Source organism: Stenella coeruleoalba, assembly GCF_951394435.1.
Source record: "Stenella coeruleoalba genome assembly, chromosome: 5".
NCBI lineage: Eukaryota > Metazoa > Chordata > Mammalia > Artiodactyla > Delphinidae > Stenella > Stenella coeruleoalba.
In genome coordinates, this window is record NC_137150.1 from 135,508,397 (window position 1) to 135,795,147 (window position 286,751).

The window sequence follows — 286,751 nt, forward strand, 5'->3', positions numbered from 1 at the left end:
AGAGTTCTAATTGCTTGTCCACACCATGACACACCTTTGGAGATTCATTTTCAGTTGAACTTTGTGGTCACAAATTTCACTTAGAGAAAAAACTGCATATATGTATCCTCCTTGGACAACCTAAAATGCACACACTTAGCACCCGTAGGAGTTGTGTAAGATGAATAAAAACATTCCGGTAAGAGGCTTCACCCACAATGAGAGTTTCATAAACATTCTCTCCCACTTGGGGGCGCACACAGCTAGGATCGCACACAGCTAGGTACCCTGCCCACACCTGCAAATCTGTTCTTGGGACCTTTTTTTCTCTCATTCCTCTCTTGAGTTTCTCTTAGGCTAGGAATGAGATCTATGTCCTGAGAAGCAGTTACCATGTCGAAATAATTTCACTGTAGTCAAGGAAAAAGTGAACATCCTCATTTTGCAGTGGATGACGGACGCACGCCCAAGAAAATTACTCAGCACTTGTTTTTCTCCTTTTGGGGTTCTCCTACAGTAGTTTCTTCAATCCAACTGCAAGGAATCTCTAGACCCTATCGACCCGTCACCGTCCGCTTTCGCTTTAGGGGAACAACATCTCGACCCCGCAAACCACAGCTTGGCTCAAGAGGCGGGATCAAAAGAGGGCGCATCGCGGGGAGGGGGCGGATCCGGGAATGGGGCGTTACGAAACCTTCAGGAACAGACGGCCCCTCCTCGGAGGGGAGGGACCGAGGACCGGAGCCTTGTTCTCTGCAAGTCACAGCGCTGGATTCTAGAACACAGTTCTTCCTGGCTTCTCTGACTGTGGCCGGGCCTCCGCAGCGCGCGTCGCCCGTGGCCCACGGCCCGGTTCGCTCTTCACCCAACGGCCTCGCGCGCCCGGCACCTGGCCATGCCGTCCTACACCCGCGTGGCGCTGGTCACCGGGGCCAACAAGGGCATCGGCTTCGCCATCGCGCGCGACCTGTGCCGGCAGTTCCCGGGGGACGTGGTCCTCACGGCGCGGGACGTGGAGCGGGGCCGGGCGGCCGTGCAGCAGCTACAGGCCGAGGGCCTGAGCCCGCGCTTCCACCAGCTGGACATCGACGACCTGCAGAGCATCCGCGCCCTGCGCGCCTTCCTGCGCAAGGAGTACGGGGGGCTCAACGTGCTGGTCAACAACGCGGGCATCGCCTTCAAGAGTAGGTGTGGGGGGCGGGAGGTCCCCGGGCGCTCCGAGGGTGCCAGACAGTGAGCCGCATACGCCCCCTACCCGCCCACTTAAGTTATGGAAGGCAGAGCCCGCCCCTCGGGATGCTCTCGGCTCTCGCCTCCCACGGCTGGTTCTCGCTTCCCACGGAGTCGCGGGAGCGGTTCGTTTAGCTCAAGACCCGCCCGGGCGCCGGGCACAGTGCGCCCCGCCCGCCTGCCGGCCTCTGCGGGCCCGAGCACGCAAGGGCTCAGCCCAGGACCCTCCCAGGACAGACAGCTGCTGAGGTTTGCAAGAGAATCGGTCTCCTGCGAGGGGACCACGCCCTGCTAAGCTCATCAGCTTTCTAATGCAAGAAACATTTTCTCTGCGAACGGTCTCCAAACTCACTTTGGGCTTTCTCTTTCCTTGAAAGGGCGCATTCATAGATACGAGGAGGCATCTGCTCGGGACAGGAAGTGGATCTCGGGAGCTCGATTAGTGCGCACGTGCACGCGCTAGTGGACTTGAGAGAGCTTTGATGGAGCTTTTTAATGGGGAGGTTTGATAGGCTCTGGCAAAAAGGAAGCGAGCGTGGTTCCCACCCCCAGGGAAGCTATGTTTGTTATCAAACATATATAAGTGTGGTCTGAAGTAGCACCTTCCTTTGGGACCGGGGCGCGGGGCGCGGGAGGGGGGAGATCAAGGAGATTACTTACTCTTATTATTCGAGTAAGAAAGTTATCGATCTGCCATGTGCCGCGGGTAGAAATAAACAGGGCAGCCTCACTTACAACCTAGTGGGGAAGAGAAATCTAAGAGGCAGAACGGAGGAAAACGAAGTATTGTGAAGCGTTAAGTCTTCATCCCCTTGGCCTTGGGCCCTCGGCAGCGCCCTGCACCTGCAACTCGGTCTGCGGGCTTTCTGGGAGCGCGGGCGGGGGCGGGGGCGACTGACAGCCCCCGGAGCCGACGGCTGGGGAATTGGTGGATAAATACCCGGCTTCCTGGAGGACACACGGAGGAACGCTGACTTCAGCTGGAAGCTCTTGCCCCTCAGAGTGTGACAGCAGCTGGCTGCTGTCGGCCAGCAGCGCCTGCCCCGCTGGACACTCGCTGGAATCGCAGAACCCCAGCCCCGCCACCACACGTGCTGCGTGATAATCTGCATTTTAACAGAATCCCCAGGTGCCTCCTATGCCCATCCAAGACTGCGAACTTTGATCACTGCTGCTCGGAGTGTGGCTCGCAGACCAGTAGCCGTGGCGTCACCTGGGAACTGGTGAGAAATGCAAATTGTGGAGCCTCACCCCGGACCTTCAGGATCCCAAACTCTGGGGGTGGGGCCCAGAGGCTGTGTTCTAACAGGTCCTGCAGGTGCTTCCCACACACGTTCCAAGTTTGAGAACCACGGATCTCGTGGTTTAAAAATTGTTTTAAAGGTAGTTTGTTTGGGGGACTTCCCTGGTGGCGCAGTGGTTAAGAATCCACCTGCCAATGCAGGGGATGAGGGTTCGAGCCCTGGTCCGGGAAGATCCCACGTGCCATGGAGCAACTAAGCCCGTGCGCCACAACCACCGAGCCTGTGCTCTAGAGCCCCCCCGCCCCCCCGCCGCCGAGCCCGTGCTCCGCAACAAGAGAAGCCACCGCAATGACAAGCCCGCGCACCAAACGGAAGAGTAGCCCCTGCTCGCTGCAACTAGAGAAAGCTCTCCCGCAGCAACGAAGACCCAACGCAGCCAAAAATCAATAAATTTATTGTTTTTAAAGTTAGCTGGTTTTGTCTTTCATTAGAGATAAGATCCACTTTGTCTTATGAATTTCAGGAGGAAATGCATCACTTTGTTTCTTTCTCTTTTTTGAAAGTTGATGATCCGACACCGTTTGACATTCAAGCTGAGATGACACTGAAGACAAACTTTTTTGCCACGAGAAATGTCTGCAGCGAATTACTGCCGATAGTGAAACCTCATGGTAAGTCCAGCTTTGTGGACTGTCAGGTTGCCTCCCCTCGGCAAGGCGTGACCCACCCCCCGGGGGGGTGTGGCCGGGGGGGCTGTCCCCCAGGAATCACCCAGGGGTGCTATTTCTCTGTAGGGGGAAAAATAGAAAACGGCATGATTTTCTCATAGTATCTGGCCCCTCATCCGAACATTTCAGCTTTATTGAAAGATATATATACCCCACTCCAAGTTTGTGGAAGAATTAATTCCCTTTTCCCCCAGAACTTGTAGGCTTGTATGCAGGCAGGCATGAGTGAACTTAGGCGTGTAGAGATGCATGTATGTTTAGATACCTGATTCACTTGAAGTTTATTCTTGTGTAGGAAGGAGATGGATCTAAATGTACCATTTTTCGTATGGCTCCCCAGTTGTTCTCTCAACATTTATGAAAAGTTCATCTTCTCCCCCACCTCCAAAAAGAAAGATGTGTATGATACATGGTGATGCTCTTGGGTCCCAAGTCATGAAGTGAATCCTAGAAGGATAAGGTGTTTCAAGTCCCCACAGGCCTCTTGCCTTTGAGCAACTTCAGTGAGTCTTTCTCAGTTCCCCAAGGTGGCCGGGCCTCACCCAGTTCACCTGGGGCTTGGGGAAAGTGTCTGTTCTCTCATTACTATGAATTTTCCTCTATTCCTTTCTTCTTGCACCAACCTTTGCCAAGCTGGTTCAGAGCATCCAAAAGAAACTTTCCTTTATTAGGAAATATCTTTCCCACACTTTCAAGTATTCAGTGAATAACTTTTATTACTTTTCCCACAAACATTTATTGAGCGCCTACCATAATCCAGGCATTACCCTGGTGCTGGGAATACAGTGGTGAGTATTGTGGGCAGGGACAGTCCGGTCCATGGAGCACAGAGTCCAGTGGGGAAGACCACTGCCGACAAACAAGCCTAGCTGTGTAAATTACAGCTGTGCTGGGAGGCGGGGAGAGAAGCCTTGCTTCCCTGAGGATTTTCTTTCCCAAGAAATCAACTGTGATTCTTAGGAAGAAGAACTCTGTGATTCTTACTAGAAACATGCTTTTCTTAATTTAACATTTTGAAGAAAGATGATCTCCAGTGCAAAAATATTTAAATTTCAAAAGATGCATGGTGAGAGTCCCACCTGTCTGCCCCTCCCCATTCTCCACAGGTGATTCTTGTTACTGGTGTCTTAGTGGGATGGGATCATAGAAAGCTCACAGGTAGAGTTTCAGGTACTGGCTCATAGAACCCTTGGGTCCAGGGGCATGGAGTTGGTGAGTGTCCAGGGTCAAGGGGATAGAATTTTTAAATGCAAATCTAAGCAAAAATAAATGTGTGTGTGTATATATATATATATATATATATATATTTGCTTCCCTTTTTACAAAAAAACGAAAGGACATTAAGTATAATGTTTGCCACCTTGCTTTCTTCACTTACTATATCTTACTTATTCTTTTTTACAGCTGTATAGTATTCCATTGTAGCTGTGTGTTTTACCAAGTATCATGAAATCTTCCTATGGATTTTAGAATCATAGAATTTGAAAGCTGCAAAGTCTTGAAAAAAACTTACATTTTTAAAGTACATTTATGGTATCTGTCTACACCTTCACTTTATAAAGAAGGAAACTGAGCCCCAGAGAAATGAATACAGCCAGGCAGTAGTAGAGCTGGAAATAGTATCCCAGTTTCCTAACTTCACCCCTCAATCAAACCAGGATAATTAGTTCTAGTTAGGGAAGGATTATAGCACCAAATGATTGTGAACCAACCATTTTGAAAGGTAAAAGAAGTCTTTGGGGAGGGTGGGGCTCAGGGACCAACCCGGTGCTGGTGAATCACTGTCTTTAACCAGTTTTCTGTTACAGTAATTCCCAAAGCGGGAATCTTTGGTTTGCAACACATTGAGGATAGTGGTGACTTTTTAGTAAACGTCACTCTGGAGGGCAAAACGCTGAGCATCACTGCCCCTTGGTTTGTAGGGAGTCGCTTCCTCCAGATTCAAAGCTGATTTAAAAGCCACTCTTTATTTGGCTTTATAATATCACTTTAAAGAAAGTTAACCCGCTTGCTTATTGGTTCAAGATTGAGTGAATAGGTTAAGCCACTAGGGGGCGCTACTTGCCCACTCTTGACGGAACGCAGTAGGGGTTGTTTCCGGACCGTGGAGCCACCTGGACCTCAGCCAAGAGTGGTGGTGATGGTGTGGGCTGAGCCCTTTTCAGGGCTGATGGGGCCCATTTAGCTGTTGCAACTGTCACCCCTTGGCCTCTCCCTCAGGGGTGTGCCTTGAGATCCAGGAGGACGCCTCTTCCTCTTAGGAAGTTTTTTATTTCCATCGAAGCATAGAGTAGCTCCTGTAATTTGTTTTTTCTTTTCTTTCCTCCTTTCTTGTTTGAATTTAATTCCTTGTAGCAGCCAAGCGTTTGAATACAAAGCTGCTTAGCAAGTAATGAAGAGCATAACTTCAGCAAAGCAGGATTCCTGGCCAAAATATTGAAGTGAATCTAATCATAAAAAAAAAAAAAACATACCAATCCAAACTGGGGGAAATACTATAAAATAAAGGCTTAGAGTCTTTAAAAAGATCACTGTCAACTGCTCTAGTGTAAATAGACTAAAGAGATAGGACAACTAAATGCAATCCATTTATCCCTCCAGCGTCCATGCAATCCATTGGACCCAGGATGAAAACAAACAAAAAACCTATAAAGGAAGATTATTGAGACAATTAGGGACGTTTAAATATGGACTATAGTTTAGATAATAGTGTTGTACGATGATTAATATGATCACATTTGCGGTTATGGAAGAGAATGCCCTTCTGTATACTACAGTGTTTTAAGGTGAAGGTTTATGGTATCTGCCTACAATTAAGAGAAAGATAGAAAGCAAATGTGGCAAAATGTTGACAGTTGGTGAACTCAGCTGAAGGGTATATATATGGGTGTTTATTAAACCATTCTTGCAACTTCTCTGTAGGTTGCAAAGTTTTTCAAAGTTAAAAGTTGGGAAAAAGGGCACCCCTGGTGGTGCAATGGTTGGGAGTCCACCTGCCGATGCAGGGGACACGGGTTCGTGCCCCAGTCCGGGAAGATCCCACATGCCACAGAGCGGCTGGGCCCGTGAGCCATGGCCGCTGAGCCTGCGCGTCCGGAGCCTGTGCTCCGCAACGGGAGAGGCCACAACAGGGAGAGGCCCGCGTACCGCACAAAAAAAAAAAAAAAAAGTTGGGAAAGAACTATGTTATTACCAGAGAGAGACAGAGAGAAGGAAAGAAGGAAATAATATACTGAAGAGTCTTGGGTCCCTGCGGGCTATGTGAGATGCTTATGTACAAGGACAGAGTGAGGGCATCTCCGTATGGGGCTGGGCCCACAAGAATCTCCCAGCACGTACACACCCCACCAACAAATGTGTACCTGTGGTGAATGCCACTCAGAAAATGAAATAAAATCCAATTATCCTGTTGGATGCAAAGAATATGGATTTGGTATAATATGTGAGAAAATAACCCCCCGAATTTGGTGCTTTTTGATGTTGGACAGAATGTGTAAATTCACACGTTCACTGGTTTGGGGATTTCTATCAATGCTTCAAATTATTTTCTAGTTTTTGGCCTTCATATTTTATTTTATGGACAGATCTGTCTCATTAGTAGCTGTGAATCATTGCTAATATGAATATTAACTCACTAATTATATTTAATTATTTGTTAACTATGGGCTAAAAAAAGGAATGAAAATCAAAACTGGGATGGAGAATCAACCCATTCCACATGTGAAAGTATCCATCATTAAGGATAGACAAGGGTCATTGGCAAGGGATTGCTTAAACCTGATTTTGGCACTCAGGGGTACAGAGGTGGCCCCAGGACCCTAGGAAATAATCTAAGGGTGAGGGCGCTGTCCCCCGGAAAGCAAGTTCACAAGTACCTGGAAATGCGTGTGTGTGTAGGAGGGTGTGTTTTATAAAACTGCCTGGTGATTCGACTACAGACCTACCTTCTGCTCACCTAATGAATCACTGCTCTTTAGCCCCTGTTATTGACAAAATGTGTTCTTCCTTTTGGGAGAACAAAGGACAAAAAGTTAAAACCCACTGGTGCATTCTTGAGGCATTTTTGAATACCTTTGGAGGTTTTTTTTAATGCCTTCTAGAATCTTTATTTTTTAAAAAGGGCTTAAAATGCTTGGCTATTTATTTATTTATTAGAATCTTTTTTTTTTTTTTTTTTTTGCGGTACGCGGGCCTCTCACTGCTGTGGCCTCTCCCGTTGCGGAGCACAGGCTCCGGACGCGCAGGCTCAGCGGCCATGGCTCACGGGCCCAGCCGCTCCGCGGCATGTGGGATCCTCCCCGACCGGGGCACGAACCCGTGTCCCCTGCATCGGCAGGTGGACTCTCAACGAATGCGCCACCAGGGAAGCCCTAGAATTATTTTTTAAATCAGCAATTAAACCTGCCCCATGACTCAATCATGTTTGTCAGTAGTCAGCCAACGATTGTTTATTTGTGACATGCTTCTATATTTTTCTTATTCTGTTTCAGGCAGAGTGGTGAATGTCAGTAGTTTACAGGGTTCCAAAGCCCTTGAAAATTGCAGCGAAGATCTGCAGGAGAAGTTCCGATGTAAGACACTCACAGAGGAAGACCTGGTGGAGCTCATGAAAAAGTTCGTGGAGGACACGAAAAATGAGGTGCATGAAAGGGAGGGCTGGCCCAACTCTGCTTATGGGGTGTCCAAACTGGGGGTCACGGTCTTATCGAGAATCCTGGCCCAGCGTCTGGATGAGAAGAGACAAGCGGACAGGATTCTGCTGAACGCATGCTGCCCCGGGTGGGTGAAGACAGACATGGTGGGAGCTCACGGCTCCAGGACCGTGGAGGAGGGGGCTGAGACTCCCGTCTACTTGGCCCTCCTGCCTCCAGATGCCACTGGGCCTCACGGGCAGCTAGTCCGGGACAAAGTTGTCCAAACCTGGTGAATGTCTGCTTTGGCACTTGAGGCTTAATAAATGTTTGGGGAATGAATGAATTCTGGTGTTGTAGTCCGATTCTGTTTCTGTCCTTGCGGGGCATCGATGAGAAAGTGTCTAGTTCTGGGACTTTCCTGGTGGCGCAGTGGTTAAGAATCTGCCTGCCAATGCAGGGGACATGGGTTCGAGCCCTGGTCCAGGAAGATCCCACATGCCGCGGAGCAACTAAGCCCCTGCGCCACAACTACTGAAGCCCGCACACCTAGAGCCCGTGCTCTGCAACAAGAGAAGCCACCGCAATGAGAAGCCCGTGCACCGCAACGAAGTGTAGCCCCTGCTCACCACAACTAGAAAAAGCGCGCACACAGCAACAAAGACCCAACACAGCCCAAAATAAATAAATAAATTTATTTTTTTTAAAAAAAGGAAAGTGTCTAGTTCTGGAATGGAGCTGAGCAATTTTGCTCTGCCCAAGCTCTAGCCTGAGAGGGAGATGCACATAGTCCGGTGGTTCTCGAATATTAGAGGGCAGCCAAATCACTTGGAGGGTGTGTTAAAACATTGCCTGGAATTGGGGCCCAAGAGTGGGCATTTCTATCAAGTTCCCAGGTGCTGCTGGTATTGGGATGGCACTTAGAGAACCACTAGCCTCCTGAGAGGCCCCAGGGCTGCAGAGCGGGTCCCAGCCACGTTCCAGGTGTCCCTTGCTGTTTCCAGGTTGTCGACTCTATAAGGATGGTGATTTATCCTGTTTCCTTAGTTCTGCAACCCTGCTTTAGATCTCATCCTGTTTTCCTACATTTGAGTACATTGAAATTGGTTCTTACACTTACAAAGTTGTGTGGCTTGAGGGACTCGGGAGGAATGTCCTTATTTTGTTGGGTTATGGTTTCTTCCGTAATAGGTTTTCCGTTTGGGTTTTGCATCCTGTGTTCTTCCCAGAACGTTTGCAAGGTTGCCCTGCCACTCTTCATCTAGTTCATGCCTGGGCAACTTTGTCCAGACCATCTCTTTGCTCTGACACATGCAGATATTTTCTCCTTAGCCTATTCTGCTCCCCTGTAAGATACAGCCCAGGGTGGTTCTTCAGATGCCCCTCCCTGGGCCCCTTTTGCGGTCTCTCTGACAACAGGCAACTCCACTGCTTTCAAATGAGATTGGTTTTGCAAGCAGCCTCCTGCGTTCTGGTTATACCCTGCAGAAAAAAGACCTGGCGACCAAAGGTTCTTACAAAAGACAAGAAATATACTTGCAAAGAAAGTTTGCAAGGGAGTCAAGACTTCAGAAGGAATGGGTAGCCAAACAACAAAAATGCAACAGGGGGCTTCCCTGGTGTCGCAGTGGTTGAGTCTGCCTGCCGATGCAGGGGACACGGGTTCGTGCCCCGGTCCGGGGTGATCCCACATGCCACGGAGCGGCTGGGCCCGTGAGCCATGGCCGCTGAGCCTGCGCGTCCGGAGCCTGTGCTCCGCAACGGGAGAGGCCACAACAGCTAGAGGCCCGCGTACCGCAAAAAAAAAAAAAAGATAAAGAAAAGCAGCTACAGCGTGGCCCAAAGAGAGATGGCCCCTCTTCTCACAGTGGCATCCATTCCCCAGCTTCAGACCATCCCTGAGATCCTAGGTTCTAAGAGATGCTCTAAGAAACTCTTGTATCCTTTAAAGAAGTTTCCCTTTTCCTTAAGCTGGTCTGAAGTGACTTACTGTTGCTTGCAACCAAAAGGAATCTAACAAACAGAAGTGCATGAAAACGTTTCATAGTATGCTGTAAAGGCAAAAATATCATGAAGTGAGAACCCATGGCGTGCTAGTCCATATGTCACGCTTAATACTTTCCTGACATTGTTTTATTTTTTTTTTGCCGTACGCGGGCCTCTCACTGTTTTGGCCTCTCCCGTTGCGGAGCACAGGCTCCGGACATGCAGGCTCAGCGGCCACGGCTCACAGGCCCAGCCGCTCTGCGGCATATGGGATCCTCCCGGACCGGGGCATGAACCCGCGTCCCCTGCATCGGCAGGCAGACTCTCAACCACTGTGCCACCAGGGAAGCCCCTGACATTGTTTTACATAATTCTCACAACAGTCCTTTGAGGTAGGGATTAATGTCATTTTTTCAAGTGAGGAAATAAAGGCTTGGAGAGGCTGATTAACTTATTCAAGATCACACAGCTAAGAGCCAAGAGTCCGAATTGTATCCAGGACTGTCTGACAGAAAACTTCCTTGGTGCCTAGCACTTGGTACATCCAGCTTCACTATGACGAGTGTAAAGACCACAGGCAACTCCCTTGGTGTAAAAATTAAGGAAGATGATACATTGAATCTAAGGGATTTGTAAGCCATATGGTTATTAGATCCCCAGACCAGCCTCTGTGTGAACTTTTCCATAAAGTAGATACATGAAATACGGTCTTAAAGTGGCATCTTTTATTATTTATTTATTTGGCCGTGCCACACGGCATGTGGGATCTTAGTTCCCCAACCAGGGATCGAACCTGCACCCTCTGCAGTGAAAGTGTGCAGTCTTAACTACTGGACTGCCAGGGAATTCCCTAAAGTGGCATATTTTAAATGGATTATCTCATACGTGTTTTTAGGCACCAAATGGTGCCGAGATCCCATCCACATCAGCTTCTCTGCGATATACGTTTCTAGGTTGACACCCGTGTGGGAAACCCACACAAGCATCAGCTTTAGACCTGGTCTGTAGACTTTGCCCTCACCTGGTCTGTATACTTTGCCCTCACCTGGTCTGTAGATGACTTTGCCCTCACCTGGTCTGTAGACTTTGCCCTCACCTGGTCTGTAGACGACTTTGCCCTCACCTGGTCTGTAGACTTTGCCCTCACCTGGTCTGTAGACGACTTTGCCCTCACCTGGTCTGTAGACGACTTTGCCCTCACCTGGTCTGTAGACTTTGCCCTCACCTGGTCTGTAGACTTTGCCCTCACCTGGTCTGTAGACTTTGCCCTCACCTACTGAACTGTAACAGGATTGTGACAGCCCAAGAGCCCAAACAGTGATACAGTGGAGATCAAAGCAGGTGATAATGACGATCCTGACAAAGGTTTACTCCTTACTGCAAGTCAACCACAAAGTGGGAACAGCATCAACTTCAGAACTATGCAAGATTTCTACGAAGATGGGTGGAGAAGAGACGGGCTTGGAGGGTCACCAGTATCTGCACACGGAAACTCAGAATGAGTTTCCCTGGGCCAATCTTCCTGATAGGTGGGCCAGCCTGACCCATTTCCTCTGATTTACAGTGCTTTCTTCACTCTCAAAAGGGGTAAAATTCTGATTTAAATTAAATCTGAAGTGCCCTAATTAGTTTGAGTATTATTATGCAAGGAACCTATGTTATTTACATGTCTTAAACAGATGAACACAGCTCAGTACATCAAGGGTGACAAGACAGCTTGACCCAAGTAAACAGATCCTTGTAAGAATAAACTTTTAAATCTTAGTGCTGTACATTTACATATAATCCTGATTATAAATGGAGTTCTTTTAAGGGTTTACACTACCCTTATTTGTCAAAGTTAATTTATATTAACCTCCCACACACCTGGCATTCTTCAGAGCTAGGTGACCTAACTATAAGGGAAGTGTTTTAGTTTATATAAATGCACTAGGACAAAGTTGTACATGGTGGTTTTGGCACAAACTGATTCTCTCTCCTTAATGGTGGGTATAAGCAGTTCTTTTATCTCTGTTAGTTCAATGCCATGTGCAGTGTGGCTAGGATTTGAGAAACCTAAAAAAAAAGAAACACCTGTTTGTGAACTTTGTTTTTGTAAAGATGGAGCTTATCGCATCTTCATTAGGAAATCAATTTTCATGAAATTAATTCTTTGTCTTGCAAATGCTCAATCCTTTAGTTTTCTTCTGTTTTTACTTTAAGACCATTCCTATAATTGACCATTAGCGGATTTACATCTGGGACACTTGGTATATGCCAATTGGGTGGAGATGGAATCAGAATCAGAAGCCTGGCTGGTGAGAGGTCCAGCATCCCAAACTATTAAAACATTCTTGATGTTTGGGGGGAGGTGATAGATCCCCTCGGGAATCTGATACACTCTATACTCTTTCTCCAGAAACATACATAAACCCAAAATATTCTACACAATTTCAGCGTGTTCATGGACTCCCCACTCCCACCCCCTCAAACTCTTTCATGGATGGCCTAGCATTTATGAGCCCCAAACTAGGTCTGAAGATTCCCAGGGGACAGTGAGGGGTTAAATTGTTAGAGGCTTCCATAGAAATCGCAACCTCAATCAACAGGTGCCACTGTTTTGGTTGGCTGGGAGCCTGAGCCGGTGCAATCAGGATGCTCAGGTGAAACGTGCCTGAGTCCCGTCATCAGGTGCTTCTCGCTCTGCAGCTGTCAGACCAGGTTGGGTGCATCTGGACTGTCCAGGTCCGAAGGCTCCTGAGGATGACAGGAAGGGGTTAGAGTTTATCTGGAAACATGAATGCTCTTTAGACTTGATGTGAGGTCTCCTTTCTGAGCCAGAGCCCACATTAAGAAGCTCATTCCAGGAATTATCCACCTCACCTTCTCAGATGCCAAGGGTCGGAAGAGTGCGGCCTGTGGGGCCGGCGCACCTTACCAGGGTCCCCAAACCTCCAGCGGCCCGAGCGTGTACAGAAGGGTTCATTTCGCTTCCTCCCCGAGAGTTTGGGTGTAGTCCCGATGGCCAAGTGCCATGGAGCCCACCTTTCTCGGGTCCATCGGTTCTCCTTGTCTGTAACTCCAAACCTCTCTTTGGGCCGGCTGATTCACTGACCGACGTCCCCTTCCATTTGGGTGTGTCGGGGGAAGGCCCAGATGAGAGGCGGAGCCAAACCTCCCCCCAACCTGTGCGATGTCTCCCCAGAAGCAGACCCGCGGCGAGGGCAGGAGCTAGTTGTTCTCGCTGAGAGCGACGCCCGCCGCCGGGAAGCTGCGGGAGACTTGAGGTGGGAGCCCTGCGCTCTGGAGTCCGTGTTCAGGACCCGCCCCCGCGCGCTGAGGACCCGCCCCCGGGACCCACCCCGCCAGCCGAGGTACCGCCTCCTGGTCCCGCCCCGCAAGCCAAGGGCCCGTCTTCCGGGCCCTGCCCCGAGCGTCGAGGACACTCCCCGGCCTCTGCCCCACTCACCGAGCGCTCTCCCTTAGCCACGGCCCCCACGCGCCGAGGGCCCGCCTCTCCGCCCTGCCTCGCCCCGTCCGCAGAGAAGCCCCACCTTTGGCCGCGCCCCTATAAGCCAAGGGCCCGCCTCCCGGCCCAGCCCTTCTAGGCTCCTCCCCACGCACCGAGGGCCCGCCCTTGTCCCCGCCCCCAAGCGTCTAAGATCCGTCCCCCCGGCCCGCCCAGTGTCCTGGAGCCGCGGCCGCTGCGGCTCCGGAGCTGCGCTTCCTCCGCCGTTCCGGCTGCCGGCCGCGCCGCAGCTGCCGATCGTTTAACCCTTGGCGTCCAGCTCAGCTCCTCCGCGCCTCCCGTGGGCGCGCCCGCTGAGAAAGGCCGCCGCCGCCGGTAAGTCAGGCCGGAGCCTTCGGCCGCCAGGCGAAGCTGAGGGAGCCGGGGCGTCTCCTCTTGCGGGTCCGTGAGCGGCAGGTGCTTCCTCTCCGGGTGCACAGGGTTCGGGCGGCGCCTTGGAGGCGGGCCTGGTGTGCAGGTGGCTCCCCCGAGCGCGGCCGGGGCCCGCCGGCGCTCACTGCTGCAGTGCGGGGGCGGCCCTAGCGAGGCCGCTAGTGGGCGTGGGCTCCGGCCCCGGCCCCGCAAGGGACAGCCCGGGAGGCTAAGCGGGGTCCCCTCCCGGTTCCCCCGGCTCCCCGCAGCGAAGGAAGAGCGGCCGTGCCCGGCGTGGCCTCTCGTCCGGCAGGTAGAGGTCAGGTGGGTCACGGCCCGGCCGCCCCTCACCGCGGCCGGCGGATGCCGAAGCCGCGGCTTTGTTTGCTCGAGGTCCTGGTCGGGGAGCAGGACTAGGGATCGAGACCTTTATAAGTTGAAGGCTTTCCTGTTAAGGGAAGACCCCCCAAGTCTTCCCGACTGTCCGCAGGAGAAGGGATCCCAGCCGTAGTGCGCGCTCAGCCGCCTGGCCCCTCCGTCTTGCAGGATTGCCAGCTGCTGCCTTCCTGGATGGTCTTTTACCAACTCAGTGCCGCTGCTTATGGAGTCTGTTACCCTCAGGTGTTTCCCTAACCTGGGACAGCTGCCCTACACTTGGGAGAATCTTTGCAGCATATTTTGGTAAGGCAGTGGAGGCGCTCCTCTCCCCCCAAGGCTTTCTCCCATTATGTGTCTTACATTTTTGCCACCTCAATTTAATTACCACTCTGAAAGACCCGATTCAAAATCATGTGCCCTACTTGATTAAACCACTTGCAGATGAGTGTTTCTGTGCTGTGACTGAGGATAACACTGGTAAGTGTTATGGCTCATGGGAGGGTGACTCTGACCTATGTTCACTCACCTATGTTTTCATTTAACTCAGAAACGGTCCTTCGTGTAAACATCTTTAATACTAACTTCTTTTGGATCTAGACAGTTGATTTTTCACTCCAACTTGTTTTCCTAAGAAATTAAGAATGGTTAAGGTGAGAGATCCCCAGCTGACATTTTCCATTTTCTGGCGGATTCATCTGGTCTGATACGCCTGTTTATACGACTATTCCTTTGGGTGTAATTGTTAGGAGGCTGCAGAACTCTATCAGTCTTACTGAGCTATTGAGTCTCTCACAGAAAAGGTATCCAGAGTAGATTGCAAAAACATTGTCAAAAGAGGTCTATAAGGGCTGCGCTATTAATTTTACCTGTAGCTTAATGTAGTCGAGGCTCTGTGGCACCTGACTGGCCTGAGCTGGAATCCTAATTCTGCCAGTTGCTTGCTATGTGACCCCAGCAATTTTCTGGAGTGCCTGATTCCCAGTATCCTCATCTGGAGGCTGATAATACCCATCTCTTAGGACTCTTGTGTGTTGCATGAGAGAAATACATGCAGAAATGATGGATTTGTCAAGCCCCCCCCAGAAGACTCGCTTACTAGCATAGTATCAAGTGCCCCATATTTTGAAATAAAAGAGCTTGCATATTTCCAAACTTCTCACCAGTGCTGTTAGTTACATTGAATCATACTTTCTTCTTATAGCCAACCATAACATTGAACTGCTCCAGTTACCTGTTCTTACCTGGCTGACGCCTTCCTAACCATGAGCAGTGGTACCCCTCTGCCACCTCCCCTCCTAAACACGTGTTATCGCTGACAAGGCTCTCTTCCTGCTAACAAGTGCCCACACCTGTGGACTTTGAGGATGTCTCTGCTGGTAGCTGGGCTTCCTCTGCCCTTCTTGCCAGCATCACTCTGTTACATCAGCCCACCCTCCATCACTGTGCCGCATTAAATTGAAATTACATGTTTAGGTATTTCCTCTTTTATTAGGCTCTGAACTGTGAGAGTAGAACCCTGCCTTGTTCATGTTTCTTTCTCCAGTGCGTAGACACCTAATACAGTGAACAGACTGCATGGAGTATTGCAGTGGTTCAGAGACACGGGATTTCAGACCTGTACATTTCCTGGAATTAAAAAAAAAAAATGTATGGACTGTAGGGATGTACTAATGTCTTATCTCTTTACTTGGCAAAACAAACTACACCTCTCCTTACCATCCTTGATATTTTCAAAAAGTATGAAGGCTGTTATTTCAGAAAAAGGGGCAGGCCTTTCCAAGAATGAGCAGGCGATCTTACTGTGTGCCTATGCATAGCACAGTATATTTTTGCAGAGAGGCCCAGCATGTGCAAAGGCTCTGTGGTAGAATGAGTTGTCTTAGGACAAGCAGAGTGCCTTGAGGAGAGTCAGGTGGAGACTTGTAGGCCACAGAGTGGGGTTGGGGGAGTGTGGACTTACTGTAGGCTTAATGGGAAGAGTTTAAACATGGTGGGGAAGTGCTTTATGTTTTAAGAGGACTTGGAGTGCTGTGTGAAAGTACACTGGAGAGGGGCAAGAGTGAAGGAGAACCCTTAGGAAGCTTCTGCAGCAGGCTTGCAGGAGAAAGGTGGCTTGCACAGTGGAGAGTCCACGGGTATTTTGGAAGAAGAGCCAACGGGACTTGGGTTGAATGTGACAGGTGAAGAGAAGGAAGAGTCCAGGACGATGTTGAAGTTCCCATAGATGGCGGGGCCACTTTCTGAGGAAAAGAAGACTGGAGAAGGAGCAGGTTGAGCAGATAGAATCAAGAGTAGAGGGTTTTTTAAACACGGAAGCAACTTAAATGTCCACTGACGGATGAATGTATAAAGAAGATATGGTGTATATACATGCAATGGAATATTACGCAGCCATAGAAAAGAGTGAAATAATGCCATTTTTAGCAACATGGATGGACCCAGAGATGATCATACTAAGTGAAGTAAGTCAGAAAGAGACAAATACTATATGATATCACTTCTATGTGGAACCTAAAATATGACACAAATGAACTTATCTACGAAACAGAAACAGACTCACAGACATAGAGATCAGACTTGTGGTTGCCAAGGGGGAGGGGAGGTAGAGGAGGGATGGGGTGGGAGTTTGGGATTAGCAGATGCAAACTATTATATATAGAATGGATAAACAATAAGGTCCTACTGTATAACACCGGGATCTATATTCCATATCCTGTAATAAACTATATTGGAAAAGAAGAAACAAAGAGGGTTTTTCAAAAACAGTGTTATTGAGGTATAATTTACAGACCATAAAATTCATTCATTGAAATATACTGTTCAGTGATTTTTAGTAAATTTACAGAGGTGTGCAAACATCACCATAATCTAATTTTAGCACATTTCCATTACCCCCCAAAAGAACCCTTGTGCCCATTTGCAGATACTCCCCTGTTCGTACTCCCCACCCTAGGCAACCACTGTCCAATCTACTTGCATCTCTACAGATTGGCCTATTCTGGGCATTTCATATAGATGGAATCATACAATATGTGGCCTTTTATGACTGGCTTCTTCCACTAAGCTTGTAATTTCCAGGTTCATCCACCCCGTCACATGTTTCAGGACTCTGTTCCTTCTCATTGCTGAAGAGCGTGCCATCGTGTGGCTAGACCACGTTTTGTTGACGGACACTTGAGTGTCTAGTTTGGGATGCACCTGGCTTGAGACACGCGTGCCATATCTGGGTGGAGAAGTCAGGGAAACACTTGCATGAATTTGGGCCTTGGAGGGGGAGGTTCGGGAGGTTATAACTCTGTGGGTCATGAGCATGAAGATGGTATTTGTTAGTTAAAGGAATGGAGAGATCATTGAGGGTGGAGAGAGAGAGAAGGCCCAAGCTTGGTGCCTGGGAATGCCAACATTTGGCAGTCGTGTAGAGGAGGATGGGCCTGCAGAGAAGGTACAGCAGAGATGTCGGTGGGCCAGAGGAGTGTGGGCAGACAGGAGGCTGTTTGGAGAAGGAGGAAGTGGCCTGCTGCACCGTCCTCCTGAGAGGTGAATGAGGAAACAGGGTCCACTGACGCTGGCAACTTGAAAGTTGTGTTGGCCTTAAGAAGACCGCAATGGGCCCAGAGCAATCGGAAAGCGAAGTAGAAGATATCATGGGAGTCTTACAACCTCACTGTGGCCAATAAATGAAAGATTGAGGGTTAAACATCACGTTGTCCCTGCAGTTCAGTTTCTTCCGTGTGCGATATCTGGCTTTTTATTTGACTGGCTACATGCAGCTCGGTTAGCCAACTAACTCCAGCTCAGGGGATTTAATCATGTCACCATTGCTCCGTATTTCTCTCTCCTTTCAGACCACGTCCTAGTTAGATATTACTTAGGTTCATAAATCAAACAGGATTGTGTTTGGTTGTGAGTAACAGAAAACTTGATTGAACGGCGGCTTAAACAAATTAGCTCTTATGTGCAGAAAACAGTAAGTCCAGGGGCAGAGTGTCGAGGGTTGGTATGGGACCTTCTTAAAGCCATCTGGGGCCTCAACTGCTCTGTCCTTCCACTTATGCAGGGAAGTCGTGCCTTAAAGATGGCTCTTTCCTCGTGGTTGCAAAATGTGGCTTCAGCTCCAGCATCAAACCTTTGTTTCGGTCAGAAAGAAGGGGAAAGGTGGAGGACAACAGGCCAGAAGAGTCCCCCACCAGCAGTTCTATTTGTCCAGCACTGTCATACGGCCACCTAGCTGTAAGGGAGGCTGGGAACTATAGTGCCGCCCTGAGCAAAATGAGGGTTCTCTTAGTGTGGAAAAGGGGGCAAGGAATTTGGTGTGGGTGCCTGCCACACTTTAAATAGATCTTAATCAGATGAAGACTAGAGAAGGGAGGCAAGTGGAAACCCTAAGGCATCACTTTTGAGAAAACATTGGAGTATGGAGCTGGGCGACAAGAGAACGATTTGACATTTCCACGCCTTGTGGAGTGCTTTTCAGAGCTGTAACTTGTTTGAATAGACTGATGGCTTGACCTTCAGATTTTTTTTTTTTTTTAAATGAAGGAGTAAAAACAAAACTTAAGCGTGTATTTCTATATGTTATAATGTATAAATGGTGGATGTTTTCGAAAAGGCAAATCTGCAGCATCTCATGTTTCCTTTTGTCACATTGGGGATGAGAAGAAAAGGAAATGGTTGCTGTTGGCATCGGGCTCAGGTAGTCGACGTCTCAGGCTTTGCAGTAGCTGCAGTGGTTCATATATAATGAATGCATCTATCCACAGGGGGAAAAAAAAAAGAAAGAATCCATCAAAGAATATACAAGGGCCAGAATAAAATGATGACTGCTTGGGCCCTGGTGTGACACACCTCCGCGCAGACTCCTCACCCAGGGGCATAGAGCTGTCGGGGGCCTGGCAGATAATTGGCACTTAGTAAATGAACAGGTACGCGGTGGGTTTCTGACACCACTGCTGTCAGACGCTTCACCCTTAGGTCCTTTTTTTTCCTCCTGGTTTTCTTGTAGAATATTTCCAATCCTCTCTCCGAGTCTAGTTGTAGAGGATTGGATTGCTAAACCAACTGTTCAATGAAGACGATAGATCTGCTTTTCCTTAGGTCTTGTAAATGCCCCATGCTGGGGGGGACCGCCTGCGTTGAGAATTGCCAGTCAGCAACAACATGTAGTTAGCCACTTTGTGACTTGGCCCCTAGAATTCCTTTTGTCCATTGAGTGGAACTCTAGCGTTTTACTTCTTTCTGCTCTGTCCATTCGTCTCCCTCGGAGTCCAGGAGGGCCGGAACCGTTTATCTTTTATCTGCCATCGTGCCCGGCTCAGGAGCCTTGCTAAATATTTGAGTTGGATCGCCCAGCACGTTTGTGCATAGGAACGTTTGTGGCCGTGTGTCCCCTGGGACTCTGGGCTGGGAACGCTTTTCATCCTCGAAGAGCTGCCTCATTTGTTTATTCACTGATTCCCTCTTAGATACCTTCTCTGCTGCGAGAATGGACCCAGAAGAGCAGGAGCTATTGAATGATTACAGATACAGAAATTACTCTTCTGTGATTGAAAAGGCTTTAAGAAATTTTGAGTCCTCCAGCGAATGGGCAGATCTCATATCCTCACTGGGCAAGCTCAACAAGGTATGTGGGGCAGGGAGTGTTTGGATTGCAGGGAGGCAGGGACACAGCTGTCCTTTTATTATTTCAAGGACTTGTCTTTTTAATATTACACTACATGCTGATTACAGCCATTAGATAAGAAGAACCACCGATAATTCTGTCACCCAGAGTTACCCACTATTAACCTATTGGTGTACGTTCCTCCCCTTTCAGCCCTTTTTTTTCTGAGCATAGACATGCAGTGTGGATATAGTCGATAAAAGAGCTGAACAGTCTGTTTTCTCAACAATATTTAGGTCTGAACAAGATAAATTTGTAAATTATCCAGTTATTCAAAGATGAATTGTCCTTCGTGTACTGCTTAGGGTCTTTATGGCTTTTTCTTCTCCAGTCTACTTTTTTCACCATTTTACTGCAGACTGGTAACTCCTAGAAGAATAAAGGATGAAATAATTACAGAAATCTGCCCAGAAATTGTGCATGTGTTTGGACAAGGGAAAAGGGGTTGCGTCTGAGAAAACCAAAACTGGTCGCATGTGGTCTTGACCTCGCGTTCTGTGGATGGGGACCATTGTATTTTTCCATCCTGCCCAGAAGGAGGGTGACACAGTGATGCTCAAACACTCAGACGACCACTGTGACCTGTAGGAAGAAGATACCTGGGCTCGAAGAGGCTGTGCCTGGCTCCGTTACTGTCTGGCCAGGGCTCCTGGCTGTGATACCTGACTTTGGAGCCCGAGTGCCATATGGGAGCTGGGAGATGTCCAGGCTAGTCTGGGAGGTCCCCATTCCCCAGGTAACACACACCAGGGGACTCTATAACAAACCTCGCTAAAGAGAAAGAATCTGTCCGTTTACCTCTTCAAGAGACCAGGGTAGGGGGAGTGAGAATGCGAGCAGCCTGACGACGGGGGCAGCGCCTGGGCAGCCGTCCAGCACCAACCTCCTGAAAGCAGCTATCAGCACCCACAGATGGCAAAGAGGAGATAGGCAGTTATTACAGGCAGTGGCCGGGAAACTGCACGGTCTCTGCAAAGTGTATTTACAACATGTGAACATCACGGCTGGTGCTGGCTGGGGTGGAGACGTGTAATAAAACAGCAAATAAGGGCTTGAGAGTGCTTTGGCTGTAGAGCTCTGACTCAGGACTTTTTCTAGCTGAAGGTAGCATTCACTGTCTTAAACGAAGGTGGGTTGCCTTTTCAGGGGAAAGCGAGAAGCCCTGGAATGGGACTTGGACAGGTTCGGGTTCTTCTAGGTGTTTCTCTGTTTTAGTACTTGACTCTCCTGGAATCTAAAAACAGCATACTTTTGGGGAGAGGGGGGTGTGTTCATTATGTTTTTTGTTGAGTTAAAATTCATGTAACATAAAATTTACCGTTCAGCCATTTTAAAGTGTGTGGTTAAATGGCTTTTAGTACATTCATGATGCTGTGCGACCATCACCACTATCTAGTTCTAGGACATTTTCACCACCCCAAAGGAAACCCTCTCCGTTGCTCCCCTTCCCCTGTCCCTGGCAGCCACTAATCTACTTCCTGTGTCTGTGAATATTTCATACAAAAGGACTGGTACAATGATGTGATATTTTGTGTTGGGCTTCTTTCACTTAGCACGTTTCCAAGGTTCATGCACGTTGTACTGTGTATCAGTACTTCATTGCTTTTTATGGCTGAATCATGTTCCATTGTATGACAGACCACATTTTGTTTATCCATTCATCAGTTGGGTTTCTACCTGTTGGCTCGTGTGACTAGTACTGCATGGATATTCATATACAAGTTTTTGTTCGAACACTATTTTCATTTCTTCCAGGTCTATACCTAGGAGTAGAATTACTCAGTCATGTGGTCATTCTATAGTAAACTTATTGAGGAACCACCAAACTGTTTTCCTCAGTGACTGCCCCATTTTACATGCCCACCAGCAATGTATGAAGGCTCCAATTTCTTCTCAATCTCAGTAACACTTATTTTCAGGTTTTTTGTTTTTTTTGTGTGGTACACGGACCTCTCACCGTTGTGGCCTCTCCCGTTGCGGAGCACAGGCTCCAGATGCGCAGGCTCAGCGGCCATGGCTCACGGGCCCAGCCGCTTCACGGCATGTGGGATCTTCCCGGACCGGCGCACGAACCCGTGTCCCCTGCATCGGCAGGCGGACTCTCAACCACTGTGCCACCAGGGAAGCCCTCAGGGTTTTTTTTTGATGATAGCTATCCTAGTGGGTATGAAGTGGTATTTTGTGGTTTTGACTTGCATTTCCCTAATGACTAAAATTTTGAGTATCATTTCATTTTCTTATTGGCCATTTGTATATCTTCCTTGGAGAAATTCCTATTCAAATGTTACGTCCATTTTTTAACTATGCTATTTGTCTTTTTGTTGTGATTTGTAAGAGTTCCTTATATCAATACATTCTGGGTACTGGTCCTTTACTGGATATATGATTTGCAGATTTTTTTTTTCCCATTGTTTAGGCAGTCTTTTCATTTTTTTTTTTTTTTTTTTTTTGCGGTATGCGGGCCTCTGTCTCCTGTGGCCTCTCCCGTTGCGGAGCACAGACTCCGGACGCGCGGGCTCAGCGGCCATGACTCACGGGCCTAGCCGCTCCGCGGCATGTGGGATCTTCCCAGATCGGAGCACGAACCCGTGTCCCCTGCATCGGCAGGCGGACTCTCAGCCACTGCGCCACCAGGGAAGCCCGATAGTGTCTTTTGATGCACAAAATTTTTCAATTTTTGATGAAGTCCAATTTTTCCGTTTTTTCTTCTGTTGCTTGTACTTTTGGTGAATATCTAAGAAACCATTGCCAAATCCAAGATCATGGAGATTTACCCGTGTTTTCTTCTAAGAGTTTTATAGTTTTAATTCTTACATTTAGGTCTTTGCTTCATTTTAATTTGTGTTTTGTTTCTGTTTTTTGTTTTTCATAGATGAATATCAAGTATGTAATAAGGATAAAATTAACTCATAGCACACATGCAATTCAAACATGTAAAATTAAACAATCTACCATTGGGAAATACAAACAACGTATGTGCCAAAACTTCTAAAAAGTACATGATAAACACAATAACCCATACAACCAGGGGTATTAGATATCTCTGGGATGGAAGGGGGGTGGATTTGGGGCATGTGCATGCATTCTGATGTTCTGGAAACATTTTCTTTAAATTTAATTTTTTATTTTATATTAGAGTCTAGTTGATTTACAATGTTGCATTAGTTTCAGGTGCATAGCAAAGTGATTCAGTTATACATATATCCATTCTTTTTTAGATTCTTTTCCCATATAGGTTATTTCAGATTATTGAGTAGAGTTCCCTGTGCTATACAGTACGTCCTTGTTGATTATCTGTTTATATATAGTAGTGTGTATATGTTAATCCCAAACTCCTGATTTATCCCTCCCCCCACCTTTCCCCTTTGGTAACCATCAGTTTGTTTTTGAAGTCTGAGTCTGTTTCTGTGTGTAATTAAGTTCATTTGTATCATTTTTTTTAAGATTCCACATATAAGTGATATCATATGATATTTGTCTTTCTCTGTCTGACTTACTTCATTAGTATGATAATCTCTAGGTCCATCCATGTTGCTGAAAATGGTATTATTTCATTCTTTTTTTACAGCTGATATTCCATTGTATATATGTACCACATTTTCTTTATCCATTCCTTTGTCAGTGGACATTTAGGTTGCTTCCATTGTCTTGGCTATTGTAGCTAGTGCTTCAGTGAACATTTCAGTGCCTGTATCTTTTCTTTTTTTTTTTTTTCTGGCCACGCTGTGTGGCATGCAGGATCTTAGTTGCCCGACCAGGGATCAAAACCGTGCCCCCTGCATTGGAGAGAACAGTCTTAACCACTAGACCTCCAGGGAAGTCCCCCACCCCCTGTTTTTGCATGTGTCTTTTCGAATTATGCTTTTCTCTGGATATATGCCCAAGAGTGGGATTGCTGGGTCATATGGGTCATATTTTTAGTTTTTTAAGGAACCTCCATACTGTTCTCCATAGTGGCTGTACCAATTTACATTCCCACCAACAGTGCAAGAGGGTTCCCTGTGCTCTACACCCTGTCCAGCATTTATTGTTTGTAGACTTTTTGATGATGGCCATTCTGACTGAGTTAATTTTTGTACATGGCGTGAGGTGGGGCTCCAACTTCATTCTTTTGTGTGTGGAAATCCAGTTGTTTTGCGTGTGCAGAGCCATGTGTTAAAGAGACTGTTCTTTTGAAGGGTCTTGGAATCCCAATTAACTATAGAGAGATGGATTTAATTCTGGACTTTCATTTTTTTCATTGATTTATATGTTTATCCTTATGCCAATACCACACATTTTGATTATTGTAGCTTTGTAGTAAGTTTTGAAGTGGGGAAGTAAGGATCCTTCAACTTTGTTGTTTTTTTTTAGAATTGTTCTGGATTCCTTGAAATTCCATATGAATTTTAGGATCAGCTTGTCAATTTCTGCAAAAAAGCCAAGTGGGATTTTGATAGGGATTGCATTGATTCTGTAGATCACCTTGGGGAGTATTGCCGTATTAACAGTATTGTCTTCTAATCCATGAACACAGAATGTCTTTCCATTTATTTAGGAACATGTATATTTTGAGGTAGGTAAAATTATAAACTTGGAAAGTGCAGTTCTTGAGCATTGAGGTATTCTGTGAAACAGGCTTTGTTTCAGTGTACCTGAAAAACTTTCAGAAATGTTTAATCATTTTAACCCAACCCAGGTTATTGAGTACAGTTGAATCTTCCTTTAAGGAGCTTTGAAAGCATTAGCCATTCATTCTTTCAGTGGCCATCTGAGTGCCTAAAATGTGCCAGTAGGTGCCAGGGTGCAGCAGAGAGCAAAATGGACAAGACCGTGCCCTCATTCTGGTGGGGATGGGGGAAGCTGGATGATAAAATAGACGTGTTGTTAGGTGGTGATGAGTGCTGTGGGAACCGTGAAGAAGGGAAGGGAGGGTGAGGGTTGCTGAGACGATGCCGTTTGACCAAGCCCAGAGGCTCTGGTGTGTCTGAGGCCAGGGAGGTTGCCACAGAGCAGGCGAGGGATGGGGACAGTGTAGGAAACGAGGCTGCAGAGGAAAGGGGTGGGGAGGACGTCTGATCGTGTCGGTCCTTTAAAGCTGGAGTCTGACAGTGGCCCCTGAGCTGGGGGCGGCTGCCCGGCAGAGTGCCACAACCTGGCTTCCCTTTTAGGTACTAGAACCATTTCCAGCTGCTCTACTGGGTGGGGCCGGGCAGAAGCAGGGAGACCATTTAGGAGCTGTTGCTGTAACGTAGATGGGCCAGCAGGGACGTGTTTGGATTCTGAATGTACGTTGAAGGTGTTGCTAACAGGCTTTGTTCGCGGAGCGGATGTGGGATATAAGGGGAAAAGAGGAGTCCAGCATGACTTGCAGGTTTCTGCAAGGTTTTTGGCTTGAGAAGCTGAAAGGATGTGATAGGGAGGCTGGGCAGGGAGACCAGGGGCTCCCGTTGGAAGGTGTTAGTTTTTTTTTTTTTTTGCGGTACGCGGGCCTCACACTGCCACGGTCTCTCCTGTTGCGGAGCACAGACTCTGTATGCGCAGGCTCAGTGGCCATGGCTCACGGGCCCAGCCGCCCCGCGGCACGTTAGGATCCCCCGGACCGGGGCAGGAACCCGCGTCCCCTGCATCGGCAGGCGGACTCCCAACCACTGCGCCACGAGGGAAGCCCAAAGATGTTAGTTTGAGCGTCTGGAAGATGTTCCAGTGTGATGTCCATGGGCTGTGGGATACGAGTTGTATTGGATAAGAGTTTTAAAAAGACAACTTTTTGTTGTCAGCCAATTCCATGTAACCCCGCTCCTGTGTCCTCTTTGCGCCAGCTTCCTGTCCTCTGCTGCAATGATTAGGTAATGAGGGTGAGTGGCCCCCTTGATGAATTTGCAAGATGTTGTGGGATGAGGGCGACACTGTCGTCTGTCCCTCCCCCAGCCTTGCCGATGACAGCTGACATCCATAGAGAGCGCACTGTGCTGAGGACCTGGTGTGCATCCTTGTATAGACTTACAGCATGTCTTGAGATTGGACCCAGACTAAGCAACTTGTGCAAGATCATAGCCGGCAAATAGCAGAGGGAGGACCCAGACCCTGTCTGCCGGCCTCCAACACGGTGCTCTGGAGCAGGGCCCCCAGCTATTTTCATGTCAGTATCTGTGGCTCACATAAGGGGTCAGGGATGCACCTCTTTGCTTTCTTCATTAGCCAAACGAGGCAGATCCGATTATTAGCCCCATTGTACTGGTGAAGCCCCCTGTCATATGGCTGCTCAGTGGTTGTTAGGGGTTGAATTGTGTCCTCCAAAATAGACCTGTCGTAACCCCCAGTATCTCAGAGTGTGGCCTTATTTGGAGATCTGATCTTTACAGAGCCAGTCCAGTTAAGACGAGGTCGTTATCCAGGATGACTCTGTCCTTATAAAAGGGGGAAATTTGGACCCAGACACAGACATGCGGAGAGGGAAGACGCCAGGAGAGAATGAAGGCAGAGATCCGGGGGATGCAGTTAAAAGCCAAGGAATGCCAAGATTGCCAGCCAACTGCCGGAGGATAGAAGAGCAGCCTGGAGCAGATTGTCCCTCACAGCCTCAGAAGGAGCCGGCCCTGCCGACAGCTTGGTCTCAGACTCCCGGCCTCCATTTCTGTCGTTGTAGGCCTCCCTGCGGGTGGTGCTTTGTTACAGAAACCCTAGCAAACGGATACGGTGGTAGAACCGCTGTATACTGAACACTTAGGTGCTTGGGACCCAGCACTGGATACACGGTTCCTGCTCTCATGGAACCTAAGGCTTTGCTGGTAGCAGACAGACAGCGAATAAATACGTGCCGTTGGGGGCTGAATGCTAAGAGGAGAAGTTAATGAGGAGAGCTGGTAGCGAGGAAGGAGGATGGGATGCTAGTTCAGGCAGAGACGGCTCTCTGATAATGTGACATTGGAGATTTGAGCAGAGGCCCGGATGCGTCGAGCTAGCTGGTGGGGAGGCCATCTGGGGCACGGGCCTGAGTCCAAGGTCCAGCAGGGGGCGGGCGTGGCTGGAGAGGAGAGGTGATAGGGGTTGAGGGAGGAGAGGTAGCCAGGGCAGGTCACCGGGCTTTGTCCTGCGATGGAGGGATGCCACTGAGCTTCCAGGAAGCAAGGTGACCCGTCGCTGCCTTTCTCCGTAGAGGAATCCCTCCGGCTGATGCATGGGGAATGAGCCTGATCACGGGAGCCTGTGGGTGGGAGTGGGCAGCCTCGGCACCCGCATCAGAGTTACTGGACGTGGAGGGTTTGGGAAGGTGCTGGAGAGAGCGAGCCTTGATCAGCTTAGCGATCACTTACTTCTGGGAGACTCGCGACTTCTGCATTCAAGGGTACCTGATAGGAGTTGATGTGAATAAAAAATTTTCTTAAGGCTTTTGTGATGCTTAGACTTCTTGGACTCTTGTGTGGACACACAAATTCAGTGAGTGAATTAGTGACGAATTAGTAAAAAATGCAAGCAGAAACAATATCGTGGTGTGCAAAGTTAGGTGCAGTTGTGTTCTAATTAAGGTGGACGATTGCAAGTTATAAAACACAAACCGTATACTCAACAGCAGAAGTGTATCTGGCTCAACTTGACAAGAGAAAACGGAGCCCCAAGAGGTTTTGGTTTGTCGGACTATAGACAGGTTCTAATTGTATTATTTCTAAAACTTGCTAAACTTTCAGTATCATGTTTAGAATCTTTCTGTATTATGGAAGAGTTTATCTTTTATAGTTTTATGTGTATCAACCTGAACAGGGTAATTTTTGCTTCGTTGTTTATCTGAGACTTCAAGCTGTCACCTTTCACGGATCATTTTTAGATAAATTTTAATCAAGGGCATTTGAGCCCTGTGAACCCAACCACTGTACCAAGCCTGGGGTAGAACTTGGATTATGGAAATGAAGGATCGTTTATTTAAACTCTACATTTAAAAAACCTTAGCACTGAAGCTTCTTTTAAAAAAAAATCATAATGGTTCTGAATGAACCACGTTTTTGGGGGGGGATTTTTTGCTGCTTTTATTCAGTATCCCACTATTTCACAAAATGGCCAGATAGCAGGTGATGTGCATGAGTAGCAAGGGAAATAGGTCTTGGGTATTGTTAAGTGTTTCATCTTCTAAAGTCTTAACGCTGAAACGACAAGCACCTGCTTTTTAAAGCGGAGCTTCCTTGTTGTGGCATGATGGGAAGAAGGTGGCCGGAGCTCGGAGACCAGGTGAACTGTTCTGGCTCTTTACAGATCAGCGCCAAGACCTCGTCTACCTAAACACTTGCTGAGTCTCACCTGGATCCTGACGTTTACCCGAGCCCTGATAACTGCTTCTCTGTTAAATAGCATTAGTTCAGATAAAGCCTCTTTGGTTTGGGGTCTTTGTTAGTTTGCTAGGGCTGCCATAACAAAATACCACAGACTGGGTGGCTGCAAGGACAGAACTTGATTTCCTCGAAGGTCTGGGGGCCGGACGTCCAAGATCAAGGTGTCGGCAGATTTGGTTTCTTCTGAGGCCTCTGTCCTTGGCTTGCCGACGGCTGCCTGTCGCTGTGTCCTCTTCTCCTTGTGTGTCTGTGTCCTAATCTCCTCTTCTTAGAAGGCCACCAGTCAGTCATATTGGACACCACCTATATGACCTCATTTTACCTTGGTCACCTCTTCAAGGACCCTGTCTCCAAATACATCCACATTCTGAGGTACCGGGGATCAGGGTTTCAACATACGAATCTTGGGGACACAGTTCAGCCCAAAACAGGGTATGATAATGAACTGCAATTTGTCCCTCCACATATGAACTGTTTAAAAAAGTTCATTTCCGGTGGAAGCCCAGGTGGCTTTTCATCACGTGCCTCATGGAAGAGTAGAGCGTTATTTATTTAATCTTTTTTTACTGCCCTGGAGCACTGTGGAGAACTTCAGCTCTGGTGTGTGTAGTAATACAGGATGTGCCCGGAACTTCCGAGTCCCTCAGGGCAGCCTTCCGACTGCCTCAGTCCACTGGGGCTGCTGTGACAATACCACAGCCTGGGGGGCTTATCGACAACAGACATTTATTTCTCACTGTTCTGGAGGCTGAAGCCAAGGTCAAGGTGTAGGCAGATTCAGTGTCTAGTAAGGGCCCTCTTCCTCGTTCACATTGGCTGTCTTCGGTTGTGTCCTCACGTGGTGGAAGGGGCAGAGATCCCACTCTCGAGGGCTCCACCCTCACGACCTAATCACCTCCCAAAGGCCCACCTCCTAAGACCTTCACACGGGGGGACACAGACATTTAGACCATGACCCTGATGACTTGTGCCCCACGTGACTGCACCTCAGCGGCTCTGCACCAGCTTCTTTGTGGGGCTCTTTGCGGGGTGTCTTTTAGGGGAGTCCAGCCCTCCAGGTTGGGCTTCCCCATCTGTCTCCCTGTGAGGACCCTTGCAGTCCTCCTCCCACTGAGACACAGTCAGAATTGCTGCCCGTGATCCCTGCTGGACCAGACTCTGCTTAGCAAGTGAGCTGGAGTCAGGCCATGAGCCCCTCTCAGCCCACGTGATGCCTGCTTCCATCTTGTCGACTCACTTCTGGGCCCCCATCTGGTAGAGAAATGGTGTCTCAGCTTAGGGCATTTATTTTAGTCATTTTCCAGCAACCTATTGCTGCTGTCTGGGGTGGTGACCTTGAGGGTAGAAGGTGTCAGATAAATGGGGTGTCAGGGTCATATTGGAAAGTCATGGGCCTAAATGCCTTCTGAGAAGAGACCAAACTTAAAGGATGTTGTTGGCAATTACTGACTCCTTCCACCTGTAAATAAAGTAGATCCTGCACCTCTGCCGGAGAGTGGTGCGCGCAGCGCCCACTTGTTTCTGGCAGTGTTCTGATCTTCTTGGCACTGGGACTTGAGAGATGCAGCTAATAGAACTCCCGTTCCTAATGCGTGAAGGCTGCCCCATCCTGTGCCACTGTTCTATCATCCTTCTTTTTGTGGGTGATGCCCTAGGCGGCATCATTGCTTCTTACCCTACCCCAGGTTCTCCAGAAGGAGCTGAGAACTGGCAGGTGCTTTGCTGTTCAGTGTTGAGAGAATGGCCTCACTGTGAGCCACTCAGACACCATAAGGCTGACATGGTCCTTCTGGAAAAGTGCATTTCTTTTTGCTGAAGGGAGTCTGGTAGGCTGCCAATAATTGATAGCTAGGATAATCTATTTATTTTGCATCTGAGCCAAGGATTTTTTTCTTTTTTTTTTTTTTTTTTGCTGGTCTTCCTTTCAGATCTGCTGGAGGGATGGAAATAGTCCAGATTTGGACAGGCGAATTAGTCTTCCAGTAATCTTATGACAAAAGCTCATCTGAAAAAAAAAAAAGGCTCATCTAGCAGAAGTGAGTTTATGGATAAGGAAAAGGGCTGTGGTTTCCTTGCGTGTTATAAACACTATCAAAAAGGCTAAGAAACCAGAAATATCATGTCAGGACTGAACTGTGTCGTCCCCCCCAATCCCCGCCTCAACCACCAAATGCATACATCAGAGCACCCCCTAGTGTGACCGTATCTGGAGACAGGTTTTCAGGACGTAAGGTTAAATGAAGTCATAAGCGTGAGGCCCTAATCCAGTAGGACTGTGGCCTTAGAAGAGCGAGCTCTCCCCTCCACATGAGGACACAGCGAGAAGGCACCATCTACAAACCAGGAGGAGAACTGAGTCAGTCGGTACCTTGATCTGAGACTTCCAGTCTCCAGAATGGTGAGAAATACATTTCTGTTGTTTAAACCACCTAACCTGTGGTATTTTGTTACGGCAAACTAATACAGAAGGAAATAAGTTTAAGCTGGGCTATTTTTCAAAAAGGACGACTGATTGAACATGAACACCGATATACAAGCTTGCATCTGAGCAGGCATTCCCATTTAGTTATCTTTTTAAATGGTCTTCTCTTTTTTCCCTTTTTTTTTTTTACAATTTTGTTGTACAATAAACTACACGTATATAAAGTGTATAATGGATGAGTTCTGATGTGTGGATATCCCTATGAAACCATCACCATATAAGATAATGAGCATGTATCCGTCACCCCCAGAAGTTTCTTCCTGGCCTTTTGTGGTCCCTCCTCCCTCCCTCCCCTCTCTCCCCCATCCCCAGGCAACTGCTGATCTGCCTTCTATCACCATCGACTAGTTTGCATTTTCTAAAATTTTATATAAACAGACTCATACGGTATATACTTTTTTTTTTTCCTGGTCTGCTTTCTTTCGCTCAGCCAAGCTATTCTGAGAGTCATCCAAGCCCTATGTATTGATAGTTTTTGCCTTTTTACTACTGAGTAGAGTTTTGTGGATATACACCATTTATTTATCCATTTGCCTGTTAATGGACATCGAGTTGCTTCCAGTAGGTATATATTTAACTTTAAAAAACTGCCAAATTGGGCTTCCCTGGTGGCGCAGTGGTTGAGAGTCCGCCTGCTGATGCAGGGGACACGGGTTCGTGCCCCGGTCCGGGAAGATCCCACATGCCGCGGGGCGGCTGGGCCCGTGAGCCATGGCCGCTGAGCCTGCGTGTCCGGAGCCTGTGCTCCGCAACGGGAGAGGCCACAGCAGTGAGAGGCCCGCGTACCGCAAAAAAAAAAAAAAAAAAAAAACCTGCCAAATTGTTTTCCAAAGTGTCATTTTACACCAGCAGTTACGAGGACTGCAGTTCTTCCGTATTCTTGCCAACACTTGGTATGGGCAGTCTTTTTTTTAATTGAAGTATAGTTGATTTCCAATATTTTATTAGTTTCAGTTGTACAGCATAGTGATTCAGTATTTTTACAGATTATACTCCATTAAAAGTTATTACAGGATAATGGCTTTAATTCCCTGAACTGTACAATATATCATTGTTGCTTATCTATTTTATACATAATAGTTTGTATCTCTTAATCCCATACCCCTAATTTGCCCCTCACCCCTTTCCTCTTCCCTTTGGTAACCACTAGTTTGTTTTCTATATCTGTGAGTCTGTTTCTGTTTTAGGTATACATTCGTTTGTATTTTGTTTAGATTCCACATATAAGTGATATCACAACACTTGTCTTTCTCTCTCTCTGACTTATCTCACTAAGAATAATATTCTGTAGGTCCATCCACATTGCTGAAAATGGCAGAAATTCATTCTTTTTTTCAGTTGAGTAATATTCCATTGTGTGTTTATATGTGTATATATCACTGTGTGTATATCTTCTGTATCCACACCACATCTTCTGTATCCATTCGTCTGTTGATGGGCATTTAGGTTGCTTCCATGTCTTGGCTATTGTAGACAGTGCTGCTGTGAACATTGGGGTACATGTATCTTTTCAAATTAGTGTTTTCATTTTATCCAGCTATATACTCAGGAATAGAATTGCTGGATCATATGGTAACTCTGTTTTTAGTTTTAGTTTAGGGACCTCCACACTGTTTTCCATAGTGGCTGCACCAACTTACATTCCCACCAACAATGTATGAGGGTTCCCTTTTCTCCACATCCTAGCTAGCATTTATTTGTAAACTTTTTGATGATAGCCACTCTAACAGGTATGAGGTGATACCTCATTGTGGTTTTGATTTGAATTTCTCTAATAATTAGCCATGTTGAGCATCTTTTCATGTGCCTGTTAGCCATCTGTATGTTTTCTTTGGAAAAATGTCTGTTGAGGTCTTCTGCCTGTTTTTTTGATTGGGCTGTTTGTGGGTTTGTTTTTCTTTCTTTCTTTTTTTTTTTTTTTTGATATTGAGTTGTCTGAGCTCTTTGTATATTTTGGATATTAACCTCTTGTCAGTGATATCATTTCCAAACATTTTCTCCCATTCTGTAGGTTGTCTTTTTGTTTTGTTGTTGGTTTCCTTTGCTGTACAAAAGCTTTTAAGTTTAATTACGTCCCACTTGTTTATTTTTGCTTTTATTTCTTTTGCCTTAAGAGGCAGATCCAGAAAAGTATTGGTATGATTTATGGCAGAGTGTTCTGCCTATGTTCTCTTCTAAGAGTTTTACAGTTTCAGGTCTTTACATTTAATCCATTTTGGTCTTTAATCCATTTTGAGTTTATTTTTCTATATAGTGTGAGGTAATATTCTAATCTCATTGTTTTACATGTGGCTGTGCAGTTTTCCCAGCAACACTTATTGAAGAGACTGTCTTTTCTCCATTGTATAGTCTTGCCTTCTTTGTCATAGATTAATTGACCATAGGTGTGTGGGTCTATTTCTTGGCCCTTTATTCTGTTCCATTGATCTGTGTGTCTGTTTTTGTGCCAGTACTATGCTGCTTTGATTACTGTAGCTTTGTAGTATAGTCTGAAGTTTGGGAGGGTGATTCCTCTAGCTTTGTTCTTTTTTTCTCAGGATTGCTCTGGCAATTCAGGGTCTTTGTGGTTCCATGTGAATTTTAGGATTATTTGTTCTAGATCTGTGAGAAATGTCCTGGGTAACTTGATAGGGATCACATTCAATCTGTAGATTGCTTTGGGTAGTATGGCCATTTTCACAGTATTAATTCTTCCAATCCAAGAGCACGTGGGTTCGATCCCTGGTCGGAGAACTAGATCCCATATGCATGCCACAACTAAGAGATCCTGCATGCCGCAACTAAAGATTCTGTATGCTGCAATGAAGATCTGGCCCAGCCGAAATAAATAAATGTTAAAAAAAGAAAGTTCATGATCATTGTAAATTTTTGTTTTGTTTTTAAAATTATTTTTTGGCTGCATTGGGTCTTCGTTGCTGCGCATGGGCTTTCTAGTTGCGGTGAGCGGGGGCTACTCTTCATTGCGGTGCGGGCTTCTCATTGCAGTGGCTTCTCTTGTTGTGGAGCATGGGTTCTAGGCACGCGGGCTTCAGTAGTTGTGGTACGTGGGCTCAGTAGTTGTGGCTCACGGGCCATAGAGCGCAGGCTCAGTAGTTGTGGCACACAGGCTTCATTGCTCCATGGCAGATGGGATCTTCCCGGACCAGGGCTCGAACCTGTGTCCCCTGCATTGGCAGGTGGATTCTTAACCACTGCACCGTCAGGGAAGCCCTGTAAATTTGTTTTAGTCCTATGGAAATACAGCACAAAGAGAGCTCTGAAAATCTGCACTGTTTCTTTGTATGTAATAGCAAAAAAAATTGGAAATGACCACCCTCAGTAGGGGAGTGGCAGTAGGATAAAACATGACACAACAGCATCCAACTGTAGTTACTAACTCGAAACTACATATGCAGCATCCAACTGTAGTTACTAACATGAAAGATGCCCACAGTAAAGTAAGGGGGCAAAAAAAGACAGGTCAAACCGTTCATGTATAGCGGTGTTGTGTGTGTGTGTGTGTTTGTGTGTGTGCGTGTGTGTGTATGTGTTTATGTAAAAGAAGAAAGGAGTGAAAGGGGATTGTATAGGAGTGGACAAGATCTAGAAGCCCTTTGTTGTTGGCCTAGTTTGCTTCCAGTTTTCATAACTCTAAAGGAGGCTCTAATGAGCATCTTTCTGCCTGTGGCTATTTTTGTAAGGTATGTCTCCCGTGGTGGAGCTGCTATGTCAGTGAATGTAGAGTTAAATCTCTGGACACACAGCTTTATTTTGTGTGGACTTTATTTTGCTCCACTAATTAAATTGTCTGCACGGTGCCAGAGCCATGCCTTTCAGCTGCTGTGTTTACGTCTTTATCTGGCAGGAACATGCTCTCCACCCCAGCCTAACCACTCTTCTATTCCAGAATTTTTCTACCATTCCCAGACAGTCTTCTTCCAGATGAACTTCAGAATCATTTGCAAAGTTTTTTAAAACTCTTATGGGGCTTCCCTGGTGGCGCAGTGGTTGAGAGTCTGCCTGCCGATGCAGGGGACGTGGGTTCGTGCCCCGGTCCGGGAAGATCCCACATGCCGCGGAGCGGCTGGGCCCGTGAGCCATGGCCGCTGAGCCTGCGCATCCGGAGCCTGTGCTCCGCAACGGGAGAGGCCACAACAGTGAGAGGCCCGCATACTGCAAAAAAAAATAAAATAAAAAGCATTCACTTAGGTTCCTAAGCATTGAATTGTTCTTCTTATGTAAGTCCTTCTTGTGTCTTAAATATATTAGAATTTATACATGTATTTCTGCTGTTATCAGTGAGGTTATTTTCCACTATATGTTTTAACTGGTTGTTGCCACGCAGGAAACTATCAATTTATAGAATTTGGAAACCAGCCAACCTAGTGAATTTATTTCTAAGTTTTTTCAGCTAATTGTGTTGAGTTCTTTGGGTAGACAGGTGTACATATCATCAACCAGTCCTGAGTTTGTGTTTTTTCCCAGTGTTTTGTTAGCATTTTCTGGAATAAGGTTAAATAATAATGATACTGTCAGTGTATCAGTAACACTAATGTTAGCTGCTGTAACAAAGAAGTCCAAAAATTCAGTGCCACCATAAGACTGAAGTTTCTCGCTCATGGATCAGTTCTGCATGCTGGTCCAGATTGGGCAGCTCTCTTCCATATGGTCATTCCAGAGACTCAAGCCAGGGACTCTGCCATCTTTAACACATGCCTTCCAGAGCTGCTCTATTCACTGCCGCTCTGTCCCACAGGAAGGAGGAAGAGCATGTAGGTGCATGCTTAGACCTTAATGGCCCATGTTACTTCCACTCATATCTTCAAGGGAGAAAAATATCGGCTGGTCCAGCAGCCCTGGCCCAGCTGTACCCTTTAGCACAGGAGGGGACTTGATTTAGGTGGGCGGTCCCCATCCCTGCTCCTACCTGGTGTGCACTGATCTTAATGGGAGTGCCTCAGCCCTGCAGATCCATCGTATTGCTTGTCTCATCAGGGATAAGCTTGTTCCTTATTTACTAACCTTAATAACTTCTTATCTTTATATGACAAGAAACATATGTCATTTCACTGCCTCATCAGTTTGTAAGGTGTTCATTGTGTTTTTCCCAAGCAGCACAGTTCTGCCCTACATTTTACTCACGTGCTTTTGGTGATTATTATCTGGCTTAAGCCAGATTCTCCCAGTGCCTGAGATATGTCTTGGAAGTAAATTTGTTGGAAGGTGTGCTGATTCAGATGTTGTGGGGTGAAGGAAGGAACACCGAGCTTGGGGGCAGAGCACCAGGGTTCATGGTCAGACTGACCACTTCTCAGTTTGGGGCAGACGTGCTGGTTGCCACCCACTCACCCCCCTCTTCCTTCTTGTCAAAAGAACCCAGGTATGTGTAGGGGTCAGGTGGTAAAGTGCTACAGGGTGGTAGCCCCCGTCTTCCAGCCCCACTGGTGAATATTATTGTTTGAGGACTTAATCCTAGTCATTCTATTTTCCTATAGACACAGGCACATGACCTTGTCTGGCCATGAGATGTGGCCGGCCGGCTTCTGGAAAGGATTTCCTCTAATACAGAGAGACAAAAAAAGGAACAAACTTTTTTTTTTTTACTGCTCTCTGTAGCCATGTAAGAATTTAATGCCTGATATGTGACAGATATCTGAGGTTATGGCAGGAAAAGACTGAAGATAAGTCAATTCACCGTTGGGAGCATATAAGCATGAAAAGGTTTGGGTTCTTTTAGGATGTTGTTGAGCCCTTGCATGAACCAAACGCAGAAGTAGGCTCTTCTAGACCGGGGTTTCTCAGCCTCGGCACTGGTGACCTTCTCCGATGGGGCTGGGGTGCTGTCCTGTGCATTGTAGGGTGCTTATCAGCGTCTTGGTCTCTGTCCCCCAGATGCCAGGAGCACCCCATCTCCCCTACTGTGACAGCCAGAAATGTCTCCAGACGTTGTCCAATGTCCCTTGGGGGAAAAATTACCCCAGTTTGAGAACCACTGCTTTGGACTTTTGGTTGTGAGGTGGCAGATTTCTCCACTGAGACTTGTATAGTCAGATATCCTGTTCTTTACATCCAAAAGCTTCCTAACTGATCTGCAGCCTTGGACCATCCTTAACCCAGGGGAGCCTGTTTCCTCTGCGAGCTGATGCAGGCACACTTGTTTCTTGACAATAGAGGGGTGTGTGTGCCCTGAAACGTGCAGCATGTCCTGTGCTGATCTGTGCCCTTGCCGTTGGCATTCCTGTGGTTCTCGCTGGAATCAGGCCTTTCTGGAGTAGCTGCCGATGATTTCCTGTCTCCCCATCTGCGCAGGTTTCATCCTAAGTACGGAACCTCCTCATATTTCTGAGGAGATCGTGTTCTTCCAGCACCTGCTTTATGCCAGCCACACGTCTGCCTCTCGGTTCTGAGTGTCCCAGGCAATTTTACAGCTGCTGGGGTTTGGAGAGGAGAGGCAGCGTTCTCGTTATTTTTCACACCTAGAATCCTCCAAAATCAGTGCCCTGTGACTCCTTTTACTGATAAAGACACCGAATGAAGCTCAAACTCTTCTGCGTACAGTGTTTCAGCCCAGCCAGCGCCCCTGCAAAGCCCACGGGGCTGGGGGGTGGCACGTGGACATGAGGGAGGGCCGAGGACCGGCACTGCATTCAGCAAAGAATAAAGTCTGGAAACAGAAAGCGCTGGGAAGCATCACAGTAGCCCCTGAAGTTCCTACGTGGGAGACAGGGGACGTAGGTGTCAATGGTGAGAGCGAGTGACTTTTACAATCTAAATGTAATAAATTCAGAAGGGGGAGAAGAGCCATGTTTGAGCACGTGTGTTGTAGCCTGCCTTCTGTGAGGTAGCGAAGCGTTTGTTGTGATGTTTCAAGACGTGGTTTTCTGACCTAGCGTTAGATTCCTGAGTCGTGTTAGCCAGGAGCCTGGGATGGCCCCCGGTGCTATGTCCCACGTGCGTGTGCATGTGTGTGTACATGTGGGTACGTGTGTGTGATCCTGATGCCCTGGGGGGTGGAAGTGGAGTGAATACCCTGGACGCCTCTGCTCCCTTTGGAGTCTGACCTGCAGGACCAGCCTGTGAGTAGGTAGCGGCGAGTTTTCTTCGTGAGAAGCTGGGGTGTCGGCGCGGGCAGCAGCTTGTGACAGGCTGGACGGCTGATGAGGGCCCGAGCCCGGCTCCGACCCAGGTCCGCCAGTCCCGAGCCTGTGCTCTTCATCCTGTTGCCCCTGCCGTTGCCTTCCTGATCTTTCTCAGGAGTTAGGCCAGCAAAGCATTCCCTCTGCAGCAGAGCCCTCCAGGTAAACTGATAAAAATGAGTTTCTGAAACTGCCGAGCCGAGGCCCAGGCCCAGGGCTCGATCAGGTGGTTCTTCCCGCAGATGGTTAGTTACTGCCACCCTGTGCCCCGCGGCCGAGGCCTGGCCTGGGGGCTGCTGCCCTCACCTCTCAGCCACGTTTTGTAAGGTCTCCGGGCGTGTAGATGCTCAGCCTTCAGTCGTCCTCCTACGCAAGCAGCATGGTATTTGTTCAGAAAGTGCAAGTTAATATAAGCTACAACAATAAGGTAAAACTGATGCAAAAGAAATAATTTTTAGAAAATTAAAAGAAAAAAATGTGTTCTAATGGGTCTCTGATGCAGGCGGTTGAGTGAGCCAGAGGCCCCAGTGCCCAGAGGCAGCTTCAGAGCAGGCTGGGACTGTGGGACGCGGATGAGAGTTGACTCATTGGGTGCACGGCCCTGCAGGTTTGCTGTAAGCGTCGAACAGAAGGAAGCAGCACAGTGATTCTCCGGTCGGTGACCTTTTTGAGAAGGAAGCTCTTCCTTTACAAAGGAGTTGTACTGGTGTCATTCCCCCAGTTAAACCAAAGCTGGCCTCACTTTGCGAAGGAAGCTCTTCCTTTACAAAGGAGTTGTACTGGTGTCATTCCCCCGGTTAAACCAAAGCTGGCCTCACTGGCTACCTGTGGATCCCAGCTCCCTGAATCGGCTCTCAGGGGCCTTGACGAGGTGCCAGTCTCCCCACCTGTCTCCTTCCCTCCCTCGCCCCCCCAAGCTGCTGCGGTGGCTCGGTCACTGCCACTTCCGGGAAGGCCCGATGTTGCCCGGTGTGGCCTACTTTAATATGGGAAGTCCTGGCCAGTTCGTTATTGCTCAGTGTCTGTTCTGTTTTTATTCTGTCGGAAGGGCAGAATTGCTGTTGCGGTCCTCTGGCAAGTATTAAATGAGTGTTCGAGCTTGTGCCAACTGGCCAGTCCTATTCACTGTTCAGCTTCCTTTTTGTGGCATGAAATGAACATCCTTATAAAGATGACTGACTTCCAGAAGGAAGACATGCCAGTACTTTACCATTTGCTTGATGAGAGCCATGCTTTTAAATTGGCTTCCTTACATCCTTTATAGACAAGCATGAGGCATTCTGAGGTCAGTGCTATCACTGGGAGAGCAGGTCTGGGCTGTCTCTTCTGGGAACTTTTATCTATCTATCTATTTATTTAATTTTTATTGGATTATAGTTGATTTACAATGTTGTGTTCGTTTCTGCTGTACAGCAAAGTGAATCAGTTATACATATATCCACTCTTTTTTATATTCTATTCCCATATAGGTCATTACAGAGTACTGAGTAGAGTTCCCTGTGCTATAAGTAGGTCTTTATTAGTTATCTGTTTTATATATAGTAGTGTGTATGTGTTCTCTTTTGGGCACTTTTAAAGGAAACATTTAAAAATTCATTTGAAAGGCTAGAGCATTTTAAAATATAATTTAACTCCCCTCACCCATATTGTTAAATTACCCTAAAGTTTTTAAAATTGTGATAAAATACATATAACATAAAATTTATCATCTTAACCATTTTTAAGTGTATTAAGTTAATTTTTGAGTCCTCGGGCTACCCTTTTGGAATTTTTAATCATGGTTTTTACATAGAACCGTTCTAAATCATGCTGAGTCCTGGAGAATATCAGACTGTCAGACTGTATAATGTCAGAGTAAAACAAAGTGAAACGTAGACATTGCCTTGGGTGGAGTGAAGTGAGACACTTCCTGGTCTCTATTCGCAGGGCTCAGATGTGGTTCAAACTCTTTTTTTTTAAGCTTACATTTTGTATTTTATTACTTTGTCCTAAGGTCAGTCTGCTAAGCCTATGAACACAATGAGGTTAAAAATATTGTAATTATATCTTAAGGAATACTTTTAAAATAGTATAGTGCCTGGGTGAAATAAATAAGGAAGTTTAATTTCCTGTCTAATCATATTTTTCCTTTCTGGTTAGCACATAAAAAAGTAATTTTGAAAGCATGGCTTCCTTGCCAATTCATCTGTTTCCCTGAGATATCTATTCTACAGTTGTAGAAGAACCTTTTTCTCTCTCTCTTTTTTTTAAGTATACATCCTTTTCATTCAGAGTTCAAACAAACAAACAAAATATATATATAGGTATATATACGTATATATATGTGTATATATACATAATATTAAGCTTACTGGCCAGTCACTTTGGGTTTCTGTTTTCCTGAAAAACACAACCTGGAAATATTCCCTGAGCTTTTCTCGCTGGAGAAGGCTCTTGCCAAAGCGAAATGCCCAGATGGAGGCTGGAGACAGGAAGGCAGAGTCAGGCCTTCCCTGACCTGAACCGGGTCCAGTCCTGGCAGCTCTTGAGCAGCTGGGAGAGGGGCATGAGGAGGGAATCAGGCATTTTCAACCCCTAAAGGGTGCGACTCAGTTCAAGGGGGCTATTTTGCCAATTCAGGGTTAAAAACTCTCACTCAGGACAGGCTGGACCCAGTCCCTGTGTCCCTTCAGGATTGTTAAAAGGAGGCCCTTTGTTCTCTGGTCGGGAAACAGTTTTCAGTTTAGTCCAAGGTGTGGACGTCACTCGGGAATTCATGTTCCTTGCAGCTCAAAGCCAGTGCGGCAAGAGCAGTTGGGGGAACACAGCGTTCATTTTTTTATTCTTTCTTGGTGGTAAAATATATGCAACATATGTTCAACTGTTTTAACTATTTTTGAGTGTACGGTTCAGTGGCATGCAGCGTGTTTCATTGTTGTGCAGCCGTCACCACCATTCATCTCCAGAACTTTTGCATCTTCCCGAGCTGGAAACTCACTCCCCATTTCCTCCTCCCCCAGCCCCCGGTCACACTGCTTTCCGTCTCTATGGATTGACTACTCTAGGGACCTCGTGTAAGTGGAATCATACAGTATCTGTCTTTTTGTGTCTGGCTTATTTCGCTTAGCACAGTGCTTTAAAGGTTCATCCAGGTTGTAGCACGTGTCAGAATTTCCTTCCTTTTTAAGGCTGAGTAATATTCCTTTGTGCGTATAGACCACATTTTGTTTATCCATTCATCCATGATGGGCACTTGGATGGTTTCCACTATTTGCCTATTGTGAATAATGCTGCAGTGAACATGGGTGTGCAAATATCTGTTTGAGCCCCTGCTTTCAGTTCTTTTGGGTGTGTGCCCAGAAGTGGGATTGCTGGATCAAACGGTAATTTGGTAAACAAAGCAAATGTTTAACATTTTGAGGAGCACTGCGGTCGCGCCATTTGACATTCCCACCAGCAGTGCACGGCACTCAGTTTTGAAACGTCCTAGGACAGGGCTGCTCTGAGTAGAATGTCTTCTTTTTCAAAAGCAGTGGCAGCTGAGGGCATCAGGCTTGATCCCACCTCCCAGGGAGGATGCAGCAGAACCCCTCCAGGTTCCTATTGAGGAGTGTCTTTGGGAGCCTAAGGTGGGCTGGCGGCGCTGGGCACTTCACTCGTGCCCAGGCCTGATGGCTTGGGCGCTGGCGTTGACAGCCCACAGGTAGAAGAGCTTCTGAATCGAGGGTGTCTGCCTGAAGAAAGCCACCGGGCTGAACCAGCACACGGAGCTTTGACTATGTAGCAGCCAGATGGGGAATGAATCATTATAGCTAACGATCTCATTCTCTTTTAAGTATGCCCTAAAAACATGAAGCTGTTTCCCCCATGGCCGTGCTTTAGTCCTCAGTGAGACAGAGGAAAAGTCTCACGTAGGTATAATTTGAGATGCTACTTAGTACTACTCAGGTAGAAGGTGTCTTTGAGTGGGACCCACACCCACTTCCTGTGTAAATTAAGTCACACTGGGGGAGGTGGCACCCTGTCTAGGGGGAAGCCTTTGTTTCCAAAAGTGCTTCCAATCTACTACATGGAAAACCTTTTCACCTGGCAATTCTGATCTCCAGTCTTACCACATTTTTTTTTTTTTAAGATTTTTTTTGATGTGGACCATTTGTAAAGTATTGAATTTGTTACAGCATTCCTTCTGTTCTGTGTTTTGGCGGTGTGGTTCTTTTTTTTTTTTTTTTGGTTTTTTGGCCACGAGGCATGTGGGATCTTAGCTCCCCAACCAGGGATGGAACCCACACCCCCTGCACTGGAAGGCGAAGTTTTAACCAGTGGACCGCCCCAGGGAAGTCCCTCCGGTCTTACCACTCGCAAAACATTTCTTTAGAGTTTTTTCATTAAATATCCTTTTAAAATAATATTTTCTTTCCTTTTTAATCTTAAATATTAATGACTATTTACCTTTTCCTTTGTTGCCTTAAAAAGAAATTTCAGGTTCTCCAACTCCACCTCTTATTATATGCAGATTTTTCTCCTTGTCTTCAGTGTCTCTTGGAATTCTCATCATCTGTTGGGTCCGCAGTTGATTTCATCTCCAAATATACAGCAGTTTGAGTTTTTCTTTTCTGATACAACGTATTCCTCAAACCTTCTTGTTAACACATCTAACTAGTGTCCTTGTCCGCTTTTGTGACAATAAAGGATATTATTTGTAAATGATTGGATTTCTGTCAGTTCTTTTAAAATGCAATGCATTTTGTCTCCATCTTTAAATCTGGTACTTAACAGTCAGCTTGTCATTATAATAAGAGGAGATGCTTGTTGATTGCTTGCTTTGTGGCAGGCCCTGAGCTAATTTCCTTAAGTGTGGTGTGTCATGATGCTTGACACTTCGTTAGGCACCATTATCCCTGTGAAACCGGAGCCCAGAAAGGTTAAGGGATTTACCCAACAGATGGTGGAACTGGAATTCCAGGCTCTGACCCCCAGGCTCACAAGCTTAAACCAGGCATTATAATAGCCGCAGTCTTGTTTGTTTGTTTAACCTGCGTGTTGAAGCACATATTAAGTGTCAGGCTCTGTGGGAAGTGTGTTAACAAAATCACTATGACCCAGGCACCATTTTAGCCCCATTATTCATGCTGAGAATGGTACAGAGGGGAATCAGTGTCATAGCTGCTCCAAGGAGCAGCCTTGCAAATCCTGTCCGGCCAAATCCTGACTGTAGGTTGGATGAAACCAGTTCGTGATCTCTGGGTGTCTCTGCTCTACTCCGGAACCTGTGTGCTTTGATCTAACTTACCGATCTGATGGGTGAAAAGTATGGCATTTCATAGTAGTTTTTTTGTTTTGTTTTAAAATTTTAATTTTATTTATTTTTGGCTGCATCGGGTCTTCCTTGCTGTGTGCGGGCTTTCTCTAGTTGTGGTGAGCGGGGGCTACTCTTCATTGCGGTGCGCGGGCTTCTCACTGCGGTGGCTTCTCTTGTTGTAGAGCACGGGCTCTAGCCACACGGGCTTCAGTAGTTGTGGCACGCGGGCTCAGTAGTTATGGCACATGGGCTTAGTTGCTCTGCAGCATGTGGGATCTTCCTAGACCAGGGCTCGAACCCGTGTCCCCTGCATTGGCAGGTGGATTCTTAACTACTGCGCCACCAGGGAAGTCCCTTGTAGTAGTTTTAATTTGCATCTTTTAAAGCAGGAAGGATGAGCATCTTCTCATTTTTCTAAGTATTATCTGGTTATATCCTTTGTTCTTCTCTGCATTTTCAAATCAGACAGCTTCCTTCATCTTCAGTGTACCTTTCCCTCAAGAGGCACTGACTCCCGGGCTCAGATATGCTGTGTTGCTTGGATTAACATGGACAGCATACAATGAACAATCCATTCCACATGTCCTGGTCATGCCCTCAGATTTTGGTTGTTTCTTATTCTAATTAAATTAAATGAGGTAACACATTTAAATGAGAAAGAAATAGCAACCCGCCTTGTTCATTTGTAATGAATGGTTGTGGTTCCTTGTAATTCCATTTATATGGGAAGAAGTGTATTCATCAGAATAGGAAAGGTTATGCCATGGTAACGAACAGTCCCCAAGCTCAGTGATTTTTACAGTATTGTTGAGTTCTGCCTCAGTGGGTCAGCGGGTGGTTTCTGCTCTCTTAATTTCTCAGGGACCCAAGCTGGGAGGGGCTCCAGTTCAACCTGTGTCTCCGTGATCTTAGAGGCCAGGAAAGAAAACCCACTGGGCTTTGAGTTGGCTTCTGAAGCCTGTGCCAGGAGTGACACATCATTCCACTCACCTCACTGGCCAGAGTAAGTCACGGTGCCACGCCTACATTCAAAAGGGCAGAGAAATGGGATCCTGCTGCTGTACAGCCCCAGTGAGCCAAACACTTTTGGATCCCACATGACCACCTTAGGAGCTGCAGCCCATCCTTTGCGCCTCAGTTAGCAAACGTCTTTAGACTATGCTGAGCAAAAGTGAGATGGTGACTTAAAAAGCAAGAGCTCGGGGCTTCCCTGGTGGCGCAGTGGTTGAGAGTCCGCCTGCCGATGCAGGGGACACGGGTTCGTGCCCCGGTGCAGGAAGATCCCACATGCAGCGGAGCGGCTGGGCCCGTGAGCCATGGTCACTGAGCCTGCGCGTCCGGAGCCTGTGCTCTGCAACGGGAGAGGCCACAACAGTGAGAGGCCCGCGTACCGCAAAAAAAAAAAACCCGAAAAGCAAGAGCTCTGCCTGACAAACATAACAGGTGAGGACAGAGCTTAGTTCTCCTCTGAGGTCATGGAGAAAGCCCACAGCTGCAGTATCGCTAAGCCAGTGAGCCACAGACATGGTTTCCTAAAAGCTGTGTCGTCAGGACTGGCCAGCTGATACTTGTTGAAACTGGGTGATGGGTACTTTGCTGTTCTACCTGCTTTTCTGTATGTTTGAAAATGTCCATAATAAAACGCACTCTTTCCTGTGCATTTCCCACAGTCGTTTCCTCTCTTCCTCGACACCTCAGTTCTTACCCACATGTGTTTCCAGGTCACCGCCTCAATTTTTCTTTTTGACACGAGCACATTAAAAAAATTATTTTGTTGGCTTGCCCTTTATTTTAAGCTATCAGACTCTTACAAATAATAGTATAAGGTATTTCTTGACGACCTCTAGGTATAGCTGGTTTTTTAGTTGTAGTTTTATTGAATTTGAGAGTTCAATTAGACCACATGCTTCTGATGGAAAATATTATTTTGCTTCTTTTCCTTTTATCTCCTCCGTAACCTCATTATGCAGGATCCCATTTCTCTGCCCCTTTAAACATAGGCGTGGCACCGTGACTTGCTCTGGCCAGTGAGATGAGTGGAATGATGTGTCCCTTCTGGCACCGGCTTTAGAAGTCAACTCAAAGCCCAGTGGGTTTTCTTTCCCGGCCTCTAAGATCACGGAGACCCCTCCGTGAGCTGAAACCCCTCCTAGCCTGGGTCCCTGAGAAGTTACAGAGAGCAGTGTGTGTTTTAGAGGGGGATCATTTTCTTCGCTCCTAGGAAGAAAGCTGTCATGGCCCTAAGACCACATGGTCCGGGGGCAGCGGTTCTGACACACGTCCTGTGACGGTCTTGCGGGATGCCTGCCTTGTAGGAGGCAGGTGCAGAGGGCCGAGAACAGCAGAGGAGGAAGATCTTGGGTGCGCACCCAAGTAGCTCACCACCGAGCTCAGCCCTGAAGCTCATGGTCATTAGCGCCGCACGCGAGTCGGTGACGTGTGCACTTGGAACCGGGTGGAGCACCAATAAACGTGTTCCCCGCCTAGAGTTGGGGACCATTCTGCCTCGGCGAGTTGGGTGCACAGCTGAGTCTCCCATGAGGAAAACGTTCAGGCAGAGCCTGCACGAGGCGGGCAGGAGCCACAGGTGGACCTGTGCTCTTAGGAAGCTTGAAGCTGAAGCATTAATACATGGAGCAGGTGAATCGGGCAGGAGTCACACCGTGGAGGCCTTTGAGCAGCTTTTTAAGAAGCGTGGACTTTACCCTGTCGGCTTTCAGTAAATATTTGTATGGATTGTTTCACTGCAATGACAGACACTTGGGATAGAAGATTGAGTCATGAGGACCCACCCAGTGCTCTGCGTGTGGTCGCTCGATGCCGTGAAGAACGGCGTTGACCTACTCCCGACAGGGAGGTGCCCTGTTAGCAAGAAATCCGCCGACCGTGTTTCTCAGATGCGGCCAGTGCCCAGGGATGCTTTAGCGCAGGCCAGGCCTGTGTCCTGCTGGAGGAGGCCCAGCTCGGGGACTGTCATTCCGTGCCAACAGGGATCTGACTCCCTCCTGGGGAACTGAATGGTGAGGACGCAGGAGTCATGGCCTATAGGTGTGTCCCAGACACTCAGGGCCACCTGGCTGTGCAGCCAGGCTGGGATAATGATGGGGAAATCCAGGGCTTCCGTGGCACACAAACGAGGGTTTTCTTGCGGACGGGAGGTCTGTGTTCTGCTTAGTCTCATGTGTAGACTAAAGGCTTCCCCAGACAGAAGCACACGGTTCCATCAGAAACTGGCCTGACAGGGACAGCGTCCCTTTGAAGGGATGCAGGGTTTCCCTTCACTGCTGGGGGCTTCCCGGCCCCGTGTCCCTGATGCTGGCTCGTGGCCCCCCTCCCCAAGCCCTCCCGCGCAGTCCCTCTGTCCTCCTGTCCTGTCACGTCCCACCTCTTACAGCCACACCGGGTCCTGCGGGTGTCTTCCTGGCCTCGGCAGATGTCCTCTCCACAGTCAGTGTCACTGCTTTCGTCCTTATGTGCTTTTCCTCTTGTTTTCCAGGCTCTCCAGAGTAACCTGAGGTATTCGTTGCTGCCAAGACGGCTCATCATCAGCAAGAGATTAGCTCAGTGCCTGCATCCTGCTTTGCCCAGCGGCGTGCACTTAAAAGCCCTAGAAACCTATGAAATTATCTTTAAAATTGTGGGGACCAAATGGCTGGCCAAGGATTTGTTCCTATACAGGTACGATAGCATCCCCACCGTTTTACCTTTTTATTACCCAAGTAATCCATATTTCAGTTCACAAGATGAGAAAACGATAAACAAAAAAATACAGAGGGGTGTGTCAGTTCACCGTAAAGCCATCACAGAGGTCACCAGGGCTCACCTTCTGGAGTATGTCCTCCCTGACTTTTCTCTAAGTCGGAGTGTAACGTGCATACTGCCTGTCACCTGCTCTGGGCCAGCAGTTCATGGTGACCGTCTCCTGACAAGCGAGCATCTCCACCACCAGTGTGGATGGCTGGCTGGCTGCCTTTGAAAACCCCCTTGGGCTGGCCAGTCGCTTGGAGCTTCTGAGCAGGTGTCTCATTTTCCCTCCTCTCCCTTTTTCTGTCCCGAAGCTGTGGGTTGTTCCCTCTTCTGGCACATGCAGCCATGTCGGTGAGGCCCGTGCTGCTTGGCCTGTACGAGAAGTACTTTCTCCCGCTGCAGAAGCTGCTCCTGCCAAGCCTCCAGGCCTTCATCATCGGCCTGCTGCCCGGCCTGGAAGAGGGCTCGGAGATCTACGACAGGTGGGTCTCATCCAGAGCTGACGGCTGTGCCCATCCAGGTGGGCCGCCCATGCGGTTTGTATTTTATTTCACTGCTGTATAAGAAACAGGGACAGTGGGACTTCCCTGGTGGTGCAGTGGTTAAGAATCCGCCTGCCAATGCAGGGGACATGGGTTCGAACCCTGGTCTGGGAAGATCCCACATGCCGCGGAGCAGCTAAGCCCGCGCGCCACAGCTACTGAGCCTGCGCTCTAGAGCCCGCGAGCCACAACTACTGAGCCCGCGTGCCACAACTACTGAAGCCTGCGCGCCTAGAGCCGTGCTCCGCAACAAGAGAAGCCACCGCAATGAGAAGCCCATGCACCACAATGAAGAGTAGCCCCCACTCGCCGCAACTAGAGAAAAGCCTACACGCAACAACGAAGACCCAACGCAGCCAAAAATAAATAAATAAATAAAAATTAAAAAAAAGGAAACGGGGACAGAAGTGCAGAGAGCCATGAAGCAGGGCGGGTTGATGTTTACATTTCTGTGGTGGTCTCTGCCTGACGAAATACCGTGTGTGCCTGGGAATTACCTCACTTCCAGGTGAGGGTCAGAAGGTAAGAAAGTTTCCTGGAGTTGCAGTCAGTGGGCAGCAGAGATGGGCTTCTACTCCCCATATGTCACATTCTGAAGTCCTCCTCCCTCCTGTTATACGAGGCAGCTTCCAAATGAAAAAGCAAGGCCACGTTTCATTGATGGATAAGCTCAAAAAGGGGTGAGGCTAAGCAGAATAGCTTTTGACAAGTTTCAGAAGCACCTTGGAGAAATTTGTCCAACTCATACGCATAAAAGTTCATGCAGTGGTGTGTGTTTGTTTTGGTCATTGCTTAGGAACAGGAGAGAGGAGAGAGGCAGTATCCATTCAGATTGAGTATACAGAGTGTCCTGTTTTTCTGGAGAATCATGATGTGAGAACTCACTTCCAGCGTATTAACTATTCTGAGTGATTGCTGCAGTGATTAACTTCTGTTCATAGGACCCATTTTCAGAGCCCCCGTACAGCCTGACTGGGAGGTTTAGAAACCTGTGTGCTTGCAGGAGTTTCCATTTGACTACACAAGAAACTGCTCAAATTTTCCCCATGCCAGAGGCCCCGGCCGTGCCACCCTGGCCTATTTGGTGTCGGCAGTGACCGGAGGGTGCAGGGGGTGTGGAGTGGAATCTCACAGTCAATCCAAATAATCAGAATGGTTTGTGGGACAGTCGCTGGTGACCAAGGGTGCATTAAAGTCACAAGCATCTGTGCTGGAATTGGATGTGCATTTGACCGTTGGGAGCTTTCACACAGGGCAGGTGGTGGCCATCCACTTCCCAGTGGGGAATCCACCTCGGCGGTGCACTGAGTCACTAGCATCCACTTCCCTAGGAGGCAGGGCCTGTCTCATCGCTGTCTTAAACCTTGGGGAATCCACCTCGGCGGTGCACTGAGTCACTAGCATCCACTTCCCTAGGAAGCAGGGCCTGTCTCATTGCTGTTTTAAACCTTGGGGAATCCACCTCGGCGGTGCACTGAGTCACTAGCATCCACTTCCCTAGGAGGCAGGGCCTGTCTCATTGCTGTTTTAAACCTCGCACCATGCCCTGAGGGGCTGGGCAGGTGTGTGCGTAAGGGAACAGTCAGGGTCATATGGGGTCAACAAGAGGACCTTTACCAGACTCTGTTTCTTGACTCTTAGTCTCAGGCTCTTTCTAGAGTTCTGATCCATTCACGTTTTCCTAACAGATGTGTGTATATAAATGCTTTTTTCCCATCATCTGAAGATGAACACATCAGCTCCCAAAGCATATTGCAGTTTTTTTAATCTGTAAGAGTGAATCACACCAGGAGCATGTCAGTAGTTGGGGTGTTGTCATGTGTTCTCCTAGTTGATAAACAAATGTTCATTTGAACAGTCGCTAAAGTTGCTTAACACGGGTGTTTTCTCCCAACATTGTGATCTCTTGATGTTGAACCAAGAGCTCAGTGAAGCTACGTGAACCACTGAGTAGAGGCAGGTGTGACAGAAAGCCAGGCCCGGCGACTGCAGCCCTCAGAGGTAGGAGTGACTGGCCTTCCGAGGTGGAGGCTGGTCTAGGGTTGTGTGGTCTCAGAGCACGGCAGTCGGGTGACCGCACGTATCCGTGTCAGTTTGAGAGAGTTCAGCAACGACTCTTCCCCACCGTGCATAGGAATTGAGTCAGACACCCTCGACCCCAGCAAATACTCTGCAGAGACAGGAAGGGGGGGGTCTGGGTGTGGGGGGTCGCGATGTCCAAGGTGGTGGAAAAGGCTAAGGGGTGAGTGAGTGAGTTTGGGGCTGGTGAGGACGGGTGACTCAGGGGTCTTGTAGAGGCGGGGACAGTTCCTGGTCTGTTCTTGTCAGTGAACCATAAGGGAATGGAAATTTTGGCCAGTGTTAGGACTCGTTATTCCCCCTGGCTTTCTAATAACCCTTTGATGTCTGCAGATCACTCCTGGCCAGAATTCCTTTTTTAAAGTGCCCAAGAAGTAGCCACACAGTTTGCTGTGTTTTGCTGTACGGAGAAAACAGGATTAGTGGTATTGGGGGCGGGAGAATACTCCACTCCTGTTCTGAGAAGACGGAGGAGAGGTGGAGGTTTCCAATGGTTGGAAAGCAGGCAAAACCCGGCTCCCCAGAGATGTGCCTTTAAATCAGTGGCTCTCAGCCCGGGGTGGTTTCTGTCCCCCAGGGGACACTTGGCAATATCTGGGGACACTTCTGGTTGTTACACCTGGGGCGGGGAGGGTGCTACCGGCATCTAGCGGGTGGAGGCAAGGGGTGCAGGTGAACTTCCCACAGTGCACACGATTGCCTCCACAGCACAGGAGCGTCCAGCCCCAGGGGGCCACAGGGTAGAGGTTGAGAAAGCCCGATTTAGATAGTAATTGAAAAATATTTATTGACCTTTCTTTTGGCTGACTCCAGGCACCATGATGATGAGCTCTGCTGGGTCTAGAGCTTCCCCCCCCTTCTTTGACATATATCCGACTATGGTGGTGCAGAGCGCTGTTGTCACTGCCCTGCTTTTTCAGATGGTCACACCCCGCGCTGTTCGGTCTTGGGACAGCTCAGCTTTCCACGAGGGTCCATTCGGCAAGTGACCGCAAGGCCAGAGTCGTGCAGCGCCTGGGGCTCACGGCGCACGGCCTGTGTCCCTCACCTGCTATCAGTTGAGTAGAGGAGAGCGTGTCGGTGTCGTTAGAATGGGCTCGTGTTTGCAGGGGGCACGAAAGCAGCAAGCAGCCAGGGTGGCTGAGGAAGGACGGGAGGAGTAGGGATTGGGGGTTGGTGTGTGTGTTTTGTTTTGTTGATTGTTGGTTTTAAATAGAAAAGATTACCATTCTGGACACTAAACTGCACACTTACTTTGGAACTTCACAGCTGAGGTGCTATGAGTAATTCTTATTTAGTAGCAAGTTACTTAGTTTTTAACCCCAGTTATCTTGCTCTTTACTTTGCTCTCCATAGCAAAGTCCTGTCACCATTGCCATTTTCGGACCTGTAGCATCATTTCAATTTTTAATATCCATTAATTTTTAGAATAAAATGGGAATCTTTATATTTATATATAAACCTGTGTTTCTTTAATAAAGAAAACTAGCCAGAGTTCTGTAAATATTGAAGAAAGGATAGCATAAGTGGCGTTCCCCAGGCTCCCGGACAGTGGAACCTCTCTACTGTGGAACAGCCCAAGTGGCCAGTGTTCCGTGGAACGTACTTTGGGGATATGCTGTCCTAGTCAAAGGGGATGTGATAGCAGTGCGTGCATTGTCGTGTTTGCGTTGGGTTTTAGCTAAGCGGTGGTCTTCTGGGATCCTGGAGAGAGGAGCACTCCGGGGGCTTCCTAAATTACTCTGTTGCTGTGGGAATCTCTCCCTAGCTCAGGACCATGCTGTCTGTCCAGAGGACACAGTGACCCATCTGCCCGACTTACTGTAACCGCAGCTGCTGAATGGCACTTCTGCCCCAAATTAGGGCCTTTATTTGGTTGTTTTCAGACCTGGGCAACGATAAGCTCTATTTGTTTGCTCAGCCTTGATAGAAGACCCATCAGTACCTTTAGCCACTAAACCATTCTGTGTCCTTCTTCTAAACATTTGGGTGTTACTTGTGCTTCTTCATTTTGTTTTTTTCTCTGTATCTTTTGCTACAAATATTTTATGAGTCAAAAAGAAGGCTTAAGGAGACTAGGTTTAGGGAGAACAAAATTTATTTTTTATATCAAAAGGTAGTAGGCATTTTTTGTATGAAATGTTTTAATATACACAGAAGTGGTTATTAAAAAGTAAGCTGAAAACAGTTTGGCGTATAGTAAAAGGGAAAGAATGGCCTTCATCTGACAGTTTTTTCAGGTGTGTGTCAGACGCTCATCTGGGCATTGGGGGGTGTCAGCCAGCAGAGCAGACTTAGTGGTGACGGTGGCTGTGTGGCCTCAGCATCAGCTGTTTTCCTGTGCTGAGTTTTTGCTCAAAGACTCTCAGGTATTTTCACAACATTTGCATCCCTTTTCCCTGCCATAGCTGAGAGCTGAAATGCACAGAGGTTTCACTTCTGTGCAAGTGAAATCCCTTTGTGGGAGTTTGCCTCCGCTGTCGTATCGATAGATGCTATCACCCGGCCTGCAAGCTTTGTGTTCGCAGTCGGCGGGAAGGTGCCCCGTCAGCTGCAGGTGCACCCCGAGCGGAGAAGGGCCAGGCCTCGGTCAGTGTCAGTGGAAAAACAAGCCCGCACCCACTGATGCTGCTGCTTCTGTGAGGACGGCCGTGAAATCGCTGACGTCGTGTCACGGGAGACCTGGATAAAGATAAAGAGGCGAATAAATGTTGGTCGTCCGCAGGAGGGCTTCCTGGAGTGGGAGCGGGTGTATGGAGGTGCTGTGGGCAGAGTGATGGGAAGTCGGCTCCAGACCTTCTGGAATGTGCCGTGAAGCAGGAGGCCCAGGGGAATGTTGTCCCCAGTGTTTCTAAAATCCGGTGTCACTGGGCACACTTTTGGCTGTGCTCAGGTCGGGGGTGTCTTTATCATTAGGTCTTCAATCAGTCACATAAGCCTTTGTTTTTTGTTTGTTTGTTTGTTTTGCGTTACGCGGGCCTCTCACTGTTGTGGCCTCTCCCGTTGCGGAGCACAGGCTCCGGATGCGCAGGCCCAGCGGCCATGGCTCACGGGCCCAGCCGCTCCGCGGCATGTGGGATCTTCCCGGACCGGGGCACGAACCCGCGTCCCCTGCATCGGCAGGCGGACTCTCAACCACTGCGCCACCAGGGAAGGCCAGCCTTTGTTTTTTTTTAAATGACTCCTCCTACTTTTACAGAGTGGCTGATCTGCTTATCCACTTTGGGCAGTGGAACCTGTAAGCACCATGTAAATGCCACGGCATCCGCAGCAAGGCCGGAGGCGGAGACGGATCTCTGCCACAGGGTGACACAACCGGTCAGATGCTGCCTCCTGGCCAAGAAGCCGCACCCCTCGGTGACATGTTTGTTCTAGCAAATTCAGTTTCAGTGACAGCCAGCAGGTGGACAAACACAGAAGGGCAAGAGATGGCAGCATCTCAAAATGAGGAGGAAGATGGTGCTTCCCGGCCAGGGAGAGAGAGCCGCGCCCGTGAGAGCCCGCGGGATGCGCCCTAATTCTATGATCTCCCGCCCACAGGACGGACGCGCTGCTCCTGAGGCTGTCCCTGGTGGTGGGCAGGGAGGTCTTCTACGCTGCCCTCTGGGGGAGCGTCCTGGCGAACCCGTCCATCCGCCTGCCCGCCTCGCTCTTTGTGGTGGGCCACATCAGCCGGGGCTCGCCCGGCACAGAGCAGAAGTACATGCTGGGGACCGACTACCAGCTCACGGTGGGTGCCGTGCTCCCGGTGGCGTGGCGTGGCGTGGCGGGCTGACTCCCCATCACATGTGTCACCAGGGTCACGGGGCGGGGGAGCGGGGAGGGGAGGGGAGGGGCAGCGGGAAGCAGAGGCGCTCTGAGGTTGGGCAGGCGAGGAGGCAGCATCCCTGCGTAAGCTGCGAAGGCGGCGTAGGCTTCTAACACCTGCGTCACGTTTGCGTATTCACGCGAGGAGGGCCCTCCGGGAGGCCCCGCAGCTTCCACGTTACGGGTGGCTGTCGACGGCGCTCCGCGGAGCCTGGCTGGGGTCCGCTGTTGAGCCACAGCCTCGTTTTCTTCCCCTGCCCCTGTCACACCGCTCACTGCCTCGCACAGTAGGCTCGCTCCAGCTCCTGCCGTCATCCCTGCCGCCCTCCTGTCCTCTGGCTGCTCTCACACCTAGGTTGTCCGTGCCCAGGCCCCTCTTCCCAGGCAGCGACCTGCCTTCTCCTGACCTTGAAGAATGGGAACTTCCCAGATCTTTCTTTTCCCCAAACTTAGCATTTGTTTAATGGCCTGCAGTCTGTCGCCACCTAGTGGTGGACCCAAGGCTTTGAAGTTAAAATGTTCAGAAACTGAATCCGTCATTAACAAAGTTGCACCGATTACTTACCCCTCTGAGTCCGTTCCTCTTTGCAAAGTGGGAATAATAGAGCTTCCTCACGGGGCTCTCTGACGAAAAGAGTGATGAAAAGGACCTCTGCTTAGGGCGGAGGAGACCCTCAGTAGTCACGTTCCCTTCTTCCCTGCCCTGTCAGTACCACTTTGTTTCTTTCTCCGTTTTCGCTGCCCTGCCTCAGCTTCTTAGGTCTCATTCCTGGACCATCATGTAATTTTCTAACCGGTTTCTCCCCGTCCAGTCCTTTTTTGGTTGCTAAGAGATTCACTTTGCTAAAACATAGCTTTGCTCAGATCTGTACTGTGCTTGCAAAATACCTGTTTCCTGGAGATAAAATCCATCCTCAAGAGTATTCTAACAGTCCGCTCCCAGCTCACCAGATGCCTCACTCTCCACTTCAGGCCCATTACACTCCCGGAGCCGGCTGCTTGGCCTGGCCTGGCACGTCTGTGATGCTGTCTTTGCTCCAGCCAGCCCCTCGTCCTGCGCTCACGGCCTGTCCCTCCTCTCCCCCGTCTCAGCGAATCTCCTGCCTGTATTACAAAAAACTCAGCTCACCCCCAAAGCTTCACTGTTCTCCCCAGTTGAAAGATCTCTCCCTCTCTTCTTCCCGGTTCTCATAGCTTTTTGTTACCACTTGTCTTATGGCTCTTATCTGTTATGCAGCTGTATTACATCTATCTATGCTCAGAAAAGACACCCAAAATGTCTGCTTAATTGGTTTGGAGTCCATTTGACTGACTGTTTTTGGAGTTTTAGTGTAGCTGAAAGTTCCTGTTGGAACCTAAATGTATTTGTTTCTGGGATTATAGAATTTGAGGTCTTAGAATCTGACGATCTGGTCCAGACCCCTCCGTCTCTGAGATGGAACTGTGAGGGCTGCAGCTGAAGGTCTTCCCGATGTCACACATCGCCCCCTAGCGTCTGGAGCTAGAACCAAGTTTCCCATATTTAGATCTTATTATTCTGTTCCACACGATATAACACGGTGGTTTCAAGATTCCCAGGAAGAGTTTTTTTCATATTTATGACTATAAAGAGTAGCCTGCAAACGATGTCCAGTGTCTCGGGCATGAAATGTTCGTGGCTTTCTGTCTTTTGTAGGTAAAGTCCTTATGTGCATCCCTGCTGGACTCAAACGTGCTGGTGCAAAGAAATAACCTGGAGATTGTCCTGTTCTTCTTCCCATTTTATACCTGTCTGGTAAAAAGCCGTTTGTGTTCTTCGAGGGGAGTCGCTGGTCTTTCCTGAGGCCGTGGGGTAGACGGGAGAGGTCCGAGCCGTCTCGTCTGGAGCGGAGGGCAGCCACTCAGTGACCACTCTTCGCTTTCAGCCATTCAGGGTCCTCGGTCATTTCTGTGAGGGTGGTGTTTCCATAGCGAAAATTGAATAGCCTCTTTCCCTGGGCAGCGTGTGAAAAACCAACCCCTTTTGAGAACCGCCTCTTTAAGATAAAGCTTTTGTAGACTGGTAAGGAGGGGTCACGTGTCGGAAAGCCGGCGATTTACTATGTCATCTCCTTGCAGTATAGTTTTCTCTTTCCTCCTCATAGGATTCCAACGAGAGAGCCATCCCCCTGCTCAGATCCGACATGGTGCACATCCTCTCGGCCGCCACCCAGACCCTCCTGAGAAGAGATATGTCTCTGAACAGAAGGCTTTATGCGTGGTTACTAGGTACTGAGTCATACGTGGGAGTTGAAAAGTCAGAGTTAAGGTGACACCTTTGAGTGCTGATTTTTGGAATAAAGTCGCAATCTTGTTGATCCATTTCTGAATCACAAAGTGTGGAAAGATAACGCGGTGACTGAATTGGCACTGGTCAGCTGAGTTCTGCTGCCTGCCCCGCAGCTTTGGTTATCTTGCAGCTGTTACATAAAAAAACAGAAGTAATGGGATTTTTTAAATGTTAACCGAATTCCATTTTAAGAAACTTGAAAGACAACAAAATGATGGCTAAGCCTTATTCAGGGAGGAGTTTCATGGGATAAGACTGTGTGTGAGAAAACCCAGAAACATGGAATATATGTAAAAGAAAGTTTTGTCTGGATGGGAACGTTTGTGGCATTGACACATTTCGGGAGATATTTGGATGACTTTGGAAGAGCACGAGAACCCTGGTTCATGTTTCTGTGAGCATGTGTTCTTGTGAACAGACTGCAGACCTGTAGGAAAAGAGCCGTTGACTGTTGGTTGGATGGAAGGCTTCAGGGGGACAAGTCCAGGAAATCACAGGGCCTAAAATTCCCAAGTCCGTGTACCTAAGAGAAGGTGGTTTACAGAGCGATTGTGAAAAATCGCCATAGTTTTTTTTTTTAGAAAGACTTTATTTTTTTAGTACAGTTTTAGGGTCACAGCAAAACTAAGAGGAAGGTCCAGAGTTCCCACCTCCTCCCTCCTCCCCGCCAAGCACGGCCTACCCTACCACCGGCATCACCCACTGGAGTGGCACGTTTATTACAGTCGAGGAACCTACACTGATACCTTATCGTCACCCACAGTCGGCTGTTTACACAGGGGTTCACACTTGGTGCTGTGCGTTCTGTGGGTTTAGATAAAGGTATAATGACATGCGTCTACCGTTACAGTGTCACACAGAGTATTTTTCTGCCCTAAAAATCCTCTGCTTCTCAGCTTTTTTTTTTTTCCAACCCTCATAGATCTTCTCATACCAATGTCAGAAAGTCCTCTTAACCTTTCTTCCCCTAGTTGTAAAACTTCCAGAAGTCATAGCACAGACGCTTATGAAGGGTTTCCAGAAGGATATTCACAGGCTCTTTGAGCATTTTTGTTAAAAGGATGATTTTGTTAAATGCATGGCTGCCTTCCAGTGGGGCTCGGCGCACTGTATGTAGACAGGACCGGCTCCGACTTGCTTAGCCACGACCCCAGGGGTCCAGACTCTCTGCTTAGAAAGATGCTGTTCCTTGCCCTGAGGACCTTAGAGACTTAACCAAGGCTCAAAATGAGGGCATGTGGTTGAGAATACCTTGATTTTTTATGTAGTGCCATACAAATAAATACTGGTTTTTAAAAATGATACTCATTCTATTAGATCCTTGTAACCATACTTGTCAAAGACACTCAGGATGAATTCTTGGGGTAAACTAAATTGATGCCCTTGAGATGGAGTTCTGCCTGTCTGATCCCTGGCCCACCACTGTCAGAAGAAAATAGGTCTCGGTTTTGCTGGATCTGATTTTGGTTTTCTGTTGGAGGAATTCTATTTTTAATAATGTCAGAGCAAAAAAAAAAACAACAAAGAAAACAAAACAAAACCAATAGGGGCTTCCCTGGTGGCGCGGTGGTTGGGAGTCCACTTGCCGATGCAGGGGACACGGGTTCGTGCCCCGGTCTGGGAGGATCCCACATGCCGCGGAGCGGCTGGGCCCGTGAGCCATGGCCGCTGAGCCTGCGCGTCCGGAGCCTGTGCTCCGCAGCGGGAGAGGCCACAACAGTGAGAGGCCAGCGTACCGCAAAAAAAAACACAAAAAACAAAAAAACAAAAAAACCCCAAACAAACAAAAATGTCAGAGCATGAGACCTTTGCACAATAAGATGTACTTTAAATGTATAGATTTCTTTACAGCTCATGGTGCTTGTTCTTTTATAGGTTCAGATATTAAAGGAAATACCATTGTGCCGGAATCGGAAATCTCAAATTCTTATGAAGACCAGTCCTCGTATTTTTTTGAGAAATATTCCAAGGATCTTTTAGTTGAGGTAAAGGAGCATTTCTGGAAAGTAGATCCCAATTAGGGCATTCCTGACCATGGTTCTTCAGTGGAGTTCCTTGTGGGACCTCAGAAGTAGACAGGGGGGCTGTTCCTTGGTACACGGTTGGGAAAGTCTCGTGTATGGTTGTCCCTTGGAATCTGCAGGAGATTGATTCCAGCAGCCCCCTACCCCACCCCACCCCCATGGATACCAAAATCAACAGATGCTCAAGTCCCTTATATTTATAACTTGGCCTGGTATTTGCATATAACCTATACTCATCCTCATACCTTAACCCATCTCTAGATTACTTACGATGTAAATGCTTTGTAAATAGTTGTAGAATACAGTGTAAATGCTATATAAGTAGTTGCCAGTGCACGACAAATTCAAGTTTTGCTTTTGGGAACTTTCTGGAATTTTTTTTCCCGAATATTTTCAATCTGCAGAACCCACGATATGGAGGGCCGACTGTCGTCACCTCGTGCTGCATGACTGCTTTTACTTCTATCCCAGAGCATTTAACAACTAGAACAACCAATAAAGTCATACTGTATATAATACCCTAATATGTGGCTTTAAAAAAAAAAACAGGGTCTGGCTGAGATACTGCACCAGGAGTTCCCTGATGCTGACGTAGAGGAGCGCCACCACATGTACCTGAAGCCTTTCCGCATCCTTACCAGTCTGCTTGACAAGCCAGAAATAGGTAACATTAGATGCGCTTTACCATCATACACCATTAAAACTCCGGTGAGATACAATCAACGTGTTATTTAGAATACAGTTTAATCTTTGGAAGTTCAGAACCTTGAAGTAGTTTAGTCATGCTGTGTGTTTCAGTTTTCATCATCTGGGCACCACTTAAAAGTTTTGCACAATTACTTGAACGTTTTTGTGAAGAAATTATAATACCTTTGAGCTGTTGTGCTCGTCTGCGCGCGTGCCTGCAGGGCACGTACAGTACTGACCTTGTGAGAACGTTTCTTCAATCAAATCATTTCTTCAACTGAGCCTTGATTGTATTCTGAAGCAAATAGGGGACGTTCCTCCATCTTCTTGCCTTGTGACCCTGGGCAAGCCCCTTCTGCTGTTTGGGCCTCACTGTTTTCCTCTGTCAAATGAAAGGGTTTGAACTAGACTCTAGTTCCAAAAGGGTCGCCCCTTATATACCGTGGTCCTCTGGGCACCCATTGAGGAAAGTGACCTTCTCTCCCTTCCTTTAAAAAAAAGAAACTGGGGCTTCCCTGGTGGCGCAGTGGTTGAGAGTCCGCCTGCTGATACAGGGGACACGGGTTCGTGCCCTGGTCTGGGAGGATCCCACATGCTGCAGAGTGGCTGGGCCCGTGAGCCAAGGCTGCTGAGCCTGCGCGTCTGGAGCCTGTGCTCCGCAACGGGAGAGGCCACAACAGTGAGAGGCCCGCGTACCGCAAAAAAAAAAAAAAAAAAAAGTAACTGCCCCAGTATCCATTCACTGTTAAGATCTCAATATCTCATCCCTGGAACACGGTAACAAGGAAGGAAACCCCCTTCTCCGTGGGATTCATCCCTGATGGCCTCATCTGAGCGCTCAGGACGTGCCCACTGTCCGGGCGCCGTTTGCAGAGAACGAGAGCTGAGGGTGTTCTTTCAGTTCCTCCTCCCTCTGGCCTCAGGATGGGGACCCTTTGTTTATGCATTCAGAGACGGGCGTGGGGCATCTGTGCAGCAGGGAAGGTGCTAGGCTCTAGGTGTACAAAGGGAAACAAGGGCTTCTGGTCGAGGGAGACGGAAGGGAGACTGAGGTCCTGGTGTGTTTTCACTGTTGTTAATAATAATGGTGACATTTTTTTGAGCAGTTATTTTGTGCATCGTTAATACGCATCTCCTTGCATACTTCTGTACCTCCAACAACCCTGGGGTAGATTTTCTTACTGTACACATTCTACAGAGGGAGAGACTAAGGTTGAGCAAGGCGAAGTCATTCGCCAGGGGCCACCCAGGAACTGGGACTCAAACTCTGAAGTCTGTTTGACGCCAGAGCCTGAGCCCTCTTTGTCAGGACTCTGACGCTTCCTTAATGGCACTCGGACGGCCCATCCCGAGATGTTACTCATGTAACACCAGTGAACTTGGGTACCAGGACAGGTGCAGCCCTGGCTGCTCTTGACCAAAGTCAAAGCACGAAGAAGCTTTTGTGCCTCCAAGCTCCACCCTTGGAGATGGATGTTTTACGTCAAGGCCTTGACGCGAACCAAGTAAAGCACTGAGCTAGCTTGGGCTCCGGGTCATATTTTCTGGGGGGGGCAGTGAATGGCAGGCTTCTTCCCCATCCCAGCAAATTCGTCCTACCTGATAATTTAGTTTTCCAAGGAAAGACACACTTGAAGGACAAAGGAGTGGATTGATAATGTAGACTAGAAGGCATAGGAGGGTCATAGGTCAGTCTTATCTGTGCTTTGTCCACCAGGCTTTAGCCACGTCCTCATTTCTTCCCCTGGAATCCTGACCACAAGCTTTCCTTCACTAGTAAAAAGCATTTGTCAGTGTTATGCTATAGATAAAATATACCTGGGGCTTATCGTGAAAAAGAGACCTTTTGTCTTTGGAAGCGTAAGAGTTTAGCTTATTTGCTGATTCCTTGTTTGACAGAGCTTTTGTTTTCTCTGAATCATCCTGTGTTCATTCCTCTGAATACTTGAGTGGGAAGTCACGCCCCTCCCTTCAGGCCTGCTGGTTGATGTTTGTGGAGCAGAAATGTCCAGCCGCCTTCCAACTGCCTATCGGGCAGGGTCCAGTTCTTTTGTGCCATCTGAGGCTTTTCTGGGCTGGTGTTATTTCTTTTGTGTCGTTCTAGCTCATCAGTTAAAGAATTCAGAATAGGAGGTTGCCCCACTCTGTTGGTGCTTCTGTGGAGTGACGGCCTCTGGCCAGGCAGTTTCTGCCCACTTAAAACATTTAGCCCACTCCCTGCCTCCTTCGAGAATCTTCCTGGGGCAAGTTATTCAGCATCTGGGCCTCAGTCCTCTTGTCCCCTTGTAATCAGGACAGCCTACCTGATTGCATACCTGGTTCTGTGGCTATTGTGAGGATTAAGTAAGTTAATAGTTATAGAATGCTTAGAACAGTGGCCAGCACACAGTAAGCGCTACAAAAATGTTGGCTGTTTTCACAGATGTTATTCCTCCAGCTAAAGGTGTCATTGTCGCAACTAAAGTTTCCATACATTTAAGACTATATAAATTATCTATGTGTTATAGAGTTACTCTCAATACGCTTTACACGTTTGTCACTGGTTTACAATGGATTTTTAAGAAAACATTTTGATTATTAATTTATTTACCTGGACATTTCCTTTTCAATTGCAGGGCCTCAAGTTGTTGAGAATTTGTTCCTCGAAGTCATCCGGGCCTTTTATTCTTACTGCAGAGTTGCTCTCGGCTCTGATCTTAAACTGAGCTACACTCAGAGTGGAAATTCACTGATAAGGTACTGGTGGGGCTTCCAGCTTCACTCTTCCTCCCTCCCTAATGCCATGATTTTTTTTCTCTGTTTACCATAAATTGTGAAGTGCTCAAGAAAGTGGGGATGCAGAGGGTCAGGCCACGCCTTAAAATAGCCTGTGCTCTTAATCAATATGAATCGACTCTTCCCTATTGAATATTGTGATGATTAAAAGGAGTTTGATCTTGTCTCTGCCCCACACTGGGAAGTACAAACCGTATTTACTGATCAGGTGTGAAAAGTTGCTCAACAAAGGCAACTGGGTCTGGTTTACAAGTGGTGAGTGACGGGGGGGAGGGCCGGCGGGAGGTCAGATCAGGAAGTGGGGTGAGTGGGTGTGGGTCTTCAGGAGACCAGTCAGAAGGGGGGTAGCAGGGAGCAAGGCGAGGGCACCCCAGGGGCATGAAGGCGCTCTAGGGCCCTGGAGGCAGGGTGAGTGGGGTTTGGGAGACAGCAGACGTGGCGATAACTTAAAGTGTGTAGTTAGCCATCAGCCCTGTGTTTTGTTCTGTCTTTGTACTTTCTAAGGTAGTACAACCTCTTCCTTTTTACTTTACTCTTAATATGATTTCCTTCTCCCTGACTCGGCATTGGGTGTATTAAAAATTTAAATCGATTAGAAGATTTTTCTGGTTTATTAATTATAAGTGTACCAAGAGTCTTTAGTGTTTGCTTTTTTCTAGCAGAGTGAGAGTAGTTTATTGTTTTCCTGATATGAAAGTAATACATGTTCATGGTAGAGTATACCAATATTTGAAGGCGTCACGGGAAAAGATATTACCCATAATCCCACTGCCTTTCAGAGAAAAACATACAACATTTGTATTTCTTTTCAGATTTTCAGTGCATAAGTACACAGCTGCCTATCATTTATTTTTAAGGTGGAGTTACAGTACCTGTTTAGTTGCCTGTTTGTTTTTTTTTAATGCAAGTTGTGAATAGGTCTACACTCTTCTCCTGGAGGATAGTGGTTGCCTTGAAGTCCTCAGTAAGGAGCTACACTTATTTAAGAAATCCTGACTGATTGACCAATCTCTTATTGATTGACTTTTGGGCGGTTTCCACTTTTTCAGTATTTTAAAATTGATCTCAAAGAGGCAGCAGCAGTAAGTGGTGGCTTGAAGCAAGAGCTTAGTTCTCTGCTCAGGAATCGAACCTGGGCAGCCTGGATGAAAACCAGGAATCCTAGCCACTAGACCAGCAAGGGCAAGAGACTAGACTCAAATTTTCCCTGGCTCTTGCCTCCGTTTGAAAGCAAGACTGTTTCAAGGAGGCAAAAACTGTAAAAGCAGGTGCAAAGTTTATTATTAGAGGCACAGCACGACAAGTGGGAGAGCACACAGAGAAACCGTTTATTTAAGTTTCTTTTTCCACACCTGACCTGCCCTAGGACCCTCCCCGATATGTGCGTGCAGCTTTTTTCCAGGACGGATTCCAGCCCAGAGGCCCATGGCGGGGGCCTTGGCATCACCTATTGTGGGGTGGCGGCCCCTCCTTTCTGACCCCCAAGGAGCCTTTCTGTGCACACGCCATGTCTCCCTTGCCCCCAGGATGGGAAATATGTGACCTCTCCATCTTTTACTCAGACAGGGTTTAGCCCCTCTCTGTTCCTGCCATGACTGTTATCATAAAGTGTCCTCAGGAGACAAAGCCTGGCTGTTTACTCTGTTTCTGCTGTTATTTCTCTTTCGAAGTGCAAACAGGAGGCTGGATGTAAATGCCTAACCTGGAGCCCATCTATCTCCTGTCTCAGGAAATGCAAACAGGAGGCTAGTTGTAAGTGTCCAGCCTGAAGCCCACCTTTTTCCTGCCCCAACAAATGTAAACAAGAGGCCAGTTGTAAAGGCCTAGCCTGGAGCCCATCTATCTCCTGCCTCAAAATGACATCGTCATGATATCCTTATGCCTACATCTTTTTTTTTTTTTTTTTCCTGGCCGAGCTGTGCCGCATGAGGGATCTTTGTTCCCCGACCAGGGATTGAACCCATGCCCCCTGCATTGGAAGTGCAGTGTCTTAACACTGGACCACCAAGGAAGTCCCCCTTTGCCTACATTTTTGTGTACCTCTACAAGGATTTCTGTAGGATAAATCCCTAGAATAAATTTCCTGAGTCACAGAAGACGTGCATTTAAATGTTAGCCAAATTTCCCTCCTAAATGGCTGTACTATGTTATTCCACCAATAGTGTATGTAATTACCTATGGTTGGACTAAAACTGGTTTTCCATATAACATTCTTTTTTACAATAGCTCTTTTTTCTTTAATTTATTTACATATTTATTTATTTGTTTTTGGCTGTGTTGGGTCTTCGTTGGTGCGTGAGGGCTTTCTCTAGTTGCCACGAGCAAGGGCTACTCTTGCGTTGCAGTGCATGGGCTTCTCATTGCGGTGGCTTCTCTTGTTGTGGAGCACGGGCTCTAGGCGCACAGGCTTCAGTAGTTGTGGCTTGTGGGCTCTAGAGTGCAGGCTTAGTAGTTGTGGCGCACGGGCTCAGTAGTTGTGGCTTGCAGGCTCTAGAGCGCAGGCTCAGTAGTTGTGGTGCACGGGCTTAGTTGCTCCGCGACATGTGGGATCTTCCCGGACCAGGGCTCGAACCCGTGTCTCTGCATTGGCAGGCGGATTCTTAACTACTGCGCCACCAGGGAAGTCCTACAATAGCTCTTAAGCTTACTTCTGAGGGAATGGATCAGTGTAAATACTGTTTAGGATGGCACGATGCATTCTCTTCCCTATATAAGAACAGTAATACTTTTTATCTATAACCGAGTTTGTCAGTGTCTCTAGAAATAAGTTGTAAATGGTACAATGAATTCGTTTTTCAGACATGGCATTCCCGTAATACAGGTTTTTTCATAGATATATTTATAAATATCCCTCTTTCTTTACAGTACAATAAAAGAAAACAGAAATGCCTCTGAGATTGTTAAAACAGTGAATTTGCTCATCACATCCCTAAGCACAGACTTCCTCTGGGATTACATGACAAGGTGCTTTGAGGACTGTTTTAGGTAAGCCGCCAGTTCACGGCTTGTGAACATGTGGGAAGGAATTGAGGGTGTCATGGTTTCGTAGCTGCTTGTTGTGGTCAGATTATACTTAACTCGCTAATGCTGGGTCGTCTCTGCTGAGTACACGATAGAATTCACTTAAAATCATAATAGAACTAAAAACAGTGCCATTGAGAAGGTTCACATGATACTGAAGCTTCCTCATTGAAGTCGAACTTCAGAAACTCGCCTGTGCATTTTCTGGTTGGGTTCATCTAATCGGCTTTCTTTGCATGGTGCCCTTGGAGCCCTAATCTATTCAGGAAGCTTAGTTTTGTGGTCCTGGGACTGGAAAGAGTGTTTTTGAAATCATCAGTCATCTTAAATTCTTATTGAAATTGGTGTGTAACTGTTCAGATGAAAGCATTCATGTTCTAAGCTCCTATAATCAGCTTTCCCGTCACTTTCAATCTGGTGACTTGCACCACCTCCAAATTGCTGGCGGTGGCGTGCTCAGGACAGCAAACTTCCCTGTGGAGTCCTTTCCCGTGTGATTTTTGCTGTGAAGGAGGACTGATGTAATCTCTCAAACCCCATTTGGTCCTGTGAGTCATGCTGTGAAACTTCATTCTTGTCACGTCCTCTGGGCTGCTCTGTGTTCTCACAGTGTCTTCAGTACCTGCAAGTGTAATCAAAGCATAACTTATTAACGTTTGCCGCGGGCCATCCCCTGGACACCCCCAGGAGAAGCAGGGCCATCCATCATATAAGAAAGAGGAGCTCAGAGATGTGAAGCGCCTCGTGTGACATTGCACAGCAGATCGGCAGCAGCTGAGATTAGAACCAGGCGTGCCCGACGTCCCAGCTGCTCCTGCCATGCCCTTTGCCTCGTCTGGTGCCAGGCCCCAGCAGGTGTTCAAACCTGTGATGAGTAAATTAATTGTAATCGGATCCACGGCGGACAGCAAGGCCATGTTATACTGAGGCTAGAGTGTATTTTGGTCAGCTTAGTTCCATTTCAGAGTTACGAGGAGTGCTTTCTTTAAAAAAAAAAAAAAAATTAACTATGAAACATTCCAATGTAAGAAAGGATGGGAAATGACGTCAGACACTCATGCACCCATTGCTGAAATTATAGACCACACTTGATCATTGTTTTTCACATCTTTTTTATTAAAGGAATAAAATGTTGCTACCCAGATAGAGCTAACTCCCCACCTTCCCAGCACTTTTCCCTCCTTTCATCCCAGCTTTCATCACTGTTCTGAAATTCATGTCTGTCCTGTGATACCTGTGTTTTTATAACATGTGTACCCAGAAATGATATAGTCTGTTTTGTCTGTTCAAATTTTATATAAATACTATCAAGTTGTATATAACTTCTTGCAATGTGTTGTTTTGGGGGGTGGGGTATGGTCCACAGCCCTTTGGAAATTTATATACACGTAGTTCATTCATCTTAGGTATAGTAGTCCAGTGTGTGAATAAACCAGTTTCAGTCTTTTCATTGTTGCAAATAGTACTCTGGTGACCGTGTTGGTCCTGTCTCTTTACACACAGATGCATGGGTCTCTTCAGAGCAGGCACCCAGCAGCAGAATCTCCCAGATGTAGTGGTTACAGTTCTTGAGTCCCTTACCAAGATAAATGCCAAGATAACTAAGCGATAATTTACAATGAAGAAAATTAACTCAGGTTGAATCGTACTGTGATAGCTAGACGAATCCAAAATTACTGTTTTGGGAACTAGTATGTTGACTTTGTAACTTACGTATCCAGTTGCCTACTTCTTGAAAAGGAAGTGTTGAGCTTGAGAATAAGATAAGCCCAGTGGAGTTACACTTCTCTGTGGGAGCTGAGAAATTCTAAGCAGCTCGTGGGGATGAGCTCCTGGTGACATGCAGGGAGCTGTCTCTGGTTGCTCTGACAGCAAATTGAACAGCTGTCCTGCATTCTGTCACCAGGCCCTTTCCCCGGGAACATGCCTTTGGTTTGGGGCTGGGGGCCTGGAATTGTTACTGTTGGTAGCTCCAGATCTGCTGGGTAGGGAATCCCACGTGGGCATGGACCACCCTCACCTGGTCTGATGAAGTTCAAGTCAGAGTGAACCTGTTTTGGAGACAAGCAGATTCAAGACTTATTGACACTTGTCTATGTTAGATAGTTTTTGGCACCAAAGCTTCATTATTAGAACTGCAGAAGCTGTCTTTCATTATGGTTGAAATAGAATAAAGCGACTTTATTGGAAATCATAGGAAACGCTTGAAATTATTATAAGAGAGTTGTTTTTCTTTCCTGTGACTCACGCAGACCCGCAAAGCAGAGTCACGCTGCCGGGAGACGCGTCGGCGCCCCCCCGACAGTCTCGGAGCTCTGCACCCTCCTTGTGTTCCTCCTGGACGTGATCCCCCTGGTAGGTCCTTTGCTCTAAGGAGATGGCCCAGTGCTGGCTGTTACTTACATTCTGATTAGTGTTGTTGGCCTTTTTATGAACCTAAACTTACTGAAGAAGTAGTTTTACCTAAATACATAGCACTGTGTTAATGTGTGTTTCAGCATGGAAGATGTAGCTGGATGTTGTCTCTTTTAGATCCTTTTAATATAAAGGGGTTATAACTTTTGAGCCAGTTGTAAGTGGGCTGAGCTGAAGTTATGGAAAGCAGATGATGAGCTGAGTGTCATCCATCCTAAATAACAACAGTTATTTAAGAGTGAGAGTTAACGTATGTCCTTTTTTTAAAATTTTTATTTATTTATTTGGCCGCGTTGCGCGGCACGCGGGATCTTCGTTCCCTGACCAGGGATGGAACCTGTGCCCCCTGCGGTGGAAGCACAGAGTCTTAACCACTGGCTTGCCAGGGAAGTCCCAGAGAGTAAATGCATTTCTTAGTTAAAGTCACAGCCTTGGCTAATTTTCTCAAAAGAAATTGATTTCTTTAATATAGAAATAAATGTGGCGACTATTTTCTGCTAGAAAGAGGAAAGCCACCTGAAAGGAGAGGAAGAATGTCCACTGATTTATTTAGATCAAAAAGAAATATTATTTTGTTTTCTGATTTGGGAATTAATGTGAAACAAACTTATGCTGTAAAAAAAATTTGAATTTTCTACTGGTTACACATTAAACCCGTGTCTCTGTTTCACAGGAACTTTACTCTGAGGTGCAAACCCAGTACCTCCCTCAGGTGCTTGGCTGCCTGGTGCAGTCTCTGGCCAAGGAAATGGAGGCGCTAAGCTTACCTGAACTCACGCACACCTTGAAGACATGTTTCAAAGTGCTCAGCAAGGTCCAGATGCCGCCTTCCTACCTGGACACGGAGCCTGCAAGTGGAAGCTTGGTACGTGCTGGGAGGAGCTGAAGTGGTACTCTGGGCTGAAGGAACCTTGTACCTTCCCGCGTAGGGGTAAAGACTAGAAGATATATCAGTAATATCTAAAACACGCACCTAAAATCCTCACACACTTCATAAAAACTTTTAGTGTAGGAGCAACCCCCGGTCGTTTCACCCTCTGCCCTGCTACTTCCTGCTGAAGCCCATCAGTAAGCTAATGGTTAGACACAGCTCACCGTCCAGACCTTTCTGTGTGTATGTTTGTATACATGTAATTTTGTATTTTTGGGTTTTTTTGTGGTACTCGGGCCTCTCACTGTTGTGGCCTCTCCCGTTGCGGAGCACAGGCTCCAGATGCGCAGGCTCAGCGGCCATGGCTCACGGGCCCAGCCGCTCCGCAGCATGTGGGATCTTCCCGGACCGGGGCACGAACCCGTGTCCCCTGCATCGGCAGGCGGACTCTCAACCACTGCGCCACCAGGGAAGCCCTGTGTTTTTTTTTAATATAAGTGAGAGAGTAGTCCCTGGGGCTGCCGTAACAAAGTGCCACACTGGGTGACAAAATAACAAAGTTATTGTCTCACAGTTCTGGAGGCCAGATGTCCGAGATGAAGGTGTGAGCAGGGTGGTTCCTTGTGCGGCTGTGAGGGAGACTCCATTCCATGCATCTTGCCTGTCTTCTGGTGTTTCACTAGTGATCTTTGGTGTTCCTGGGCTTATGGACGCACCTCCCCAATTGCAGCCTTCCTCTTCACACGGCATCTTCCCTGTGCGCATATGTGTGTGTCCAAATTTCACCTTTTTATAAGGACACTAGTCATATTGGATTAGGACCCACCCTGATGACCTCACTTACTTGATCATCTGCAAGAACCCTATTTCCAAATAAGGTCGCGTTCACAGATGCTGGAGGTTAGGAGTTCAACATCTTTTTAGGGAACGCAGTTCAACCCATAACATACATTATTCTCTGATCCACTTTGGTTTTCATCCAAACACTATTTGGAGGACATCTTTCCATATCTGTGTTCACAGAGGTATCTTACTCTTTTCTCATTTCTGAATGAGAGTCTATGGTATGGCTTTAAATTTCTTCACCTCTTCCCCTATCGAGGTTATTTTGGTTATTTCTAGTTTTTCACTGTTACAGTGCTGCAGTCAGCATCTTCGCACAACCTGTTCTCAGGGCTGCAAGTGTTTCTGAGGGATCAGTTTATAGAAATGGGTTGCAGTCAAACCCATTTCTTACCTTAGAAAGATGCTACCAAATTGTCCTCCAAAAAGACTGTAAGAGTTATGGTTCCACAAGCAGTCAGAGGCCCATGGTCTTTTTTTTTTTTTTTTTCTTGCGGTATGTGGGCCTCTCACTGCTGCGGCCTCTCCCACTGCAGAGCACAGGCTCCGGACGCGCAGGCTCAGCGGCCGTGGCTTACGGGCCCAGCCGCTCCGCGGCATGAGGGATCCTCCCGGACCGGGGCACGAACCTGCATCCCCTGCATTGGCAGGCAGACTCTCAACCACTGCGCCACCAGGGAAGCCCCGGCCCATGGTCTTTGAATTATTTTGATTTTCTACTTTGTTTAGGGATTTGAAAATTCTGCCCTTGAAATCCATTCGGTGCAATGGCAGACAGGTGTGCAAACAGACTAAAAAAGCGAAGCATTCCTGAAAGACAGCTGTGTGTGTTGGTTAGTGCTGGGGGCAGATGCCTGCCCCATGGGGCTTGCATCTCAGTTTGCAAATTAATTACAGACTGTTGCTTCATTCTCTAAGTTAGTCTTTTTTTTTTTCTTCTTTTTTCCTAGCTGTTACAGCTGTTGGAAAAAAATATCCTAAAAAGGTTGTAAGATATAAAGTTTAAGCATGTGTAGTGTACAAATATAAATAACACTGTGTTTCTAAAATTGCGTGATACTGTCTCAGTCTTCCCCAAAGAGCACAGTGGGTCAAATGCTGAAAAGTTTTCAGTTTAATGCCGTATGAGCTGAGTAACAGTATGAGAGGTTGATTCATTAAAGGTTGAAGTGTCATCCTTTTGGAAAAGCCACAGAATATATATCCGCATATATATGTGTGTGTGTGAAACATGTACGGGGGTAAACACTTTGTTCTAGCTGTCTCCCCTTGTTTCATTCCTTTGTGCCTTTATTTTACACTCAGCCCAGTTTCCTCATTCATATTTTTACATCTGGCAGAAGCTGTTTTTAAATAACCCTGTTGGACCCTGAAGGGCCTAAATAAATAAAGTGGGCTCAAAGCCAGCCCACCCAAAGAGCACAGGGCTTGGCCAGCCGCCTCGCTGGGCCGGCCGCCTTTCTCTTGCCCCCTGCGTGCCCTCTCCATTGTATTATACACGTGTACACAGGGATCCTCTCGGGGCAGAGAACTGTGATTTTGAAAAGCAGGGAGGATGCGTTCGTAGCCTGATTCAGTTGATGTTTGAATCCCTTCGTCTTTCGAGATACACGGTACAAACTTCCATTTTTTGCAGAGTCCAGTCAAAGGTGAAAACGGTGAAGTAATTTTAGGTACAAACGCAGTGCTTCCTGGTGATGAAGACGCTCCATTTCCTCCGCTTAAATCTGAAGACAGTGGCATCGGCCTCAGTGCTTCGTCGCCAGAGCTCTCTGAGCACCTGAGGGTTCCCAGGGTTTCTCCAGACAAAGACGACGTCTGGAAGAAGGGCGGCAGCATGCAGAGGACGTTTCTTTGCCTCCAGGAGCTAATTGCCAACTTTGCCCACAAGAACATTTTTGGAGCACAGCTGATGGCATCCGGAGAAGAAACCAAGTTGGCAGAGCCCACAGGCCCGAGGGAGGAGGGTGGGGTGCGGGGCACGGCGGGCAGCGACTCGGGGAGGAAGAGCTCGTGGGAGGCCAAGCCCCTCGGCGGGCCCCAGTTCAGGCAGATGCTCTCGGACCTGTTCACGGTGCGAGGGTCTCCATTCAAGACAAAGAGCTTGGAGACACCCTCGCCCCTGCCCAGCAGCCCTGGCCGCAAGGGGGAGGAGGAGTGGGCCGTGGACCAGGTGGTCCTTGACCCGGGGAGCCCGAGGGAGGGCTGCAGGGAGGCCTTCGCCGCGGCCTGCCACCTGCTGCTGGACTGCGCCACCTTCCCCGTGTACCTGTCCCAGGAGGAGACCGAGCAGCTCTGCGACGCGCTCTTCCAGCTGCCGGGTAAGAGGGCGGCCCGGCTAGGGTCCCGTGGAGGAGCCTTGGGACTCGGGCAGTGGAGGTTTAGAGACGAGCTAAAATCACAGCGGCCGAGAAGGAACTGTGTGCCACGTTTGTTTCCTTCCTGGTTTTGTAGTTAGGCTGTGTGGTTTGGATTTGTCTCACCAGATGGGAAATTGATGAGGCGGGGTCTGTATTTTTTTTTTTTTTTTTTTTTTTTACGGTATGCGGGCCTTTCACTGATGTGGCCTCTCCCGTTGCAGAGCACAGGCTTCGGACGTGCAGGCTCAGCGGCCATGGCTCACGGGCCCAGCCGCTCTGTGGCACGTGGGATCTTCCCAGACTGGGGCACGAACCCGTGTCCCCTGCATCGGCAGGCGGACTCTCAACCACTGCGCCACCAGGGAAGCCCCGGGGTCTGTATTTTTAAACTAGGGGTGTCTAGCAAAGCCCGCCAAAAGGTCTGGGACTGGGACTTCCCCGGCAGTCCAGTGGTTAAGACTCCGCGCTCCCGCTGCGGGGGGCACGGGTTCCATCCCTGGTTGGGGAACCAAGATCCCACATGCTACGGGGTGTCGCCACAGAAAAAAGAAAAACAAAGCCTGGCACATTAAAGGTGCTATGGTAGTCAGTAACTAGACTCTTTCGTGAGACCTGCTCTTAAAGCTTTACATACTAGTTTGCTACGGCTGCCATAACAAAGTATCACAAACTAAGTGGCTTAAACAATAGAAGTGGATTGTCTCATGGGTCTGGAGGCCAGAGTCTGAGGTCCACGTGTTGGCAAGCCCACGCTCCCTCGGAAGGTGCTGGGGAAGGATGTGTTCAAGCCTCCTTTAGCCTCTGGTAGTTCCTGGGCTTGTGGCAGCCCAACTCTGATCTTTCCATGGTGTTCTTCCTGTGTATATGTCTGTGTTCAAATTTCTCTTCTATAAGGCACCTGTTATATTAGGTTTGGGGCCCACTCTGCTCATTTTAGTTTATCCAATATTTATTTATTTGGCCACGCAGCTGCGGGATCTTGTCTCTTCCCTGGCCAGGGATCGAACCTGGGCCCACAGCAGTGAAAGCTCCAAGTCCTAACCACTGGACCACCAGGGAACTCCCCATGACCTCATTTTAATTAATGACATCTGCATGACCTATTTCCCAATAGGGTCCCATTCTAAGGGGTTAGGACTTCAACATAAGAATTTTTACGAGGACACAGTTCAACCCATAACAGGCAGTGTCTTAGCTCGGGCTGCCGTAACAAACTGCCGTAGGCTGGGGGGCTTAAACAAAAGCAATTTATTTTCTCACAGCTCTGGGCCTAGAAGTTTGAGATCAGGGTGCCAGCATAGTCAGTTTCTGGTGAGAGCTCTCCCCTTGGTTATAGACTGCCACCTTCTCACCGTATGTTCACGTCATGGCTGGGGGGCAGCGGTAGGGGGCTCTCTCTGTTGTCTCTTCTTAGAAGGGCACCAGTCCCATCCTGAAGGCCGCACACTCAGGACCTCATCTAGACCTAATCACCTCCCCTAAGCCCCGCCTCCAAATACCATCACATTGGGAGTGAGGGCTTCAACGTGGGAATGTTGGGCAGACACAGCTGGGTCCATTGCAGGCAGTGAACACTTGAAAGGAAAAAGGGATGGAGGAAAAAGTGGAAAAGAAGAAAGAGTGATTAAGTTGGTGGGAGCAGAGGGTGAAGATTTCTCCGCTTGTCATTACCTTAAACGTCCCATGCAGTTTGTCTCTGGCTCATGAACTGCAAATGACAGTATACTTGGAAGAAATGCATTTAGAATTGATAGCTTCAGTATATTTTCGGCCTCTTTTAAAGCTAATGGCATGTGCCCTACCACCAAGAGGGCTTTGAAAACACATTTTGAACTCTGCACCAAAAAAATGTGATTTTGACTCTGTAAATTTCAAAAAAAAAAAAGTTTTTAACTCAAATTTTACTATATTTAAAAAAATTTTTAATGACATGAAAACAAACATTTTGAATCATTTCAAAACCCTGAGACCGACCTTTGCAGAATTTGAATAATCTGACAAGCGCATGAAACCAGACTTGGTCTCATTTGTCCTCTGGCCCTGAATGGGCACAGCGTATCCTGTCACCACCAGAAGGTTATCACGCTGCTGTCCAGGTGACTTCCCGGATCTAAACGCCTTGGAGACTGGCTCTCAGGTTGGTGAGCAAGTTTCATGAGGTTTTGTCTGTCTCTCTCTGTCCTCTCTGGTTGGCTTCCTTCCAGGAGCTGGCGATTCCAGTTTTCCGTCTTGGCTGAAATCCCTGATGACCATTTGCTGCTGTGTGACTGACGGCTACCTCCGGGATGTGGCCATCTCCACCCTGCTCGAAGTGATAAACCACTCCCTGTCCCTAGCACTTGTCATTGAAGACAAAGTGAAACGCTATAAAGGCTCCGGACACAACCCATTTTTCAGCAAGCTGCAGATGGTGACAGTTCCTCCCATTGCTCCAGGAATATTGAAAGTCATCGCAGAGAAAACAGACTTCTATCAGGTATTTCCCATCCAGAGGAGGGTAGCTGGGACCCTGGGACGCTTTTCCCAGACTCTTTATTTGAAGTTGTCCCACAAGTTGTAGTGGTGGTGACAAAGAATATGGTGCCTTGGGTGGCAGCCGGTGAGGGTGGCTGGAGACCTTGCCTGCCTTGCCCATCTCTCTAACCCAGGCTCCTGGCACAGTTTCTGTCCCCGCAGCAAGTGTTCAGTAATATTTGCGTTCAGTTTTAGGCTGACCAGACTCCGTCTGGCAGGATTCCTAAGTTATCTAAATATACAGAAAAGGAGACTCTGTCCTAATTTGTGAGGTTAGAGGTTTTGAGGTTATTTAGCCTCAAGGAAAACTTAGTTCGTGTCAAGTTTAAGAATGATTGTTGCTGAAGATGGTGAGCAGGTGTTGTCCATCTTTTGGGGGACAGAGTAAGAAAATAAGGTAGTATAGGGCTCATTTAATTGCAAGAAGCTGAAAGATACTCCAGCTAGCTCATGAAAAGAAAAGTGAGGTTTATTATAAAGGTAGGGGAGCCCATGGAAGTCCAAGGGCGGGAGTGGAATGCAGCTGGGTCTCATGGGGTCTCACCTGGGAAGCTGTCAGGTCCCGAGGCTGCTTGCTCTGCACATCTCCTGCCAACCAGGACCTAACTTGGTTGCCACTTGACCTTCAGTCTGCCTCAGGACCCTCAGGCTTGATTCTCATAGCTAATGACAGTTGTATCACTTTCTAACAATTCTGAACTAACTGGTCAAGGCTATTAAATAGGCAGTCAGCGGGGCACCCTTGGGTCAGTTGCCTTCTGCCATCCAGTCGACCACAGCTGTGACGCAGGCCAGGGGGAAGTGGTCGTGTGGTATAGACAGGGACCAGCCCGCTCACTGGAGCCTGTAGATGGAACACATTTCCCCTGCAGGTGGTCAGGACAGCAGATGCCCTGCAAATTCGGAGATGCTAAGGAAGAGACATTTTAGGTGTTGTATGTGGGGATGAGGTACTGGAATTAAACTGTCCTTTCAGGTCTTGACAGCCCGTCCTCTGAAAGGCTTTCGAAATGGGCTGGCTTTTCACCTATTGGAGATGAGCTCTATCAAGCAAGTCATGTAATTGAGGCCACGTCTCAGCTTTGTTTCCTTTTTTAAAAAAAAAAGAAAAAACAGCATCATTTACGTATAATTCATTCATTTAAAGCACACATTTCAATGGTTTTTATTATATTCCTTGTTTTCTACATGTCATATCTTTTTTCCACCTACCTCCCTTTTACTACTTTCTTTTTCATTAAGTGAATATTTTCCAGTGTAATATTTTAATTTCCTTGATGACTTTTTCAATATATTTTGGGAGTTATTTTTTTTTAGTGGTTACTCTAAGGTTTACCAATACATCTTATCAGAATTAACTTCACATTCATACTAAATTCCAGTGAGATATAGAAACATCCCTCTTGAATAGCTCTATTCCTCTTCCAAACGTATGGGCCACGTTTCCTTGTATCTTTGCATGTCTTATAGTCTTTATTGAAGACTGGACATTTTAGGTAATATATTGTTGTAAAGTTGTACTCTGGGACCTCCCTCCCACCCCACCTGTGACTTGTTGTCTCTTGTTTGTTTAGTGACTTGACTGTTGTAGTGATGTCTGTTTCCCCTGCAGTGTGAGGCCTTTGGCGCTGCTCCTTGGAGGGTTCAGCCTTAGGAATGTGTAGCCAGTCTGAGATGATAGTGATCTTAGCAAGATTCTCCTTGACCGTCTGCTTTCTATTCTCATTGACTGTCCGGTCTCTGTTAAGCTCTGTTGGTATCACACCCAGATGTTAAGCTCCACTAATCACTGGCTGATTGCTCTATTGTTTTCAACAATGCCTTGGGGCATAAATTACTCCACAGTCTGAGCCAATGAAATTTACACCCCTCTCTCAGGTAGTTTTTTGAGGCCAGTCTTTGAGATTTGTTTTGACACAGGAGGATTTTTCCTAGCTCTCTGTTTCCCTGGTTATTTCTGGTAAATGAGCAGGCCTGTGGTTTAGCTTGTTGCTGTGGTGGAGCTACCAGCCTCCTCTTAATTGCTTACCGCCCAAATCTCTGTTGTTTTTGAAAGCACTCCTAGACTTGAACATATACCTGTGCTCTGTTCCAAATAGACTCATTTCCCTTATAGAGAGCTATGCAACTCTCTGTTTTATGGCTTGCCTCTCCCGCTGGGCAAATTCTCTGAATACTATTGCACAGGAAGAGCCTCTTGTTTGGTGTGAAGTATACTTTTATGAGTTCTTTCCAAAGCCTGGATTTTTATTTTGACTCAGATTTGGTACATACCTGAGTATCTACTACTTGCCAAGCACCGGAACATACGGTTATATATTATCAGGTTGTCAAGAGCTGGGTGTGGCTGGTACCTGCCCACATTGAGATGCTGGAATTAGAAGTGGTAATGCAACCTGCACAAGTAGCCAGGATGTGCCCCTGGTTCTTGGATTCCAGGTGTTGGGCTGGTTCCACATCCTCTAGCCTTTTTCTCATTCCCATGGAATGGCTCACCTGCCAGCTTTCCTTCTGCACACAGTGCAAATGAGGATAAGGTCAGATATCCCAAGAGTACCCTGCCCTTTCTAGGTTGTAAGGCAGATTGCCAGCCACTAATAAAACGTCCAGAACATAGGGATTGAGAAGGCTAAGACAGATGAAGGAGCAGGTGTGTTTTTGTGATCAGTATCAAGTCTCAGAAACCCTCCAAAAAAAACTTTAAACCTTCCAGGTGGAGCATCTTACTCATAAATTTGCCGTAGGAACTGCAAGCAAGGGGACTTTTAGTCAAAAGTTTTGTATCAGAAGTTTACATGTAACTTGTTAATTGGAAATCATGGTCCCTTAGATAAAAAAATAAATAATGGTTAGTGGCTCAAACCAGTCAGTGGTTAATTTGATCTGTGCAGAGAAGACAGTTTTGTTCAAGAGAAATAAATGAGCCAAAAGAAGTTCTCTGATGTAAGATGTACATTATAAAAAGTTATAATCTGTGAGACATCATCTTTTTCCATGACCTGGAAGAATGCCTTCAGAAATTCCGCTCCCGGAAGGGGCCACCAGCCGTCCTTTTGAGTCTCACTGTGGTTGGGTCAGGCACCCGCCGCGCTCCCTGGGGCTTGGGGAGGGGCTGCAGCCGCTTGCAGACCTCATACGTTTAAAGCGCTGAGTTCAGGGCTGGGGAGAAGAAGGACTCTATTTGGGATACAATTTGTGCCCTGAAGGTGAGCCAGGGCATCTGCCACAGCGTTGTGCACAGAATTGGGAACAAACAAGTTTGGGGAATGAAAGCTGAACGCCAGTTTGAGCCAACCCTAGATGGTAAGGTCCTACGGTGTCTATCTCAGGATAGCGACCACCGCAAATCCACCGAACTTCCTAGAGGGTGCGTCTCTGGAACCCCAGTGCTGGCGTGTAGGGAGCCTTGGTGTACGCTTGTTGAAAGGATGCCTCAGCTGATAGGTTCTTGCTTCCAGATGATTCCCCTCTGCAAGTGAAGGTCTGGGCAAGAGCTGCAGTGTTCTGAGCTAGTCTCAGACATCCAAGTTTAACCTATAACGTTGCCCTTGCCCGGATGACTCCTGAGGGGTCTGTAATGTGGTTTGGGTTTGCTTCGCTTTGTTCTGCTTGGTGGTGTTGGTTCTCTGTGTATTGAGGATCCTCCCATAGCAAATGTAGGCAGAAGCCAGTACCTGGGGGCCGGGACTGGGCTGCCACAAGGAGGAAATGGGCGGGAGCCGCCTGTGTTCACACTGTCTCCCCCTCCGTCCAGAGGGTGGCTCATGTGCTTTGGAATCAGCTGAACAAGGAGACCCAGGAGCATCACGTCACGTGTGTAGAGTTGTTCTACCGCCTGCACTGCCTGGCCCCGACAGCCCACATCTGCGAGGACATCATCTGTCGTGCCCTCCTGGACCCTGACAAGGTGAGTCTTTGCAGCCGACAACCTCCCTCTGACATCGGTCCTGACACCGTGAGCCCAGACAGACTTACCTATATCCGGCCGGAGTCTTTCTGGAGCTCAGTGGACATCCTGATGAACGGGCAGGCCTGTGGCACTAGTAACATTTTTTTTTTTTTTTGCCTGTGTTGGGTCTTCACTGCTGCGTGCAGTCTTTCTCTAGTTGCGGCGAGCAGGGGCCACTCCTCGCCCTGGTACATGGGCCTCTCACCGCGGTGGCTTCTCTTGTTGCAGAGCACGGGCTCTAGGCATGCGGGCTCAGTAGTTGTGGCACGTGGGCTCTAGAGCGCAGGCTCAGTAGCTGTGGTGCATGTGCTTAGTTGCTCTGCGGCATGTGGGATCTTCCCAGACCAGGACTCGAACCCCTGTCCCCTGCACTGGCAGGCGGATTCTTAACCACTGCGCCACCAGGGAAGTCCACATTAGTAACATTTTAATACATTAATAATTTCAGGACTGGAAGGCCTCCAGAAGCACGAGCTATCCCCTGTGTCATATTAAGGCTCACCAGGGAAATCTGCCCAGGCTCCCATGATGCCTGCAGGGCTTCTAGAGTTCTCAGTGAAGTAGGCAGTCATAGAGAATGTGTTGCCTTGGAAGCCCTGGCTCTGCTTTGCTGTCGTGTCCTGTTCTCTAAGCCATTCAGCCTGGCACTGCCAAAGGCCATGAGAAGGCTGTGCTCTGTGTTTTCCTTCAGCCACAGGCCTAGGTGTGACCCCAGACTCGGGCTGACGCTGAGTCTGGAATACGCACTCCCCGGAAAGCACACCTGTGTTAGTGGGAGCAAGGAAGGCAAGGACCCGGGTCCTCCCTGCTCCAGGCACCATCGGACACCAGGCACTGATGCGACTCCAGCATCTCTGCCTGGGTTGCTGCCTTTCTGCTGAGCTCTTGTTTGTTATTTAAATGGGGTTTGCTGCCACGGAGAACAGTGTTCTGCTAAGAAATCAGGTTCCTCACTCCCGTTTCTTTGCTATTCAAGGGAACGAGACTGGAAGCTCTGTTTCGATTTTCCGTCATCTGGCACCTGACGAGAGAGATCCAAGGCAGTCGAGTGACATCTCACAATCGCTCCTTTGACAGGTGAGGGGGACTTTTTTATAACTTACCCTTAAAAGCAAGGGGACACTTTGCAGAGGTGCCGGGTCAGTGTGTCGGGCTGGGGAGAGAGAGATGTGTGCAGTGGAAAACCTGACCCCATGTTCTTGATGCAGAGCGAACGATTCCTGTGATCCCCTAAGTGAATTCCGGCCAGACGGGTGTGAATACCTGGGAGGAGTTTGCTTAATTTGGCCTTGGAGGGAGGAGAAAGCCCCACGTGCCTCAGACTCACCTGAGGAGCTGGTAGAACGTGCCCCCCAGGGGCTTGGTAGGGAGACGAAGATGGGCTAGATCTTGACTCGGGTGGCAGCCACGCTGGGCGTGCGCGCCTGCGATGTCCTCAACCACATGCTGAAGACGTGAACTGTATCATACGCGCATTCTGTTCTGCGTTGGTTTTTGAAAATCCCCCACCTTATTTCCGGAGCTCTAGATGCGGGGGTCAGACACACAGCCTTAGAGAGATGCCAGCTGATTCTGGTACCTCCTCCCCCCTCCATGTGGGGTGAGGCCTGGGCATCGGGATTTTAAAAGCTCCCCACCCCACCCCCGCCACCAGAGACTCTAGCTGAGAGCAGGGGTAACGTCCCTGGTCCTCGTCTGCCTGGGTCGGGAAGCCCAGGCCAGGTGAAGCTCCCCGAGGGCGTCCCAGCCGCCCTGACGGTTCGCATCCCCCCACAGGTCCCTGTTCGTCGTGCTGGACAGCCTGGCCTGCACAGACGGCGCCATTGGGGCCACCGCCCAGGGCTGGCTGGTGCGGGCGCTCTCCCTCGGCGACGTGGCCCGCATCCTGGAGCCCGTGCTGCTACTCCTGCTTGAGCCCAAAACCCAGAGGGCCTCCATTCACTGCCTCAAGCAGCAGAGCTCAACGGGTGAGCACGCCTCGCGCAGGCCAGGCCAGCTGTCTGTCCCTGGGGCAGGAAGGGGTGGACCCCAGCTGCCTGGTGCAGCAGCGAGGCACTTAGACCTCCCTGGTGGTTTTGCCACATTCAGAAGGTATGAAGGTACTTTGTGGGGACTTTTAAAATTTAAGAATCAGATGAACCAGCACTTAGAAATGCTAGGTGGTGGGTTTGTTGTGTTCACTGAAAAACATGATTTTTTTATATTAAAAAGGAAAATGTTAGTAACCCATGTTCCAATAAATATAGCTGGTTCTTGGTTCTTTTGCTAGAGAAAGCAATTCAAGTGCATCTAAGGTAGGAGGAGAGAAAAACAGACCATCCATCCAAGGGTCTCCAAGGCCAACCCTTCACTTATGAAAGAAGTCTGAGGTCTGGCGTGAGTCCAGTGTGGGTGGGCTAGGCTAGCGCTTCTCAGACCTGGGACGGGAGAGTTGAGGTTGCCTCTAGGTATGAATGATCAAGAATGTTGAAATTTGCACGTGACCTACTCAGTTGTACTTTATAAAAATTACTTCTGCTCCAGAACTGTCAAGAACAAGGTAAGTGGTTTCTTTTCTGTCTGCTCTCCAAGGCTCTTTCCAGCTGTGAACATATAATCAGAAATGCAGAAGAAATAGACCTTTGGGTTCTGAGAACTTTCAGAGGCATCTTTAACATAAATTTAAAAGAGTATGGGTAAGAAGAAGAAAAGAAAGGCTAAAATAAAACCGAGGAGTTCATTAAATTTCAGTGACTAACACCTAGAGCAGTTTATGATCTAACATTGCTTCCCACAATAGGTGTATTTTATGACTTCCTGCAGTTTTCTAATTGATGGTTTTACAAGCTTTGATTAGTTTGTTTAGACCACGGGGTTGTAAATATTCAGTGTTTGTCCCAGTCTTATCTTACAGAGAAAAGCAGCCTAACACCTAAATAAGCAAAGATTCCGAAGGTGGTTTCCTTTCCTTACAAGGTTCCTTGCCTAAAACTGTAACTTCTGGTTTTCCTTTAGGTGCCTCCTCAAAGAAGAGGCATTTTATTACTCCACAATTATAAGAAAGTAAAATGCAAAGAAGTATAAACTAAGCACCTTCTTAAAAGTTTGCTCTTCATTAAGAGAAGCTAGATTTTAAGCATTCCTTTGCTTTAACGAGAAAGTTTTAACTCCGCGGCTCATTGGGTTTTAAAAGTCTCGTGGCATTTCCTGCTGCCCCCTCTAATTGACGTTTAATGCTACCTGCCTAGTAAGAGACAATGCGTTTTCTCTGCCACGTTCTCTCCCTGGAAACAACTAGAAGGGTTCTGCTTACCCTGCATGCTACCTCTGTGAGCCTGTAGAAACCTACTTTTTAAATACTGTTGTGCACACCAGGCGGCTCCTCTATTTCTAAAATCTTATTCCTCCTTCTTTCCTAACCTGGCTTAGTGTTCATGGAATAGATTTGCTGAAAGCTGCCTATTACAAATGTTTGGCAGTACCAAAGACATCTGGCTTTTCACTCCTTTTTTTAAAGAGACCTGAGCACTTTAAAGTGTTGTGTATTTTCTGATCTCAGAGGTACTAGCGTGCTTATTTTAAGAACTGGAATCTTCAGTCGGGAAGCAAAAGCACAAGTGAAAGTCCCTCGCGATGCCGGCTGATAGAGCGCCTCACTGTTAATGGTTCAGTAGCTGTCATTCCAGACTTTTTCATAGCTGCATATTACAGGCACTCTCCCCTAACTGGGCTTATTCTGTACAGCTAGATTCTGCAGCTTAGTCTTTTTTCTTCAATACTTAATATACTCCACACATTGCTCCATATCGTACGTGTAGAAGTATCTTTAAAAAACCCAAACAGGGCTTCCCTGGTGGCGCAGTGGTTGAGAGTCCGCCTGCCGATGCAGGGGACACGGGTTCGTGCCCCGGTCTGGGAAGATCCCACATGCCGCGGAGCGGCTGCGCGTGTGAGCCATGGCCACTGGGCCTGCGCGTCCGGAGCCTGTGCTCCGCAACGGGAGAGGCCACAACAGTGAGAGGCCCGCGTACCGCAAAAAAAAAAAAAAAAAAAAAAAACCCAAACAGTAGCCCTCTGCATGCCTGTGGCATGAGTGTTTTCAGTCCTCTTACTGTGGATGTCTTGTTTGCTTTCCAGTTTGTTTTTATTCAAGACGTTTCAGTGATACCCTCTTAGCTTTGAAGACCTTCTGCTGACATTTCTGTAGGATACCTTTTTTGAAAGGAAACTCCCGGGAGAAAATGATAGGCATTTTTTTTTTTTAAATCACCCTTCCCCTAAACTCGGGATATTTATATTTCCTATGACAATGTAACTAAATGATCCAATTTCTTGAACATTATAAAAGGCCTGTTCACTTTGCTTGTCTGCCTTCCATCTGTAACGTAATCTGGACTCTAGTGTTGCTGTTTCATGGGGGAATTATATTTTATTTTGTGGTTTTTACACTTTATGTTTTTGGTTGAGGTATAGCTGATTTACAATACGATGTAAGTTTCATGTGCACAAGATAGTGGTTCACAGTTTTTAAAGGTTATACTCCATTTATAGTTATTATAACATATTGGGTATATGCCCTGTGCTGCACAGTATATCCTGGTAGCTTATTTCTTGTATACACAGGAGTTTGTACCTCGTAATCCCCTACCCGTGTCTCCCCCTGCCACCCTGCCCCCACTGGTAACCACTAGTTTGTTCTCTGTGACTGTGAGTCTGTTTCTGCTTTGTTACATTCATTCACTTGTTTTAATTTTTAGACTCCACGTATAAGCGGTAACATACAGTATTTGTGACTTTCTGTCCGACATTTCACTAAGCATGATACCCTCCAGGTCCATCCACGTTGTCGCAAAGAATTTATCTTGTCCCTCCTCCCACAGGAGAGTTTTACTAATATTGATCTTTCTGCCTGGCTTTAAGACAAAGATCACTCTAGAAGCGACTTGTCATAACTGACCCTCCTGTTCTGAAGTCGTCTGTTGTTCTGTAATTTTCAGAAGACTGGCGTCATTGGTTTAACAGGAAGCGAACCTCATTCAAAGAGGCGTGGGGCGCACCCGAGCTTCAGGAGGGTGGTGGCGAAGAGAGAGCGCCCCTGAGCCAGTTCCCAACCGTGGACCGCGAGGCCATCTGGGCCGAGGTGGAGAAGGAGCCCGAGGTATGCCCGCCAGGCCGCGAGCCCAGCGAGGAAGACCTTGCCTGCTGCGCGGACCTGCTGGACGGGGCGGCCTGCGACACCGCGGACGACAGCGAGCGCACCGAGTCCGCGGACACGAGCCCCACGGAGAGCGAGCACACGTCCCCCTTCTCCTCCCCGTCCCACGAGCCCCAGGAGCTGAGCGGCGGCGAGCTCTGCCGCACGCCCCTCCCCGCGGCAGCCCAGGGCTCCCCAGAGCCGGCAGCCAGCCTCAAGTCCACTGTCAAGTGGAGCCTGGCACGCGTGGACTCGGACAAGACCCAGGCTTCGGAGTCGCTGTCCAGCGACGAGGAGGCCGACGCGGAGCTGCAGGCCCTGAGCGTGGCCCGGCAGCTGAAGCAGCAGCGGGAGAGGCAGGAGGCGATCGAGGCCCTGTTTAAGCACATCCTGCTCTACCCGCAGCCCTATGACTCCCGGCGGGTGCTGTACGCCTTCTCCGTGCTCGAAGCCGTTCTCAAGACCAACCCCAAAGAGTTCATCGAGGCCATGTCCCGGACCAGCATGGACACCAGCTCCACCGCGCACCTCAACCTCGTCTCCAACCTCCTGGCTCGCCACCAGGAGGCCCTCGTCGGCCAGAGCTTCTACGGAAAGCTCCAGACCCAGTCTCCCAACGTGTGCCCTCACTCGCTGCTGATCGAGCTCCTCACCTACCTGTGCCTGAGCTTCCTGCGCAGCTACTACCCTTGTTACCTGAAGGTCTCCCACCGAGACGTCCTCGGCAACCGGGACGTGCAGGTCAAGAGCGTCGCAGTTTTGATCAGAATGATGACGCAGCTGGTCTCGGTGGCCAAGTCAGCCGAAGGGAAGAACGTGGAGTTCATCCACAGCCTGCTGCAGAGGTGCAGGGTCCAGGAGTTCGTACTGCTCTCGCTGTCCGCGTCCATGTATACAAGCCACAAGCGCTATGGACCGGCCGTGGCGGCGCGGGGCCACGCCCAGCGGGAGGACAGCCTGTTCGAGGAGAATCTCATCAACCTGGGCCAGGACCAGATCTGGAGCGAGCACCCCCTGCAGATTGAGCTGCTGAAGCTGCTGCAGGCACTCATCGTCCTGGAGCACCACCTGGGGCCGGTGCACGAGGAGGCGGAACACCAGGCGGACCTGTCCCGGGAGTGGCGGCAGACCCTGAGCTTCCAGGAGGCCATCAGCTCCCTGCAGTATGTGCAGCCCCACCGGCTCACCTCGCAGGGGCTGCTGGTGTCCGCCGTGGTGAGGGGCCTGCAGCCGGCCTACGACTATGGCATGCACCCGGCCTGGGTCAGCCTGGTCACGCACTCCTTGCCATACTTCGGAAGGTCCCTGGGCTGGACGGTGGCCCCCTTCCTCGTCCAGATTTGCAAAAACTTGGACGAGCTGGTCAAGCAGTATGAAAGCGAATCGGTGAAGCTCTCTATCAGGTACGGTGAACCCTTTGATGTGTTAACTGTTTCTTTAATGACAGCTTTAGTCACAGACGGCTGATTTCCCCTAGAAGCCAACTGGAGGATAATTTCAACCTAATCAAAAGCCTAGTTAGCATTGTCAAAAGGGGTAACCAGGAACTAAATGTTCAGCTCCTTTAGTTTCAATTCCACATGACTCCCCAGGCTAGATGAGTGTTACAGGACAAGTCAGTCTCTCTTCATTAGTGTTGCAAAGCAGAAAGAAAAATGAGGATCTTCACAGACATTCTAAAACACCTGGAAACATTTTTCCAAAACGACTGTATCAATGTAAAAACAGCACAAATGATGCCTGTCCTTTTTGTAACAGTATTTCATTATGAGAGCCCCAGTTTTTTAAGATCGTGATATCTCTGTGGTTTCCGTGTTTATGTGTACGATTAAAAACCTTTATGGCCTCATTCTTAAAGATTCTCAAAACCAGTTTCTCGTTTCTTCACCAAAGCATGACCTCCAAGAGGGAAAACATTTCTCCGGATTATCCACTCACTCTTTTGGAAGGTCTAACAACCATTAGTCATTTTTGTCTTTTGGAACAACCCAACCAAAACAAAAAGGTAAATCATTTCTTTCCTGAGTTCGAGACAGTTTTCATATATTGTTTTGTTTTCATTGGGGTTATGTCTGTTTCAAAGAAGAAATGTATGTATGTCATACAAACCTATACGCAAACGTTAATGCAAATGAACACACATGCAAATAATGAAGTGTATGCACATATACGTGCAAATGTATGTATGTAAGTCATGCAAACGTGGTTTTGTTCTTGCTGGCGCTCTCTGTGGGCGACTTCAGCCCTCCACCAGTATGGGATAGAGTGTCATCTTTTTTCCGGGTACTTTTTACTTGGCCTTATGGAGTTTGAAGACGTTTTAGCTGTTGGTTGCTCTACCCTATCTGGGAGCAGATTGTAGAAGTCAGCTAGTGCTTCGGTTGAGTGGTTGGAAGAGTTTGTAATGAGGAGCCTCAGATGCACAGGTCTCCCTCTCTGAAAGAAAATCATGGGTTTAAATGCTCAGGGAGGCGTTTTACTTCCAGACCACACGTGGGACTTGCTCTGGAGAGTGCTACAGCCCAGACTTTATCCCACCAGCACCCTGTCCTCGTGGAAAGGGAGACGGTGCCACCGCAGACGCAGTGAGTCTCACGTGTTCGTTTTCGTTTTTAGACCGCTGCTGTGAGTGACTCTACCAATTTGAAAAATGCCAAGAATGCTATTCTGGAAGAGCTTCCTCGAATTGTTAATACCATGGCCCTTCTCTGGAATGTTCTCAGAAAGGAGGAGACTCAGAAGAGACCCATGGATCTCCTTGGAGCCACGAAGGGATCTTCTTCCGTTTACTTTAAAACCACCAAAGTGAGAGAGCTTCCTTTGTGTGTTTACGACTTCCTCTTCTTGTATTGTCCCACCAAAAAGTAAAAATGTACAGGGTTATATACATAAATAATCAAACGTAATGTGCTCAGAGAAACCCACATTAGAAGTAAGTTGGAAGTAGAAATCTCCAGTTTGTTTATTAGAATAAGTTTCCTATTCATGGAAAGAAAAGCTTTGTGAGTAGTTTTCAGTTTATTCTTTCCCCTTGGCCCCCTTTTTTTTTTTTAAGCCAAACATAAAGTCTCTGAGGGTTCCAGGTAGGGTACCTAAAGTCCTCAACCTGTTTCTGTTAAGCATCTCTACTAAGACAGCTTAGCTCTTACATTCTGCTTTCAGTGGTGCCTTGAACAAGTGTTGAGGTGTCTTTGAGTTTTTTATTAAACCAGAAGCTCACAACCCAGAGCATTTCTAGTTCTGTTACCGAACCCAACTTGGGTCCACTCGCCTGCACGCAGTAAAGGCAATCTACTGACACCAGGTCGTGTTAAAGGAAAGTGGGGGGTTTATTTTAAGGCGCCAGACAAGAAGTGTGGGAGCTGATGCTCAAAAAAACCTGAACTCCCCCGATGGGTTTCAGGGAAGAGTTTTTAAGGGTAAGGTGAGGGAGGGGAGTCGCAGGGTGGGTGAACAGCTCATGTACAGTTCTCTGATTGGTTGATGAGGAGATAACAGGGCCGTGTCACAGGAGTTAACATCATTAATCCTCAGGCTCCAGCGGGTCTGGGGGCTACCTGTTTATGGTCATCATGCAGTTAGCTTCTTCCATTTGGTGGGGGTTTTAGTATCTGTAAAACAACTCAGGAATATGCCTCAGACACTTATCTATGTACTTCAGGGAGGAACTAAAGATTCTGTGACTGCCATATGGCCGATTTACCATTTAAATTGTTATCACTTCTCCTCACCCCACTGCTACGTTTGTCATCATGTGTTCACATCCTTGCAATCATTCATTCCTGAGCCAGGCTTTTGTGACTCAGGGGAGGCCTGGGAGGCTAAAGCTTTTCTACAAACAAGAGGCCGGCAGAGGACATGGTGGGGAGGGTTCTGTCCCAGGAAGGCCCCCATAGGATCCCGCTCGGTTACAGTTCACTCTCTCTTGGTAGCGTCCCAGCTCAGTCTCTGGTTGCTGTGTCTGGTGGCTCAGAATTATCTGGCTGTGTCTCATTTAGCTGAGCACCCCTGGTGCCAGGTGCGGCCTCGGAGCTTACGCTGGCATCTGGCGGCCCGGGCTGAGCAGAACAGATCAGGACACGGGGAGCCAGATCACCTGGACTCAGCTCCCTGCTCAGGTGCTTCGTGGGACCCTGGGCAAGTTCATTAACCTGTCTGTGCTGTAGTTTCCTCAGTTGGAAACACGAAGCCAGGCATTCTCCAAGCACTCTTCGTTTATTGGCCCATTTAGTCCTCACCTGCAAGCTGGGTACTATTATTATTCCCAGATTACAGATGAGGACATTGGGGTGTAGAGAGAGTGAGTCCTTTGCCCTCAGTCGTGCATCTGATAAGCAGTGATGCCGGGATGAGGGTGAGTAGGGAATGGAGCCCGCCTCTGACTTCTGTTTTCTGATCTTTCTATAGTGAGTCAGGCAGTTGCACAGGTGGCCTCCAAAATGTTCTGGCAGTTCCAGAGATACCCTCCAAGGGAAATCTGCTGTATTTCAAGCTGCCACAGGAAACTGCTTAATTTAAGCCTAAAAATTAAGCTCTAGAAAGGTTCAGAAAATCCTCAGGCACGCAGCCTGAGCCTCGGTTTCCTCCTCTGTGAAATGAGTCTGTTATTAGTAGCCTACCTCCTGGGCTGATGGAAGGATTCATTTTGGCGATGGCTAACATTTATTGAGCACTTAACTTAAGCCCTCCCTGAAGGACCCAAGGCCTTGAGCTGGGGCCCCCGTGGTTTCTCTGGAGCAGAAACCGCAGCGGGAGGGAGAGGACGTCTCCATCCCATGGCCAATTGTATCTAAGGAGATGCTAAACTAAGGCAGTGGGGACAGAGGAAGCCCAAGGTAAATTCATTCATTCCACAAACATTTGCATGTCTGCTGCTGTGTACCATGTCCTGCTTATCCAACAGTGGATAAGATAGAGCAATTAAGTCCTTGTCTGCCTGGCGGATACAGACGTTAACCATCAATTTAAAAATAATGATGAGAAGTGCTACAAAGAATGCGGGGCACTCTTACAGGCTGTGACCCCTGGTCAGGGGGTCGAGGAGGCCTTCCTGAGGCAGAGGGGCTGAGCTGAGACCCAGGAAGAGAGGATTTGCCTGGGTAGGGAGGTGTTAGCGGCTGTGAGACCCACAGGATTTATAGAGGAAGGAACATGGAGGTTTCAGGAATGGAGAAAAATCCAGGCGCAGCCGGAGGGAGGGTGATGAGTGACGTCCGGGGCCGTGCTGTGAGTTTATTTTTAGTTGGTTACATAACAAAGTTAGTTAAATGGTACATATTTCTGGAAATTGAAAAACATCCTTCCTGATGCATATTAGCCCTTCCAGGGCTGGTTGAGACAAGTGAGGCTAGGGGCTTTCCGGATGGGAACAGTGCCGACTCCACTGCTGGGTACCCCCCCCCGCCCCCTTCCTCACTGTATCTGCAAAGCCTTGGGTGGCTGCCTTCGAGCCCTGCCCTGCTCACAGCTGCTTGGAGGTGGTATTCATCACCTCCCAAGGGTCTCTTCCTGCTCGGCTCCGCTAGCCATCTGTCCGTCCGCCTGGGCTGCCCGCCGTGCCTCTCGTCCAGTTCCTCCTCCCGCGGCCTGGTGCCCGGGATGCTGAGACAAAGACCCGCCCTGGCTCCCAGGGTTTACAGGTGCTGGTGGTGAAGTGCACAGTCCACCGTAGCCCTGATTCTACTCTGCTCTAACTCTTCGTTTTTCTATTTTTTAGATCATACGACAAAAAATTTTAGACTTCTTAAACCCCTTGACAGCCCATCTTGGAGTTCAGCTGACAGCAGCTGTTGCAGCGGTGTGGGGCAGGAAGAAAGTGAAACGCCACAGTAAGACAAAGGTAAAGCCAGAAATGAAAGCAGGAACTAACTTACTCTGACAAAATACCAGAGGGTCATGTGTGATCAAAAGTGACGCCAGGGCTTCCCTGGTGGCGCAATGGTTGAGGGTCCGCCTGCCGATGCAGGGAACACGGGTTCGTGTCCTGGTCCGGGAAGATCCCACATGCCGCGGAGCGGCTGGGCCCGTCAGCCATGGCCGCTGAGCCTGCGCGTCCGGAGCCTGTGCTCCGCAACAGGAGAGGCCACAACAGTGAGAGGCCCGCGTATCACAAAAAAAAAAAAAAGTGATGCCAGAGGCCAACACGGGAGACTGGGGCAGTGGTTCCACTGTTTTATTTATTTTTTATTCTTTTATTTTTTATAATCTTTTCTTTCTTTATTTTTGGCTGCTTTGGGTCTTTGTTGCTGCACGCGGGCTTTCTCTAGTTGCGGCGAGCAGGGGCTACTCTTTGTTGCCCTGCGTGGGCTTCTCATTGCTGTGGCTTCTCATGTTGCAGAGCACAGGCTCTAGGCACGCGGGCTTCAGTAGTTGTGGCACGTGGGCTCAGTAGTTGTGGTTCACGGGCTCTAGAGCTCAGACTCAGTAGTTGTGGCACATGGGCTCAGTTGCTCCGCGGCATGTGGGATCTTCCCAGACCAGGGCTCGAACCCGTGTCCCCCTCATTGGCAGGCAGATTCTTAACCACTGTGCCACCAGGGAAGCCCAGTTCCACCGTTTTAAATGCATCATGTACTCTAGCTGTGCCAGTTACAACTAGCCGGGGTGTCGGGTGGGTAGGGAGTGGAGGCCCCCCCCAACCTCTCTTTTCACATCTTTCTGTAATGAGTAGATTGTACTTCTATTTAACCTTTTTAATCTACTGTCTAATAGTGTGCTTACAAGAATGTACGTTATAAAGAAGAACACCGCCATGAACCTGCCACCCAGCTTAAGAAACAGTTCACCATCCTACCTATGAGGACCCCTGTGGGCCCTTCCCTGGTTGTAACACCACCTGATAGCTTTTTTTTTTTTTTTTTCTTTTGCGGTACGCGGGCCTCTCACTGTTGTGGCCTCTCCCTTTGCGGCCATGGCTCACGGGCCCAGCCCCTCCGCGGCATGTGGGATCTTCCCGGACCGGGGCACGAACCCAGGTCCCCTGCATTGGCAGGTGGACTCTCAACCACTGCGCCACCAGGGAAGCCCGTGATAGCTTTTTTTTTTTTTTTTTTTTAACTAATCTTTTTAAAGACTTTCTCTTTTTAAGGCAGTTTTAGGTTCACAACAAAATGAGAGGAAGGTACAGGGAGTTCCCATATTCCCCTGTCCCCGCACGTGCATGCCCTGCTTCCCCCAGCAGCCCCCGTCAGGGGGTTACACTTGTCACAGTTGCTGAACCTACACTGACACGTCCATAATTTACACTCGGCTTTTTTAATTTATTAAAGTAATGCTTGTTCATGATGGTCAAGAAAATTTAAATCATCGCATTCCTGCGCCCAGACTTCAGTGTGCATTTTGTCCATTCCTTCTCCACCGACTGGTCCATCACGAGGTCCTCCGGGAGCTTGGTTCACGTGGTCCCCTCTGTCGACCATGCAGGTTCCTACCTGGTACCTCCCTCAGAGGGTCTGCCCCACCCCCTGGACACTATCTCAGGGCCCAGCGTAGGCCCCTGTTCCCTGAGGAGGTGTGAGAGGCTGGTGGCCCAGGCCACCCACCTTAGCACTTGCTGGGGCTTCCGGGCGAGAAACCTGATACTTGCAAGTGCATGTCACCACCCTACACAGACTTCTGTCATCACAACATGCCTCCCTCACCGGGACTTGCCTGCCACAGGCAGCTCGGGTGAACCTGATTTACCTGTTTTTCTTGCTGTCCTCATACTTTGGGGGCTGTCTCGATATCAGCCTGTTTCCTCCCAATTAAACGTATCTGTTTCTACAATGCTTTCTCAGCTTGAACATACCAGAGAGACTGCCCATCATCAGCTACACGTTTTATTCCTTATTTGTATCAGATACTGATTAGGTTACTGTGATTAAATGCTAACCTCACTCTTCGTTCCCACCACTAGAGTCCATTACCCAGTTTTCATTTAAGTATTTCTTTAGAAGATTAAAACAAACCTCTTTTTCCAGGAGCAAGTATTATAGAGTACTTTCTGTGCCTCATTCTTGTTCTTGTTTTCTCTCTGTGAGCCTTAAAGGAATGATTTTTTCCTCGGCAGATCGTCCCGGCGGCCAGCGCATCCCAGCTGACCCTCGTGGACCTGATCTGTGCGCTGAGCACCCTGCAGACTGACACGGTGCTGCACCTGGTGAAGGAAGTGGTGAAGAGGCCGCCGCAGGTCCTAGGGGACGAGGTCAGGAGCCTGGGGACCCTCAGAGGAACGCAGCACTCTCTCTAACTCCACGTCTTATAAACTGTGTTGGGGAGGGAAACAGAGGTTACGGCAGCAACTCGGAATTCGGGGGCTGTAAAGCGAAGGTGTTCTTACCGGGCTCTGCGGAGCTCCATGAAATGTGCTTCATGGGCTCCTGTTTTGGGGTGCAAGCCACTTAAGGTGAAGGACGGACTTCCATCCTTACATCCCACTGCAGGGTGCTCTGCCCGGTAGTGGTTCAAATCGAATAACTCTGTTAGAAAGAAGAAATGTCACTTGCCTCAAGGAACTTGCAGCTGAAAAGGCGTCAGAGTTAAACAAAGCCAGACACTAGTTAAAGGTGGAAAAGACTGATTTTATTTAGTAACTACTGCAGCAGGGGAAGGAGTTGTGCTCTGTTCCAGTTTGTGCAGAGGTGAGTGGGTAGTTTAAGCAGAGAATGAAGAGCAGGGAGGGTGAACAAGCAGGGGCTTCAGCAAAGTCAGGGGAGTGGAAAGTTACAAACAAGCAAGAAGGGGGTTGGTGGATGTAATTAGGCCATCGGGGTTTGCTGACTGTAAAGTGCAAGGTAGGTTCCTGTGCTCCCTTGGAGACTGGGAAACAGGGGCCCTATCTTTCCTGATGATGGTATTTCAGAGGGATGGCTGCCAGGTCCTTGAGAAAGACATCCCTGGGTTGTAGGAGACACACATACATCTCACAAGGGACAGAGCAAGGATTTATAACTATAAGCTTTTCTTAATAAATGCTCAAAGAAAGGGAGGTCAGGAACCTATCAGAAGTTGGCTAAACACACAGCAGATTCCTTCAGAAGCCTTGAGCTTTCTTTCTTAGGCAGGCATTTTAAGGGGGTTGAGGTCATCCCCGTAGGGACGTGGCCTTGAGCTGCTGGGAACCTGTTGGGACATCCCTGTTGGCACAGTGGTTAAGAATCCGCCTGCCAATGCAGGGAACACGGGTTCGAGCCCTGGTCCGGGAAGAGCTCACATGCTGTGGAGCAACTAAGCCCGTGCGCCACAACTGCTGAGCCCACGTGCCACAACTACTGAAGCCCGCGTGCCTAGAGCCTGTGCTCTGCAACATGAGAAGCCACCGCAATGAGAAGCCCGCGCATCGCAACGAAGAGTAGCCCCTGCTCGCTGCAACTAGAGAGAGCCCGCATGTAATGAAGACCCCATGCAGCCAAAATTAATAATAAATAAATAAAGTAAAAAAAAAAAAAAGGCTAGGAAATTGTAAATACAGACGCTACAGTCTGACATAAGCATCTCAGGATTCGGGCTCTCCTCAGAAACATAATTCTCAGTTTTTTCTTGCATTTTCAGTAAAATGTTTTCAGGAGGGCAGGAGAGAGCGGGGAGAGGGAGGGAGAGAAAGAGAAAGGGACTGTTGAGTAATGGGAGATATTTTAGAAGCTCTGGAATCTAATGATTAACCCTGTCATTGATTACCTCATTCATTGATTGTTAAAAAAATTGGAGTGAGAATATTGAGGAATTCCCCAAAATGGCTTGTGACCAAGGGCCAGATTCTTGTACCATTTCTTTTACTGTTGGAAAGCAAAAATATTATAGGAGGAAGAAAAACTATACGATTTAAAATTCAAAAAAAAAGGAGAAGAAAAAGAAGAGGGTTCAGAGGAGCCTGACTAGGTCAAGGAGAGCATCTTTGTCAACGGGCGAGTTAAAAGTCTGCATAATTTTTACAAAGGTACAAAATACATGTCAGAGGACTTGACTCATCCTGGACGTGCTGAGAAAGAAGAGATTTCATCTGGCTGCAGGGAAGGCAGTGGCCTTTGAAGGGTGACGTGATTGAACCACAAAGCTCTTACAGTTTTTCTGCCCAGTTTCGGGGGGGGGCACCTTTTCATTTATGCACCGTGACTTTGCAACAGAACAGACCATGTGGTTTAACAGTTTCCTGCCTGAGAGATTTTTGGTTTTACCAAAGCAGACCTCTTCGTTGAAAGTGTTGGAGCTGTTTTGTTCTTAATTAATTGGATAGAAAGCAGGGATTTGTTCCAACTTTGAAATAATTGCCTTCTCTTAGGTAATTTAAAATTATACAGTTAGGAACAATTTAAGAATAATTCCCTAAGTGAAAATTAAGGGAGTGGACCAAGTGATTTTGCTAATAAATAGTTGTAATCCAACAGATATTTGTACGCCAGGGTTTATAACAGCATGAATCGCAATAGCCAAAAGGTAGAAACAGCCCAAGTGTCCATGGATGAATGGATAAACAAAATGAGGTCTGTACCTGCAATGGACTGTCTATCATTCAGCCTTAAAAAGGAATGGAATTCTGACACATGCTGTACCGTGGATGAACCTTGACAGCATTATGCTAAGGGGAATAATAGACAGTATTATTGTATACTGTCTATACTGGACAGTATACTGTCCAGAAGGACAGTATTATATGATTCCACTTATCTGGGGGACCCAGAGTAGTCAACTCCATAGAGACAGAAAGAAGAATGATGGTCACTAGGGACTGCGGGGGAGGAGGGAATGGGAGTTAATGGGGACAGAGTTTCAGTTTGGGAAGATAAAGTTCTGCACATGAATGGTGGTCATAGTTGCCCAACAATGTGAATATACTGGATGCCCTGTACACTTAAAAATGTTTAAAATGGTAGATTTTGTCAAATATATTCTACCCAAATAAAAAAATTTTACAGCAAATAAAAGAAATTTTCTTTTTAGATATTAAGGCCATAACACTAAGGGTGGTGAGCAAAAGCTAAACCTTGGAATCAGAGATGTGTTCAGCCATTCTCACCCCAGAGTGGACAAGCTGACCAAGAATACCTTTAGCAGTTTTGGCTCTGCCTGCCTTGGAGGAGAACTCCCCACTTGAAGCTCTTCCTCTGAAAGGCACGTGGCACAGGGGCACCCTCTGCAGAAATGTCCACACTGGGAAGGCCGCTCGGGGCTTCTAACCAGTCAGTTACACTCGGGGCTCTGGTCCTCTTCCTTCATTCCACGTGTTTATTGAAAATCAAGTCTGCGTCGTAGTGGGGAGTCCTAAATAGTTGACACTGTTCCTGCCTACGGTCAGCCTGTATTCTCGTTGGGGAAAGAAGATAAGGCAGATTTACACTGTGAGGCCAGATTATGGAACTGGCCAAGCGCTTAAACAGTCAGATGTAAAATGGGCACGGGCAACTTCACGGCATCTGTCGGACGTCTGCCCCCAGTCTCCCAAATGCCTGGTAGCCTTGTTGCCTTTTACTCTTGAACGTAAATGTTAAAGTAATGGACCCTGAAGAGAGGGAGCAGGGTGGTGGAGGCGGGCAGCGGCAGCATCAGGTCCTGGGTGGATTGGCATTTATATCTCTGAGCAAGTCTAGCTGGCAGGAGATTGATCTTCCGCGCTGCGGGTCGGTCCCCACGGATGGGGTCACAGCTGCAGCCATGGGGGAGCTGGTCCTGCAGCAGCTTTACACACAGAGCAGGCGCTTTCAGGTTTTGTTCCTTCATGTTACCGGAGTTTCTGCAGACACCTGCAACTCCTGGGCTTAAAAAACAAAAAAACCTAGATGTCGTCTGGCTGAGTGGTTTTTGGCGTTTTGAATAACAAAATTACATTTTGTGGTTAGTTTAGTTAATTGGCTCGACTTCTGTAACTTCGACAAATAGCCTTTTACAAGCAAGAAGGGAAAAAATGTGTGTCTTGAAACCTATTTCTAAGTAGTTCCAGCCATTTGGGATTTAGGGAAGTTGTCTGGGCTGTTTGAGGGAATTCCTGGAGCTAAGAATTCAAATTTGGCGTTGTTTCTCAACTGTAGCTCCCGAGGGCCAACTTTGGCCACCAACTTTGTGTCTGGGGGGAGGTTCAGTTATAATGCCAAATCTTCCCTAAATACTTGTTAAAAGCCTGGAATGGGAAGTAGGTAAACATAAAGGGAATGACTCTGGGAGTCTGATGAGAGGGGCACTAATGATTTGGGGCCTCATAGGATACATTTGTTTTTGTTTCACTTTCTATTATATTTGAAAGACTCTAGCTGCAAGCATTTGCTTTGTTAGGATATAGAATCTGTTTCATTTCTGTATTTGAATTCTTTTTTAGCCTTATTTCCTACCAACTTGGAGTAATTAGCTTTGCTTTAATTTTCAGAAATCGCCCCTCGTGGATGTCCCTGTGTTGCAGTTTTGCTATGCTTTCATCCAAAGGTAATGCAGCCCCTCAAAGACGTTTCTCAATTATAGATGCTATTGCAATGATTATAAATAATTCCTCTGATTGTATTTCCATTTTTTCTTTTAACTGAAGTATCATTGATTTACAATGTTGTTAGTTTCAGGTGTACAGCAAAATGATTCCTATATATATATATATATATATATATATATATATATATATATTCTTTTTCAGATACTTTTCCACTATAGGAAATAACTATAGGTTATTATAAAATATTGAATATAGTTCCCAGTGCTATTGTTTATTTTTTAAGGTTTATTTATTTTTAAATTAATTAATTAATTTTGGCTGCGTTGGGTCTTCGTTGCTGCACGCAGGCTTTCTCTAGTTGCAGCGAGCGGGTGCTACTCTTCATTGCGGCGCGTGGGCTTCAGTAGTTGTGGCTCGAGGGCTCAGTAGTTGTGGCTCACAGGCTCTAGAGCACAGGCTCAGTAGTTGTGGCACACGGGCTTAGTTGCTCCGCGGCATGTGGGATCTTCCCAGACCAGGGCTCGAACCCGTGTCCCATGCATTGGCAGGAGGATTCTTAACCATTGTGCCACCAGGGAAGTCCCTTATTATTTATTTATTTATTTAATTTATTTTTGGCTGTGTCGGGTCTTAGTTGCGGCACGTGGCATCTTTCGTTGGGGCGTGCAGGCTTTCTCTCTCTAGTTGTGGTTCGCAGGCTCCAGGGCACGTGGGCTCTGTAGTTGTGGTGTGAGGGTTCCAGAGCGCATGGGCTCTGTAGTTTGCGGCACACAGGCTCTCTAGTTGAGACGTGCAAGCTCAGTAGTTGCGGCGCTCGGGCTTGGTTGCCCTGCGGCATGTGCGATCTTAGTTCCCTAACCAGGGATCGAACCCATGTTCCCTGCATTGTAAGGCGGATTCTTTACCACTGGACCACCAGGGAAGTCCCTGTTTATCTATTTAATATATAATAGTGTGTACATTTTAATCCCAAACTCCTCGTTTATCCCTCCCTGCCACCCCCCTCGCATTGTGTTTCTTGATTACTGGAGACGCTTAGTTCAGAAAGTATCTGAATGGTGTCCTTATTTCCTCTCGAGGCATGGGAATACCCTGATGCTTTTACTTTTTCCTTCTGCAGAGATCAAATCTGACATTTTAAAGTCTGGGTGCTATAGCTTAAATACTTACGTCAGCAAAGCTTTATGTGAGGCCTGGTAAACTTTAGAAGAACCAGTTTGCGTTAAATTGATACCAAAAAAGGAGGGGGGATTTTAAGGACCTCTTTTAGAAAAAGGAGAAGGGGTTATTTTTGGTGCTGTCCTCAATGCTTTGCCATGTTTTCTGCTGGATGGCTTCTGCGTGGGTTTACTGTGCTGAATGTCCGCATGCAGGGGTCTCAGCTGTAGGAGTCCCCCAGGTGTTTCTCCACGGGTAGAAAGGACGCTTTGCTGGGCCTCGTGCAGATCTTATGGCAGGTCCCGGGTGCGGCTCCCGGACCCCTCCATCGTGTGGGGTGTTCTCGGCTGCAGTAAGGAGGGTGAAGGGAGTGTAGCCCCGTCTCAAGGAAGCCTCAGTATTCTCATCTATCTCAGAGGGTTCACAATAAGTGCATCTGACCACCAGCTGCAAGCTCCCCGGTTAACAGGTTCATGTTCCGTGGTTATTCCGGCTCACTGTACCCTGAGGTGGCAAGAAGGGTCATGGTCCCAGGAGTCCCTGGGTCTAGGGTTGAGCTCAGACCAGCTGTTCATCCTGCACCACAAGCATCCCTGTACTTCTTTCCTGCAGGAGGTAAGGATGAGCTGGTCCCTTCTCGTGGTAACTAATGTGAATTATATCACTAGCAAGCGCCTGTTGCAGGGGCCTAAGTGATATCTGAGCCTTCCCAGCAGCTGCAGGAGCTGCGGCCTCCTTTTACAGAGGAGGCCCTGCCCAGGTCAGTCAGGAGGCAGTAAGTCAGGGACGAGGACTTGAACCTGGGGCCCTCTGGCTGCGGCCAAGCTCTGCCTTTTGTGCTGTGCAGCCTCGCTCCGTAGCCATAATCCGAGTCCTTGTTTTCCTGAGGCCTGACCTTGCCCTCTGTGACCTTCTGATGGTTGACTCTGTGTTTCCAGCGACGTCAGAGAGGCTGAATGGTAGAGCCAGACAGGCCCAGAGATCAGACAGTCCTCTAGTTCCAGGCTTTCACGTTATAGACGAGGAAACCAGGGGCATCTGACCTGTCAGCAGGGTTGCAGCTCTCCAAACTCCAAGTTCTTGGCAGAATACCAAAATTTAGCTTGTGTGTATTGTAATTTAAAAAAGAGCAAACAGGTCAGGCGGATATGCCATCTTCCTGTGCTTTCCAACCACCCGGATCTAAAATGTGCTTATAAGTAACATTTTGTTTTGACCTGTTCAGGGTTGGATATTTTTTCTTTCTTTCTTTTTTTTTAAATAGGCTCCCAGCAACAGCCTTGCAAGCAAACTTCCCTTCGCTGTTGGGTGTGTTAAAGGAGTCCGTGCAGTTGAATCTCGCTCCCCCTGGTTATTTTCTGCTTCTCAGGTACCGTGTCCCTGCACTCACGTCACTGTATTTTTCTTCGGGAACATGTTTTTATTTCTGCAGCGTTCTCGGTCTGAAGCTGATTGTCTCTCAACAGCATGCTGAACGACTTTGTAACAAGAACTCCCAACCTGGAGAGCAAGAAGGATCAGAAAGATCTGCAGGTCTGTATGTGCAAGTCTGGCAGGCTGTTACTGTCCCAGGAGTATCGCCCACCTTTAGAGGCTCTCACTGGAGAGAGTAAACATTGGGCAGAACCAGATCTTAGATTTGCATTTGTTCCCGCGTCTGATTCCCTCCGTTACTGTCTTTAGAGGACTCTGTACAATCTCCTGATGAAGGTTCTCGTGTTAGACTTGACCAGTCGACCGTGCAGTTTACAAGGCACCCTCTCGCTTCCCACTGTCCACAGATGTATGCGGACTTACTCTGCAGCATGATTGGAACAATAAGTCTATCTTTATGCACAGATTCCTTTCCTTAGAACCTTCCCCCATCTTTTTAAAGCAATATAGACCCACAGGAAATTTCAGAAACACTGAAAAACAAAGTAAAACTCACCCATAGGAGAAGGAAAATCTTCTCCTTTGAGTAGAATGCCAACTATCAATAATACATAGATGGGGCTTCCCTGGTGGCGCAGTGGTTGAGAGTCCGCCCGCCGATGCTGGGGACACGGGTTCGTGCCCCGGTCCGGGAAGATCCCACATGCCGCGGAGCGGCTGGGCCCGTGAGCCATGGCCGCTGAGCCTGCACGTCCGGAGCCTGTGCTCCGCAACGGGAGAGGCCACAACAGTGAGAGGCCCGCATAACGCAAAAAAATAAATAAATAAATATAATAATACATTAGAAGTAATGAAGGAGTTAGAAAAGTCACTATTTTGCAACCATTATAATCCTTGAGTGAGGAGCTTTTTGAGTCAAAGCCTTTAAACTGGGTTGTGTAGTTTATGGCTTTGGTGATATTACTGCTAATCGCTGTGATCCCTGGTGTTTGTGAAATATCTGTCCAGTTCCTGATTCTGAGGCACTAGAGTTCTGCGTAAAGCACAGTGACTCCTTTGACTCAACCAGTAGAGAAGAAAGCATCACCCAAGGGCAAGTGCTGCAGCCCAGCCCTTGGGTGGCACCTCCTGCACTCACCTGGAAGCCCTCCCACTTCCATGGGCTGTTGCCTGCCGCGGCCCCTCCGTTTCCAGTCCATCGGCCGGACGGTAGCCACAGGCACTACCGCAGCTGGTGCGGCTCGCTCTGCTCCTGTTCGTCAGAGGGCCAGGTGGGCCTCTGCTTCCACCCCAGGATGTCCCAGCCTCCCTGACACTGACTCCTTCCTGCTGTTTCCAGGCACCCCAACTTCTTTCCCATCCATTCACTGCGCTTGAAATGGGAGCTCTTCTAAGTCCTCAACCCCTTTTCTTGATCTGCTTTTAAGAATTTATTTTCTTGAAGTAGAGTTGATTTATAGTGTTAATTTCTGCTGTACAGCAGAGTGACTCAGTTATACACACATATATATATCCTTTTTCATATTCTTTTCCATTATGGTTTATCACAGGATGTTGAATACAGCTCCCTGTGCTCTACAGCAGGTCCTTGTTGTTTATCCATCCTGTATATATACTACTTTGCATCTGCTAATCCCAAACTCCCACTCCATCCCTCCCCCACCCCACCCACCTTGGCAACCACAAGTCTGTTCTCTACGTCTGTGAGTCTGTTTCTATTTCGTAGTTAAGTTCATTTGTGTCATATTTTAGATTCCACATAGAAGTGATAGCAAATGGTATTTGTCTTTCTCTGACTTACTTCACTCAGTGTGATCATCCCCAGGTCCATCCGTCTATTCTTGACCTTCCTTACCGCCGTCATCCACCCCACACCTCTGCCCAGGCGCACCGCGGACAGTTCGCACGGGTGCACCCCCCTTGCCACCGGCAGGCAGACGTTCTCTTGCTTCATGCCCGAACACAGCTGCTGGGCTCATAGTGGAAGTCAGGACTGTTCAGTTCTCAGATGTCAGGGACGTACAGCCCCTCTTAGCTGGCAACGCTCGATGATACCCACTCAGTGTTTCTACCTCCGTCCCAGCTACTTGACCAAATCCGTTCCTCATGGAACTCCTGATACAGATGACTCCTCACTTCACCCTCGAGTCAATTTAATTTATGCAGTTTTGTTTCTTGTATTATTCAAAGATGCATTTCTAGCAAGAATCCATGGTCCTGAAGAAACTGGAAATCTAATCTGCCAAACGTGTTGTGCCGCTGTGACTTCCTGTGTCTCTGTTTTACCCAAGTTGGTCAGAGAGTAGCCTGAGCCACGAGTGTCTGTTGAGCCCTTGACATGTGGCTTGTCTGAAGTGAACGTGCTGTAACTAAACACACAGCAGATTTCAAAGACTTCGTAGCAAAGAATGCGTAACCTCGCTAACAATTTTATATTGATTATATGTTGATACCCTGTTGGATATATTGTGTTAAACATTATGAACTTGTTTCTTCTTTTAATGTAGCTCCTAGAAAACTTGGTATTACCTGCATGGTTCACAGCTGCGGCTTGCATTATATTTATATCAGATGGTGCTATTTTAGGATTCTTTTCCTTAACTAACTTCCTTTCCTCTTTCTCCTGACTACTCTCAGGAAGTCACTCAAAAAATTCTAGAAGCTGTCGGGAACATTGCTGGCTCTTCCTTGGAACAAACCAGCTGGCTGAGCAGAAACCTGGAAGTGAAGGCTCAGCCTCAGATCTCTCTAGAAGAATCTGATGATGAGGAAGATTTGCACGGTAGGTGTAGAAGGGTCAAAAAGTAATGCCCAGGGCTTCCCTGGTGGCGCAGTGGTTGAGAGTCCGCCTGCCGATGCAGGGGACACGGGTTCGTGCCCCGGTCCGGGAAGATCCCACGTGCCGCGGAGCAGCTGGGCCCGTGAGCCATGGCCGCTGAGCCTGCGCGTCCGGAGCCTGTGCTCCGCAACGGGAGAGGCAACAGTGAGAGGCCCGCGTACCACCAAAAAAAAAAAAAAAAAAAAAGTAATGCCCAATGCCAGCTAGTGGGGCTAGTTTTGCCTTAAAAGTAAACTGGCTTTACTTCTTACAACATACGTTGTATGTATACTGAACAATAGGATTCCATTGGAAGGGTCCCGAGTGGCCCACGCTACCGTGTTAAGCCCTCACTGGGGGTCCAGATGGGGGTCCAAGAAAGTAACTTCCCAAGATAATTTGCACAGACTCAGTAATGGAAATCTGTGTGGGATAAAGAACAGGAGAATGTATGTTTTTCTTTTTGTGGAGCCGTGGAAAGAAAACTTAGTAAACCAGCTAACTATCGTCAGGCAGTTGATGTTGTATTTCATTTCTGGCCAACACACCCCTGCCTCTCGATGACCCTTGTGTTTGGTCATTGCCTGAGTGGTGAAGATTCTATCATGGAGGCCACACAGAGTAGGCACAGCCCAGCCTTATAGTCAGTTACAGCTTCCTAGGAAAATGGTCTGGAGACTCTCAAAGGAGACTCATCTGTTTACTCGGAGGACCGCTGATCAGCCAGATACTCCTGAGGAGTGAATTAAATGCAACAGGGTAGACTGTCAATTGCCGGTGCCCTGAAGACCGCCGGACGAATGTATCATCGAGCAAATCTCAGGTTACTAGACCTGCTGCAGTGAGGGAGAAACTTGGCTGGGGCATAGGGGTGTCTCAGCTCTAGGGGAGGTTTGGGGAGGATATTTATAAGGTTGTAGGGCCTTGGCTGAGTTGTTTGTGGCAGATCTTTCCAGGTGGGGCCTGGGGCAGAGTTAGTAATAAGATACCTTTGCATTGGTGGGCACAGCACTAGGCGAGGGTCCAGAAGGGGATGTTGACGAGATGCTGCTCGTTTTGATAAGTGAGCCACTTTAGTTGGTTGAGTTTTTCTTTCAGAATTAGGCATATCTTAGAGCAAGTAATTATTTTTGCAAGCTCTCAGTATTATTTAACACAGACAGGAAAGTATGCCCAGTCCCAGTGTCGCTCAACACTGGACAAGAAAATCAGTTTGGTCTCAGTTTTGTTTGTTTTTTTTTTCTGGTATGTGGGCCTCTCACTGTTGTGGCCTCTCCTGTTGTGGAGCACAGGCTCCGGACGCGCAGGCTCAGTGGCCATGGCTCACGGGCCCAGTCGCTCCACGGCATGTGGGATCTTCCCGGACCGGAGCATGAACCCGTGTCCCCTGCATCGGCAGGCGGACTCTCAACCACTGCGCCACCAGGGAAGCCCTGGTCTCAGTTTTATTAACACGAGCAAAAAAATTACATCTATGTTCTCAGTCGGAACTACATAGCACAGTGCCCACCACAAGGTCAGTGTTCAAAAGCTTCTAGTTCTGTCATATTTTATGATCTCTGTCATTATTGTTAGTAGTAGTTATATCAGCAGAAGCAAAGCTGAATTTGTGGTTTTTAATATACAAAGGAAGGTGTGTCAAGAAGTCTGGGCTCTTTTCTCTTGCAAGTAAACGAAACTCACTTCAGGCGTGTAGAAACACAGCAGCACAAAACTTTCTGGCTCACGTACAGGAAAAGCCCAAGCGTCTACATCTGGTTTTAGTCAGAGCGGGAGCTAGGTGTTCAGATGAAGTTCATCAAGTCTCACGCAAAGATTCCGGTCGGCTGTTCTGGGCCTGTGGCTGACCCAGAGGAGGAGAGGAAAGGCTGGTGCGCTGGAGCTCTGAGAAATGGGCTCCCACCCAAGAGAGGCTTCTCTTGCAGGAGGAGGAAGGATGGTGTTAGACAGACAGGCCGTAGTACCCCCTCCATTACTCCTGCCATATTTGTTTGACAGCTAGTTTTGTGGTTTACATAAGAAAATAATTATACTTCACTCTGTAATGAAGATCCTATAACTAGTATGCTGTCATTTACTAATGTAAACCAACAATTATGCTTTCTCAGGCTGCGGTTATGATTATAGTTGTGGTTCTAGGGAAAGAGAGCTCATGCAACTCCTTGCTTCATCTGCCCTCAGTTATTCCCGATGTAGGTACTGATGTAGGGATTAAACTGCTTCTCCACCACCAGTGCAGCTGAGCCTGGCTTTTGTGCAGTAATTAAATTTAACCTCAAGACAGTACTGTAGTAAAATGATTACCTGATTTTTATTTTAAAAAAGAAAGCAATAAATAAATAAAATAAAAAAAGAAAGCATAGAATTCCAAAGCTGGAGGTGATTTGGGGGCTTCTCGATAAGACTTAATTAGCGAATTATAGAGTACCGAAAGACTCTTTGGATCATACACTATGCATTGTTTCAGTCTTGAACAAACTAAGTATGCATACTGGCCGTCTAAATCATGAAACAGAATGAGGCTTCAAATGATGTGTTTCTCCACTTAGAGTTCTTCTGTGTGCAGTGCACGTGCAGGGTCCTTCCTGTACGTTTGCGTCTGGCGTGTGCCATGCACTGTGTTCTAGATGCTGGTGATGCAGCAGGAAACAAAATGAGCAGGGCCTCTGCTCTCGTGGGGCGGGGGGGATGCGGAAGGTGATGGTCCAAAGTAAATTAACAAAGGTATCTTTCAACTCTTCTGGAAATCCAAAATGAAAGTGTTTTTTTTTTTTAATGGGAGTGGGGCTGGGGGCCACTTCAGATGTTGCAGAACATGTCCCCAAGGAAGTGTCAGTTGTGCTGAGAAATACAACGTAAGGGGGCAGCCATGCAAAGATCCGGGAAGGCGCTGCCCAGAGGGGATGGCGAGTCCTTGAGGTGGGAGTGGGCCAGGCCCAGGAAACCTGAAGATCAGCTTGGCTGGAGCCTAATGTGTGGCCATGCAAGGTCAGGGCGAGAGCGGGGGTGGAAGGTTGTCCGGCTTGATGCAGAGCACACTTAAGAGCTTGGCCATCAGCCCACTTGCTGTGGGAAACCATTAAACTGTTTGGAGCAGTGACAGGCTCTTATTGAGTTTTCAGAAAACATCAGTTTGGCTGCCGGGAGCGATGTGGGCTGCAGCAACCGAGAACAGAAACTGGGAGTTCAGTTAAAAGCATCTCACGGTGCTTTGGGCAGGAGAAGATGTTGGCTTAGAGGCACGGGCTCTAGAGAAAGGTGGACTGGTGTGAGTGCAGCATCAACAGAACTTGCCGATGGATTGGAAATGGTAGTTTAAAGGAAAAAAAGGCAAACAAGGATGACTTTGGGGTTTTTGTTGTTTGGTTTTTTGTTTTATTTATTTTTGGCCGCGTTGGGTCTTCATTGCTGAACATGGGCTTTCTCTAGTTGCGGGCGAGTGGGGGCTACTCTTCGTTGCGGTGCGCGGGCTTCTCACTGCGGTGGCTTCTCCTGTTGTGGAGCACGGGTTCTGGGTGCACGGGCTTCAGTAGTTGTGGCTCGCAGGCTCAGTAGTTGTGGTTCGCGGGCTCTAGGGCGCAGGCTCAGTAGTTGTGGCGCACGGGCTTAGTTGCTCCATGGCACGTGGGATCTTCCCGGACCAGGGCTCGAGCCCTGCGTTGGCAGGTGGATTCTTTTTTTTTTTTTTTTTTTTTTTACGGTACGTGGGCCTCTCACTGTTGTGGCCTCTCCCATTGCAGAGCACAGGAAACACTCTCTGGAGTGTTTCCGGAAACACTGTGCTTCTGGAAACACTCTCTTCTCATAGTTTCCACGACTCCATGTTCTCTTGGTTTTTCCCCTTACGCTGCTGACCTTTTCTGATTCCTTCCCAGACATCTCAAATGTAACACATGCAAACCCAAGCTCCATCTCCCTCTCCAGAATGTTCTTGCTTCAGACTTTTCCACCTCAATCAATTGTTTAAACCAAAAACCAAAGTCATGGGACTTCCTCGGTGGCGCAGTGGTTAAGAATCCGCCTGCCAGGGCTTCCCTGGTGGCACAGTGGTTGAGAGTCCGCCTGCCGATGCAGGGGACACGGGTTCATGACCCGGTCCGGGAAGATCCCACATGCCGCGGAGCGGCTGGGCCCGTGAGCCATGGCCGCTGAGCCTGCGCGTCCGGAGCCTGTGCTCCACAACGGGAGAGGCCACAACAGTGAGAGGCCCGCATACCGCAAAAAAAAAAAACAAAACAAAACCGGAGACAAGGCAGAGAACACGGATATAAATGTTCCAGGTTAATAACACATAGGGGCCAAACTGAGGGCGTTTCTGTTTGTTTACATTAATTTTCTAAATGAAACATGAGATGAGGTTACCAGCTGAGGAGGGACAGGTATCGATGGTTATGGAGGGAGGAGGTGAAAGAACTATGTTGGAGACTGGGAAAGCCAGCACAGCGCTGAGGGACGTGGGGGAGGGTTATCTAGTAGCATCAGGTCATTTTTGAGTTGCACAGTCATGAAGTAAAGTGAGATCTGTTTCAGAGTAGTCTGGTTTTCTCCAGAGCATTTAGCTGCATAGAACTGCATAGGCAATCATTGGGTTTAGCCAGCTTTGCATTTTTCTAGGTGAATGCTTCAGAGGGAGAGAGAAGCAAAAAAGTGAAGGATGTTTGCAAGGTGGACGATAGACCACGGGTGTGGGTGGGGAGATAGAGAAGTGAAGACCTGGGGGGATTGATAGGTAGTGAAGGACGTGAACTCAGGGGGTTGGAGGCTTGTGCAAGGTTTCAGGAAATTGTCAGAGCAGCATTCCAGGAGTAAGTGAGCAGGAAAGGTAAGATGTGGTCACTGTAGGGTGCTGCAAATGGAGACTTTGGAAATTCATGAGGTCAAGGGTATGATGGTGACAGTGGCTGGCTGAGCTGGAACAAAATAAAAGCTTGCTGGAAAAGAAAAGACTAAGGGGCTCGGAGGCCAGGATGTTAGAGGGGTCATCCAGGGGGATGTTGAAGCTCCAAACATGGTGATGAGAATAGAAGCAGGGAGGAAGACAGTGAGTTGGTGCTGATTTATTTGATCAAAATACCCAGATTCTTAGTTGCTGAAGTTGAACATGTTAGCAGAGAAGAATACGTAACATGTACGTACGTACAGAGTCAGTGTGAAAGGCGGGAGCTCATGACTCAAGTTCATCTGATGCTTTGGGGGCATAAATGGTGACCTATTGTCCTGATTAAAACACACATGCCTCTTTCAGCAGATGCTGCTGCCCCCGCGTCAGCAATGGTGCCTGCGTCTGCCCCTTCGGTGTACAGCGTGCAAGCCCTCTCCCTCCTGGCAGAGGTACATATGCATCTGGCTTGTCATCCCCCCACAGAAGTGAGGCTTTGTGAGGGCGTTCATTCTCAGGGGCCAGGGCGCACGGGCTGCACCGTCCCGGGTGAGTTCATAAGCCAGAATTGGCCTCAAGCTGCCCCGTGGAGTTTTCTTGTTAGGCTGTGTATACCCCGAGGACTGAATTTTGTATTGCCGCCTGCTTTAGGAGATTTCTGTTTTCTGGTGGTCCTGTTCTTCTAGGTTCTGGCATCCCTCCTGGACATGGTTTATCGAAGTGATGAGAAGGAGAGAGCGGTGCCGTTGATCTCACGTTTGCTTTACTATGTTTTTCCTTACTTACGCAATCACAGGTAACGCCACCTTCTCCATTGTACCCCACCCACGTGTGGAAAGGTAGCTTATGGGAAATGTGTCCAGCGGGGTTCCTTGCACCATCTCTGACCTTGGCCCTTTCCCCTTCCCACCCCTTTCAGTGCCTACAATGCCCCCAGCTTCCGGGCTGGCGCCCAGCTGCTGAGCTCTCTAAGCGGTTATGCCTACACGAAACGAGCCTGGAAAAAAGAAGTCCTGGAATTATTCTTGGACCCGGCCTTCTTCCAGATGGACACTTCTTGTGTGCAGTAAGAAATGCTGTCCTGATAAAAAAAAAACGTGCCCTGAATCTTCAAGTGGAAAAGTGTTTGGGTTTCTGTAATTAATTCTCATTCCTGAAATGGAAGCACAGCTAGCATCAACCCAAATCATAGGACACCACTCACGGGTTAACTGTGTATTTCTGGGAACAGAATTAAGTCTTCTCAAAACTACAAAGGTGGCTTTTTTTAATCAGGAGAAGAATTTCAAGTAAGAGAGCACATTTTTCCTAAAGAGCATTGCATGGGGTTCCAGTGGTACTTGGTCTAGTACTGCTTTATCTTGTAATCACAAAATGCTTGACCAGCATTAAGATGACGGGACTCCATGGTGACACTGCGGTGTCCTTATCCCACTTCTCGGCTCACACTCCCCGATTCCTCACTGAGACCTTGAGGCTGGCCAGGCTCTGCGCGGGCAGCGGAGATCCATGGAATCCCAGGCACAGGATGAACTAGCTGTGCCTTTTTCTTGGAGGTCAACAGAACCACCCGTAACTCTGCCCCTGGCTTGACTGAACAGGTCTTCATTAATGGCAGGGGGAGACGGTGGAGACTGGTCAGCTTCTTTATGTGGGCTGAGGGTTTGCCCAGCCACCACCAGCGGCCATGGCTGTAATCCTGTTGCACTGTGGGGAACCCGTTGAGAACAAGTGGTGTTTGTCTTCACAACCCCCATTCTTTCCATTAACACAAGTGTATGGACATCATCTGTGGGAACACATTTAAGGGCAACCCTTGTGAAAGCCAAGGTACCTTGACAATTTGTGTTTTCTTTTATTGTGAGCTGGGAATTATTCATTATTCCCCATGTTATTCATTCCCTATGTTAAGGTTATAAATGAAAAGCTTTCGCTTAACGTTTCCTTATATAAAAACTATTCATCCCTTTCACTAACTTTTCAGAAAGCAGTTTTTAATAGATCTTAAAGGGACATGTTCTTTTCTTGATGCTTTTAATCAGACTGTCACCCTTTGCATATTTAATTAATTTTGCTTTTTTTAATATCCAGTTGGAAATCCATTATTGACCATCTTCTGACTCATGAGAAAACAATGTTTAAAGATTTAATGAGTAAGTTCTTCTGTTATGTGCACATAAGTCACACTTTAAAGGACCGATTCCTTTTGGTCATAACCAGCTTTTACCACGTATTTCAGAGCCCAGCTCAAACCTTTTTTAGTGCCATTTCGGCCACAGAGTGTAATGTGATGTGCAGAATATGTCGGGACTACGTCAATGAGCCTTCCCATTTCCAGTCTATTGACACGAACGCCTTCAACTACCTTTTTTGCAGTTTTATAGCGGAGAAAATACTTTTGAAAGTAATGATAAGTTGACCACAATTGGTTAGGAGTGCTTTCCTGTACCTCATATCCTCTTCAAATACCCCATCACTCAGTATCATGAAAGAAATAAGAACTTTTATAAATGTAAATACTTGAGTAACAACTGCATGCCCTTAATCAAGACCGTGATCTTTCACCAGGGAAGATAGGAATAGTAGGGATTTCTCATCACTTACCTCTCATTGTAGTGTTCTCACTAAATGGAACTTATTTGCTCTATTTATTCCAGCCATGCAGAGCAGTTCTTTAAAACTGTTCTCAAGTTTTGAGCAGAAAGCCATGCTGCTAAAGCGCCAGGCTTTTGCTGTCTTAAGTGGAGAACTTGATCAGTACCACCTTTACCTTCCTCTGATCCAAGGTAAGAAGTCCTGCCCTCCCCCAGCCCACCCCCGCCAAAAGAGACAGGCCCAGAGTGGCCGACATGGCTGGAAACCAGAGGGGCCCAGGGCAGGTGTTGGTGGAATGGTCAGACGTTAAATGAGTACTCAGCAGAGGTGATTGTAGAAGAACTTTGGAAATATATCGGTAAATCTGAAACTTTATTTTAAAAATCAGTTATTATGGGACGTTCCTGCTGGTGCAGTGGTTGAGAATCCACCTGCCAATGTAGGGGCCACAGGTTCGAGCCCTGGTCCAGGAAGATCCCACATGCCGCGGAGCAACTAAGCCCGTGCGCTACAACTATTGAGCCTGCGTTCTGGAGCCTGTGAGCCACAACTACTGAGCCCACGTGCCACAGCTACTGAAGCCCGCGTGCCTAGAGCCCGTGCTCCACAACAAGAGAAGCCACCGCAATGAGAAGGCCGCACACCGCAACGAAGAGTAGCCCCCGCTCGCCACAACTAGAGAAAGCCCGTGCACAGCAACGAAGACCCAACACAGCTGAAAATAACATAGAAATAAATAAATTTATTTTGTTTGAAAAGGCAAGACAAAAATCAATTATTATAATGCTATTAGTTTTTAAAATTTTTTAAGGTATTTATTTATTTTGGGCTGTGTTGGGTCTTTGTTGCTGTGCACAAGCTTTTCACTAGTTGCGGCGAGCAGGGGCTACTCTTCGTTGTGGTGCACGGGCTTCTCATTGCGGTGGCTTCTCTTGTTGCAGAGCACGGGCTCTAGGCATGGGGGCTTCAATAGTTGTGGCTCGCGGGGTCTAGAGTGCAGGCTCAGTAGTTGTCGCACACGGGCTTAGTTGCTCCATGGCATGTGGGATCCTCCCAGACCAGGGCTTGAACCTGTGTCCCCTGCATTGGCAGGTGGATTCTTAACCACTGCGTCACCAGGAAGTCCTATAATGCTATTAGTTTTTATTAGGTTGTTTTTTAAAGTCTGGCTGTGCTTCTTCAGCACTGTCTCCTGCTGGATCCCTCCTGCAGTGCAGATACTAAGTGAGGCCAGTGACAGAGCAAGATTTTGGAGAAGTACCTGATTTTTCTGTAGCAGTCTTTTCTCTTCTTCATACTCGCGGTATTCTTTGTCTGCTTCAAAAGTGAATGATTGTGGATATTATACATGGTTTTAAAGGTTTTTCCCCCTCCTCATAAAATGTTGAGTTGGCGAAGTGAGCATTCTGTTTTAATTCATCCTCCTCCAAGATACAAAAGAACTCTCAAACAGGAATGTGTTTTCCTTAAGACACGTAGCCTAAATGGAATATAATAAAATAAACAAGCTTTCAAGAATTGTATTAAATATCATGAAGGCTAGTATAACAAACAATTTTACAAATATTAGAATTACGTTGTAAATCCTTTTGGGGTGCTCAGACTTATTAAAGTATAATTTACATACAGTTCTGGCTATACAGTTCTATGAATTTTGATAAACACATGTAGTCACGTAACCACCACGGCAGTCAAGATTCAGAACATTTCCATCACCCCAGAAAGTTCACTCGTGCCCCTCAGAAGGCATCTCCTGCCCTTACCCCCTGACCCTATCAACCACTGAATCTTCTTTCTGTTCATATAGTTTCATCTTTTCTGGAATGTCCTATAAATGTGAATGTGATTGGACAGTATGTAGCCTTTGAGACTGGCCTCTTGTATTTGAGAGTCATTCATTCTGTTGTATTTATCAGTAGCTTATTTCTTTTTATTGCTATTTATCTATAGTATTCCATTCTGTGGTTTGTTCCAGTTCACCAGTTGAACATTCAGGTTGTTTCCACATAGAATTATGATATAAATCTCTTACTGTACCCTCTTAAAAAATGCTCTTATAAATATCTGTCGGCTCACAAGGCATGTGTTTTTCCTAAATATTTTTATTAATTCTCAGCCCGCGTCCCTACTTGATTAACCACTTGAAAGGTCTTAATTATTTTAGGACAAAACATTAACAGCTTTCACGGGTATTAATTATGACAGTATTTTATATTTGCAACAGTGAAAATACCATTATACTTCTACTGACATAATTTCAGCCTGTAAAGCAGGTAAGGAGATGTTCATGACCTAACGTCTTGAATACTTAAAATGTATGAAAGTGAATATTCAGATATTGACAAATCCTTACTTGAATCACTAGCAGGAGGCTGCTTGGATCAGAGGGTGGCCAGGAATGCCGTTAAAGGTGGTGGCAGCCCTCCAGAGACTTTGCTCAGTGCAGAGGCAAAGCTGAACTTCGTTGCATACTTACAGGATTTAAAGGGGAGAAAGAACAACGGGAACCACATTTCCTCTAGTTCACAGGCGGCATCTGTGGTGGTGCTTTATGCCCCTGGCCATCAGACAGTGGTCCAGAAGCGCAGCGTGAAGTTCACTTTCTCAGCAGGCGAGCATGGTAGGCAGTGCATTGTACAAGCCTTGCCATGCCTTCTCACTTTTTTTTTGCGGTACGCGGGCCTCTCACTGTTGTGGCCTCTCCCGTTGCGGAGCACAGGCTCCGGACGCGCAGGCTCAGCGGCCATGGCTCACGGGCCCAGCCGCTCCGCGGCATGTGGGATCTTCCCGGACCGGGGCACGAACCCGCGTCCCCTGCATCGGCAGGCAGATTCTCAACCACTGTGCCACCGGGGAAGCCCCATGCCTTCTCACTTTGGAAGAAACACCTGCGCCTTCTCTCCCCCATGTCCCATCACACACTCTCCTAAAACCTGGGGTGAGGCCCAGAGAGCTAAAGAGACAGTATTAGATGTGTGGAACAAGAGAACAGACAATGGCCTTTTTCAATCAGTGGTATGGAGAATCTGACTATGGCAGGGTGTAAACATCCAATTCTGAGAAATCATGGCTCAGAGAGGGAGAGAGAAGTAGAGGCAACATAATATTATATACATACAACATATATGAAAGTCAGCATAATGCTGACTTTAAATAGGAGATAGTCTGGGGGCCCTTGGGGAAAGAGGAATTTCTCCAAATAAATACCCTCCACTTTGGATAGCTCAAGTGCTGTTTTTTTTAAAAAAAAAAAAATACTACATGGGGCTTCCCTGGCGGCGCAGTGGTTGAGAGTCCGCCTGCCGATGCAGGGGACACGGGTTCGTGCCCCGGTCCAGGAGGATCCCACATGCCGCAGAGCGGCTGGGCCCGTGAGCCATGGCCGCCGAGCCTGCGCGTCCGGAGCTTGTGCTCCACAACGGGAGAGGCCACAACAGGGAGAGGCCCGTGTACCGCCAAAAAAAAAAAAAAAATACCACATGTTTGAAAAAGTAGAGTGGATTTCCGTGGCAGTCCAGTGGTTAGGGCTTCGCACTTACACTGCAGGTGGCACGGGTTCTATCCTTGGCTGGGGAGCTAAGATCCCTCATTCCACACAATGCAGCCAAAAAATAAAAAATAAAATAAAATAAAAATACCTGTTTGAGTCCTTGTTTTAAAAAAATAAGAGGAAGAAGTAAACATGTTTACCCCCTTCCGTTTTTTACTACCTGACAGTTTGCAAAGCCCTTGCCTCTGTATTGTCATCGTCCCCAGCTTCCCTAAGGTCCTGGGGTGATGGGATTCAGAACGTTCTCTGACAGTCTCGGGACATTGACTGGCCCCATGGAGCAATGACGCCCCAGTCAAGGGAGCAGAGGCATCCAGAAGCTCCTGAGTTGCACACCCTGGTGAATAGTTGAGACCAAATCAAAAGAGGCAGGAATGGGGAAGGTCTGGCATCTCTCCTCTGGGGTCCTCACCCCCAACTGATCACCATCAGGTAGCACTGGAAGAGGTCGATCGAGGCACTCGGTGCAGAACTGAGCAGCTTCTCACATCTTGGCTCGTAGTGACATAAATTTTGCATTGATCTCAAAAGAAGTAAATCGGCTCAAAGCAATTATTTTTTAAACAGGAGGGACGATAAAATGCTGCTTGTCTAGGATGAAAGGAGGACAGGCTACAAAGGCCCCTGATGAGGGGATCAGAAAGGTCTAGAGGGAACACTGTTCCCTCTAAGCTGATGAGTGTGGCTCATTCCAGGTCCATTGAAGTCCTTCCCATCTTTTAAGTTTTCTTCATTGTCCTTTATTAGCTCCATTTTCACATCAGGATACTGGTGCTCAGAGAGATTAACACCTGCGTACAGTTGCATTGCCACTAACTGGCACACCCTGGACTGAAGTCTGAGCCCTCTGGCTCCCAACAGTAGGCTGTGTTCTTTAGCAGGTACCCTTTGAGGCAGGTGAGTTTCACAGATGGGGAATGGGCTCAGCAAGGTTATGTGGCCAGCCTAAACGAGGTTCTGCGACCTTGACAGTGGTGCAGACATTCTGGCTCAGGGCTTTCTCTGGCTCTGCTCACCCAGGACTCCTTCAGCTTGTAAGGTTTATCACTCAGCTAAGAAAGGAATATTAGAGATTCTAAAATAGATCATCTTGGCTGAAGAATCATCTCACGAATTTAGCTTTTATTTGGAGCGTCAATATGAAATATGCCCCGTGTGTACAAACCACTTTTTTTTTTAATACTGTTTATCTCGAAGTAGATTAAGACTCACAAGAAGTTACACAAATAGTACCTGGTGTTCCTGTGTACTGTTCGTCCAGCTTCCCCCATGATAACATCTCACATAAGCATAGTCCCTCATCAAAACCAGGAAATCGATGTGGGAATATTACCATAACTCAACTTGAGATTTTTTCAGATTTCACCAGTTTCTACAATGCATTCTTTGTGTGTGTGTCTGTGCGTCTAGTTCCCACATACAAATTCTTGCAGCCAACACCACAGCCAGGATTTAGAACTCTTCCCTCGCTACAAAGCGACACCCTCACGTCACTCACTGCTTTGTATAGTCACACCCTCCACCCAGCGCTAACCCCTGGAAACCGCTGATCTGTTCTCCATCACTTTAATGTTATATAAATGGAATCATACATCATACGTATTATGTAAATGTCACCTTTTGAGATTAGCTTTTTTCGTTTAGTACAGTGCTTTTGAGATCCATCCAAAGGCGAGTGGGGTATGTTCATGGGTGTATAGAGAGTTTGATCTTTTTTAATGAGTACTAACACTCCATTTTATGGGTGTACCTCAGTTCATTTATCCATTTACCTGACGGACATCTGGGTTGTTCTAGTCTTTGGTTATTAGGAATAAAGCCTAGGGGCTTCCCTGGTAGCGCAGTGGTTAAGAATCCGCCCGCCAATGCAGGGGACACGGGTTCGAGCCCTGGTCCAGGAAGATCCCACATGCCATGGAGCAACTAAGCCCGTGTGCCACAACTACTGAGCCTGCGCTCTAGAGCCCGTGAGCCACAACTACTGAGCCCGCGTGCCTAGAGCCTGTGCTCCACAACAAGAGAAGCCACCACAATGAGAAGCTCGCGCACCGCAACAAAGACCCAGTGCAGCCAAAAATAAGATAAATGAAATAAATAAATTAAAAAAAAAAAAAAGAAAGCAAGCCTCTGGCGATCCAGTGGTTAGGACTCTGTGCTTTCACTGCAGAGGGCCCAGGTTCAGTCCCTGGTCAGGGAACTAAGATCCTGCAAGCTGGGATAAATGCACAAGGGTTTGTTTACTGGATTCTATGGTAAACGTGTGTTTAACTTTATAAGAAACGGCCGAACTGTTTTCCAGAGTGGACGTACCATTTTGCATTCCCATTTAAATAGTAATTCAAATGTCATTATCCTTTTTTTTTAACATTTTTATTTTTTAATATTTATTTATTTATTTGGTTGCACTGGGTCTTAGTTGCGGCAGGTGGTCTCCTTTTAGTTGCAGCTCGCCGACTCCTTAGTTGCGGCACATGGGCTTCTTAGTTGTGTCTTGTGAGCTCTTAGTTGCATCATGTATGTGGTATCTAGTTCCCTGTCCAGGGATCAAACCCGGGCCCCCTGCATTGGGAACGTGGAGTCTTAACCACTCAGCCACCAGGGAAGTCCCTCGTTATCCTTTTGATGTCTTTAGAGATACCCCTTCTTTCATTCCTGATATTGGTAATTTGCTTTCTCTCTTTTTTGGTCAGTCTTTCTAGAGGTTTATCACTTTTCTTGTTCTTTTCGAATAACCACATTTTAATTTGATTTTTCTACATTATTTTTGTTTGTTTTGTTTCCAGTTTCATTTATTTCTGCTTTTTATTATGCCCTTCTTTGTCCTTGCTTTGGTTTTATTTTGTTCTTTTTCTGGTCTCGTGAGGTAGAGGCTTGGATTATAGATTTGAGTGTTTTCTTCTTTTATAATGTAAGCATTTAGTGCTATAAATTTCCCTCTCAGCAATACTTTAACTCCATCCCACAAAATCGGGTATATTGTAATTTTCATTCATTTCTTTATATTTTTTATTTCCTTTGATACTTCTTCACCCCATATCTAATTTAGAAGTTTGTTAATTTCCAAGTGTTTCTGGTTATCTTTCTGTTATTAGTTTCCAGTTTGATTCCATTATGGTCAGAGAACATTCTTTTTAGGATTTAAATTTGTTGAAGTTCGGTTATATCATGGGTCGTAAAGCAGTCTTGGTGAATGTTCCACGAGCACGTAATGAGATGTATTCTGCTGGTGTTGAGTGGAGTGTCCTACAAGTGTTTATTAGATCCTGTTGGCTGAGGTATTGCTCAGTTCTTCTATATCCTTACTGACTGTTTTCCTAGGAGTTCTATCAGTCATGGGATAGGGATGTTGAAGTTCAGCTACAGTTGTCAGTACTTATTCTTCTTTGAGTTCCGGCAGTTCTTTCTTCAAGTATTTTACACCTCTGTTGTTTGGTGCACAGACATTTAGGAATGTTATATCTTCTTGTTGAACTGACCTTACCACTGTGTAATGTCCCTCTTTGACCCTGGTACTTTCCTTTGCTCTGAAGTCTATTCTGTCCTATATTAATAGCGCCACTCCAGCTTTCTTAAAATGTTTGCATATTGTATCTTTTTCCATCCTTTTACCTTTAACCTACTTATATTGTTATATATTTTTAAGTAGTTTTATCTTTTTTTAAAATTTATTTATTTCATTTATTTTTGGTTGTGTTGGGTCTTTGTTGCTGCGCGAGCTTTCTCTAGTTGCGGCGAGCGGGGACTACTCTTTGTTGTGGTGCGCGGGCTTCTCATTGTGGTGGCTTCTCTTGTTGCAGAGCACGGGCTCTAGGTGTGCGGACTTCAGTAGTTGTGGCACGCGGGCTCAGTAGTTGTGGTTCGCGGGCTCTAGAGCACAGGCTCAGTAGTTGTGGCACACGGGCTTAGTTGCTCCGCAGCATGTGGGATCTTCCTGGACCAGAGCTCGAACCCGTGTCCCCTGCATTGGCAGGTGGATTCGTAACCACTGCGCCACCAGGGAAGCCATATTGTTATATTTGAAGTGAGTTTTGTGTAAGATAGCATACAACTGGGTCATTCCTTTTATCCATTCAGTCAATCTCTTTTAATTGACATGTCATGTCAGGATATATTATGCCATTTTATTTATTTTCTGTTTGTTCCTTTTCATTCATTTTGTTTCCCTTTTCCTATTTTCCTGAGGTTACTTGAACATTTTTTTGGCATTCCATTTTGATTTATTTAAAGTGGTTTGGGGGTATATCTCTTTATATAGCTTTTTGCAGTGGTTGCTCTAGGGATTACAGTGAACATAGAATATACATACTTACTGTGGTCTACTAATATCAATATTTTACCACCATTTGCTTTTCTCTTCTCCCATATGATATAGTTGTCTGAAATACTATATTTACATACTAGAACCAAAGGAGATAGAGATACACTTTTTGCTTTCACTGTCCAACATAAATACTCAAGAGGAAAGGATATTATTTATACTCATTTATTTACCCTTTCTATTGCTCTTTAGTCATTCCTGTTGTTCCATGTTTCCTACCATTATCATTTCCTTTCTGTCTGAAGAACATCATTTAGCCATTCTTTTAGTGCAAATCTGTTGGCACTGTTCTCCTTCATTGAGCCTTTTTTTTTTCACCTTCATTCATCTTGGTTTGGTTTGGTTGTTGTTGTTTTTTTTCTTTCACCTTTATTCTGGAAGGATGTTTTCATTGGAAATAGAAAAATTCTGGGTTGAAGTTCTTTTCTTTCAGCACTTGAAAATGGCAACTTCTTTCTGACTCTATGGTTTCTAAGGAGAAATCTGCTATTATTCGAATTATTCTCCCTTTTAGGTAATGTATAATTTCCCTCTGATTGCTATCAAGATTTTTTTCTTTGTCTTTAGTTTTCAGAAGTTTGATTATGTGACTGAACATGATTTCTTTGGTTTTATCCCTTTTAGAGTTCACTCAGCTTGTTTTATTTGTAGATATATGTCTTTCACCACATTTGGAAAGTTTTCAGTCATTATTTTTAAAATATTTTTCCAACCTATACTCTTTTTTCTCTTTTTCTGTGATTCCAGTGCACAAATGTTAGCTCTTTTGTTGTCCCACTGGTCTATGAGACTCTGTTCATTTTTTTTTTCTGATATTTTCTCTCTCCTTTGTTCAGCTCACATAATTTCTATTGATTGTGTCCTGAATTCCCCTCTTCCTCTGTCATCTCCATTCTGCTACTGAGCTCAACAGTAAGTTTTTCTATCTTGGTGATTCTATTTTTTAGTTCTAAAATTTCTATTTGACTTTTCTTTGTATCTTGTATTTTTTTGCTGACGCTTTCTATTTCTTATTTGTTTCAAGCGTCCATAATTGGTTATTAGAGTATTTTTAGATAGCGGCTTTAAAATCCTTTTCCAATAATTCCAACCTCTGTATTATCTCTGCATTGGTGTCTTTTGGGTATCTTTTCTCATTCAAGTTGAGACTTTTGGCATTCCAGGTTACATTCTTTTCAATTGCCTAAGCTGCAATAAAATAAAAAATTTAAAAACCACATGGAACCCACTTCCAGGTCATTCCTTAAGTCCCAAGGTTCCTACCCAGTCCTGCCATGTTTCCTTCACCTCTTTTCTGATAGTTGGTTTATGTATTTTTGTTCAAGGTTTTTGTTTGTTTATTTGTTTGCAGTTAGATAAATAGGATGTATTATACTTACTCCATCTTGTCCAGAACCAAAAGCACAAACCACTCTTTAAAAATGCCAACCTGTTTGTCAAGTGTCTGATCTATGCACGATCCTTCATTTGGTCAGAGTATTTTTAAAGGCAAGAAGTAAAAACCCACTTAAGGGCTTCCCTGGTGGTGCAGTGGTTGAGAGTCCGCCTGCCAATGCAGGGGACACGAGTTTGTGCCCCGGTCCGGGAAGATCCCACATGCCTCAGAGTGGCTGAGCCCGTGAGCCATGGCTGCTGAGCCTGCGCGTCCAGAGCCTGTGCTCCGCAACAGGAGAGGCCACAGCAGTGAGACATCCACGTATCGCAAAAACAAAACAAAACTCATTTAAGCTACCTCAAGTAAAGAGAAGTTTATTACTAATTTACTACAGCGAATCTTAAGCGGCATGACCATAGTTCAGCTATTTCCTGTGGCAATTTGTCATCGTCCTAAGAAACCTCAAATTATGGGAAAAAATCACATTCTGCAAACAGTTATTTCAGTGGAGAAGTGGGGAAGACTGTTAGGGACTAGAGAGTTTACCTTTTTTTCTTTTTCCTGCAGGAATTAAAAGTTTTTGTCATGGTCCTCAAATCTAAACTTTACTGAATAATTCTATTTTATTCACGCACTTCACTTGCCACTCCTCACCCCCAAAATATAGTGTCATCTGCCAACCAATCTATATGATCTCATAGTTCCCTCACTCACCAAAGACTCTTCAGTGTCTGTGTCTCATGTTTCATATCCTTAGAAGAATAATTACATGTTTATTGATCACACACTGGATTTCTGGCTTGAGCCAGAAGTTGTTGCCTTTCTACTCAGCTGCAGCAGGGGAATAAGAGGAACTTGATTCACTTCTTTAGCAAAAGCCACAAACTGCTGTGCCTCGCAAAGAACAGTGCTGGGGGCAAACACGGGGCACAGAACCATTCTCCCAACACCCGTCTCCCGTATGAGGTTCTCGTCAAATGTCAAAGCAATTGCAATTTTATTATTCCTCTTTGTCTAGTGAGAAACTCCAAACTGCCTATTTGTGTGACATCTCTAAAATCTTCTTTCCTTAGAACGGCTGACAGACAATCTCAGAGTTGGACAGACATCCATAGCTGCTGCTCAGATGTTTCTTTTTTTCAGAGTTTTGCTGCTAAGAATATCTGCTCAACATTTGACTTCACTGTGGCCAATAATGGTCTCTGAATTGGTAAGTGCAAATATTTTACTCTTGAAAGCAAAATTGGAGCTTTTAGAAATGCTTTTTCAGGAATAATATTTCATATATATCTAATTTTATCTGCAAAATTTTCAATCAAGTTGGTAGTGCGTAGTCAGCTCTTGCTTAAATAGAGATATTTTATCCTATAATCCTAGTTGCTCTCTCAACGTCAGTTATTCCAATTAATCTGTACAGTTTGATATTATTTGCTTTTTTTTTGGCCATGCCATGTGGCTTTCGGGATCTTAGTTCCATGACCAGGACATGGCAGTGAAAGTGCTGAGTCCTAACCACTGGACCACCAGGGAACTCCCTATTTGCTATTTTTTAAACTGTTTTTTTTCCTCCAGTTTTATTGAGATATGTGTCCTATAGCAGTGTGTGAGTTTAAGGTGTACAACTTGATTTGACTGAAGTATATCATGAAATGATTATCACAGTAAGTTTAGTTAACGTCCATGACAAGGGATTGAACCCATGGCCCCTGCATTGGAAGCACGGAGTCTTAACCACTGGACCACCAGGGAAGTTCCTTGTATTATTTTTTTAGATTCCACTTATAAGGGAGATCATACAGTATTTGCCTTTCTCTTCTTATTTCACTTAGTATAATGCCCCCAAGGTCCTTCCATGTTGCTGGAAATGGTAGGGTTCCTCCTTTTCGTGGCTGAATAATATTCCGTTGTGTATATATAAAACAATTTCTTTATCTATTTAGCTGTTGATGGACATTTAGGTTGTTTCCATGTCTTGACTACTGCAAATAATGCTGCCTGGATTATTTGCTTTTTTTTTGTTACTGAGTTGTATGAGTTCTTTATATATTTTGGATATTACCCTATCAGATATTTGGTTTGCAGATATTTTTTTCCATTTCATAGGTTGTCTTTTCATTTTTTTGATTGTTTCTTTTGCTTTATTTGCTATTTTTTATGGACATATAAATTTTAAACATTAAGCTAGGTTTACTCTCTCTCAAATAGTAACTTGAATTCACATTTTTTTTAAAGATTCAGACATTCATACAGCTTGAAGAAGATCTGAAAGAGGACGATGAATCATTGAGGTGAGTAGTACAGCAGTCTGCACACATATATGAAGGTTAATGGACATCACCTTAAGACGCAGGGCTATCTAACACTAAATACTGTTTTCCTGAAGTAGTTGTGAAGGGACCAGCTATTCTGACCATTTCTTAAAAGGAAAACCTTCTTATGGACATTGCATAGGCAAAAGGACCACGGCAGATGTGAATGAATTTATAACAAGAGTTTCTTTGCAAATTTACAGAAACAGCAACAAAATCAACAGAATAAAAGTTTCAGTCTCTGATGGAAATGAGCCCTCGATGGGGGAGATACCCCAGAGTGAACTTATCCTATACTTATCAGCTTGCAAATTCTTGGACACAGCACTTTCTTTTCCACCTGACAAGATGCCGCTATTTCAGATGTAAGTCAGAGAAGACCACGTGTCTTCTTTGAAGCAGATGACTTTCTTTCCTCTTGAGCACTTTCACGTGTTCTTTCCTGTACAATATATAAGACACCGCAGCATGGGTTGCTAGTGGCCGAGGAGCCTGCTCAGAATACCAAGTTTCACATTACTTGCGACATCTGTGTTTTGGGGAATTTGGCTCACAGTAGTGTTTATGTACGGGTTTCTCTTTCTCTCTGTGTGTGTGTGTGTGTGTGTGTGTGTGTGTGTGTGTGTGTGTGTTTAGGTGGGTTTTGCTATTGGGTTCTTATAAAACAGAGTCACCCACTGGTGATCCTCACTGGGTTTGTATAATTTTTTTGTCTCTTTGTTTTTAATTAAATAAATGGAACTTGCCGTCTCCGATTGGCTCTGCCCTTGTGGGCTCACATTTCCTGTGGGCTTAACACAGCTGCTCATTTGTCTAATTTCATGCCTGGCCCCAGATGCCACTTCTCTCTGTCCTATTTCCCCTACAGAGTGAAATCATGTAGAAATGTTTGTGCTTAGAAACACTAAGTGAAGGAAGCCAATCTGAAATGGCTACATACTGTCTGATTCCGACTATATGATGATCTATGAAAAGCAAGACTGTGGAGACAGTAAACAGCTGAGTGTGTGCCAGGCGGGAGGGGAGGGCGAGGCAGAGCACAGAGGATTTTTAGGGCAGTGAAACTACTTCGTATGATACATGTCATTGCACACTTGTCCGAGCCTATAGAAGTTACGGCACCAAGAGCGAACCCTAAGGTGAACTCTGGACTTCGGGTGATGATGTTGAGTCAGTGTCAGTGCATCGATTGTAACAAATGTACCCCTCTGGTGGGTGTGTTGGTAGTCAGGGAGGCTGTGCATGGCAGAGCAGGCCCCAGGGCAAGTGGGAAACCTCTGTACTCTCTGCTCAATTTGGGGTGAACCTAAAACTGCTCTAAAAAAGAAAGTTTTTTTTTTTTTAAGTGAGTTCCAATGACATGAGTATGCACAGCAGCATTAATCATAATAGGCAAAAGGTAGAGAAATGTCCATCAGTTGACAAGTGGATAAATAACATGTGGTGTATCCGTACAATTAAATATTCTACAATACAAAGAAATGAAGTACCGACACATGCCACAGCACAGATGAACCTTGACGATATTAAGTGAAAGAAGCCAGGCACAAACGACCATGTATTATGTGATTCCATTTATATGAAATGTCCAGTATAAAAAAATCTGTACAGACAGAAAATAGATGAGTGGTTGCCTAGATCAAAGGGGTGTAGTGGATTGAGGGGTGAGGGCTAATGGGAACAGGGATTCTGTTTGGGGTTATGAAAATATCCTAAAATTGATTATGGTGGTGGACGTACAGTTCTGTGAATATACCAAAAGCTATGGATTTGTACACGTTAAACCGGTGAATGTGATTTACATCTCAGTAAAACTGTTTATAACTCTTTCAGTGGGCTCCAAGCCAGCATGCCTGACCTCCGATGTCTTTCCTCCAGTTACAGGTGGGCATTTGTTCCAGAAGTAGACACAGAGGGCCCTGCCTTCCCGTCGGATCTAGAGGAGAATCACCAAGAATGCAAACCCCACACTGTCAGGATTCTCGAACTTCTAAAATTAAAATATGGGGTAAATGTTTTCCTTTTTAACAGTTATATTTGTGGCAGAGGGGAGAAAGGCTAGGCAGTGAGTGAAGTACTTCATGTGCTATTTGATTTTAATGATTTTGAACAGTTTTCAGAATGCCTCCTAACTGAATGTTCAGACTTGGAGATGGTTATAAATTTCATCTTTGTTTTAGCATGTATATGTCACTTTCTCATCCCAGTTGCTAAGGGGTAAAGCCTCCTGGGTGACACAGTCCTGTAGAAGTAGTCTTGCCCACAGAGTTCCTCTGTGACTCAGAGGAAGAGCCTGCCGGAGAGGTGACAGTGGCCCCAGCGGGGTGGGCTCAGGGTGAAATCCTGGTGGAAGATGGCAGCTGAAGACCTAGGATTTGAGTTGATGCTGCTACCATCAGCGCTGACAGTGAATTTCATAAAGGACCCATCTCTTAGCTTTCACCGCCTGCACGTGCCTCGCGTGCATCTCTAACCCTTAGCAAAGCCACGTCGTTGTGGGTTTTTTGCAGGATATCAGCAGCTCCGATGAGATCGCCATGAAGAGCGAGTTCCCTCTTCTGCGCCAGCATTCTCTTTCCACCATTAGGCAACTGATGCCATTCTTCAAGACTCTGAATTGTGCCTTTAAAACCCAAAGTAAACTGCCTACTGACACCCGGGGGCCTCTACTTGTGGAGTCGCCCGTCGCAGATAGCTCAAGGGTCTTGAAGCAACTGGAAGAATGTGTTGAATACGATTTTTTGGAACATCTGGAATGTTAACCTTGTAAGCCAGAACTTGTTTAATCCATTTACTGAGACTTCGAGAAAAAACAGGATATATTCAAAACAAAAAAGGAGCCAGGATAGTGCTTTTAAACAAGTGTGTCTCAGTTTTGAAAGTAAATTTCAGATCATTTTTCTGGTGGGCACCAAAATACACCTCCCTGAACGCCATGTAATATTTTTGGATCTGATTTTATGTTTCTTCCTCAATTTATGTAAAGAAATAAAATTAATATATCATCTAGTGGTGGCACAGCATTTGTGATATAAAGTAAAGGATGAAGAGATTGGAGAGTTGTTTTCTTTGTTGCAGATGTATGGGTCTGTGTCAGTACACCTCTCTAAGAATCTTGTTGACTATTATTTTAACCTTTCTCACATATGTCCCTTTAAACATTTATTTTGGTACCACATTTTAAAATGAGAATATATTATTTTCTGAAAATACTAATTGCCCGTTACCATCGACTGTTCAGAGGTGTGAGCTTGCAGATATCTCATTGTATTTAACTCATGCCCGTTAAAATCACATGTTCACACTCTTCTGCTGGGTAAGAAATACATAGTTTTCAAAGGTCTGACAGCTGTAACCTTAGTTATGGCACCACGGTGTGCCTGGCCAGCACTTTCCATTTAACATAAAGCAGTCAGCGTGGTCATGGAGCCTCTAATGCCTGAAACTATTGTCAGGGAAACTCACTCTTTGGACTCTTCCTTAGTACTCTGTCATTTCTGGGATCTCTTTACCTCTCTGCAGACATTGCTGTTGATGAAAAGAATCCCTTCCTAGGCACAGACTCCTCCAGGCTGGCAGCGTGTCATCCCACTCTTTTCGAGGCTCTTTGTCTCATGCCAACTTCCTTATTTAGACTCCCTCTTGGTGCCCATCCTCTGAAGTGAGCACCCTCACTCTGCGCCAGTGCGCGGGGCTTGCCTGCCAGACCTGCCTAGCTCATGTCCCCTTTTCAGCCACCAGGGCGTCGTTCCATGACCTCATTTTCCGGGCCAGATGATGCAAACTGTCCTACCTAATGTGTGCTCTCAGATCCATCCTTTCTATAGACAAGGGTGTTTGGGAACTTGACCAACATTACTGGTTAAGTTTCTCCTAACATTCTACTACGTATTAGTTTGTGAACACTGCAGAAGCAATTTGTGTCACTAGCCCCAAGATAGGATATGGGGAGCACAGAACCACTTGGTTCCCTAAATAAGGGCTAAAAGTAAGAATCAAAAAGCACCACCATATATGGGTATTCATACAAATATGTGTTAAAAATTACATGGAGGGACTTCCCTGGCGGTCCAGCGGTTAAGACTCCTTGCTTCCATTGCAGGGAGCGCGGGTTTGATCCCTGGTTGGGGAGCTAAGGTCCCTCATGCCGTGTGGCACAGCCAAAAAAAAATAATAAAAAAAATAAATAATTACATGGAAACTATGTTGTTTTTGTGTGTGTTGGGGGGGTATCTTTAAAATCATTTGCAAGTTTGGTCACTAAAATGTTAAATATTGAAGTGTAGAATTGTGAATTCAGTGTAACTTATATGATGATTTCCCTATAATTCAGGTTGTGAGGAGATAACCATATGCTGATTAATAGTTAACATCAAGGTGGGTACATATGATCACGTATCAAAATTGACAACAGAACTAATAGCTTATTTATATCATCAGTAGCTATTATGCCATGAAAGGTCGTTCTTGTATCTGTACCTAGATTTACAAATTTTGTTTTTTCTTTTTTTCCTCTCCAGTATCTAGAACAGCTTAATGGTCTCGGTCAATACCATATAAAATTTAATCCTTATTTATTAATAGAAATCTTAAAAGAGATTTAATAGTACATCTCTGTTTATCATAGAACACTAGGAAAGAAGTCTTATAAATGTGATGTATAGCTAAGTCTTTTGTCCGTGTACACACCACAGTGGGTGAGGGCATAGGCTCTGAATTCAATTTGGGTTTGTTATTCAGCTTTACCCACATGCTAGGCTGGACATATACTTTGTTCCTCAGTTTTCTCATCTATACAATAGAAATATCGACTGTAACTACCCCTCAGGGTTATAGCAACTAACCCTCTCTGTGCTCCCGCTGTGGTTTCTATAGTTGTTTTTTTTCACTTGACTTTTTTGGGGGGGTCTTTTATGTCTTTTTTCTCTTTTAACTTTTTGTTTTATATTGGAGTATAGTTGATTGACAATGTTGTCTTAGTTTTAAAAGAGAAAATGGAGATTTTTTTTTTTTTAAGTGTGAGGAAAAGCAAAATCAACAGTTCTTTTTTGCCTTCCTACTTGCAAGACGACCGCTGTGACTCATTTCCTCTCAGAAGAAGTTAAGCCGTGTGTCCAACCCAAGGACCAAAGTGCCACTTCTCTGGGGGCAAGCAGTGTGCTGGGTCCCGTGCTCTAACAAAGCAGACTTTGGAACGCACGGAGCTACAGGAGGGTGTGGTGGGGACGTAGCCCTTAGGAGCGGGTATGAATGGCCGTCACCCCTGGAGTGCTTCCCAGGAGCCAGGCATTGTGCTGAGCACGTCACATGGGTGATTTCCTAACCCCCGTGAAAGGTAGGGACTGTTCCTCAGTTCTCCAAAGTCTGCAGAGCCAGGAACCGAAGCCTAGGTCTGTCTTGCTCTAGAGCACTATGTTCTCAAGCCCAGGGCTGAGAAGTTTAAACAGGAAAACCCTGCAAGGGCTGCTGCCGCGTGGTGCCGGGTGGGAGACAGCTTCTGAGGACACCCCGCCCAGCGGGCTTCCTGCTGAAACAGCTCCTCCCAGAGCCTCGGCATAGAGCAGGTGGCTCCTGCCTCTCAAGGGGTGGTGAGGTGTTTTAAAGCAGAACAAGCCTTATTTTCCAGCATTTGTGTTATGCCCAGTTAAATTAGAAGTAGAAGTAGCTGGATTCATCGAGATGGTTGATGAAGACTGTAATTAGAAGCTTTGAACAACAACCTGGGAGACCAGACAAAATCTGGCCTTTGGAATTAAATTGAGGTAAGACAATGCCTTCTGCCAGGTATCATTTGCAGTTTAGTAGGACACACAAACCCATGAACATGGAAAAGTAACACCATCAAAGAAGAGTCCACCCATTCTACACTAAGGGGCAACTGGACGTTGTGAGAATCACTACGTAGTACCTTACCATGCTTACATGTTTTGTTAAGTTGTGTAGTCATCATTCCATAAGCTGAATTCCATCATCTGCAATCGGACTTTGTGCTGTCTCTGAAGTTGAGTGAAGAGACCCCCTCCAACCTTTTTTCAGGATGGTTATGGGGACCCGGCAGTTAGAAATCTCAGTTGTGGTTAGAATCCAGCAAAGCAACTTTACTTAACAGGGGTCCTCTCTCTGGTGTGTGCACAGAATCATCCAGAGAGCTTGCTAACTTGCAGAAGGCTTAGCCTCCGCCCCAGAAAGTCTGAAACAGTAAGTGGGGTGACATTCGGGAATCTGCCTGTGTAATAAGTTATCTTTGATGCTAGTGCTTTCTGGACCACTCTTGGAGAAACACTAGTTTGCAGAGCCACGAGTTCACAGAGATGATGGCTTGGATGGAAATGAGGAAACCCGCAGGGCGGAGGCTTGTCTGCTTACTTCTCATCCTATACAGATAGCTCTTTCCAAGTGGTCCTGCATCTAAATCAATAAGCCTACCTTTAAGCCAAGGCAGAAATGGACTTTAAAATTGGATCTAGGGGGCTTCCCTGGTGGCGCAGTGGTTGGGAGTCCGCCTGCCGATGCAGGGGACACGGGTTTGTGCCCCGGTCTGGGAAGATCCCACATGCCGCGGAGCAGCTGGGCCCGTGAGCCGTGGCCGCTGAGCCTGCGCGTCCGGAGCCTGTGCTCCGCAACAGGAGAGCCCACAACAGTGAGAGGCCCACGTACCGAAAAAGAAAAAAGAAAAAGAAAAAGAAGTTGCTTAACATTTTACCCTAAATTGAAATTGTAATTATGACTCTTGGGGCCTGATGGGATTTTCTATCCTCCTGAAGGCCTCAGCTACCTCTCCTGTCTCCTCCACTCAGGGTTTCTCATCTCCTGCATTTCTTTTTTTTTTTTTAAATATAAATCTATTTATTTATTTATTTATTTTTGGCTGCTTTGGGTCTTCATTGCTGTGTGCAGGCTTTCTCTAGTTGCGGCGAGCAGGGGCTACTCTTTGTGGCAGTGCGGGGGCTTCTCATTGCAGTGGCTTCTCGTTGCAGAGCACGAGCTCTAGGCACGCGGGCTCCAGTAGCTGTGGCACACGGGCTCAGGAGTTGTGGCTCACGGGCTCAGTAGTTGTGGCTCACGGGCTCTAGAGGGAAGGCTCGGTAGTTGTGGCACATGGGCTTAGTTGTGGCGCACGGGCTTAGTTGCTCTGCGGCATGTGGGATCTTCCTGGATCAGAGCCCGAACCCGTGTTCCCTGCATTGGCAGGCAGATTCTTAACTACTGCGCCACCAGGGAAGTCCCTCTCCTGCATTTCTTACATATGTTGTTTCATCCACTTGATACTATTTTCTCCTTCTCTTTCACCTGGCGAAGTCCTACTCAAGTCGTTTGTTGGTTTATTTACAAATATATGGGAGCCCGTCTTTGAGATCCAAACTCCCTGGCCTTGCTTCTTTCTATACCTCACAGCGAGGCACTTTCCCAGTGTGGCCCTATGAAAGCACTGAATAACGTAGTAGCCCATCACTGGTCCAAGGTAAGTGCCCTTTTGTGGAAAAGACAGAGCCTGTATCTTCAGTTCCTTCGGTGTCTGACATCGACGAGCAGCCAGCAAATAGCTAAATGAAAAACATAAATGTTGATTTATCTGCCCAAGGTGGTGCTGGAAGGAAGAAGACAGGGGAGTAAAACAAAGTTTGAATGAATGGATTTGTAGGATTAGGCAGTGTGGGCTCAGGGAACAGTGGGTTTTCCCCCAATCTTGGCCTCTCCGTCACTCTAAGAATCCCCTCCCTGAGACTCATGTGGTTTCCCTGATGACCACTTGGGACACGTGAGGTGTTCTGCTTGGCGTGCTTTCCCCACTCTGTCCTGCTGTTCCCAGCACTGCCTGATTACATAGCCCAACCCATCTGAAGCATCTGTGAGAACCACCCATTCTGTCTTCACCTGGCTTGTCCTTAATTCTTACTGGACCCTTTGATAACCAAACACTTCCGTACTGTATGGAGAGGGCACACTTGACCCTGTGCACTAATCATACTGCTCAGAGAGCTCTGTGTTGTACTAAAGATACTACAGTAACTAATAAGCACTTGATTGTATATTGTCCCATGTTTTCCTTCCAATTATTTTGTTTGTTTCTGAATCTAAGCCAGCCTATCAATCTAAATTCCCTCAGGAAAAACACAAGCTGTTTGGGGACTTCCCTGGTGGCGCAGTGGTTAAGCATCCACCTGCCAATGCAGGGGACACGGGTTCGAGCCCTGGTCCGGGAAGATTCCACATCCTGCGAAGCAACTAAGCCCGTGCACCACAACTACTGAGCCTGCGCTCTAGAGCCCGCAAGCCACAGCTACTGAGCCCCGCACACCACAACTACTGAAGCCTGCGCACCTAAGCCCGTGCTCCACAACAAGAAAAGCCACTGCAATGAGAAGCCTGCACACCGCAACGAAAAGTAGCCCCCGCTCACCGCAACTGAAGAAAGCCCACCACGTGCAGCAATGAAGACCCAATGCAGCCAAAAATAAATAAATAAATAAATTTATTTTTTTTTAAAAAGACAAGTTGTTTAATATGATTGGGGGCAGGGGGCGGAGCTCGTGGCCAAATGAAGATTATGATTGGCCTAAAGACAAGAAAATTCAATCAGAAGTTAATATGTACACATCAGTATAGTTTTTTTTGTTTTTGTTTTTGTTTTGCGGTACGCGGGTCTCTCACTGTTGTGGCCTCTCCCGCTGCGGAGCACAGGCTCCGGACGCGCAGGCTCAGCAGCCATGGCTCACGGGCCCAGCCGCTCCGCGGCATGTGGGATCTTCCTGGACCGGGGCACAAACCCATGTCCCCTGCATCGGCAGGCGGACTCTCAACCACTGCGCCACCAGGGAAGCCCAGTATAGTTTTTTTGACATCAATATCTATCTATCTATTTATGACCAGTTATGAGATAGATGAAATCTCACTGCCAATAACAACAACAATAATAAAATAGGGAAAAAAAATGTATAAGTCCTCCTTGAAGACAACACTACCAAAGCAGAAAAGAAGACTTGGAGCTAAAGGGAAGGTTTACTATGTCTTGAAGAGGAAAATTCAACATCATAAAGTTGTAAATTTTAACTTACAGCGTAAATTCAAAGTTAAAGAGTAATGAAGAGAACTAACCTCAGATCTTTATATTATAAAGCTAAAATAATTGGTACCAGTGCAGGAATGGACAAGAGGTCAATAGAACAAAATGAAAGTCTATCAATGGACCCAAACACATAGAAAAGTTCAGCATATAATAAAGGTGGTACTTCAAACCCATAGGGGGAAAGAAAGGTGTCTTATTCAATAAATGGTGTTGAGATAACTGGGTACCCAACAGGGGGAAAATAAGTTGGATTCATATCTCATATCTTTCACCAAAATAAATTCCAAACAAATCAAAGATTGAAACCATGAAGAAACCATGAAAATGCTGGAAAAATTGAGGAAAATATATTTATATAAGCCAACAATGGAGATGAAATTTCTTAGATGAACATAAATTCCACAAGTCTAAGAGAAAGTTCTATAATTTTGACTATATAAATTTTCTTTTTAAAATTCTGCACAACAGGGGCTTCCCTGGTGGCACAGTGGTTGAGAATCCGCCTGCCGATGCAGGGGACACGGGTTCGTGCCCCGGTCCGGGAAGATCCCACATGCCGCGGAGCGGCTGGGCCCGTGAGCCATGGCCGCTGAGCCTGCGCGTCCGGAGCCTGTGCTCCGCAACGGGAGAGGCCACAACAGTGAGAGGCCCGCATACCACAAAAAAAAAAAAAAAAAAAAAAAAAATTCTGCACAACAAAAATCATCATAAGCAAAGTAAAAGAAATGGCAAACAGAAAAATATTTCAGACATATTACAAAGGGCTAATTTCTTCGGTACTGAAAGAACTATCAAAAGAAACAATAGAAAATTGGGCAAAAGATATAAACAGGGAGTACACACACACTGACACACACAATACACACACACACACACAATTGGCTTTTACAAATGTAAAAAGACACCCAAACTTACAATATGAGAAAAAAAAATTGCTCTGAGATATTAGTCACTGACCATTTCAGGAATATCAGTGAAAGGGGGAAAACAGCCTCCCCACTTCCATTGCTACAGAGTATACATTGGTACAAGCTCTGTGGAGAAAAGGGGGCAATTTCTACCAAAAGTAAAAATGGATGTATTTTTGACCTCACAATTCTACTTCCAGGAATTTATCAGATATATATACATATGTGCAAAATGACTTATGTACAAGTCATTCATTGTAAATATTGATAATAGCAAAAAGTTTGGAGACAACCTCAGTGTCCACCAGTAAGAGACTGACTACATGAATCGCAATACATCAATGTAATGAAATGTTATGAAGCTGTAAATCAATGTGATGAAGATTTTCATGTACAACTACGGAAGGCTCTCTGAGATATAGTCCATGTAAAAGTCGAGATGTGTAACTGTGTAGGTTTGTGAAAGCAACCAGTTTTCACGTTGTTTTTTTTTCTTTTTTTAATTTATTTTTATTTATTTAGTTTTGGCTGCACTGGGTCTTTGTTGCTGCGCGCGAGCTTTCTCTAGTTGGGCTGAGCGGGGACTACCCTTCCATGTGGTGCGCAGGCTTCTCATCGCGGTGGCTTCTCTTGTTGCGTATCCCAGGCTCTAGGCGGGCAGGCTTCAGTAGTTTTGTGGCACGTGGGCTCAGTAGTTGTGGCTCGCGGGCTCTAGAGCGCAGGCTCAGTAGTTGTGGCTTAGTTGCTCCGCAGCATGTGCGATCTTCGTGGACCAGGGCTCGAACCCGTGTCCCCTGCATTGGCAGGCGGATTCTTAACCACTGCGCCACCAGGGAAACCCTTTCACGTTGTTTTTGATTTAGATCAATCGGTTAGAGATTTTATTTTCTTCAGATATTCTAACTCTTGTATGGAATTTTAAAATTTCTCTTTTCTTAGTTTGGGGTGCTAAAATAAAAATACCATAGATTGAGTGGCTTAAACAACAAACGTTTATTTCTCACAGTTCTGTAATAGGGAAGTATAAAGTCAAAGCACCTTGGGAATTCCCGGGCGGTCCAGTGGTTAGGACTCCGCCCTCTGTCTGCTGAGGGCCTGGGTTCAATCCCTGGTCAGGGAAAAAAGATCCCACAAGCTGCACAGTGCGGCCAAAAAAAAAAAAGCACCTTCCTGGTTCTACCTGCTGTGTCCTAACAGAAGGATTGAGGGATCTCTGTAAGGTCTCTTTTATAAGGACTATAATCGAATTCATGAGGGATCCACCCTCTTGACCTAATCACCCTCCCAAAGGCCCCACCTCCAAATACCATGATATTGGTGGTTAGGATGTCAACATATGAATTTTGGGGGGAGACAAACATTTAGTAAACAGCACTCCCCAAAGAAGGTAGTTTTTACCATAAAAAAAATCACATCAAACTCAGCTTTGACATTTTTAAAGATAAAGATTTCCAAGTCAGCTTGAGTTTCTCTAACACAAGCAACAGAGAATTTACTTTCCCGAAAAAGCCCCTGTTATACCAACCCAGTTTAAGTTTAGCCTGTACATGTTTGCCTCACATTTCTTCCATATGAGTAAGCCTTGAGAATGTAGAACTCCACAGTATGCTCAATTGTGTTAAAAAAAGATTAGGAGTGGGGAGGCAAGAATTTGTATGTACAGGTAAGTGTTTGCTTGTACATGAATAGACTACTGTCTATTCCTGTTGCTGTTCTAACAAATTACCACAATTTAGTGTCTTAAAAACTGCAGAAGGGGGCTTCCCTGGTGGCGTAGTGGTTAAGAATCCGCCTGCCAATGCAGGGGACACGGGTTCGAGCCCTGGTCCAGGAAGATCCCACATGCTGCGGAACAACTAAGCCCATGCATCACAACTACTGAGCCTGCGCTCTAGAGCCCGTGAGCCACAACTACTGAGCCCGCGTGCCACAACTATCGAAGCCCACGTACCTAGAGCCCATGCTCCACAAGAGAAGCCACTGCAATGAGAAACCCGCGCACCACAATGAAGAGTAGTCCCCGCTCACTGCAACTAGAGAAAGCGCGTGCGCAGCAATGAAGACCCAAAGCAGCCAAAAAAAAAAAAAAAACCCAGCAGAAATGTATTCTCTTTGAGTTTGGAGGCCAGATGTCCAAAATGAACTGAAACCAAGGTGTCTGCAGGGGCTCGTGCTTCCTGTAAATTCTGGGGGCCCTAGAAGGGAGTTTCCTTGCCTTTTCCAGCTTCTGGAGCTGCATTCCCTGCATCCTTTGCTCATGGCCTTTCTCCACTTTCAAAACCATCCACATAGCATCTTCAAGTCTCTGGAGAGATGCTTCAGTGGCCAAGTAGCCTCCTGTGACCAAATCTCCCTCTGCCTCGGTCTTACAAAGACACTTGTGATCGCATCTAGGGCCCACCCGGATATTCCAGGCTAATCTCATTTCAAAATCAACCTTGCTGAACATCACTTAGTTAACAAGTGAATACGTTGGATTTAGGCCCAGACAGACACTACACTATACTATTAAATTAAAATTTTTTTTTTTTTTTGCCAAGTGCTAGTTGAGACTCACCAAATTGATTTCACAACTCACTGATGGGCTACAACTTATTGAATAAACAGCCAAGAGACTGTAGATTCCACAAGAGTGGAATCCTCTATTGTGCTCCTCACTGCATTCTTGGAGCCCTCACTTTGATAGACACAAAGTAGGTTCTCTCTCAACAAACAGTTGATGAAAGAGCTTCTCACATAATAATACAATCTGAAAGCTGGAGGAAACTGAGAAATTACCCAGTCCAGAGGATTGCAAATGGTATCAACTAGCACTCTTACTTAGGTGTTCCACATGTCGTTTACCCTGTGGACAAAGAATGTCATCTGCCATATCAGTAAAGAAAGGATGTTGTGGCCATCAAGCCATCACCCACTGTACACACTGAGGGGATTCAGGATGGAGAATAATAGGATACTGGCACTAGAGAGTTAAGTGTACATCGAAGTGGTGATTTCAATAAGCCCAGACTCTTGCCTCTCCCCATAGCTAAAAAAGCACTAAATTCACTAACTGGAGATGTCTGGTTTTCTTTAATTAACAGTAATCTTTTGATGCTCCGACTACCTGGGTTTTTTGCAAAAACCCCTATATATCCTGGCTCCCCCCTTACATCTTCAGAACAGTCCCTCAGAGCTAATGAGAGGCTGTCTCCTTGGCTTAAGTCCTCGGTATGTCCACCGAATAAAACATAATTCTCAACCTTTAGGTTGTGCTTTTTTTTTTTTTATTTTTTCAGTTGAGAACCCAGCGGTCAGTAGCAAGGGTGGCAACAGAACACAGGCTTTTTTTTTTTTTTTTTAACATTTCCTCATTCATTTATTCAAAAATATTTGAGAACCTAAAAACCTCAAATTGAAATAATTAGATAAAACAAAAATGCAAGTTGCAGAGGAACTAGACTTCCATATTGTAAATAGTATTGGGTTGGCCAAAAAGTTCCTTTGGTTTTTAAAATAAAAGACATATTTTTCACTTTCACCAAGAACTTTATTGAACAGTGTATTCACTGTTTTGTTCCACTACCTTCTGCCATTTTTCAGGCAACTTCATAATTCCATCTTCCCCAAAATTTTTATCTTTTTGAGCAAAGAACTGTTCCAGATGCCTTTTACAGTCTTCCAGGGAATGGAAATTTTTTCCATTAAGAGAATTTTGTAAAGACCGAAATAAATGGAAATCCAAAGGCGCAATGTCTGGTGAATATGGCGGATGAATCAGAACTTCCCAGCCAAGCGGTAACAGTTTTTGCCTGGTCATCAAAGAAACATGTGGCCTTGCGTTATCCTGATGGGAAGACTATGCGTTTTCTTTTTTTTTTGATAATGGCTTTTTTTTTTTTTTGGCTGTGTTGGGTCTTCACTGCTGTGCGCAGGCTTTCTCTAGTTGCGGTGAGTGGGGGCCACTCTTTGTTGTGGTGCACGGGCTTCTCATTGTAGTGGCTTCTCTTGTTGCGGAGCACGGGCTCTAGGAACGTGAGCTTCAGTAGTTATGGCACGCGGGCTCAGTAGTTGTGGCACACGGGCTTAGTTGCTCTGTGGCATGTGGGATCTTCCCGGACCGGGGCTTGAACCCATGTCCCTGGCATTGGCAGGCAGATTCTTAACCACTGTACCACCAGGGAAGTCCACTATGCATTTTCTGTTAACTAATTCCAGACTTTTCGTTAAGTGCTGCTTTCAGATGGTCTAACTGGTAATAGTACGTGTTGGAATTAATCGTTTGGTTTTCTGGAATGAGCTCATGATAGAGGACTCCCTTCCAATCCCACCGTATACACAATATCATCTTCTTTGGATGGAGACCGGCCTTTGGTGTGGTTGGTGGTGGTTCATTTCACTTGCCCCACGATCTCTTCTGTTCCACACTATTGTACAACAACCACTTTTCATCACCCGTCACAATTTGTCGTAAAAACAGAACATCTTTGTTACATTTCAGTAGAGAATTGCATGCAGAAATACGGAAATACAGTCAAGAAGGTTTTTTTTGCTTAACTTATGTGGAACCCAAACATCAAAGTGATTAACATAACCAAGCTAGTGCAAATGATTTTCAGCGCTTGATTTGGGTATTTTGAGTATGTTGGCTATCTCCCGTGTGGTATAACGCTGATTGTTCTCAGTGAATGTCTCGATTTGATCGCTATCAATTTCAACTGGTCTACCCGACCAAGCAGCACGGTCCAGTGAGAAATCTCCAGCATGAAACTTCGCAAACAACTTTTGACATGTTCAATCGGTCACAGCACCTTCTCCATACACTACACAAATCTTTTTTGGTATTTCAGTTGTGTTTTTACCTTTCTTGAAATAATAAAGCATAATATGCCAAAAATGTTGCTTTTTTTTCATCTTCAATATTAAAATGGCTACACAAAAATTCACCAATTTTGATTTTTTTTTTTTTTGGTGGTACACGGCCCTCTCGCTGCCGCGGCCTCTCCCGTCGCGGAGCACAGGCTCTGGACGCGCAGGCCCAGCAGCCATGGCTCACGGGCCCAGCCGCTCCGCGGCATGTGGGATCTTCCCGGACCGGGGCACGAACCCGCGTCCCCTGCATTGGCAGGCAGACTCCCAACCACTGCGCCACCAGGGAAGCCCAATGTTGTTTTTTTTTTAAGTGCACGCTGATATGACAGCTGTCACTATGCAATCTAACAAAATTGTTTCAAATGAAGTTAAGGACAACTAAGTGCTACTAGAGTCATCTTACAGAAAAAACCAAAGGAACTCTTTGGCCAGCCCGATATTTAGCATATAGTAAATCTGAAGTAATGTACGCCAATTGTTTATATGTTCTGGTAAAGGTATTGGGGTAAATTTTATGTTTTATATTTCTGTATTATTTGAATTTTTACAAAGAAAATGTATTTCTTTTACAATTATAAAAACGCAGTGAATATTTTTAAAAACCTTTTAACTCTTTCTTTAACCACAGTATCTGACAGCCCTTGACTTATTCATTTCTTTCTTTCTCCCTTCCTTCCTTCCTTCCTTTCTTTTTTTTGCCACGCCTCATGGCATGCGGAATCTTAGTTCCCTGACCAGGGATGTAATCCATGCCCCCTGCCGTCTTAACCACTGGACCACGAGGGAAGTCCCAACTTATTCATTTCTATATACTACTAACTTAGCCCAAGGCCCAGCTCAAAGTCGATACTGAATAAATGTGCACGAGCAAAAGGACTCAATAAGTTGCAATATGAGAAAGGACTCCTTTTATCAGGACGATAATTTTCAAGGTACATCCCAAAAGTACAGTTTTCATTTCATTAATAAGGTTTCAAATCACGTTGACACTGGTGGGCATGTGATGGCGTTCTTCAGTGTAATTCATGTCCGGCCTGGTCAAGCACCTCAAGTGCACATTTTTGGGTCACCAACACCCATGGCACCCGGCTTCAAACTTGGGGCCCTCCAGCTGCAAAAGGAAAATCAAAAAGGAGTAGGTGTTGCTAAGAGATCTCTCTAAAATGGAGCCAGAGGCCACTGAGGAAGTGACTTATGCATGTCTCAGCCCAGATAGAATCTGACCTTTTGACCACCTATCTATCGTCTAACAAAGGTATCCAGCACGATGTTCCAGAAATTCAAGATACTTATCCAGCCCTTACCCTAAATAACTAGTGACAGTCTATCCCTTAAGGACAAATATTTCCTTTTTACATCAAAGTCAATCATAATTCCTGCAAGACAACTTTAACAACCTTGTGGTTTTTGCCTTTATAAGCCTCTGACTCTTTCTCTTTCCCAAACACTCTTCCTATTTTGCTGGCACCAATCCCCAGTTGCAATTCCCAAGATCCCAAATAAAGCTCTTTGCGGCTTCCATGCTGATTACTGTTTGACAAAGCCTCTAGGTTCAGTTACCGCAGTCACCCATTCGAGCCTACGGGTGCCTCACGCATGCGCCCTACTCTGCAGGGCCCCGGAGCTTGCCTCCTATCTCTCCCGCTGTCCCTGCTCCCTTAACCCCCAGTGCGATTTACCTTCCCTACACTCCCAATTCCACAGCGCCAGGAGGCGGAAGTGAGTGGGCGGGGTCACCCGCGCGCTCCGCCCAGGAAGTGGGAGGGACCTCGCGGGCTCTACATTTGTCGCCCGCCGCCTCCCAGTCGGATTGCGGCCGAGGCCGGTCCTGGCTTTGTAACTTGCTGAAGATGGCGGCGCAGCCACCCAGCGGGATCCGCCTCAGCGCGGTGAGCAGCCGCGAGGGGTGGAGCGGGCCGTGTCCCAGGAGGGCGGGCAGGCGGGCAAGCGAGGGGGGGCCGGCAGTGGGCGGTGGCGACTCGTCGGCCCGGCGCGGCGGCTGGGGCCGCGGCGGGGCCGGGGGAGGCGGCGGCGGCCATCTCGCTACCGACGGCGGAGCTGCTCGGCGGCGGGCAGGGCAGGGCAGGGCCGGGCGGCGCGCGCCGGGCTGCGTTTCTGTTTTGCCTCCGCGGCTTCGGGGCGGGTCGGGGCCGCGGCCCCTCCTCCTGGCTCCCTCTTGGCTGCTCCGCAGCTGTCGTCCGAGGGCGAGGCCTCGGCGGCCAGTCGGCCCGCCCCTCGGACCGCGGGGCCTCTGACCCATCCCGGCCTGCGGGCCCGCGGAGTGTCCCGGAGGGGGAGGGAGAGGTGGTCTGCTGCCAGAAATGCCCAGCGGCCTTGACCTCCTGGCGGTGGGACGGGGTGCTGCGAGCTGGGACTAGTCTTCCTGATTCATTTAAATTCCTGCCGCTTCCCTCCAGTTAAGCCCTCGGGCCCAAATCGCTACTAGGTCACCACCGAGCTCTCCCGTTTCCCCTCTAGTCTCCGGGTCGTGTCTGTTCCGGAGCGTCTCGGGTTCTTGGGGATCCTTGAGCATGTTTTTTGTATCTGTGAGTCTTTTTCGGAGGGAGCGGTCACACAATATGAATTAAAATTTCACAGCCTAAGGTGTGGGCGTGGCCTCCCTACATGATTCTCCTTAAAAAGTTGGCGTTGTTATACAAAAATGTACCTCTTCTCTGAAGGGTGTTGGTGCTGGCCAAAGAATTGCTGCAGCAATCTCATTATTCGAATGGTAATACCATTGCGTTAAAAATGGTATTTTGCCCATTGACTTGCATTCATTTAGCCAGATTCCTGCCAACATCTGTATCATTAGACTTTAACGTTTTTCCTGATGAGTGTGAAATGGTATCTGTTTACTTTACGTTTACTTGACTGTGAAGTTGAAAGTTTGTCACATTTCACCCTTTTTGGTTTGGAATTTAAAAAAAAAAAAACAACTTCATCTCCTTTGCCCATTTTTCTATTTTCTTTTTCTTTGAGGGGTATTTTTATTGATTTGTGAGTGTTCTTTACATATTAGGAATAAAGGCTCTTTGGTTACCTAACTGGTTTATTGAATGAGATAGTATTTAGTAGATGGAAGACAGAGAGGAACTTTACTCTTTCTTACCACTGGCTTTAAACATTATTTGCTAATTCACCTGGGTGAATCTGGACAGATTCTGATGCTTTCCAATTAGCCTCAGGTACACTTAAGTCAGACTTTAACTACTTTTAAAGCTCTTATTCATTTTAAAGCCCTGCTCTTTCCCCTCATATTGGGCCAAATTCTGGCCCAGAAAACTGTGGTGAGAAAAAAGGAGTGAACTGGGTTTTTTTTTTTTTTTTCTTGCTATTTCTGCACTTTGATTCTTTTCCCCATTCCCCAGCTCCTCCCAAGTTGCTATCTCTGTCTCTTCAAGATTGAGAAGACCGGGAGCAAAGATAAGGGTCAAACAGTCTTGAGAGACTGGCATTGTTGTTAGCTGGCTCTCTGGGTGTAGCAGCTGTCCATGTGCTAAATCTTTCTTTTGTGGGTAATAATGGGCCGTTTGGAACCTCATTGACAGAAATCTCCCATCTGCAGCTTCTGGAGTGTATTTACACTGGTCTTTTGCTTTAGGATAGGAGTTGGCAAACTGCAGTTTATGGGCCAAATCCAGCCTGCCACCTGTTTTTGTATGGCACACGATCCTTAAATGGTTGGGGGGGAAAAGATAAAAGAATAATATTTCGTAACATGAAAATTATGTGAAATAGACATTTCATTTTCCCTAAATGAAGTTTTGTTGGAATAAAGGCTTGCTTATTCCTTTGGTATAGCTCTCAAATGCTAATACCATTTTGTGACTGAGAGCATTGGTTCTGGAGCTCACATGCCTGGGTTCAAATCCTGACTGATAACTGTATATGTGACCTGAAGAGTGGGAATAATAATCTTACCCACTGGAAAGTTAGTTTAAATGAGCCAGTGCCTGTAAAAGTCTTACAAAAGTCCTGTTCACGCCATAAATACTCAGTAAATATTTGCGGCTTTTTTTTTTTTTTTTACTGTTAGCAGTGAAGCCTATCCATTTTTCCAAAAACAGGTGTAGCTTCTTGAGAACAGAGTACATGGGAAGAAAATTTATGTCTTTTCTTGGAAATATGTTTTTGCTACCCTTGCTCTTTACATATAATTTGGCTGGGTTTGTAATTCTAGATTAGAAATTATTTCTTTTTAGAATTTTAAAGGCATGCTTTATTGTTTAATAGAGTCCTATGTACTGGTACTTAGGCTGGAAACTCAAGTCCTTAATATATGGAAATTTTTCTCATTTATTTGGTGACAGTTTTCCCTTTATTTTTCTGGTTTCTTTTGTCTCCTGTTTTCCTTCCCATTGCTTTTTCTTTCTGGGAGATTTCCTCCGTTTCATCTCCTACCTTTCTCTTACCATATATTTAATTATTATAAACACTGTCTTATTCTCTGAATATCTTTTAAAAATCTTTCTCAACAAAATATTTGTTTTTATCTCTGGGTATATTAATCATAGTATTTTTGAAGTTTTCTTTTGCTCACTGCATTGCCTCTAGTTTCTTTACATTCTTTTTACTGTATGTTTTTTATTCTAATTTTACACATTCTCAAATGTCTGGAGATGGTCAGCCTTCTACTTATATCTCCAAGTGAGACACTAAAAAAATGGATGTTCATACCCGAGTAGAGCTAGTCCTTTGGTGGGCTTCAGTGTTGGGTGATCAGGTAGAAGGAGCCAGCAGTGTTGTTGGAGCACTCTCTGTCAGTATCTGTTGACCGTAAAGAATGGAAGTGTTAGACCATAAAGTAAGTATGTTTAAAATAACTTTTAAAACTTGTAAAATAATTTTTTTTCAAGTGAGGGATAAAAAAAGCTATCCAGAATGGCCTGGCACAATTGTAAAAGAACCAGATAGAAATTTTAGAAATCATTCCGTTTTCCAGAGAGGAATTCTACATCTAGTCTCCTGCATGGCTTATATAATCCTGGCTGCTAGCTCTTCTGAAGCAGGGAAAAGGAGATAGGAGTATCCCATTGTTCAGTTTGCAAATTTGGTTTTCATTTGTTTACTATTATGGTAAAATACACATAACATAAAATTTACCATCTTAACTATTTCTAAGTGTGCAGCTCAGTACGTTAAGTACATTCACATTGTTGTACAACCAATCTCCAGAACTCTTCATCTTGCAAAACTAAAACTCTGTACCCATTAAAAAATAACCCTCCGTTCCCCCTTCCACCAGCTCCTGGCCGTTTTACCTTCTGTGAATTTGACTACTCTAGGTACATTATGTAAGTGGAATCATACATTATTTGTCTTTTTGTGATTGGCTTGTTCCTCTTAGCATAATGTCCTCAAGGTTCATGCATGTTGTAGCATGTATCAAATTTTCTTTCCTTTTTAAAGCTGAATAATATTTCACTCTATGAATATACTACATTTTGTTCATTCATCGATGGACATTTGTGTTGCTTCCACTTTTGGTTATTATGAATAATGCTACTGTGAACATGGGTGTGCAGATGTCTCTTGAAGACCCTGCTTTCACTACTGTATACAAAATAGATAAATTTTATACAAAATAAAAAACAGTAAGGACCTACTGTATAGCACAGGGAACTATATTCAATATCTTGTAATAACCTATACTGGAAAAGAGTCTGGAAAAAGTATGTGTGTATACATACCTATATATATATCTATGTATGTATACACACACATGCACACACATATCTTTGTGTGTGTATATATGTATGTATGTATAATGGAATCACTTGGGTGTACACCTGAAACTATCACAGCATTGTAAATCAACTATACTTCAATTACGGAGGAAAAAAAAGGACCCTGCTTTCAATCCTTTTCAGTATATACCCAGAATTAGAATTGCTGGATCCTATGGCAAATGTCTATTTAATTTCTTGAGCCCCCTCTATATTTTCTACAGTGGCTGCACCATCTTATATTCCCTCGAAGGGTGCGCATGAGTTCCAGTTCCTCCATGGCCTCCCCAACACTTACTTTCCGCTTTTGTTGTTGTATTTTTTGTTTTGATTTTTAACAATACCCAACCCTTTGAGTGTGAGGCGGTATCTCGTTGTAGTTTTGATTTTCATTTCCCTAATGATTAGAGATGTTGAGCATCTTTGGAGAAATATCTGAATCCTTTGCCCATTGTTTAATCTGTTTGTAGTCTTCTTGTTGTTGAGTTGTAGGAGTTCTTTGTAAATTCTACATATTAACCCTTCATCAGATACTTGATTTGCAGATTTTCCCCCCCATCCTGTAGGTTGCCTTTTCACTCTGTAGATTGTGTCCTTGGATGCAGTGGTCCATGGCCTGCTAGGAGCCAGGCCACACAGCTGGAGGTGAGAGGCTGGCGAGCGAGTAAAGCTTCATCTGCTTCATCTGCGGCTCCCCATCGCTTGCATTACCGCCTGAACCATTTCTCCATCCCCACCCCCCGCTTCCCAGTCTGTGGAAAAATTGTCTTCCAGGAAACCAGTCCCTGGTGCCAAAAAGGTTGGGGACTGCTGCTTTGATGTACAGAAGTTTTAAATTTTGGTGATTTCAGAAGTCATTGCCGAGTCCAATGTCGTAAAAGGTTTCCTCTATGTTTTCTTCTAAGAGTTTTATGGTTTCAGCTCTTTGATCCATTTTGAGTTAGTTTTTGTTTATGGTATAGGGTAAGGCCACAACTTCATTCTTTTTATGGATATCCAGTTTTCCCAGCACTATTTGTTGAAAAAACTGTCCTTTCCTCATTAAATGGTCTTTATACCCTTGTGGAAAATCATTTGACCATATATGAGAGGGTTTATTTCTGGTCTATTTGCTGACCTGCTTTTAACCCACCTGCTTTTGATTGTCTGTGAGCCTGCCGCTGTCAGTTTCTCCAGAGAACAGACCTCCAGCCTTACGTGGTTTGCTGAGGGTAGTTGAAGGGCTGCTCAGGTTAAAAGAAGGATCTGGGGAATCTTTCTTCTTTTAAAGACTTTCAACCTATCTTGTTTTCATACAACTTCTAGTATCTTTTACTTCCAAGGTACAAAGTCTAATTTCTAAGACTTTCTGGGGTTGCCAAGGTTCCTGACCTGCTTCTGGTTGGTTTTCTCATCTCCTACAGGCTTCGGATTTAGCTTTTTCCAGGCTATTAAATCAGTTGTCACTAGTCTGTGCTTTCCAGTTTCCAAACTACTGACTATTTTGTCTGCTAATAGTAATCACTTCTTTGATTCTTTTTGTTCTTCTGGGTTTCTGCCCCTTTTTTTCCTTCATTATAGAGCGGCTTCGGGAGGCAGCAGAGGTAAACACTGTCCATGTGTTCAGGCTTCCATCTTATATTTAAATGATTTTTTAAATTTGTGACTATTTGTTGACTCTAAAAGTTCTATTGATTCTTTTTTTTAATATATATTTTTTATTTATTTATTTTTGGCTGCGTTGGGTCTTTGTTGCTGCGTGTGGGCTTTCTCTAGTTGTGGTGAGCAGGGGCCACTCTTCGTTGCTGTGCATGGGCTTCTCATTGTGGTGACTTCTCTTGTTGCAGAGTATGGGCTCTAGGCATGTGGGCTTCAGTAGTTGTGGCATGCGGGCTCAGTAGTTGTGGCACACAGGCTCTAGAGCGCAGGCTCAGTAGTTGTGGCGCACGGGCTTAGTTGCTCCGCGGCATGTGGGATCTTCCTGGACCAGGGCTTGAACCTGTGTCCCCTGCATTGGCAGGCGGATTCTTAACCACTGCGCCACCAGGAAAGTCCCTCTATTGATTCTTTAAAATATGTGTGGTCTTCGTTGTATGTCATTTTTGTGTGTTTTTTGGAGGGGAGGATTACTTTTTTTTTTTGCGGTACGTGGGCCTCTCACTGTTGTGGCCTCTCCTGTTGTGGAGCACAGGCCCGGCGGCCGTGGCTCATGGGCCCAGCTGCTCTTCGGCATGTGGGATCTTCCCGGACCGAGGCACAAACCCGTGTCCCCTGCATCGGCAGGTGGACTCTCAACCACTGCGCCACCAGGGAAGCCCGAGGATTACTTTTTAAATGTCTAGTTATTTCAAGAGATTCCTGTTTTATAGGCTGTTATTTCTTTTACCTAGTGTTGGGGGGCAATGCCTAATACTACTGTATCTTGTCTGCTAATATTTTCTCCTGGTGGATTGTTTCCTTAAATGTTATTTTAGATTGTGTACTCAAATATTCCCCAAATAATGTCTCTGGGAGAATCCTATGCAGCCTGGTTGAGGCTGTGTCTCCACAGTGGTTCTGCAGGTTATATAAATTGAAATGCTTAACCCAAGTGAAGGCATGCCTCTTTACAGAATTTCATGTTACACTTTTTTTGTTTGATTTTAACCTAGAGTCCAGAGCAAAACAGAAAGCTTCCCATTGGGCATATTTCCCCCACCCCCTTTTTTACTGAGGAAGTAAGAGGGGGCAGTAACTTCAAGTGCGTGCTTCTCTTCTGCCATGTCTCCTATCCCTGAGTCACCATTAAAATTGAAACCTTTGTATTCCAGTTAAGCACCCCACTCTAATCCACATTTTCAAATTTTATTTTAGTTTTTAATTCCTTCTTTACTTGAGGCCCTTGAGGATTTTCTTTATTTATATATGAGCTCATTTGTGCCTTTAAGGGTATACTTACCTTTTTAAAAAAACATACACTTATAATGCTTATTATGTCCCAGGTGTTCTTCTAAGCATTTATAAATATTAAGTTTTTTAATTCTCTTAATGTCTTGGTAACCTGATATTATTATCATCCTCATTTTCACAGATGATAAAACTTGAGGCACAGAGGGTTAAGTTGCTTACCCAGGATCACACATCTAGTTAAAGATACTCCACAGTCCATGTCGTGTGTGTGTGTGTGTGTGTGTGTGTGTGTGTGTGTGTGTGTGTGTGTGTGTGTTGGCTGTTGAAGGGTGTTTTTCTTTCCAGCTGATGACATGTTCGAGAGATGAGAATTAAGAGTAGTTGAAAATAATGCTTTTGTTTAAATACCCAAAAAGCCACTGTTTAGCATTCATCTTTTCTTACTGATGCCTTCTTTGCTTTGTTCCCCCGGGACTCTTACTCAAGAACAATGTGTGCCATGTCAGTTTGGAGTTGGTATATAGGATGAAGTTATTCAATGTAAGTTGACAGTCTGCCCACAGTCTGCTGTACATCTAAAATCAAAGTATTACAACATGGACCAAAATACCCAATTTCTAACTCCAGACTTCACACCTAACAAATTCATAAAATTGAGAGCAAAGACAGAAACTATTCTAAGGGTTTCTGGTGTTGATTTAATCGTTTTCTGCTTTGGTAGCCAGAGGCTTTACACCCCAAAGCCATGCCCCATAGTAAGATTTAGAATGGGTGAGGAGTACACTATGTATTCTTTTATAAATGGAGGACTGATGATTGTGCAAGGGGAGGGCCTGGGACAGGACTCAGGTATACTAATTTGACAAAAGGTTTCTTGTAGAAGATGAAGGCCTGGAAATTGATTTTCTTTATAAAAACCCTTGTTTTAGAAAGTTGGGGAATTCCTTATACACCATTATTACGTGGATGTATGCTATAGAAAATATGCCATAGAAGGTCTGAATTACATATGCTCCAGTTCGAACCACTCTTCTACAGAATACTATTTTTCACATGTGTACTTTAACCTGATAGTAAACAAATGCTTAGGGATTGTCTAAAATCGAGGGTGGACAGAGGAAAAGTAGACCTCTTTCTGACACCTTGTGGCAGCAGCTGAACGCTGTAAATGCAGCTGGTTGGATTTATAATCTAATCATATTTCTAGGGCTCTTCACATGAAACACTTTAAGTGCCTCTTTTTTCCCCCTTAAATATGAGATAATCTGTTCAAAATGAACACAAAAAAGTCCTCATTTCATGGAAATACTCTGCATATTGAAATTTCCAAGCCTCAGCCTTTTTAAACCATTTGTACATTTTTAGGCATTTGATATCTGCACTACTCAGGAATTTAGAGAGTTCCCTATAGCATGAGGTTGATTAACATACTCTTCCATACTGTATTACCATGAATCAGACATAAAATCTCTGGAGGTCAAGAAGGTTTGTTGCATTTGAACTGTTATTTGACATTGTTTGAAGGCTTTATAGATGTATACTGTTCCAGGGCTGCAAGTTCAACTGTTGATATAATGAACTTGGAGAGACCATGAGAAAAGCCTGTTGATTAATAAAGAAAGCTAAGTTTCTTAAGCGTAATGCACTGAAGGAGAAAACACCCCTTTGACAAAGTCTTAGTTTTATCTCATGGTAATTTTGAGGTAGATCTTGTAGGGTGGATAGCTTTGGGATTGGGCACTTAATGATATGGCTCTGGATTGGTGGACACAGGAGGCAAGGGTTTTGCAGCACAGCTTGATGAGAAACTGTTTAGTTGATTTACAGCCATATCTTCCAGGAATCTCATTTTCCGGGTTATGTCTTCCAGGTATATCCTGACACAAGCAGCTAAGTCATTCTTGCTTGGTCTCTCTTAATACTGGGACAGAAAATTATTTTGGCGTCTGTTCTCAAAAGTAAGACCTTAATTAATTTACGTGAATCATTGGTTTATTTCAGCTTTGCCCGAAGTTTTTACATACAAATTCTACTAGTCACACTTGGCCATTTAGTGCGGTTGCTGAATTAATAGGTAAGTAAATGCGTGTTTCGTATATAATCTGTTGCTTGCAGTTGAAGTTCTAAAAAGCTTTTTATTGAAAAATAGTATGCAGATGTGCTTTTAAAAAAAACCAAAGTGTATCTCAGCGATAACATTGGTAAAGGTTACCTAGCATAACAACTATTCAAACTGATGTCAAGTTAATCAGTGCTCAGCCTTCCCTACTCAGAGTATTTCCCTATATTACTATCAAAGTATTTTAATTTGCAAAGTCCTAAAGCATTTATGTTGAAAATATTTTTAGTCCATTATAAAAGAAATACGTCTATTGCCAAAAAGTGAGAATTATGTTTTTTTTTAATAGTCTGAAAATATTTATAACAGTGGATTAATTTTTCTGGTGTTAGTAACTAGGAGGATTATATTATGTTAGATTTGTGATAATAAATTCTTGGTTTTTCCAGTAGATAGAATGATCAAGGTATAAGATTATATTTAAAAGTGTTTTAATGAACATGAGGAAAGAGGCAAGGTTGTGTTCAGATTTGCATTATGGGTCATGATTTTTTTCTTGGTAAAATTAGTGCACATGAATTCTTGGGAATTCTTTAGATTCATTATCAAGAAAGGGTCCTATGTTGGATGTGCAAGGAAAAGAAAAGAAAGAAAATTTGAGAACCCTTCTTTTCTTTGGTGAAGTTAGATTTTCCAGAGTCTCTCAGCTAACATGTGCTGTTCAGATGTAGACTCTGAAGTGCAAATGAGATAACGTTGCAGCTATTCACGGTCATTCTTTTTCATGGCAACGGGAGGAGCTACTTAGCCTGGGGTTGTTCATCATAGTGCTTCTCTAGCTTTGGGTTTGGGCAACTGAAAGTCATGGTGCTCTTTGTGGTGTATCGGATTTTTAAGTTTTTTTTATGAAGCTAAGGTGGTTGATGAAAAAGATTATTTGATTTTAATTGAGGACTTACAGAAGGATAGTTTGAGAACCATTATTTATATTATAATGAAGACTTGAAAATATACCTCAGAAGTATTTTTAGTCAGGGATATTCTGATAGATCTTAGATAGTTCACAAGTTGATTTTATTACTGCTACTGTTGAAAATTTTTTCGTTTTTCTTTGATATATTCCTCATACTTACCTGTTCTGAGAGAAACAAGTATGCTAGGCAAGGGTGTTAAACGGTGAGGTGTACAGAGATTAGAAAAATGTACCAGCCACCAGAAACTTCTGTCAGATTGAAAAGGACTACAATTTGAAGAACTGGGTAGAAGTGAACCTTCATCTGTGTGTATAGGTTAGCATACTGCTTTCTCATTTATTCAGTAACTGTTGTGGACCTTCCATGTTAACTTGCAGTGCTGTTGACACTCAGCTCTCAGTTTCCCTTATGATAGCTAGGCTAGTTCTTTGGGCAGAAGAAGACCTTCCTGTCTTGATCATCTCTTCAGTGCAGCGATTCTTCTGGCTTTACACTTTTTCAGTGTAGTGGGTACCAGTCTCTGCTCTCTATATAACAAATGGAGGGCTTTAGATAGAGTTAATTCTGTAATAGTCAATGAACAGTATATAGCATGGTACAGTTTAGTTTCATGTTGTCAAATCTTAGGAGTTCTAAAACATTTCAGCTTTTAAATTTTCCTTAAAATATATTATTCTGTTGCTTGTCAAAGTGTTGTTCTGAACTAATTGCTCTTCTTCAAAATGCAGAATCAAAATTTCGCAAAACTTTCGTTTCTCAGATAATGCTTACGATCCTGATGTGAATGCTAAACAGATATGGATTGACAAAACAGTGATAAATGACCATATATGCCTGACATTCACTGATAATGGGAATGGTATGACTTCAGACAAATTACATAAAATGCTGAGGTATGTAAAGTGTCACACTCCTTAAAATCATTGCTTTTACCTAGTTCAGGTGTTTCATGTGTCATACTTAGACCCTGTAGTTTTTGTTTTTTAAACATGAAATGCTATACCCACAGTGTGCTCTATTCTCCTAAGTCTTCTGTCATTTTCTACTACTGTTAGATTATTATTATTTTTATTTTTATTTATTTATTTATCTTTTGCGGTACGCAGGCCTCTCACTGTTGTGGCCTCTCCCATTGTGGAGCACAGGCTCTGGACGCGCAGGCTCAGCGGCCATGGCTCACGGGCCCAGCCGCTCCACGGCATGTGGGATCTTCCCAGACCGGGCATGAACCCATGTCCCCTGCATCGGCAGGTGGACTCGCAACCACTGCGCCACCAGGGAAGCCCTACTGTTAGATTATTAAGCAGTCCCTGCCATTCTCATCACCCACTCCCCATTTCTGACTTATCTAAAATTCCACCATTCCTTTAGAGTTGTAGCACATTGACATCAGTTGTTTGTGCTTTAGTGGAAATAGTTTTAGCTACTATTTCCTATAAAACTTACCACTTTGGGGAATGGGGACTGGTAATTTTAAAGTGACACAGGATGAGGAAGTAGTGTAGTTGTAAGGGCTTGGGCTCTAGGGTCACAGAATAGGATGTCAGGATGAAGCCAACTGTGCCTGAAATAGAAGCTAAGATACAGTACAGGTATGAGGTAGAGGGAGGATTTGCCTCAGAGGCCTTTCTGCTGTCTCTCAAATACTCCTTACACTGATAAAAAAGTCAGGTTCACCCGATCGATAATCACGGTACGGCAGGCTTGCTGAGAACAAGAGAACCCTTTACTCTTAGAGGAAGAGATTTCATGGGGTGAAATCTCAAGGTCCCTGGAGCCTAAATTATAATTCAGCCATTTGGCTGGGATGTGCCAGGCAATGAGCTCCTGTTTTAGTATGTGTAATCTTTACATCCCTATAATGTGGATTTGGTTTCCTTCTTTTCAGAGATAGGGAAACACATCAATATAGATTAAAAGTAATTTGCCCAAGATTGTACAGCAAGGAAGGATGAGGCTAACATTCAAACTTAGGCACTTTACTTGGTATTACAGTTTTTGAATTAACATAAATGAAGATTATACATACTTATTAAATTTTTTTTTCTTTTTAGCTTTGGCTTCAGTGACAAAGTCACCATGAATGGTCACGTCCCAGTTGGATTGTATGGGAATGGCTTCAAGTCAGGTTCTATGCGTTTGGGTAAAGATGCAATGGTTTTTACCAAAAATGGAGAAAGCATGAGCGTGGGCTTCTTGTCTCAGACCTACTTGGAAGTCATAAAAGCAGAACATGTTGTTGTCCCAATAGTGGCATTCAACAAAGACCATATCCTTTTGATTTTGAAATTGAAACTATGAAGAAATAATCTGAACCATTCCATCCTTCTGCCCTCCTCCAGATTCTTGTTTTTTAATCATACCTTCCATTCTAGCTCTTGTTCCTGTCCACTGCCTCTACTCTACATCTGGGCTAAATGTTTGTCCCTTTGTTTTCTCTATTGGAATTGTGCCATGGAAATCCTTAGCATAAGGCGATTGCATTTTATGTTAAGCTTCTTTATTTCAGTCTTTTTGTGGTCTGATAAGCTTATGATCTGGCTTGATATTTTCACCAAAAAATGAAAAAGCAAGATATCCTTAGGAAAATGTCTTCTGTATAAACATTCAAATATTGGAAATAATTAAAGTAGGAATAATAATAAACTTCTTCATACTTCATCCTTCTTGGTGTTCATTTGAAATCACACTATCATTTTAAAACTTAGAAAATAATTTAGGAAATGGTTTTTCAGTTAGTTTGAGTTGGTTTCCATATTGTAATTGTGAAAAATACGCCATTGGTCTAAGTCTTTAACTTAGGATATACGACAGATAATTAATTTAACAGAATCGAAAGCGAGTCTTGCTGCAATTCTGGAACATTCTCTGTTTTCTACGGAACAGAAATTACTGGCAGAGCTTGATGCTGTCATCGGTAAGAAGGGGACAAGGATCATCATTTGGAATCTCAGAAGGTAAACGGTAGACCTCAGCTAGTTGTTAACCATTTGGGAAGTAAAGCGCATGTGTGGGAATAATTTCATTACGTTCATGCTTTGTCACACAAGAGTGCAAATATATTGGAAGGTCCTCATTTTATGGCATAGTTAATGATTTACCTTTTCCAAGGGTATTTTATTGAGGCTACTTTGGCTTCAATTTGAGATAATTTCATATTACTAAAAATAAATTTCCTAGCCCTGCCATTCTGTCTCCATAGCACTCTATTTTCGCTCTTGGTTATACCATCCCTCTCCTCAAAAAAAAAAGAGAAATGAAACGAAAAGATAAAGCCCAGCCAACAAGTCCCAACTTGAGTAAGTTAGAGAAATCTTTGTCTGTTTGGTTAATTACATAAAGCTAAGCACAATTCAGCATCTGTTGAGAAAAATAATACAAATGAGACTTCTGTGTTGCTAAATCTTTGTGAGGATAAAATCCTTTGCAAATAAAGTTCTAAAATTTAGGGTAAATGTGTGATATTGAGAGACCTAAGATCTGTTGAACCATAGGAATAAAGCACACATAGTGATAATTCTAAAATCCTTTAATTCTTGTGCTTTTCTGACCACCTGTATTCCGTTTTTCTTTTCTTTTCTTTTTCTTACTTTCTTCCCTGCCCCTCCCATCCCCCCCACCATTTTTTCTTTAACTTTTAATTTTGAGCTCATTGTAGATTCATATGTAGTTGTAAGAAATCTCATGTACTCTTTACCCAGTTTCCCCCAATGATAACTTCTTGGAACACTACAGTACAATAGTACTGTTGATACTGACATTGATACAGTCAAGGTACAGGACAATTTCATCAACTCAAGGATCCCTTTTATATCCACACCCACTTCTTCCTTAATCCCTGGCAACCTCTAACATGTTCTCCATTTCTGTAACTTTGTCATTTCAAGAATATTCTGTAACTGGAATCATACCGTGTGAAACCTTTTGGGATTAGCTTTTTTCATTCAGCATAATTTTCTGAAGATTCATCCAGGTTCTTGTGTGTCCGTTTGCTTCCTCTTACTTGCTGAGTGGTAATTGCATTGTATGGATGGACCACAGTGTGTTTACCAATCTGGTTGTTTACAAGTTTCATTTATTACAAATAGAGCTATAAAACAGGGGTTCCCAACCTTTTTGTCATCAGGGTCCGGTTTCATGGAAGACAGTTTTTCCACAGGGTTGGGGGGGTGGGGTTCAGGCAGTAATGCAGTGATGGGGAGCAGCAGGTGAAGCTTTACATCTCTGCTGTGCGGCCGGGTTCCTAACAGGCCCAGGGGTTGGAGACCCCTGCTATAAAATGTGTGCATAGAGACTTTTGTGGGAATATGGTCATCATTTTGTGGGCTAAATGCCCAGGAGTGTAATTGCTGGATCATATGGTAGTTGCATGTTTATTTTTTTAAGAAACTATCAGAATGTGGCTCTATCATTTGACATTCCCAATGGCAATGTGTGAATGAATACAGTTCTTTCCTGTACCTTCTGGGTTTCTTTTCTCCCTCTCTCCCTCCCTCCAACTCCTCTGACCTTAACTGCCACCACATGTTCGTGTTTTGTTTTGCTAACTGAAAGTTTTTTGCTTGCTTATCTTATGGTGAAGTTAAAATTTAGCTCTTATAAAAAATTATTTTTGCAGCTACAAAAGTGCAACAGAGTTTGATTTTGATAAGGATAAATATGACATTAGAATTCCAGAAGATTTAGATGAGACAGCAGGGAAGAAAGGGTACAAGAAGCAAGAAAGGATGGACCAAATTGCCCCTGAGAGTGACTATTCTCTGAGGGTATGTATTTAGCTCTCTTTGTGGGAGTGAGAAAATCATCAAATAATGGAAATTGTTAACCACTTGTATTATAAATGCTGCCAGAAATCGCTAAGTATCTCAGACATGAACCAACTTATTAAATTTGTCTTGTGTGCACTGCTTGTTTTATTTGCCTAGAAAAGTTTTTTAATTGCGAAGTCATCAGATCTAACAGTGCTTGTAAAAGTTCTTTCACTGTGTGGTTAATTATTTGAATTGGGAATACTAGAATCAGTTTGTCCTGTGATGGCCATATTGATTGATTCAATCAAAACGCCAGATTCAGGGTGTGTCTTTTAAAATTTAAAATATTCTCTAGAACACGCACACACACAGATACCCTAAAGCAATAAATTTTGTATAGCCTATACATAATGCACGTTAGTATAATTTTGTGATAAATATCTTTGAGATTTGACCTTAGAGATGAGAATGTTTTTAAGATTGAAGGAATTCATATCTCAATATAACAGTGTTGATATAATAAGAATATTAAGTTTCGGGCTTCCCTGGTGGTGCAGTGGTTAAGAATCCGCCCGCCAATGCAGGGGACACGGGTTCGAGCCCTGGTCCGGGAAGATCCCACATACCGTGGAGCAACTAAGCCTATGCGCCACAACTACTGAGCCTACGCTCTAGATCCCACAAGCCACAATTACTGAGCCCGCACGCCTAGAGCCCATGCTCCGCAACAAGAGAAGCCACCACGACAAAGAGTAGCCCCCGCTTGCTGCAACCGAAGAAAGCCCACGCAGCAACAAAGACCCAACGCAGCCAAAATAAATAAATTAATTAAAACAAAGAATATTAAGTTTCTTAGTCACTATGATAAGACATATAATACTATTCCCTTTTTTTCCCCTTCTTTTTGTTTTTCTTGGCTGCACTGTGGCATGTGGGATCTTACTTCCCCGACCAGGGAGAGTGGTCCTAACCACTGGACCACCAGGGAATTCCCCTTCTCCCTTTTTTTGTGCTAAAATTATTTCATAACCCCAAGCTAAGGATTCATTTGACGTTTACAAGTATACTATGTAATTTTTTCTGAGATTCTGGCAATTGCAATGGCAGCTATTACTATTCCTTGATATACTCCAGTGTGTTAGTGAAGTATGTCCTAGTTGTTAAGAAAATCTTAACTCAAGAATATACAGAGGTCGCCAGAGCAGATGGTATAATTGTTAGTGTACCATGAAAAAAATGTTTTAAAATATCATTAATGAATTTTATAAATGAGCAAAACACCACTAATTTTGAAATCAGGAGTCAGGAAAAAAAACAAGAGAAATGTTCAAGTTTTAGTTTTGTGTTGAACTTTTCATATATCCTCCTTAAGTTGTTCAGTTCATTTCCCTCAGAGATTTCTGATAGCTTGGAGACAGGCACAGGAGATCATATTTTAACATGTTTTAGGATGCAAAGTTTGGTCACAATTCTAAGGTATCTAAACTTCCATGTATTAAGAATTGAAAACACGTTTAGGGAATTCCCTGGCGGTCCAGTGCTTAGGACTAGGCACTTCCACTTTCATGGCCCATGTTCAGTCCCTGGTCAGGGAACTAAGATCCCGCAAGCCTCAGTGCGGCCAAAAAAAAAAAAAGAAAGAAAAAAAAAAAGACTGGAAAACACATTTAGATGACTGCTGATTTTTACAGCTCCATATGGAAGAAGTGCTGTTTGTCTACTGTGCTGAAATGTTGGTGCATTATTTATGATTTTTTTCCTTTTCAAGCTTATAATAGTCCCTTTTGTTTATATTAGATTTTGCTTATTTTTGCCCAAATAAAATTTATTGATGCTTTAAAAATTATAATAGCAATATATAGTTTTGACAGGAGAGTCAGAAAATAGTCCTTTTTGTACACATAAACATTTTTAAAATTAAAATGAGACCATACTATACATGCTGTTTCTTAACTTTTTTTCACTTAACATATCAACATCTATGTAGGTCAGTAGATTGTTTTCTGTAAGTCATTTTTACTGGCTACAGTATATTGAGCTTGTTTTTAATAAAAAGTATTCAGATATTAACTAATACACCTTTATAGTCTATAGTATTTTATTGAAGAGTTAATATGTCTTTTATCAAAGCAAGGCGGTAGCTTCCTTTTTAAATACATGCATAAGTAATGTTGAACAAATCCATAGATAATTATGTGGAAAGGACAGATAATTGTGTGTCTTTGCAGGCTTACTGCAGTATATTATATCTAAAGCCACGAATGCAGATCATCTTGCGTGGACAGAAAGTGAAGACACAGCTAGTTTCGAAGAGTCTTGCCTACATTGAACGTGATATTTATCGACCCAAATTTTTAGTATCCTTTATTTTGCTTGTTATGATGCTGTATATAGATACGTATCAGTCAAGTGTACTTCCCTTCCCCCTTTCTCCTTTTATCTTGATAGAGTCAGTCCTCTCCAACTTTTGCCCTTTTTTGCACCTTTGGATTCAATAATGAGGGCTTCCCTGGTGGCGCAGTGGTTGAGAGTCCGCTTGCCCATGCAGGGGACGCGGCTTCGTGCCCCGGTCCGGGAATATCCCACATGCCGCGGAGCGGCTAGGCCGGTGAGCCATGGCCGCTGAGTCTGCGCATCCGAAGCCTGTGCTCCGCAACGGGAGAGGCCGCAACAGTGAGAGGCTCGCGTACCGCAAAAAAAAAAAAAAAAAAAGGTGCTTTGAAGGGAATGAGGTGGTGTGTTCAGAATTTTCCTTAACATTTAAGACTAATAAAACTGTGAGAATTACTTTTGGATTCAACTGCAGAAATAAAGATCATTATGGGATAATGATGTATCACAGAAATAGACTCATCAAAGCTTATGAAAAAGTTGGATGTCAGTTAAGGGTAAGTTTATATCTGAAAATGTCTGTATCTTTTATAAAAGTTAGGATAACAGGGCGTCCCTGGTGGCGCAGTGGTTGAGAGTCCGCCTGCCGATGCAGGGGACACAGGTTTGTGCCCCGGTCCGGGAGGATCCCACATGCCGTGGAGCCGCTGGGCCCGTGAGACATGGCCGCTGAGCCTGCGCGTCCAGAGCCTGTGCTCCACAACGGGAGAGGACACAACAGTGAGAGGCCCGCATACCACAAAAAAAAAGTTAGGATAACGTTATCGGGTCAAATGTGTAACAATGTACTTTTTGCCTAATGACTTTTAAATGTCAGTGTTTTTAATAACTGGTATGGCACTTGACCTTAGAACGCTTTTATATTAATTTGAGGACAGAACATTTTATCTCTTTTACAGATGAGGGAATTGGGGCTAATAAGTAACCAGCCTTAGACCTCAGGCACAGGTGCAGATATTTTCTCTACACTTGGAAAAGGATCCTTGATTTTTTTCATACTAGAATAAAATTGATTGGTTTTAATTAGTTGTTGACTCAATAGCCTAAAAAATAGTATCTGATAGGTGATTTACTTTTCTGGAGTTAGTTCCTGAATATATCAGAGTTTTCCTCCTAAGCCACTTCCATTGTTGTAGAATTCAATTTAGGATGGTGAACATTGCCCACTATGTCGATCTGTTTATCCTTTACCTGTTTTCACAGAAAATTTTTTTGTTGTGTGTGGGTGGGTGTTAAGAATTTGTGATAAATTCTGAAATTCAGCTTTGTTAAGGTTTTAAGTCCAGGCATATTTTGTTTTCCAATTCTATGATGTTCATTTTCTATTCATTTTATTTCATTCTAAATTGTTTGCAACAACATGGATGGACCTGGAGCATAGTATGCTTAATGAAGTATAATATGTCAGGAAAAGACAAGTACTGTATGTTACCGCTTATATGTGGAATCAAAAAAATAAAACAAGTGAGTGAATGTAACAAAACAGAAACAGACTCACAGACACGGAGAACAAACTAGTGGTTTCCAGTGGGGGCAGGGTGGCAGGGGGAGATATAGGGGTAGGGGATTAAGAGGTACAAACTACTATGTATAAAATAAATAAGCCACAAGGATATATTGTACAGCACAGGGAATATAGCGAATATCTTATAATTTTAAATGGAGTATATAAAATATTGAATCACTGTGTCATACACCTGAAACTAATATAGTATTGTAAATCAACTATATTTCAATTTTTGAAAAAGTAAATGAGGGCTTCCTTGGTGGCGCAGTGGTTGAGAGTCCGCCTGCCCATGCAGGGGACACAGGTTCGCGCCCCGGTCCGGGAGGGTCCCAAATGCCGCAGAGCGGTTGGGCCTGTGAGGCATGGCCGCTGGGCCTGTGCGTCCGGAGCCTGTGCTCCGCAACAGGAGAGGCCGCAGTGGTGAGAGGCCCGCGTACCGCAAAAAAAAAAAAAAAAAAAAAAGTAAATGAATTTTGTTGGGCTCTTCTTTGTAACCACTGATTTCAATTAGAAATATAAATCCAGAAATATGACAACCATGATACAAGGTATCAATAAATTTTATTTAAAATGCTAATTTTTATTTATAATTGGAATAGTAATTTTTTTTTTTTTTTTTTGCGGTACGCGGGCCTCTCACTGTTGTGGCCTCTCCCGTTGCGGAGCACAGGCTCTGGATGCGCAGGCTCAGCGGCCATGGCTCACGGGCCCACCTGCTCCACGGCATGTGGGATCTTCCCGGACTGGGGCACGAACCTGTGTCCCCTGCATGGGCAGGCGGACTCTCAACCACTGCGCCACCAGGGAAGCCGTGGAATAGTAATTTTTGCCAGAAATACTCTATAATTATAAAGTTCTGAATTTCACTGGTAATTGGAAATGTATTTTTGGTAATAGGTCTTATTTCTCAAGTGTTTTGACTTAAGGTACATAATCCATTTTTCCAACCCAGTTAAATTTGCATTACATATAATTTCTGGTTAAGTTTAACCTTGTAAAAAATATGCTTTTACAGCCAACTTTTTTTTTTTTAAATAAATGTATTTTATTTTTGGTTGCATTGGGTTTTCGTTGATGCGCACGAGCTTCCCATTGTGGTGGCTTCTCTTGTTGCAGAACACGGGCTCTAGGCGCACAGGCTCAGTAGTTGTGGCACACGGGCTTAGTTGCTCCACAGCATGTGGGATCTTCCCAGACCAGGGATCGAACCCATGTCCCCTGCATTGGCAGGTGGATTCCTAACCACTGTGCCACTAGAGAAGCCCTACAGCCAACTTTTAATGTTTTTCTTTACCAGAAGATGGACTGGTCGTAGTATTTGGATTCAGTAAACATTTATTAAATACTTGGTATGATTTTCCACGCTAGATGCTCAGCATAAAAAGATGAAAAGGTACAGCACATGCCCCCAGAGCTCTTTCTGATGAGGGGAATGTGGTACATTCCACATTGGAGCAGCAGAAAGGGCTTCTTGTAGAAAGTGGTGATTGAGATGAGACTGAGTTGATTTACTGTTTGGGGAAGTCTGGCAAGAGCTTTCTAGACAGAGAAAGGAATGTCTGCAAAGGAAAAGAAAGAGGCTTCTGAGAGGATGGCATCATTAGGGGAGTTGTTATGCCTGGACCAGGTGGTAAGTGGGGAATGAGAGAGAGGAAGATGAGGCCAGAAAGGAGGTAAAAAAGAACTAAGATTGAAGGGTTCTGTGGTTTACAAGTTGTATGAAATGAGGAACCACTGATGGTTTTTAGTGGAGTAGCATTATGACTAGGTTTTCATGGTTTTGTCTATAGTTGCATCTATGAAAATTCTCAGAAGTCAGTATTCCACTTTTTCTCTTTATACTTAGACTCAGCTATAGTCGTGAACAAAATACATGTGTTAATCACATGTAGATAATCAGAAAATGACTCAGACACTTTGAGTTCAGTGTTTTAGCTAGCAGGTTTAAAAAATAACCTAGGTCAGTTGAATTAAAGTTTTTACTTCATCACAGTAAACAACTGAATGTGTAACTTTGGATAAATGTCTTTAATTTTTATCTAACGAACTTACGGAATATTATGTGCCAAAGCCTTTGCTAGGCACTATGGATACTGGAAGGAGTTACTTGTGGTTTTTAGTAGCTAAGAAATGGCATCCCAGTAGAGGGGATCTTTTTTCCCTAGTATAAAATCGGGAATGATAATACTTGTCGACATGAATACTTGCTAACAGTGGAAGTGGTTCTGGAGGAAAACTGCTGTTACATATTTAGGAGTTAGCTCCCAGAAAGGTAAATTACCTGCCAGACACTGTTTTTCAATCTAAATGTCATGAGCATCAGATAAAATATAGGAAAATGTTTCATGCAGATCTTAAATCTTGGTGAAGGGATAATTGTTTGAAGCATCATGTTTCATGTTTAAAATGCCAGTTTTATTTTTCAGGCAAACAACATGGGTGTTGGAGTAGTGGGGATTATAGACTGTTATTTCCTAAAGCCGACTCATAATAAACAAGATTTCGATTATACTAATGAATACAGGTATGTTACCTATTTAAATGACTGACTTCTTACTATTTATTTTGGAAATACTTTCATAACTTTTTCTAAGCTGGATTTCTTTCTGTTTTGTGAGAAGCTTGCATAGAAAACACATGTAATCATTTTCTCATCCCTGGGGATTGTATTCTACTCCGTCACAAATAGAAATATATTCTCCTCTGTCTTTACTGATGAAGAATTTTTGAGATTTGTACTAAATAGAGGAAGTTCCTGCTTTCTTGGTAACATTTTTTTGTGTAATATAAAATCCAGAAACTTTGATCTTGGATGGGAACTTTAAGATAACTTAGTCCTATGTACTTGAGACAGAAATGCTCGTATCTTTTAAGAGTGATCAGAAGCCATAAAATAAATATGACCATCAATTTTACTTGTAAATTTAGGAAGCACAAACAGTTGTCCTAATGAGCGTATATTATGAAGAAGAATGCAAACTTCATATAAAAACAAAGTGGAAGGAGGGAAATGTTAAAGAGCAAAATCAGCAAATTAGGAAACACACAATAGAGAAAATCAATAAATATTCAGAGTATAGTCCTGAGACAGAAGCTACCCCTGTTATTTGAACAGGGAAAATATAGGGAGTTGTTAACCAGAATAGTAGAAGGTGATCACTCAGAGAGGTGAAAGAGGACAGTAGATGTCCAGAACTAGCTGATACAAAAGAGCAGCAGTTACCTCTAGGTTGAAAAAGAGTAGACAATAAAGGAACTAAGAGAGGATCCTGGGTCCCTGATGTCAGAGATTCAGATCTCTTTGTAGAGGTCATAACAAACACAGCAACAGGCCACCTGCCATGGCAAGAAGCTTGCCAGAAGACCTGGCCAGTCTGGGTCTGTAGACATGGCCTGCTGTTGCCAGGGGATGTGGGTGGGCTTGGGCTGGAGCTGTTCTGTAGAGGAGACCTGTCTGTGCCCAAGGGTGTGAGTATATGCTGGAACTGGTTCCTGCTGCTGGAGGGAAGAGCGTGGCCTGAAAGCACAGCTGGAGCTCCTTCGGGAGGCCATGGGCTCCAGCCAAATAACAATGAAGCACCAGGCCTGAAGGCCATGTGTCTTGCTGCTCTCACCTGGTAGGTTCATTGCCCCGTTAACCCGGTGTAACATTCCTCAGGCTGGCAAAGGATGAATGTTTACAGGATCAAGCTCCATTATCACAAAACTGAACCCAAAAAAACCCTGTTTGGAACGGGAAGACAATAAGTTGATAATTGACACAATCAAAAGCCCAAAGTTTGGTTTTTGGTAAGATTAACAAAGTCTATAAGCATCTGGCAAGACTAAGGGAAAAGAGAAAACAATAATCATCAATATCAGAAATGTAAAGGAGGACATTACTACAGATCTACAGACAGAAAAACACAGAGGGGCAGCATGAACAATTTTAGACCATTTTAGATGATATGGACACCTTCCTTTCAAACTGAATCAAATTAAAAATTTCCCACATACTTTCAAACATTTAAGGAAGTGGCGGCGCCAGCTTACACAATCATTAAAGGTTTTAAAAGACCACATAACTAGTAGTGAACTCACGAATGCATTACAAGAAAGGAAATTTATGTCAGTCTCTCGTGATTAAGATATAAAAATCTTAATTAAACAGCAAATACCATTTAGTAACTTGTAAAAAGAATAATACATTAAAACCAAATGGATTGTATTCCAAGATGGCATGGGTGTTTTTTACTATTCAAAATTCAATGTAATTCATCATGTTAAAGAAAAATCTCATGGTTATTTTCATAGGTACAGAAAAAGCGCTTGAGAAACTACAGTATCAATTTGTGATGTAGGAAAAAAGGGAACTCTTACAAAACCATTAATAGAAAGGGCATATTAGCAATACCGACTATTTAGCAAAAAACAGCAGTTCCTAATGGTGAATTATTGACAGCTTTCCGCTTAAGAGTGGGAGTAAGATAAGGTTATCAGCTATTCACCATTGTTCTTGAGGAAATAACCAGAACAAATGAGGCAAAAAAGAAAGAAATGAAAGAATAAGCGTTGGAAAGGAATAAATAATTTTCTGTAGGTGACAATATCAAGTATATAGAAAGTCCCAAATAATCTGCAGTGTAATACAGAGTCTAAGGTTGCTAGATAAGAAGTATTCAGAAGTTTGCTTACCAGCCAGAAAAAGAAAACCAACCATGCGATTCAAAAATTTTTATACATAATAACATCAAAAAAGCAAGTGCTTTGGAGTAAATAAAATATGCAAAGACCTCAACACACTAAAAACTATAAAACATTGTGGAGTGAAATTTCAAATCTGAATAAATAGGTATACCAGGTTCAGGAGTTGGTAGGCTGAATATTATAAAATGTTGTTTTTTTCTCCAAAGTAATTAAATACAATTCCAGGTTAAAAAAAAAATCCCAGCAGGTGTGTGTGTATGTTAATAGGCTTAATTTAAACTTTATGTGGAAAGTCAGAAGACCAAAGATAGTTAAGACAAAGAACAACAAATCAAGAGGACTCATACTACTAAATATCAGTACTTAAACAGCTGTAGTGAAAGTGTGGTATTAATGAAAAAATAGTCTAGTGAAATAGAATAGAGAAGCCAGAAACAAATCCCTGCTTTTTATACATATGGTCAGCTGATTTATGACGAAGGTGTAGTAGGAAAATGATCATCTTTCTAAAAATGATGGTTCAGCATTTTGTATGAACAAAATGAACGTTAACTTCTCCCTCTTATATGAAGCAAAAAATCAATTGCAGATGGATTTTAAGCCTAAATGAGAAAGGCAAAAACAAAATGAAAACAAGAATAGTTTCATAACCTTTAATTTAGGTGGTTTTTTTAAAACAAGATGCAAAAGTATTGATACATTAGATCAAAATGGAAAAATTATCTAAAATGAATAAGATATAGCAAATGTTGGTAAGATGTAGGGCAGTTGGAACTCCTGTATGTGCTGTTGGGTGTGAGAATTGTTGATCATTTTTGAAAGTTATTAGACTGTATTGAGTAAAGATGGACATCAGTGCCCACCCCTGTGACCCCGCAGTTCCACTCCTATAGGTGTATTTTCAACAGAAATGGGTGCAGTCTCATGGATTGGGGAATAGAGGTGATAAGAAAAGGAGATGAGGAAGAACTGAAAAAGTGATATGAAAGGTGAATCATGTTTGGGAGGGGAGATGATACATTCTTATTCGGATGTTTATGTGTTGTTATAGTGGGGCTTCCTGGTGGGGAAAAATAGAGATAATGAATGGGGATAGATATGTCTAATATTAACCTGTCAGTACAGAATTTCAAATCTTGATTTTTATTTATTTTTTAAAATTTTTTAATTAATTTATTTTTTGGCTGCGTTGGGTCTTTGTTGCTGCGTGTGGGCGTTTTCTAGATGCGGCGAGCGGAGGCTACTCTTCTTTGCAGTGCGCAGGCTTTTCATTGTGGTGGCTTCTCTTGTTGCGGAGCACGGGCTCTAGGCTCGCGGGCTTCAGTAGTTGTGGCGCACGGGCTTAGTTGCTCCGCAGCATGTGAGATCTTCCCTGCCCAGGGCTCGAACCCTTGTTCCCTGCATTGGCAGGCGGATTCTTAACCACTGCGTCACCAGGGAAGCCCGAGTCTTAATTTTTAAAAGCTTTATTTACTCTATTGAAGTATACTTGATTTACAATATTATGTTAGTTTCAAGTGTACAGCAGAGTGATTTGGTTATATGTATATATGTACGTCTATAATTCTTTTTTTATTCTTTTCCATCTTAGTTTATTATAAGATATTGAAATAGTTCCCTGTGCTGTACAGTAAATCCTTGTTGTTCATTTTATATATAGTAGTATGCATCTGTTAATCCCGTACTCTCAATTTATGCCTCCCCACCCCCCTTCCCCTTTGGTAACCTTAAGTTTGTTTTCAAAGTCTGAGTCTGTTTCTGTTTTGTAATAAGTTTGTACTATTTTTTAGGTTCCACATATAAGTTGATATATAATATTTGTCTTTGTCTGACTTACTTCACTTAGTATCATAATCTCTAAATCCATCCATGTTGCTGCTGATGGGACTATTTCATTCTTTTATGGCTGAGTAATATTCCATTGTATATATTGATGTATACACCACATCTTCTTTATCCATTACTCTGTCGATGAACATTTAGGTTGCTTCCATGTCTTGGCTGTTGTAAATAGTGCTGCACATGTGGGGTGCATGTATCGTTTTCCCCCCCTCACCCCTTGCCGTGCCATGTGGCATGTGGGATCTTTGTTCCCTGACCAGGGATCGAACCCATGCACCCTACATTGGGAACACGGAGTCTTAACCACTGGGCTGCCAGGGAAGCCCCAGGTGCATGTATCTTTTTGTTCTTTAATTTATTTTATTTATTTATCTTTGGCTGCGTTGGGTCTTCGTTGCTGCTGCGCGGGCTTTCTTTAGTTGCGACGAGCGGAGGCTACTCTTTGCGGTGTGCGGGCTTCTCATTGTGGTGGCTTCTCTTGTTGCCGAGCGTGGGCTCTAGGCGCGCAGGCTTCAATAGTTGTGGCATGTGGGCTCAGTAGTTGTGGTGCACGGGCTTAGTTGCTCCATGGCGTGTGGGATCTTCCCGGACCAGGGCTCAAACCCGTGTCCCCAGCATTGGCAGGTGGATTCTTAACCACTGCGCCACCAGGGAAGCCCTATCTTTATGAATTATAGGTTTCTCCAGATGTATGCCCAGGAGTGGTGTTGCTGGATCATATGGTAACTCTTATTTTTAGTTTTTTAAGGAACTTCCATACTGTTTTTCATGGTGCTTCCACCAATTTACATTCCCAGAAGCAGTGTAGGAGGGTTTGCTCTTCTCCACACCCTCTCCAGCATTTATTATTTGTAGACTTTTTGATGATGCCCATTCTGACCGGCGTGAGGTCATGCCTCATTGTCATTTTGATTTGCATTTCTCTGATAATTAGTGATGATGAGTATCTTTTCATGTACCTGTTGGCCATCTGTATGTCTTCTTTGGGAAAATGTATATTTAGATCTTCTGCCCAAGTTTTGATTGGGTTGTTTTTTTGTTATGGAGTTGTATGAACTGTTTGTATATTTTGGAAATTAAACCCTTGGCAGTTGTATCCTTTGCAAATATTTTCTCACATTCCATAGGTTGTCTTTTTGTTTTCTTTGCTGTGCAAAAGCTTGTGAGTTTGATTAGATCCCATTTGTTTATTTTTGCTTTTTTTTTTTCCCTTGCCTTGAGAGACTGACCTAAGAAAACATTGCTACGATTTATGTCAGTGTTTTGCTTGTGTTCTCTTCTAGGTGTCTCATGGTGTCATGTCTTATATTTAAGTCTTTAAGCCATTTTGAGTTTATTTTTGTGTGTGGTGTGAGGGAACGTTCTAACTTGATTGATTTACACGCAACTGTCCAGCTTTCCCAACACCACTTGCTGAAGAGACTGTCTTTTCTCCATTGTATATTCTTGCCTCCTTTGTCAAAGATTAATTGACTATAGGTGTGTGAGTTTGTTTCTGGGCTTTCTATTCTGTTCCATTGATCTATATGTCTGTTTTTGTGCCAGTAGCACACTGTTTTGATTGCTCTAGCCTTGTAGTAGTTTCTGAAGTCCAGAAGGGTTATGCCTCCAGCTTTTTTCTTTTTTTTTTCAGGATTGCTTTGGCAATTCTGGGTCTTTTGTGGTTCCATATAAATTTTAGGATTATTTGTTCTAGTTCTGTGAAAAACATCATGGGTAATTTGATAGGGATCACATTGGCTGTTTTAAATTTAAGATGTTACACTGACTGTATCTTGTGTGTGCAGACAGTTCCTGGCACAGTAGGTACTTAACTCCTTAACAAATGATTATTCAGTTGTGACCACAGTCATGTTTATCTCAGTAAGTCCTGTTGATTTGCTTTTTTACTGACACCTTATTGTGGGAAAAGTGAAAGTCTTAATTGTGGGACAGAAGCTATTTTGAATTATACTTGCTGGTAATGGTTGCATACTTTTATAAAGCAAACAGCTGCATTCTGGTTTGCATTGAAGCTTGTAAGTTTGTTGGTTGGGGTGAAGTTCAGAAAGCCTGTGGTTTTCCCGGTAGCTGGTCTGCAACACACTTCCTCAACAGAGGACCTAAAGTGTTAGTATTGTCCATCTTATTCCTAGATGGTCCTGGCTCTGTTCTATGAACTCATCTACATCCTTAGAGAAAATTGCCATTACTTTAAGTTTTCTTAACTGTGCCTTTTGGAGGCCTCTCCCCCCGTGTTCACATGATCAGTACCAGGTTGTTTATTCTTTCTCTGTTTGTCAAAGATTTAATCTTTATCTTTTTTTTCTTGAATTGATTTTATAATTTACTTTTTTTTAAGGCTTACAATAACAGCACTAGGAGATAAGCTCAATGATTACTGGAATGAAATGAAAGTGAAGAAAAATGCAGAATATCCTCTGACTTTGCTGGTTGAAGATATACAGTAAGTACATTTAAAAAATAATAAGTGACTATAATATCAAGATGTGATATTGGAGGGCATGGTGATTCTACAGTGTTCATAAACTTTTTAATCTAATCCATAGTAAGAAATAAATCCCACAGCTCGAAAGCCTTTTATAAACTAAAAGAATATATACATTTAAGTTATTCAGAGATGTGCTATAATAGAGGGTAGAATGTAATACAGTTATAAAAATTGCTTGAATTACAGTAATAGAACTTGCCTATTTTCTGTACTTTGAATGGTTTATTGTGCTAATAAGTATATTAGATTTGACACTGCAGATGCTAACTTAACATAAATTTCAGGGCAAGGCATTTGAGTATTTTCTAAGTTTTTTAGTTTTTATTATAGAAAAAATGTAATAGTATGCTATTAAACAAGACTAAGTCACTTTGTTTAAATTGGTCTGTCACTTTTAACCTTCAGTGGTAGCCAAAATTGTTGTTTTTAAAATCTTAACTCACTGTCAAACGTTCCGGAATTTTCAGGGACAGAATTAAATAATAGGGGCATTTTGTGGTAGAAATGATGTGGAAAGTCTAGTGAAGTACTTAGATCCATATTTCCATGCTAATATTTAATTGCTATTTTGTTACAGGAAACGTCCTGATCAGACATGGGTTCAATGTGATTCCTGTCTAAAGTGGCGAAAATTACCAGATGGGATAGATCAACTTCCAGAAAAATGGTATTGCTCCAATAACCCTGACCCACAGTTCAGGTACCATATAGTTGGTAGTAGCCTTTTTGGAAAGGCAGAAAGTACTGTTCAAGGTGTATGAATAGGCGCTGGTGACGTGTTATTCCCATGTGATTTTTCTGACTAGAAATTGTGATGTTCCAGAAGAGCCTGAAGATGAAGATTTGGTGCATCCCACTTATGAAAAAACGTACAAAAAGAAGTGAGTGTTATATTAATGTATGGTGGGAGAATAATACCCAGATCATCAACAGTGGTGTGTCTGTAGCATTAGTTGATATTTCTCCAAGATAAAGCAGTATAGCCAAAAAAGATTATGACTCCAAAAACAAAGATATGATGTGGAGTGCATAACATCAAGTGCTTTTAAAGTTTATACTGTGAATACCTGCTGTTTATTGCTGTCCTATCTACAGGATACTTTGAATATACAGTATAGTTTTGTTCTTTTGGACTATACACCAGTGAATCAAAAGTGAATACTGCCTTTTATGAGCTCATGGTCTAATGGGGAAAGTGAGATGTGTGTATTATCAATTTGAAGTTGACGACTCCCTTAAAAGGCATGATCCAGTCCTGTGAGGAACCCCATAAGGAGAAATTACTTCTGCCTGGGGATGGGGAAATGGATCAGGAAAATTCATGAAGGACATTTTTGTAATAGGCCTTGAAGGAAAGGTAGGATTTGTTGGGTAGGAAGCAATGGTTTGTTCAGCTTAACTACAGTAAATATGTGAATGGGGGATAATGGAAAATAGAGGTGGGAGAGAGAAGCTGGGGAACGATAGTGAACCACGGGGAACGTTAGGCTTATGTACTGCACACGGAAGGCTGAGTTGATGAAGATCTTCTGGGTGGTTTTGATTTATAGTACACTGTTCTTAAAGATAAATCCAGTAGCAGGAGTGGAAGACATTAGGGTGTTGCTGAGATAAGAGGTGGAAAGTACTTCCCTACCTGAGGCCTTACCACTGATTATAACGAAATTGAAGCAAAGTTCAGTATACCTATCTTATTGACTTAGTAGTAAAATGGCAAGTATGGCATTCGAAAACAGAATTGAAAAATCATAATGAAGTAAATTTAAATACATTTTTCTTTTCTCTCTCCTCTTTTTTTTTTTTTTTAAGAGACAAGGAAAAATTCAGGATCAGACAACCGGAAGCAATCCCTCGGGTAATTAGGCCTTCCATTTTATAGCTGTGTCTTGTATTGTGTTGTGATTAATTTAATACTCAATTTTTTTCTTTTTTCGGTATGCGGGCCTCTCACCGCCGCGGCCGCCCCCGCCGCGGAGCACAGGCTCCGGACGCGCAGGCCCAGCGGCCACGGCCCACGGGCCCAGCCGCTCTGCGGCACGCGGGACCCTCCCGGACCAGGGCACAAACCCACACCCCCGGCATCGGCAGGCGGACTCCCAACCACTGCGCCACCAGGGAAGCCCTAATACTCAATTTTAAGCTTAGGAGTTACATAACAAATGGAAGCAGTCTCGTTCATTCAGTTCACATTTCTCTTCTCTTCCTGTACCCCTTCTTACCCTCTTTCCCAATACTGACTGCTAACCCACAGCTTCACTCAAACTTCTCAATTTTATTATACAGTTGGGCATTTTCTGAGGAAAGGCAGATATTCTTTTAAGAATCTCATTGTTGGGCTTTCCTGGTGGCGCAGTGGTTGAGACTCCGCCTGCTGATGCAGGGGACATGGGTTCGTGCCCCGGTCCGGGAGGATCCCACATGCTGCGGAGCGGCTGGGCCCGTGGGCCGTGGCCGCTGAGCCTGCGCGTCTGGAGCCTGTGCTCCGCAGCGGGAGAGGCCACAACAGTGAGAGGCCCGCGTACCGCATTAAAAAAAAAAAAAAAATCTTATTGTTAGGTAGACAGTCAAGGAAAAGTTCATAGGAAGACCCAGGCAGCCACATGGTAGTACTAACGTGGACCAAAGCTGTAGTGCTGACCCTTCAACCATAGTGTACGGTTGATTCACAATATTATATTAGTTTCAGGTGTACAACATAGTGATTCAGATTCTTACAGATAATACTCCAATAAAAGTTATTACAAAATAATGGCTATAATTTCCTGTGCTGTACAATACGGCCTTGTTGCATTTATTTATTTATCTATTTATGCATTTATTTATTTATTTATGGCTGTGTTGGGTCTTTGTTGCTGTGCGCGGGCTTTCTCTAGTTGCAGTGAGCGGGGGCTACTCTTCGTTGTGATGTGTCGCCTTCTCATTGCAGTGGCTTCTTCTGTTGCGGAGCATGGCCTCTAGGTGTGCGGGCTTCAGTAGTTGCAGCACATGGGCTCAGTAGTTGTGGCTCGAGGGCTATAGCGCTCAGGCTCAGTAGTTGTAGTGCACGGGCTTAGTTGCTCCGTGGCATGTGGGATCTTCCCTGGCCAGGGCTTGAACCCATGTCCCCTGCATTGGCAGGCGGATTCTTAACCACTGCGCCACCAGGGAAGCCCATATCTATTTTATACATAGTAGTTTTTATCTCTTAATCCATACCCCTATCTTTTTTAAATATATACTTTTTATTTTATTTATTTGGTTGGGCCAGGTCTTAGTTGCACGAGGTGTGCTCCTTAGTTGCGCCTTGCCGGCTCCTTAGTTGTGGCGAAGTCTTAGTTGCAGCATGCATGTGGGATCTGGTTCCCTGAACCCAGGTGCCCTGCATCAGGAGCGTGGAGTCTTAACCACTGAGCCACAGGGAAGTCCTTCCATACCCCCTACATTTTTAATGCTTAATGGTGTTGAGCTTTTTCTGAGTGTATAAATAGGTAGTTGTACTTCTTGTATCAGAAGTTGTGGTCTGTTGCAGTTGTGTATGTGTGCTTATCATTACATTGAATTGTTTTCTTGTGTAAAGGCTGAGGGTTTGAGGGCGAGAACAGAACTGGGAGAAAAAGAATAGTGGGCTTACTTTGGTTTTTAAAGGCAGTGTCTTTGTGACTTTATCCTCAATTTCTTTCTCTTAGAAAAATAAGTTTTTATTATATGTCTATACGTTCTGTATAGTCCGAGGTCAGCAAATCTTTCAGTAAAAGGCCAGATAGTAAATATTTTAGGCTTTGTGGACCATATATAGTCTCTGTGGCATATTCTTTCTTTGTTTTGTTGTTTTGTTCATGTATTTAAACATGTAAAACCATTCCTAGCTCACTTGCAGGCTGGGTTTGGCTCTTTGGCCTGTTGTTGGTCACTCTCTGGTCTGGTGTAGCACAAGGAGTTTATGTGGTTAGGATAGTTCTCAGTGCGTCCTGGGATGGCGGAAAGGGGAAAGAATATCTTGTGTTTGGAACATGACACACTTTAAAAATTTCTTTAAGATCAGTTTTTTTTCCTTCAACAGATTCCTGCTGAACTCTTGTTTCCAACAACTCCTGTGTCAAGTCAAAGCTTTCCTCCCGTTAAGGAAAATGTTCCAAGAGCACATCTTTCAGAAGCGGCAAATACTTATGCAACGAGACTTATAAATAATCATCGAGGTTCACCCCAGTCTGAACCTGAGAATAACAGGTCAGTGGCGAAAATGTGTTTTTCCATTTGGGGAATAAATATTAAACAGCTTTACTTGACACTTCAATGCAGTAATACGCTTCTAAGAAAGTGTAGTTGACATGCATGTGAAAAGTCTTAAGGACAAGTTACTTTGCTTTCATTGTCTGAACTTACCCCCACTCCATTTACGTTACCTGTTTAAATCAATTAAAAGAATATTAATTGTTTTTATTGTGGAGATCAAATTGTCACCTCTTTGAAATTCTGTATAGTATGAAAATTCTTGCTTTTAAGATTATCAGTATCTGAGTAAAGAAAAACCTGAAGCAATTAACAGTGCAACGCTGTAATGTCAAATGTGACCCATATGTTCTTAGCATAGCCCATGACATGCTGTGCACTTCGGATGAGTGGATGGAGAAGGAAGAGGAAGAAAGGTGTGAGTGATACATGAATTGGACAGTCAGCTCTTTTGACTGGAGTGGTCGGGAAGGCTATATGATGAGCTGGTACTTAGGTTGGTCCCTGAAATTCTGAAAGCAGTAAGTGCTCTGCACGGTGGCCCATTCGAAGGGGATAGAATGGACACAGGTGAAAAGGCGTGTGACGCCAGTGAACTAGTACATTAGACTGACTCCATCTGATATTTGTTATTGAAAGAGAAACATTGAAACAAGATTCTCTGAAATAGTGAGGCCAGATGTTCCGAGAGGTTTTGTAGCCTTCATTAAATTCTTAAAAGGATTTTTGAAAATTCAGAAAAGATTAGAAATTGTCTTAATGCATATATACATCAGGGAGGGCATGTTTTGAAATAGTTTGCTGTTTATAGCCTACATTTTGAGGTCTTAGTTTGTGGCTGAATTGCTACTTAACTGAGAACATGTGTGAATTTTTTTTTAACTAGTCTCCATAATATTGGCTTTTCTGCATAAAGATGGTTACAAAGTAAGAAAAAGTAAAATTTGTAATGTTACAGACGTGATAATGGAATTTAATTTCGGATATGACTGCCATCAAAATGGAAGAAGAGAATAGAGTAAAACTTTTCATTAAATTAAAAAAATATATATTTATTTTATTTTTGGCTGTGTCAGGTCTTAGTTGCGGCACATGGGCTCTTTGCTGCAGTGCGTGGGCTTCTCTCTAGTTGTGGCCTGTGAGTTTTCTCTCTTTGTTGTGGTGTGTGCTCCAGAGCACATGGGCTCTATAGTTTGCAACACGCAGGCTCTCTAGTTGAGGACGGGAGCTCAGTAGTTTTGGTGTACGGGTTTAGTTGCCCCTCGGCATGTGGTATCTTAGTTCCCCGACCAGGGATCGAACCTGCGTCCCCTGTATTGTAAGGAGGATTCTTTACCACTGGACCACCAGGGAAGTCCCCTTCAATTAATTTTTAAAGCCTGTATTTATTCTTAAATTCATAGAGCCAAAGTCTGTGGAAAGGTGTACCTAAACTAAGTCTTGAGAGAGACAAATAGGAATTGGCCTGGTAAGAAAAATAATAGGACAGTTTCCAATTAAATGCTTAACTCCGTTGATCCCTAGACAGTCTCAGAACTTGGAAGCATTGGGAACTTCTGAAGGTGGAAAATAGGGGTGAGAACAGGAAGCTTGTATGAAAGTTTAAGGAAGAGTAGTTCCCTGGACCTCTTCCCAGCCTGTGAAGTCCAACAGTGCTGCTTCTCCTCCTCTGTCAGAAGGCAGGGAGTTTACTTTCTGGAGCAGTTTCTACTGCTGAAGATGTGGGTGAGCCACTGTTTTGGAAGCAGAAGTAAGGGAAAGTTTGAATGCTGAGTGGAAGAAATCCCCCTCCCTTCCTTGCCTCACTGGGCTCCCAAGAGAAAAGCTGTAGAAGATGATGACAGCCTGAGCATCCTTCACTTTCCCAGACCTCACTGCTTCTAGTCTGAAATAGAAATATAGCCAAGGATCCCCAGATGTACAAAACTGAAACAAAGGGAGTAGAAGAAACCATGTGAAGTTTATTGAGAGGTGGGTGGATGTTTAACAGATAAATCTCCTAGAACGAAAAGATAAATGATTGGAAGGTAGAAAAAAGAAGAGACGACGTACTGGAGGGGCCAACATCTGAGTAAGGACATTTCAGAGTGGGAAATCAGAGAACAAAGGGAGAGAAATAATATAAGAAAGACTTAATTGCCACTAAATACACAGCATAGTGGCTGGAAAAGGTAAGAAATATCTCAGAGAGGAAAAACACAGACTATATTCAAAAGATCAGGAATCAGAATGGCAGGAACAATGAATGGTAGATAACAATGGATTGATGCTTTTAAAGTTTTGAGAAAATAATTCCCAACCTGGAAGTCTATATTTTTCAAGCCAGCAGTGAACTTGAGAGGTGAATAAAGATATTTTCACCATGCAAAATTTCACATTTCTTTATGTCATATGTACCCTTTCTCAAGATTTTATTGGAGATTATGTCTTCTCCATATGAGAGAGTAAGCCTAAGAAAGGGGAAAATCCTTCTTGAGAAATGAGGTCTTAACACATAAGGCCCAAATAGCGAATCAGTACAGATATCCCTCTAAGTGGGGCAAAAAGTAATCAATTGGTGATAAATTCACAGAAAACTAAGCAGATGAAGAAAATGAGGCAATTTTTAATGCAGGGGAAATTGTTTTCCATGAAAGGATAGGGCATGCTGGTTTACTTTGTGGTTCACCTTTGATCACTGAACGTTTATAAAAATTCTGATGGGCAAACGGGAATGGCAGTGTCATTCACTGGGCTCTGGAATTCAGAGAGCAGCCCTGGGGTGGGTGGTGGCATTCTGTTTGGACATGTTACATTGAAATGCCAGAAGGCATCAAATGAAGAGATATTTGGCAGTATAAGGATGTGCTACTTTTTTTTTTTTTCTTTTGCGGTACGCGGGCCTCTCACTGCTGTGGCCTCTCCCGTTGTGGAGCGCAGGCTCTGGACGCGCAGGCTCAGCGGCTCCCCAGCACGTGGGATCTTCCCGGACAGGGGCACAAACCCGTGTCCCCTGCATCCGCAGGCGGACTCTCAACCACTGCGCCACCAGGGAAGCCCAGGATGTGCTACTTTTAAAAAGAGGTCTCAATAGTTGTTTCCTTATCTGTAAAAGGAGAAAATAATCTCTACTTCATTAAATCATTGGGCAGTACTGTGTAATATATCATTTTTTTTTAAATGAACATGGCCATTTCTTAGAATTTCAAGATAGATTACTTCAAGGTCGTCTATTTTTTCCATATCTACATTTTATAATCTTATATTTCATATATAAAATTTTTTCCAGCCTGAAACGGAGACTCTCTACTCGTTCCTCAATTTTGAATGCAAAGAATCGGAGATTGAGTAATCCAGCATTTGAAAATTCTTATAAAGATGATGATGATGAAGATGTCATCATCTTAGAAGAAAACAGTACTCCCAAGCCTGCAGTAGACGATGATATTGAAGTGAAATTGCAACAGAGTCACATGGAGCAGAGCGGTGTTCAGGTGGAGCCTGTGGGTGATAATGAACCGTGTGGCCAGACTAGTTCAACAGGCACCTCATCATCCAGGTGCAATCAGGGAACCACTGCAGCCACCCAGACTGAAGTACCAAGTTTAGTCGTTAAAAAGGAAGAAACTATTGAAGATGAGATAGATGTAAGAAATGACACAGCCATACTGCCATCCTGTGTGGAAACTGAAGGAAAGATACGTGAAACCCAGGAAATCTTTGATAAATCTGCTGGTGATGCTGGTTGCCAATTAAATGAACTAAGAAATGAGCTGCTTCTTGTCACCCAAGAAAAAGAAAATTATAAAAGACAGTGCCACGTATTTACTGACCAAATCAAAGTGTTACAGCAGAGGATACTGGAAATGAATGACAAATACGTGAAGAAGGAAACTTGCCATCAGTCTACTGAAACTGATGCTGTATGTTTACTTGAAAGTATTAATGGTAAATCTGAAAGTCCAGACCATATGGTGTCTCAGTATCGGCAAGCTTTGGAAGAAATAGAAAGGCTGAAAAAACAGTGTAGTGCTTTGCAACATGTAAAGGCTGAATGCAGTCAGTGTTCCAATAGCGAGAGTAAAAGTGAAGTGGACGAGATGGTTGTGCAGCTTGACGATGTATTTAGACAGCTGGACAAATGCAGTATCGAGAGGGACCAGTATAAAAGTGAGGTGAGTTGCATCATTCAGCACAGTGAGAGTCGTGGGAGTCCAGGGGCATCTAAAGCTTAACTGCCAGTTGCTAGGTGGGCATAAGTCATTTAATCATATTTCCATTTACCGACTCCACTGGTTCTCAACTGGGAGTGGTCCTTCTGGGGGCATATGGAAATGTGTAGGGCAGTTTCGGTTCTTAAATGTCTTGAAGGGATGGGCATTGTTGGAATCGAATGGGTGGGAACCGGGTCTGGTAAATGTCCTGTAGTGCGCAAGGACACTGCTGTGCAGTGAGGGATCGTCCTGTTCATTCCCACTGGGACGCTCAGTTACTAACAAGCCAGGAGTTCTAGTCCGTTATTAATAAGCCTGCAAATAACCACACAGGGTAGATGACAATACCTTATTTTATAGAGGTACCCTGTATTACTTACGATTAGGTTCCTTTGAAGGTGACATAAAACCCCACATAACAGTAGCAGCTGCACAGTCATCAGAGACACAGGCTCCTTCTACATCGTTGCTTTGCTTCTCAAAGCAAAGCACTCGGACCACTGCGCTTGTGGTCCGAGATGGCTCTTCAGGTCCAGCCAACGTATATCTACATTCCAGGCAACAGGAAAGAGAAGGAGTGCAGTTTCTGAAAGCTGCTTATATGCCATCTGTCAGAACTTAGCCACCTGGCCAGTGGATGCCTTGGAAATGTAGTCTTTATTTGGGGGTTCTTTTACTGAGGAAGGAGGAGCCCCTAGTTCAAATTTGGGTAGCTCCTTTGAAAAATATTTTACGTATTATATTTACATGGTGTTTGAAAGGAGAGTTTCTCTGCTGAAAGGAATTTGGAAACGACAGTATGGTACCGAATTGCCCCTTCTTCTGGAAATACTGCCGACATAAATGCTTATTCAGACATTCCGCTTGATGTGTTGGCTCAGGAGCTAGATGACAAAATACATAAAAAATACAAGCTTTCTGTTGTAACTTACTGCTGGTGAGTGTGCAAGAAGTGAAAGTCACTATGACCTCAACATAATTTGGGCATTTTTATCTTGGTTTTTCAGTTTTTAGGTCTCATTTGTTTTTTTGTTTTTGGGTTTTTTTTTGGCGGTACGCGGGCTTCTCACTGTCGTGGCCTCTCCCGTTGCGGAGCACAGGCTCCGGACGCGCAGGCTCAGCGGCCATGGCTCACGGGCCCAGCCGCTCCGCGGCATGTGGGATCTTCCCGGACTGGGGCACGAACCCGCATCCCCTGCATCGGCAGGCGGACTCTCAACCACTGTGCCACCAGGGAAGCCCCCATTTGTTTTTAGTCATGCTTTAATTAACATTTTGTATTCTTCTAATGTAAAAAGATATAGAGCTGAAACTAAGCAAATGAAGCTTTATTTATAGAAAGCTATTGTGTTTTGTGTGTGTTTTTTTGGTTTTCTTTTTGGAGCGGGGAGGTGCCCTGATTTTTTTATGGTAATAATTTTCATCAAGCAGGATTTTGTACATTTCTTAGCTTAAATTTGCACTTTGACATTAGTATTTTTAAATTGTACAGTTATAAAATTAATTTTTTGTCAGGTTGAATTATTGGAAATGGAAAAATCACAAATCCGTTTGCAGTGTGAAGAACTGAAAACTGAAATCGAACAATTAAAATCTACAAGTCGGCAAATTGGAGATGTGTCAACGTCAAGTAACATCGAGGAGTCTGTAAATTATACTGATGGGGAAAGGTAATATGAAATGAGGCATTTGGCTAGGGCTGCAGTTCTGGTTAGCATGATACTTATTTGCTAGTGCACATCAAACAGATTGTTCTTGCAAAAGAAGTTATTGGCTGCTGTGATCCCAACGTTCTGATGGACAGAGATACAAAAGAAGTACATGTCATCATTCTTCCCTTCAAGGAACTAACAATTTTGTGAACTTAAATGAAATAGGAATTTCAAAGGAATTAAGCCCTGATTGGTCAGAGTGGTTTGGAATGTTTTTTGGGAAAAAGTGAAAATTGAGCCAGATATTGAAGGATGGGCTGAATTAGGCAATGACTAGAAGACAAGGGTCTATTTCATGAAACTTACTTTTTGACCTTAATTTCTTTAATTTCTGTACTTGGCACCATTTCTTTATGGTTTGCTACCTCATTTTACTACATGCCTTCCCCAATTTTAACTTTTCGGAAATCACAAAATTACTAAAAATTGCCATTACAGGTGATTCCTAATTACAGGTGATTAATTAGGAAGAAGTTCTGTGAAAATAAGAAAACAGTAAATGAATGATTACCCTCTCTCAGGAAGATATTAAATGGGCTTGGGGTTCTGACAGTATTGGTGGTCTGTTGATAACCATTCAAGAGAGAAAAAAACCCACAAAAATAGTCATTAAAAATAGTGCAACTCTTCTTGCTAGTATGATAAAACTTGATACCTAAAATGTACTATTGTTGAGAAATAATTTACCATCCTTACTTGACATTAATTATATTATGACTTAGTTTTTTAGCTTAAGGTTTTAAAGGATTTCGTTAAATCTATTCATGGAAATAGAATGAATAGATCAGTACATATAAGCATGGGGGGGCAAGGGGTCAGAAAAGAAAACCCCAACTGGTGTTTCTGAAAATGGGAACCACAAGCCTCTGTGGTGCTTGTAAAAATGCAGATCCTTGGAGCGCAGTGCAGTTGATTAAATTGGAAACTTTTAAACAATCTCCCAGATGACTCACTTGCACACTAAACTTTGAGTAACTGATGATCTTTTAGACCTGTGCTTTCCAAGACAGTATAGGCACATTTGGCCACTGACACTTGAAATCTAGCTAGTCTGAATTGAGGTGTGCTTTAAGTATAAAATACATGCTGGATTTTGATGCCCTGGTATGAAAAAATAAATAAATAAAATGCCTCAATATTTTGGTTATATGATGAAATAATATTTTATATGTAACTAAAATTTATTTCATCTTACTTTTTAATGTGGCTATTTGAATATTTAAAATTGCATATGGAGCTCACAATGTTTCTCTCAGTCCTGTTCTGTGTACTAAAATAGGGATTTGTGATGTGTCCTGTAGAGAGGAGGAATTAGCCAGGACAGTCAAAAGACTTAAAGGATAGGATAGGTCAAAGATGGTTGTAGGGTCATACTGGTCTTTTTCTATTTTTTGTATAGAAATGGGCCTCTGATTGAAGATGAGTGGGAAAGCTTGGACAAAAAACTGCTGGTATGGGCATGATGTAAAATTTTATCAAAGGTCCAATGGAATCTTAACATAAGCTCACAAAAAACATATTTAAAATCACATTTTTATGCGTTGTCAACCCAAGGATGAGCAGCTCGCTCCTTCAGAGATTTCCACCCTAGAAAGATCAGTATCTAAACTAAATGTAGACTTCTTATATTTTGGGAGGGGGCAGGACAAAAACAACTGTAATATTCTCTTGACCTAGGCGTCTCAATCTTTCACGCAAAGGCTGCTTGCTGTGTAGTTGTAGAAGTTTGAAGTCTAGAATGTGGATATTCAGATAGATACAGTATAGAAAACGGAAGGAATGATAATGATCATTTAATCCAGGGTTTCTCAGTGTTTATAATAAATGCATAGTAAAACGGATAGTTAGTGAACTTTAGCATGTGATAGGTTCAGAGAAATCCTGCGTTTTATTTTTTTAAAGGCTTTTTTTTTAAAATATTTATTTATTTGGTTGCACCGGGTCTTTGTTGCAGCAGGTGCGCTCCTTAGTTGCTGCTGCAGGGCTCCTCAGTTGCAGCTCACCGGCTCCTTAGTAGTGGCATGCGAACTCCCAGTTGCGGCATGCACGTGGGATCTAGTTCCCTGACCAGGGTTTGAACCCAGGTGCCCTGCATTGGGAGTGCAGAGTCCTGTCCACTGCGCCACCAGGGAAGTCCCAGAAATCCTGCATTTTAAAAAGTCTTTTTACCATTATTTAACCCAAAGTTGTATAAGCTTATTTGACCACAGGACCATTTCTTTTTCCTTTTATACTACTATGGATATCTCATAGAACATGTTTTAGGGAACAATTCAATTCACTTTGCTCAAAAGGAAGCTGAACTTCAAAGTGACACATTCTTATTCTTAGACCAGTGTTCTCACTAGTGTATCATTTATTGTTTTCCAGGTGATAACAAGATTTTCAATTGTAAATAACATCTTGTAATTTATGTATTTTACCAGTCCATCTTTTCTCCAGTCTCGAATTAAAATTGTAATAGTTGGAACCAAACAGAGCTGCTAGTGTTTTGAAACACTCTACATACCAACAGATAAATATTATACTTAGTTATTAAATTATGAATTATTAAGTTAAATGAATTGTTAAATCTAGTTCTCTTGAGGAAGTTTTGCTTTTCATTTAGTTTGTATATCATTCTACAGAGATTCCATTTTAATGTTTCCCTTAAATTATAAGGCCTACCTGAATATTAAACTGTATTGTTATAATGTTCATCTAATAGGTGTAATGTTTGTATTTGCAGCCTCAAACTTCGATCTCTTCGAGTTAACGTAGGACAGCTCCTGGCCATGATTGTACCTGATCTCGATCTTCAGCAAGTGAATTATGATGTCGATGTAGTTGATGAGATCTTAGGACAAGTTGTCGAGCAAATGAGTGAAATCAGTAGTACTTAAAGTGTATTTTATGTGAGATACTAAAAAATATTTGCTCCGTCTTTCTGGTTGTATAGCTTTCAAAATTTAAGCAACTTTGTTATAGATATGATACGTAACAGACTGAAGAACCATAATCTTTTCTGTATTCTATGCATTCAAGTGTGGACACAAATATTGTGGACACACTATCACACCTTTTGAAATGCCTGTGAATCATTGGTATTGAGCAGCTACATAGCTAACTCATGATTCTGCTTTGAAATGTAAATATTTATAATTAAGTCACACATATTTTTTTATTACCCTAGAGGACTCAAGTGTTTTTCACCAAGAGGTTTTCAGGATTCCCCTAACCTTTGTGCAGTCTTTTCTGGTTCCCCAAAGTGTATTTTTCTCTGACTTGAGGGCTGTGCCATAATACAAATGGAAATGTTACCTTTGATTTTCTTACAGAGAAGTTTAAAACAGGGTTTTTAAAAATGGAATAACACTCCCGATAAGTTGTAAGTAATTGAGCATTAATGTTTCTTTTCTATAAATTCTTATCTCCTGAAGTATTTTATTCATGAAAATAAAGTAAGCAGAAACTCCATCCATTTTGCCAGGATTTTTTTGTGTGTGCTGAGATTGCCGATCATGGTTATTAAACACAAAGTGTTTTTACAGAAAAAAATAATGATTTTTAGTATAAAAATATAAAAATATTAAATGCCCCACCACATTTACTTGGAAGCCCATTTTTGGCTGCTTAGTCCGCATGGAGTGGGCACAGTGATTGTTTACTATTTCTTTTTGTGAAATTTCCTGTACAGCCTTTTGTAGGAGTACTACAGGTTAATATGAGTTGAGGAAGACAATCTTTCTCCAACAGTACTGCATACCTTTTATTATATTACAAACCTAAGTGTTTTATATCCTGGAGTTAAGCAACAAACAACCTAGGATTATAGTATTACATGCCATAAAAATTATGCTTTACTGGTCCCGTGTTTTGTGCAATTATAAAGAGATGGCTTTCTATTAAGTATAACTGTATATATAATTAAGAATCATATTTTCCACAACTAAAATGTGCATTATTTTTTTCAAAGTTTTATCATTGCTATTTATTTTTACTTTTGTTTCTGAACATTGAATACATGTTCCTTTTGTATGCTTAATTACATGTTTGTCATGTACAATATTAAATTTTTACTGTACAGTAACTTCTAGAAAAAGCAAATAAATTTTTATTTGCTTGATAAAGTAATTGAAAGTGTATTTTTGGTATGAAGCTGGTTTTCTGTCACAGTTGTATCTGCTCAAATTTTAAAATATCTTGTAATAAAATAAAAATATATATGATGGCTCACACTTCAGATACTACTTTTAAGGAGTTCTGTATTCAAGTTATATTTTGAAAAGTAAGATTGTGTCTGTTAAGACCCTCAAGTTGAGCTCATTTTACTGTATTTATTAGAAGTTACATTTAGAAGATATAATTTCTAAAAATTTAGAAGTTATATTTACTTCCATTAAGGCTCTAAGACTGGGCTCACCTTGAGAGTGTGTGCGTGCATTTTCCACTCAAAAAGAGACTTTGTGTAAGTCATCTAAAGAAACCTTGCCTAAATGGTAGCAGCTGTGTATAGCATGTCTAAGTTTGTGAATATTTATGTAGCACTTATTTCTGGAATTTGCTATTTTTCCCTTCCTTTTGGTCAGCTATATTCTTGCAAAAATACATATTTTATATGGCTGTTAACTGGCTTAATGGCAAAGTTAATCATAGATTTAGAGAAACTTGCTTGCTAAATTGATTCTTTGGAATTACTTACCTAATATTCACTCTTTAAGAAAACATTGCCAAGATATGACTTTGTGGCTAGCAAATTTAACAGAAGAATGTACATGGGCTTTCATGTCATCTATTGAGGTAGCGATACCTGTCTTTTTTTAAGTTAAATTTGTTCCTACCTATCTTTTTTTGTCAAGTTACATTTGTTCAAAGGCTAGTGTGGGGGAGGATAGTGTGGCTTAAACTAATTATTTAAAACTTAAAAGCAGTGTGAGGACGTAAACCAGAATAGTCCACAGTCCCTACAAACAGGACCTCAGCTAAGACCACAAAATCAGTGAAAGCTAATTTTCACACAGCAGGAGAGGCGTGGCATATGGATGTGGCCTTTATTTGGGCCTCAAATTCCTAATGTGGGCAGGAGGTGCTGGTGACTCTGCCCATGGTCTCAGACACTTGATTCCTGCTGTCATACAGCCCATTAGGTCGTTATTTGTCATGGAGGAATAATTAAAGTGACATGTACTGATGGTTCTTACCACTCACTGACTGCATTTTAGAATCACTTGGGCGGTTCTTAGGAATCCCAGTGTGAGGATGCACCCTGTACTAATTAAGAGTTTTGGGGGTTGGACCAAACTGTCAGGCTTCTTTTCTTTAAGGCCTCCCAGTGCACCATCAGAGCTGAGAGCTGTTGATCTATACCCTCCAGTGATGAATGTTTGTAAGTATTGAACTCAAGTGGTTCCTGAAACAAACTCAGGATCTGCATGACCACTTTCTCACTGGGGTAAGCAAGGACAGGGAGAGGGAAGCAGAGTTGATGGCCAAGTTAGAAATGTAAATACAACAGAATGATATAAAATGAAAAGTGTTTTCTTATGTCCTTCCAGAAAGTATTAGCTGCCTACATACACACATTCATATATATATATGCATTCAGTTTATATTAAATTTTATATCTTTGTATTTGATTATATATTTGTATCAGATCTACACAGGTATCACACCATATAATTGGTAACATTTCCATATTACTTTTTGAACAGCTTTAGTAGCATTTTATGACGTGAATATGCTCCCCGCCCTCATTTATTTCTCGTTTTTTGATATTACTACAAAAGCTGCTGCTGTGAAAATACACAGCACACATACTTTTTAAAATATATCCAGAATGTAAATACCTTGTAGTGAATACTGATAGGTCAAAGTGTATGCCGTGTTAATCTTAATAAACGTCGCCATCCAAAAATGGTTGCGAGTATTTATACTCCTATGAAAAATAGATGTATGAGTGTGTTTTTTCCTATCTCCATCAAACTTGCTGATATGTGGGAAAGTGGCAGCCTGCATTTCTTTGTCTCAGGTTGAACATGTTTTCATATGTTTTATTGGCCATTTTAATTCCTTTTTCTGAGTACCCTGTCATATTCTCTGCCTATTCTTTTCTGTTGGGTTCTTTGGTTTATTGCTTTAAAGAAGCTAGATGCCTATTAATGTGGCCACAAACACTACCCAGACAACTCTTAGCTTTCAGAAGTTGGTTCAGTCTTACTTTGCACAGTGTCACATAGACTCATTGGAATGGAGTGAGAGACCCACTGGATTCATGTCTTTTTATATGAGGCTGCCCCTTGAACAACTTGGGGCTTGTGGGCTCTGACACCCATTTAGTCAAAAATCCACATATAACTTTTGACTCCCCCAAAGTTGCTAATAACTGTTGACAGGAAGCCTTACAACAATGAACAGTCAATTAACATGTTTTGTCTATGTTACAGGTATCATTTACTGTATTCCTAGAATGAAGTAAGCTAGAGAAAAATTGTTAGAGAATCATAAGGAAAATACAGTACTGTACTGCCAAATTCGTCATCTGTTTACAAGATGCACCATCTCAGTATGTACATCTGTATTATCTTAAATGATAGACAACACTAGATGTTACGTGTACCCATTGAAAATGAAAAGGTGATGTGAAAAATTCGTTTATTTACAGGTATAATGATTCATGCACTGGTAAGAAGCAGCAAGGAATATGATTGCTTTTTGGTAGCCTGGTGTAATCAATACAATTAATTGCTTCACGGTTGCCTAGCCTATATACTAATTGTTATAAAATTTTTTTTAATTTATTTATTTTTGGCTGCATTGGGTCTTCTTTGCTGCGTGTGGGCTTTCCCTGGTTGTGGTGAGAAGGAGTTGATCTTGGTTGTGCTGTGCAGGCTTCTCATTGCGGTGGCTTCTCTTGTTGCGGAGCACCAGCTCTAGGCGTGCGGTCTTCAGAAGTTGTGGCTCGCGGGCTCTAGTGCACAGGCTCAGTAGTTGTGGCATGTGGGCTTAGTTGCTCCATGACATGTGGGATCTTCCCAGACCAGGGCTCAAACTCGTGTCCCCTGCGTTGGCAGGCGGATTCTTAAACACTGTGCCACCAGGGAAGCTCGTAATAAAATTTTTATGGCATACAGTATTACAGTTATATTCTTTTTTCAATAGTTTTTTTTTTCATAGATTATTATTTAATTTATTTTGGGCTGCGTTGGGTCTTAGTTGCAGCATGTGGGATCTTCACTGAGGCCTGTGGGATCTTTCGTTGCAGGATGCGGGCTTCTCTCTAGCTGTGGTGTGTGGGTTTTCTCTTCTGTAGTTGTGGCACATGGGCTCTGTAGTTTGCAGCATGCAGGCTGTAGTGGAGGCGCGTGAGCTCAGTAGTTGTGGCATGCAGGCTTAGTTGCCCCGTGGCATGTGGGATCTTAGTTCCCTGACCAGGGATCGAACCCATGTCCCCTGCATTGCAAGGCGGATTCTTTACCACTGGACCACCAGGGAAGTCCCTACAGTTATATTCTTAATACAGTATTGGAAACGTTACATATTTTAAAAAACCTCTTACCTGTGATGATATGCAGTTTCTCCAGTTACGAGAGAAGCGTACTGTGTGGTAATGTAATTCTTTGAAAGCAAAGTTATAGAACAGGAAACTTACATTAATTTTATATTAAATATCACCCCCCTTATACCTATGTAAGGATAGACTAGTATCTACATATATTCTGTGCATTCATGATATACCTAAATTTTTCTTACGTTTGTTTATTACATGAAATCGTGCATTTTATTATATATTTATTTTGAAGTATAAATGATTTACAATGTCATGTTTCAGGTGTACAGCACAGTGATTCAGTTTTTTATATATATATATATTTTTCAGATTCTTTTCACTTATAGGTTATTACAAAATATAACTATAGCTCCCTGTGCTATACAGTAGGTCCTTGTTGGTTATCCATTTTATATATAGCAGTGTGTATATATTGATGCCAATCACCTAATTTAACCCTCCCCCCAACTTTTTCTTAAATTTTTAGATATTTCTAGGTTATGCACTTCATCTGCATTTTTATTTTTTTATTTTTATTTATTTATTTTTGGCTGCATTGGGTCTTCGTTGCTGCACGCGGTCTTTCTCTAGTCGTGGTGAGCAGGGGCTACTCTTGGTTGCCGTGCATGGGTTTCTCATTGCGGTGGCTTCTCCAGTTGCAGAGCATGGTCTCTAGGCATGCAGGCTTCAGTAGTTGTGGCTCACAGGCTCAGTAGTTGAGGCTCGCGGGCTCTAGAACACAGGCTCAGTAGTTGTGGCGCACGGGCTTAGTTGCTCCGCGGCATGTGGGATCTTCCCAGACCAGGGCTCAAACCCGTGTCCCCTGCATTGGCAGGCGGATTCCTAACCAGTGCGCCACCAGGGAAGTCCCTGTATTTGTCTTTGGGACATTGGTCACGGCTCACAAAAAGAATGCCATTAATATCCATCCACTTGGCATAGAGGAAAATATATATGCATTGCTTTTTTAGCATTAATTTTGTGGTCATGAAGTTAATTTACATATACTGGCCTCTAGGGAGAAAGTCAAGACCCTTGAAGACAAGTCTTGGTAAATTCAAGCCATTCAAATGCAGGTGAAGTTTTTAGGTGAGTGTGGTCATAGAGAATGAATTAACCATTACAAAACTGGAGTGTGAATCACAAGTAAATTTCCTACACAGGCATTCTAATAAGAATGGGCTGAGTAAATACAATTACCTATTTCAAACATGTAAAACAAGTTTAACCTCAAGGTTCAGTATTAATTTCTTGCAAAGCAGTCAGGACTCATTATGGTAACGATATATAGAATAGACTCAAAGGAACTTTTTACCCCAGCTTGGCTAATATTTAGGTTATGAGTATCTTCAATTATGTAAATATTACCCAGAATTCAGCTGTATCTTCATAGCAAAGTGTAACGGTGCTTTATATTCACAAAGTACATGAGTCATCAGTCTTCCTCATTCATGTTAAATGCTGTTGAAAACTGGCCTGTGTTTTGAACTGTGTGGCCTATGTTTTTTTTTTTTTTGTTGTTGTTGTTTTTTTTTTATTTTTCCTGGTTCGCGGGCCTCTCACTGTTGTGGCCTCTCCCGTTGTGGAGCACAGGCTCCAGACGCGCAGGCTCAGCGGCCATGGCTCACGGGCCCAGCCGCTCCGCGGCATGTGGGATCCTCCCGGACCGGGGCACGAACCCGTGTCCCCTGCATCGGCAGGCGGACTGTGGCCTATGTTTTGAAAGTTTGTACCGTGATCTGAAGCAGGGCTGACTGGAAGTAATTTGATGTGGGCTTTTCATTTTTTTTTTTCTGGATAGGCAGTTGTCCCATGTCTTTGCGATTCCCTTGGTGGAGTATCTCAAACTGTGGTGTTCATGCTGTCTGCATGACGTTTTCTAGACGCTAGAAAGCGCTCTTCTCAACTTGCTGTGTGACTTTACAGTGTGAGTTGTCTAACCAGCTGACAGCCAGAGTCTGACCCAGTGGCCACGGCTCACGGGCCCAGCCGCTCCGTGGCACGCGGGACCTTCCCAGACTGGGGCATGAACCCTTGTCCCCTGCATTGGCAGGTGGACTCTCAACCACTGCGCCACCAGGGAAGCCCCCGGGGATTTTTTTAAAAATTTCTTTTTTTAAAAAATTTTTTGGCCATGCCAGGTGGCTTGCGGGATCTTAGTTTACCGACCGGGGGTTGAACCTGGACCCCCAGCAGTGGAAGCTTGGAGTCCTAACCACTGGACAGCCAGGGAATTCCCTCTATAACGAGAATTTTCAATTGCATACAAAAGTAGAGAAACTGTTCATTGCAGCACTATTAACAATAGCCAGGACATGGAAGCAACCTAAATGTCCATCGACAGAGGAATGGATAAAGAAGATGTGGTACATATATACTGTGGAATATTACTCAGCCATAAAAAAGAATGAAATAATGCCATTTGCAGCAACATGGATGGACCTAGAGATTGTCATACTGAGTGAAGTAAGTCAGAGAGAGACATATATGATATTGCTTATATGTGGAATCTACAAAAGGATACAAATGAACTTCTGCACAAAACAGAAATAGAGATACAAATGCAGAAAACAAACATGGTTACCGGGGGTAAAGTGGTGGGCGGGAGGGATAAATTGGGAGATTGGGAGTGACATATACACACTACTATATATAAAATAGATAACTGGGCTTCCCTGGTGGCACAGTGGTTGAGAATCTGCCTGCCAATGCAGGGGACATGGGTTCAAGCCCTGGTCTGGGAAGATCCCACATGCCATGGAGCAACTAGGCCTGTGAGCCACAACTACTGAGCCTGCGCGTCTGGAGCCTGTGCTCCGCAATAAGAGAGGCCGCAATAATGAGAGGCCTGTGCACCGCGATGAAGAGTGGCCCCCGCTTGCCACAACTAGAGAAAGCCCTCGCTCAGAAACGAAGACCCAACACCGCCAAAAATAATAAATAAATTAATAAAAAAACAACAACTAATAAGGACCTACTGTATAGCACAGGGAACTCTATTCAATATTCTGTAATGACCTATATGGGAGAAAAATCTAAAAAAGTGGATATATCTATAACTGATTCACTTTGCTGTACACCTGAAACTAATATAACATTGTAAACCAACTCTACTCCAATAAAATTTTTTAAAAAAAATACAGGAACTATTACAATGAGCTCATGTGTACCCATCACTCTGCTTCCAACAATTTCCAACTCACGGTCAATCTTGTCTGTATCCTCATTAACTTATCCCTCCGGTAATATTTGTGTGTGTGTGTGTTGTAAATATTAACTCATTAATTTTTTTATTGTGGAAATATATACATTACATAAAATTTATCATTTTACCATTTTTAAGTGTATGATTCAGTGGCATTAAGTACATTCACATTGTTGGGCAACTATCACCACTATCCATTTCCAGAACTTTTTCATCATCTCAAATAAGCTCTGTATCCACTAAACAATAACTTCTCATTCCCACCTGCCCCCCGGTGGCCTCTACTTTCTGTCTCTATGAATTTCCTTATTCTAGGTACCTCACAGAAGTGGAATCATAACATATTTGTTCTTTTTATTTTTAATCTATGTATTTTTGGCTGTGTTGGTTCTTTGTTGCTGCGCGTGGGCTTTCTCTAGTTGCAGCGAGCGGGGACTACTCACTGTGGTGGCTTCTTTTGTTGTGGAGCATAGGCTCTAGGCACGCGGGCTTCAGTAGTTGTTGCTCGCAGGCTCTAGAGCGCAGGGTTAGTAGTTGTGGCGCACGGGACTAGTTCCTCCGCGGCATGTGGGATCTTTCCAGACCAGGGCTCGAACCCATGTCCCCTGCATTGGCAGGCGGATTCTTAACCACTGCGCCACCAGGGAAGTCCCCATATTTGTTCTTTTGTGTCTGGCTTATTTCACTTTGCATAACGTTTTTAAGGTTCATCCATCTTGTTGCATGTATCAGTTTCATTCCTTTTTAAGGCTGAATGATATTCCATTGTATGTATGTACCATATTTCGTTTATCCATTCATCCGTCCATGGACATTTAGGTTGGTTCCACTTTTTGCTATTAATGCTGCTATGAACACTGCTGTATAAATATCTAATTGCATCCTTGCTTTTATTTCTTTTTGGTACATACATAGGAGTGGGATTTTCCTTCTTGTTTTTTTTTTCTCTTATGTGCGCTTTTCAAACAATCGGATTATCTACAGTACATATTAGTCATTCCCAGTCCAAGTTCTCGAAATCCTAGCCATGACTCAAGAGAGAACATCTAAAAACTACATATCTGGATTACATTATCCTAGCTTTCTGTAGGAAACAGGCTTAAGGAGCCTCCTGTCATTTTTGTCAACATGAGACATCCATCTGTAGACAATTTCTATACCTTTCATGAAACCGGCTACAAGCATCAACCAGCATTTATATAAGAATCCATGTCAATTCTTTTCCCTAAAAATGCCAAAAGAAAATTGTTTTAAAAAGCCAGGAAGAATTGGCTCCTCAGATGAACCTGTATGTTCCTTTGATCAATTAAGGCTATGCATCACAAGGGATTTTTTTCCTGGCCTTCTGGGAAACTCACAGATAAAATGTCACATTTGGAAAATTATCCCATTTCAAAAGGCCTGCTGCATCTATTTCTGCCTTCTGATTTACAGCCTCACTTTAAAATGTTAAATTCTGTTCTTAAAAAGTGTCTGTAACCACATCTGCTAATTGAGGTATACTGTAAGCAATCCAGGTACTGAACAATCACATAGTTTTGAATGCTCCAAAACGACCTAGAGCCAATATATATCTTTAAAATATATAAAAAAACCCAAAATCTCAGTTTTTGTTTGCAAAAGGAGAAAGAGACCTGGTTGAATTCAGGGCCAAGATATCCAGAGAGAGAGAGGAGGGGAAATGTGAAGAGTGGGAGAGTCACCTAGGGGAGGCTGGCAAGCTGTCTTCTGCAGGGTTGCACAGGGTAGCACTCATTTTACAAAGCCCCTTGGCCTTGAAGGCCCAGAAACCTGCTGTTAGCACAAGGAGATTGTCCATTTATCCGGGCCAATCTCATCTCAGGGAAGCTCCCAGAGTAATGTATGCAACCAGGATTCCAGTTAATTTAGAAGGAGAATTGAAACTGCCTTTGAAACTTATGTGCATATGACCTGCTTATTCATGTCCAAAGGCTTCTGGGTCATTGACCCATCCATCCTTTCCCATTCATTGCCAGGTCCCATTGCTCCTCCTTTGTGCCTCTGTTGTCAACGGTGAGTTTCTTTACCTTCAATTCTCATTTCCCAGAGCTGCTCATCCGAAACTCTATCACTTGAAGCCCACTTTAAATGCCCCCTTCTCTTCAAACTTCCTTTGAGCCTTCAAATTCAAAATAACCTCGCACTCAGAACTGTAAGAGCACATTGTTCCTTTCACACTCCTTTTCACTTTATTTTTTAATTATAATTATTTGTGTACATGACAGGAAGCCCGAAGACTGTTTCTGTGTTTTATTTATGTTTGAAACACCAGTGACCAAAACGGGGGCCTGATACAGGTTACAGCTGTGAAATATTCGCTGCACCAGTGAAAGACTTGGTAGTCTTGGGCGGGTCTCAAGAGTTACAGCCTCCCCACCTGTCCTACAGGACGGCTCTTCTTTTCCTTTTACCGGACTGTAAATTCTCTTGAGGGTAAGTCTGAGTCAGCTTGGCTCTCCACTGTGTATCCAGGGCTGGCACAGGGTTCCGCATATAGCAGATGCTCAGTAAATGTTTCCTAAAAGAATGAATTAACAAGGGAATAAGTGATTGAACGAATGACTCGATGGACTCCCCATTTCTTCCACCTGTGCATCTGTCCGCAGGGAATTAATAAACCCGCGGGATCCAGCCCAGATTCGCAGGACTCGCGGCGCTGGACCAGCCTCTGCGGCGGGGCGGGGCCTCCAGGGAGTCCCGCCCACGAGGAGGCGGAGAGTCTCGGGAGTCCCGCCCATGCGGAGGCGGGGCCTGCAGCGCGCGGGAAGCGGCGCGCGCGGCGGCGGGAGCTGGCGGCCGCGGGGACTGACCACGTCCCTATAGGTAAGGCTTCCCCGCGCTGGCTTCCGCGTCCCCGAGGTTTCCCGGCTGGACCTGGGGGGCGAGAGGCTCTCGCTGAGGGCCGGCCGCGAGGACCCGGGATAGCTCCTGAAAAGCGCGCGTCCGCGCGGCCGATCCCCGCCCCGGCCCCGAGCGGCCTCCTCCCAGGCAGGTCCGGTCCCGGCTTCCCGGGCCCAGCGGGAAGGGAGCTGCCTTCTCGCCTCCGACCTCGGTCCGTTCCCCGGACAGGCCCCTCCCCTGGGCGGCCTCCTCCCCCCAAAGAGCCCCCTCCCCCGCGGTCCCGGCCCCTTTCCCCGGGTAACCCCCTCCCACGCGGCCCACTCCCCCAGGCGGCCCGCCCCCAGCTCTCCGGGCTCGCCCGGCATCCTCCACTAAGCGGGCGCGGGCGCCCAGCCAGGCCCGACCCGGTGCCTTGATTTCCTCTGCCCGGGTGTCCCATTTTGCTTTTCCGGAGGTAGCAGGAGAATAAACTGAACAGCCACGACTCAGCGAACCATTTTAGGTGAAACTTGCTAGGTGTTAACGTCAGACGTCAACAGTAACATCCTCTCCCAACGCAGCGTGCGTTTTTAACGGTTAGCAGAGTTCCTGGCTCCTACTAAGCGCTCAGTACGTCGATCCTGCTATAATATTCACCTCATTACCGACGATTTTCAGCTTTCCTCTGTCTTTGGAGAAAGAACGGTCCCCGAGGAACGGTATTCTGCCCCTTGAAGACTCAGGAGGATGAAACTCATCACTTGTGAGATCGCCTGGCATAACAAGGAGCCAGTGTACAGCCTGGACTTCCAGCACGGAGCCGCCGGGAGGATCCACAGGCTGGCCTCCGCGGGGGTGGACACCGCTGTCAGGGTAAATGGGGCCGAGGCAGAAAGGCCCAGGGAAGCACTATTGAAGCAGCATTCTCCACTCTTCTATTTATAATGAGTGTCAACAGACACACACTACTTAGTTATGTAGCCCAGAGGGCTAAATTCTCAGGGCCTTGAGTCAACAACGAAAGCAAAGGAGAGCACCTTTCTTCCTGGGGTGATGTCACCGGATGCCCATTGCTGTAGAACCCTGAGCCAGTTTCCTCCTGGGAAACAGTTTGCACAAGAAAGAGGTGGGAGGCAATGGGACTGTAGGTTTATGTTTCAGATAGGAGTTCCTTCCTCTTACATTTCAAAAGAAAGACTAAATTTTCTTTCTGAAAATCAGCGTAGTGATGTTTTCGTCGGTACAGTATGGTGCGTGCTCACTATACGTTTCTCTGAATGAATGTGTTCGTATCAGCAGATCTGGAAGGTAGAAAAAGGACCAGATGGAAAGGCCATTGTTGAATTTTTGTCCAATCTTGTTCGCCATACCAAAGCTGTCAATGTCGTGCGTTTTTCTCCAAGTGGGGAAGTTTTAGCATCAGGAGGGGATGGTGAGTATTGTACTTCAAGATTCTTCAGAAACCAGATACCCATGTGTCTCATATTGAAGAGTGAGATTTGAGCTAGACATACTTTGTTATTTTAGAGGTCGCTTGACCCTCTCAATCTGTCATTTAGATAGTTTAGTAAAATAATGTTGTGGGGAGTGTGAAGGGGTGGAGGATGCAAAGCTTAAACTGAGAAGACCTGTTTGAAAACGGCCGCTTTCCCACTTGCTCTCACTGGGCCGATTGGAGACAAGTAGGTAGGTGCTTACCATTCTAAGTCCCAAGGCAACTGGCCTGGCCTTGTTTGGCTGTCAGTTTAGCATCTGTAAGTGATCACAGTCAGTTCCATGTCTCTCTGTAATTAATGAATTAATTGGCTTAGGGAGTATAGTCTAAACAACCCTCTAAATTATGTTTCTTTGGTGGGAGTAGATTGATTCATATTTCCTCCTTGTGCTTATTTTTTTTTTAATTTATTTATTTTTTGCCTGTGCCACGCGGCATGCAGGATCTTAGCTCCCCAACCAGGGATTGAACCCGTGCTCCCTGCAGTGGAAGCGCGGAGTCCTAACCACTGGACCGCCAGGAAATTCCCTTGCTGCTTGCGCTTAAATGGCATAAAATGATACAGAAGAAGTAAATCTTTTTATCATGCTCTAAAACTAAGATAGTCTAGAAGCCAGAATAAAAAGAAAGAAGAAATCTCAGATGTTGTTTGAAGAAGGAGGGAAAGAAGCCTGGTTGAATTCAGTGCCCTGATGTCCAGTGTTTCCGTCGAGGGGGGAGGTGGGGAGTGGCAGCAGCACAGGGGGCAGTGGGGAGGCTGGCGGGCCGTCCTCTGTGAGGCCGCACAGGGCAGCCCAGGTCCTTTGGCCTCGAGGGCCCGGAAACCTGTTGTCAGTCAGTCAGCACGTGGAGAGTGCCGGTCCGTCAGGGCCAATCTCATCTCAGCCAAGCTCCCCGGATTCCAATTAATTTAGAGAGAGAACGTGTGTGTCCACACCACCGGCTCCTTCACTCTCCTCCTTCGGGCATTCCTCGAAGGGAAGCCACGTCTTGGTCAGAAGGTTATGTGGTGAGCGTGGCGTCAGAACGTGGGGAGCTAGAGGACTCAGACAATTGGTGACATCACGCTAAGGGATCTGACACGTCCATGGTGTTAACAGCTGACACATGCAAGGGCTCACCATGTGCCGGGCATCGTGGGGTAAGTGCTTTATGCATTTGCCTCATTTGATGCTCACGATAGCTGATGAGCTAGGCACTGTTATCCTTCTCATCTTACGGGTGAGGAGACTGAGGCATCAAGATGGGAAGTGACTGGCCGTAGGTTACACAGCTAGGAATGATTTGCCAACCCTTGCGTTGGTGCCTCTGTTGTTTCCTTATTCGGCCACTTACAGGTTATGCCTGTGGATTTGTTAATGTAGTCAGTCGCTTTGCAGTAGTGTTTTGCTGGCCTGGGGACACTTCTGTTTAAGGAGACCTTGTATAGCTCTGATCTGGTATGAGTTTGATTTTGGAGTTTTTGTTCGGAAGGCAAATTTGCTTTTCCTGCCCCAATTCTTAGACGTAAATCCTTGTGGCCATAGTGTCTATTGAACAACGAAGATATTATTTAATACCCTAAAAATCCAGAAGTGAAGGAGCCATGCTTTGTAAAGCGTGGCTTATCTTTAACTGACTCGCTCCACAGATGCTGTCATTCTTCTGTGGAAGGTGAATGATAACAAGGAACCAGAACAGATCGCTTTTCAGGATGATGATGAGGCTCAGCTGAACAAGGAGAACTGGACTGTCGTAAAAACACTGAGGTAACCTCGGGAGGGGCCTGGGAGGGATTTATCCTTATGACCTGTTGTGGCCTCTCCCGTTGCGGAGCACAGGCTCCGGACGCGCAGGCTCAGCGGCCATGGCTCATGGGCCCAGCCGCTCCGCGGCATGTGGGATCTTCCCGGACCAGGGCACGAACCCGTGTCCCCTGCATCGGCAGGCGGACTCCCAACCACTGCACCACCAGGGAAGCCCACATTTTGACTTTTATAGCTCACTTAAAACTTTTACTTATGCAAGACAGTAATACGGGCATAGTTTAAAAGATAAAAATATGATTAAAATGGATTTTCTTAGTTTGTCTTATAAAATTTTCCTTAGTAAACTTGAATCAATTTTAAAGATACAAATATCCTTGAAGGTAGTAGTTTATAGCTATAGCTAATATAGCTCTAGTGGAAATTCCTAAAGTCCCACTGTAATGTATGGTCCCTGAGTGTGCTTTTAAATTTTTGACAATTTTTTCTCTCCTTGAGACAAGAATTGCTTTTTCTCCTCTTTGGATTCTAGGGGCCACTTAGAAGATGTGTATGATATTTGCTGGGCAACCGATGGGAATTTAATGGCTTCTGCCTCTGTGGATAACACGGCCATCATATGGGATGTCAGTAAAGGTAGCTGATATGTTTTTGTTATTATCGGGGGAAGGACTATTCTGAGTGTCTAAAAAGCCGAACCTTTAAAGGCTTCAGAGGAGTTTTTTTAGTGAACTGGAATAGGTGTTTGGCAGGACAGGTTAGGGATTAGCCCCATATGCCATGGATCCACTGCATTTTTAAGGGCCAAGTCAGAATGTATGAGGCTTAGCAGTGGTGTCATGAGTTGCTGGTGCCAAAGCAAGGTAGATCGCACACGCCTGGGGGTGCAGACATGACGGGGCCGGCGGGGCGGCATACGGCTGATCCCTGTCGTCCTGGAACTTAGGGTCTCGGGAAGTTAGCAAGTCATAATCAGTGAGGCATTGCATGCTCGATGTTGGGGTCGGTGGGATCAGGTTTCCATTTCGGGACATCAAGGCAAGCCAAGGACACCTCACTGCTTTGAAAGAACCTGTTCACTGGTTGAGGGGACAATAAACATGTAAGAAGTTACCGTAGGATGAAAATAGCAGTGAAATGCCAAAAGCCAGTGGTGGCTGACGCCTGACCACTTTTACCCCCTGCAGTCCTGTACTCAAGCTTGATGTCTTCTCCCAAACCTCTTCTCTTCTTCTTTATCTGCTGATTCTCCTGCAACCCAAGTGCCCAGGTCGGGAGTCAGGCAGCGGCATTGGCATCCCCTGTGGTGTCAGCACTGCATCAGCCCAGTTTTCATCCACGCTGTAGAGGCCTCTGTTCTTCGTTCTGTGCGGTCCAGCTGAAGCGTCCTCTCTCTTGCCTCATTTCCGTCATGCTCTTTCTTATCAATCCCAGACACTCAGCAATGGGGAGGACCAGTGTCACTGTCTTCTTTTTCCCAAATCTGGCCGTGTGTTGGGTAATTTCAGTGTCTGTTGACACTCCATCAGCACCCCCTGAAGCCAGTTGTAACGATCTTGAACACTGCCAGCAGGCTGGGCACTCTTGCAGGTGCTGGAGGATGCGTGAATACAATGGCTACGTCCTAGTGGGGTGTCAGACGAATACACAAACGTATGATGCCAGGAAGTGATAGCGCTCTGAAGGGGTCCGGGAGTGATAGGGTGATCTGGGAAGGCTTCTCTGAGCTTGTGGAGTTTGAACAGAGACTGGAATGAATCCGGGGAGCAAGCCGTGTGCATTATTTCATGGGAACGGCATGTGCAGAGGCCCGGCGGCCGGAGCTGCTGCTTGTGTCCCAGGAGCAGGAAATCACCGGACGGCTGGAGCAGGAGGGAGGGGGGACCTGAGGCTGGAGGGTGGTGGGTCCTGGCCACAGGGTCGGGTCTCAGATTGTAACCAAGGTGTGACCACGTGCTGCTGATGGGTTTTAAGCAGTAGACTAATGTGATTTCGCTTATTTTTTAAAAAATATTTATTTATTTATTTACGTATTTATTTTGGCTGCGCCGGGTCTTAGTTGCGGCACGCGTGCGGGATCTAGTTCCCCGACTAGGGATCGAACCCGGGCCCCCTGCCTTGGGAGTGCGGAGTCTTACCCACTGGGCCACCAGGGAAGTCCCTTACTTATGTTTTAAAAAGATGTCATTGGCTGGCATGTGGCAAACTCTCCTAGGACAGCACAGCAGGTAGCGGGGTGGGGGGGAGGAGCGGTTTTGAGGAGCGTGGAAATCAAGACCACGTCCTAGGCCTCCATCGTTTTTTTTTTCTTAACGTGTAATGTGGGCAAAATTGTTTAGAGTCGGTACGTTTTTATTTATGGAAGTTCACATGCTGTGATTCCTTCTGCCCATCACCTTAGTTCCTCCAAAGTCTGTGTCATAATCTTCAAGGTGGCCCTTTAGAAAGAACGCCCGCTTGATCCACGCTTGTCCTGTCGGCCAGTCCACTGTTCTGCAGCTGGGCTTCTTTGAAGGCCTGTCACTTAAGTGCTCTGACAGTGACGTCGTAGCCAGGCGTCCTGCTCTCCTGACAAGACGCCTCCTTCAGGCCCCTCAGCACCCCTGCTTCCTGCTAGAGCCCTCAGGTCCCCTGAGCCCTCTCGATTCCTGCTCTGCCGGCCCGTCTGACCTCTTATTTTCTCTCTCCACTTTGCTCCCCAAGGGGATCATTTATGTACATAGACCCTTTTCTTTCACCCGACGGTACCAAGAAAACCCCAGCCCAGGATTGGTGCTACAATACTGACAGTCTCCTGGTCCCGGGCTGAGCACAGCTGGTCACAAACCGGCCACCCTGCATATTGGGCCGCTATAAATTCGTCCTCACCAGCCTCCGATGGGGTCCTGGGGTCCCAACCCCTTTTGCTTGTGAGGTTCGATCCCACTCCTGTTCTCCCCGGCAGCTCCCCCAAACCTCCGTAGGTCTCCTTAGCCTTCTTCTTCACCCCTGGCCACCTTAATCTCAGCAGACTCCCCTAAAGGCCTTCAAGAAGGGGAGGGGGAAGGAAAGTTAGCCTGACATTTGTGCAGTGTGTAAAGTCACCGGCAGGTCACCAGCGACTTCAGGGCCAGGGTGGGGCAGGCAAGGAGCGGGAGGGAGCCCACGGCAGAGGGTTGAGTGAGTGGTCGGGAGAGCGAGTGATGGGGTGTAGACCGCTCCCCAGAGAAGAAGGTTTGGGGTTTTGTTTTTTTTGGCCTCATCATGCGGCATGTAGGATTTTAGTTCCCCAACCAGGGATTGAACCCGCCCCTTGCAGTGGAAGTGCAGAGTCTTAACCACTGGACCGCCAGGGAATTCCCTGGGTTTTGTTTTTTTAAGACTGGCCAAGGCTTCCTAACTCCCTCCTCTTTTTATCCGGGCAATCTCTGTGTGCTGCTGGTTTTATCTTCTAAATGTTTCCCCCAAAGCCCTTTTCCCATCCCTAGTCACAATGCTCTGGTTCAGGCCCTCATCTCTCACCTGGTCTGCTGTCACCTCCTAACTAGTGACACTTCTCTGTGCTCTCTTCAACCCTCAGTTTCATCTTTATAATGCAGGTCCCTTCCCAGCTCAGCGTTGCTCTGAGCCACACCATGAACCCCCAGAACCGTTTCCTTGCACACGAGGGTCTTGCACACACCAGCGGTCTCGGCTACTTGTCACTGCTCCAGTGGCCTAAACTGACTTTCACCCCGTGGATTTGCTCAGAATACCTTCTTCTCTCCTCATCGGCCCCATGTATCCTGCCTGACCTGGAGAACCAAACTCTGAGCTCACTCCTCGACCTCACCCCGGCTTTGTTAGCTGCCCTCTTCTCTGCGTCGTGTCACAGTGCGCATGCTGGTGGTGGGTCTGTCCCCACCGTGAGCTGTGAGCTCCCTGGGACGAGGGGCCATGTGAAGTCATCTTTGGTCCCCAGAGCCTGACGTGGAGTTTGGTAGAGTCTAAGTTACCAACTGCTGAATTATGGAACGGCATAAAGGAACAATACTTAAATTGTAGTTTATACCATTTGTGCATTAGTGGGTTTTGGTAATGTGTGTGTTGTGTGCTTTATTCGTAGGACAAAAGATCTCAATTTTTAATGAACATAAAAGTTATGTACAAGGAGTAACCTGGGATCCTTTGGGTCAGTATGTTGCTACCCTGAGCTGTGACAGGTAAGTTAGTATTTGGCAAGTTGTTTTCACCTCTGTTTGCTTGAAATTTTCTTCAGAGGTATTTTTGTTACAGCTTAACCAATGTAAGCCACAGTCTGGCTTTGATTCTTTCATTCTTGGTTTCGTATAAAGCGTTTTGTTTTACTGCTATTCTTACAGCATAATAAGAAATTGGCAACTAATTAGGACAAGAGCCTTACACGAAGTTAGTACTTAATAAATCTTTATTGAGTGGGTGAGTGAATGCAGAAATAGCTTTGAATTAAATTTAAACTTCTTGGGCAACTTTTAAAGAAAAAGTCTTTTATAAATACGACTTAAGCAAGAAGAGATAACTAGTGGTAGGGTTGGATAGTTATTTCATTTTTTTTATTAGAGTTTACTGCTATAGTGATTTTAACAACTCCATTTAAATTAATATGAAAATAAGATATTTTGTCTTCTCTGAAAGGAGGTCTTGTTGCTGTGTTTACTGGTACATTTAAACACAATATATATTTTTTTAATTAATTAATTTTATTTTTGGCTGCGTTGGGTCTCCGTTATTGCGCTTGGGCTTTCTCTAGCTATGGCTAGTGGGGGCTACTCTTCGTTGCGGTGCACGGGCTTCTCATTGCGGTGACTTCTCATGTCGCGGAGCACGGGCTCTGGGCACGCGGGCTTCAGTAGTTGTGGCACGTGGGCTCAGTAGTTGTGGTTCACAGGCTCTAGAGTGCGGGCTCAGTAGTTGTGGCACATGGGCTTAGTTGCTCCACGGCATGTGGGATCTTCCCGGACCAGGGCTCGAACCCGTGTCCTCTGCATTGGCAGGTGGATTCTTAACCACTGCACCACCAGGGAAGCCCTAAACACAATAATTTAATTGTGTTCCTGGAACAAAAAATTAAAAAAAAAAAAAAAAACCAGGGCTGCCAAGCATATCACTCACCAGTCATAATATTCCTTTATAATATTTATCCAACTACTTTTAACTATAACAAACTGAATTTCAAATGGTGCTGGAATGAAAGCACTAAGGAAGTGTTTATTTTTCATAGAATCTCCTGTAACATTCCAAATGTCATTTATTTTCTGGTATACGTGGGTTTTTTTGTTCTTTTTTTGTGTGGCCATGCCGAGTGGCTTGTGGGATCTTAGTTCCCTGACCAGGGATTGCACCTGTGCCCCCTGCAGTGGTAAGCACAGAGTCCTAACCACTGGACTGCCAGGGAAGTCCCCTGGTATATGTGTTTTATTCAGGCAGTCAGGAGTGAAACAATTTGATTAGCTCAGGGAATAATATGAACTACCAACAACCAATTTACTTGCTGCCGCTTTCCTTACTCCTGCAAATCCCTGAGGGCGAGACCGTTCCACACAAAATAAACTTCACTGCAGTCATACAGATGGCCACTAAGCCAGATGCCCAAGACCTGAAAAATAAGGCCAGGCTTACAAGTTTATGTCCATTGACAAGTTGAAACATTCAATAGAGAATGAAATTATGACGTATTTCCCCACTTAGTTAGTGATATCCTTCTGGTTGTTAATATTTGCCTCTGTCATTCAGTTAAGTGTGAAAGTCATTGGTCAGTGGTTTTGCAGGCCAAAAGTTGTTGAAGCAATCTTCAGTTCTGGTAATAGATTGTTTCTCTGTGAAACATAATTCGTTTACTAGAAGAGATAAATCAGACTTTTCTTCTTTATTTAGGATCCTGAGGGTGTACAGCACACTGAAGAAACGTGTGGCTTTTAATGTCTCAAAGATGCTGTCTGGAGTAGGGGCTGAAGGAGAGGTACAAAATGTTTTGACATTCCATCTTAGCCGTACTGTAGTTGGGACTTAGGAAGTTGTGAGCTCCTCCATCGCTCGTAGCTAAACCCCTGGTTTCCAGGACCCGACACCTGAACTGCAATATGACTTCCTCTTAGACCACCAAGTCTCAGTGTGGTGGTCTGGGCTGGCCTGTACGGAGGTGTGGACGTCTGGGGGCCAGGGGAGAGGTGATGGTGGAGGACAGTGTTTCCAACCCTGGCTGAACTATGGAGTCACCTGGGAAGCATGTAAAAATATGGGTGCCTGGGCCCGACCCCAAGAGCTGTGATTCACTTGGCTTGAAGCAGGCAGGGCCCTCACAGTCTGAGGTGCAGTGAGGTTCAGGAACCACTGACTAGGAAGACCACAGCACTAGGCAACAGGAAGGCAGGTGGATCCAGCACCGACGATACACCTTCTTGGCAGGTGGAGGGGGACTCTCTGGCCATCGGGCTGGTACTCAGGAATGGAAAGGATTTTGATTTTTGAAAGAACTGGTAAATGAAGATAGCACTCTAATCCTAGTAGGTGAAAGGGAGCAAGTTGGTTACTATAACAAAGCGGATAAACAACAAGGTCCTACTGTGTAGCACAGGGAACTGTATTCAATGTCTTGTGATAAGCCAGACGGGAAAAGAATATGGAGAAGAATATACACATGTATAACTGAGTCTCTTTGCCGTACAGTAGGAGTTAGCACAGCATTGTAAATCAACTCTGCTTCAATAAAGTTAAAAACAAACAACAACAACAAAAACCAAAGCAGAGATGAGGTGCAAATCCAGTCCTGGGACAGCACGTGAGGCAGAGTGGGCTTTGTGAGCTGGCCGGCGCTGAGAGGTCACATGGGTAGTTAGGAGGGTCACGCCTGGTTGAGGATTAAATGCTTAGTGTTCATAAAGTGTCAGCGCATGGTAGCAAAAACTGTTCCACACAGGTGTTCAAGAAATGTTGTCTGAAAAGATGATAGGATTACTATTTTCTTTTTAAAAAGGGTTCATTCGGTTGGAGATTCTAAATATAAACACACAGATAACAAGCAAAGGGCTCCTAGTCACCTTCCTGCCTTTTCCCGGTCTCATTCCCCAGACAGACCACTGTTGACAGTGTGGTGTGTGCTCTTACAGAGGGTTATTTGTATAATAAGTATAGAACCACACAGACACGTAGACACACACACACACACACACACACACAGCTTTCCTTAACAAAAATGGGAGATCAGTTCACGAGTGATTGCCCTTGCAGACTTGCGTGATTATTTGATATGTAATTTATTTCAGTTTCATTTATTATTATGTCAGTAAGAAATGACAACGTGTAGAGAAAAAAATAGGAATTGGTAAGCCTTTATTGTGAATGCGAAGGTTTGGAATAACGTTTAGACTCTGTGTGCCGCAGGCGAGAAGTTACCGGATGTTCCATGACGACAGCATGAAATCATTCTTTCGTAGACTTAGTTTCACTCCTGATGGATCTTTGCTGCTCACACCAGGTGTGTTTAACAAAGCTTTTGATTTAAGGGCATGAGAGCAGCGGTGGTGGTGTCTGTGCTCCTGATTTTGTGATGCTCTTTGCAGCTCAGGGAATTCTGATGAAAGCAGTGGTCCCCAACTTGTCCGCACATTGAAACCTCCAGGGAGCTTCAAAAAGTGCTGGTACCTGGGTCCCACTCCCAGAGATTGTGTTTTAATTGGTTTGGAGTGTGTGGTCTGGGTTTTGGAATTTTAAAAAGATTTCTAGTGATTTTAATGTACAGACAAGTTTGGGAGCCACTAGACTAGAGTGATAAACATACTCCCTTAGGCAAATTCAACTTAAAAAAAATTTTAATGAGTGCCTTTTCCCTAGACATGTATGTGGAGGTCATCGTTCTAAAACTAATGATAAAGTGCCTTTATCATTTTTATTCTTAATGAAGCAGCCTGTTGTGACAGGGTCTAGGCACAGACAAGTCTGGTTGGAATAACTTGTGGGAGTGTAGTGGTCAAGTCTGACAGGTCAGCAGAATCAGCAAGGACACGTCAGGGTCATTTTCAGCAGGAGGGTGAGAGGTTGAGTCCAGCAGGATTATCCAGGGCAGTGCTGTTGCCAACATGGTCTCAGAGGAGACCGTCCCCTGCTCTCCATGGCTCAGATACCATCCTGTGTATGATACGATGACATGACCCGGGGCTGGGCCAAACGGGAGGGCACAGGTCAGGTTTGCCACTAAGTGTCCCAGCCAGGCTGGGCAGAGGAGACCCCAAGAGTGTGTGAATCATACACACATGTGTGGGTTGGGCTGTAAAAGGAAATTGGGGAACACGTGGGAATGACATTGGCCTGGGGGGGGGTCCCAGGACCAAGAATAAGTAGTTGCTTAAGTATATTGAAAGTTGTTTACTAAACTCAGTAGCAGGTCCTTTCCTAAATGGCAGCTCCAAAAATATTTTCATTTAAAATCGGGTACCAGATAGGTTATCTGCTGCCACCATTATTATTCTTGGTGGTGTTAATAAATGCAGGAAATGAAATTACAGAGATTGGAAGAAATAAAACTTTGTGATAGGTTTGTGTTTCTAGAAAATCCAAGAGATTTAAAAAATACTCTCAGAATAAAAAAAAGAATTTGATAAGGTGGATAGATATTATAAAATACATAAAATCTGTATCTGCTACAGTAGAATAAGTACTTAGAAATGTGAAAAGGATAATTGTTCCATTCGTAACAGTGCAAAACGCAGAAGACATGGAAATGCATAGGAAAAAATTTAATAAGGCATAGAGCCTTTATGAAGAAGACTAGAAGGTCTTATTGATGGTTATAAAACAAGTTCTGAACAAATAGAGATATTTCGTGTTCTAAAAATTAACATGATAATTGATTTCCAATTAGGATCCCATTTAAGGTTTTTTTTGTTGTTGGTTTGTTTAGGTTTTTTGGTTTTTTAATTGGATGACATCTCGGATTTGTTTAGGAGAGTAAATGCAAGGAATAGTAAAAAAGTATGAAAGATAAGAATAATACTTGAGCAGGCATTTTCCTGTCTAAATGTCAGAGATTCTGTAGTGCTATTGTTATCAAATCAGTATGGTATTGGTATAGGAATAAACATACAGCTTAGTGGATCAGAACAGAGAATCCAGAAATAGATTCTGGGATAAAAGGGAATTTAATAGGTGACCTGAGTGGTATTTCAGTGGGAAGAATGGATTATTGAGTGAATGGTTCTGGAGTGTCCAGCTGTCTGGAAAAAAATTAGATTGGACTCTTAGCTTATCAGATGGATAAGGTGGGCTTCCTTGGTGGCTCAGTGGTTAAGAATCCACCTGCCAATGCAGGGGACACGGGTTTGAGCCCTGGTCCGGGAAGATCCCACATGCCGTGGACCAACTAAGCCTGTGCACCACAACTACTGAGCCTGCACTCTAGAGCCCGCGAGCCACAACTACTGAGCCCGCGTGCCCCAACTACTGAAGCCCACACACCTAGAGCCCGTGCTCCACAACAAGAGAAGCCACTGCAATAAGAAGCCCGCACACCACAGTGAAGAGTAGCCCTCGCTCACCACAACTAGAGAAAGCCCATGTACAGGAACAAAGACCCAGTGCAGCCAAAAATAAATAAATAAAATAAATATATTTTAAAAATAAATAAATAAAATAAACTGCAGGTGAATTCAATACTTAAAAATGGTAAAAATGTAAAACTCTTGCAAGAAAATCTAGGAGGACATTCTAGGACTGGGGAAGACCAAACTAGGACTGGGGAAGACCAAACTAAGACTGGAAACCCAGCAGCTCTTAAATGATAGACCTACTTTGCTGTATTTGAATGTAGAGCTTTTGTATGGCAAAAGACGCAGTAAGCAAAATCAGTAGTCGTATGATGGGACTGGAAAATAATGGTTATGGTACAGAAACGAGAGCGCTGACAGACATCCTATACAATGGCTCTTCCAAATTGGCAAGAAGAACAAAAAGACAAAAGGAGAAAAACCCAAAAGAGAAAAACGAGAGAAAGGTACAACAAGGCGGCTCATAGAAGAGCAAATCTGGTGCAAAACTGGCACACACGGAGAGGTGTTCGGAAACCCGACAGTCAAGGCAACGCAGGTTAATGTGACATCAGTAGGTATCCCTTTATTCATTTCAGGCTGGAAAAACGTGAAAATATCTGTCGCTGATGGGCATGTGTATGGCTGTTGCTGGAGGGAGTGTGGATTGTTAGGGCCTTTTGGGAAGGCAGTCTGGTAACCGTTTAATGCATGTACTCTTCAGCCAATCCGCCCCTTGTCTGACATTCACTTCCTTAAGAAATGAAAACAGTACATAAGAGTGTATGTCCAAGGATGTTTATTGCAAGCATAGCTTTTTTTTTAATGACACTTTTCTCTTTTTTAAAATTAATTATTTTATTTATTTATTTTTGTCTGTGTTGGGTCTTCGTTGCTGCGCACAGGCTTTCTGTAGCTGTGGCAAGCAGGGGCTACTCTTCGCTGTGGTGCGCGGGCCTCTCATTGCAGTGGCCTCTCCTGTTGCGGAGCACGGGCTCTAGGTGCGCAGGCTTCAGTAGTTGTGGCGCGTGGGCTCAGCAGCCGTGGCTCGCGGGCTCTAGAGTGCAGGCTCCGTAGTTGTGGTGCACGGGCTTAGTTGCTCCGCAGCATGTGGGATCTTCCTGGACCAGGGCTCAAACCCGTGTCCACTGCATTGGCAGGCAGATTCCTAACCACTGTGCCACCAGGGAAGTCCAAGCATGGCTCTTAGTTGTAAAAAAACAAAAACAAAACAATACTCGTTAACAGAGAACGGGTGAATAAATTGCGGTATTTTCAGACCAGTGCATAGTAGGTAGCTACTGAAGAAAGGGTACATTAGTGTCACGCAGGTTAACTGTCATGAGTGATTGACTGAGAAAAGCAAAATGAGCAAAAGTATAAATAATACCCCATTCTGTAAAATAGATTTAAAAAACCCACCATATGAATATACCAGCGATTGAGTTATAACTGGTTGGAACAATTATGTGAGCATGGGGGAAATACAGAATGACCTGATGGTTTGTTAAAATGGATTACTTGGGGTTGGAAGGATGGGGTGAGATGGGAAGAGAGTAGAAAGACTACTGGCTGTGTCTGCTGCCCCCCCCCAGCGGGTATGAAATGGTCACATGGAAGATTACATACGTGTGTGTGTGTGTGTGTGTGTGTGTGTGTGTGTGTGGAAATGTTAACGTAAAACAGGGAGATGTTCCCAAGAGCAACTGTGTGTGACGGTCATTCTCCAACAGGATCTGACCTGGTTTTGAGTACAGCCTGAGGTGAGTGTAGAAGGGCTCTCAGATGTGGGCTGCTCCCCAGGGCAAAGGCAGCTTCTGCAGGGGCTGGAGATGTCAGCAGAGGGCTGGTCTCCTGGCAGCCTTTGGGCTCCATCAGGCTGATGGGAAAAGGCCTGAGTCTCAGGTTTTGGGTGGCAACTGAGGTCAATCCAGGGGACAGAGAGCCAGGGGTCTGATCATAGCACTTCACTAGCAGGAATTGGCTGGATTCGCAGGCAAAGGTCTGCTGTGGTCAGGGCTCCCTGCTTTATGTTCTTCCCACCCAGGCCTGGAAGGGGCTCTGGGGCAGCTGAGCCCCTTGGGGAGGTGACAGGTGGGTAGAACTGGAGTAAAGGGCTGAGCCCAGGCAGGGACAGGGTGTTTGCATTTGTCCTCAGTCACAGAAACATTGTCCAGGTAATAATGTTCCGGGGAGAATCTTTTACAAACCAGAACTGATGCTCATGTGTCTTTGCTGATGAACAGTTTAATAACACATGGCCTTGCCTTCCTCTACTGCTTCCCCAGCTGGATGTGTGGAATCGGGTGAAAACGTAACAAATACAACTTATGTTTTCTCCAGGAAAAATCTTAAAAGGTATGTAATTGAAGAAATATTTGAAATGTTTACCCTTTCTTTTTGCTTTTGTTGAGTGACGGTGCTTTTTTGCAAAACCACGATTCATCTTGCAGGCCTATCGCCCATCTTCCGTGTCCTGGGAAGGCGACGCTCGCTGTCCGCTGCTGCCCCGTCTACTTTGAGCTGAGGCCAGTGGTGGAAGCAGGTACCTTAGAGCCACAGGGGTGTGTCACGTTCTCTGAGGCAGGTCACCAGGGTGGGTGGGGAGAGGTGAGTATGTGGGTTGGTTCAGTTTGGTCAGTCTTGAGAGCAAAGACTGATGTTATCAAAATACGTGTCAGATTTTGCGTTGTCTAGAATACACTTTCTTTGCTGCAAGCAACTTTAAAGGGCTAAAAATACTAGCTTTGTTTCTCTACTGAAGGAGGTTGAATGTCATTTATTAGTGATTTCCTATGCAGTGAAAATTATGGGAAAATTATATGAATTGGATTTTTGTTTCACTGTTTTTCCACCTCCGGCTGCTTTTAAGATTTTTCTCTTTATCAGTTGGCTTTCAGCAATCTGATTACGGTGTGCCTGCTGCCGTTTTCTTTATGTTTCTTGTGCTTGGGGTTCATTGAACTTCTTAGATTTACGAGTTTATAGTTTTCATCAAATTTGGAGAACTTGGCCAGTTATTTCTTCAGATACTTTTTCTGTCATCCCCCCTCTCTCTCCTCTTCTTCAGGGGCTCCAGCTACACACGTATTGGACGGTTTGAAGTTTACCCGTGGCTTACTGATGCTGTTACGTGTTTCTTTCCTCTCTGGATAGTTCCTACAGCTTGTTTTGAGTTCACTGCTCTTCCGTGTCACCTGCCCTTCGTGCCAGCCAGTGTATTTTCTCTCTGTGACGGTGTAGTCTAGAACTTCTGGAGTTCAGCTTGGGTCCTCCTCACGTACCTCTGCTTTACACCTTCCCTCTTGCCTCTTGAACGCGTGGAATACACTTGTTACAATAACTCTTTTAATGGCTTTGTGTACAAAGGATTGGTTTTGATGGATTTTTTCTTCCTCATTATGGGTCATATTTTTCTGCTTCTTGGAATGCCTGATAATTTTTTTAAAAGTAATTAATTAATTTATTTTTGGCTGCATTGGGTCTTCGTTGCTGCGCGCGGGCTTTCTCTAGTTGCATCGAGTGGGGGCTGCTCTTCGTTGCTGTTCGCGGGCTTCTCATTGCGGTGGCTTCTCTTTTTGCAGGGCACGGGGTCTAGGCGCGTGGGCTTCAGTAGTTGTGGCTCGTGGGCTCTAGAGCGCAGGCTCAGTAGCTGTGGCGCACGGGCTTAGTTGCTCCACGGCATGTGGAATCTTCCCGGAACGGGGATCGAACCCGTGTCCCCTGCATTGGCAGGCGGATTCCTAAGCACTGCGCCACCAGGGAAGTCCATCTGATAATTTTTTATTAGACATTGTGGATTTTACCTTAGTGGATGCCGGATATATTTTCATCCTTATAAATATCCTTGAGCTTTATTCTGGGATGCAGTGAGGTTGCTTGGAAACACTTTGCGTCTTAGGGGTCTTGCTGTTAGGCTTTGTCAGGTGGGATCACAGGGGCATTTAGTCTAGGGCTAATCTCTTCACTACGGAGGCAGAGCCGCCTGGATGCTCTAATTGATGCCCATGAAGTGGGCGGTTTTCCACTCTCGCTGGTGGGAACATGTGCTGTTTCTAGCCTTGTGTGAGCTTCAGGGGTGGCTCTTTTATTAAAAAAAATTAATTAACTAATTTTATTGAAGTATAGTTGATTTACAGTGTCATGTTAATTACTGCTGTACAGCAAAGTGATTCAGTTATACATATATACATTCTTTTTTAATATTCTTTTCTGTTATGGTTTATCATAGGATATTGAACATAGTTCTCTGTGCTATACGTAGGACCTTGTTGTTTATCCATTCTATATAAAAAAGCTTACATCTGCTAACTCCAGTCTCCCACTCCATCCCTCCCCGACCCCCTCCCCATTGGGAACCACCAGTCTGTTCTCTATGTCCGTGATTCTGTATCTGTTTCACTGATAGGTTCATTTGTGTCATACTTTAGATTCCACATGTAAGTGATATCATATGGTATTTGTCTTTCTCTTTCTGACTTCACTTAGTGTGATAATCTCTAGTTGCATCCATGTTGCTGCAAATGGCATTATTTTGTTCTTTTTTATGGTTGAGTAGTATTCCATTGTGTGTGTGTGGGGGGGCACATCTTCTTTATCCATTCATCTGTCAGTGGACATGTAGATTGTTTCCATGTCTTGGCTATTGTGAATAGTGCTGCTATGAACATAGGGGTGCATGCATCTTTTTGAATTATAGTTTTGTCTGGGTATATGCCCAGGAGTGGGATTGCTGGATCATATGGTAGTTCTATTTTTAGTTTTTTGAGGAACCTCCATACTGTTTTCCGTAGTGGCTGTACCAACTTACATTCCCACCAACAGTGTAGGAGGGTTCTCTTTTCTCCACACCCTCTCCAGCATTTATTGTTTGTAGATTTTTTGATGATGGCCATTCTGACTGGTGTGAGGTGGTACCTCATTGTAGTGTTGATTTGCATTTCTCTAATAATTAGCGATGTTGAGCATCTTTTCATGTGCCTGTTGGCCATTTGTATGTCTTCTCTGGAGAAATGTCTGTTAGGTCTTCTGCCCATTTTTGGATAGGGTTGGTTGGTTTTTTTTGTTGTTGAGTTGTTATGAGCTGTTTATATATTTTGGAAATTAAGCCCTTGTTGGTCACATCATTTACAAATATTTTCTCCCATGTAGATAGTCTTTTCGTTTTGCTTACGGTTTCCTTAGGGACGGCTCTCTCTTTCCCGTGGCCCTCGCTCCGGCCCTGGCTAGTTTTCCCGCGTGCGGCACTGGTCAGCACTCAGCTGAAGGCTCGAGGCCCCTGGGGCTCTGGCTCTGCCCCTCCACCCGCACGCTCCAGTCGCCTGGGCCTCCTGGCCTCCCAGCTCAGGGCATCTGCCAGGCGCCGCCTGCGTTCCCTCCACCTCTGCTGGGCCTGGAAACTCCAGGCAGTAAACGGAGGTGATCGTAGGGCTCACCTCTCTCGCTTCCTGTCTCTGAGGGATTGCTGTTCTTCATGGCCTAATGGACAGTGTCTTAAAAAAAACCCGTTTCAGTATTTTGCCTGGTATTTTAATTGTTTCAGGTGAAGGGTCAGTCAGGTCTCTGTTACTACATGGCCGGACGCAGAAGCTGTTTTTAAGTTTCTAATCCTTTATGTGAATGACTATGATTAACTTGACAGCATTAAAACATCACTTCATGAGATGCTTCTACGTGACCCTGATGTTTCCTTAGCAGGCGGTGACCCCTCAGGGTGACTTGCCTCATTCACACAACTTTTTCTTCTCTTCTTTTTTTTTAAATTTTATTTTATTTTATTTTATTTTTTTGCACTACGCGGGCCTCTCACTGCTGTGGCCTCTCCCGTTGCGGAGCGCAGGCTCCGGACGCGCAGGCTCAGCGGCCATGGCTCACGGGCCCAGCCGCTCTGCGGCACGTGGGATCTTCCCGGACCGGGGCATGAACCCGTGTCCCCTGCATCGGCAGGTGGACTCTCAACCACTGCGCCACCAGGGAAGCCCTCTTCTCTTCCTTTTGAACCGCAGGTTCCCATGAGTGTTGAATCATAACACAGTGTCCTCATTGGTTCCTGCATGGGTCTCCTTAATTCTTATATTCCTATATAAAATAATACAAAAACTGAATTCTTCCGTAAAGCATTTAGTAAAGTTACATCACTTACGTCCCTGGGGAGAGGGCTTTTGGGGAAAATTTGTTTTCTTTGGGAACTTTGCTTTTGCTTGTTTGACTTTCTGTTCCTGATTTCGCCTGTCACCAGAGCCAGGTGTGGAGCTGGTGAGCCTGCCCTACCGCTTGGTGTTTGCTGTGGCTTCTGAAGACTCTGTGCTTTTGTACGACACCCAGCAGCTGTTCCCGTTTGGTTACGTGTCTAACATACATTACCACACCCTGAGTGATATTTCCTGGTGAGTGGATGGGGGAGACAGCGTACATTCCCCTGGAGTTGCCCCTCAGGTCAGGGAGCATTTCATCCTACAGTTGGCTTTTTTGGCCCTTATTTACCAGTTTTTTTAAAGGAATCAATGTAAAAAGGAAAGCTGTTTCTAACTTGCTAAAGTACTGCTTCCTGTTGTGACTGCAGTGGGTGTTGATGCCGTGCAGACTGTGATGTGGTTCATCTATTTCTCATAAACCAAGGGGAGGCCCGGGGTCCCTGGTGTTGTGGGGACTCGCCAGGCCCTCTGGGAGGAAGCCCACACATGCGGGCCCCTGCTGCGCAGACAAGGAGGGGCCCCAGAACTGTGCCCGTCCTGAGGGGTCACTTTGCCCTCACCTTTCTGCCTGGGGTTCTCAGCACCCCTGGGCTCCCAGTTCTGTCTCCACTGTGTGCTCGGGCCCAGGCTGGGCCTGGCCACCTACCATCTAGTTCTTGCTCTTTATCACTCTTTATCTTCTTTTCATCTTCTTTTTATTTATTTATTTATTAAAAAATTTTTTTTTGCGGTACGCGGGCCTCTCACTGTTGTGGCCTCTCCCGCCGCGGAGCACAGGCTCCGGACGCGCAGGCTCAGCGGCCATGGCTCACGGGCCCAGCTGCTCCGCGGCATGTGGGATCCTCCCGGACCGGGGCATGCACCCGTGTCCCCTGCATCAGCAGGCGGATTCTCAACCACTGCGCCACCAGGGAAGCCCTCATCTTCTTTTTATCTTGGAGGGAAAAAAAAAGAAAAAAAAAAAAGGTCATCTCACCTTTATTCCGGTGAATTTGATGACGAAGCAGGGGTGGGTTGGGAGGGAAAGGGCGTGAGGGAGGAGCCCGCACAGATCCTTTCTCAGCCGTGTTTTTCCCTTGACGGCTTTGCCTTCAGACAAAGCTTGTGAGTTTGCTTGAACTTCCATTTCCTCACCAGTGATGAGGGTGCTAAGAGTGGCCTGTAGACTTCGGTAAAGTTTTTCGCTTTCTATTCTGTTTCGGGAATGCAGGTCCAGCGACGGGGCCTTCCTGGCCATCTCTTCCACGGATGGTTACTGTTCCTTCGTGACGTTCGAGAAGGATGAGCTCGGAATTCGCTTGAAAGAGAAGCCAGTTGTGTGTGTGAGAACTCCCGATACAGCGAAGAAAACCAAGAGTCAGACACACCCAGGGTCTTCGCCAGGACCCAGGCTGGGAGAGGGAACCCCCAGCAGCAGAGTCCGGGACCCCAGCAGCCCCTCTGCAACGCCCCCTCAGGCGAAACAGTCTCCGGCCCCCACGGCGGCCAAGGACACCCCTGTGACCGCTCCCGGTGCCAGAGGCTTCCTGGCAGGGCCCTCAGAGGAGAAGACCCTGCAGCCCGGCAGTCAGAATGTGAAAGCCCACGCATCCCGGAGGGTCACTCTGAACACGCTGCAGGCCTGGAGCAAGTCAACACCCCGGTGAGCGCTGTGATGGGAACAGAAGCTGCCTTGCCTTGTCAAAAGACAGGATAAGCCGAAAGCCCCTCGCATAGGTGAAATCCCACACAGCTGCCAGACAGATGTTTCCTAACGTCAGACCTGAGAGTACCGCTTCCTTGCTTACAGACCTCTGTTGGCTCCATTTCCTCCCCGTCGGGTGAGGTCCCGGCTCTTCGCCCGGCCCGTCACCGGCTCTGTGGCAGCCTGCCATCCAGCACGGTGACCCCTCACTCTCCTTCGTCCCGCGTGCTCTGACGTCAGGTCCCCAGGGCACGCTCTGCCTTTGGAGGCCTCTGTGCCTCCACCCTCTGGGGACGCCCTGGACACCTGCTCCGCTGGGTGACACTAGAGTCCTCCCAGAAGACCCATTTGGATGTCCCTTCAGCCCTTTTCTGTGTCACAACACATCGCATTCGACAGCAGGTGTTTGATTTATGCTTCTGTTTCCCTAGTTAGAGTACAGGCCCCCCAGGGCAGGAAGCGTGTCCCCGTTCTCTACCCGTGTTCTCCTGCCCAGACGGTAACAGGCACTTACAATAGGTAGGAAGTCAAAGGAGCACCTCCTCCACGGGGTTTTGGCGTGTCCAGCAGACTGGATCATGGTGAGCGGCACCTCGGGTCTGAATAGCCTCCAGGTGGTGCTGCTGTTGTTTTCTCCCCTGTTCATGCCCGTCTGGCTGGTGAATGTGCCCGAGCTCACGGCTGGCACTGCAGAGCGGACAGAACTGCCCAGCATGGCCCCTGTCGTCAGGCAGCAGCTGGCCTCCAGGCTTCCTTCCCTGGACACCTGTGATCCTGCACACAGCCTTCTCCCCGGCCCACCGCCCAACACTGGGAGGCGGCCTGGGGAAGGGGCCGTGGCGGGGGGATGAGGGGAGCACTGCACGCCTCCCACACGCTCTGCCACGTTCACGCGACTTCATTGGCGGATCCATAATGTGGTTTAGGTGTAATGCTGGGCTCTTTCTGTATCTCTTCCTACAGACTAGCAATGTTTTTTGAAAATTTATTTATTTATTTTTGGCTGCATTGGGTCTTTGTTGCTGCATGCGGGCTTTCTCTAGTTGCGGCGAGCGGGGGCAGCTCTTTGTTGCGGTGCGCGGGCTTCTCATTGCGGTGGCTTCTCTTGTTGCGGAGCACAGGCTCTAGGCACTCGGGCTCAGTAGCTGTGGCTCGTGGGCTCTAGATTGCAGGCTCACTAGTTGTGGAGCACAGGCTTAGTTGCTCCGCGGCATGTGGGATCTTCCTGGACCAGGGATTGAACCTGTGTCGACTGCATTGGCAGGCGAATTCTTAACCACTGTGCTACCACGGAAGTCCCTAGCAATGTTTTTAAAATTTATTTTTAAGTGGGGGAAGGGAGGGGAAAAGTGTTCTTTGAAACATTTTCGGTATTAAAGTTTTTCCCCTCTTAATTTCTTGCGAGCTTCTTGCAGTTATAATTTAAAAAAAAATAGTTGTTGAGAATTAAGACTGTGGATTTTAAAAAAGAACCATCTATATTTTGGAGCTTTCCATACTGGAAGCCATGTCTGATAGGCTTATGTAGGAAACATCTAGCAGAGTGTTTAGCATGTCATTGGTAGTTCAGAAAACACGGGTTTTGAAACTTAGATGACTGGTTACGGTTTAAGCTGACTCTTATTTATGTGATGGTTTAACTTAATACATGATCCTTAGTTACTAAGCAAGGGGGCATATTGACATTATATTTAATGCCTTGCATGATATGAGCTGAAAGTTTTACATGTTTCCTTTGACATTTGGTATTGTATGCAAACCATTCCGATGATACTAATGGCCTTTTACTTCTTTTTTTAATCAAGGAGAATAAACTTAATACCCTTAAAGACAGATACTCCACTGAATTCTATACCAACCAGCATAATTTCCAGCCCTTCCACAGAAGAAATTCAATCAGGTAAGTGATACTCTTACTGGTTTAGTATAATTAAAAATAGAATACCATCTCTTTTGGAAATGAGCACCACCTAACTTGAAGTAGTTCTGAGAAAGCAAGGATGCATCTCACCAGGCCTGTCGTTTAAACCCACTGATTGCGTGTGTATTCTCATCCAGGAGCCCACCCTCCCGCCAAGGTGCTCCCTGCTAGGCATACGGTGGATTTGGGAGACGGGTAGAGCCGGGCTGGTTCTCAGCCTCGGCAGTGTTGGCATCTGGGCAGGTCATTCCTCGCTCTGGGGCTGCGCTGTGGGTGCAGGATGATTAGCAGTGCCCCTGGGTGCTGGCACCCATCCCCTGCCCCGACTTGTGACGCTCTAAAATGTCGTCAGACACTGCCCACTGTCCCTCGAGAGGCACAGTTGCCCCGGGTTGAGAACCACTGGGGTAGACCTTCTCCTTAGATCCATAGAGGACCTGGCCAGGCAGTTCGGTTCCTTGTCTGCGCATGAAATTCAGTTTGTAAACGTCAGCTCTTAACTTAAAGACGTCTTCACTCACTTGTCCACCCTGTGTGTGCTTACATCTTAGAGATGCCTGGAGACCTTCAGGTCAGTCCCCCGGAGCTTAAGCGGCCGAGACTCAGTGAGCACAGAGAAGGTCCCCAAGGTCTGGACCCCTGATGAGACCTGTCATGTGCCTGAAGGCTGCTAGGTCTGGGGACCCCCGTGTGCCCAGAGAGGGGCGAGACCAAACACACCTGAGACCAGTGGAATCAGACAGAGCCTGACGGACACTAGAAAATGGATTTCTGTAACAGAAGATACGCGTGGACCGATTTTCTCCAGAAATATGTTGGCTGTTGTATTTAGCACACATTTTTACCTCAGATATGTGAACATTTTAATAGACTAAATTCTCTTTTTGATGAGTTTCTGAGACTGGAACAGTTCAATGTTACCTAGTGTGGAAATCAGTAAATGCCCCCCCTTGGAATACTTGTGTGAAAGTACAGACACTTTATGGGTGGACTCCTTCCACAGCTAGAATTAGAGAAGGTGGTTCGAGAAGGTTTATTCTGTTGAATTTTAGAGTGTTTGATTATTAGATCACTTTAGCTTCTAAATAGTTGATTAACTTTTGGAAGTTTGTTATGTTTGCTTTCTGATTTTAAAGGTGGTAATGCACAGTCTAGAAAGTTAGTAAAGAGTGAAGTAGAAAAAACGCGTTGGAGGTGGAAATCACCCATCTCACCACCAGAGGGAACCCTTGTTACTGTTTCGGCATATTTCCTTAAAATTTCTGTTTTTGCTAATGTTATTTTATTTTGGGGAGGGGGCGAGAGTTGAGATTTTACTTTAGATACACTTTGGTATCCAAATAGGTTAACTTCTTAGACTGATTTTTCAAAGCAAAAAAAGTACCTTTCCTTAGCAGTCTGTGCCTCTGCTCTCGGTCCCTGGGATGCTGGCATGGTCCTTTCCCTCTTGGGAGCAGACCGGACTCATGGGCTGAGACGTATGACGTGCTGTCGCTGCAGGAGGCCTCCCACGTTTGGAGTCTCCTCTTAGCGCAGGAGACTCTGGTGATGTGACCAACAGGTGGTGATGGGTGGAGCCCTAGAAGCTGGTGCGGCTGCTTCACGTTGAGGAGTTTACAGATGATTTCATGGCCCTCGATGCTGTTCCTCTGGCACGATGAACACGGTGAGTCTCGCAGGTGAGGCTACACCCAGGACCCCTTCCCTGTCTGAACCAAATCAGAGGGCAAGTTTGGGACCCGCAGGTCCAGGCTCTGGCAGGGAGCCGCTGACGATGGAAGAACACACTCTTGTCAGCTCAGGTCAGCAGCAAAGAAGAGAGCTGGAGAGGAGCGTCAGCTTGTTGCTAATCCACAACCCAGTTAACCAGAAAAAGAGTCTGCCTCTCTCTACACGGGAAAGTGGCAAGTGGGATGATTTACCACGTGGAGAGCTGGGAGGTGAATCCATGCAGAGTTGTAATAGTGCAGGTGTGGGTCACGTTCAACATGAAGACGTTTAAAAATGTCAAGTAGCAGCTGTTTTGACCAGTGGTTCTCAACCTTGAAGTCCCCCAAAGACCTGCCGGAGATCAACACCCAGGTCCTGCCCTCCTTGGTCTGGGGCCCAGTCTGAACATCGGGATTCTTTAAGGCTCCTCTGGTGATTTGAGGCACAGCCAGGATTGGGAAATCATGAGAAGAAAGCTTTCCCCAGAGATGGCGTCTGCTGGTGATAAATGCACTTGCACCAGAAGCTTTTTCAGGCTACTTCTCTGGTTCATCACCGATTGACAGCAAAGCCTCTCTACCCGGGCTGCCAAACTGAAAGGATAATATGTGAGATGCTGTCAGCTCTTCAGAGGAAAAAGGTCTTTTTACATTGCCTGCGGCTGGAGCACGGTGTGTTTTGTAGGGGTTGATCCCCGTGCAAACAGGAGTCGTCATGGGTCCCTTGTCCCTGTGAACCGGCTGGCTCCCCGGCCACCCCCAGTGGAGGGGCGACGGGAATGGGTGGGAGGGGGCCGGCGCCCCTTCAGCGGAAGTGCACGTTGATAGGCACCATTGCCTGTTTGTCAGCTGTCTCCTCGACTGTAAATTACAGACTCGGCAATAAAAGCCCAGGCGGTGTCACCTCCCGGTCCTCGTCTAAGGCCACCTGCTTCCATCTGGGTAGTGACTGGGGGAGGGAAGCCTTCTGCGACAGGAACCTTGCCCGCCCCGCCGGATGGGCAGTATGCCCGCTCAGGGCCATCCTGCATCTGTAGTTGGGTGGGGCTCGTGTCTGAATCCTGCTGCCAGGTGAGGAGACGCGGGAGGGCTCGGGGAGAACTTGATGGGGTCCGGCAGCTAGGGAGGGCCGCCCTGCCCTGGCCTGCACACTGGCGAGAGGAGAGCTGGCAGGGCCGCCGGCGGCAGACGTGAAGGCTCGTCACGGGCCAGGCTGCAGCCGTGGGCAGAGGGGCGTCCCCAAGCAGGCTGTCCACCAGGGCAAGGGCCCCCCGGTAGAGAGAGGCAGAAGGGCCAGCAGGAGGGTGAGTCGCAGCCAGTCCTTGGGCCCGTTTTTGTCCCCTGCAGCCCCGTCTGTCGTCCTTGCCGAGAGCACTCACTTCTGCATTTTAACAGTGCTGTTGACCCTTCTTACCAAAATATTGCCGGTGTCGACCCTTCTTACCAAAATATTGCCGGTGTCGACCCTTCTTACCAAAATATTGCCGGTGTCGACCCTTCTTACCAAAATATTGCTGGTGTCCTTTTAAGTAGGCCGTGAGTCCTTGAGGAGACGGGGTGGGATCTCCCAGTACTCCTGCATCTTCCCTTTCGGGCTATTTTGCTGTATTTCTATTTTGCTGTATTTCAGTCTCAGCTCCCTCTCACCCGGTTGTGTGTGTGTGTGTCTCTCTCTCTGTCTCTGAGGGACAAATTGCTTCATCTGAGGAAGTTTCTTCACAGCTCTGAAAACTGCCTCCTTTGGCAGGGGAGAGGGGTCAGAGAAAAGGCAGGGGGGCGGAAATGAGAAACAGAATTAAAGGGCTGGAGGGTAAACCAGATCCTTGCTTAGGGAGGCAAGAGGCACCTGTGCTCACATGAACTCCTGTGGCCACTGGAGGGCACTGTCCCCACTGGATCTGCCTGGCGGTAGGGCTGCCTTGGCTCGGAGCCTCTGCTGCCACTCAGCCCCGCCTCCCCTGAGGGGTCCATGTCTATGTCAGGCTTGGCCAAAGTGGCCTTGGACACTGGCTTCAGACCCTGGCGGCCAGACACGAACGGGAGCATCATTCAGCAGATGGTAGCGGGAGAGGATTGCGGAAGTAATCCACGCGTCCCCGTGTTCATTTGTTTGTTCATCTGTTCATTCAAGAAATGCTTATCTGACACCTTCTAGGTACCGGTGGATACATCAGGGCACGAAACAGACGAAGCTCTGCCCTCCTGCAGCTCACGTTCTGACTGGGGGAGACGAACAATAAAGCTAGTAAATATATATTAGAAGATGACTATGGAAAAAAGAAAGGTGAGGGGTGTTAGGAGAGCTGGGTGGAGAGTGGCTGACAACTTAAGTGGGAGGACCTCTCGGGAAGGCGGAAACAGAACAAGGGAGAGGACGAGGAAGGAAGGAAGCAGGTCAGGTGTTCTAGGATTTCCCAGAGGCAAGGAGTCCTTCTCTACTCGTCTCTGATGCACTCTGGGGGTTGGGTTGGGTGTCTGGGGGTTCCCTGGGTGATGGGGGCGAGGACAGCCTGCAGCCCCTGCTGGTGTGGAGCCCCACCAGCTACTCGGCCTCCCTGTCCCCTCACGCGCACCGCTGGGAGTCGGCCCGACACCTGCCTGTGCGCGTCTCCGGGGGTGCTGGTTGGGTGGCCAGGCTGAAGTTGACCGTTGCTGTGATTATCATTGAGGTCGGGAAGGCGCCTTGTCATATTCCAGCAGGAGTGAAATCGTTCTGAGTTGTGAATCTGGTGCAGCTCGCATCCCAGATCAAAGGCCGAGCCATACATCACCCAGCTGTTTCCTTCCACTTCCTGCTTTCTTTTTTTTTTTTTTGCGGTACACGCGCCTCTCACTGTTGTGGCCTCGCCCGCTGCGGAGCACAGGCTCCGGACGCGCAGGCTCAGCGGCCATGGCTCACGGGCCAGCCGCTCTGTGGCATGTGGGATCTTCCCGGACCGGGGCACGAACCCGTGTCCCCTGCATCGGCAGGCGGACTCTCAACCACTGCGCCACCAGGGAAGCCCCCACTTCCTGCTTTTAAGCAAGATCTACTGTGGCTTTAACAGCTAAATCGCGAGAGGCGGTGGCTGTTTTCTTCAGTTTGCGCCTGAGTCCTGCCCTCGTCAGCACAAACTGTCAGCATGCAGAGAAAAGAACTCACTGGCCTGGATCCCTTACACAAGTCCTATACTTTCCCTCTGGTTTAGGCTCTGAGAGACACTGTAAGAAGTATGGCCTCAGTTAAGAAGCTGTTTGCGTAACTTCTCTGGCGGTCCAGTGGTTAAGAGTCCGCGCTTCCATAGCAGGGGCCACAGGTTCGATCCCAGGTTGGGGAACTAAGATCCCGCACGTGCTGCATGGTGGGGCAAAAAAAAAAAAAAAAAAAAAGCTGTTTTAAGAACAAATGCTTAGTGATGATTGTCCGGGGTCCACACTCCAGCCTCTTTTCTTAACACCCCAAATGACTTGTGTCGCCTTCTGTCATAGGTTACCTGGAAAGGCATTTCAAGTGTAATAGCAAGTCTTTGTAATAACTCCAGGTCTCTCTGCCTTTGGTCGGCGCCCTTGGCAGGTCTGAGAAGCGCCTGCTTGGGAGGAGTGCAGTGCTGGGTGTTGGCCCTCCAGGCCCTCCTTCCCTCTTCTGTCCCCATGTCCTGCTGCCCACCAAGTACACGGAGCTGGCAGCACCCGTGCTTCCCAGCCTGGCCCTGCTCCACATCGCCAGCAGGGCTTTACAGACAAAACAAAATAAAACCAACTCAAGTCTAGGCTTGTGACCCCGGAATCACCTTCTAAAGGTGAGGGAGACACCCAGCCGGGCATGTGCATTGTAAAAACCCGAGAGATTCAACGGGCAGTCAGCACTGAGAACTCGTAGGAGTTGTGAAATCTGAAGATACACCAGTGACGGGCAGTTAAAGTTCTTTGAGCTCATTGGTTTCGTAAGGAACCTCCATATTCAGCTACTCAAGAAGAGGGTGGATCTTGAAGAAAACTTTGCCCCCCAGGTCCAGTGTCACTGCTGCTAACCCAGCAGTTACAGGAATGAGGAGACACTGTGTTACTGGAGCCTCCCCCAAAGCCAGCGCCGCACAGTGGCCTCCCGCCTCCTGAATGTGGTTGCGGAAGTGATGAATTTCGATTCCTGATGGAACGAGTACTCCAACGAGCCACTAGAGGGCGATATTGCTAGGCCTTCGCTCCACTGTCACATTTATTAACTAATTTCATGCATTTTTAAAAAAAGGATTTTTAATCCCGTTGTTATGGAAGTAGTGTATTATATATTACGATACATTTTTCATGTTTATTACTTTCTAGGTAATTCAACGCTTTTTTGTTGTTCCAAAGAGTTCTATAAATCCAAGTCATGCTGGCAGAACGCTCCGGGAGTGTTTCACACACATATAAGCTAGATTTAGAAGGTATTTATATTCAGTGTAGTCAAAGGTAGAATGCGTTGGAAGACAGTAACCTCAAAAAGGTTTTTAAATTTTTGAACCAAAAAAATACAGTCTTAATGACATTTCTCTACATTAGCAACAAATGTAACATCCGCCGTGCCTCACAACTACACAAAGATATACGCACAAAGGTTTGTTGCACTATCTTGAAATGGAAAACAGGGCTGAAAATCATCCAAGTGTCTACCAAAAGGAGATTAATTAAATTACAGTATAGCTGGTCTTCCCTGGTGGCGCAGTGGTTGAGAGTCCGCCTGCCGATGCAGGGGACACGGGTTTGTGCCCCGGTCCGGGAAGATCCCACATGCCGCGGAGCGGCTGGGCCTGTGAGCCATGGCCGCTGAGCCTGCGCGTCCGGAGCCTGTGCTCCGCAACGGGAGAGGCCACAACAGTGAGAGGCCCGCGTACAGCAAAAAAAAAAAAAAAAAAAAATTACAGTATAGCTATATGGTGGCATGTAATGCAGCTGTTAGCTGGACCACGTGCACTGCTGTGGAAAGATGTTAAGTGCAAAAACCAAGGTGAAGTCTGATTTGTCACATTCCCTGAGAGCTGAGAGGGGCCTGGCCCGCGAGACTCAGGGAAAGCAGGCACCATGCTGGGATCGGAGGAGTGTCTGTCTCTGGACCTTATCCTCAGGAGCAGAGCAGCAGGGGGACTTCTGCTTAGGCCAGGCAAGGCCCTTCTAGCTTTAGATTTCAAGCCAGCACATAACTACTTTAGCGCTCATTCCACACGCTCGTGCGTGGAAGACTGGCGAGGGAGTTGTCCTTGATGGAGGCCGGGGAACTCAGGCCAGGAGGCCAAGTGATTGTGGGGTTCTCCCCACAAATGTGGCTGCCGGAGTGTGTGGGATGGTGTGAAGGGGGTGTGGGATACGTGACCAGGACAGTGGGAAGGGTATGGACTTTGGAGCTAGAAAGCGTGGGGTTTTAATTCTGTCTCAACTGCTAAGCTGCTGTGTGACCTGGCACGTTTTATGTCACCTCCCTAGGCCTCAATCTTCCCATCTGTGAAATAGGAATCCAGCATTTCAGTGCCTCATAAGGTCGTTGAAAGGACTGAGTGAGACATGTATCTTCCTCTTAAGCTGAGAGTTCCATTTTCTCAGGGGAGAAACTTAGTGATTTCTGGGGAGATATTTAACCACTATATTAGGGTTCTCCAGAGAAACAGAACCAATAGTATGTGTGCGTATATATAAATATACACATATATTTATATATGTATATAAATGTACACACACATATATATGTGTGTAAATATACACATATGTGTATTTATATACATATATAATACACAAATGACAGGGAGAGGGAGAGAGATTTATTACAAGAAATTGGCTCACACGATATGGAGGCTGGCAAGTCCAAAATCTGCAGTGTGGGCCTGCAGCCTGGAGATCCAGGAAAGCCAGTGCCGCAGTTCCAGTCCAAAGGCTGCCACGTGGAAACCCAGGAGAGCTCCCTCTTGTTTGATGAGGCTGGACTTTCTGTTCCATTCAGGCCTTCCACTGATTGCTCTCCCTAAACCGAGTGGGCCTCATCCCATCTGTTTACTCAAAGTCCACAGATTTAAATGTTAACCTCACCCAGAAAACACTCTCTAAATGGACATTTAAAATTAACTATAACATAAACAACAAGGACCTACTGTATAGCACAGGGAACTGTATTTAATATCTTGTAACAACCTATAATGGAAAAGAATATGTATATGTATAACTGAATCACTTTGCTGTACACCTGAAGCTAACACAACATTGGAAATCAACTACACTTCAATAAAAAATAAATTAATTCACATTAAAAAATTAAGCATCACAACCACCAATTCGAGCCAACCCTGGGAACTGAGAATGCCCATGGCCTGGTGAGCTGACCAGCAGACTGGACTCTGAACAGCAGTGGGTCCAGATCCCTAATTGATGGTTAATTTGGTCTCTAAGACGTTTAGTATAGAATGCCCTCTCGTCACTCAAATATCCTAATCTACAAAATGAGAATACACGATACTCTTAGAACTCCTAAAAGAACAATACAGGAACTTTGGAAAAAGCATGGAAGTGGTTCGTATGAGAAGGTACAACCAGAAGCACCAGTGAGTTAACCTGTGGTAGCTGAACCAATAGTATGTGTGCGTAGCTGAACCCAGCAGAACACAGGTTCTCGGCAACTGCAGGGCTTGAAGGTCACAGGCTCTGGGGCCAGCCAGCCAGCCTGCCTGGGCTTGAACCCTGGCTCTACCACTTGCTGTGTGGCCAAGGGTTTGTTGCTTAGCCTTGCTGAGCCTTGCCTGTCTCTTTCTCACCTGTAACATGAGATCACAGAGAGCCCCTGCCTCATGGACTTACAATACGGATTTAATGAGAAGCCGTGGGTGGACCGCACGGTGCAGGGTGCCCCCCATTGAGCCTCAAAACACATCAGCCGAGCTTCCCTGGTGGCACAGTGGTTAAGAATCCGCCTGCCAATGCAGAGGACATGGGTTTGAGCCCTGGTCCAGGAAGATCCCACGTGCCACGGAACAACTAAGCCTGTGCGCCACAACTACTGAGACTGTGCTCTAGAGCCCGTGAGCCACAACTACTGAGCCCACGAGCCACAACTACTGAAGCCCACGTGCCTAGAGTCCATGCTCTGCAATAAGAGGAGCCACCGCAATGAGAAGCCCACACACGGCAACAAAGAGTAGTCCCCGCTCGCCACAACTAGAGAAAGCCCTCACGCAGCAACAAAGACCCAATGCAGCCAAAAATCAATAAATAAAATAAATTAAAAACAAACAAACAAAAAAACACATCAGCCGTTACTTCTCCTTTCCAGATCTCTGACACCTTTACCACTGAGCGTGACCCCTCCTCTACGGCAACACGTACTACAGGGCTTTACAGTGGGGAAGGGCAGGGGCAGGGGCAGGGGTCGGGGAGAGAGGACCTGTTTTTCAAAGTGTGTTCATATAGTCTGACTTGAGGGATGATATTTAAGCCAAGATTTGAAATAGGAGGAGGCGTGGGCAGAGGAAACAGCCAGAAAGACCCCAAGGTGGGAAGACATGGCCTATTTCAGGAATGGACGGACAGACAGACACCCGCGTGGCTGGAGCTTTGCAAACTAGCCAGTAGATGGTGTGTGATGAGGTTAGACACAGGGCAGGGGCTGTGGAGAGGAGCCTGAATATACTCAAAGTGCAAAGGAGAACCCCTTGCAGGGACCTGCTCTCCCCTGTGTTTTAGAAAGGGCCCTCTGCACGCCGTGCAGAAAATGGGTTCTGCAGGGAATCCCAGTCAGGGGGCTACCGCAATGGTCCAGGCAGGGGTGATGGGCCTGCGCCAGAAGGTTGGTGTGCGGTCAGGGGGCCACACTTGAGGAGCAATTTGGAGATCAAGATGACAACGGCAGTGACTTGGGCTCTCATCACTGTAGTTATTTACTGATGACGTGAAATTCTAAGACGGCACTCTCGGGAGGGCCTTAGAGATTTGAGTTTCAGAGCCGGAAGCAGCCAGCCTGGTGAGATCCCTCGTGTCTGTCCAATTTCCCTTCTTACAGGAAGAGGAGGGACCGAAGCCCGGGATGGTAGGTGCCCACACTGGGCTGTATGAGATGCCAAACTGGCTTCCAGAGCCCCGGGGCCAGGCCCCTGACCACCACTGACAGTTCTGCTCATGTAATTCCCCCTCCTCCCAGCTGGGGATACGGTGCATTGCTGCTTCATCTCCCTCAGCCTCAGCTTGGACCCTTCCAGGGACGGGGAGCTCAGCCCTCAACCTTGTGAGGATGCCTGTTCCATTTGCGCTCAGCCTAGGTAGACAGATCTCCCATCTATGGACTCAAACTTGGCTCTGGTCATGTCCACACAGAGTAGCCCGCACCCTCTTTCCAGTATTTCACGGAACACCACCTTCTTGTTCGGGGCTCTCTTTTCCAGGCTAAACGCGTTTCAGAAAGAGCAGGACCTCCATCGTGTGGGTTGCCAAACCACTGCCCTGCCCTGGGTGGTGGAAACTGCGGCAGCCGTGGAAGAAATGACAGCTTCGTGGAGCAGCCTGGCCCGAGTGACAAAACCGGGTCTGTCCGATCTCAGCGCCAGCCGTGAGTCACTGGCTATTTTTACTTCTAAGTCCAGAGCTTCGGCTTAATCGGGGGCTCCTGTTTCCTGGCTGATGAAGCAGATGGAAGAAACAGGATCTGGCCATCCAGAGGCCTGGGCGTCGGGGGGAGGCTGGCGGCGAGCTCAGCGGGGCGGGCGGACACCAGCTCTGCGCTCTCGTGGTCTTGGGCACTGTGTGGCCTTTACCCTCATTTTCTGGTTGGTTTCTTGTGCCTGTCTGCTCAGCAGCGTGGGGAATTGTGCAACCAGAGCTCTCTTTTCCAATGCAACGTGGAGGTGTCATACTGCACTTAACTAAACGAGAGAATTCAAAGTAGGGCCTCAGTGGAGATGCGCCCCAGGCACCTTTGGGAGGGAAGTCGGTTTCCCTGGGCACGAACCATTCAGGGCTCAGCTCTGCGATGCTGGAGGAGTTGGGCCTGGTCATTCTACGCGGGGTCTCCTTTCTGTCCCTGGCCGTGCCCACTTCAGACCTTAGCGCTGGCGGAATGTGCTGGAGGTCCTGGGGTGAGCTCTGCAGAGCCCAGAGTGCTCTGTGACTGTGAACACACTCGGTGGGATCACAAGGGAGAGATGGAGCTCGCGACCCCCTGCCTGGCCTGGCCAGAGACCCCTTCCCACCTGCTAGGATGGATCTGCTGGGCTCTCCTTGGCAGAAAGGGGCGGCCCTGGGCCCAGAGAACTGGCCCCGAGTCCCAGCCCCACCACGGAACAACGGTGGCCATGGACGAGTTACGTGGCCTCACTGCACCTCGGTTTCCCTCAGGAAAGATGGGGTTGCAGACAGCTCTTATCTCCTCGGTTCCATAAGGAGGACATGAGACAGTGCAGGGCTTTCTGTGTAGTAGGTGCTCACTGAGCATCAGTGTTGGTGAAACAAAATTCATATTTTATGGCAAGACAAGAAAATTTAAACATAAAAATGTTCTCTGCCCATTTGGGCCTCTCCGTCTTTAGTGTGTATTATGCTGCATGAACCAGATCTCCTTAGGAGATAACCTTCCTTCTTAATCTCCTATGGGGTCCTGATGACCCACTACTTGCTTTGTACGGGTAGATGTGGATTGTGTAAACTGTCAATAATACATCGTTTGTTGTAGAAACCTTTGTCTCAAAAACTTAATACAACTGTGCTTTGACCTCTAATGGGTGGAACAGTCCTTGGTACTTTCTGAAAGACTGTCTCCCAGATTATAGACCTCAGGTTGGCATGAATAAAATTTTCCATTTCTTTCTTAGATTGAATACTGATTAATTTTTTTCATTGACATAAATAAAATTTTCCATTTCTTTCTTAGATTGAATACTGATTAATTTTTTTCATTGACATAAATAAAATTTTCCATTTCTTTCTTAGATAGAATACTGATTAATTTTTTTCATTGACATCTGCATGGCATAGGCAGGATATTAGAGACACCCACCAGAGGACACCTGGAGTCTACCCCGAGTTGGCACTTGGTACCAGCATGGGCCCCACTGGCTTCTCGGTACTCCTCAGGTGTTCTAGTGAGTTCTCCTGATATCTGCATTTTAAGTGATGATCCCCCAAATTTTATTCCAGCTCCGTTTACTTAAGACTTGGAGTCTTGAGGGGTAGGAGTGCATTTCCTTGACTGGGACCTAGGGGGATTTGGGTAGGAGGCCCAGGGAAACATAGGTGGCTGGGTTTTTGTTAAATTTGGCTTAAATTGAAAAAAAAAAAAGTTGACATATGGTCTGAACAAAACTTATGCTAATAAAATGAGAAACTGAATTAATTCAGCTCTGAAGAATAAGAGACATCTGCTCCTTCTGGGCACAAGGTGTTCTCAGGTGGTTGAGAACCTAGTGGAAGTGTCTGAGGACCAATCCTCGTGATGTATAGGGGTCCTACAGACAAACACCACTACAACCATTAGGTAAATACTGCTCTTCCAGGGACATCTAACATAAAGACCACAGAAGCTTTAGACCATTGGAGGAAGAAACCAAGTCACATAAGAGAGTCACACTGGGGAATTCCCTGGCAGTCCAGTGGTTAGGACTACGTGCTTTCACTGTCAAGGGTGCGGGTTCAATCCCTGGCTGGGGAACTAAGATCCTGCAAGTCATTTGGCTTAGCCAAAAAAAAAGAGAGTCAAACTGACCCAAAAGTAACTACTTAGGGAGCTGGACTCAGAAGCAGCCCCCATCCACCACGCTGTCCTCCGAAATTTGTTCAGATCCTATCTCATATCTGAATTAGGCTACGAAATTGATAATGGGAAATTGTGCCTCAAAGTCCAAACAGTTTGTGGACAGACCGCCACCTATGGGGATACCAGCTGGGTTTATGTATGTCGCAAGTAATTAGTTGGGAATGAAAGAAAATTCTGCCCTGAAATGGCCAAGATGGGGATGCCCGTCTCCTGGATCCGCGCCTGCAGAGTCAACTGGAAACTAGAGTGGTAAATTTCTAAAATTAGATTAGCAGGAGAGACTATTTATAGGGCGAGCTTCTAGGATTCTTTGAATTGGAAAGAATTGTAAAATTGTTAAAATATTAGAAGCCTCTCATCTTGAAACATTGTACCTATGTTAATTGGTATGCAGAAGCCCTGGAGCCAAATCTAGCCTCTGTACCCTGGCACTGAATTCAGTCTCGGAGACAGAGGTTTGGTGAGGTAGAAAAGAATAGCTTTATTGCTTTGCCAGGCAAAGGGGGCCACAGCGGGCTGATGCCCTCAAAACTGTGTCCCAACTTGGAGAGGGTGGTGAGAAATTTTATACTAATGGTTCAAAGAGGGCGTGATCATCTTGTGGACATTCTTCTGATTGGTTGGTTGTGAGGTCAGTGGGAGCCCCACCACCAACCTTCTGGTTCCAGCTGGTCTGGGGTCTAGTGCTTGCGGGCAGCGTACCATCGTTAACCATTAACTTCTTCCACCTGGTGGGGGCGGTTATCTGCAAAACAGCTCAAAGATATTGTTGTGGGTATCCCTTGATGGGGAACCAGGACCCTGCCCCAAGGCTGCACTATTGTTTCTCTTGACTATTTGTTTCTCTCTTGTCCGGCATCCCCTCCCTTCCCTAATTAACAACTGCTTGAAGCTGCCTGTTGGAACTCAGGGAAGGTCACGGGGGGGGGGGGGGGGGGGGGGGGGGGGGGAGGGGGGGGGGAGGGGGGGGCTGAATGAAGGCTGTTTCCTATAATCAAAGAAACGGGGGACACAGAAAGGCTTTGTGCACAGGAGCCCCACAGGGCCCTGCTCAGTTACAGCCCCAAAAGTTTTCAAAATTCCAAAACAGCCTCATTGAAAGACCTGTAGAAAGCTGATGCAAGGTTAATGTTACAAAAGGTACTTAAACTTTAATTACTTCTCCCCTCTATCCTCCTTTATTCAAGTGCACATTCTAGTAAGCCTCTGTCTGAATTGCCTTTCCACTCTGAAGAGACTATTTAACTAGTTACCTTTAGAAATGGGACCACCTGAAGATGTAGGTGAGCCTCTTCAGATCAAAGATGGAAATGAGGGCCACAGTTTCTTAACCCCAGGGACGGTCCTCAAAAACTTTTGTAAATGGGTTACTGTTACCCGAAAACTGGGTTTGCCTCTTGGTGGGTGCTGGGCCAAAATACACAATCAAGCCGAGGATGGGAGAAGGAAGGATTTGATATTACTTGCAGCATGTAAGGAGAAGACCAGGGCTCTTTCCCGAAGCAGTATCTGTCCGAACAGCAAAATTGGGGAAGTTTTAAGTTAAGGGTACACGCATATTCATGAAGGGGCTTGGGCCGTGACAGTGTCCAAGCTTTATTCGATTGAAGTCATGAGGGTCAGAAAAAGTCAACGTCCTCCTCCCTTAGCTTCCAGTTGATCTGGTGGTTGAGTTTCAGGCTTATCTTTACCATTGAAACAGAACTGGGAGTCTCTACAACTGACATGTTGTTTTTGGAATTGTTATTTCTCTTGCCTGTCAACTGAAAAAAAAAAAATGGACGACCTAAAAGTTGAGAAGTATGTTTTATTCCACGGATGTCCTGAGGACTTCAAGCCTGGGATGCAGCCTCTCAGATAGCTCTGAGGAACTGGTCCAAAGAGGTCAGGGAGGAGCCAGGATCTATAGTAGTTTCTGCAGCAAAGACCAGGTAGTGGGAACATCAAAAGGTTACTGTTAATTAAAGAAGACCAGACATCTCAAGTTAAGGAATTTAGTGCTTTTCTATGTTTGGAAAGAGGCGAGAGTCTGGGCTCACTGAAATCATTCCTTTGATCTGCACCTCAGCTACCCAGGGCCAGTATTCTGTTCTTGCCCATTCTGAGTCTCCTCAGGGTACGCCTTTGGGGGTGGCTGCAGTGACTGATGGCTTGATGGCAGGCATCCTGGTTCTATGCTGAGTCCCCTCAGGGCTCGCCATGGGGGGGGGGGGTGGCTGTAATGTGATGGCTTGACGGCTGCAACATGCCTTGTCTACTGATGTGGCAGCAACATTTTTTCATTCACAGCCTGATAGCCGTCATTTGTTTCTGCATTCCTTTTGTTTCCTTAAGATCATTAGTTACTGAGACCTGTTCAAGGACAAGCATTGTGGCCAGGCTTAGATCACAAAATAGCTTAGGCTTTCCTGTAAAGAAACCCATGCCTGGTTCTCTTTCTCCAGGGACCCCCCACCCTATCTGCTTACATTCCCAAGGAGGACACTGGTTTGAGCAAAGTGACCAAAGCTGACATCCAGAGCCTGATAGGAATTTTTTTTATTTTTCCTTCTCGCTTAAAGTAAACGAGAGAAGGTAAAACATTTCAACATAGGTGAATAGATATGCCAGTCTTTTGATATCATTGAGGTGGCCACCCTACTCTTTGAGGAATTGAGAACAGCTATCCTTGTTTTACAAATCTAATCCTTACAGGACCAGAGGTGTGGCTCCAGGACCAAAGGCCCACCTATTCTTTCACCACTCCCAAGCCCTCCCCTATTTATCTTTTTAAAAATATATATATTTATTTATTTGGCTGCATTGGGTCTTAGTTGCAGCGCACAGGATCTTTGTTGTGGCGTGTGGGGTCTTTTAGTTGCAGCTTGCGGGCTCTCTAGTTGTGGCACTTGGGCTCTAGAGCACATGGGTTTAGTTGCCCCACGGCATGTGGGATCTTAGTTCCCCAACCAGGGGTCGAACCCTTGTTCCCTGCATTGGATGGCAGATTCTTAACCTCTGGACCACCAGGAAAGTCCCTCCCCTATTTATCTTTTTTTTTTTTTTTAACATCTTTATTGGGGTATAATTACTTTACAATGGTGTGTTAGTTTCTGCTTTATAACAAAGTGAATCAGTTATACATATACATATGTTCCCATATCTCTTCCCTCTTACGTCTCCCTCCCTCCCACCCTCCCTATCCCACCCCTCCAGGCTGTCACAGCCCTATTTATCTTAAGACGATTTTAAGTATTGAAAAAAAATTCTGGCCTTAAGAACTTGAATTTTTCCTCCTATGCCTTTGAGATGCAAATGTACTCTCATCTAGGCCATCTTTTTAAATGCAAATTTCAGGAAGGTAAACTCTTAGGGAAAGAAAAAACAAAAGTGGGATAGGTTATTTGGAACTTGTCAAGGACAAATACAGATCTTAAGTGTCTTCTCTATTAATATTAGTAAAAAGGATTTAGCCATCTAAGCAGGTGACCTTGATTTGTTCCTTCTGCCAGAAACCCAGTTTGAATCCAGCCTCTTGTAACTGATGGGTTTTGTATTACTGTACCTGAATCATGGCTGAAATTTTGGACTGGAAACTATGGGGTCTCTGTGTCTGTCTGTATGTTTGTATGTATCTATGCATGTGTGTTGTAGATGTATAGTATTGCCAAAATTAATTTGTAAAAGAGCTCTGTTTAATTGGCTTAAAGGAAGTTAAGCGCTTATATAAATACTCAGAATATAAAAGAAATTAACCCAAATGAATTTCAGAATCACATGATCTAGGATTAATTTTAATGAAAGAAAACCAGTTTGTTGGTTTAATTAATATAGATGTGTCTTTAGAGTCATCAACATTAAGTATATTACTTTTACTGTAACTAGGTTTACTAGAAATCAAATAAGATCTTATTATTCTTATTTCAAAATTTGTCAGCAAGAAAAATTACTTGGTATGATGAAAATTTTAGGTAAATAAAATAGAGGTAAGTGAGATAAGAGCCTATAGGTAAACTCTTTAGAAATAATTATATTTTGGGAATGTCTATCCAAAATAGTCTCTCCAGATTTTGGTAACTCGAAACTTTAGAGTTTTTCTAAATTAAATAACGGGAATTCATTGAATATTCAGATCATTTTCAAATAAGATACTGGAACATTAGTTACTGAACATAGGCTTCCTTTTACAGAGAAACTAAAAACTTATAAATACTATTTATGGTTTCTAGAAAACATTTACTTGTTTGTTCTTCCAAACAGAAAATGTCTTAGTGTGGCACCAGACATATTCATTAATCGTCCTAAATATTCAGAGAGGGCCCCTGGAGCATCTCAGAGAGAAGAATATTAAACTAATTGGGCTTATTTGGTATGTTAAATTACACGGGGAGCATTGTCAAAGGAGTGGTGATAAACCTTAGGATATATTGTATGGGTAAGTGCCATTAATATGAACGTTCTAGAAATTATATGAAATTCCTAAAAGTTGAAAATGTCCTTGTAAAACATTATCAGTCATAATGCTAGCAATGATCTTAAATATTTGTCAGAGCAATAACCAAGTTTCTTTGTCAATTGCGTTATAATCAGGTAGATAATTACTGTTTCACCTGATGCTTTTGCAAAAAAAAAAGGCTTCATCTTCAAAAAGATTCACAGAAAGGACTTTTTGACAAGTACGAGTTTCTGATAACTTTCAGATCATACTGCTGAACTGGGTAAGAAACTAAAGAATTCTACTGGAAATACTGATGGTTTCATAAAACTGTTAATAGAGGGTTAAGATAAAGAATTAGTCCCATAGTATAGCACAGGGAATTATATTCAATATCTTGTAATAACCTATAAGGGAAAATAATCTGAAAAAATATATATAACTGAATCACTTTGCTGTGCATCTGAAACTAACACAATACTGTAAATCAACTATACTTCAATGGAAAAAAAATTAGTTACATAAGACTGAGTGAACTGATTAATATGGTTATAATTCTTTGGTTATTTGTCTGAAATATGACTGGTTTTTAATCTGTGTTTTCCAGATATAAGGAAATCTTTCCCCTCAAGCTAATTATGACTTAACGGCAATTTGATAAATTATATCTTTGTAAGTGAAACTGGAACATTTATCTTTTCTCTTTACCTGATCCCTCCTGAAATTGGAAACTCTTAGGTTCCCAGCAGTCTTATCAGGTAAATAAGAAAGGCCACCTCCTAAGATACAAGAATCTCAAGGTATTATGGGAACCTTGAAAAGAGAGGAATTCATCCATATCCTTGGATATCGCAGGTGGACTCTGTGACAAGTCCTTGGCATGGCTTTCCTGGCCTTGGAAAGATTCAATCTGAGATTCCTTATGAAAAGTTCCAGCACAGACAATTTAAAAGGGTCTATGTGGTCACTAACCAGACTTACTTGGCAAACAAATTAGTCTTAATTTGGCTACATTTGGTAGAAATTAGGGTAATTTTAGAGAGAAAAAAGATTATGTTTCAGTGGATATTAAATTCTAGTTTTGATGTGACTGACAAGGGATTAATATCCAAAATCTTAAATTCTATTTATTTATTTATTTGGCTGTGACGGGTCTTAGTTGCGGCACACTGGATGTTCGTTGCAGTGCACAGGCTTCTCTCTAGTTGTGGCGCGTGGGCTGCAGAACGTGTGGGCTCTGTAGTCTGCAGCACGTGGGCTCTCTAGTGGGGGTCGCATGCTCAGTATTTGTGTAGTGCAGGCTTAGTTGCCCTGCATCGTGTGGGGTCTTAGTTCCCGGACCAGGGATTGAAACTGCATCCCCTGCACTGGAACGTGGATTCTTAACCACTGGACCACCAGGGTTAAATTCTAGTTTTGATGCAACCAACAAGGGGTTAGTATCCAAAATACACAAACAGCTCATACAACTCAATATCTAAAAAACCCCAAACAACCCAATCAAAAAATGGGCAGAAGACCTAAATAGGCGTTTTTCCAAAGAAGACATACAGATGGCCAACAGGCACATGAAAATGTGCTCAGCATTGCTAATTATTAGAGAAATGCAAATTGAAACCACAATGAGGTCCTACTTCACACTGGTCAGAATGGCTATCATAAAAATGTCTACAAACAAAAGAGGATGTGAAGAAAAGGGAACGCTTGTATGCTATTGGTGAGGGTGTATTTAAACTGGGGCAGCCACTAAGGAGAACAGTATGGAGGTTCCTTAAAAACTAATAATAGAGCTATCATATGATGCAGCAGTTCCACTCCTGGGTATATATCTGGAAAAAGTGAAAATTCTAATTCAAGAAGACACATACACCCCAATGTTCATAGCAGCACTATTTACAATAGCCAGGACATAACCCAAGTGCCCATCAACAGATGATTGGCTTAAGAAGATGTGGTATCTATATACAATGGAATATTACTCAACCATAAAAAAGAATGAAATACTGCCATTTGCAGCAACATGGATGGACCTAGAGAATAGCATACTAATTGAGTAAGTCAGACAGAGAAAGACAAATATTATATTACTTAAATGTAGAACCTAAAAAACAATACAAATGAATCTATATACGAAACAGAAACAGACTCACAAACATAGAAGACAAACTTACGGTTACCAAAGGGGAGAGGGAGCAGGGGAGGGATAAATTAGGAGTGTGGGATTAACAGATACCAACTACTATACATAAAACAGATAAGCATCAAGGATTTACTGTATAACACAGGGAAATATATTCAATATCTTATAATAAACTATAATGGAAAATAATCTGAAAAAATATATATATATAACTGAATCACTCTGCTGTACACCTGAAACACAATACTGTAAATGAACTACACTTCAATAAAAAAGAAAACTTTACTAATTACTTTGTTACTCCTGTTGACAATTTTGATCACATCTATAGTTCTCCATATAATTAATGAACATGCACAGTGCACAGGCAAGGTAAAATTGGCAGAAGTCCTATTGGACAACTTGGAATTGACTGTTAGCCCTTGCCAGACATCTTATTAGTACAACCCCCTAAAAGGAAAGAAAGAACCAGGTTATTAAGAACCAACATCAAGGGACAAGATGGACCCAGGGCAGGTAAGCAATCATTCTAGCATATCGAGGGACCAAATATTTGATCACCTAGTGCTTTCTACTGAAAGATTAATGATCTAAAGGAGAAAACTGATGAAATAAAAATCATAGTTTATGTCAAGACAAGAAAATTTAAACATAAAAATTTACTCTGCCCATTTGGGCCTCCTCCCTCCCCTTTAGCATGTATTGATGTTATGCTGCCTTAATCAGACCTCCTTTGGAGATAACACTCCTTCTTAATCTCATAAAGGGTCACAACTCCTTAAGAAATAACCTTCCTTCTTAATCTTTAAGGGGCCAAATGACCCATGACCCACTACTTACTTTGTATGTGTAGATCTGGATTGTGTAAACTGTTGATAATATGCTGTTTGATGTATAACCCTTTGTCTGAAAAACTTATGTAACTGTGCTTTAACCTATGACAGGCAGAATAGTCCTCAGAGCTTTCTGAAAGGCTGTCTCCCAGGTTATAATCCTCAGGTTGGTTCAAATAAAATTTTCCATTTCTTTCTTAGATCAATTAATTTTTTTCATCAACAGTGTTTTGCTTTTATTTTATTTTATTTTTAAAAAATAAGTTTATTTATTTAAATATTTTTGGCTGCTTTGTGTCTTTGTTGCTGCATGCGGGCTTTCTCTAGTTGCAGTGAGCGGAGGCTACTCTTCATGGCGGTGTGCGGGCTTCCCATTGCAGTGGCTTCTTTTGCTGCAGAGCACGGGCTCTAGGTGCGCAGGCTTCAGTAGTTGTGGCACGTGGGCTCAGTAGTTGTGGCGCACGGGCTTAGTTGTTCTGCGGCATGTGGGATCTTCCCGGACCTGGGCTTGAACACATGTCCCCTGCATTGGCAGGCGGATTCTTAACCACTGTGCCACCAGGAAAGTCCCCAACAGTGTTTTGCTTTTAGATTTGAAAACCATTGATAGGAAATCATCTTGGTCTCTCTTGGAGCTGGCTCTAGCCCTTGCCTGGCCTGGGATTCTTACCTGTCACCACCAGCGGAGTCTCAGGGTGCCTGGAAGCCACCCCTTCCAGCCCTTGTCTAGGGTGGATGCTGTCACCAAGCCCACTCCCAAGGGGCATTTCAGGAGGGAAAGCAGTTCTCCCTCCAGCTCCATCTGTTTACCTCTCCCACCCCACCACCCATCTGTGAGCTCATGGAAAGCAGGAACTAGATCTTTTTTAAAGTTGTGGTAACATACACAAAATATAAAATTAGCCATTTTATCCTTTTTTTTTGGCTTAGTTTTATTTATTTATTTATTTATTTTTCACTGCACTGGGTCTTTGTTGCTTCGTGCAGGCTTTCTCTAGTTGTGGCGAGCGGGGGCTATTCTTCGTTGCGGTGCGTGGGCTTCTCATTGCGGTGGCTTCTCTTGTTGCGGAGCACAGGCTCTAGGCATGTGGGCTTCAGTAGTTATGGCTCATGGGCTCTAGAGCGCAGGCTCAGCAGTTGTGGCGCATGGGCTTAGCTGCTCCGCGGCATGTGGGATCTTCCCAGACCAGGGCTTGAACCCGTGTCCCCTGCACTGGCAAGCAGATTCTTAACCATTGTGCCACCAGGGAACCCCATTTTAGCCATTTTAAAGTGTACAACACAGTGACATTAATTACATTCATTATGTTGTTACCAGCACCACCATCTACCTCCAGATCTTTTTCATCACTCCAAACAAAAACTCCATACCCATTAAACACCAACTCCCTATCCACTCACCGCACAGCCCCTGGTAACCTCTATTCTACTCTGTCTATGTGAATTTGCCTATTCTATATATTTCATGTAAGTGGAACTGTACACTATCTGTTCTTTTTGTGACTGGCTTATTTCACTTAGCATAATATTTTTTGGGTTCATCCATGTTGCAGCATGTATTAGAACTTAAATCCTTCTTATGACCAAATAATATTCCACTGTATGGATATACCACATTGGGTTTATCCATCCATTTGGTTATGAACACTTGAATTGTTTCCACTTATTTGGCTATTGTGAATAATGTTGCTATGAACACTGTGTACAAGTATCTATATTTCAGTCTGTTATTAATTCTTTGCGGGTATATACCTAGTAGTGGAATTGTTGGGTCATATGACATAATGGATTGAATTATGTTCCCCCCAAAAGATATGTTGAAGTCCTAACCCCCAGTACCTCAGAATGTAATTTTATTTAGAAATAGGATCTTTATGGAGATAATCAAGTTAAAATGAGGCCATTAATGTGGGACTTTATTCAATCTGGACACAGGGATGGACATGCACAGAGGGGAGACAAGGTGAAGACACAGAGAGAAGATGACCATAGAGAAGCCCAGGAGAGAGGCCTGGAGCACATGCTCCCTTACAGCCCTCAGACAAGACCAACCCTGCCCACACCATGATGTTGGAATTCCAGGCTCCAGAACCAGGAGACAATACATTTCTGTTGTCTAACCTACCCAGTTTGTGGTACTTTGTTATGGCAGCCCTAAGAAACGAATACATGTGGTAATTCTCATTGTTATCTTTTTTTTTCCTGCGGTACGCGGGCCTCTCCCGTTGCAGAGCACAGGCTCCGGACGCGCAGGCTCAGCGGCCATGGCTTACGGGCCCAGCCACTCCGCGGCACGTGGGATCTTCCCAGACCGGGGCACGAACCTGTGTCCCCTGCATCGGCAGGTGGACTCTCAACCACTGCGCCACCAGGGAAGCCCTCATTGTTACCTTGATTTACATTTCACTAAGGCCTAATGACGCTGAGCATCTTTTCACGTGCTTATCGGCCATTTGTATATCCTCTCTTATTTATTTATTTAATTTTTTATTTGGCCATGCCATGCGGCTTGTGGGATCTCAGTTCCCCAACCAGGGATTGAACCTATGCCATGGCAGTGAAAGCTTGGAATCCTCTCCACTAGCTCACCAGGGAACTCCCTTCTCTTTTTCATTTTTATTTTTTAAAAAATTTTAAAAAATATTTATTTGTTTATTTGGCTGCGCCGCATCTTAGTTGCAGCATGCGGGATATTTAATTGCGGCAGGCGGGATCTAGTTCCCTGACCAGGGATTGAACCTGTGCCCTCTGCATTGGGAGCTTGGAGTCTTAACCACTAGACCACCAGGGAAGTCCCTCTTTTTCATTTTTAAATCTCCAGTGCATAGCACAGTGTCTGATATGGTCAATAAATATATTTTGATTTATAAATGGATGGAACTTCCTGGTCTCGAGCTTCCCAGCTGCCTTTGTTTAGTGTATGTGGGGAAGGTTACAGAAGCGGCATCCAGTGGCTTCTCAGTGTGCATAGAATAGACAGAATTCCTTGCACAGCCTGTGCGCTTGGCTCCCACACTCCTCTCTGGCTTGTTTCTTATCGTTTCCTTCTTCCTTATCATCAGGGTGACCGTGAAATAGATTGCCCAAACCAGGGCACTTTGGGCAGATACACTGGGATAACAGGTGTGACCTGGGATGGTCCCAGCGTACCAGGATGTGAGATCAGCCTGGTCATCACACTTCGCCTCTGCCCCTGAACACCCAGCTCTTTCCCTGCGCGGGGCCTTTGCTCACACCCTGTCCTGTGCCTGGAGGCCCCTTCCCTGCTCTCCTCCCACCTGGCTCTTTGCGGCCCTCAGGTCTTGGCTTCAACCTCTTCTCCTGGGGAGGCCCCTGCGGACCTCTTTCTGGCTGAGACCTACCTACCATTCTCTCACGACTTCACGCTCATTTTCTTCACAGCATTGATCACAGTGTATGATTATAAATTCATTTCTTGTATGCTTTTTGTCTGCTTACTCTAGAATGTCAGCATTTCCCTTTTATTTGGAAAAAAAATAGGAACGTGTTGTATGGTGCCCGACAAAAGCTAGACAATGAATAAATAGCTGTTGAATGAATGAATGATCCATTAAGATAAGAAAGGCCTTGTGGTGTGACTCTATAAAAGACAGCCGAGAAATAATAAAAACTTGGCTGAAAGGGCCAGGTTCTGTGAAAAGTGAACTCACAAGCTGGAAAGCATTAAACCAACGAGGAACACTTGTCTCTCAACCTGCTCTTTAGCCAGAGGATTTTCTGGAATCATTGTAAACACTGATCATTTCTAGCTAAAAGCTATTATGAAAATGGTCTCTTTTTTTTAATTTTAGTTTTTATTTTTGGCTGCATAGAGTCTTTTTTTTTTTTTGCGGTACGCGGGCCTCTCACTGCTGTGGCCTCTCCCGTTGCAGAGCACAGGCTCCAGACGCGCAGGCTCAGCAGCCATGGCTCACGGGTCCAGCCGCTCCGCGGCACGTGGGATCTTCCCGGACCGGGGCACGAACCCGCGTCCCCTGCATCGGCAGGCGGACTCTCAACCACTGCGCCACCAGGGAAGCCCCTGCATAGAGTCTTAGTTGCACCGCGCAGGCTCTTCCTTGTGACCCACGGGCTTCTCTCTACTTGGAGCTTGCGTGCTCAGTAGTTGCGGCGCTCGGACTTAGTTGTCCCGTGGCATGTGGGATCTTAGTTCCTGGACCAGGGATTGAACCCGCGTCCCCTGCATTGGAAGACGGATTCTTAACCACTGGACCACCGGGGAAGTCCCGAAAGTGGCCTCTGTATTGTAGCCACTCACTCATCCGCCCGCCTACCCGCCTACCATGACCCAGCCACCATTCCCACCAATCCGTCCATCCATCTGCGCACCATCTACCTGCCGTATAACCATCCCCTCTCCCCAACCTATCCATCTACCTCTCACCTTGCATCACCCATTCCCTTACTGCCAACCTACCCAGGTTCCCGTTCCTGGTGCTTGGGTCATGTGGCCCCTATTGGCTCTGAACAAACTACTCCAGCGGGAGCAGTAGTTTGCTTAGGTCAGTTCCCATTCAAGGCATCCTAAGAGGAAGGTTACCTGCATTCAAAAAAATGAGGAGACTTCTGAGGTTTCCCTCCAGACCTCACCGACTTAGGGACGAAGGCAGCCTGAGGCCCAGCTGCAGGTTTGGTTATTCCAAAGGTCAGCCTGCGGATCTGTCTGTCTGGACCCGGTGATCCTGTGCTGGACAGTCTCCCACCCACAGAGAGAGACGCAGAGCACCTTAATGGGCCCTTGGTGCTCCCTGCACCCCACCACTCTTACTCTTCTCCTTGACCCCCAGGATGAAATAAGAAGTGTTTGCAGCCATAGAACGAAGAGAGTTGGCAGGGACTGCAGAATTGCTCAGTCGGCGCCCTCAGTTACAGAGGAGGAAACCCGAGCCCCGGCATCTCAACTGAGCCAGGAGCTACTGTTACCAGCATCCAGCCGGAAGCTCGGTGGGGGTGCGAGCCCGCCTCAGGGGGGACACGATTCTGCTACCTGCGGGGCTTCCCTTTCCTTTACATGACACCCAGACTAGAGACAGCACCTGCCTATGTGCCCTGCCCGCTGGGAGCAAAGAGGGTTATTTTCTTTGTGCCTTAAACACAAGGAGGACGACTGCTGAATAAGTCAGTTGATGGCATCTGGGGTTTTAATTTGCACTGGCTTATCCCTAGATAGCCCCTCCTGGAAGTGTCCAGATCCAACGGAAGCCAAAGTCCGAGTTCAGGAGAGAGAAGTTTCCAAGAATTAGCCAGGTGGTGGAAGGGCGCAACGAGTCCCAGTAATCGGCAGTTGTAACGGGGGCTCTACCTCTCCCCAGGCTCTCAGCATATCACTAGCACCTTCTAGGCTGTCCTGCTGAGACTTGCGTCTGCATCGAAGCATCCTGCAGAGGGCTGGGGCTGCTGAATGTTATTCCTCTTGCCAGACAAACTCAGGCTGTTTCCCAAATTCAAAAGCATACCCTCAAAAGAGAGATTGCTTTATCGATTCTCTGGTAAGTACATTTCCTGCCCCGCGGCCAACATGTCCCCCGTATCCTGGTATGAATTCAACCCTTTCACACTTATTTATTTAGTCCATTTAGGAAAAAAATGTACCTTTAGAGATTAAGAAGTGGGGTAGAGAGAGGAAATTACTGTGGAAATGCAAAAAACCAAAAGGCAGTGACCTGTATGTTTTAAAAGTCAATAAAATGCCTAGTTGAAAGGTCCGTTTTTTTGTTCCTTTGTAACAAGTCCAAGGGATTGAGCCCCCTCTCGGTGGTGCTAATGCTCAGTGGAGAAAGTGTTTTTCCAAGCGGGCCCCATTTGCAATGACATTCTGAAACCCAGCGACAGCCGTCTCCCCAGGTGCCTGGCTGTGCATGTTTACGAGCTACATAACCAGTCACCGTGGCGGTTTCTCCTGTATATGTCTGTTATTGGATCCCTGTTTTCCAACCTGGGGATCAGAGATGGTGTCAACTGTTCGATGGTCAGACAGCTCTCAGATTTATGAATTTTCTTTTGTTCCTTAAAAAAAAATCACTCTGCCGCAGAAAAACATTCAGGAAGATTAAGGGAACAGGAGAAGATCCTACGGTTTGCTGAGCCTTGGGGACACTGATAAGTCTGTTTGCAGCTAATTTCCAATTTTTTGTTTGCTTGTTTGTTTGTTTTCTGACCAGGGATTGAACCTAGGCCCCCTGTAGTGGGAGGGCGGCGTCCTAACCACTGGACTGCCAGGGAATTCCCTAATTTCCAATTTAGGTGGCGAGAGAAGCCAGACCTGGAGTGTAGGCCACAAGGATTTAAACATAAAAGTCAAGTACTTCATGTATGCTGCCTTGTGGTCATAAAGCGGCTGCATAGCTCCAGTGTCACATCTGTGTTCCAGGCATTGACAGAAAGCTGCTAAAATGACTTCCTGGAGGCCTTAGCAACTCCGCTTATATTTAATTGGCCCAAATCTAGATGTAAGGGAGGCTAGGAAATATAAGTGTGTTTATCTGAGTACATTGCTACCCCAAAGAAAACTGGAGCTCTGTTAGTAAGAAAAACCAGTAGAACGGATAACAGGGCCACAGCTAGTAGCATTTTCCCAGTGTCTTACTGCTTAATTGTTGTGCAAAGATGGAAACAAGAATGACACTAGGTTCTAGGACTGAGAGGCCAACGATACCAGGGGCTGAGATAGGGGGACCTTGGGGTTTGGGAGGAAACACTGGTTTCTCTTTCAGCCATGTTGCTGGAGATGCTAGGGGACTTGTGAGTAGAGAAATGGAGGACGTGTGGAATAGTCATACCTGGTGCTCTGGAGGGATACAGGTTTAAGAAAGAGCAGCATATGAATGAAATTTTAAAATCATGGACTGAATGATCTCACCAGTCAAGGAAGAGAAAAAAGGTCAAGGACAGAGATCTGGGTCTGGGAGGGAAGAAGCGCAGAGACACTGCAGGAGGGAAAGCGGTGAGTGGGAGGAGGACCATGTGACCACGTGTCCTCGGGCCTGAGGAAGAGGCTTCCAGGAGGAGGGGGTGGTCCGCGAGTCACACAGCTGCCGAGAGGTAAGATGACCAGTGGTTTTGGCAAAGTAGAGGCCATTTGTGACCCCGGGAAGAGGTTTTATTACGTGCCTAGTGGACTTAGCCTATTTCCTTAATCATTCCCCCAATCATGCACCCCCGAGTCGTTTTTTCACTTTTTTCCTTTTCTTTTCTTTCTTTTCTGCAATACGCGGGCCTCTCACTGCTGTGGCCTCTCCCGTTGAGGAGCACAGGCTCCGGACGCGCAGGCTCAGCGGCCATGGCTCACGGCCCGGCTGCTCCGCAGCATGTGGGACCCTCCCGGACCAGGGCACGAACCCGTGTCCCCTGCATCGGTAGGCGGACTCTCAACCACTGCGCCACCAGGGAAGCCCCCTTCTTTTCTTTTTTGCTAATGAAGACAATGCTACAAGGTATATCTTGTGCAACTATTTTTGCTACCATGTGAAAGTATTCCTTTTGGATAAGGCCTAGAAACCACGGAGTCAAAAGATATGCATGTGTCAAGGTGTAATCTGTATTGTCAAATGTCTACTAAATGATTATACTGATTTACACTCCCACCAACAGTGTATGTGTCAGTTTAACATAAAGTGAAATCTTTGGTAAGCTGGTAGTTGAAAAATATCTTGTTTTCATTTGGAATCTCCATTCATTTCTTTTCTTTTTCTTTTAATTTTTTCTATGCCTATCTTTTCCCCATTTTTCTTTTCAGTTTTTTTCTTATCAATTTATCAGAGCTCCTTTATATATGTATTACAATTTTTTCTAGTTTGTTTTGATTTTTTAAGTGTTATTTTTGGTAACTTTAAATTCTACATTGTATATAGTTAAATTTCTTGGTTTTTCCTTTCTGCTTAGAAAGGCGTTTGTCACCCCAACACTATAAAAATATTCACTCCTTTCCTTCTAGGTTTTACAGTTTCTTTAAGAGTGAATCCTTGAGCTCTTTGAGACTTATTTTATTTCGGTGACAGAAGTGAGGTTGAAAGTCAAGCTTCATTTTCCAAATAGCTGGCCAGCCACTTCAACACCTTTTCCTGAGTAATTTACTTTTCCCCAATTAATCTGAAGTCACTTTTTTTTTTTGGCCGCGCCTTGGGGTATGTGGGATCTTAACTCCCTGACCTGGGATCGAACCTGCACCCCCCGTATTGGAAGCACGGAATCTTAACCACTGGACTGCCAGGGAAGTCCCTGAAGTCACTTTATCATTTAATACATTTCCATATGTCGATGAATCTCTTTCTCTATTCTCTTTTGTCCTATAAATCTATCCATGAATTTGTCTACTGTGGAGACAGTTACTGTTTTAATAATTGCAGTTTTATGTATCAGTTAGGGTGTGTTTCTGTTGCCAGTAATGGAAAAATCCACCTCAAACTGATTTCCGCATGTTGATTTTGTATCCTGCAACTTTACTGAAATCATCGATTAGTCCCAACAGTTTTTTTAAATTTAATTAATTTTTTATACAGCAGGTTCTTATTAGTTATCTATTTTATACATATTAGTGTATACATGTCAATCCCAGTCTTCCAATTCATCACACCACCCCCGCTCCCGCACTTTCCCCCCTTGGTGTCCATACGTTTGTTCTCTACATTGTTCCGACAGTTTTTTTCACTGAGTCTTGGGATTTCTAGATACAGAATCATACCATCTGCAAATAACAGTTTTACTTCTTCCTTCCCGATTTGGATGGCTTTTTGTTTTCTTTGTCTTGCCTAATTGATCTAGCTAGGACTTCTAACACTGTATCAAATAAGAGTGCTGAGACCAAAAGAGCAGAGAGCTTAAACCAGAAATCAAAAACCTCCCAACACAGAGAACCTCAGGACTAGACGGCTTCACGGGCACATTCTACCAAACGTCAAACGAGAATTAACGCCGATTCTTCTCAAACTCTTCCATAAAAGTGAGGAGGAGGGAATACCTCCAAACTCATTCCACGAGGCCGGCATTACCCTGACACCAAAGCCAGATAAGGACATCACAAGAAAAAACAACTATAGACCAATATCCCTGATGAATATAGAGGCCAAAATTATCAACAAAATATTAGCAAACCGAACTCAAGAACATCATAGAAAGGATTATACACCATGACCCAATGGAATTCATCCCTGAGATGCAACATATGCAAATCAACAGGCGTAATACATCACATTAATAAAATGAAAGATAAAAATCTCACGATCATCTCAGTAGATGCAGAAAAAGCATTTGATAAAATACAACACCATTTCCTATAAAAACCCTCAACAGATTGGGTATAGAAGGAATGTACATTAACATAATAAAGGTCATATACAACAAACCCACAAGGAACATTTACTCAATGGAGAAAAATGGAAAGCTTTTCGTCTATGATTAGGAACGAGGCAAGGATGCCCCTCTTACGTTTCTCCTTTGAAAGCTGACTGTGCACTGGGTTCTGTGACCAGCAGCGCAGAGGAGACTGCCTGGCTAGAGGGGGGCGAACTTGCACCATCCTTTGCTTCATGTCCTGTTGGCATTGCCTAGCAGGGCCCTCACCCTCACAGGGTGGTTGGTGCCAGTCTGTACTCCCTGGTCCAGGCCCCTCCCCTTAGAGGTCCCAGAGTAACAGCTCAGACCCCAAAGTTCTGGGCCCCAGCTCTGCAGACCTGTCCTCTGAGCTTCCAAACCTCTCAGCTCTTCCCGTGCTTCCCAGCCCTACAGGAGACAGCTGCTTCCTGAAGTTACTTTCTCTGTATGCATTCAGTGTCCCCATATTGATTTCCTGTGGTTGCTATATAACAAATCATCACAAACATAGTGGCTTAAAACAAAGTTATTATCTTACAGCTCTGGAGGTTAGGAGTCCAATGCTGCTCTCCCTGGGCTGAAACCGAGGTGTAGGCAGAGCTGGCTCCTCCCGGAGGCTCTAGGGGAGGAGAATCCATTTCCTTGCCTTTTCCAGCTTCCAGGGGCTGCCTGCCTTCCTGGGCTCACGGCCCCTTGTCCATCTTCAAAGCCAGCAGCAACACTGAGCTAAGTCTGTCTCACGCTTTCACCTCTCTGGTGGCGTCTCTTCTGCACCCTCCCGTTCCCCCTCCCCGCCCACTTATAAAGACCCTGGTGAATTCATTGGGCCCACCTGGATAATCCAGGCTACTCTCCCCACTTTGGGTCAGCTGATTAACAACCTTAACTCCACCTGCAACCCCAGTTCCCCCTTGCCTTGTAACCCTCCACCTTTACAGGTTCTGGGTATTACGAAGTGGACGTCTTTGGAGGACTCTCTTTTGCTTACCACAGTTCCCTTTTCACTTTTTCCATTCTCTAATACCTGTTAAACTAATTCCTTATATTAACTACTCTCTTATAATAACTGGTGTAGTTTGCGTATTCTTAACTAGATCCTGCCTGATTTAATACAATGGTTACTGCTTGTTATATGAAAGTTTTAAATCTATTCCTATCTATCTACCTACCTATCATCTATCTATTTATTTGTTCTTTTTTTAAAATAAATTTATTTATTTTATTTTTGGCTGCCCTCTATCTAGCCGACCACAGAAGGGTAGCTTTAGACCTGAGAAATGGTAGGTGAATAATTAGCACCTGAGAGAGTCTGGAGGCTTTCTTTCTCCATGGCCTTGAATAGTTTTTTTAAAGTAATGAATAATTTGAATTGTTCCTGTTTATTAATGTTAAGGGGCATAACATTTACATCCTTTTCTTTTTCCTCTGTGCCTAGTCTCTAGTAGATGTTCAGTAACTATTTGTGAAATGAATACTTCCTATTTTTGGTTCACTGGCTGTGTTCTCACCATCGCCCTGACCTCTCTACTGAATGGCCCACATCAGCATTTGATGGTTGGTCACTTTCCCTGGGTCTGTCTTTCACTGACATGTACCTAAATTTCTCTGGCTAGTCCTCCTTCATTTCTTTCTTGGGCTATTTTTCTTCCACCCACCCTTCTGTGTTGATATTTCCTTTCCCTTTTTCCTCTGTGCATTTCTCAATGGTGAGCTAGTAGATCACCTACCTAAGGCGTCACCTACGGCTTGTATGCTCACATCTCCCAAGCTCTGTCTCTGGCTCACATGGGTCTTCTGAGATCAGAACCTATAGCTGAGAAAGCATTTCCAAATTCAAACACGCTGGTGAGTTTCAATAGAAACTCTACCTCTCTTTATCCTCCACACACACAATTTACTTTAGTGGAAGGTACCACCATCCATTCATGCCTTTGAAGAGTTTAAATAGCCTCAAAACTGCCTGTTATTTCAAAGTTTGAAAGAATTTTCATCAAACCATCTGAGCATGAGGCTTTTGTGGGGGAACAGTTCACTGACCGCTTTTACAATTTTTACCCAAATTACCGAGTTAGCCTTCCCATCTTTTCTTCAGTCCAATTTCAGTAAGATGTACTTTCCCAGAAGACCATCAACTGGCAAGAGTTGCTAAAAGTATTGTTTTATAATTGCTTCCCATACTTGATCCCGATTTTATGCATTTGTGCTCTCCCATCCCTGTCTTTTTTCTAAAAAGTGATCAAGCTAGTTTGTGGTCTTTTTACTTTGCTTTTCAAAGACCCTAAATCTTGAATTCATTATCAACTCTTCTGTTTCTTTCCCTTTATGTTTTCATTAAGTTTTGTATTAATTTTTCTCGTCCCTCCCCCACCCAAATGTTCGATTCATTTTTGCACGAAGTGTTTAAGGATATGATTATTACTTTGCCTTCAACTTTGACCCTATCCCCTGGGGTTTGATATATAATATCCTCATTATTGTAATTTCCTAGATAGTCTGCAGTTCTAGTTTGATTTCCTTTTTGAAACAAGGAAAAACAGACTTTTTTTTTAACATTTCCGATAGCTTGGGTATTAATATTTTTTTTACTTCAACTTTATTATTTTTAGTTTTATTATAGCTTTAGAATGTGGTTCCTATTTCACTTCTTGGAAATTATTGAGGTTTTCTTTGTGATCTAATATATTGTAAAATTGTGTAAGTTTGCTATTGTTTTTGAAAAGAGAGTGTGCTATATTTTCTCTTTTGTTTCAGGACAAAGAATTAGACATACATGTATAAGATCAACCTTGTTCATCCTATTATTCAGACCATTTATATCTGGTTTTTGTTTTTTGGTTTTTTGGGGGTTTTTTTGCTTTTTTTTGTTTTATTTTGTTTGGTCTTACTTGATGATAGTGAGTTAAAATATCTTGCCATTAATGTGTTTCTGCCAGTTTTTTCCTGTTCATGAGAAAGATCTTTTCATTGTGGATTATAAAATTCATCATGATGAAGTGACCCTTATGTACGACTTAGTGAGTTTTCCTTGAATTCAAATTTCTTTGGTTTTAATATTATACACCTTCCCTTGCTTTCTTTTTGTCATCATTTTACTCACCATTTACCTATCATTTTGTTTGTAATTTTATTTTCAGCTTCTCTAAGTCATTTTGTTTTAATACATGGGCGTATACTTAGATTTTTAAAATATTTATTTATTTATTTTTGGCTGCATTGGGTCTTTGTTGCTGCGCGCGGGCTTTCTCTAGGTGAGGCGAGCGGGGGCTACTCTTTGTGGTGGTGCGTGGGCTTCTCATTGCGGTGGCTTCTCTTGTTGTAGAGCACGAGCTCTAGGCATGTGGGCTTCAGGAGTTGTGGCATGTGGGCTCCAGTAGTTGTGGCACGTGGGCTCAGTAGTGGTGGCTTGCAGGCTCAGTAGTTGTGGCTCGCAGGTTCTAGAGCACAGGCTCAGTAGTTTTGCCACACAGGCTTAGTTGCTCCGCGGCATGTGGGATCTTCCCGGACCAGGGCTCGAACCCGTGTCCCCTGCATTGGTAGGCAGATTCTTAACGACTGTGCTACCAGGGAAGTCTGGATTTTTTCAAATCCAATATGAGAATTCTCACCTTTTAGTAAGGTTATCTGTTTATATTATAAATGATTACATTTAACTGAAAACATATGTGAGTGTATTTTTAATATTTCCTTTCTACTTTTTCTGTTTCTAAACATTTGCTATGTTAACATTTTTTTCTCCTTTGAATTTAAAAGGCATATAGTCTGTTTGGGTTCCAGTATTTACCTTTATAACTTTAAATAACTTTAAAGTTATAAAGTAGACTTAAGCCTATTTTTCACAATATATCAATTTCAGTAACACAATCATCCCTCTTTATTTTCTCATATGAAAGATGAGAAGATTAGCGCTTTTGGACCAGCTATTCTCTTCTTCCCCAATTTTATTTGCTTGCTCTGGAGTTATTGTCCTACTTTATACCATTGTAAATTAAAAATAATTAATTTCCTCTTTTCCAGGAATTAGAATTCTTGTAATGAGAATGTCTGTCTTATTTAGATGTAATTTATGTTTAATAGATTCAAGACTCAAAGCTGATATTTCATCCTATGACTTCCCCACTTCTGAGTTATTTATTTTAACTCTCAGATTACACTTTCAAGTAAATTTTTTTGCAATTTTATTGAGGTATAATTGAAGTCCACCAAACTGCACATATATAAAGTATACAAGATCAGTCTATGTACACACACACACTATGTGTGATCAAGATGACAACCCTTTCCATCTGAAAAAAAGCAATACTCAATACGGAGGACTGACAACCCAAATATCCAATATACAGTTAATTTTGTAGACCTAAAAAATATAGTAGAACAAAATGAGTAGATAAAAAACTAAAAGTATAATAAAACCCAGAATTTCCTGAAATGAAGGAGAACATACATTTGAACATCAATAGTGTCCTTCATTATTTAGGACAAAAATAATAAAGAACTGTAAAGTCTGAGTGAAATTATTGAAAGGGCAAGGTTAAAGGAAATATGGGGAAAATAAAGTTATATACTAAAAGAAAATTAGTCTAACTTCAGATTTCTCCTTAGCAATTTTAAATGAAAGAAGAAACTGGAGCACTGTCTAATGAGTGTTTTGTTTGAGGGGTTGTGTATGACCCAATTTTCCATACCCAGTCAAGTTATCATTGTTATGACAAGGCAACAGAAATATGTTATCAAATGGTCAAGAATTCATGAATTATATCATTCATATAGTCTTCTCTAAAATATACTTGACTGAAGCTAACATCATATCAAATGGTGAAAGCTGATTTCTCTGAGATTGGGAATAAAGCAAGGATTCTCACTTTCAACAGTTCTGTTCAACATTGTTCTGGAGGTTACACACACTGCAATAAAGCAAGAAAAGGACATGAAGGCATGATGATAAGAAGTGACAAAGTATAATTATCCCTGTTTGTATTTTCATATAACATTGTATATGTATAACAATATACAATGTATATGTATACCATATAACAATACATATACAGTGTATATGTATAACATACAACACTGTATAAGTTTAAGGTATACATGTTGATTTGATTTGATACATTTATATATTGCAATATGATTACCACCATCGCTCTAGCTAACACCTCGGTCATATCACATAATTGTATTTTTTTGTGTGTGTGGTGAGAACATTAAGATCTGCCTAGAGTTTTCTATAAAGGGAACCATGGAGTAGTTACTTGGGGATGAGGGTGGAGAGAGGGATAGATTGCAAAGAGGCATGACTAAATTTTTGGAGATGCTTATTATCTTGATTGTTCAAAAATAATATTGGTGGAATTTCTCTTTCCTGTGTTCCTGAGCACTATTTGAACCTTCCCTTTAGCATTTATTTTGGAATGTGAGATGCTAATAATTTCTATTCTCTGTTTAGATCTTCAGCTGCTTGAGGATTTGGAAGGAGGACCAAGGTTATGCACAGCTGCATTCTGGAAACTCTGGCCCTGTGGTTTCTCTCTGAACTTGTTGACTCTACTGGAAGCTGGGTTGATGTCTTCTCTTGCTCTGTGCATGTGGGGTTACCCTTGGATTTCAGTTTGCTCTTCTGCATTGGTCTGAGAAGTTGAGTTGGAGTGATGCCTTGTAGGCTGGTTTGTAAGATTTTTCTTCTGTCTATTAGCACTTATTTTATCCAACAGTTGCCACTTGTCTGCAGCTTCCAGATCTTCCTAGTGAGGAAAGGAGGGCATCTTTGAGGAGCTGACATTTGAGAAGGAGCATGAATGAAGGAAAGGAATAAGCCATTTGAAGATTTAGGGAGAGAGCATTCCAGGTAGAAGGAACAGCAGATAAAGAAGTCCAGAGCTGTGAAAAAGCTTGATGCTGTTTTAGTTGAGAGCCTTTTCTTTAAGCCTTGATGCTGATCTGCGATGGTAGAACATTCTAAGCAGTGACTCCCTGTTCTTCTCCCCCACAATCCCTGGGAACCTCCAATCTGAGTGGGCTGGTCCAGCAGGGGACACACACAGCACATGTGGTCTATCTATACAATGGAATATTATTTGGCCATAAAAAGGAATGAAGTTCTGATACATGCCCAATGTGGATGAATCTTGAAGACATCATGCAATTTCATTTAAATGCAATCATACAATATGTGACCTTTTGTGTCTGGCTTCTTTTACTTAGCATGTTTTCTTTGAGGTTCAACCACATTGAAGCATGTATTCCTACCTTATTCCTTTTTGTGTCTGAGTAATACTCCACTGTACAAACATACCATATTTTGTTTATCTATTCATCTGTTAATGGACATTTGGATTGTTTCCACATTTTGGCCACTGTGAGTAATGCTGCTATGAACATTCATGTACAAAGATTTGTTTATCTGTTTTCTTTTTTTTTTTTTTTGAGTATCTATTTTCAGTTATTTTGGGGTATATACCTAGGAGTGAAATTGCTGGGTCATTATTACATTTTAATTAGAAGGATTCTCTTCTCTTCAAAATGTGTTGGTTACAATTTTCTGTGGCTTCCTGTAAGATTCCCATCCATCATTTCACACTTTCTCAGTTATCCAATCTCACCTACTTGAAATGCTCTCATAGAGCCCATGGACTCTAAGGTGTTTGCTGGTAGAGTTTCTTAATCCTGTAAGACCTGAGCTCTCATGCACCGCTTTGGCTTTGCAGTGTCGTATTTCAGGAGTGGAAAAAGTAGATGGCTGGAATGGAAAAAGCACATAAAAGAGGAGGATTGCTATGCCAATGTAGCCTGGCCAACATGGAAGGGCAGACAAGAGACTGAATTTAACTCAAGCTCCAAAGACAGCTTCTGGGCTGAGGCCTCTCCCAAGAATGTTCTTCAGTTGGGTAGGCTACCAAGTGGTGTAGGACCCAAGTAACTCTTGGTGCCCTGTTCCCTCCACACTCAGGTACTTGAAGTTGCTGAGGTAGCAGTCATTTACATGGTAGTATGAATCAATGCTGGTTTGCTGACTTTCCAGGGAGGGTCTCATGCTTCCTGCCTTCCCTGCTCCCCTCCAATTAAAACACAGACATATTTTCAGCCTAGGGCTGTGCCAGGTCTCACACACATGACAGTGAATGAGATGGGCAAAAATCTCTGTCCTGAAGGACCTGGAATCTAACAGAGGAGTCAAGAAAAAATGCATGTGCAAATTAAGAAAACAGTCACACATTCTGAGGAGGCCTATGAGAGGAGTTTGCAGTGTGCTGAGACAGAGACTAACAAGGATATAGGGCTGCTTTGGATGAGAAGGAGCCAGTTATCCTTTCTATATGATCTGGATTGTGTTTTCTCTCTGGGAATTTTTTTTTAAGGTCTTTGCTTCTTTTACTTTGATGTTCTGAAATTTCATGGGGATGTATCTCATTTAATAGTGTACATTTTCATTTATTCATTCTGTGGGACACTTGTTAAGCCCTTTCAAATTTGGAAATGCATGTCTCCCTCAGTTCCAGGAAATTTTTTTCATCATTGTTTCCCACTCATCCATTTTCTTTACTGCTTTCAGGAACTCCTATTTGTCAGATGTTTGACCTCCTACAATGATGTTTTGTGTCTTTCATACATTTTATACGATGTTTTCTAGTTCATGGTGCCCTTTTATTTGTATTTTAATCTTTGCTACACTCTGGAACATTTTCTCTACGATATGTTCCAATCCCTCTATTTAAATGTTAAAAATGTAATATTAGAAGAATTTTAACTTGAGAGCCTTTTCCATTTTCTCATCTTTCTCATGGCATTCTGTTGTGATGGATGAAATAAGATCCTGAGTTCTCTGAGAATAGAGAATACAGATTTTAAAACCTTCTCTTCTCTACCCTGAACTATCAGTTTCCTCGGGTGTCAGTTTTTTCTCCTTATGTTTTCTCTCTCTGTCATGCTGCAGGCTTTCCTCAAATGTCTGGTGCTTCTCTGAAGTGTAAGGCAATACAGAAACTGGCAGGAAGTGCTACTTACATAAGCCGGGTTTATCGAGAGGAAAGCTTCCCTTTACCCAGACGGACGGCGTAGGAAGCTGGTTTTATCCCAAGGACTTCTCAAATGCCTGAAGTAGAAGCTGACACCTACACGACCTGCCTCTTCCCAGGTAATCATTCTCTCCCCAGACAGTTTGTTCAGTTGCTTGAGGAGAACCTTCTGTATGTGTGTGGTAGGGCTGGGGGGAGTCAATAAACAAGTAACCCCCTTGCATTTTCACCTCCACTCTCCTCTTCCTCGTCTTCTGCTCTTTGTCGGCCTTCATGTTGAATATCCCTAGGGTCTGCCCTAGGTCAGGTCCATCATTTTTTCTTTTTTTGGCCTATTTTTGTTTAATTTGTTTCTTTTAAGACCACCTCCTTGCAATTTCCAGAGAGAAAATACAAAGCAAGAAAGAGACTTGGTTTCAAATACATAAACAGTGTGCTGAAGTTTAAAGCGTTACTGATAATATTGTTCCAGAAGAGTGTCAGGGCTTCCCTGGTGGCGCAGTGGTTGAGAGTCCGCCTGCCGATGCAGGGGACACAGGTTCGTGCCCCGGTCTGGGAAGATCCCACATGCCGTGGAGCGGCTGGGCGCGTGAGCCATGGCCACTGAGCCTGTGCGTCCGGAGCCTGTGCTCCACAACGGGGGAGGCCACAACAGTGAGAGGCCCGCATACAGCAAAAAAAAAAAAAAAAAAAAAAAGAGTGTCAGCTTACTCCAGGGTGCTTCAGTATTCCTGAGGAATAAACGTGATGTCTCTTTCCCTCCCACTGGGATGTTCTCAGATGTTAAGTCACTGCTGCTGCTCTTTGACATATTTTCCATGTAGGAGATATGGAACCTGCAGCAGCAGGGGGTGGTGGTGGTGGGATGAATTGGGAGATTGGGATTGACATGTATACACTGAGGTGTTTAAAATGGATGCCTAATAAGAACCTGCTGTATAAAAAAATAAATTAAAAATAAAAGAGGTTAAAATGCCACTTAAACGTATTAAAATGTGTTCAACTGACCAAAAAAAAAAAAAAGCATATATATATATATATATAGCCTGAAAATCATGCTGACAGTTGGAGCAGGCCTTTCCCAACCCCATTCCAGAACCAAAGGCTAATGGCCACATTCTTCTTTTAAAGAAGGTGAGAAAACAAGTCCTAAGCCAAAACCAGTACCTATCTTCCCGACGGCATCTGGCAAGCACCGGTCCCACTTCCTGCTGAGCTCTGAATCCGACGTGTTCCCCACCCTCAGTTCCAGCTTTCCGGACCTTCGGGCCCTGCGCTCAAACCCCTGGGGCCCTTCTTCTTAACTGTAGACTCTCCACCTGTATTCTCAGCTGTGTCCACCACCACCGTCACACTTGATATCGTCAATCCTTTAACTTTTAGGTGTTCACAGGTAGCGGTATCTCATGGTGGTTGAAACAGAACCAGATTTGATTTTTTAAAAAAGCAAAGGCAGGTATTATTCTTACGCTTGGGTATTAGAGAGCAATTCATAATGCCCACCAAGGTGAATGATGGATTTCATAGCAGAAAAATCTATGGAGCTATGGATGGAAAAGAGACCGTCCCTCCTGCTGAGAGGGTTGTCTGGGCAGAGGGCGGGGCTCAAGGACTCCCAAGTGCCTCACTGGGTCTCTCCCTTCCCACAACCTCTTCACTGTCCCGGGACCCCGCTGCCCATGTTCAGCAAGGTCACAATGAGCTCTTCCCCAAGGCAGGCGCCAGCTTCCCCAGACACCTGGTGAAGCCACTAGACCAAAACTCTCCAGTGACTTCCTGGCTTCTTGCTGTTTATTATGCTGGATAGGAAACCTATGCAAATGCTTTATTTTGGAAAAATGCCTGGGCTGACTAAAACAACCTCAGACCTCCCCCAAGCTGCAGGAGCCCTGGTGGGATGGAAAGCGCGAGCCTGTCAATCATTCACTCAGCAGGGATGGGAGGGTGGCAGCTTTTGAATAGAAAGTCCCTCAGGAGAAAAGAATTAAGGAGTATGTTGTGCTGAGCTTTCCTGGGGCAAAGCTGGCACAGCAAGGGGTGCAATCATCATCCCAGGTGATCCACCCCCAGGGGCTGGGTCCTCCCTGATTGACGGGGTGACCTCCACTGGCCTTTCTCAGGCAGGAAATGGGCTGTTTGCTAATGCCTTTCCCCCGCCGCACACACCTGTGAAAGCCAGTTGGTGGTACTTTAAAATAATTTACTAGAATGAAATTTCTGTGTTTATCTTTGGGTACTTGCCCAGAAAATGGCTTTGTGCTTTTTGATTCAAGAAAAGGCTTCAAATATTACAGGACCTCAGATTTCAATCTCTCTCTCTCTCTTTCTCACAGACTCAGACACACCACACACACACACACACACACACACACACACACACACACTCCTGTGTCTCTTGGGTGGGAGTGAGGGTACTATAGCAGAAGCGAGGTGGCTTTCCCTTTTAATCCTCGAAGTCTTAGTTAAACCTGTTTCCCTCACTTGTCCCCCACTCCAGCCCCTGCCACCGGGACATCCTCATCTTGCCGCCCCCGCTCCCCACACTGACTGTTCAGCTTCAGAGCCTTGCCAGCTCGAATCTCATTTGTCTGAAATGGACGTTTCCTGAATAAGAAACAAGGGATGGGTTTGCCTTTGCTGTCGGCCTACTTTGGTTTAGCAAGCTGCCTCTCCATCCCTCCTGTGAGAGGACCAAGCAGACCGCAGCCAGTGGTCCCTGGCCTGAAACCCACGACTTGGGTATCAGGTGCCTGGTGTTTCTCCGGCCACCGGGAGGAGCTCCCCGTTCGGTTTATCACTGATGGGAACAGTGCCTTTGGGGTGTTAAAAGGAAAGCCACAGGCCCCAGATAGCATCACTTTTGCTAAAAGCCCATGACACCAAAGCTGGTCAGCACCATCACGTGGGGCCTCTTCATTCCCCTCCAACCCTCCCCAGAGGAAGAAGAGGCAATCTGTGTGATCAAACCCTTGTCATCCAATGCTCTGTGGTGACCTAAATGGGAAGGAAGTCCAAAAACAGAGGGGATATATGTATATGTATAGCTGATTCACTTTGCTGTACGGTAGAAACTAACACAACATTGTAAAGCAACTATACTCCAATAAAAATAAAAAACCCACAAACCCTTGTCATCGCCCCCCCCCAAAGATATACTGACTTAAAAAGAATCCTTTCTTTTCTCTTGCTAATAGCTCCCTCACTCCATCCTTCTTCCTATAAAAGCCTTCCATTATGTACAGTCCCTCTGAGCGTGTTTCTAGTTGCTAGCTGGGATGCTGCCTAACTCATGAATCGCCTAATAAAACCGATTAGATCTTTCAAATTTACTCGGTTGCATTCTGGGTTTTGACGGGAGAGGCGCAATTCATCCCCTCAGGGCACTGAGATGGCGCTGCCTGCGCAAATGACAGAAGTTCCAGGTTTATGACTGTGTTCGTTGGCCACCTAGAGGAAGGAGTGTTCTGAGAATTAATGGAGGACCCAGGCTTCTGCTGTCTTCAGGAATGGGGCTCAGTTTCACCCTGCTGTCCTGCAGTCCCCACCCCAGATGTACACACTTAACACCCTCTGGGTCCCTGGGGAGCAATTAGGGATTATTTTAATGAACTCTCGCTTACATGCAGAAGGAAAATTGAACTTCCAGCGGCATGAATGTCTTCTCATCCTCAGGGGGCTTAAGTGTCTTCAAGTCACCTGAGCAAATTGCTTTACTTTTTTTTTTGGTATTTCAACCCTTGTAACTTTGAAAATTACAGATATTTTCACATCAAATTACAATTGTTGCAAATTTCTTAAAATATCCTTTATGCTTGTTATTGCTTTGAAATTGCAGTATTTATTAGACTTCCCCTGCTGGATAATGTCATTTTGTGCATTAGTAAAGGAGGACAAATATTACTATGCCATCGTTTTGAAATATTTTGATAACACATTTCAGTATAATGGTTTCCTCTTGAAATCTTCCATATTTACCTTTTTCCCTTTATATGAAAAGTATTAATCTGAGGTGAGTCCATGATCACCACACCTCTCTAGGGGTGCATAGGATTAACCTCCGCGAGAAGACCCTGTTCTATTATCCAAGGAGAAATCTGTAACTAGGGTTGTCTTAATATTTATGCAGAAAGAGCGGGAACATGCATGTTTTTCTGTAAGGGTTATTGCGGCCTTACAGACTGGAAATGAGAATTTTCTAATGTGTGTAAGTTTCCCTGCCCAGCAGTCTACTCCTTCCACGGAGCAGTCCTCAGCCAGTGCCTTTCTTTCCGAAGCCCCATTTCCTCATCTGTTCAATGCAGTTGCTCATACTGCCTAAGTTACTGTGAAGGTAGAAAGAGGTGACCGAACACCGCTCCCTTCTCCTCGGCTTCCAGAACCTCCCAGTTTGGTCCTCCTTGCTCACGGGGTGTTCCTCTTCTGTTTGCCTTGCTGGACGCCCCCGTCCTCCCAGCCTCGAATGTGAAACCCTCAGCAGCCCTTGGCTTATCTTGTTCACACCCCCTGAGACCCTTTCTAGCTGCATGGCTAACTGTGTCCTGGGCTGAGGCTCCCACATTAATCTGTCCCTCAACTCCAGCTTCACACATCTAAGGGCCCCGATCGCCATCTCCACTTGAGGCGGCTCAGACCAAACACATGGAAAACAAACAAATCTACCTTACCAGAACACTTTCTTTCCAGAATCTCCTTTCAGAAGATGGTGAACCCATTCTTCCAGTTGATCCAGTCCCAAATCTTGGCATCAACATTTAAGCCTCTTTCTTTTCACCCTCCACAACCAAGCCATCGGTAAATTTGATCAACTCTACCTTCAGGCATGTCCCAACCTCTTCCCACCTCCACGGCTGCCTCTTAGTCCGGATCTCCATCTCATGCCCGACTGTCACCATCTACGCTGTTCCCTCTACCTGGAAGCAAACAAGCACAGAGGGTCCACGGCAGGGAGACGCAGGGAGGCATGTGGCCACGCTTTGGGGCTTTGGGGCCGGGCATTTAGGGTACAGATCCTGGCCCCATCTTTGGTTTATAACTATCAAGTAATGGACTATTATACAAATGTTGAATGTGCCGTAGTTTTCAAATTATTTCCACTTAGGGCAACAGTGACTGCTACGAAAGTAGGATTCTCTGGGGGATTTCAGAGCCTTTTGATTTCAAAGGACTTAACCCAGGAAAGCAATTAGGGTGTCTTATCCAAGAAGGGGGACGTTCTGGTGCTTTGAGTATAGGAGAGGCATGGATCCGTTTCAGGAAGTGGCTTCCCAGAGACTGAGCCTGGGACTAAGGGTTCCTCAGGGTAGAAGATTCCAGTGCCCATTCACACACACGGCCTGGGAGGGGCTGGGGCGTGACATGGGTGACGGTGAGGGTGGATGGGCTGTGGCCTGGGAGCAGCATCAGGGGCCCCAGGCTGTGAAGGAACCAGCACCTGGCATTCAGCAGGTAACCAGAGCGACCCCAAGGCCTAAAGGCTGGGCCTCACCCCTTCCCCAAGTCCAGGGCCTCCACTCGCGCTGGGGCCCTGAGCCCTCCTAAATGCTGGGGAGGGAACAAGGAAACGTGGCTGGCTTTAGACCTCTGGATCAGAGCCAAATTTGATTTGATTTAGGGAAGCAAAGACATACAGCATTCTTTATCCCGTGAGGGTCATATTGTAAATTACATTCATGACAACAGTTTCCTGGAAAACATCAGAATCTGACTCATGTTTCCTTTTTATTTTGAAATTTGGGGTTACATGTTGTCCTCGAAAGGAGACCATACTTTGTTCAAAACAGCCTTGGTTATGACTGCCTAGTCCCAAAGAGATGGGCAGAGGCAGGCATCTACCTGATGGCCCTGGTGATTGTAATGTGATGAAGAAGGGGATCACAGGACCTGAGCTCTTGTCTTAGGGGTGAATGAGAGCAAAAGAGCCAGAGGAAACTGGGAACAGCGTTCTTACACCCTGTATCTTGAAGGAGGGAATGAAGGTCTTATTTGGAATCTACTTCCTACAGTTGGTGGGCCAGCTGTAGGTCAGAGCCATCCGTGTGTCACTTCCTGTGCGTCACTTCCTGCTTTCTATGGGGATTCACACTTGGACCTATGGGTCTGATATCACATTTCCTCTAATCCAGCCAGAACCCAGTTAACAGAAGCTTTGTGGAGTGATGGTTCTAGAAAGAACTAAATATGGTCATGAAACAATTCACTTAATTATTTGGAAATAGTCTGGACATGAAATTAATTAGCTTATAGGTCATGCTTCTACTTGGGTGAATGTATTTCCTCCCTGCTTACCTGTCTGGGTTCAAATCCTGGGTCTTTTGCTCACTAGCTCTGTGACCCTGGGCAAATAATTTAATCTCTATGCACTTTGATTTCCTCCTTTGTAAAATGGGGTTAAAATGAGTATTTATCTCATTGGGTTCTGATGTATCTCTTTGGACCAAATTAGTAAGTAAAAGGTATTCCTGGAACATAGTAAGTGCTTAATAAATCGTAATCACTATTATTATTAGTCTTTCACCTGAGTAGGAGACAGGAATATACTTTACTTTAGTAGTGACAGAATTCAGAGAAAGAGTTCGATAAGAGCTATTTTAGAAAGAAATATTGCCATTTGCAGCAACACGGAGATTATCATACTAAGTGAAGTAAGTCAGACAAAGACAAATATTATACAATGTCACTTATATGTGGACTCTAAAAAAATAATACAAACAAATCTATATACAGAACAGACTCACAGACACAGAAAACAAACTTATGGTTATCAAAGGGAAGGAGGGAGACAAATTAGGAGTTTGGGGTTAACAGATACAAACTACGATACAAAAAATAGATAAGCAACAAGGACTTACTGTAGAGCACAGGGAACTGTGTTCAATATCTTATAATAACCCATAATGGAAAATAATCTGAAAAAAATATAACTGAATCACTTTGCTAGACACCTGAAACTAATAAAATATTGTAAAGCAACTCTACTTCGAATTTTAAAAAGCTATTTTATCTTTAAATTTGTAATCGGTCTATTAACTAGAATAACTTCACTAAACACATTCTAGATTGTGACCATCAAGTAAGGACTGACAGAATATCATTTCGTTTTAAGAAGATTTTGTTTCTCTTCTTTATAGGTTCAGATTTGTTTTTATAATTTAAAGAGTAGGTTAAAATTGCTTGTCTCATCATAAATAAATGATGACCTTTCTGATCTAAATCCCTGACCTAAATAGGACGGCATATCCCAGCCCTCTTAGCTTCTGTGGGGCTAGACAGAGGCTAAAACGTGTGGTACCGCCTCCTTCCAAACAGAAGCGGCCCCTGTTGCTTGGGGTCTAGAGGTCAGCAAAAATAGAAAAGAAATATGTATGCGTAGGATTGTTCCTTAAACCCTGACTTTTCAATGTTGCTAGAAGATTCTCCTGTTGTTAGATCTCATCAATGGTGCAGTTTATTAGGTGTAACTGGTGAGGCTTAAAGGAATCAGAAGAGGATCGTGGGGTGTACGCACATTACTGGTGAGAGCCTCTGCCTACGTGGGAAGCACGTGGCAGCTGGGCTTCTTGTCACCATCTCGGTGGCCCGGAGGACCCGGTCAGGAGGAGGCATGAAGTCAGGGGAGATCAAGCAACTTCCAGCCTTGCTGGATCCAGAGTTGCAGGGCTGAGGCCCATCTGACCTCCTAATCCTTGTCCGGGAGCCTCCCCTTCCACCTCCCTGATCCCGGGGCCAGAGTCTCACCGGGCCACGCCACGCCAGTAAGTCCAGCCACATGTGGCTAACCCTCTGTGGCTCGCTTCCCTGCAGACAGTGACAGATGGAGCCCTTGGTGGCCCTATTCTAAGACCCCTTGAGAACGGTGGGGCTTCAGGTAACAGACCTCAGACTCAGCCCTTCCACACGGCAGGGTTATTTCCTTCCGTGTTCACAGCCTGAGGCTGGGGCAGAGGCAGGAGCAGACTCCCTGGGCTAACGGGGGAGCAGCGTGTGTGTGTGTGTGTGTGTGTGTGTGTGTGTGTGTGTGTGTGTGTGTGTGTGTGAGTGATTTAGATCACAGCCCCGAAAGTAACATCAGTATCCTTAAAGAGGTCAGGCCTCACCTGGCCCTCGCAGCAGTTCTTTCCAGCTAAAGGAGCAGTGAGCAGCCCTTGTACCTGCTCTGATGTCAGCTGCCGTCACACTTCTATTCCCAGAAAAGAAGCCAGTGACATTCTGTGCTTGGGGTGAGCAGCCTTCCTAACTGGGCCTCTTGTCAATGCCTGGAGAGCCAAGCGAACAGGCGTGTTTCACTTTGCCTTTTTTTTCCTTCTGACTTTTGCTGCCTTGCTAGTGGGGGCCGACTGCTCACCGGTAGAAAATGACAATGTCCTTCTTCTGCGGCATGTGGCAATTATCCATTTTTCAAGGAAGCCCTGTACTCCCTGCCTCGCCTCTGAGATGCAGCCAGGATAGGGCGACAGTTTTTGGTGACGTTGTTCCAGCATCTTCTGGATGAACGTCGGCCCAGCCCTCTGATTTTCCTGTCCTGTGTGGGCGGAGCCTGGAGGTGTGCTGACTATGGTTACCAGCATCTTAGCAGACAAGAAGAAGGGTCTGGAAACAGACACGGATATGGTCAGTTTCAGAGACAACCTCATCCAAAAGGTTTATTCCTGGCTTGCAAACAAACCCCACTGACCAAACTCCCAAGTCGCTTTTTATTCAGCCGTCATTAAATCACCACAGAAATACATATAATAAATACAAAAACAGGAAGGATTTTTTTTTTTTTAGTCTTTGGTATGTAGAGCTTTTCTCCTCAACTTCTTTCCCCGCCTTCCCTGCATCCTAAGCCCATTTCCTCAGGTTCACGTTATTCCTTTGGACACCAAAGCAGCCCAGAAGTAAACTCGGTGCCCGGACCTTGAAGCGGTCGGCAGCCTGGGTCCCGGCGCCTCTTGGGGGCCTGGGGAGGGACAGGCCGTGGGGACTCACACATAGTCGTTCAGCCTGTACCCGTTGTGCGAGGCCGAGGTGGCCGAGGGGGCCCGATTGTCCTTGTAGGCGTCGGGGGGCCGGTAGGAGGGCGCGGTGGCCGTGCCGGCCCGGGGCTGAGCCTGGTAGGGCCTGGAGGGCGCCTCGTCCTGGCAGGCCAGGCAGAGCAGCGTGCCGCCGATGAGCGACAGGGACGAGGAGATGAAGCCGAGGTACAGGGCCTGCCCGATCTCGAACTTCATGCCGCTGGGCAGCAGCGGGTTGTAGAAGTTCTGCACCACGTCGTTGGTGGTCCAGGAGACGGCCACCATGCAGAGCAGGCCGGCCAGGATGAAGAACACGCCGCCCAGCACGGCGAACGTGGTCTTGGCGGGGGTGCCCTTGGCGCAGCGCGTGCACTTCATGCCGACCACGGCGCAGGCGCAGGCCACGCCCGACAGCAGGCAGGAGATGACCATGAGCGCGCGGGACGCCTGCAGGTCGCGGGGCAGCGCCAGCAGCGAGCGGTAGATCTGGCACTGGTAGATGCCCGTGCTGTGCCACACGCACTCCATCCACAGCCCCTTCAGGTAGGACACGGCCGTCAGGATGTTGGTGCCCACGTGCGCCGTCCGGCGCCAGTGCGGCAGGATGGTGGTGATGAGTGTGCCCACCATGCCCAGGAAGCTGAGCAGGAAGCCCATGAGCTGCACGGCTGCGCTGGCCATGACCTTGCTGGCGGTTGCCGCTCGCTCAGGCGCCCGCAGGAGTCCTAATGAAGCCGGGAGGCGGGGCGGGGGGAGAGGAAACGGGTTAACGATTATCTCGATGCATTTATTTCTGCCACCGAAACGGCGATTTCCATAGGCAGTTGGTACCACGATTAACATGTTTTTAAAAATAGTTTCTGAGACCTGATTGGGTGAACGAACGAGCGGCTCGCCTAAGACGCTTTCCCTGGAAGGCCAGAGCTAGAAGGGGTGACAGCCGACATCTGGCTGGGCTGTGCTTTCCCAGGACCCCAGGGAAGGACACTCCAGAGACCCCACTTCTCTCAGTACTTACCAACCCCACGTGGGAAGTTTTGTCTTGTGTCTCCCCTCAGACTCTGCTGCATTTGAGTCTCACTTCATTCTGTTTGATCAGTAATCACTAAGGTTGTTAAATCAACAAATGGACTGGCAAGTGTTAAGGCGTGTGCTGCTCATGACTTAGAAGATAGCTTAGACTGCCTGTCAGGATGAAACATTTTCTGAAAGTGGGAGACTTCCCTATGTGCTCATAGGAGGGGGTTTGGCACCATAGGCGGGTCAGACGCTGCCTTCCAGAATCCCAGATGTGACCTTAGAGATTATCCACTGACGCCAGGGGAGAGGAATGCCCAAGGTCCTCAACTCCTTAGGTGCTGCAGCCAGGACCACGAACCAGTGACCCTCCCCTGCGGGCCGGGTACCTCCTCTCACACCACTCTGAAGAGGGGTGGGCTTATTACAAGACAGGCTGCTACTGAACATTGTAACCATGGCAAAATCTCAAACACTTCTTGGGGAAAAGGACCCAGCACCTATGTGGTGTGTAGTGCCAGGTGTATCGGGGATACTCGGGAAATATTGGGAGGGAGAAAGGAGAGAGTCGGGGAGTGGGGGAGGGAGGAAAGGAGGATGGAAGGGGGAGAGGAAGGAAGGGAAAACGGGGGGAGACCAGAACTGCCCGAGTGGACACCACTAGCTCCTCTCTGCTGCTGGGAGCAGAGTAAGGGGCAGAAGAAGAGAATCCCACCCTCTGCGTGACTCGGGGCCTCTCTGTCTTCAAAACAAGGAAGCTGGGGGCTTCCCTGGTGGCGCAGTGGTTGAGAGTCCGCCTGCCGATGCAGGGGACACGGGTTCGTGGCCCGGTCTGGGAAGATCCCACAGGCCGCGGAGCGGCTGGGCCCGTGAGCCGTGGCCGCTGAGCCTGCGCGTCCGGAGCCTGTGCTCCGCAACGGGAGAGGCCACGGCAGTGAGAGGCCCGCGTACCGCCAAAAAAAAAAAACAAAACAAGGGAGCTGGACTTCATGGCCCCAGAGTGTCTTCTGATTCTGAAGTGAGGAAAAGGGAAGCTTCTCTGCTGGTGCCAAGTCACTTCAGCGACCTAAACTGGTGAGAGTTCGCAGGGCAAAACCCGCTTCTTCCTTCCTTCTTCCTTCTTTCTCTGCAGTTAAGCACAGGAAGGGCTGCAGGTAGGCACAGTGGGCCGGGAGGGCGTTGCCCAATGCAGATTCTCCTGCGAGCGGTTTTTGGGGTGCCCCAGGCCTTCTTGGCTTTAATCCTGGGTCCGCTGTAAAGAAATCTCCCACTAAATCACGTTGAGGGATTTGGTGGGTAACGGGTGATGCTTCCACTGGAGGCATTGGAGATCATCTTTAGATCTGTCCTGCTTAACAGACAGATGAGATACCGGTGAGACAGCGTGGTACTGGACAGGACATCAGGGGTCTGGGGTGGGGACGAGCTCGGGGGTGTTGCTGACGCTAAAAATGACCGTTTGCTCAGGAACCTGTGTTCTTCGCTCACACCTCCAGCTGATCGGCCACGTGCGTCTCGCGAAGCTGTCTTTCCTTAGGAAGCCTTCTTCCCTCCATTCAGCAAGCAGTCAGTGCAGGGGCTGGGCTCGCGGGGCGGGGTAGTGCGGGGAGACCCCACAGTCCCTGCTGCCCAGGGAGGGGCAACTGTCCTGTGGTCACCGCTGGGCAGGCGGCGGGGCCCACAGAGCGGGCTGCTCTGATGTGCGGCACCAGAGCTGCCGCCGCCCACCTCCTGGATGCACTGGGCACCCGAGCAGAGCTGACACCAAAAGCGCCAGTTTACTGGGCCTGAATGATGTTCGGCCCTAGGCTGAGCGCTCACACGTGCCTCCCAGTTTATTCCCCACAGCTACCCAGTGAAGCAGCAGCTGTTACCTCCCCTGTTTTCCACGTGGGGAAACTGGGTGCAGGGGTGAAGGTTCTTTTTTTCTGGCCTGGCTAGTATTTTCCCCGGTTTAATCCTTCCTTTCTGAACGCAGTAGGACTGAAGTTAGCGTGAGGGCCTAGGGGTGGTGTCCTTGGTGTATCCTGGGGAAGTTGACTCTCTCCCCCGAAGATGTCCTTTTACAGTGGTTCAGGTGGCCTGGGTGAGGGACTTTCAGTGCTGAAATTGGGACAGTCCCAGGCAAACCAGGACGGTCGGTTCCTCCAGGGAGCCTGGAGCTGAGGATTTCTCCAGGTGGCCTCTGAGATCCTTTCAGTAACGCCTGAAGGCCACCTCCAGCCTGGCGGCCCCGCTGTCTGTCCCTGGCCAGGGCCTTCTGAGGCCCCCTCACAGCTCTTGCTTGTCAAGGTCAATCATTAAGCCCACTGAGCCTAAAGAATGTGGCATAAGAGCTAAGCCTGCTGACCCCATTAGTCTAGGGAAGTGGACCAGAAGTTTATTGGTTGTCTAAATATTTATGGAGAGCAACGACTGCTAATTTTAGAAACCATTAGGTTGCTATATTTAAACTTGTGCTTGAAGGATTTGCTAATTTAAGAAGTGAGCCTTAATGAGCCCCCAACTCCCAGACCCCAGCCCCCCACCCCTTTCCCCCGAGTTACCAGCAGCTGCTACTGGTGTTAGGTCATAATTCAACTTCCCAGCAACCACTTTGCACTTTGGGGCCATTCGATGGAAAAACAACCTCAAGCGAACGAATCTCCTTGGAAACCACATAAAACTCATCGCTGATGCTTCGGAAGGAACTTGCCCAAGCATGGCCTCCAGCAGGGGCAGCGCTTGGAGGGTCCAGCTGGCCTGCAGTTGGCTTCGTCCCCGGGCTGCCCTTTTCCTGCAGACGTGCGTGTGCTCGTGGAAACATTTGCTAGAGAGATGTGCGTCCAAGACAAATATGGTTCTAAGAATCAGGGTCCAAAAAAAGACCTCGACAGGCTGGGTGGGTCGGGCTGCGTGTAACAAGGCGACGCATTGCAGGAATGGACATTGGGCCTTGCGTTTGGGTTCACAGAGCCCCCGAAGCACGCTGCTGGGTGGGCAGTATGTGGCTGTCACACCTGTGAGCAGGATTTAGGGCAGTCCTTCCCAGTGACTGCTTCTCAGGACGCCATGCTGGCAGGAAGTCTCGTGGAAGACAGAAATTCCAGCTAGGTGGGAGAAAATCGGGTAACTGTAGGAGTTCTCATCGCTGGTAATATGCAAACATAATTGGGAACCTCCCAGAAAAGTCTCGCGTGTGGCATCTCCTAAGCTTATTTGACTGGAGACGTCCTCCCCCGACTTTGCCAAAGGACAGCTTAAAGTCAAATCACTTTGGCAAGTGGATTTAGAGGATGGAAGTCTGTTGCAAGTTTAATGGAGCAATGATGAGATAGGGTTGATTAAAAAAAAAAAAAAGAGAATTTTGATTTTGAGGAGGGTTGAATGAGCACAAGTAGGACGGCCAGCAAGATGCTCGGATGTGCCCCGGTAGCATCTCAGCGAACCCCAGGGCTGTAAACTAATGTGAAAATCTGTGAAGGGCAGCTGTGAACAGCACCAAGGCTGCTGTGGCCCCCTTACACTGGATCTGGTTTTATGAGGACCAGATCTGAAAGGCAAGGGTTTTTTTTTTCCATATAAACTTTTATGTTGTCTCCTTCCTCTGTTGTCCATGAGCTACATTTTTTTAAAGGAAGGAATTCAAAACAAACAAAGCAAAACAAAGAAAATGAGGCAGGAACCCAGAGCACATGGTGGATTTTCTTCCAGCCTGCCTGGACCCCAGCTGTGTCAACTTTGGAGCTTTGCCTCTGAATTAGGCATCATTTCAACAGCAGTGGCCGGTGGGGAGAGCCGCACTGGGATGGGGGACAGATGGGTTGTTTGCCCGGCCCCTGCTCCTGCTTCTCTACTGCCTCGTGTCCCTCGGCCCCTACGATGAAGAGCTCTGCTATGGACACGTGTGTCCTTTGTCTTTTCCACACACACTGCTGAAGGGAATGTCAGCCCCGGGGCGGGAGCAGGTTGTACCTTGAGAGACAGGGCCCCAGCCAGGTGTGTGGAAGGTTCTATACCCACAACCACCTGGGCGGAAGAGTTGGATGATTTGGCCTCTCGAACCTCATTTCAGCTTCTGACCAGCCTGCAGTTGGAGTGGATTTAGAGCCGGTTGGGAATGGGCCATCCCATGTATGGCTGCCCCACGGCCTCCTGACACATGTTGGATCCACTGTGGAGACAGCTGGGACTTTGTTTCCTAGAGCTTTATTGGAAAAATGAAGAGCTGCCTTTTTTTTTTTTGCGGTACGCGGGCCTCTCACTGTTGTGGGCTCTCCTGTTGTGGAGCACAGGCTCCGGACGTGCAGGCTCAGGGGCCACGGCTCACGGGCCCAGCCGCTCCGCGGCATGTGGGATCCTCCCGGACCGGGGCATGAACCCGTGTCCCCTGCATCGGCAGGCGGACTCCCAACCACTGCGCCACCAGCGAAGCCCAAGAGCTGCCTTTTAAGGAAGATGGTCATTGGACTTTGAAAGAATGCAGAGTTGCCTCAACTTTGATGTTCAACAATTGAAGAAAATGTCTGGTTCAAAAAGTTGTAATGCTGAGAGGGATAGATTAGGAGTTTGGGATTGACATGTATACACTGCTATATTTAAAAAAGATGACCAACGAGGGTCTACTGTATAGCACTGGGAACTCTGCTCAACACTCTGTAATAATCTAAATGGGAAAAGAATTTGAAAAAGAATAGATACATGTATATGTATAACTGAATCACTTTGCTGTACCCCTGAAACTAACACAATATTATTAATCAACTCTACTCCAATATAAAATAAAAAATGTCACCAAAACCTGTCATGTCCTCCTTGTCACCTCATTATATCAGTAGTTCAGATATTTCATAAATGCTAGACCTTGGGAACTAAGGATGAACTCAAGGGAGATTTGGATTCATCTAAATGAGCTACATTAGCAACACTACCCAACAGGAGAAAAGAAAAAAGGACCTTTCTGCTCTATCAGTATAAAATAACTCCAGTCAGTAATTCCTAAATGACACGTTCAGTGCTTGTTTTCTTCATAGTGTACAAAGTGAGTGGATCTCTTTCCTAGAAGCTTAGGTAGACTCCAGAGGTGCTATTTTGGTACATCTTTTTATACAAATATATAAGAATTATGACAAAGTGATCAAGTCATACCTTGGAAAAACCATTTCATATTCATTTAGGATGGGCTGGACTGTGGGTCTTTTGGCTTTAAAAATGAAGTTTCCTTCCTTATTATTCCAAGCTTTCTGTAACTTTCCTTGGGTTGTTTTTCAGACTGGCAGGCATCTATATTTTAAATTTATGAGGACTTCTATGCCATCTACACACGGTGTGGAAGAACCGCAGTCTTTCCATGAGGCAGAGACAGAATGACTATATAATTAACTTATTACTGCCATGATAGTTAGGGCTTGCTAATATTATTCAGGAAAACCAATGTGAGATATCTTGTACAAATCATATAGAAATGACAATTTATAGGTTAAAACTTCCCCTCTATTTTGGATGAGTAAAGAAAAATCTATTTTTCATCACAAGAGCTGGTTTGGGGAAAAGCTTGTGTTAATACTATATGAAAATCGTGGTATGTGGTTAAGTGCTTGCAGAGGCCATTTTCAGCTCAACGAGATTGAACAAACTATTGATTTAGTGAAAACTACAAGCTTAAGTTACCACGACCATAAAAATTCTAAACCATTTCCCAGGAGGCATTATCCCTCTAATTTCAACTCACCAGAATTTCATTCGAATCCATTAAAAATGCAGTAGATCAACATGTTAAAATGAAATGATTGAATTTCATTGAATAAAAAACCCTGGTGCCTTTGCATACGTGTTTTTTTCTGACAAGATAGTTGCGTAGATTTGCTTTGCTATGTTGTTTTCATTTTTCAGGGGACAGGTGACTAAAAATCTGTGCAAGAAAAATATTAGAAAAGCAAAAAACACCCCATAGGTTGTAAGGTTTTTTTCAAAAGTGTTAAATGATGATTAGATGACTAATAGTTAAAGTGTTCTCTAGGAAGTCTTTATATAAGGGATGCAACGGGTTGAATCGTGTCTCTCCAAAAATGTATGTTGAGATCATTACCCCTAATGCCTCAGCAAGTGACCTTATTATTTGGAAATAGGGTCACTGCAGAAGTAATTTTAGTTAAGACGAGGGCATACTGGAGTAGGGTATATCGCTAAACCGATAAGACTGGTGTGTTTATGAGAAGACGGCTATGTGAAGGCAAAGACATAGGGAAGACACCATATGAAGATGGAGGCGGAGATCGAGGAGTGCCAAGGAGGGCCAGCAGCCACCAGAAGCTAGGAGAGAAGCCTGGAACAGATGGTTCCTCACGGCCCGCAGAAGGAACCAATCCTGATGACCCCTTGATTTTGGACCTCTGGCCCCTAGACCTGTGAGAGAATACATTTCTATTGTTCTGAGCCACCTAGTTTGCGGTGCTTTGCTATGGCAGCCCTAGTAAACCAATGCAGGGGATCACTGAAGGGTGGCCTAGGGGAGTACAGAAAAAAACACTCATGTCTGAACATGAGAAGTGGGTTCCCTTCCAGAGCAGGCATGGTCTGATGGCTTCACATCCGCCACAGAAAACAGCAAGGCATTGGTCAACTGCATGTCTGAAGGTGTGGAGGATAGAATCCAGGGAGAGGGAGAGAACACAGGGAAAGAGGAATTTGGAAGGCCTTCTGTAGCTGTAAAAACTCAAGAGCGAGGGCCAACTACAGTTAGTAACCCATGCGGTGATCAGATGACTCAGCTTCTCCAGACTGGAAAAGTGTATGAAGCCACCGACCCCCAAAGGGTGTGAGGGGCTCAGTTCTCCACTTTGTATGTAATTGGCTGGGCTGCATCCAGAGACATGGCAGACCTTTTCAGGCTGGATGTCTGGTTTTCTTAAATCAACATGTTTTGGTTTCACAGACCATAAAAACCCAAATTTGGGGTGCTGGCAGGTTTGGATAAGGCAATTCAGATGGTTGCCCAGGCTTTCCCTTGGAAATCCAGTAGAGCTCAGTGGGACCTCCCTTTAGGACTTACATCAAAACAGAAATGAAGTAACAGGACATTGTCTCAGCTGGGCTGGAAACCCCCATGAATAAGATAACTATTTGATGGATTTTGTAAGCCTGTGAAAATGATTTATTTGAGCACTGAACTGGGATTATATAGCAGTGACTAAAAATATGGTGTCAAATGAAAACATAAGACTGAGATTTACAAATGCTAAATACAATACAGCTAAAAAATGATGTTTAATGCTCATTCTCTGTAAATTTAGCCTTTCAAGCCCAGGTGCACAGAAGCTGTGAGTTATTAATGATAAGAATAAAAACAATCACAGCTAAATGTTCTGAGTGTTTGTGATATGCCAGACCCGTGCTAAGTGCTTCCACTGGCACTAACTTATTTAATCCTTCAACAAATCTACGATGTGCATGTCGTTGTCCTTGTTTACAGACGGAGGAACTGAGGCTTAGAGAGGTTAAGTAATTTGTCCAAGGTCACACCTGGGCTGAACCAGGGATCCTAATAGGAGAGTCCTGTGATCACCCAGGTAAGAGATGCTGGCAGTGACAAAGGTAGATGCTGAGAAGAGGTTGGTTTCTAGATACATTTGGAAGTGAGACAGGTAGGGTTTGCTGATGGCTTAGCTGTGGGGTGTGAGAGACAGGGGTCCATCATGGCTCCAAGGTCTTGGGCAACTGGAAGAATGGAGTTGCCATTTATTGAGGGTGAAGACAGTGGGAAGTGGGAGGATCTGGGTTTGGAGGGTGAGGGCAGACAAGAGGAGTCTTGTTTTAGACATGCTGGGTTGAGATGGCTATCCCCACCCGGGGTGGGGAGGGGTATACTGTGGCTGAATGTATAAGTGCAGAGTTTGGGGAGGGCACAGAAGTGGAGAAGTCCACTTGGGACTCAACAACATAGAGATAGGATCGAGGGAATTCCCTGGCAGTCCAGTGGTTAGGACTTGGTGCTTTCACTGCCGTGGCCCGGGTTCAATCCCTGGCTGGGGAACTAAGATCCCGCAAAACAAAACAACAAAAAAGGGAAAGAGACAGGATTGAAAGCTGTGAGACTGGGTAAGAGCCCCTAGGGAGTGAGTGTAGACTCCTCTGTAGACGAACAGGTGCCTGACGACTGATTGCAGGAACCATCCAACATCAGAGGTGGGGGTGCTGAGGAGGAACCAACCATGGGCCCAGGGAGTGGCCGGGAGGGAGGAGACAGCCCAGAGGGAGATCCATGAGCGATGACAGAGATCCAAGTTGGAGGGAGAGTCAAATCATCAGATAAATCACGTCATCTGAGCATGGAAATGATGCTTAGCAACATGAAGGGCACTGGAGACCTTGACCAGCACAGTTTCAGCAGCATGATGGGAGTGGCTTCAACAGAGGGTCGGGATAGGGGCACAGGACATAATGAGCCCAGAGAATTCCTTCAAAGACTTGGACCATCAAGGGGAACCAGGAGATGATGCAGCAGTTTGTAGGGTGGGGGTTCTTAATCTGGGGTCCAGGGCCCATAGAATTCAGGGTACCTGTCAACTTGGATAGAAAAAAAAGTTGCATGATTTATTTCATCAGCTTCTCCCTGAAAAGCCTGTCCTTGTGTTATGAATAAAGGCAGCCACCTACAGCGATCTTAACGGTGCCTGTGAGCTGATCACCGATAGGAATCACTCAGAGTTTGCATTGCTTTACAGCTGTTGCAGATACCTGGAAAGATCATTTACCATCGTTGCTATTTCAAAACTATGGTAGTTATAAGACCCCTGCTAGGTCTGGTAATGTAATGCATTGATAGAGACGCACATAAGTTACTATGAACAAAATGATTTAAAAATATTTCGGTAACTGTATTTCAATATAATTGGCTTCCTTTATAACCCTGTGTATTATTTTATACATTTAAAAGTACTGTTCAGGGACTTGCCTGGTGGTCCAGTGGTAAAGAATCCACCTTCCAATGCAGGGGACGCGGGTTCGATCCCTGGTCAGGGAACTAAGATCCTACATGCAACTTAGCCCGTGCGCCACAACTACTGACCCTGGGCGCTCTAGAGCCCGCGAGCCACAACTACTGAGCCCTGGGCGCTCTAGAGCCCGCGAGCCACAACTACTGACCCTGGGCGCTCTAGAGCCTGCGAGCCACAACTACTGAGCCCGGGCACTCTAGAGCCTGCGAGCCACAACTAGAGAGAAGTCTGCATGCCACAACGAAGATCCCGCGTGCCGCAACTAAGACCCGATGCAGCCAAATAAATAAATAAATACTAAAATAAATAAATAAAAGCATTGTTTGGAGAAGATAAACATAGGCTTCACTAGATTGCCAAAGGGATCCAAGGCAAAACGAACAACAGCCCAGTAAAGAACAGCAACCTCAACAACAAAAGAACAAAAACAAAATAGTTAAGCAGCTCTGCCAACGGGATGTGTGGTCAAGAGAGGACCTTTGTTTTGTTGTGTTGCTGATTTGAAGATGAGAGAACCCGAAGCATGTTTGCCTGCCTTTGGAAATGATCTGGTAGGAAGGGAAACACTGACGATGTTGAGGAGATGTCCTTGAACAGAGCATAGGAGGGGCCTGTGCACACACCTGGAGAGGCCAGTTCAGACCGGAGCAGGAAGGAGGCCAACGCGGGGAGCCTGGGGGACGTGGCAGGGAGCAGTCGGCGATGTTCTCAGATTGTCCCAATTTTCTCAGGGAAAGAGGAAGCAGTCTGATGTGTTGAGAAGGAAGATGGGGGATAAGGTGTTGAAGGTTTGAGTGGAGAGAAAAGGGATGCTGTGGTCGCCTCGGAGAACGGGAGCTCAGTGGACCTTATAAGACAAGGTCAGCAGGAGATGCCCGTGTGAAGCCAGTGGTCATGAGGCTTCAGTGACCACAAGCTGCTGGACAGCCTTCTCCAGCACAGTCAGTGGGACCACATGGCCCCGGAGTGGGCAAAGGGCTGGACTCAACTCAGTGGGGATTTTTCTAGGAGAAATGGTGAAGGGAGAGTGGAAGGGAGATTGGTGTGTACACAGAGAAGTGAGTGTAATGGTGGGTGATGCTGGGGAGGAGGGAAGGGAGGACGGGGAGGAATGAGCTGCAAGGACAGGAGATGGTGGCCGGAGACTGGGACACGTGTCACTGTGACCTTGGTGGGCAACAGTGAGCAGTAGAGTAAGACTGTGGGAAAGGATGGGACCACCAGGGAGGGTGGAAGAAAAGGACCACCGTGGGTATGGGACCACCATGAATTCCTTAGAGCAGTTTGTGATCTGATGATTTCACTATTGTTTGAGAGGTTACATCTCTCTGATCACTGACTTCTCTTCCGCCCGTGAAGGTGAGAGAAAGAGAAGCAGGGCCAGAAAGAGGAGCGGCACACAAGTTGAATGTCTGCTAAGTACCCTGTCTGTCACGGTCAAGTCAATCTCGGCCGAGCTCTCAGTTCTGCCCTTTATGTCTTTCACCCCCAGGACTGCCGTGTGATACACGTATTGTTCCCAGAATTCAGTCTTCAGCGTCGTTTTTTTCATAAGCCACCCTCTTTCCTTGTCCCCCAACACCCTGTTCTTCTCTGTAGAGCAGGAGAGAAATGCAAGATGGTAGCTTTGCACTTTTGAGGATAGACTCTGAGACACAGGGGAGAGGAATTATACCAGAACCTAGCCGGGAAGCGTACACACCGCGTGCTGGTATGCGTGACCCCAGATAACTCGACAAGTAAATCGTGGGGCAGGTCTCTGCAGGAAGGGGGCTTCCTGGTGTGTGGGAGAGGTGTCTGGACCTCAGCCAGGTGGGAGGCAGCTCTGCTCTGGTTTCACCCTCCTGGTCCCCCAGCTCTGCGTATTCCAGCCAAGGAACCTGAATTCAGCAGCTGTCCCCTCTCCTCATGCGTCAGCATCCCTCGGAGAGCTTTAAACAGACCCCGATGCCCCAGCCACCCCAGAGAGCACGATTCACTGATCGGGGTGGGGCTGCACATGGGGACTCCGGAGCCCCGCTCACACCCCCGGGTGACTTGGATGTACAGCCAGGTCTGAGAACCGCTGTCTTTAATTGACGTGACTTGTAAAGGTCCTATCAGGAGCTTTAAAAGAGTTTCTGCTCTATTTAAAATAGATAACGAACAAGGACCTACTGTCTAGCACAGGGAACTCTTCTCAATACTCTGTAATCATCTAAATAGGAAAAGAATTTGAAAAAGAATACATACATATATATGTATAACTGAATCTCTTTGCTGCACGCCTGAAACTAACACAACATTGTTAATGGACAATAAAAAAAAAAAAGAAAGAAACACAAAGTTAAATTTACCAAAATCCACCCACCCCGCAAAAAAAACCAGTTTGAAACTGTGTAGCCACGAGTCACAGTACCAACGTCTGCTCTGCTTGCTGTCTGTGCCGGCTGACTTTGGGCCTTCTCTGGGGTCTCCCAAGATGGGGACAGTCGGGCTCATCTACTCACAAGCCTTTGCCCTCACACCGCCTCTGCGTCAGAACCTCCTCTCCATCCACAAGTCGTACCTGTGCTCGAGTCCCACACCCATCCTTGACCCCGCACCTCCATCTACCCCCATACTTCTTCTTCGACAGCCAAGCATCTAGAAAGAGGCAGATTCCCTGTTTACCCCTCTGCCATCTGGCTCCTGTCCTCCCAGCACTTCACCCTCCACCCAAACCTGTTCTTACCAGCTGGGTCCTCTTTCAGTCCATCTTGGGCACTCGGCCCACCTCATGTGTTAATATCGGCCAAGAAGTTACCCCAGGGGACATTTATGTTTTCCTGGCTGGCCCTTGAAAACAAAACTCTCGCTGGCTCCAAAGAGTGATGCTCGCAGTGGCAAGAACACGGTAGGGGTCAGTCCTGGAGGGAGGCCAGTGCTACTTTGATGTATGTGTTTTGAAAACGTTTAAGAAGTTTAGAATGAATTGGGTCAGGTCTGAGAGTTCAGCTTGCAGAAGCCCTCATGAGAACCTTGAAGATGAAACAGTGCAAGATGGAAACATGGGGCCCCTTGTTCAAAAATTATTAAGAATTTCAAGATGGTGACTGCAGAGCATCAAACCAGGCAGGCGCCCTCCCCAGCCCAGGGTCCCACGCGGCCGCACAGGTGGCAGGCCCATGCAGCCTGGACGCTGAGACTTTCCTCCCTTAAACCAAAGAGTACATCTAATTTGAACGTTGAAAGGAATAAGAGACACTTCTGCAGTGTTCTGCAGGAAGAAAAATATGGTTTCATATGTTTGTTTTTTCTTCATTTAAGTGTAGCCCAGATGCCTCTGTAAATATCTGGCAAGGAGCAGCCTTTGGAAAACAAAGCTATGGCTGGTCTCCTGTGCCCAAGAGAGGCGGCCAACAGAAACAGACCCGGGGTTCTCAATCTCAGCTTCCATTTCTCTCTTGCTCCGGGGAAGCTGTAGGGGTGTGTGTGTGTGTGTGTGTGTACATCCAAGTCCGGGGTGAACCGCTGCCTCTGGGTGGCTTGGGTCTTCACCCCAGGGACTCTGCTCATAGCCTCCCTGCACCCTGGCGGGGGACCCCAGCCCCAGGGAGAGAAGAGGATGAGGTATGGGAGTCCCATCTGCTCCCTTCTTGCCTTCACCCCACGGGGGAAGGGTCTCTTAGGGCAGGCTCGGGGCGCCCTCCCAGCAAATAGCCCCCCGTGGAAAATTCCTGTGCACGGCTGGCTACTGCTGGCCTCCCAGCAAAAGGCCTATGACTCTGGCGGCCGCTTGTCCTGCAGACAGTGTAAGGACTTGCCCCGGAGTGAGGATCCGGAACATCAGCTGGAAGGAGGAATGATGGAGTTTAAAAGTGCCAAGAATCACACCTGAACTGGCAAGATTGACTGTCCGAAATTTTATAAAAGACGTCAGGAGAAGCCTTGTAAGTAGGCTTTCAGACTTCTTGTTCTGCGTCACGCGAGATATCCTCTGATATAAGCAAGAACATGTTTTTTGAAAACCAAAAAATTTGATATATTCGATTTTGTTGACCTTTAAAAAAAGACTAACTGGAAAGCAGGAAATATAGTAATATTTTCACGGCACTGAAGGAAGAAACTGTCTCTTCCTTTTTACAGATTTCTCTGCAGATGCTTAAGAAGCATTGGTCCTATTATATAGATGGATAAGTCAAGCACAGTAAGCTTTAGAGATTTGCAAAGCAGATAAGAATGGAGGCTGGCTTCCGCTCAGACTGATTTTTGGGCAAACAGCTCAGCCGTATGGGACTCACTTGACCATCTACATCGTAACAGCTGCTTCCCAGAGCTGTTTAGAAGATGCTAAGATAATATATGTATAAACCTGTAAGCCCATAAGGAAGGACACCCAGTAAGGCAAGGTGTGTGCTATTGAAGTTTTATCATTATTAGAGATAAATCTGTTCCGACTCCACTGAAGCCAACCCAGCAGGAGACCAGCAGCTGAGATGCTGGGAGAACTCGATGACAGGGTTGTGCTCTGGTTTCCCAAGACTTTAAACTTAGTGATTAAGAGATTTTTGCCTTGGGACTTCCCTGACGGTCCAGTGGTTGAGACTTCACCTTCCAATGCAGGGAGTGCGGGTTTGATCCCTGGTCGGGGAGCTGAGGTCCCACATGCCTCGCGGCCAAAAAACCAGAAAACATGAAACAGAAGCAGTATTGTAACAAATTCAATAAAGACTTTTAAAAAATGGTCCACATCAAAAAAAAAAAAAAATCAAAGAGATTTTTGGCCTTGAAAGCGGCAGGAATGAAATCTCTCGGTGGGAACGTTCAGTCAAAAGCCCTCCCGTGCATTCTGGGAAGCCCGCGGCAGCCGCTGGGGGTGTGGGATTCAAGGTAGTTGAAGGATCGACTCACGATCAGATTGCATGGGATTTCCCCTCTTCTGTACCATTTTTTTACCCTCATTAAGCGAGAGCTAGCACTTTCCCTCCCCTTCTCCAGTGTCTGTGTGCGTTGGGGGGAGGGGGAGGGCTGGGGGGAGGATACGGCTCCCGTGTCTGGAGGCTCTGGACCCTCACAGTGCACAGAGGGGCAGTGACAGCAAGCGCCCCAAGCTGACCGTCTCCTGACACCCACAGATCCGGTCCTCCCAGCCCAAGGCCCCGCCAGCGATGAAGGAGTTCTGCCCAAACGCTCAGGAACTGGACCCTGTCCCTCCTGGCTCATTAGGAGGCTGGCTGTCCCCATACCTGGTGCTGGGTTCCCCAGGGCCCCCAAGGCCCAGGTGCCCTTCTGCAGGGGGCGATGCCACCCACCTGGAGAAACCCCACCCGCACGCAGACCCCCGGACAAACGACGGCCACCAACCCCAAACCCTCCCGACCTGTTGCCTCGTCTCACACCCACATGCAGAGGTCCTGGCGACCCAGCTGCCTCACCAGGTCCCTGGCTGCTCTGGGAACTGGCTGGGCACAGGGCAGCGTGACCCACGGACTCCCCAGGGATGCTGCCACCCTCCAGTCTTCCCCCTTCCACCGACTGGAAGCTTCAAGGCCAGGGCACTTGAGAGGCTAGTGACCAGACAATTACTAGGTCCTTTGGGAAGGGCCTGTGTGGGCACACGTGTCATTTGGTTGGATGAGTTAACCATCCAGCTGCCCCATGCACAGGACGAGACTGGGCCAGGCAGACATTCAGGACCAACCAGAAATGTCATCTCTGCACTTTGGAAAAATGCCTGATACATGTGAGCATCGTCATCTCCTCCCTGAAACACCCTCTGGTGACTCTCCTGCACTGGCAGGACGAAGCCTGGACTGCCCAACCGGGGGTTGAAGGCCATCTGTGGTCCAGCCCGGCCCGCTGGCCCACTCTCTGCATCCTCGTTTCTCCACGTCCTTGCTCATGACCCCCCAGCAGGCCGCCCAGTCCCTGCTGGTGACCCACACGGAGCCCCTCCTGTTCCCACCCAGCCTGCTCTGAGCCCGTCACCCGGCCGTTGTCTCCACGCTGCTTCGGACTTTTGTGCTATTGAGCAACACAGAATTTCTCACCCTGCAGGCTGCTGGGGGCTCTGGGCGCGTGCCAGTGAGTTTTGATCAATGTGCCACTCTTTTTTGTTTTGTTTTTTGGCTACAATTGCAGATATGGGTGGTTGGGTGATGTCTGTCGTGGGGAGTGTGAGCTGGGTGGGTCCCGGGCACAGGTGGCAAAAGGAATGGGTTGCTGTTACTTTGAGATGAGAGACATCATGAAGAAGGTGGCTTTGGGGGGACGTTCAGATATGACTTGAGAACCCAGTGGGGCTGGGAGTGTTATTCTGAAAGCTAGGACTGCGCACAAGGCTGGCCGAGGGAACGGGGCCGTGCTGGGATGCCTCCAGCTACTTCCAGTGTGCTGCGGACCGGGCTGGGATCCAGCGTGGCTGAGAACCACAACTAACTTGTCCCACACATCTGTCCCTTCCTCGTCAACTCCATCACGGATGCTCTAAGGGCAGCAGCTCGGCTCCTGGGCTCCTTCCGCGGCTCCTCAATCTGTGTGGCTCTGGTTGGTGCTTAGAAAGACACAGTGAAGGAACTCAGGTGTGGGCGAATGGCCCTGCGTGTGGACCCGAGCCTGTCCCTGTGTCCCTGGCAACGGGCTTGGGATGACAGAGCTGGGAGCATTTTGTGGCTGGGCGTTTGGAGTGGGGGTTCAGAAATGTCTGTTAAATATCACTGAGGGTTGACAACCCAAATCCACATAGCTTTATTTATCTAGTCTCTTCTCTGGAAATAACCGTCTTAAACAAGATCATCTTTAGTTCAGGGTCATTCGTAGGCCCTGATCCTCTTCTATTTAGAGGTTTCCCACGACATCTTATATATTAAAATGCACCCACATTACCTATAATTTTATGCTGGGAGTTTTTGAAATTATTTTTTAATTTTGCTTTTGGGATGGTTTGGCTACAAGTCATACATTTAATTCACAACTGCATTTGATTTCTTTTTTTTTGCGGTACGCAGGCCTCTCACTGCTGTGGCCTCTCCGGTTGCGGAGCACAGGCTCCGGACGCGCAGGCTCAGCGGCCATGGCTCACGGGCCCAGCCGCTCCGCGGCATGTGGGATCTTCCCGGACCGGGGCATGAACCCGCGTCCCCTGCATCGGCAGGCGGACTCTCAACCACTGCGCCACCAGGGAAGCCCTGCCTTTGATTTCTTGATATTGATTGTGTATTCTTGGTCAGTCTTGTAGAGAGAGTAAATGTAAACCCCCAATTCTGGTAAAATATGATATTTTTAGGAATACTGCATTTAACAATGAAGTGGACATGATGTTATGTGTTGTACCCTTTTGTTAAAGCTTGATTTTCTCTGGAACAATTCATTCCTATTCTGGGCTGAAGTGTGAAAGCTCCCAGGCCGGTGGCCCTGGCCTGTGGCCTCCTCATGGACAAAAGAGCCCTTCCTGGGCCAGAGGGCAAAGTCACAGGGCTTCTCAGTGACTCAACTGAAGTATAAAGGTATCGATTCATTTTTTAGAATTTTTTATTTTTTAAAAAGATATTTAATTAATTTATTTATTTGGCTGCCCCAGGTCTTAGTTGCAGCACGGGGGATCTTTTGGTTGTAGCACGCAGGATCTTTAGTTGCGGCATGTGGGCTCTTAGTTGCGGCATGTGGGATCTAGTTCCCTGACCAGGGATCGAACCCCGGCCCCCTGCATTGGGAGCGTGGAGTCTTAACCACTGCATCGCCAGGGAAATATTCATTCATTGAATATTGCTTGAACTCCAGCACTTGTGAGCAACAGGGCGCTTGGCGAGAAGACAGACACTGCCCCTGCCTCTTCAGGCACATGGAGTCACCGCACTAGTGGAGGCAGGGAGGCTACGCTTGGCGCTCCAGCCCTCCCCTCCCACCCAGGACCCGCATCCTTGCTCCTCCCGCGTGCCATCCAAGTCCGCCCTTAGATCTTTTTTAACTCTAAGGTATAAATGACTAATAATGGTTTAACATTTTGTCCCTCCCAGGAGGTATTTTTGAGTCTAAGGGATAAAGATTTAACAGTGAAATTTCAAGCACCAATCAGGGTGTAAAGGAAGATTTGGGGAAGGAGGGTGGCGAGCATTTTCCTAACACCCCCAGTCATTTCACTGAGTTAGGGCAACCTCTGTCCTTATGGATACAATGGAAGCCAGTAGATATTTCAAATTAAATGGATGGACGGATGGATGGATGATGGATAGATGGATGGACAGATGGGTGATGGATGGACAGATGATGCATGAATAGTTCCTCTTTATTCTATCTCAACTGGCCTTTGAAGCTTGATTCATTTTTTTCATTCCTCGTAGAGCCAGGCTAGGGTCTGACACACATTAGGAAGTCGGTTGAAGTTTGTAGAATAATGAGTTAGTAAAAGGAATGTTATAATTTTCGGTTACTATTTTGGGTCCCCTTTGATTTGAGACACACACCAGCAACTTGAGTCTGAGTGAGCAGATTCAGCTATCTTGATGGGATGGAGGCCACTGTAAAACTTGACCTTGTTCAATTTATCGACAGCATAACCTGTCAGACACACAAGACTTCCATGGAATCCTTTCTGTGTGGCTTCACGTTAACTTTGCAGAGGTCCGACTTTCAGAGAATTCCTGGTATTAAAAATAGCAATGACAACAATTGTACTGAACTCATTGTGGGCTAGTTTTCGTTTTAAGCACATCACATATGTTTACTAATTTTATCCTAAAAACAGCGCTTTGCTTTAGGTACTACTATTAACACCTGCCCACCAATTTTATGGACGGGGACATGGAGGCTCTGAGGGGTTAAGTAACCTGCTCAAGGTCATACTAAGTGGTGGAGGTCGGATTTGAACGCAGGCAGAGTGACCTCAGCATCTGCGCCCATAACACTACAGAGTCGACCCTCGCTATCTGTGGGTTCTGTACCCGCAGATTCAATCCACCATGGATCAAAAATATTCGAAAAAAAATTTTCCAGGAATTGAGGAAGATGGCGGAAGAGTAAGATGCGGATATCACCTTCCTCCCACAGATACATCAGAAATACATCTACACGTGGAACAACTCCTACAGAACACCTACTGGACGCTGGCAGAAGACCTCAGACCTCCCAAAAGGCAAGAGAGTCCCCACGTACCTGGGTAGGGCAAAAGAAAAGAGTATAAACAGAGACAAAAGAATAGGGATGAGACCTGCACCAGTGAGAGGGAGCCGTGAAGGAGGAAAGGTTCCCACACACTAGGAGCCCCTTCACGTGCGGAGACTGCGGGTGTCGGAGGGGGGAGCTACGGAGCCGCGGAGGAGAGCACAGCAACAGGGGTGCGGAGGGCAAAGCGGGGAGATTCCCGCACGGAGGATCGGTGCCGACTGGCACTCACCAGCCCGAGAGGCTTGTCTGCTCACCCGCCGGGACGGGCGGGGCTGGGAGCTGAGCCTCGGGCTTCGGTCGGAGCGCAGGGAGAGGACTGGGGTTGGCAGCATGAACACAGCCTGAAGGGGGCTAGTGCGCCACGGCTAGTCGGGAGGGAGTCCGGGAAAAGTCTGGACCTGCTGAAGAGGCAAGAGACCATTGTTTCGGGGTGCGCGAGGAGAGGGGTTTAAGAGCGCTGCTTAAAGGAGCTCCAGAGACGGGCGTGAGCCACGGCTACCAGCGCGAACCCCAGAGACGGGCATGAGACGCTAAGGCTGCTGCTGCCGCCACCAAGAAGCCTTTATGCGAGCACAGGTCACTATCCACACCGCCCGTCTGGGGAGTCTGTGCAGCCCGCCACTGCCAGGGTCCCGGGATCCAGGGACAACTTCCCCGGGAGAACGCACGGCGCGCCTCTGGCTGGTGAAACGTCACGCTGGCCTCTGCCACCGCAGGCTCGCCCCGCACTCCGTGCCCCCCCCCCCCGGCCTGAGTGAGCCAGAGCCCCCGAATCAGCGGCTCCTTTAACCCCGTCCTGTCTGAGCGAAGAACAGACGCCCTCCAGCGACTTACACGCAGAGGCGGGGCCACATCCAAAGCTGAGCCCCGGGAGCTGTGCGAACAAAGCAGAGAAAGGGAAATCTCTCCCAGCAGCCTCAGGAGCAGCGGATTAAAGCTCCACGATCAACTTGATGTACCTGCATCTGTGGAATACCTGAAGAGACAACGAGTCATCCCAAATTGAGGAGGTGGACTTTGAGAGCAACATATATTATTTTTTCCCCTTTTCCTCTTTTTGTGAGTGTGTATGTGTGTATGCTTCTGTGTGAGATTTTGTCTGTATAGCTTTGCTTTCACCATTTGTCCTAGGGTTCTGTCCGTCCGTTTTTTGGTTTTTTTTTTTACTTAAAAATTTTTTTCTTAATAATTATTTTTTATTTTGATAACTTTATTTTATCTTACTTTATTTTATTTTATCCTCTTTCCTTCTTTCTTTCTACTTTTTCTCCCTTTTATTCTGAGCCGCGTGGATGAAAGGCTCTTGGTGCTGCAGCCAGGAGTCAGTGCTGTGCTTCTGAGGTGGGAGAGCCAACTTCAGGACGCTGGTCCACAAGAGACCTCCCAGCTCCACGTAATATCAAATGGTGAAAAACTCCCAGAGATCTCCATCTCAACACCAACACCCAGCTTCACTCAACGACCAGCAAGCTACAGTGCTGGACACCCTATGCCAAACAACTAGCAAGACAGGAACACAACCCCACCCATTAGCAGACAGGCTGCCTAAAATCATAATAAGTCCACAGACAACCCAAAACACACCACAGACGTGGACATGCCCACCAGAAAGACAAGATCCAGCCTCATCCACCAGAACACAGGCACTAGTCCCCTCCACCGGGAAGCCTACACAACCCACTGAACCAACTTTAGCCACTGGGGACAGACACCAAAAACAACGGGAACTATGAACATGCAGCCTGCAAAAAGGAGACCCCTAACACAGTAAGATAAGCAAAATGAGAAGACAGAAAAACACACAACAGATGAAGGAGCAAGATAAAAACCCACCAGACCTAACAAATGAAGAGGAAATAGGCAGTCTACCTGAAAAAGAATTCAGAATAATGATAGTAAAGATGATCCAAAATCTTGGAAATAGAAGAGAGAAAATGCAAGAAACATTTAACAAGGACCTAGAAGAACTAAAGAGGAAACAAGCAATGATGAATAACACAATAAATGAAATTAAAAATACTCTAGAAGGAATCAATAGCAGAATAACTGAGGCAGAAGAACGGATAAGTGACCTGGAAGATAAAATAGTGGAAATAACTACTGCAGAGCAGAATAAAGAAAAAAGAATGAAAAGAACTGAGGGCAGTCTCAGAGACCTCTGGGACAACATTAAACGCACCAACATTCAAATTATAGGGGTCCCAGAAGAAGAAGAGAAAAAGAAAGGGACTGAGAAAATATTTGAAAAGATTAGAGTTGAAAACTTCCCTAATATGGGAAAGGAAATAGTTAATCAAGTCCAGAAAGCACAGAGAGTCTCATACAGGATAAATCCAAGGAGAAACATGCCAAGACACGTATTAATCAAACTATCAAAAATTAAATACAAAGAAAACATATTAAAAGCAGCAAGGGAAAAACAACAAATAACATGCAAGGGAATCCCCATAAGGTTAATAGCTGATCTTTCAGCAGAAATTCTGCAAGCCAGAAGGGATGGCAGAACATATTTAAAGTGATGAAGGAGAAAAACCTACAACCAAGATTACTCTACCCAGCAAGGATCTCATTCAGATTTCATGGAGAAATTAAAACCTTTACAAAGGAAAAGCTGAGAGAGTTCAGCACCACCAAACCAGCTTTACAACAACTGCTAAAGGAACTTCCCTAGGCAAGAAACACAAGAGAAGGAAAAGACCTACAATAACAAACCCAAAACAATTAAGAAAATGGTAATAGGAACATACATATCGATAATTACCTTAAATGTAAATGGATTAAATGCTCCCACCAAAAGACACAGACTGGCTGAATGGATACAAAAACAAGACCCATATATATGCTGTCTACAAGAGACTCACTTCAGACCTAGGGACACATACAAACTGAGAGTGAGGGATGGAAAAAGATATTCCATGCAAGTGGAAATCAAAAGAAAGCTGGAGTAGCAATTCTCATATCAGACAAAATAGACTTTAAAATAAAGACTATTACAAGAGACAAAGAAGGACACTACATAATGATCAAGGGATTGATCCAAGAAGAAGATATAACAATTGTAAATATTTATGCACCCAACATAGGAGCACCTCAATACATAAGGCAAATGCTAACAGCCATAAAAGGGGAAATCTACAATAACACATTCGTAGTAGGGGTCTTTAACACCCCACTTCCACCAATGGACAGATCATCCAAAATGAAAATAAATAAGGAAACACAAGCTTTAAATGATACATTAAACAAGATGGACTTAATTGATATTTATAGGACATTCCATCCAAAAACAACAGAATACACATTGTTCTCAAGTGCTCATGGAACATTCTCCAGGATAGATCATATCTTGGGTCACAAATCAAGCCTTGGTAAATTAAAGAAAATTGAAATCATATCAAGTATCTTTTCTGACCACAACGCTATGAGACTAGGTATCAATTACAGGAAGATATCTGTAAAAAATACAAACACATGGAGGCTAAACAATACACTACTTAATAACGAAGTGATCACTGAAGAAATCAAAGAGGAAATAAAAAAATACTTAGAAACAAATGACAATGGAGACACGATGACCCAAAACCTATGGGATGCAGCAAAAGCAGTTCTAAGAGGGAAGTTTATAGCAATAAAATCCTACCTTAAAAAACAGGAAACATCTCGAATAAATAACCTAACCTTGCACCTAAAGCAATTAGAGAAAGAAGAACAAAAATACCCCAAAGTTAGCAGAAGGAAAGAAATCATAAAGATCAGATCAGAAAAAAATGAAAATGAAATGAAGGAAATGATAGCAAAGATCAATAAAACTAAAATCTTGTTCTTTGAGAAGACAAACAAAATTGATAACCATTAGTGAGACTCATCAAGAAAAAAAGGGAGAAGACTCAAATCAATAGAATTAGAAATGAAAAAGGAGAAGTAACCACTGACACTGCAGAAATACAAAGGATCATGAGAGATTACTACAAGCAACTCTATGCCAATAAAATGGACAACCTGGAAGAAACGGACAAATTCTTAGAAATGCACAACCTGTTAAGACTGAATCAGGAAGAAATAGAAAATATGAACAGACCAATCACAAGCACTGAAATTGAAACTGTGATTAAAAATCTTCCAACAAACAAAAGCCCAGGACCAGATGGCTTCACAGGCGAATTCTATCAAACATTTAGAGAAGAGCTAACACCTATCCTTCTCAAACTCTTCCAAAATATAGCAGAGGGAGGAACACTCCCAAACTCCTTCTAGGAGGCCACCATCACCCTGATACCAAAACCAGACAAGGATGTCACACAGAAAGAAAACTAAGGCCAATATCACTGATGAACATAGATGCAAAAATCCTCAACAAAATACTAGCAAACAGAATCCAACAGCACATTAAAAGGGTCATACACTATGATCAAGTGGGGTATATTCCAGGAATGCAAGGATTCTTCAATATGCGCAAATCAATCAGTTATACACCATATTAACAAATTGAAGGAGAAAAACCATATAATCATCTCAATAGATGCAGAGAAAGCTTTTGACAAAATTCAACACCCATTTATGATAAAAACCCTGCAGAAAGTAAGCATATAGGGAACTTTCCTCAACATAATAAAGGCCATTAATGACAAACCCACAGCCAACATCATCCTCAATGGTGAAAAACTGAAACCATTCCCACGAAGATCAGGAACAAGACAAGTTTGCCCACTCTCACCACTCTTATTCAACATAGTTTTGGAAGTTTTAGCCACAGCAATCAGAGAAGAAAAGGAAATAAAAATAATCCAAATCAGAAAAGAAGTAAAGCTGTCACTGTTTGCAGATGACATGATACTATACATAGAGAATCCTAAAGACGCTACCAGAAAACTCCTAGAGCTAATGAATGAATTTGGTAAAGTAGCAGGATACAAAATTAATGCACAGAAATCTCTTCCATTCCTATACACTAATGATGAAAAATCTGAAAGTGAAATTAAGAAAACACTCCCATTTACCATTGCAACAAAAATAATAAAATATCTAGGAATAAGCCTACCTAAGGAGACAAAAGACCTGTATGCAGAAAATTATAAGACACTGATGAAAGAAATTAAAGATGATACCAATAGATGGAGAGATATACCATGTTCTTGGATTGGAAGAATCAACATTGTGAAAATGACTCTACTACCCAAAGCAATCTACAGATTCAATGCAATCCCTATCAAACTACCACTGCCATTTTTCACAGAGCTAGAACCAAAATTTTCACAATTTGTATGGAAACACAAAAGACCCCAAATAGCCAAAGCAATCTTGCGAACGAAAAGTGGAGCTGGAGGAATCAGGCTCCCTGACTTCACACTATACTACAAAGCTACAGTAATCAAGACAGTATGGGGCTTCCCTGGTGGCGCAGTGGTTGAGAGTCTACCTGCCAATGCAGGCAACACGGGTTCATGCCCTGGTCCAGGAAGATCCCACATGCTGCAGAGTGGCTGGGCCCGTGAGCCATGGCTGCTGAGCCTGTGCATCTGGAGCCTGTGCTCCGCAACGGCAGAGGCCACAACAATGAGAGGCTCACGTAACACAAAAAAAAAAAAAAAAAAAAAAAAAAAAAGACATTATGGTACTGGCACAAAAATAGAAATATAGATCAATGGGACAAGATAGAAAGCCCAGAGATAAACCCACGCACATATGGTCACCTTATCTTTGACAAAGGAGGCAAGAATATACAGTGGAGAAAAGACAGCCTCTTCAATAAGTGGTGCTGGGAAAACTGGACAGCTGCACATAAAAGAATGAAACTAGAACACTCCCTAACACCATACACAAAAATAAGCTCAAAATGCATTAAAGATCTAAATGTAAGGCCAGAAACTATCAAACTCTTAGAGGAAAACATAGGCAGAAACTCTATGATATAAATCACAGCAAGATCCTTTTTGACCCACCTCCTAGAGAAATGGAAATAAAAACAAAAATAAACAAATGGGATCTAATGAAACTTAAAAGCTTTTGCACAGCAAAGGATACCATAAACAAGACCAAAAGACAACCCTCAGAATGTGAGAAAATATTTGCAAATGAAGGAACTGACAAAGGATTAATTCCCAAAATTTATAAGCAGCTCATGCAGCTCAATAACAAAAAAACAAACAACCGAATCCAAAAATGGGCAGAAGACCTAAATAGCCATTTCTCCAAAGAAGATATACAGATCGCCAACAAACACATGAAAGAATGCTCAACATCGTTAATCATTAGAGAAATGCAAATCAAAACTACAATGAGATATCATCTCACACCGGTCAGAATGGCCATCGTCAAAAAATCTAGAAACAATAAATGCTGGAGAGAGTGTGGAGAAAAGGGAACACTCTTGCAGTACTGGTGGGAATGTGAATTAGTACAACCACTATGGAGAACAGTATGGAGTTTCCTTAAAAAACTACAAATAGAACTACCATATGACCCAGCAATCCCACTACTGAACATATACCCTGAGAAAACCATAATTCAAAAAGAGTCATGTACCAAAATGTTCATTGCAGCTCTATTTACAATAGCCAGGAGATGGAAGCAACCTAAGTGTCCATCATTGGATGAATGGATAAAGAAGATGTGGCACATATATACAATGGAATATTACTCAGCCATAAAAAGAAACGAAATTGAGTTATTTGTAGTGAGGTGGATGGACCTAGAGTCTGTCATACAGAGTGAAGTAAGTCATAAAGAGAAAGACAAATACCGTATGCTAACACATATATATGGAATTTAAGAAAAAAAAATGTCATGAAGAACCTAGGGGTAAGACAGGAATAAAGACACAGACCTACTAGAGAATGGACTTGAGGATATAGGGAGGGGGAAGGTAAGCTGTGACAAAGCGAGAGAGAGAGGCATGGATATATATACACTACCAAACGTAAAATAGATAGCTAGTGGGAAGCAGCCGCATAGCACAGGGAGATCAGCTTGGTGCTTTGTGACCACCTAGAGGGGTGGGATAGGGAGGGTGGGAGGGAGGGAGACACAAGAGGGAAGAGATATAGGAACATATGTATATGTATAACTGATTCACTTTGTTATAAAGCAGAAACTAACACACCATTGTAAAGCAATTATACGCTAATAAAGATGTTAAAAAAAATTTTCCAGAAAGTTCCAAAATGCAAAACTTGCATTTGCCATGTGCTGGCAACCATTTACATAGTATTTACATTGTATTAGGTATTATAAGGAAGCTAGAGATGATTTAAAGTATACGGGAGATGGGAATTCCCTGGCGGCTCAGTGGTTAGGACTCTGAGCTCTCGCTGCCCAGGGCCCCAGGGAACTAAGATCCCACAAGCTAGGCAGTGTGGCCAAAAAATAAATAAATTAAGTATACGGGAGGTTATATATGCAAATTCTACACTGAGCATCCTCGGATTTTGGTTTGGCGGGGAAGCTGGAACAGTTCCCTGCAGATACCAAGGGACAACTGTGTGTGTGCTATGCTGAAGATTAGCTGGCAGCTGCAAGCTCTCCTCGAACCCCTGCCACAGCTTGCACAGCTCAGCATCACCCACCCGTCTGCATGGACAGGTGGATTTGTTTCTGTCTCGGCTCTGCCTCCATCTCAGCTGCGTTCAGGGGGCCTGTGGGGAAGCTGAGTCCCTTGCCGGCTTTGCATGTCATAGCCCTCAGGCTGCACGGTGAGCAGGGAGGCATCGCTCGCTATCAAACCATGGATCTGCCTTCGTAGGACCTGCCCGGCTGGGCCTGGGACTCTTCCCAACCTTCTGTCTGGGGTCCCAGGGTCTGTGTCCAGTGAGGTCCAGAGAGCAGAGCTCTAGGCAGCTGCCCCTTCTGAGACCTGTTTGGAGCCACCCGGTGAAGGACAGGGGGTTCTTCTCTACTTATGCGCAATTGGGGAGCACAGGTCAGCCTTGGAAAGGAAGGCCCCGTCTTTGGTTAAAAGAACATGAGCTCAGGGTTTGGTGAGGATGTGGTTGAATGAGTTGATGGACAACACCTTGTCTGGCACAGGGATCACCGAAAGACAGTTTCGTCATCCCTTTGTGGAGAGGGCTGTGGTGGGCACCAGGTTGCTAAGGTGCCGTTTTGGGAGCGTGGGACCTTTTGGGGTCCTGGCGTTGATGATGGCCTTATCTGGGGCAGGACCATCTTGGTGGCGGAGACTCCTTCCCTGCCTGCTGTTGGCTTAGGTGGGACGAGAAGCCAGGACCAGCCCAACTGCAACCAACGAAGAAACAACCGACCTCATGGCCATCCCCATCCTGCAAGGGGCGGAGGGGGCGGGGACAGGTACCAGGGCAGGGCCGTATCCATCTCAGGGATGGGCACTCTCATCTCATCACTGAGGAGGCCTCAGGACTTGCTGACTCGCCAGGTGGAGGAGGTTAAGGGCAAGGCAGACCGTCCATCTCAGACACAGTCTGGATTTAGAATTGGGGGCCTAGGACTATTTTGCAAAAAGATATTTTCTTTAGGAAAATACTATGTGGTGGTGGTGGGATGAATTGGGAGATTGGGGTTGACATATATACACTAATTTGTATAAAATAGATAACTCATAAGAACCTGCTGTATAAAAAAATAAATAAAAATCAAAACAAAAAAAAAGAAAATACAATGGAACTGTCCCAAAGACAAGTGAAGTCAGAAGAGGGTGAGAATCTGATCATTTACGTGTGAATGTCTGTTAGATTCTGGATTTGAAAGCTCCATATTTTGGGGTTTCAGATTGTACTTCCTGACCTAAAGAAAGAATTGCGAAATCAGACTTGGAGGAGTATTACTTTTTCATCAAGCGAGTAGCCTTAAAATTTGGCCAGTATATTAGTTTCTTGGGGCTTCTGTAATAATGTACCACAAACTGGGTGCCTTACAATTACAAAAATTTATTCTCACAGCTCTGAAGGCCAGAAGTCCAAAATCAAGGTGTCGGCAGGGCCGGGATCCCTCTGGGACTCTTGGTAGAATCCTTCCTGCATTTTCCAGCTTCTGCTGGTGGTCGGCAATCCTTGTGTTCCTTGTCTCGTGGCTGCATCCCTCCAATCTGTGCCTCTGTCCTCACATGGCACTTTTCTAAGGGCACCAGTCATATCGGATTAGGGGCCCACCGTCCTCCAGTCTGACCTCATCTTAACTTATTACATCTGCAAAGACCCTATTTCCAAATAAGGTCACATTCACAGGTACCGGTGATTAGAACTTGAACATGTCTTTTTGGGGGGTTCAAAATTCAACCCACAAAAGCTAGTGATATACGTGGCTCACTACTTACTACTATTTCTGTTATGTGCAATGAGACTGATTTTCATTAGGACCAGGAAAATCTCATCTGTCAACCGAGACTTGAATACAGCTTGAATCGACAGAACCAAAGATGCTATGTCAGTAATTGCAGCAGTCAAATGCACTTCCAAATACAAACCAAAAGGAAGATGCTCTCCTATTCTTACGCTTTGTTTTGTTTTCTGACGCTGTCCCTTTGGCTGCCTTGGGACACCCTCTCATCCTGAGATAAATGACAACAAAGTGACATTAAAGGTAAACCAAGTAATTGTCTGGAAATCACACAGCCTACTGTGGAAGAATCCCTCATTTCTCATCAACTATCACTTATAATATTTGCATGTTTCTTGCAATAATCCTTCATAAATGACTAATGTCATCAGTCATTATAATGGTGCTTATTAGTCCAGTTAGAAGGAGGGTCAGATAGAATTTTACTTAGTAAGGACATTTCCAAATAGAGAATAGAAAAGTTAATTGATGGCAAATGTACTTAACAGGCAAAAGCAGTGGGGAAATGAATTAAATAGGTTCCAGTTTACAGTTTTATTTGCAAAAGTGAGGTATAGCTTAGTTCAGGCAGGGCCTCTCTGGGCTGTCAGAGCATAAATATGTTGGCTAATGGTAGTCAGCTGGTATGAGAAGTTTCTAAAATTCAAACAACACATCTGTGAAATAGGACCCCAGTTTGACTTATCTGGTGTCCATAATTTAGCTGACAACAATGTCAGCAACAGACATTTCAACATAATCCTGTATTTGCTAATTGCTCTTTTGTACTCTGGACATGGGAAGATTTAACCTTTTGGACGAGATAGATACCAGTAACTTTCCAGCCAAAGAACCAGGGATCCTCTGATAAGTGACAACCAAAACGTTATGTCTTAAACTATAAAGAGGTCAAAAGAATGGAAAGTGGGCACTCAAAGAGAAATCTGTACACCCAAGTTCATTATTTATAATAGCCAAAAGATGGAAGTAACCCAAACGTCCATCGATGGATAAATGGATAAGAAAAGTGTGGTCTCTCCGTACAATGGAATATTACGTAGCCTTAAAAAGGATTGAAATTCTGATATATGCTACAATGTGGATAAACTTTGAAGACATTATGCTAAGTGAAATAATCCAGTCACAAGAGGTCAAATATTGTACAGTTCTGCTTATATAAGTTCCCTAGCGTAGTCAGATTCATAGAAACAGAAAGTAGTGGTGGTGGCCAGGGGCTAAGGGAAGAAAAGTGTGAGGAGTTAGTGTTTAGTGGGTACAGAGTTTCATTTGAGGAAGACGAAAAAGTTCTGGAGATGGATGGGGTGATGGTTACACAGTGTGACTGGACTTAGTGCCACTGAACCGTACACCTAAAAATGGTTAAAATGGTAAGTTTTATGTTATGAATCTTACCACAATAAAACAAACACACAGAAAAACGAGAGAACATACTGGTCTGATTTTAGCCCTTCTGAGCTGGGCCACCCCACCCAGTGGTCTTGGAGCAGCCCATTCGTTTACATGTAGGGAACTTCACTGGAAAAAACAAATGTTCCCAGATATTAATCCACATAACACTTTCCTCCTATCTCTGGAACCAAGCAGGACCCTATGGGGCCTTCCCAGGACAGACACCCCTCCCCACTTTCCTCTTCTTTAGCTCCTCTCTGAGTTTAGCTCCTTTCCTGAGTTGTTTTACAGATGCTACCACCACCACCAAATGGAAGAAATTTACTTGAAATTTACTTAGCCCTACTGGAGCCTAAGGATGGATAAGGTTAACCCCTGTGACACCACCCTGTTACCTCACCATCAGCCAATCAGAGAGTTGTACCCGAGCTCATCACATACCCTGTGACTCCCCTCTCTCACCTGGGCTCTAAGAAGGCTTCCCTGAAACCCATCGGGGAGTTCGGGCTTTTTGAGCACAGCTGTCCCGGTCTCCTTGTACAGCACCCCACAATAAACGATGTACTTTCCTTCACCGCAACCTGGGTGTCCGTAGGTTGGCTTTACTGCGTGCCGGAGGGTTCGGTACTGCCCAACTTGGTTCGGCAACATCTCTCTTCTAGCTAGTTCTGAGAGCCAAATGCCAAATCTAGATCCTGGCCCACCTGGCAAGGTGAACCACTGTCAGAGGCTTTAAGGCCACGAGACTGTGACCTTCCTGCAGCAAACGCTTCCTTCCTCGAGGGCGCGCCGTGTTTGCACCGAGGTTACACCGCTCAGCCTGGGGCGGGCAGGCCCGGCAACCCAGAAGGAGGCAACATGTAGCCGGGATGCCGACTGCAGGACCCAGTGGGTGGGTAGCATCTCCTGGGGCTGGAGAAGACCACCAGGTCATCCACCTGCCATTCTGGACAAAGGCCCAGCCAGCCCTGGATTCCTCCTAATCGCTACCCCTTAACACACAGAAAGGCCCCTGAGGCCAGGTGTCACACCTCCGGGGTGCCTCAGGCCTTGTAATTGACTAAGTGCTTTTCTGCAGACTCTTATTTAATCATGCGGACACCTCGGTGAGGCAGCTATTATCATGGTCAGTCATCTGATCCAGTCCTCACAGCCCATCAGAGAAAGAGCCGGGCCTCTGATCTAAGCCCGCAATTCTCTCCTCCACAAGCTGCTAGCCCAGTGTCACCAACCCTCCCTCCGGCTGTTAGAAAAGCCAGTTGTTACAAGCAACTGGGTTCAACGTGGAGCTCTGCAAGCGGGCCCCGAGAACCTCCATCGAGATTCGCTGAATGAACAAGTGCGGATCTCAGCAAAGTTTCCTGAAAGGTCTTTCCTCCACCCTGATCCTAGCTTACATCCGTCACAGTCATCACAGGGATGACTTGGCCGGGGCCTGGCTTGAAACACCTTCAAAATATCTTGGTTGCCCTGAACCAGGCAGCACATGGATGGCAAAGTCAGAGGCTCCTGAGACACATTCAGATTCTATCAGGCCCTTTTCCAAAGGGCGAGGAATACTGTTGAATATTCAGTTTGATGAGCCGGGAGGGGTGTTTGTCCGCACTCTCCCCTCCGCCTCTGCTTCCTGCTCCAACCTCTCCCGTTTCCACACACAC

At 45.5% G+C, this 286,751-nt stretch overlaps 5 protein-coding genes and 1 pseudogene across 10 annotated transcripts; 4 read left to right on the forward strand and 2 right to left on the reverse strand.

Moving 5' to 3' along the window:
* Positions 1-604: 604 nt before the first annotated feature.
* On the forward strand, positions 605-8,143 carry LOC307187369 (carbonyl reductase [NADPH] 3). Its single transcript, XM_079923322.1, has 3 exons — positions 605-1,163; positions 3,017-3,124; positions 7,672-8,143. The coding sequence occupies exons 1-3, from the start codon at positions 875-877 to the stop codon at positions 8,106-8,108; spliced, it is 834 nt and encodes a 277-aa protein (XP_079779448.1). The 5' UTR covers positions 605-874; the 3' UTR covers positions 8,109-8,143.
* Positions 8,144-13,493: 5,350 nt separating this feature from the next.
* On the forward strand, positions 13,494-122,534 carry DOP1B (DOP1 leucine zipper like protein B). 4 transcript variants are annotated; one of them, XM_079921239.1, is made up of 37 exons: positions 13,494-13,621; positions 19,498-19,655; positions 46,369-46,550; positions 46,931-47,101; positions 52,781-52,970; positions 54,723-54,821; positions 55,171-55,294; positions 57,231-57,340; positions 57,929-58,043; positions 60,682-60,802; positions 63,707-63,826; positions 66,115-66,217; positions 66,951-67,142; positions 69,628-70,312; positions 72,556-72,827; positions 76,620-76,772; positions 77,791-77,891; positions 78,591-78,781; positions 81,791-83,390; positions 83,881-83,992; positions 84,604-84,792; positions 87,704-87,826; positions 90,038-90,172; positions 94,322-94,377; positions 96,801-96,905; positions 97,003-97,069; positions 99,548-99,692; positions 104,974-105,059; positions 105,294-105,403; positions 105,527-105,673; positions 106,699-106,760; positions 107,265-107,393; positions 117,519-117,655; positions 118,678-118,733; positions 118,958-119,119; positions 120,633-120,762; positions 121,265-122,534. In XM_079921239.1, exons 2-37 carry the CDS (start codon positions 19,518-19,520, stop codon positions 121,514-121,516), a joined length of 6,870 nt encoding a protein of 2,289 aa, XP_079777365.1. In that variant the 5' UTR covers positions 13,494-13,621; positions 19,498-19,517; the 3' UTR covers positions 121,517-122,534. The 4 variants fall into 4 exon arrangements, 3 of the variants coding, with proteins under 3 accessions (XP_079777365.1, XP_079777367.1, XP_079777366.1); XM_079921241.1 differs by having other exon boundaries at positions 104,977-105,059; XM_079921240.1 differs by lacking the exon at positions 13,494-13,621 and having other exon boundaries at positions 19,300-19,655.
* A 12,833-nt stretch (positions 122,535-135,367) lies between these two features.
* Positions 135,368-176,448, forward strand: MORC3 (MORC family CW-type zinc finger 3). Of its 2 annotated transcripts, XM_079921242.1 has the most exons (17): positions 135,368-135,469; positions 144,179-144,251; positions 145,971-146,103; positions 147,265-147,478; positions 148,019-148,167; positions 149,829-149,976; positions 152,190-152,318; positions 152,727-152,849; positions 156,286-156,383; positions 162,729-162,833; positions 163,456-163,578; positions 163,685-163,759; positions 164,688-164,733; positions 166,918-167,084; positions 170,356-171,241; positions 172,796-172,950; positions 175,721-176,448. In XM_079921242.1, exons 1-17 carry the CDS (start codon positions 135,431-135,433, stop codon positions 175,872-175,874), a joined length of 2,817 nt encoding a protein of 938 aa, XP_079777368.1. In that variant the 5' UTR covers positions 135,368-135,430; the 3' UTR covers positions 175,875-176,448. The 2 variants fall into 2 exon arrangements, with proteins under 2 accessions (XP_079777368.1, XP_079777369.1); XM_079921243.1 differs by lacking the exons at positions 166,918-167,084; positions 170,356-171,241; positions 172,796-172,950; positions 175,721-176,448 and having other exon boundaries at positions 163,456-163,545; positions 164,688-164,721.
* Positions 176,449-186,518: 10,070 nt separating this feature from the next.
* Positions 186,519-210,414, forward strand: CHAF1B (chromatin assembly factor 1 subunit B). Its single transcript, XM_079922922.1, has 14 exons — positions 186,519-186,566; positions 187,242-187,436; positions 187,863-187,995; positions 189,689-189,806; positions 190,336-190,439; positions 193,888-193,984; positions 195,675-195,759; positions 197,181-197,274; positions 201,607-201,676; positions 201,772-201,863; positions 205,557-205,704; positions 206,723-207,154; positions 209,002-209,096; positions 209,669-210,414. The coding sequence occupies exons 2-14, from the start codon at positions 187,311-187,313 to the stop codon at positions 209,758-209,760; spliced, it is 1,686 nt and encodes a 561-aa protein (XP_079779048.1). The 5' UTR covers positions 186,519-186,566; positions 187,242-187,310; the 3' UTR covers positions 209,761-210,414.
* A 36,664-nt stretch (positions 210,415-247,078) lies between these two features.
* Positions 247,079-254,666, reverse strand: LOC307186422 (MICOS complex subunit MIC10-like; annotated as a pseudogene). The gene is made up of 3 exons: positions 254,632-254,666; positions 247,337-247,561; positions 247,079-247,126 (listed from the first exon to the last, which is right to left on the reverse strand). The product of its transcript is annotated as an MICOS complex subunit MIC10-like (transcript).
* Positions 254,667-255,253: 587 nt separating this feature from the next.
* CLDN14 (claudin 14) lies at positions 255,254-256,045 on the reverse strand (the record flags this gene model as incomplete). Its single annotated transcript, XM_079922898.1, has 1 exon — positions 255,254-256,045. Exon 1 carries the CDS (start codon positions 255,962-255,964, stop codon positions 255,254-255,256), a length of 711 nt encoding a protein of 236 aa, XP_079779024.1. The 5' UTR covers positions 255,965-256,045.
* Between the last annotated feature and the right edge of the window lie 30,706 nt (positions 256,046-286,751).

What these genes read in the sequence shown, in the direction of transcription:
- CHAF1B (XM_079922922.1), top strand. Translation starts at nt 187,311, where the DNA reads ATGAAACTCATCACTTGTGAGATCGCCTGGCATAACAAGGAGCCAGTG. An exon ending in GAGGCCAGTGGTGGAAGCAG is followed by an intron (nt 201,864 to 205,556) that starts GTACCTTAGAGC and finishes GCCTGTCACCAG; the next exon opens with AGCCAGGTGTGGAGCTGGTG. An exon ending in ACCCTGAGTGATATTTCCTG is followed by an intron (nt 205,705 to 206,722) that starts GTGAGTGGATGG and finishes TCGGGAATGCAG; the next exon opens with GTCCAGCGACGGGGCCTTCC.
- DOP1B (XM_079921239.1), top strand. Translation starts at nt 19,518, where the DNA reads ATGGACCCAGAAGAGCAGGAGCTATTGAATGATTACAGATACAGAAAT. An exon ending in TCGGTGAAGCTCTCTATCAG is followed by an intron (nt 83,391 to 83,880) that starts GTACGGTGAACC and finishes TCTTCACCAAAG; the next exon opens with CATGACCTCCAAGAGGGAAA. An exon ending in ATGGACACTTCTTGTGTGCA is followed by an intron (nt 105,674 to 106,698) that starts GTAAGAAATGCT and finishes TTTAATATCCAG; the next exon opens with TTGGAAATCCATTATTGACC.
- MORC3 (XM_079921242.1), top strand. Translation starts at nt 135,431, where the DNA reads ATGGCGGCGCAGCCACCCAGCGGGATCCGCCTCAGCGCG. An exon ending in ATCATTTGGAATCTCAGAAG is followed by an intron (nt 148,168 to 149,828) that starts GTAAACGGTAGA and finishes TTATTTTTGCAG; the next exon opens with CTACAAAAGTGCAACAGAGT. An exon ending in TCTGAACCTGAGAATAACAG is followed by an intron (nt 167,085 to 170,355) that starts GTCAGTGGCGAA and finishes AATTTTTTCCAG; the next exon opens with CCTGAAACGGAGACTCTCTA.
- LOC307187369 (XM_079923322.1), top strand. Translation starts at nt 875, where the DNA reads ATGCCGTCCTACACCCGCGTGGCGCTGGTCACCGGGGCCAACAAGGGC. An exon ending in CGCGGGCATCGCCTTCAAGA is followed by an intron (nt 1,164 to 3,016) that starts GTAGGTGTGGGG and finishes CTTTTTTGAAAG; the next exon opens with TTGATGATCCGACACCGTTT. An exon ending in GCCGATAGTGAAACCTCATG is followed by an intron (nt 3,125 to 7,671) that starts GTAAGTCCAGCT and finishes ATTCTGTTTCAG; the next exon opens with GCAGAGTGGTGAATGTCAGT.